Source organism: Prunus mume, linkage group LG1 (genome assembly GCF_029339155.1).
Source record: "Prunus mume cultivar Tortuosa linkage group LG1, ASM2933915v1, whole genome shotgun sequence".
Classification (NCBI taxonomy): Eukaryota; Viridiplantae; Streptophyta; class Magnoliopsida; order Rosales; family Rosaceae; genus Prunus; species Prunus mume.
The window spans coordinates 8,596,346-8,860,005 of record NC_142698.1 but is presented as its reverse complement, the minus strand read 5'-3'; the positions used below and the strand labels follow the sequence as shown (position 1 = coordinate 8,860,005).

The window sequence follows — 263,660 nt, the reverse complement described above, 5'->3', positions numbered from 1 at the left end:
CATCATTGTCGGTTGGCTAAGGAGACGAAAATATGCATTGAGAAGCTTGCTTGCTCGGCTACTTTCAACACTCTCACTCTCAAGTGATGTAAACCTTGCTATTGTCTTTAATATAACTCTCTTTGTTTTGGGGAAAAAAAAAAAGTCATGCCAATAGTTGTCCAATAACACAGCTAATTACTTCTTGAACTTTTGATCTTTTAAAAAAAAATATATATATATTTTTTATATTTATATTTATATTTATATTTTTGACAAACCAATCTTCTAACTATTCTAATGTACAAGAATGAGAATTGAACTCGGTGTAAGAAAGTATGCACAATGTCTTAATCAACTGACCTAACCCACATATACTTCACCATTTCATTACCCAAAAAAAAAAGGGCAATTATGTACATGTGCTTTCCAACTTATCTCAGATTACCACATGTGGTGGAAAGCGTCTCAAAGTACCCCGCGTGCAAAAAACTGTCTCACGTTACCCTTTCCGTCAGTTTTTGAAGTTCCGTTATGAGCGTTCTGTTCATCTCCCCAAAATTCGCAGCACTCCTCCCATTTGTTATTCATCGCACCAGTTTTTGGGCTGCCATCGCCTCCTCCGGCCACCCCAGCGCGACATGGATATCAAAAGAACCAGCACGTTGTCCTCTACCACCCTCACATCTCAGCCGCTGCCAACCGTCGTCGGATCACCGAAAAAGCAAGAAATTGGCGGTTTTTACCCAAAATCTCCATTGCTCGTTCGGGCGATTCCGAGCACCATTTTCTTCGATCCAGGTATGATTTTTCAACCTCTCGAGTTGTTCTTGCTGCTAGTTGTGTTGGTTAGGAGAAATTTCTGAGTTTTGGAGGGTAAATAAGCGATGAACAGTAACAAAGGGAGGGGCTACTGTTCGGAATTTTGGGGAGATGAACGATAACATTCGTAGCGGAACTTCAAAAAGGCGGAAAGGGTAACGTGAGACAGTTTTTGCGTTGGGTACTGAGCGTTTTCCACCACTGTGTAATCGAGATAAGTTGGAAAGCACAGGGGCATATAATTAAGCAAAAAAAAAGTGGCAACAGTTACCATTATTAGTCACCAAATAATAGTGACTATTGCCACTTTTTTTTTGGTAGTGTTTATTTTATTTTTTAAGTGTGTGTAGTTCTATACATCAAACAATTGTTGAGTCATACTTGATCTTGAAAGTGACACAGAAAAAATCATTGCATAAACAAGGCTTCAAATTTTTCATCATATTGAAGTGGCTTAATTTATACTTTGGCAAAAGAAGTAGCTTAATTTATACATAATTTGATTAGCACTAGAAGGCCAATCAATAGATTTTTGAAAAGTATATTTTATATAAAGGACGGTGACCTTAAAAAGAAGTTTGGCTTTATAATTGTAAAGATTGGTGAGTGAGTTTTCTTAGATAGCAACAACATAAGTAAAATGAGCAAGATAAAAGGTTTATGTAAATAACTTTCATAATATCACTATAGGAAATTGTATATCATTCAGTAGTTAGGTAGTGTACATCTAATGATTCCTTATATCTGATAGTGTGGGAGCCTTTGTGACTTGGAATTTTTTTTCCTAGAAAAGTAATGTCTGTAATAAAGGTTTAAATTTTTTATTTAGTACAAGTGATGGTCTAAACTATAGGGTGTGAGATTTCTCAAACACATACACACAATTATGATGTCATGGTGATTTGAACCAAACAAGTGAAGACCCTTTTACACTGGATTAGACCTCTTTGGTCATTTTTTAAAATTAACCAAACAAGTTTATGTTATAATCTCATCTAATGAACATGGGAACGAATAAATTCGATGCCCAATCAAGTGACACCACGTGAAAAAGAAGACAAATTCTAAAATATATTATTTAAATTAATATTCTAATTTAATAATATATTTAATATCGGAGTTACCAATTTAAGTTGAGGGAATAAATTTCATAAATTCCCTCAATCCATTTATTTCCTTCCATAACTTCCCTCAACTCCATTAATCAGGAAAGGATTCTCAATCATTGCCTCCATAAATGGAAAAGAAGAAGTTATAAGGAAGGAAGGCTATTTAAGCTGGAGGAGAAAAGAAGGAAGGTAATCTCGAATTTCTATTTCAATTGGAAATTCCTCTCTCAATCATATTTTTACCTTAAAATTACTCTATCTCTCTCTCTCTCTAGCCGAAATTCTCCCCTGCTCTCATACTCGTGGCTGACCAGCTCAGGCTATTGCCACCTCTCTTATCTACTCCATTCCCAAGCTACATCTCTCCCGTAGATAAATATCTCCATCCTTTCTGTATTATATGCATCTACCGAGATCATATTACTGACTTAGACATCGAAGGGTCCTTGGGCACACCACACCGGTGGTTCTCCATTGACCGCCATTTGTCTTGCAGGGAATCTAATAGAGGAATGTTCGAGAGAGAAGATTCATCCGCAAATATTCTCCCAGGAGGAAATTTGCACAAAGAATGCGCATATTTGGAATCCTTTCATCTAAATGGGGATGATTTCGTGTATAAGACATTTTTACTCATAGCTTTAGCGCAAGTGACAGAATAAATTTAAAAACGAAAACAAGGTATGACGTAAAACATCTCCAAATATGTTCCTCAAAACTAAATTTGGGTGAAAAGAAAAACATCAATGCGTATGCGTTCCAAAAATTTGTTGAGTTCCTAAAAATTTCCCTGAAATCTAAAAATCAAGTTGATGTTTGGGAATCCCTCAAATTTGAAGAAAAAAAAGTATGAGGGGAATGCAGTTTTTGGGGGGAACACATGATAAAATGATATTTCTAGGATAAGAGGGACTTCTTACAGAGATTTGAGGGAATTTTTTTTATTTAGCATTGGAAATGCTTCACAAATGGAAAGGAAAAAGAAATGACTGGAGTTCCATTTTGACTGCAAGTGAGTGGAAAAAGAAAGCAAAATATATTTTATTTGATATTTATTAAATAAAATAATTGTTTATTTGCTAGTCAAACTAAATAATTGTCACAAATAAATCTTCCACGCCATAAAAAATAAAAAATGATGGGTCTTTACAGAAGACTTATCATGTCAGCGGGTCCCATTGAACAGTTACAGAGGCCCATTTGTCTGGCAACTACTCGAGAGGAGGAGGAGAGAGAGGCAGATGAGTGGTGGGATTTTTCTTCTTGCGTTACCAGTTGGCGAAGTTAGAACCGTTACAGAAACAACAATGGAGCAATAAATTATTGTGAGTTTTATTTATTTCTCCAAGGTAAATTAGAAAATGCTTTGATTAAATTGAAATTTAAAGAGAAGCAAAAAAGCCAGAAGACAGAAGAGAGAAGCCTCTTTGACTCTTTGTAGATTTGCTGCTCGGCAAAGCCCGTGAACACTGGTCTTTCAACTCTTCCAGTCAAGTTGGGACACGGGAAACAGCTAAATAGCTTCTGGGCTTTACTTTATCTTCCAAAGCTCTGCCATGGCTTCCTGATTCCTCTTTAAAGGTGCTTCTCTTCTTCTTCTTCAGCTGCTTTCTTTTTGTTTTTGGTTATTTACATACATGGTCGTAGGATCTTTTTCACCCTTGTTTGGTTGCTGGGGTCATGAGAATGGAAATAATAAAAATTTGAATTTTGAAACATTTAATTGGGACCTGGGAAAAAGAAAAAAAGTTTTTTTGTTTTTGGTTTTTGTTTTTTATTTGTTTTTTTTCTCTGGAATCCGAAACTGCAGAATGGAGCAAGGGCTTATTTGTTTTTCTACTATTTCCCCCATTTTGATGTATTGATTTGAATCATTTTGTGGGTTCTGATTTTTGTGTTTGTTTCTGGTCTGAGTAGTTTGTCATAATTTTTTTTTTGAAGCTTTGGGCCTCTTTTGGTTTTTTGTTGTGTCGTTTCTTCCTTGTGTGATTGGAATTAGTAATATTTCTGCTACTGCTTGCAATATTTGAATGATAACTGAGAAGAGGACAGCCAACATGATGTGGTAAACCAAACAAGGAGATCCCAAGAGAGACGGAAGCATATCACAAATGAACTCTCTCAAATTGTGCACTTAAAACTGCTACAGGATGACATTACCCCTTTTTTCGTTCACAAGAATGGAATCCATTGTAATACTAATATTTGGTCCTTAAGAAAAAGTCCGCTCATGAAATAACCAGAAAATATTGTATTTGAGGTCCCAACATTGAACTAGGTTGGGAGTTTGATTCCTCCCTTTGACTTTTGATATGTTGAGGGATAGACAAATAACAACGCATGGTATAAGATCGGTGCGAAGAGGCTCTGCCAAGAAATTGTACACATATCGATATCCATTAAATTGCATTTCGGTTTCCTGACTGAACTGCTTTGGTAGGATGGCAATTGGCAAATGATAAAAGATCTTCAACATAGGCTTGCCCCAAATTTGTTATCTATTTTAGTTTCTACTATTTATATGTATACTTATGACTGAATGAAGTAATTTGTTTTCTTTTTCACAGATATGGGTTTGATTCAAGCGTTCCTTGATCACCATGCATTTCATTGCATTCATAACTAGCAAAAAGGATACTGTTGAGGATGGAGCTAATTTTTGCAGTTTTGGTATTGGCTTGCTTGTGCTCTTTTGCATTGCCTGATTCACAAGGTACGTTTCTGTAGTTATGTGTATGCACAACTTCTTCCCATTTTTTCAATTGTTGTTTACTCATCATCATAACCAATACTAATATAAACGAGTCTAGCATTGTATACTGCAATGTATGTTACAATATGGTGACATCAATGCAATTAAAATATTTTAACTTTTTTCCTCTCTGCCTCTCTCTCTCTCTTCTGTTGCTCTCTCTGGGAAATTATAAAAAGATGATCCGGAGGGTTAGTGGACTGTCTTGAGGGTTTTGTATGGTAGAATATGTTATGTATCTTTTACTTTCATTTGTTGACTCTATTTTTCAGTATTTATGTAAAGAAGTAGTGCATTTCTGTTGGAACATTTGCTTGATTGGATGGTGAATATATGAAATTTTTTTGGTTTCAGGAGAGGCACTCTATTCATTGAGGACTTCATTGAATAGTTCACCCGAACAGCTCAAGGACTGGAACATTAACCAAGTTAATCCATGCACTTGGTCCAATGTGAATTGCGACCCTAACAATAAAGTCACTTCTGTGTAAGACATCCCTTGTTTATGTCATGATGCATTTCCAAAAAATCCCTTGACAATGTGAAATTCATCTTACTTGCATATATTACTGCCTTATTACTAATTATGCTTTGTTTTGTCCCTTTTTTTTTGGGCAGAACATTGTCAAATATTGGATTTTCTGGCATCTTGTCCCCTAAATTAGGAGCCTTGACAACTCTTCAAACACTGTGAGTAAGGAGAATTCTAGTGCTGTTTATCCGAATTTCTGTATAATCTTCTGGAGCCATTTCTATAACAAGCACTGTTATCGAAGCTCATGGATACTCAATATCTATAATTTGATATTGTCTTTTAAGAAATCTAATCTCCTTTATTTTGTGCTCACCTATAAATTTTTTGCTTTTAACACTATGTTTCACGCAATTTAGGGCAACCGAAGAAATAATATCAATGCATCATTGGATCCATTGACAGCAACATTGGTTCTCTACTCGAGTTATTAAGTAAATTTTGTTTTTTTAGCTTAGGTTTCAGCAATTCTAAATCACATGCTTTATGGGTAATGTAAAGATTTGTAACACACACACATATATATATATAATTTTTTTTTTCCCTTCTATATTTGATAACTCAACTAAGCGTCTTACAAACTAATTGAGGGTGAGTTCAAAAAAAATCCTTGTTCCAGGTAATTTGGTTAGAACATGTGCTCCTTACCTTAGGCATATTTTATGTTACAGTTTTGATGACCATATCAATTGTCTATTTTGGTCCAAAGAATAAGATAGATTATATTTCGTCCATCTCAATCTATCCATGTTAATTTTGGTCTTTGTCTTTTGACTTCTTCTGCTTGAATCAATTCGCTCTTGCACCATGTGTTCTAGGTCTCTATTGAACTTGTTCCATGGAAATGTGTTCAATTTCATACCATGTTCCAGATCTTGTCCTTATGATGCCCTCAACTTCTTTTATATCATGGATTCTTATTATTCTCTCATTTCCTTTGATGCATTACATATAAGTCAAAGCATTTCCTTAGGATGTTTTGCATAGAGGAGTCAGACCATGATATAGGACTTCACTTGTGTACTGTACATACTGGTAATGCATGTCTTCTATATTAGCTTAGGATGATGAACTTTGAGATGAATTCTTATTCCCAAGAGAGACAGATTTGTTGACACCATCAGAAAACTATTTTTCTAGGGTAATAATTAATTCTTTATATCTGTAGACATGTATGCATGCATATATGTATGATTCTAATATATATGACCCGTTCATCTTGCAGTGCATTGCAAGGAAATGGCATAACTGGCGAGATACCAAAAGAGTTTGGAAGTCTGATAAGTTTGACCACCTTAAATTTAGATGACAATAATTTAACTGGTGAAATACCATCTTCCCTTGGTAATCTGCGAGAGCTTCATTTCTTGTAAGTTGTTTTATCAGCATTGTTTTAAGTTTCCACTAATATCTAATGACTCTCTGCGTCATCCTTAATTTTGTCTTTGACAGTGGTTTTTTGATGATGCAAACAGGTCTCTGAATCAAAATAATCTGAGCGGGAATATCCCAGAGTCATTTTCAAGTCTTACAAAATTGATTAATCTGTATGTTATCATTTCTTGTACAATGCACATGTGATATGAAAAATCAGAATTTGTCCATTCAAGTTATACTAAATGAATTAATTTGGTTCTCCAGCTTTTGGAATTCTGAAAGTTCTCTGTGTGAAGTTTTATACTTAGGCCCATTTCTTCAGTATTTGATCCTGTACTTCAAACTGTCTTTGCAGTCAGCTTGCCTCCAATGCTCTCCGTGGTCAAATACCCCAGCAATTATTTCGTGTCCCAAAATACAAGTATGAATAACTTGTCAATGTTATCGTTTCTGTTCCTGACAATAACTGACTGCATGGCTTTCTCTCTCTCCCCTTTTCTCTGTGTCCAGAGTCACATATTCAACATATGTTTTACAGCATGATTTGATCTGTGTTGCTTGTTGCAGTTTTACAGGAAACAACCTAAACTGTGGTGTAAATCTCTCCCACCGTTGTGAATCTGATATTGATGATTCAGGTTAATGGTCAAATGATGATACTGTTAATTGAACTGTTCTGTTACCCTTTCTTTCAATGAGCCAACTGATGAGGTTTTCTCACTCTTGACAGGCTCTTCAAATAAGCCAAAGCTTGGAATTATAATTGGAGTTGTTGGAGGGCTTATTGGTTTACTTTTCTTTGGAGGCTTGCTCTACTTTATCTGCAAGCGTAGACACAAAGGCTACAAGCGTGAAATTTTTGTGGATGTTCCTGGTATGTCTTGCTTTCTAGTTATAAAACTGATTAAATTTTGACCCATTAATGGAACCTTGGTTTAAATTTTGGGAAATCAGCACACTAAAGTGATTCAGCCATATTTTCTGATGAATCAATAAGATTTCCTATATGTTAAAGAAATTAGGTTGTTCATGACACCATGACTGAAGTTACATGAGGATTTCTTCTTTAGGGTAGTTACTTTAAATTAACATGTTCATCATATTTTATGCCTCTGCACATTAGGTCAGGTTGAGGGTGGTGGGAGAGGTGGTCTTTGTCTCAACATCTTGGTAGTTCCATAAAAGAACCATGAATATATGTACGAGTCTAGTTTTGGGTGAATCATTTAATACCAATCAGTGCCATAAAATTTGAGTTCTATTACAATTGTTTAGCTGTTTGGGTTGTGGTTTTTGAATTGTTCAAGAACGATCCTAATGGGCCGTGCCATTTCAGCCGTTTTGGGCCATTGTGCATCCCAAACCATGAGGAAATCTTGATTGTTGCACAAATAGATAAAGTGGTCAGGGCTTCCTGACTGTTGTAAGTAAAAAGATTTGAGGGAAAAAATGTTAGATACACTGTAGGATAGGAAATGATAGGAAAAATAAAGAGATCTGGACTCACTCCGCCCTTTGGCATTACACAAAGGTTTCAGTGGAGAAATTAGAAATTTTTTTGGCATCACACCAGCCTTCGGCATCACACTGAAGTGCCTTGGAATCACCCCAAGTCAACCTGTGATTCACACACCAGAATTTAAATATATTCCACCTGGATATCATGCTCATATAGTTTTCCTTGAAACTAAGCAACAGTAAATTGAAATCGTGTTTAGTATTACAATTTAAGTGAAAAAACAAAAAAGTAATGTAGGAAACTAGTCATTAACATGGGAATGCTATAACAACCTTATTCCCATATAAATCAGATCATAAACTAAGTCTATGATTCCCAAAAAAAAAAAACTATGTAATCAGTACAAGAAAGATTGAATTTCTTCCATTGACTACAGAAGTCGCTGAATGAGGGAAGGAAAAACCATTTAAAACATTTTGTGGTATATACTTTTCCACAATTAATTAGAGAATGAGAAGTGTATCATGTAAAGCTTTCATAATTGCAGTGTCTAGTCAATTGATCAGAGCCAAAAGGTGCTCATCATTACAGAGAATGACACATGTCATGTAAAATTTATATTTTAGAATTTTTTATCAATGGAATTTTTATAGTTACCATTTCAGTCTATAAGGCCTTGGTGAGCCAACAATTTCTCCTTTCTTTTCTACGCTACGAGATCTCCTCTTATGAAATTTCTAGTTTGATCACAGGCGGTACACTTCTCCCCAATATGAGATAGGTTACTGCTATAGTCAGAACTTGTCCCCTGGCTTAAACAAACCAGTAGCTAAACCCCTGACCTATTGGTCAGTAGCTGAACCCCCTCTAACGAGCAGGTGAACCCCTTCCTCTTCTTGCCCGAAGTAGAGTGGTGAAGTCCAGTTGGGGCAACTGGCCAGATGACATTGATAGCTGAGTTTCCAGGGTAGGATACAAGGCTTGAAGTGTGGGTGAAAACTTGCTCTAAGGGGAGGCTTCCTATACCCATAAAAGGAGTGGCCAAAGAAGACCTGAATAATCCTGATCTTTGATCAAATTCTCATGTGGAAGGATTTTTACATTAAGTTAGGTGATTATATCAAAAGTGATCCTAAGATGAGTAATACGAATGTTGATTTGTATCATAATGCTGTTATGAAATTGTTGAACGATTTTAAAAGTGATTGGTGAGCCTTTTTTTGTTTGTTTAATCATGGTAGGCATTCAAAGCTAAAATGGCCTAAGGCACGGCTGGGGTGAGGGCCCCATTTTACCAGCTTAGTTTCTCATATGTAAAATTGATAGTGAATTTGAGAACTAAGTTGCGAGTCTAAATTTAACTTATCTGATTTATCCTCCTTCCACGGGCAGGAAATTCATCAGTTTCATCAGAGTTGATGTCAAGGATGCTTACTCTATTATATTTAGTTTCCATTTGTATCTTTTATATGATTTAAAAATATTTCGTGTCTGTAATATGCTTTAAATCATTTAATGTTCTTGAACATTTGCAATTGAACTTTTATTATGCATTGCATGCAAAGTTTCCTTTGGATTCTGCTTTTAAAACCATTTTTAACTGCTGGGCCCAGGTGAAGTTGACCGAAGGATTGCATTTGGTCAATTAAAAAGGTTTTCATGGAGGGAATTGCAGCTAGCAACGGACAACTTCAGTGAGAAAAATGTTCTAGGACAGGGAGGTTTTGGAAAAGTCTATAAAGGAGTGCTATCTGACAACACAAAAGTTGCTGTTAAGCGTCTCACTGATTATGAGAGTCCTGGGGGAGAAGCCGCTTTCCAGCGTGAAGTTGAAATGATAAGTGTAGCTGTTCACAGGAATCTCTTACGACTGATTGGATTTTGTACAACTCCAACAGAACGCCTTTTGGTGTATCCCTTTATGCAGAATTTAAGTGTTGCCTACCGGTTACGAGGTATGGTGCCTTCAATTCCTATGTGATTTACAGCTGCAATGTGTGTTATAATTCAGGTTGATTAGGTGTAGCTTCTTTTATTTTTATTTTTGGGGGAATTGGGGAGTAACATTGTGACAATTTGGATACATGCATTTTATGGTTTCTCCAGATATGTGCACGCACATGTGGTGCATACATGCATACAATGCCATATCTCCAATTACTTGGACTTTTCCTACCACTTTGGGTTATTATACGTAAAATCTGTATTGTGTGAATGGTTATTCTGGTAACTATCTCCTTGTGTTGACTTATAAATTTATATTACCTAGGATATATAGGTAAAATTATGTCTTTACACTCTCGTTCCCTTTGTTTTTCCTTTCTACGTATGATAAATGGCAAAGTCACTGTAGGAGGGGAATTCATGGTTTTTATGAGTTCGTCATAAGACCTTCTCCACTTGATTAATATAGTAAAGAGAAGGGTTAAGTTGATCTATGTTTTAGTAGTTGCATTTGAAGTCATTATAAGATCACAAATTGGACTATAATGTTTGTGTCAATTGGAGTTATTCACCATTATTACTAGCCTTGCAATGATATTACCAGGCTTTGAATTTTTTTTTTCAGAGATTAAACCTGGGGAGCCTGTTTTGGACTGGCCCACAAGAAAGCAGGTGGCTTTAGGCACGGCCCGTGGGCTAGAGTACCTACATGAACATTGTAATCCTAAGATCATTCATCGAGATGTTAAGGCTGCTAATGTACTACTTGATGAAGATTTTGAAGCAGTCGTTGGTGACTTCGGCTTGGCAAAGTTGGTGGATGTTAGAAAGACAAACGTGACAACTCAAGTTCGTGGCACAATGGGCCACATAGCACCTGAATACTTGTCCACTGGGAAGTCATCAGAAAGGACAGACGTTTTTGGCTATGGGATTATGCTCTTAGAACTTGTAACAGGACAGCGGGCAATTGATTTTTCACGCTTGGAAGAAGAAGATGATGTTTTGTTGCTTGACCATGTAAGTTAAACTTGTTCGGCGTTTGCATATCTTTTTCTCTGTCCCACTCCCTCTCTCCCTACCTGCTCCAAGTGTGCATTTATATGCAAATGTTGAGGTTGAAGATATAAGTTGAACAGACATTCCTCTAAATACCATATCTTCAACTGGAGCAATAAACTTATACAAGGGCGGTAGTGATGTCTTCATTTTGGACACTGATATTGTTGGTTATTGCTTACCTTATTGTTATCCAAGAATTTCGAGATATAATTTCTAGGTTTGGAAATTTAACTGATACTTGGTACATATTTGATGGATGCATATTTGATTGACCATTAGATGTTTATACGTGATCTGTTGCAATAAAGAAATATAATTGTATGGAAGTGGTTTATGAATTACCTACCTTATGAGTAATGGTTGGTTTAAGAATATGTGCATGAATAGATGTATGTGCGTATCTATTACATTATTGATGAACCTAGCTGTATCATTTTCTAAGTTCTAAAGATTTGGCGTATCAGCATGAGAAAATAAATAAAATATTACCCTAAGTCATTAGGGATGCCAGTTCTTGTTCCTTTCACAGCACATAATTCCATGTTGCAAAATAAAATTCACCTGCTCATGACATTTGTCTTCATGCATGTTAAGATAAATTAAGCAAATGACATTCTTGCAATTTGTTTTAATGATATTGGGAACTTTGCATGCTCACAGATGTGGGAGTTCTTCTGAAATGGGTTTGTAGTTATATTGTGTGGTCAAAGACTGTTGCCAATTCTAAGTAGTAGGTTCGATATGGAAAGTTGTGCAGAACCTATCCTCTACACTAAATAATGTCACTCTTGAGGATGAAAACATGGTGATGAGGACGTCTTTGTTAAACCCATTAGGGTTTAGGAGCGAAAGAGATGGAAGAGGAAATTATTGATTAGTTTCCTAATTTATTTGTTAGTTTCCTAGGTTCTCTAGATTTCCAGATTTTAGTAGGATTTGATTTAAGTTTACTAGTTTATTTGGATTGGTTCCTTTGTGGATTAGGATTTCTGTTTAGTAAGGGATTTTTTATCCTCTCTAGGTTTTAGTTTGCTATAAATACCCCTTCTATGTAATTCATTATAGAGAGTTTAGAGATTTGAGTTATGAGAAAAGCTTATTTTCCAGAGATTGGAGAATTCTTGGCGTGAAGCCATACGTGATTCCAGACCTATCCTTGGTGTGAAGCCCCTGGAGTGATTCCAGACCTATCCTTATTCGTTTGATTTTCTGTTTTCCATTGTTTTCGCTTCCGCTAAATTACCTAAATACTCAATTCACCTTTATCCTACATCACATGGTGACCTTTTAACTGCATACATATTTTTCGCATGAATTTGTACTCACTGTGGCAACTTCTTTCTTTATATGCTCTTGAAGGTCAAGAAGCTGGAAAGGGAAAAAAGGCTGGATGCTATTGTAGATAACAATCTGAATGATAGTTTCAACATCCAAGAAGTAGAAATGATGATCAAAGTTGCACTTCTTTGTACACAAGGATCCCCTGAAGATCGCCCATTAATGTCAGAGGTGGTACGGATGCTAGAAGGAGAGGGTCTGGCTGAACGGTGGGAAGAATGGCAGAATGTTGAGGTTACTCGCAGGCAAGAGTATGAAAGACTACAGAGGAGATTTGACTGGGGAGAAGATTCCGTTTATAACCAGGATGCTATTGAGTTATCAGGTGGGCGATGAGGTAATAAATAATTTTATACTTGTTTTCTCACCTTCAGCATGTCATATCCTTTTTGGTAGGTTAGCTTGGTTAAACCCGGTATGGAGCATATCTGTATTCCAAAAATCATAATATCATGATTTTTATTTTCTGTTGTGATGCTTTTGCTGCAAGCCCTTTTTTCCCTACTTGATTTTGTAACTGTTAATTTGTATATCTTGTGGATACAAGTTTTTGTAAGTGTGGCCAAGCCATGGAATACAAACCTTGCAGATTGTGTAATCAACATTGTTCTGATTTTAATATTTATCTTAGAGCAAGTCCACCCTTGCTTCAAAACCGGGCAAAAGGCAGCCCAGGGGGGAAGGAAGCAGCTCCAGCGCGCAAGGGCCAGCCCTGGCAAGAGCTGGGTCCCACGAGCCCAGGCAAGTCCACGGGCAAATTCAGCCCGAGCTGCTGCCAGGGCAAACTGATGCAATGCTGACGTCATAATGACGTCAGCAACCCAAAAAAATGAAAAAAGGAAAAAAAATACCAAAAATTCCAGAATTTTTTTAAATAAATACCTAGGCATATTCTTTACTTCCCACACCAAAAACTATATACAAATTCATCTCCTCATATCTCATATGAATAGTATTTGCCTTAGACTTGCCCTAGACTTAGCTCTCATGGGTGGAACCACAAATGCAAAGGCTGACACTATTCTCGTGAATAGTGGCAGCCCTTGCTTGCCCTTGGCTTAGACTTAGCCCTTGTGGGTGGAAGTGCTCTTAAAGGGAAAGCCAGGGGAATATAAAAAATACTTTTCTTATTTTCCACTATGTTGGTTATCAGTGACAGCTTCAGTCTGCATCCTTCTTTTCCGTTCATGATTAGGTACAAAACATTAACATACACAGGTGTGTTCATGGTACCTGTCTGATTAGAGTGTTATTCTAAGCACAGAAAATTTGTGTACGATTTCTAATTTTCTTTATGGATAAAGCCTTTAAATAAATCAGGTTCAGTTGCAGTCATCAATACAAACAGCTAGCTCTATTTGTGGTGTGGTGAGAAAACTAGAACTAGAATATTTCAGTGGTAAAAATCCACTTGAGATCTGTACATAGAACATGCTCAATCTGAAATCGATGTCTAATTAGATGTACTTTGCAAAACGTCTCGCAAGAGTGCTGATGCTCAACTTCATTAGATGGCTTCCCGGCAATCTTGTATAACCACGGCATGAAAGTGGGGAACTGTAGCCCATGCTTTCAAATTTTCCTTTACCTGTGGTGGTTTTTCTACCATCAACTCTTTCTTCTCGTTCATTTCACTTTCATTCATCCTTTGGTTTTTTCTCGGCTAGAAGATACTGTGGTGCATTGTCCGTGTCTCTACCATCCATCTCTTTAAGGTTGATATAACACATGTTATAGTCTACACCTGCCATCGCCAAAGCTTCCACTGACATGGCTTCACCTGTGTGTGTGTGTGTATGTGTGTGTCGAGGCCCTTAAAAATTGTTAGCACATCAAAGAATTTTCAGTATGAGATTATATACGTATATACAGCTGATCCTTACTCTAGGAAGTCTGGTCGAATGGTGTTCATATGTGGTACCAACCCCTTTGTGCAGAAACAGCTCACAGGTTTCATGCGACTTCAACTACTCTCTCTTTCTCTCTCATTACTACATTTTGATTTACGAAACATATAGTATGGTGGTTAGTGTGCAATGGATTCTACCCAAATGTGGTGATGACACAAGATTTGATTTAACAAGTTTCATAAAAAGCTTTTGTCAATTGGGAGATGTGAAATGATATACATGTGATTAGTTTAATGAGTTTCACTGGGTAGGTGTGGATGCATTTCCATGAGAAGGATTTGGTTCACTTTTTCACCAAAGCTGAAAATGTCATGGCATTTGGTGCCCCTGCATCCGTATTGTACTTTTGCAATCCCTCCAATTAACAGGCCTGTTCAGATATTTAACCTTCTACCTTTGGCATGCGTGCTGAGGGGAACATCTTTTGAGTTATTCCTTTTTTATTTGACGATTCTTGTCCTAAGGCAGGAATGGTTATAAGTTTTACTTTATATGACAGGAGATAGGGAGAAGAGGTTTAGGGGTGCCTTGGAACATCAAGCTTTACTATCTTTTTAATTTTCCTTAATTTGTCCACACTTTTTCTTTTGTTTGTTTTTTTTGATACAAGAGATATTGGGGAGGGAATCGAATGTAGGACTTTGGGTACATGGATGAATGCTTCTTAACCACTATAAGCCCATTGCAAAAAAACTATACTATCACTTATATTATCTATTCTTCACTTGTGCTCCATTGAAAAAAAAGGAGGAAAGTGCATAGGCTTGTTGATCACTTTGTAGCGCCATGTAACATGGGTTTCATTCGAATTGGCTGAAGTTTTGCTTGTGTTTCATTATATTTGGTGACTCCAGTTGGGATGATAGTTTTTCGTATTTTTAAAATTAGATGAGAAATTAACTAGACATCACCAGCCACATGAAACATATTTTCATTTAATCATTGCGAAGCAACAATTGTGGGCACCTAGACATATAGGAATAGAAACAAAATGCGGCATGGTTATGCGGTCGCTGGCTTAGCGGGTTTACGACAAAAAGAAATTCGTGAACAGAAGATGGAATGATAGAAATTCGTGAACAGAAGATGGAATGATAAGATAAATGTTAATAGGATTAGGGTACAAAATTGCAAAATTCAAGCCATGGTCTGAGCATCGACTCTATTTGTTGCTTTAACAGACCCCTCAAATTAAGTGCACTTTTCAACTGGATCTTGGTTGATTTTGATTAAACAACTTTGATGGTCAGGGTGGTCTAATTTGACTTCAATGGTCAGTTTGGGTAACATCCCCATTAGAAAGTTGTGATTGTCTAGTCGACTTGGTGGAACAACCCTAGATACGCACATAATTTGGATTTGGCTATTTTAGCTAGGAGCAACTGGACAATAACAAGACTAAATTAGCAACAAGCTGAACATCAATTGTATCCGTTTCATCCATTCATAACTTTGTCATGCAATAATTCAACAAATACTTAAAACTGTCAAGGAATTCCATAACTTTGGCATCCAGTACTTCAATAATATTGAAGATATATAAAATCGGCCTTGGACATTGGTTAGCGAGGTTGAAACGCATCTTTCATCCGATGAGTAAAATATTTTCATTAAACATTGCTGTTCTTTTATTTGAGTAATTTCCGAGACCCCACATTCCAACAATTAAGTTCTTTTAATTCCAGCCCTTCACTAATGTTACCTGCACTTTGGCGCAGTTGAGCCGAAACATGGAAAGTAAATTAGGGAGGAGGGGGCCCAAAACAGCAACAATTAAGCTAACAAATCTTATATATCATCTAGTCATGCATATAATACTATTTTGTTTTACCATGGTATATACATGGAAAGGAAGTCATGTGTTTCAAGAAGAATCACATCATCCATGTTTGTATGGACAAAAACCACTGGTTTAAAACTTCAATTTATAATGTATTACACGTTATCTGAAAACATATCTTGATTTTAGGGTGGAAAGATTACAAACTTGTTCATGGCATTTATCTGTTTTTCGTTGGAATTATCGTCACGAGTGGTGAACCTTAAATAGCTATAAGATTAATAGAAAACACATTAAATCCATCTAATTACATTTGTTTTTTATATTATTGATCATAAATCATTAGAATTCTTGTTGGAATTATAAATTACAATATTCATAATTTGACATTATTACAACTCATAACATTCTTGGAAAAATAAATAAATCATAACATACAATAAGCTACAAAAAATAATTAGACATAAATTGCATAATTAGGACAAGATGTTTACTCAAAAGAAAATTGGTAACAAAATTTGGACTAGATGATGTTCGCCTTTTTGGTTCTGTGTTGACTAGAACGGTCATTTTTTTATTAAAGTTAATTGGGAATATCGTCCGTGTTTTTCTCACCAATGTCAATGCCTACATCCCCAACTCTTCAAGGTTAATGCCTACTATTTGCCAAAGCTTCATCGACGTTATTTGTCAAAAAAAAAATTTGCTACCTAGCCTTTTTAATTTTTTTTTTTCCCTTTTCTTTTTCCTTTTATTGGCAGACTCGATTTAAGGTTATTGTTTGTTGCATGCCTGCTAGTGTCAGTTTCTTTTCCTCTTTTTTTCCCTTTTCTTTTTCCTTTTATTGGCAGAATTGTCTTTTTTGAATTCATCAGCAACTGACATTATTGTTTCATAATGTCTTAAATATATTTGTATGATTAACTCATAAAGAACATGAAAAATTAGATGATGGATTAACAATTAACGGGATCTTTCATCTGCCACATGAAACATATTTTCATTTAATAGAAAGAAATGAAAAACTAAGAATTATTTGAGCCATCCTTCAATAGAAGAAGATTGAGGGAAAAAAACAGTTAACGTACATTGAAAAAAAAAAAGAAAAAAAAAAGTCAACGCAGTCATTTTGTGAATTATTCTAGCTAAGAATAATGTGTGAGAGAATTCTAGTGGGTTGTTGACGGAAACCATGAAATAGGAGCACATCACTGCGTTTAGGGTGGGGAAACCTAATTTTCGGCTCAAGAAGATTTGTCTAAGCTGACCCATGATTGTATCCATTCCATCCATTCATGAAGCAGAGTTTAGATCTGGCTAATCTGACCAGCAATTGTATCCATTCCTTCCATTCATAATGCATCCCCACCTTGTCATCATGTAACTCAATAATGCCTGAAGCTCTCAAGAAATCCAGTAACAACTGGACGCTGGATGTCAAGTCTTTAACTACTTGGGTAAAACTTGCACTTGAACATATGGCAACTCAGTTCTAGGCACTGGGTGAACCTTGAAATTGTCTTCTATCACCTTAGGAAAATATTTTCATTTTACACTACGCTTTATTATTTGAGTAATTTCTGAAACCCCACATTCCAATGATTAAGTTTTGCACGGCCCAACATTAGAATTTAGCAATGGAGCAACTATCCACTTAGTCCCAAACATTAGTATTTAGCAATCACCAGTAATAAATAAATAAATAAATAAAATAAAAAACCAAAACTTGAAAACCACATTAGCAGTTCAACCAAAACATGGGAAACTAAATTAAAGGGGATAAAAAAAGAAACAATTAATTAAGCTATTTTGTCATGATATATACATGGAAAGGGAGTCATGTGTTACAAGCAGTCATCCATGATTGTATGGACAAAGTTGAAACCATCAACTTATTGGGGCTTTTTAAATCCAAAAACTCAATATAACGTATTACACATCATCTGAATACATGTTTTCATTACAGGGTGAAAGATTACACAGTATTATTCATGGAAACAAAAGCCCTTGCCCCCTTTTCGCATCTTAGCTTTCATCTGTATTGTTCATGTTTTTTCACCAATGTCAATGCCTAGATCTCGATTGAATATGCAACTTAACTTTGCTCGACTAGCACCAGATGTGGTGTTGGCGTTTTATCAACTAGATTTTTTTGTTTTTTTTTATACAACCGATGATTTAATTTAAACTAATCTAAGCTATGGAGAGGGGGATTTGAGCTTGGGTGCAGAGTGGGAGCACATTCACTTTAGCCAACTTTGCTATGCTTATTTGCAATATCAACTAACCTTTGATTAGTCATATTTGTCCTCTCTTAGTTGAAGAATGCCTCAGGTTCGACTCACATGGATTGTAAGGAAGATATGTATTTGTGATAATTCAATACCTAGTTAGTTGTGGTTAGTCTTGTTGGAGGTGTATTTGGCCCACGTTGTGAAAATTTCTTATAAATATCTTAACATTTGTTAAAAAAATAGAAAAAAAATAATTAAAAAATGTAGAGGATATAACGAAAATGAGATATAGAAGGTCCGAACAAGTTAGATTGATAGACACTGGACTTGGTATAATATTATTACAATTTACACATTATCTCTGAACACACTTGTTGATTTGGGGGGAAATAATAGAGTCTCATTCATGGAAGCAACCGCCTTTGCCCATTTGCGCATCCTTTCCTTCATCTGTTCTTGGTTGGCCACAATGTCAATGCCCAAAGTTTGCTCAGCTACCAGATATGGCGGCGGCTGTTCCCAGCCGCAATACTCCAACTCTTCAAGCTCAATGCGAGATTCTGCATAATCCATGCCTGCCATTGCCAAAGCTTCAATCGACATTAGAACTTCGTCTTTTTTAAGTTTTATATTTGCCCAACTGGTTGAGGTTGTAATCTTGAAAATGGACGACATATATTTATATGTATGCATGATTTCTGCTGTTTCTGTTTAGGCTGCTAAAAGCAGAGAAGACACGGGGTTTTCATGCTTAAATATGTAAATATATGTCCCTACTGTTTTACTCAGATGGGCTTAATAAAGAAAGAAGCGTCTGTCACTGCATATGTCATAAAGCATACGCATTTCGTGCACTTGTCAGCGCTGATAATTCAGTTCATGTTCTTGATCTCTTGATATTCCCGTGAGCCGCTGATCTGAAATATTCATAGTCCTGTAATTGAACTTGAATTCACATGTTTTTGCAAAGCAAATTGTTCCAAATGGGTCCAAGGGATTTGTAAGAAATATTCAGTTGATAGAAAGTGATCAAGAACTTGACCACTCTTATTTGATGTAAGACTTTCTCGGGACAAATGACACAATAATACATGTACAAACTAATTTGTATTAATTTATAAAAATGACATTGTCTACAACCATCATCGTCACCTCCACCTCTATCACCACCACCACCACCACCCACCGCGACCACCCACCAGCACCACCTCTACCACCCACCATCACCACTACCACCACCCACCACTACCGCCACCACCATCTTCACCTTCACCCCTAACTCTATCTCTACCACCACCACCACCACCACCCACCACTGCCACCACCTCCACATCCACCTCCACCACCACCTCTACCACCACCAATACCACCACCACCACCATATGATTATAGCACATGACACTTTCAACATCATGTCCATTTTAGTCATTATCCACAGTTACAACGGTTTTATTTTAAAATTTACCAAATGGTTTCCACACTGCTTTTTATACTAACAATACTTTATAGAGTTAAATGTCAAAATAGTCCTTGTGTTTTACCACGTTGGCCAATTTAGTCATTGTGTTTTTAATTTGACCAATTTAGTCCCTTTGTTTTGGACTGTTAGCCAATTTGATCCATTTCGTTAAAATTGCCGTTAAATATGAACATGAGATAATCCTTTTCTTTTTTTGAAAACCTATAAAGCTCTTTTAATTATTAAAAAAAAATGGATTTATTTACAAATATATTAAAACTTCAATTCAACTAACATAACATTAGGAAAAAAAAGAAGGTAAAAAACTTGAAAAAAATGAAAAACTAAGAATTATTCGAGAAATCCTTCAGTAGAAGAAGTGAACATTAAGCGTATGTTGAAAATTGTAGGGGTCTTTTTATCTAGCAGCTTGACGAATGAGCTTAGGCTACGAAAAGAGAAACAGGTGAAATTACCCTATGTGTCTGAGTTCAAGAATTAGGCCCCGAGAATGCTTCATAAGGGTAGTGAAGCCTTAGGAAGCATCCTGGTTACCTTCACCAACAAAAAGAACAACTGCTTACAAGTGGATTCTTAGTGCTTCCAGATGAATTCTTAGCTTGGCATGAGGAGATCATGGCATGGAAGCAAAATTGACATGAGTTTAGCACTGAAGAGAAAATTATGTGTTCTTGGAAGGAAGGAAGGGTGTCAAGGCAAGAAAGGAAAGGTTTGCAAGAATATTTGGCTGAGAAATGAGGGAGAGAAAGGGATGGGTGGCTTGAGCGTTTCTTCCGGCAGCTTGACAGAAATTCTGTCAAGTGTTAGAACAATTTGCTAGAAGAGGGAAAATGGGGAAGAAGGGTGAATAGTGCACGAAATTGCTGGGTTTTGCAGGTAAGAGAGGAAGCTTGCTCTCTGGTTGTAGATGGTTTTTGTTGGGTAGAAGAGGCTCTATTTATAGCCGCTGGAAGCCATCTTTTTCCAAGAACCTTAATGGCTTCTATCCCATTTTGCCAAGTTTTTCCCTTTCTTTCTCCCCTCATCCCTTCAATCATCCTATTTTGGTGAAATCTACTTTGCTCATTTGCACAAAATCAAGGATTTTGGGAGCTCAAGGTTCCCTTCCTGCAGCTGCACTAGTGAAGAATTCCTATTTTCAGATATCTCCTTTTCTCTCTTTCTTTTCCTCCTTCATGGTCAGATCTGATGAGGGAAAGATATAGGTATACATGCTGGTTCGAAGGGTGGCTCCTTGCACGCCAATATCTTTTGGACCCTTGGATGTTTTGCTTGAAAACTTGTTCCTTCCATCCCAGCAACCCACGTGGTTTTCCAAGCTCTTCCGTGGCTTTGTCTTTCAACCAAATGCTGAGGCTTTTGGCTGCTTCTCATTTCTATTTGTATGGGCCTTCCAAGAGAGCAAGCCAACTTACCAAACAAATGAGCTAATCTCATCAAGTATTGGGCTATATGGGTTAATTTAATGGACCATTTTGGTTGGGCTATTTTGGTTGGGATATTTTCTTTCTAGTGCTCACCCATATGTTTGGGCCTAAGAAATGGGCTTGAGCTCCGAGGCTCCCAAGCAACCCGGAACTTCCATTTCTCGGCCCATCAATGGGCCTCATGACAATTTATTACTATCCATACCACAACTCACTCAAGCAAGCCCTGGGAATTTGCGTGGCTTGAGCCCACTTAAGCTTCTAGCGTGGCTAGGTGTAATAATAATGATTTTCCACTTGGCATTGCATGTCGCTTGGCGTGCTTGAATTTTGTCGCTTTGAAGAAGGATATGACGCATGACGGGATAATTAGCTTGAGCTCGTAAAGCCAGTGCTTATTTCAACTCTTAGCATGACAGATCGCATATTTATTTGGCATGACACGTGGATCATGACTCGTGCGAGCTTGAATGATGAACTTTCGCATGCTCCAAATCGGGTCTTTTCTTAATAAGGCATTGCGTTGGGCCGAGAATTTATTTGAGCAAAACCCTGGATTTTTGGGCCTCAACAAAAATCAAAGAAAAAAAATCAACGCAGTCATTTTGTGAATTGTTCTAGCTAACAATAATGTGTGAGAGACTTCTAGTAGGTTGTAGATAGAAACCATGAAATCGGAGAACATCACTGCGTTTAGGGTGGAGAAACCTAATTTTCGGCTCAAGAAGATTTGACTAAGCTGACCTGTAGTTGTATGCATTCCATCCATTCATAAACCAGAGTTTAAATCTGGCTAATCTGACCAGCAATTGTATCTATCCCATCCATTCATAATGCATCCCCACCTTGTCATCATGTAACTCAATAATACTTGAAGCTCTCAAGAAATCCAATAACAACTGGATGCTGGTTGTCAAGTCTTTAACTACTTGGGTAAAACTTGCACTTGAACATATGGGAACTCAGCTCTAGGCACTGGGTGAAACTTGAAATTGTCTTCTATCACCTTAGGAAAAGATTTTCATTTTTAACTATATGCTTTATTATTTGAGTAATTTCGAAACCCCACATTCCAACAATTAAGTTCTGGCACGCCCAACATTAGCATTTAACAATGGAGCAACTATCCACTCAGTCCCAAACATTAGTATCTAGCAATCAAAAGTAATTTAAAAAAAACAAACAAACAAACAAAAACTTGAAAACCACATTAGCAGTTCAGCCAAAACATGGGAAACTAAATCAAAGGGGAGAAAAACAGAAACAATTAATTAAGCTATTTTGTCATGATACTAGGCTAAAAACCTAGCTAATATAACAAATCTTATATCATCTAGTCATGCATATTATACTATTTTGTTTTATCATGGTATGCACATGGAAAGGGAGTCATGTGTTTCAAGCAGTCATCCATGATTGTACGGACAAAGTTGAAACCATCAACTTACTGGAGCTTTTTAAATCCAAAAACTCAATATAACGTATTACACATCATCTGAATACACGTCTTCATAATGGGGTGAAAGATTACACAGTATTTGTTCATATTTTTTCATCAATGTCAATGTCTAGATCTCAATTGAATATGCTCCTTTGCTCGATTGGCACCGGATGTGGTGTTGGCATTTTATCAACTAGCTTTTTTTTGTTCTTTATACAATCGATGATCTAATTTAAACTAATCTAAACTACGGAGATGGGGATTTGAGCTTGGGTGCAGAGTGGAGAGCATATCCGCTCTAGCCAACTTTGCTAAGCCCATGTTTGCGATATCAACTAACCTTTGATTTAGTCATATTTGTCCTCCCTTACTTGGAGAATGTCTCAGGTTCGACTCATATGGATTGCAAGGAAGATTTGTATTTGTGATAATTCAATACCTAGTTAGTTGTGGTTAGTCTTGTTGGAGGTGTGTTTGGCCTGCGTTGTGAAAATATCTTATAAATATCTTAACGTTTGTTAAGAAAATAGAAAGAAAAAAAAATCATTAAAAAATGTAGAGGATATAACGGAAAACAGATATAGAAGGTCCTAACAAGTTAGATTGATAGACACTGGACTTAGTATAATATTATTACTATTTACACACATTATCTGAACACACTTGTTGATTTGGGGGGGAATATTAGAGTCTCATTCATGGAAGCAACCGCCTTTGCCCATTTGCGAATCCTTTCCTTCATCTGTTCTTGGTTGGCCACAATGTCAATGACCAAAGTTTGCTCGGCTACCAGATATGGCGGCGGCTGTTCCCAGCCGCAATACTCCAACTCTTCAAGCTCAATGCGAGATTCTGCATAATCCATGCCCGCCATTGCCAAAGCTTCAATCGACATTAGAACTCTGTCTTTTTTAAGTTTTATATTTGCCCAACTGGACTGGAGTTGAGGTTGTAATCTTGAAAATGGACGACATATATTTATATGTATGCATGCTTTCTGCTGTTTCTGTTTAGGCTGCTAAAAGCAGAGAAGACACGGGTTTTCATGCTTAAATATGTACATATATGTACCTACTGTTTTACTCAGATGGGCTTAATAAAGAAAGAAGCGTCTGTCACTGCATATGTCATAAAGCATTAGCATTTCGTGCACCTGTCAGCGCTGATAATTCAGTTCATGTTCTTGATCTTTTGATATTCCCGTGAGCCGCTGATCTGAAATATATCACAGGATTGTAACAACTTGTACCAGTCCGTTAGTTTCTTATTTTGAATTCATTGTACAGATAATCTTAGCCCGTTAGTTTCTCTAGTTTGCATTCATTCAAAGAGTTGATTTCCTCAATCTGATATGGTATCAGTAGTCTAAGCCGATCCATTTCTCACTTTCTCATCGTTTCCCCTGTTCTTCAGCACTCATGGCTACCGAGTCTGACCCTGCAACCATCCTAAACACCAATGCACCACATCAAACTCTCATCAGCATCAACGTTGCTGCTCAAGCTCCTCTCAAACTCTCTTCTACCTATGATCTTCTTGGCTATATTGATGGGTCCAAACCATGCCCGCCAGCCACCTTGACCCAAGAAAATACCACCACACCCAATCCTAGTTACAGTTTATAGATCCGACTAGACCAACTGATTCTCAACGCCATTATTGGCTCCCTTTCACCCACCATTATCTCCTTCATAGCTCAAGCCCAAACCTCTAAACAAGCCTGGACAATTCTAGCCAACACCTATGCTAAACCCTCTCGTGGCCGCATCAAACAAATCAAACACCAACTCAAAAACACCAGCAAAGGCTCCCTTAGCATCACTGAGTTTATGCAATCCATCAAAACTCGAGCCGATGATCTTGCTCTTATTGGCGCCCCCCTTGATGAAGAAGAAATCACAGACATAATCCTCGATGCCTCGGTGATGAGTACAAAGAGTTAGTCCGTGCCGTCCAAGCAAGAGACACCCCTATCACCTTTGAAGAACTTCACCAAAAACTCCTCAATTTTGAAGCCTCCCTTCAAAGCATCCTACCTGAGCCACACCATTTTCCAGCTGCAAATCCACATCCAAAACCAACACCAAAAACTGGTGTCCTTCTCCACAAGGCAATACCACCACCAACTGGCGCCCATCCTTCAACTTCACCAACCGCCCACCTGCTGCAACTCCAAATCCATCACAGGGCACTCGTCCTCCTCCCAGGCCATACCAGCTTGCCAAATTTGCAGGACTCGGTCCTGCAAAGCAGTGTCCTTCATTTTGGCTCATTCTAGTTCATACTCCCCCCCTCCTCCAGCTTTTCCCAACAAGGCACACCATGGCAACCACAAGCTCATCTTGCCACCCATCCTTCCACCCCATCATCCTGGCTTCTGGACAGTGGTGCATCACACCATGTCACGTCTGATCTCAGCAACCTCTCCCTGCATGCTCCCTACATGGGTACTGATGACATCATGATCGGAGATGGCTCTAATCTTGCCATCACCCACACTGGTTCCACCTCTCTCAAAACTCCCCACCATAACTTTACATTAAACAATGTTCTCTGTGTTCCATCTATGAAAAAGAACCTAATTTCTATTTCACAATTTTGCACTTCTAACAATGTTTCCATAGAGTTCTTACCATCCACTTTTCTTGTGAAGGAACTTCAGACCAGGGCAACAGTGCTCAAGGGACAAACTAAAGATGGTGTATATGAGTGGCCAACCTCCTCCCCTTTGATTGCCTTCTCCGCAACAAAGACCACGTCCTTAGACTGGCACCATCGCTTAGGACATCCTGCTTTTCCAATTCTCAAACATATTGTTTCTAGCAATTGCTTAGGCTTATCTTCCTCTTTGTCATCTGATTTTTCATGTAATGCTTGCCTTTGCAATAAAAGCCACAAGTTGCCTTTCTCCAACTCTACCATTGTCTCTACTCAACCTCTTGAAATTATATTTTCCGATGTCTGGACATCTCCAATTTACTCCCATAATGGCTTTAAATATTATGTAATCTTCATTGATCATTTCACTAAATATATCTGGTTTTACCCACTCAAAAACAAATATGATGTCAAAGAAGTCTTCATAAGATTCAAAGCCATTGTAGAAAAACACTTCCATTCAACCATCAAAACACTCTATTCTGACAATGGTGGTGAGTACATTTCCCTATCTAATTTTCTTTCTACCAATGGTATCTCTCATCTCACCATTCCCTCTCATACACCTGAACACAATGGTTACTCCGAAAGAAGGCACCTTCACATCGTCGAAACCGGTCTTGCCCTTCTCACTCATTCTTCTTTACCAATCTCCTACTGGACTTATGCCTTTGCCACAGCCGTCTACCTCATCAACAGAATGCCCACTCCCACTTTAAATCTCTCCTCCCCTTACCACAAAATTTTTAGACAGCCCCAAACTACTCGAAATTAAAGGTTTTTGGTTGCTTATGCTACCCTTGGCTCAAACCTTACACTTCACACAAACTTGAATCATGGTCCAAGCCATGTGTTTTCCTTGGGTATTCTCTCACTCAAAGTGCATACTACTGCCTTGATCCTTCAACCTTAAAAATTTATGTCTCAAGACGTGTCAAATTTGTTGAATCATGCTCCAAAGTTTCCTTACTCTTCATTGTCTGGTCCGTCCTCTAGTCATCATCCCAACCCCATTGCCACTTGGATTCCTGCACCAATTACAATTCTCAAAGAAAAAAAGTCACCCCCTTCCCAGCCGCCACTCACTATGCCATCTGAAGTCATTGTTCTAGCTCAGCAACCTCTAAGTGCAGCTCCAACACCCACTCTAGTAGGTTGTTCCATCCCCAACACAAATCAGCTCCCGCGTATCACACCAACCTCCTTGACATCCTCAACCAATTCAACCCCTCACCACAAATCCCAGCGTCCCCTCCTAACCCACAACCTCATCCCCTTCCAACTCACTCAATGACCACCCGAGCCAAGAACCACATCCATAAACCTATCACTAAAATGAACCTTCATACTCAACTCTCCAAATTCAACGACCTTGAACCAACCACCGTGTCTACAGCCTTTAAAGATCCAAAGTGGCGTAAAGCCATGTCTGATGAGTGTGATGCTTTAGTTAGAAACGGCACATGGGAACTTGTTCCACCTGATTCTACACAGAATGTAGTTGGATGTAAATGGGTTTTTAGAATTAAACGTAACTCTGATGGCTCTATTGACAGGTTCAAAGCACGTTTGGTCGCAGATGCACTTACCTGCGTCGATTATCTAGACATTTTCAGCCTTGTTGTCAAACTAACAACAGTTCGTGTTGTCCTCAGTCTTGCTGTATCTCGGGGTTGGTCTTTACGTCAACTTGATGTCAACAATGCCTTTCTCCAAGGCCACCTCTCCGAGCATGTCTACATGCAACAACCACCAGGTTCCCAAACATTGTTGATCAAGATCATCCATCTTATGTCTGCAAACTTCAAAATGCCATCTATGGCCTCAAACAAGCACCGAGAGCATGGTATCATGAACTTCGCGCTTTCCTTCTTTACTCTGGCTTCAAAAATTCCCATGCAGATACTTCTCTATTTGTTCTCACTGTTGTTGGCTAAAAACCGTAGTATATATATACTTGTCTATGTGGATGACTTAATAATCACTGGAGACAATACTAAGATGATCGACTCCTTTGTTGATGTTCTTGCTAATCGGTTTTCAATTAAGGATCATGTGTTTGGACAAGCTGTCTTATTTTTTGGGTGTGGACGTAGTCCCCAATCAACACTGGAGGTATTTTATTATCCAAAAACTCAATATAACGGTGTTACATTTTAGACATTCTCGCTAGAACAACGTCTCATATGGGGTGATGCCAAACACAGTATTTGTGCTCACTTCTATTTTTTCATCAATGTCTAGCCCACCGTTGCTAAAGATCTCAATTGGCTCCTTTGCTTGATCTGGCACCGAGTATAGAACAGTTGTTGGCATTTTATCAACAGCTTTTTATTGTTCTTCATTGATATCTAATTTAAACTTAATTACAAGACCAGACCTTGCATTTGCGATTAACAAGCTCTCTCAGTACATGCACACTTCAACCACCGACCATTGGAGCATATTTGTTCGTCTCTTATGTTGGAGAATCTCTGTTCGACTATTAATGCAAGGCCTCCAAATTCATCGTCCCCATTGAATCTCCATGCCTATTGAGTTGTGGTTAGCCTTGTTGGCGGTGACAAGAATGATTTTCATCCACGCTTATATCGTCTATCTTGGGTGTAATCCGTCTCACGGTTAAGTTCATTAATGTAAGCGAAAAAATATGTCCTGCAAGTTAGTCTTCCTTGATAGACACTGGTAGCTAATGCATTATTAGCAATTTGCATTATCTCCTCAGCTTGTTGATCTTGGGGGGGAATATTAAAGTCTTATTCCAACGCCTTTGCCATTTCATCCCGTTATCTGTTCTTGGTTGCGACAATGTCAATGGGGCTACCCAAACTCTGTTACCAGAATGGCGGCGTGTTTCCTCAGCCGAATGAAACATGTTGTCCGACTTTCACTTCATGCGAGGATCCTGTACAAATCCATGCCCGTCCATTGCCAAAGTTGCTCATGTATCGACATTCGGCAGATCAACTCTGTCAGATTTGCCCAACTGGACTGGTGTTGAGGTTTTCTTGATCTCAAATGGACGACAAGTTTATTGTATGCATGCTTCTATCTCGCGCCCCATCTTGTTTAGGGGCTAAAAGCATAGAAGACACAGGATTGTAACAACTTGTACCATATAGTCCGTTACTGTTTCTCAGATTTAATGAATTCATTGTATAGATAATCTTAGCCCGTTAGTTTCTCTAGTTTGCATTCATTCAAAGAGTTGATTTCCTCAATCTGATAAAATATTCAGAGTCCTGTAATTGAACTTGAATTCACATGTTTTTGCAAAGCAAATTGTTCCAAATGTGTCCAAGGGATTTGTAAGAAACATTCAATTGATAGAAAGTGATCAAGAACTTGACCACTCTTACTTGATGTAAGACTTTCTCAGGACAAATGACACAATAATACATGTACAAACTAATTTGTATTAATTCATAAAAATAACATTGTCTACAACCATCATCGTCACCTCCACCTCTATCACCAACACAGCACCACCACCTGCGACCACCCACCAGCACCGCCTCTACCACCCACCATCACCACTACCACCACCCACCACTACCGCCACCACCATCTTCACCTTCACCCCTAACTCTATCTCTACCACCACCACCACCACCACCCACCACTGCCACCACCTCCACCTCCACCACCACCTCTACCACCACCAATACCACCACCACCACCATATGATTATAGCACATGACACTTTCAACATCATGTCCATTTTATCATATCCACAGTTCATTTTATCCACAGTTTCCACACTTCTTTTTATACTTACTTTAAAGAGTTAAATGTCGGTTTTATTTTAAAATTTACCAAACGGTTTCCACATGGATTGCAAGGAAGATATGTATTTGTGATAATTCAATACCTAGTTAGTTGTGGTTAGTCTTGTTGGAGGTGTGTTTGGCCGGTTATCTTCACTAACAAAAATAACGTTACAGGTGAGTGCTTAAATATAGCTTATGAGGAAATAGAAGCAAAATGACTTAGCACGTTCTTTGTCAAGGTAAGGTTTGTAAGAATGAGAAAGGAGGGAGAGAAAGAAAAAAAAAGTGTTAGAACAATCATGAATAAAAAATGTAGAGGCTACTTGATTTAAGCCATGAGCAATACCCTAGAAGGCTTCTAATTTTGAGCATGTCCTACATTTGCACAAAATCACCAAACATGCAGTTGCACTAAAGGCTTCATGGTCAGATCAGCATTTGCACGGTCCCTGCAAAGCAACCTATAGAGTCTTTCAACCAAATGGTGGCTTCTCATTTCTATTTGTGAGCCTTCTAAGATAGCAAGCCAACTTACTAAACAAATGGGCTAATCTCATCAAGTATTGGGCTATATGGGTTAATTTAATGGACATTTTGGTTGGGCTATTTTGGTTGGGATAATCTTGCCTAGGCACAAAACTCAGTCGGAACTTCCATTTCTCGTCCCATCAATGGGTGATTTTCAATTTTTTAATTGTTGGACCCACCCATTGCCCAATGATTAGAAGCCATGTGGCTTCTACGAGCCTCGATCAAAAATCTTGCAAAAACAATCAGCAGTTGTCAATTTTGGCTAAAAAAATTGACTAAAAGTTGTATGCATTTCATCCATCATAAACCAAATATCTTTCTAAAAAATATCATAAAAATTCTGAAATAATACTTTTCTATAACAATGGACCTTTACTAAGTACTTACTTCATATTTCCACACCAATTTAATTTCAAAAGTTTTATTCCGCAAACATTAGTTATCTTGATTTATCTAGGTGAGGCAGTTTTACGATACAATTAATTAAGCTACTTGGGAATCTAGAATAATACTTATCCGAAAAGTCATTATCAAAATCAAACTGGAGTTTAAGAACTCAATATAAATTACACAAAATAAATTCATAAGTGAAAGACAGTATTTGTCAATGTTGCCTTAGATCTCAATTGAATAGACTAGCCCATGTGGTGTTGGAATACAATCGATGCAACTACTAACATGCTACATTCACATGCTAATATGTTTGTGATTTAGTCATATTTGTCCTCCCTTGGACTTGACTCACATTGCCCTAGTTAGTCTTGTTGGAGGTGTGTTTGGCCCGCGTTGTGCCCTCATGTGGAAAGTGAGAGATGTCTCTAACAAGTTAGATTGATAGACACTGGACTTAATATAATATTATTACAATTTACACACATTATCTGAACACACTTGTTGATTTGGGGGGGAATATTACAGTCTCATTCATGGAAGTAACTGCCTTTGCCCATTTGCGCATCCTTTCCTTCATCTGTTCTTGGTTGGCCACAATGTCAATGCCCAAAGTTTGCTGGGCTACCAGATATGGCGGCGGCTGTTCCCAGCCGCAATACTCCAACTCTTCAAGCTCAATGCGAGATTCTGCGTAATCCATGCCCGCCATTGCCAAGGCTTCAATCGACATTAGAACTCTGTCTTTTTTAAGTTTTATATTTGCCCAACTGGACTGGAGTTGAGGTTGTAATCTTGAAAATGGACGACATATATTTATATGTATGCATGTTTTCTGCTGTTTCTGTTTAGGCTGCTAAAAGCAGAGAAGACACGAGGTTTTCATGCTTAAATATGTACATATATGTACCTACTGTTTTACTCAGATGGGCTTAATAAAGAAAGAAGCGTCTGTCACTGCATATGTCATAAAGCATAAGCATTTCGTGCACCTGTCAGCGCTGATAATTCAGTTCATGTTCTTGATCTCTTGATATTCCCGTGAGCCGCTGATCTGAAATATTCATAGTCCTGTAATTGAACTTGAATTCACATGTTTTTGCAAAGCAAATTGTTCCAAATGGGTCCAAGGGATTTGTAAGAAATATTCAATTGATAGAAAGTGATCAAGAACTTGACCACTCTTACTTGATGTAAGACTTTCTCAGGACAAATGACACAATAATACATGTACAAACTAATTTGTATTAATTTATAAAAATGACATTGTCTACAACCATCATCGTCACCTCCACCTCTATCACCACCACCACCACCACCCACCGCGACCACCACCAGCACCACCTCTACCACCCACCACTAACCACTACCGCCACCACCGTCTTCACCTTCACCCCTACCTCTACCTCTACCACCACAACCACCCACCACCGCCACCGCCTCCACCTTCACCTCCACCACAACCACCACCTCTACCACCGACAGTCACCACTACCACCACCCACCACCACCACTACCAGCTTCACCTTCACCTCGACATTATAGCACAAGACACTTTCAACATCATATCCATTTTAGTTATTAATCACGGTTACAACAGTTTTATTTTAAAGTTTACCAAACGGTTTCCACACTACTTTTTATACTAACAATATTTTAAAGGGTTAAATGCCAAAATGGTCCCTGTATTTTACCACGTTGAGTCCATGTGTTTTTAATTTGGCCAATTTAGTCTCTTTGTTTAGGACCGTTAGCCAATTTGATCAATTCCGTTAAATATGAACATGATAATCCTTTTCTTTTTTTGAAAACCTATAAAGCTGTTTTAAATTTTTGAAAACTGGATTTATTTAAAAATATATTAAAACTTCAATTCAACTAACATAACATTAGAAAAAAAAAAGAGTAAAAAACTTGAAAAAAAACAAAGGATGGGCGTAGTTCGGAGAGGGGAAGGGCTACTTAGCGAGTGAGTATTGAGAAATGGGGTGACTGTTGCGGGGTGGGGGAGGGTGATGAACGAAGGTGTATGGGAAAATGGGGAGAGATCGGGTGGAAGATTTGGGGGTCATGGCCGAAAAAAGGGGCAAATGGCTAGGCAATGGTTGAGTTGAGGAAGATCTTTCTGGGAGCTGGTTGGGTAAGGATTGTTTTTTCTTTTCGTTTCTATAGAGAGAGAGAGAGAGAGAGAGAGAGATTAGGGGTGGGTGGATTGGAGTTGGGGCCTTTGGGTGGGGAAAGTGGCTGGGGAAAAGACAGAAGAGAGAAAGGTTGTGGTGGTTGAGATAGGCGGAGAGTGAGGAGGCTATTGGGATAGGTGGATTTTTTATTTGTTTAGTTCTTGTTTATTTATTTTTTAATTCAACTCAAATAGTTATGCTTTTCTAATTAATGTTTCAATAGTTTTAAATTTTTTTGATTGAGATTTAACGGAATGGATCATATTAGCTAATAGTGGTAAACACAATGACTAAATTTGCTAAATTAGAAACACAAGGACAAAATAGGCCAACGTAATAAAACATAGGGACCATTTTAACATTTAAGCCTACTTTAAAACTATTGTTTACGAAACATTGAATTGCTTTACTTTACAACTAATTATTTTCAAAGCACATCAGAAGAAGCTTTTTTTAAAAAGCGACACCAATTCCAAACTGGACCTTAATTGATCTAAAGGTGGAACAAGCAAGGTGTAAACGCGACTTTCTCGGAATAAATGACACAATAATACATGTACAGATTTATTCATATTTCTCTGGTTCGATCTCCAAGGGTAATGCGTACTTGATTTTGAACTGGCTGATTGAGCCTTCAAATCTCTTTGAGGCGAGGTTTGGTCAAGGGTGGTTAAGACTTGGTCTTGAATAAGCGAGGACACGAGAAGTGTCACGTGGTGAGTGGTCTTCAACTTTGGTGTGGTAGATGAAGAATATAAGAGTTTCTAAGAGGCGGTTTGGTAACGTTTTCAAGGCCCCGTTTTCATTTTCTACAAAAATGTGTCCGGTATGTCTTTTTCATTTTCACTAGAATTGTTTTCTGAAAACAAATTCAAACTCATGTACAAAAACACCAAATTATCGTTTTCATTTTCTACCAAATGTATTGGTCTGTTTGCTTTATTTTTTATTTTTTATTTTTTTGGTTGGTCAAATTTTTTCTTCTTTCAATTTTCAGTTTTTTCGTTCCACATCATTATTTTATTTTGCTACATCAATGTATATTAATTTTATGATAAAACTAAGGGTGGCATTTTAAACCGAAAAACCGAAAAACCGCAAAAATCAAACAATTTACCGCAATGAAACCGCAATCGCGATAAACCGAACCGCATTTGCGGTATTAAGAACCGAACCGCATTTGCGGTTGCGGTATTTAATTTTCAAAATTTGCGGTTACCGCAAACCTCAAAATATAGCCACCGGATGATGAAGTTGAATTTTACAAGGAAATGGAACATATGACAATTAAGTAATTAGTTTATTTATACTAATGTTATTTATGCTTCTTCTTATAATAAAATGTACTAAACTATGTTGTTTTATTTGTAGATAACATTGGTGCTCAAACAACACAATGAGGTTCTTCAAATCCACTCACCACCAACACTTGAGTTTGTAACTTTAGTTTGTAACATTTGCATTGCATTTTCCTTTTAGTTTGTAACTTTAATTAACTTTGAATTGAATTTTCTTTTTTGTTGTAACTTTAATTCATTTTGCTTTGCATTTTCCTTTTGGTTTATAACTTTAAAGGATTTGGAATTGGAATGCTTGAGAAGTTTAACTTTAATTAGAATGCTTGGAATTGTAACTTTAATTTTCTTAGGTTGTGAATGCTTGAGAAGTTGAGGAGATTGTGAATTTATATATATTTGAGAAATTGAGGTTGTGAATTTATATTTTTGTAAATCACTCGCGGTTTTTATTTTATTTTGCTACATCAATGTTTCAAAAATATAGCCGGTCGGTTTGCGGTTTGAGTAATTTTACCGAACCGCAACCACACCTAGATAAAACCATCATATATTATTCAATTTCATATTTATTTAAACTAAAGATAATATTATTTTATTATCTAGGTTTTTCTAAAATTATAATATTTTAATTATTTTAATTATAAATTATTATTCTGAAATTATACATTTTTCATTGTTTGTAATAATGTTAGCCTTTAAATATCAGAATTTAAATATAAAAAATTTAGGACACAAATTAGCAAAAAATATACTTGAAAAATAACTCACATATTATTATTCTCAAATTGTCCTATCAGACACATTTTCACTATTTTTATTTTCTGAATCTATTGTCCAATTAATATACTAGATGCATTTTTGAATCCTGAAAATGCAAATTCGTTTTCTCGTTTTCATTCTCAGAAAATATTCTTCGAAAACGTTACCAAACGAGCCTAAGTGTTTGGTGTTTTCTTTAGAATAGAGTTTCTGGTTAGCCAAGCCTAGCTTAATTGTCTTAAGAAAGTTCTTTCTTTTGAATGAGAGTCTAGTGTCTATAGAGAAATTATCGGGTCTTGATTTGGAATCCTAAATTAGAATTTCTTGATTTGTGGGATTGTGCCCTAATTTTTTTGATTTAGGGCAGATTGATTTGGTTTGTTCTAACTTAATTTGAGCTAATTGATTTAATTTAGCTCTCAATTTAAATAAAAGAGGTTGATTTAGCTAATGAACCCTTAATCTTGGAAAGGAAAAAAAAAAAAAAAAGCTAGTGAACCCTTAATCCAAAAGATTTTTAGCCCATCAAGGATAATTCTTCTCTATTGAGTTTTGACTTGATTTGATTGATGATGCTTTTCCGGCACCTACCTTCTCCACTGCTGAAGACAATCCACTTCTCTCTAAGTTGATCCTTTCTCCGAAAAAGAGCATCAACAAATTCACCTCACTACTCTGCATGCAAGCAGTGTAGTGGGGATCCCTTTGTAGATGATATTGCTTGTCCAACAATTTTCAATCACTAATCTAACTGCTATTTGGATTTCTGTACGTCAATTTAAGATTAAAACCCACCAAAACAGAAAATAATTAAAATATATAGATCGAACAGATTTATTTTTGCTGCAATTCAGGTTTTCCCACCAATGCCAATGCCGAAACTTTGCTCCTTGACGACCGGATACGGCGGTGCCTGTTACCAAGCTCCATATTACCGGCTGCATAATCCATGCCCGCCATTGCGAAAGCTTCAATTCAATCGACATTAATTACTATTTATTTACCTAAAAGCTTCTTCTCTTTTGGGGTGGAGCTAAGGTTTGTAATCTTGGAAATAGACAATACACATTTCTATACAATACTTTTTCCTGTTTCTGATTAGGCAGCTAAAAGCAGAAAAGACAAGCGTTTTTCATGCTTAAAGTGTATAATTGCAAAATATCTCTTCCACTTTTACTCAGATAGAAATGTCATAAAGCATATTCATTTCTTTTTTTTTTTTTTTTTATAAAAAAAATCTTGAAAATCCCGTGACCATATTTACCAGTATAGTCCTCTATTTGAGTTGCGTTGTGTTCTTGGTGTTGGTGGAAAAATGCCAAAACCCATGAAACTAGGTGAAACATTATGTAGCCGAAAAAAAAGATCTGGAATTGCAAAAGAGTAACTCCTACCAGAACACTTACTGTTCCTCAATCTAAAGCGCTTGATAGTGGTACAATTTGGTAGGAGAACACAATTTGGCCGATCCGAACTGTTGGCCGGTTTTGTTTGGCTTTTACAAAAATAAAAGGCATATGGTTAAGATTGAATCATCTAACTAGTTTGCTTCTATTGCGGTTTTGAGCTTTTGTAAATCGGTCTAAACCAAATCGGACTTTCTACTTATAATTTTATTTTTATTTTATTTTACGAGTGCAGTTCTCTCATTCAACGATAATTAGATAAGGATGTTAAATTTGAATTTGATAGAACTTTGAAGTTATTCATCTTTGAATTGTAACTATATTAATTATTGAACTTTAAACATCACGTATTCAATTTTAGGATGATTTAATGTGCTAGAAAATAAAAAATATGTAGAAAGTTATGAATTTTTGTTGTAATTGGATAACAAAGTTAATATTTCAATGGTTTGCTCTATGAACCTCAGTATTACATATTTTCAGAGTCACACTTACATGTTTTAGTTTACGTTGCGTGCATATTAATTTCGAAAGTAACGTTGCGTGCATATTTTGTTTTTAAACTAGAAAAACTTAACGGAGAAAATTATGTACAGCTTTCAATTCACAAGTTCACAACTCATAATCCTTTTGGACCAAATAAAAAAAATCAAACTGCAACTCCCTAAGCTGCTGGGCATGCAGGAATTAAAACCATGCATAGTACAAGATTTAGAGGATTTGAACATAAACAACAGACAACAGTCAGTATGTATGATATCAAATAGCACAAGATTGCAACTCCCTGGGGCAAGCTTGTGTCGTACTTTCCTCGCTGATCCGTAGCGAAACCAGGCTGAAATTCGATATATCACCTAATTAATGGCCATTATAATCTTCAAAATGGCGCTGGCAAGAAATAAGCGGTGTGAAATCCATGCACCTTCCTCCTTCTCTTCCTTTCTTGGTTTCTTTTCCCATTACTTGTTCCCCTAAATTTCTCTCATCTTTTTCTTCTTCATCTTCCGCTAGTAAATGTGGAGGAGTCAGCTCGCCACGCTCCCATTCTTCCACAGTCATAGCAATCAAAAGGTAGTCTTTGCCAGCCATTGCTAAAGCTTCTAATGAAACTGACATGATTCGTCTACAGGCTCTAACGGGATATATATGCGATAGAGAATTTGTATAACTATTTGCTAAAGCTTCGTAAATGCTAGCTTCAATTGGTTTGATAATGGGCTGATCACTTGCCTGACAATGAGTTTATATATGCTCCCAATTCTCATCACAAAGAAGCGTACCGGTTTCATATGCTTTATAAGAGATCACGGGAAGGACATAAAATTCAAATGAGGAACTGTCGTCAGCCGTACACTTCAAATTCATGCATTATGAGGTCACCCTTTACTCTTTTGTAACGGTGACTAAACAAGAGATCTCTTGTTTCTGTTTAGGCTGCTAAAAGCAGAGGACATGCGTTTTTCACAATATCTCTTCCTCTTTTACTCAGAAAGGCTCAAAGAAACAAACTTCTGCCACTGCATATGTCATAAAGCATATTCATTTCTTGCACCCGTCAGCGCTGATATATACAATACAACTCAGTTCATGGTCTTTAATTTTTGAAATTCCCGTGACCATATTTACCAGTATAGTCCTCATCATGTTCTTGGTGTTGGTGGGAAAATGTCAAAACACATGAAACCAGGTGAAACATTATGTAACCGAAAAAAAAAGATCTGGAATTGTGAAAGAGTAGCATGAAAGTTAAATAGAGCATTCCACATTGGAACTCCCTAAACCACCTCCTTAGATAAAATTTGGAGAAATTGCAAAAACACAAGCTACAATCATGCTTCTTGTCCATCTCCTAAAGTAGTGAGACCTCTAGGAGCTCCCAAATATGAGAGAGAAAAGACTCTTAGTTAGTTCCCTATAATTTAATGTTGCTTTATTTTGAGGGAATTGATTTTCCCACTCCCATTTTCTCCACTTATAGTTCCTTTTATTTTTTAATACTTTTTAATTAATTAATTTGTTTTTTTTGTTCTCTCTCTTTCCTTATGCTACCCTTACTCTACATTATTTTCTTTTTACTTCACTTTTATATTATTTCTTCTTTTTTTCCCTTCAATTTTCAAAATCAAAATAAAAAAGAGAAAACAAAAATATATAAAAAAACCCAGCCCCTCCTGTGTTGTACCCAACCTGTGCCCTCCCTCGCCACCCTCCCCAACCACCACCTCCTCCCTTCCTCCATTTATCTTTCTTTCTTTTTCCATACCCACCAATCTCTCCGTCTCTCTCTTTGTGATTTGGGTTTGTTTTTCAATTTTTTTATATATTGATTTTGATTAGTTATCACTGTGGGGAGATTAATCTTGGGTGGGTTTGGGGTGATGGGGTGAGGGATTGGATGGGAGTGGCTATGATGGTGGTTGGAAAGATGCTATTGAACTTGGGGTGGAGGCTGCGGTGAAACTGATGTTGGGTGTGTAGAGGAAGTTGGGTGGCTGAAGAATGGTTGGGTATGATTTGGTTTGGTGGGTTGGTTTTTGATATGATTCTTTTGATTACTTGGTTTGGTTTTATGATTTTATTTTTTGGAAGTTCATTTTCTTAGTTTGATTTTGATCTGTTGGGCTAAGAACCAGAAGAAGACAAGGAGTTGGGATGGTGTTGGCTAGGGCCTCGCCGGAATCCAGACAAAGTGAGACATATATGTGTGAAAAAGGGAGTAAGTGAGACAAATGAGTTTCAGGGGCCAAAGTGAGACTCAAATATACTTTCAGGGGGTATATCAAAAAATAAGCCAAAAAAATATTGAAAAATGAGGGCAAGTGAAAATAAGTAAAAAGGAAAAGAAATGATATAAAAGTGAAGTGAAAATAAATTAATGTAAGGTAAAGGTAGAATAGGAAAGAGAAAGAACAAAAAAGAATAAAATTGATTAATGATATTAAAAAAGAAAAGGGCGTGTAAGTAGAGAAAAAAGGAGTGGGAAAATCAGCTCCCTATTTTAATATTATCTTCATCATGTATTTAATGCGAATTATGGTTTTTTGGCCTTGATTTTATTCAAAAATTGAATTAAAAGAGAAATTAAAGCATTTATAGGGAGCTGTCATTTATGCGGCTGGATTTTATAACTCTCTAAAGTAGTGAGTATGGTTGGAGTTGAAATTTTATAGGGAGCTCCTAAAGTAGATTTATAGTGTTTTTAGCTAAATTTTAACTAAAAAATAGGAAGCATGATTATAAATGCTTACCAAAACACTTACTGTTCCTTGTAATCTAAAGGGCTTGATAGTGGTACAATTTGGTTGGAGTGGACATCAATACAGCTGATATGAACCGTAATGGTCTGTTGGTTTGGTTTGGTTTTGACAGAAGAAAAAAAAGTCACACGATTTAAGACCAAACTAAGCTGTAATGGATTGCTTTGGTTGCGGTTTTGAGCTTTTGCAAATCGGCCTAAACCAAATTGAACCATTTACTCGTATTTTTTTTATATTTATTTTATTTTACATGTGGAACTAGATAAGGATGTTGAATTATTTGAAATTTAATGGAACTTCGAAGTTATTCATCTTTAAATTGTAACTATATTAGTCATTGAATTTTGAATATCACGTTGGTTTAATTAATGCGCTAGAAAATGAAAAATATATAGGAATTTATGAATTTTTGTTGTTGTAATTGGCCTAACAAAGTTGATGTTAATGTTTTGCTCTATCAACCCTACTTATTTTCATCAGTCATACTTTTAGAAATTTCAAATGTAACGTGGCGTACATATTTTGTTTTTAAACTAGAAAAACTTAACAGACCAAATTACGAACAATTGGGTAAATATTGTACACCGTTCAATTCACAACTCATAATGTCAAACTGCAACTCCCTAAGTTGCTATGCAGTGTCTGGACAATTTTCCCTTTGATCCTGGAGATTAGAAGAGCAAGTTCGTTTTTCAACAATCTTGAGTGGAGTTGGATCCCTCGTGAGAAGAATCGAGCTGCTTATGTTGCAGCTTCGATTGGTGCTAAGGCGGTGGATCTGCAAAGTTAGGCCAACAGGCTACCTCCGTCCTTACAGCGTGTCTTGGTTTCTGATGGCCTACGTTCCCCTCCAAGTTAATGTATGGCTTTTGTCCGGTATAGAAGCTCGGTCTAGCCTTGCCTTTGAGGTCTAGTTGCTTCTGTATCGGTTATAATGGTCTTGTTGTTTCTTTATGACTGTACTGTTTCTTTGTGCTTCTAGTTTGGGGCTTCTAATGAAATCAGATTATGTCAAAAAAATAAATAAAAAAGTTGTTGTAGTGCAGGAATTAAAACCATGCATATATATAGTACAAGACTAAGGATATTTGGACATCAACAACAGAAGCATAGCAACAGTATGTATGTATGTATGTATGATGTGAAATAGTACAAGATTGCAACTCCCTGGGGCAGCTGTCATAATTTCTCGCTGATCTGTTGCGAAACCACGCTGAAATTCGATATATCATCCTAACAAGGGCCATTATAATCTTCTGATTGCTGGGAAATTTCCTCCTCCTCTCCCTTTCTTAATTTTCTCTCATCTTTTTCTTCTTCATCTTCCGCTAGTAAATGTGGAGGAGACAGGTCCAAGTCACAGCGCTCCCATTCTTCCGCGGTCATAGCAATTGAACGGTAGTCTGTCCCAGCCATTGCTAAAGCTTCTAATGAAACTGACATGATTCGTCTGCAGGCTCTAACAAAATATATATACGACAGAGAAAAAGCTTCGTAAATGCTAGCTTCAATTGGTTTGATCGATAATGAGCTGATCAATTACCAGACAATGAGTTTATATATGCTCCCAATTCTCATCATCACAAAGAAGTGTATCGGTTTCGTATACTTTATATGAGATCACGGGAAGAACATAAAAATCAAATGGTTTCCGTACACTTCAGATTCACAGAGGGAAACTGATGGCACACTATTATTTGAAGATGAAATGTTGTTCTCGTGAACATGGGTCCTATTTGCTTTGATCATTAACCTTCTTTTGTATGAAGGCTTAGCCTTATGAGGTCACACTTTACTCTTTGGTATTTAGATGCGGACATCTTGCAGTAGATATCCACTGATGAAAAGCATGATGCAATTATAATTAAACTTGACTAGTAGGCATTTTTGCATCTACGTGTACTAATGCGAAGTACTTGAAAAGTAATATTCAATTGCTTGCATTAGAGGGAATTGAATCCTAGATGTTTAAGTCTAACATGATAACCTTCTCTCCCTCACCACTTGGGCGAACCCAATGGCTTGTAATGAATACACCAGAGAGAAATGCATCTATACTAGAATATTTGGCTTCAGATATGATTCTTGTTTGTGCTCTTTATTATAAAATACACAAATTATTGTGCTCTCTGTGTCAAATGCCATGGTGCACCCACACTAAACTGGCCAGTTTTTTCTGTAGGAATTTCTATTGTTCATATAGCACAAATTCATCATTTGTGGCAGAGGTTCGTCATTTGTGCGTCCGTTTAATTTTAAAATCGTGCTCAATAATAGTGTATATTTTCAAAGGATTTCATAGTAAATGGGGACCATAACCTTATAAATCAGTAGAAGAATAAAAATACTATATCACTTTTATGGATGAAGGGGCTGGTTTTTTGTGGTTTGAATCCACTCTATAATTAATAAATCAAATGTCTTCATATTTTTGGGGAGTTCTATCCTTTTGATACCAAAGTGGACAATATAGTTGAAGGAAGTTGAGGTTTCACTTCAAAATCAATTGGTAATGGGGGGGTAGCCCAACTCCTTGTAAGCCTTTGTTAGGTTATCAACTTTCCAATGTGGGACTTTTTACCTTCACACATTCTCACACGCCCCCGCACATGTGGCGAATTTTCAAGCCTAACACGTGGACAACACATATTGGGTGACGTGGAGCACGTATGGCCTTTGAACTTTCACACGTGGGCTAACACGCTCTGATACCATGAAGTTTATTTGCAGTAACTTCTCTCCTTCCATGAAGTCTTGTGTCATCAATGCTTTCAGGCCTCCACAGTCAGCCAAGAGATTCAGGTTCATCCTCAGCCTTGTTCACCATTTTCACCTTAACTGATGTTTGGGTGTTCACCTTTGCAGTGTTATAACTTATATCATTCAGTTTTGCAATCAGGAAGAATGCTAACAGACCAAGCAGGAATGTATTTGTTTCCTTGGAAAGTGATTGTATGACCAGTGGTGGAATTTGCATTGCCAAAAAAGTAGCTTGCTTAATCATTTGTTGCATACATAGCGGCTGAAACAGAGTTTCCAACATCGATGGTGGTAATATTGCCATGGGTGTGAGTATACTCCATGGATTTCAGAATGTCATGAAGTTGCTTCAAGTGACCCATTTTGGTTGATTCAAGTTACCATATTCATCAAGAGGAGCATCATAATCATAAGTTGTGGTAACGTATGCAGCTGCTGTTCGACCATGATACATGTTATAGTTCGGGAAAGTGCCTCCAGTTTGGAAGAACCTTGCAACAGAGAAGGCAAGATCCTCAGCAGTCCTAAGTGGTCTTTATCATCCCAGCTCTTGAACCAGCCGGTCCAATTCTCAGTCCACATTTTAAGGCTGTTGTCATTATTTGGTTTGAAATTATCACAGTACCAGCCATTGCATGTGTTTATCATTGGTTGGGGAGCATCACTTTGTCGGCACATAATTCCATGATACTCCAATAATGTCAAGAGATCGGCAAAATTTGAGCACCCGTTCATATATGCTTTGCCATCATCTCCATAGTATGATTGCACATTGCCATATTCATTCTCAATCAGAGCAATAATAATTGGGCCACCTTGGGATGGAAAAAGTTTCTCTTTTTTCATCATATCAACAGTCAAGGTGGTAAAATTCTTCATCCCATTCATGTAAACATCATTAGCAGTTTGAATCTCACATCTGGGCAGATTATGCAGCCAAACAGGAAGTCTTCCATTGTTCCATTCAGCACAAACGTATGGACTGATTCGAAGAATAGCATAATCCTTCATCTTGAACGGTTTTGAGAAACCTGACAAGGTCAAGATTACCAGTAAAATCATACCAGCGACGAAAGACATGATTAAGTCTGTCATGATTTGCATGACATTTGACTTGATTTTATTTGAATAATTCCCAAAACCCCCATTCCAAATAAGTGCTTATTTTGATTCCAGTTATACCCAAAAATACCTGCACTTGTGCACAACCCAGCATTAGCGTTTAGCAATCAACAGAAACCCTCTCACTGTCACCATGTACATTCAATCGACAGAACGATATTATTATTTCAGTCAAAGGTGTGAAACTAAAGTACGAAACACAAAACAGAAAGAAGAGCTATTTTTGTCATGATACATAGTTAGCCAGAAATATTCAAAATTCAAAATTCTATATATTCAATCTGGTCATGCATAATGCCCACTGAGTTCTCTCACAGTATGTATATGATAAGGCTGGGATAATTACATGGGTCATGTTTGTCAAGCAGCATTGGTAACTAATTTGGTATGTCCAGAAATTTTATTATTAATAATTTAACTTTTATACACAGAACGAGTATTCCCTGTCATATATATATATAGCTGTTGACATTTTGCAAAAGGGATTTACAGATGAAAGCTATCATGCAATTAAGCTTGGTAGCAAAAAGTTATGCATATCAAATTAAGTTAGAACCCTGTCCCTGTAGAGGAAGACAAGAAGAGAATCATGGGAGATCGTTTGCCTTGAATTGGAATTGGATCGTTCTTGACAACTGTATGAGAGAAATTCTGCCCTTCCTTTTTCATTCAAGAGCAAAGATATAGATAAGCTTTTTTTGGTTTTTTGTTTTTATTCAACACCATGTCGATATGTTATTGGCACATAACATGTTATGCAAATTCATATGTTAAATAAAGTATGAACGTCGTATCGAGAAAAAGCATATATATAGCGGTTCATGATTCCTTTTGTGTCTAATGTTGCTTGCATATTTATTAGCATTCTCTAGTTAATTCAGAATGCTAATGGTATTAATTTATTAACTTTTACTTCTTTAATCGATGGCAAGGGTATTCTAACACAAGTCAAGATCGGGTTGAGGCTAGGGCTTGAGACTTGAGATTGAGAAAGCCTATCTGTGCCATACTGTTATGTGTGTATAAATCGAACAAGATTTTGAGATTCATGCTCTGGACAACTTGTATTCTTACATGAATTTAAATCAATGCCTATCAAATTGGCAAACTATATTTACATGGCTTTTGATCTGTCTCTTGGAAAAATCAGCATTTTTTTTTCTTTCTTCCCCCACCCCCGGAAAAAAATGAATGAATTTAAATGTTAATAAATACATTTACAATTGGAAGTGGAGATTGGTTACAATGTTAGACATTGAAACACAGATTTAGCCCATTCAAGAAGCTTTCGCTTTGTGTAATCACTATCAAACGCCAACATATCATCAGCACGACTCTTTGTTCTGAGGAACTGATCAACATCAAAACTCTGCTCATCAGCTAATAGATAAGGTGGTGGATCTTTCAGGCCATCGTTCGACTCCCACTCTTCGAAGTTGATACCGCATTCCATGTAGTCTGCGCCCGCCATCGCCAAAGCTTCAATAGACATCGCTTACTTCTCTCTTCACAATCCCAGTGCTATTTCTTCTTCAATTCTTTTGTTTGTTTGCTTGTTAGTCATATATCTTGTTATGACGCAGGACATACATATATATATATATATATATATAGATATGGTTTCTGTTTAGGGTTCGTAATGTGAACTCACACGCACGGGATTTGCATTCATTTTTATGGATAATAAATTCAAAAAGGAATTGGTCAACCCAAAGACTCTGACTATCTATTAGTCTAAAACTCTTAGATGACTATATGCACAATGACAATGCAAGCAATTTGCTTCATCGTGGATGCAAATTGTACGTATTTGCATGTGAAGCGACTAGCTTTTCAGATGCTAGACAGAACATTTTGTCAACCAAAATGGTAGAGAAATATTCGTCAAGTACAATCTGGGTACTATTCTTTTGTTAGAAAATATACTGTCACATGTTGTGTTGACCACATAAAATGCTATGAATCAAACCTTCTCTCTCTGCAAAGTTGTCAAAAGCATATAGGTTACTACAAGGAGATGCATGAATTGGGCTTTTGGCATCCGTCATTCACCACGTTAAGTTTTGGTAATTTACTTCATGGAATCCGTGACTCTCTCCCTCTCAGAGCATTTCCATTTAAAAATTTTTGTTCTGGACTGTTGACTGAGTTCTCCCTCTTCCTACAAGGCTTGAAGTTGATTGGAGACCATCAATCTCTCACATATCTATAAGCTAGACTAAAGTTTAACACTTAGAATTGAAGTGGGTGCGTTTGAGATTCGTGGAAACTGTGGAATTTTAATATCAGCATTCTATGGTCGAAACTGCATCTGACAAATTTTGTCCGAATAAGTAATCATATCCTGTTCATTAGAAAAATAATAAATATGTTCCGCTTTTTGGTATACATGGTATATATTAGGTGTACAGATTTATCAACTGTTAATCAATAGATTAAGAGACTGTATAAATTGCGACACGCTGTTTGGTATAAATAGAAGGTATATATTAGGTGTACATATTTATCAACTGTTTATTAATACGTTAAGAGATTATATAAATTGCGAGCATGCAACTATTAGCAGCAAAGAACTTAGTAGATTGAATGATTGAATAATTTATGACTTAAGTAACCTGACGTGTATAAATTGCAAGCATGCAACTATTAGCGATAAAGAACTTAATAGATTGAATGATTGAATAACTTATGGCTTAAGTAACTTGACTCCAAATTTGGATTTTTGAGATTTGAAATACAAATTTCTCATGCAATTTTTCATATTTCTATTTCAATTTAATCCAAATCAATGTAATAACAACCTATTAACATTTCAATTTCCAATAAGAGCAAAAAACCCCAAATTTCACTAAGACAGTGACGTACACATGCACTAAAAGATTAATTATTTCTATAATAAAAAAATTATATTGTTTAACAACCCCATTTTTTAACAAGGTTTTCTATTCTTATCAGGTTGATAAAATATTAATAGTAATAATAATTATTATTATCTTCCGATTGTTGACCAAAAAATAATAATAATAATAATATTATTATTATTATTTAATTGCCATGCCAAACCGAAATGGCAGTTCAATATGATCGAATTTTGGGTTTTTGGGGACAAATGACCACCTAAACCAAAGCTAGAGAGTAAGAATATAGCCTTTATTTGTATTTTCTTATTTCATCGAGTAAAGTATATATAATTATTGACTCCAAGTCAGAGAGGAATACTAATTAAGGTCTGAAATGGTTTAATAATATAGCAGCCCCCGAATCTATCACCTTAAGCCTTGTGGTTTAGTTGACTCTGAGCTCACATGGTTATTACCTTATGGGAGTTTTGAAAATAGTAAAAGGTTGGGGGAGTTGTTTTAGGGCTCTTGTGCAATTTGGAGAACATTTAAGGATCGAATTGCAATGTCATATTTATGCTACAGAAACTTGCCGCCTCCTGCTTGTTTAGGCTACACGCCCTGCTTGAGTAGGGTAACACCTCATGCTTCCTTCAGCTGCTTGTCGCAACCTTCAGAGTTGGAATTGACTTGTGTTCTTGGACTACGGGCTTTAGAGCAACTCCACCGAGGAGCCCAAGCCCGGAGCTGGGGGGAGTCCAAGCCAAAAAGCCAGTTCTAGCGGGCCACTTTTGCCTGGCGAGAGGCGGAACCCACGAAGATGGGCTGGCACAAAGGTAGCTCTTGCCCGAGTTCGAGCTCGAGGGGTTGATGTCGCGTGTGCTCCACCAACAGCTAGAAGACAACTGTCGTCGTCTGGGCACTCCGATCGCCTACCCTCCTCCAATCCAATGGTGAGCTTTTTTTGATATAAAATTATGAAAAAAATTTGATTTAAAAAAAAAAAAAAAACCAAAAAATTCTGTAATTTTTTTCTATAAATACCTACCAATACTCTTCACTCTCAACACTAAATCCTCATGCATTTTCTTCTACTTCTACTACTATTCACTTTTTACTCAACATTTTATTCACTTTTAAATTGTATTTTTATTTATCATCTTATCCGAAAATTTTATCCGATTGAGATATGAATTTTATAATAAATATTGACACATACAAACCCAAAAATCTTATCTGAAAATACTATCCAAATTAATTGTTTAGGTAAACAAATTTGTGAAAAAATAAATAAATAAAAATGAATAGTATTTGCCCTTTGCCATGGCAAGGGAGGGACTAGGGCAGCTACTATTCACATGAATAGTAGTTGCCCTTGCAAATAGTATTTTGTGTTTCCATCCATTGCCATGGCTAAGGGCAATTACTATTCATTTTTTTATTTTTTTCACAAATTTTTTTACCTCAATAATTAATTTGGATAATATTTTCAGATAAGATTTCCAGGTTCCTACGTGTCAAGACTATTCATAATTTGATAAAATTTCCGGATAAGATTTTTGAGTTCAAATTTCGGATGAATTTCAAAATTCAAAAGGTATTTGAATTATTATATAAAGAAATCCAATACAAGTCATTAAGAATTACTACTACTAAAATAAAATACATGAATTACAACAACTTTAATAGAAAACATGAAAAATACAAATACATAAAAGGTATGCCAACTAATTTAATGGTTTTCATCATTTAACCAATCCGTGTTGCTAGGCTCATCATCCTGGAAAAGTCTTCTTCTCATAACATCCCTTCGTTCTAGCTTCCAAAATTGTTTTGTTCCAGGAGACATATGGCTTGTATCCATCGCTATGGTTTCCCGATCCGTCTTGTACTCATCTTTTTTGCTCAAATACTCCCTTTCTCGTGCATATTCGGCTTGAATCTTCATCTCGTTACCTTGGCGTTTCTGCTCCATTTCAATTCGTATGGTGTTCTGCCTTGCAATTTCCTCCAAAAACTTTGAATTATTATTGCTCGAATTACCCGCTTTCTTTGCCTTCGCAGCCTTTCGGCCAATGGGCCTCGGCTTCTTTTCGATGGGTGAGTCTTGACTCATAGGGGAATCGATAGGTGAATCCGATGTCATTGAATCACGAAGTGGCGCCTCGTTTAACATAACCTCGGGACCCGTGAGAATAATTATGAAACGCTTGCAATATTTCACCACCTCCCAATATTCATGATGGTTGAAAATTTTTTTGCCACCCCCAGTTGTACCGAACAACATCTGTGCTTGAATAATCTATTTAACAAAAAAATGGAAATGTAAGAAATATTTAAAATATATTGGATATGCAAGTAACAAAAAAATAAATAATGGAAATGCAATTAACCTTACAAATAAATTGGAAGTGCAAGAAATATTAAGAAACAATTGGAAATGCAAGAAATATTAACAAAATATTGAAAATGCAATAAATATTAACAATATATATATATTAGGACATTAAACTTAATAAAACGAAAATTACAAAATACTTACCTCGTTAGTACGATTTTCCCCGCTTCTATAGTTGTGCATCGCTTTTGACAAGGCATCTCTCCATTATCCCAACTTTTTATTGAGAATTTTAAACCTACTAGACAATGCCATTTCCATACGAGTCGACCTCAAAATTTTTTCACAAAATTCAGCATGAAGTTTTTTCCACATATGAAAAAATTTCATCTCATTGCCTGACATGGGACAATTACAAATTTGGAGCCAAGCCTCACACAAGGAAACATCTTCCATGATGCTCCATGCCCCTCCGGTTTCAATAGAAGAAGCCATAAAAATAAGAAATAAAAATACAAGGTGAAAGAGAGAAAAATGTTGAGTAAAGAGTGAATAATAGTAGAAGTAGAATAAAATGTATGAGGATTGGTGTTGAAAGTGAAGCGTATTGATAGGTATTTATAGAAGAAAAAAAAATCAGAATTTTTTAGTATTTTTTTAAAAAAAAATTGATTTTTTTTTTCTTCATAATTTTATTGCCAAAAAATGTCAGTGTTGGATTGGATTCGAGAAGGATCGGAGCGTGGGGCGTGACACGTGGCTTCTACCCGTTGGAGACGGCGTCAATAAGACGATGGTTTAAATCTTTTACCGTGGCGTGTAAAAAAATTAAACCCGTGATGACGCCGGACGTCGCACATGACGTCAAAACACGCGGCTCGACCTCAGGCTGAATAGCCTTCGGGCCAGCCCGACTTCGTGGGACCCACTCCCAGCCCGGGCTTGGGCTCACCATTGAACAGCGTGACCGATGGAACTGCTCTTAGGTGTCAGACTTAGAACCATTTGTGTCAGCTTGACTCCAGCTACTGCTTATCTTTGCAGATTAAATAACCTCAGGGAAAAACATAACTAAAGCTGCTAGGAAAGGAAGGACTGAAGTTGAGTAGCTCTAGGCTTGCTTTTTCCTTTGGGAAGAGATTGAAGTGTTCGGAGATTATAGTTTCAACCTTATTGTTTCAAGTAAGCTATCTATTGTGGTGTTTGTTTTGTTTGCTTCCATCTTTTTAAATCTCTTAGTTGCTTTGCTATTGAGTTGTTGTTCAGAATTATATTACTTCTCCTGATATCACAACCTTGTATCATTGTCAATTCAGTTCTGTATGCCTCATTTTCATTGTTAAAGGAGCTCAGAATTGAACATTGAATAGCATCTAAGTGTGCGGGTAATTCAGACCAACTGAATTACAGTGATCATGCCTTCTTTTGAAGGAGTCAGGACCTCTAACCAGCTGGTAATAAGGCTCATGTGACCACCATGGGAATAAGGACAGAAGCTATTTCATTGTTATTGTTTCTTTGCCTTCTACTATGAATCGTATTACAACACTTGAATTGTTTAGTTTCGTTTGTGTATTCTCTTTAGTTCAGTTTTCAGATATTGTATTGTTCTAATCCTCACACTCACTTGTGGCCATATATAGTTGTTTAGTGAGCAAAGCTCACCTTTTTTCCCTTCCATTTCAGATAATAGAACTTTGGCTCTCTGGTGATGTTTTAGCTACCCTATATAAGATACGATTGTTTTTGGAAAACTTTAGGCTTTAATGTTGTAGGAAACACCACGTATAAGAAGTCTATATGTTCAGTTTTGGTAACCTTGCAGATCCTGGTAGTTCTAATTGAGCAAGTTAATGAGTTTGACTTAATTGTCCGTTTTAGTGATTTTGGGTTGAACTCGGAGCATGACACCAAAACTCGACCATAAATTTAATTGTAACACTGGTTCATGAGTCCTTGTTTGTTCTCAAACTATTGGAAGTGAGGTATGTAAGAAGGTTTATTACATTAAACCTACTAAAGTGATCTTCTAATCAACTTAGGATTACAAAGACTTATTGTTTATTAGGAACTCAAAACCTATCTCGATTAGGCAAGCCTCAAACAGTGTTCAATAAGGATAATGAAGGCTTAAGGGTTCCTAGTTCTACAAGGATTGGAATGGATTAATCCTATAGCATGAAGGATATCTCTAAGTGTTTCTTGATGGGCAAGACACTTAGAGAGATGCATATAAATAGAAGGCTCCCTCCTAGATCCGAACAACACAACACATGCTAAACAGAAATTCACCCATCAGAGTTATAGCTATAAGGATCGGATTCTCGGAGAAGAACTTCTATACCTTGCCAACTGCTCCAAAGATCATCCACTCTTGCGCTGCACCATGTCGACTCAGTTAGTGTTAAACATGTTATGGCTTTAAGGAATTAACATGTGGTATCAGAGCTTAAGTTATATCATGTTATACCTAACAAAACTCGTGCAGGAAAATTGAGAATAAATAACTGACAGTTTTAAGTTATAAAGTATGAACATGATAACAGTATAAAGTATGAACTTTATCATGTTCTTAAAGTTTTCTACAGATCATTGCTTACAGTTCTTGTGCCGTGATTGAGTAAGTCGAGCGACTCAACCATTGCATGATCACTATATTCAAGGTTTATGATCGAATTTGCACCATGATGCAAAACATGTCGAAAGGCTTTCATCCAAAGATGTCAGATTTGATATGTCTTGCATCATGGTGGATCGACATGGAACATGGATAGATATGGATTAGTGAAAGGTTTTCTTCCGTCTAAAGATGTAGAAGATCTTTTGCTCAGGAAATCCACATCTACTCGTTTTCCAGTGTCAATAAGCATGCTTGAATCATTGTCCAAAGATGTGATTAAGTATGTTTGACTAAAGTTCTGGGGAAATTTATATATAAAGTGCTTATCTTGTTTTAAACATGTACAGTCAATCATAACTCGATTCAAACTCTCACTGGCTCAAATTATAAGAAATGGAGAGAAGATGTGAAATTGCTCTTGGACTTACTGGATTATGAGATGGTTCTTACTGATGAAGCTCTATCAAGACTGCGATTGATGCATCTCTGAGACTAAGACTAAATATGCAAAGTGGATTAAGGCCAACAAAATGGCAATTCTGATCATGAGGAGGTCTATTTCGAAGAGGTCGAGGCGTATTATTGAAACGAGAGTGCTAAGCTATTCATGGAAGCTATTGCAGAAAACTTCCAAGGATCCAAGAAAGCTGAAATTGGTACACTCATGAGCCGGTGTGAGATATGAAATACAATGGAGAAGGCTGCATAAGAACTCATATTCTGAACATGGTTGAGATAGGAAACAAGCTGAAGGCTCTAAAAGTCCATGTGGATGAAACCATGATGGTGCACTTTGCTATTAATTCTCTACCTAGCATTTTTAGACAATCAAAACTACTTATATTGCTCGAGAAGGAGATATGGTCATTGCTGATTTGATAGGTATATGTGTGCAGGAAGAACAAAGTATCGAAGGACAAAGGAAAAGAACAAGTGTATTTGGTGCAGGATACTAAGTTTAAACCAAAGGAATGGACCAAAAACAAGAACACAGATAAGCAGCAAAGGAAAGATGAGTCTGCAAAGGGCACGGGTCCAGAGGTTTGAAGTGTTTCTTCTGCAAGAAATTTGGACATTTAAAGAGAGATTGCAGAAGATACAAGCGCTGGTTGGACAAACAAAAGGGAAAAGGTAAGCATGAAAATGTCTCTGTGATTTATGAATCTAATACAGTTGAAGTTTTATCTAATTCATGGTGGTTAGACAGTGGTGCAACAGTTCATGTGACTAACTCTTTGCAGGGATTCAAAACAAAGAGGGTGCCAAACAAGGATGACTTGAAGGTGTTCGTGGGAAATGGAGAAAGAGTTAGAGTAGATTTTGTTGGTTTAGCTAGTCTTGAGTTGAGTCAGGTTTTATTTTGGAATTAGTTGATGCCGTTTATGTTCCTTCTATGACAAGGAATTTGTTATCAGTTAGCAAGCTTGTAAAATCAAACTTACAGTTTGAGTTTGATGAGTCCAGTTTCTCCATTTTCAAGTAAAAGTTTTATTGGTAATGGATTATTGATCGATGGAATGTTTCGTTTGAACTGCAAATTACCAAATCAAAGTACAGAGATGATAAATGTGTTAAGTTCAAAACACCTTTGTAATGCGAATCTTTCACACTATGGCATAAGAGACTTGGACATGTCTCAAAAGAAAGAATGAATCTCGAGCAAAGAATCAATTCTCCACCACTTAATCACCATGAACAAGATAAAACATGCATTGAATGTGCAAAAGGAAAGCTAACAAATCTCAGAAAGAAAGGGGCAATAAGAAGTGAGAAACTACTTGAGATAATACACACAGATATCTGCGGACCTTTTCCAGTTAATACACATGATGGTTTGTTATTTTATTACTTTTACAGATGATTTTTCAAGATATGGATATGTGTATCGATAACAGAAAAATCCAAAGCACTGGAAATGTTTAAAATCTACAAAGCAGAAGTGGAAAACCAGCTGGATTCTAAGATAAAAGTTGTAAGATCAGATAGGGGTGGAGAGTTCTATGGCAAGTTCACGAAAAAGGAAGAAATCCAGGACCTTTTGCAAACTTCCTCAGAAGAGGGCATTGTTGCACAATATACAAATCCTGGAACACTGACAGAATGGTGTTTCAGAAAGAAAAATAGAACCTTAATAGAGATGGTGAGAAGCATGATGTGTTGTGCAAAGCTTCCTACTTTTCTATGGGGAGAAGCTTTAAAAACTGCAAACTACCTTAGAATTCCCACCAAAGCTACAAACAACATACCCTACGAAATCTGGTGTAAAAGAAAGCCTAGCTTGGCTCATCTAAGGACCTGGGGATGCAAGGCAGAGGCAAAGCTGTACAATCCTATGCAGAAGAAACTTGATTCCAAAACAGTGAGCTGTTTCTTCATAGGATATCCAGATAGGACAAAAGGTTATAGGTTTTATTGTCCTAAAAATAACACTAGATTTGTGGAAACACAGAGAGCAATTTTTATTGAAGAAGAGGAGGAAGGATTAGATGAAACAGATTTTGTTTTTGATGAACTTTTGGAAACTAAGGAAACGTGAAAACCAAACAAGAGAAGTCATTATCTTACCTTTTGATGCCTTGAAGAAAACTACAGAATCGCTCCAGATCAGCCGAATCGAAGAAATGCGACAGATCGGCCAGAATCGGCTCCAGATCAGCCGAACTAGCTCCAGATTTACAGCTCAGGAGATCACAGAGACCTAAAAGGCCAGCCTTGTCAAATGACTACTTTGTTTACCTGCAAGAATCGAGCATGACATCAATATTGAGGAAGACCCTGCAACTTTCAAGCAGGCCATGGAAAGTGACAAAAGTTCACAGTGGTCTGCAGCCATGGAATCTGAACTAGAATCAATGAGCAAAAATGGAGTATGGAAACTAGTTAATTTGTCATTAGGATGCAAACCTATAGGATGCAAGTGGGTTTATAAAACCAAAAGGAATGCACAAGGACAAATAGACAGGTATAAAGCCGCATTAGTGGCAAAAGGTTACACACAAGAAGAGGAGTTGATTACAATGAAACTTTCTCCCCTGTATCAACTAAAGATTCATTTAGAGTCATAATGGCTTTGGTTGCTCATTTTGATCTGCATCTTCATCGGATGGACGTTAAGACTGCTTTCCTAAATGGAGAACTGATTGAAGAAATATATATGAAACAGCTGGATGGTTTTGGCTCAAGGGAAGAGAATTTAGTGTGCAAGCTGCAGAAATCAATATATGGTCTAAAATAGGCATCAAGACAATGGTATCTCAAGTTTGATGAAGTTGTTAAGTCCCAAGGCTTCATTGATAATCCATTGGATGAATGCATCTATATGAAATTCAATGGAAGGAATTTCATCCTCATGCTGCTATATGTGGATGACATTCTGCTAGCAAGTAGCAATCTGTCCATGTTACATGACACTAAAAGGATGTTGTCCGATCACTTTGATATGAGTGATTTGGGAGAGGCAAACTATGTTCTTGGAATAGAAATCAGCAGGGACAGAGAAAGGAAAATGATCGGCTTATGTCGGAAGGCATATATTGAGAAAGTGCTTAGAAGGTTCAACATGGGAAACTGTACAGGATGTGATGTTCCCTTCTCAAAAGGGGATAAATTGAGCAGTGAACAATCTCCTAAGACTGAGCAAGAGAGATTGGAGATGAAGGACAAGCCCTATGCATCACTAGTAGGAAGCTTGATGTATGCACAAGTCTGCACTAGACCAGACTTGGCATTCTGCATAAGTGTTCTTGGCAGATTTCAGTCTAATCCAGGTCAAGCACATTGGATTGCAGGCAAGAAAGTATTAAGATATTTGCAGAGAACTAAAGAGTACAAACTGGTCTATAGAAAGGTTGAAAATTTGCAGCTGGAAGGATATGCAGACGCAGACTTTTGCAGGATGCCAAGATACTAAGAAATGCACATCAGGAGTTGTTTTTCTATTTGCAGGTGCTGCAGTGGCATGGAAGAGCATGAAACAGCAGTATGTGTCAACCTCCACTATGCAAGCAGAATTCTTAGCAGTTTATGAAGCTACTTCAATGGCAATGTGGCTTAAAAATTTCATGTCTATGCTAAGAATTGTGGATTCAATACAGAAACCGATTCAGTTATGGAATGACAATACTGCGGCAGTATATTTTGCACAAGGAAATAAGAGATCAAATGGAATGAGGCATTTGCATTTAAAGTTCTTATCTGCGAAGGAAAAGATTCGAGATGGAGAGACTGCTCTAAGTCACATTGGCACAGATTTTATGATTGCAGATCCTTTGAATAAAGGGTTGTCTAATCATGTTTTTCACAGGCATGTGGCAAGCATGGGATTGCAATTCAGTTTTGATGCCTAAAGTCGGTGGGAGTCAGTGGGAGCTAGAGTTCTTACAGTTATGTTTTAATTCTGATTTTGTTAACTAGTTTTATCTAGACAGTTTTATTTTGCAGATTTAATTGAATTGCTTTTATACAATGTTCTGCATTTGCTATTTATGGATGACAAATAGAATAAAGACCAAACTGTAATCATGTCAACATTATGTTTACAGTTTGAATCTATGAATGAGTCATTAAAAATTGTTCAAACCTTGGTAGTTTTGAAGGGTGGGCAAAGAACTGCTTTGTCACACATATAGTAAAACCAAAAACAGTTCTTGTTTTTCAATCCGGTTGGAAGCCTTATGTGTTTTGCAGATTCATGTATGTGATTATAAAAGTCTTGGATGTTATATATCCATGTACTTGATAGTCCTTATGAATTTTTCAAAATGACAAGTGGCTTGATAAAAGGAACAAGAGAATTTTGAGTTCCACATGGCCATTAAGTAATGAACAATAAGTCTAAATTGATTATTTGATCAAGTGGGAGAATGTAAGAAGGTTTATTACATTAAACCTACTAAAGTGATCTTCTAATCAACTTAGGATTACAAAGACTTATTGTTTATTAGGAACTCAAAACCTATCTCGATTAGGCAAGCCTCAAACAGTGTTCAATAAGGATAATGAAGGCTTAAGGGTTCCTAGTTCTACAAGGATTGGAATGGATTAATTCTATAGCATGAAGGATATCTCTAAGTGTTTCTTGATGGGCAAGACACTTAGAGAGATGCATATAAATAGAAGGCTCCTCCTAGATCCGAACAACACAACACAGCTAAACAGAAATTCACCCATCGAGTTATAGCTATAAGGATCGGATTCTCGGAGAAGAACTTCTATACCTTGCACGCCAACTGTTCCAAAGCATCATCCAGCTCTTGCGCCAGCACCATGTCAGACTCAGGTTAGTGTTAAACATGTTATGGCTTTAAGGAATTAACAAGGTAGCTAACAATATAAAGTTAAATTGATTTAAAAATGTAACATAAATGGTCATGTATGGCAACTTTTACAAATTCATTTTGGTCACCAAAGACCTAAAATCGGAAAGAACTTGAGAAAAGATTTCTCATGTTTTCTGAGCTTTTCCTTAGCTGCAGTAACCCAAATGACCTTCAAAAAGTGGTCATGTGCAATGGGCCAACTTTTTAGATTTAAAAAAAAAACTGTCAACTTTTGTAATTGAAAATCAAACTGCGACGTTTTGAAGTTAATGGAACTGAGCTTTACAAGAACAAAATTCAAGGGCAGACTTGAAATTCCATCTTCAGATCTCCCACATCTATGCATCCATAGGATCAATTTGTCTCATTTCCAAAACCACTTTGTCTCATTTCCAATAGCAAAAGAAAATGGCACTGTATGAGAGAGAGAGAGAGAGAGAGAGAGAGAGAGAGATTGTAATAATAAATAAAACCCAATTGAAAACATCTCAGCTAAAGAGGTTAGGTGCCATGAAAACAAAACCCATGCCTCAATAATGCATTGACCACACCAACAACAACAGACAATCTTTACAGTATTATAAACTCAACTAGAGTCGCATCCATCTCTTTTGTCCTGCCAAGAAACACTTATTAATCACTAAAACACACCAATTCTGTGAAGATGTGGGGATGCATAAATACCTTAAGCACTACCACAACAGAATATTAACTGGTGGAAGAATTGGGCAGAGTCTGAAAGAACCACATTTCTCAGACACAAGTAAAAGACTTCACCTAGCTCAAGTATATCTGGATGGTCTCTCTCTAGTCTCTACCAATTCTAAGTTCCAACGGAAATCGGATACCTGCCTCGTACGCATTTCGTAATCAAAAAATTAGCTCAAATCTTCACTACAAAACCATTGTTGCAGCCATTGCAATCCTTACAATCACCTTAAATTTTTTAGTGTTTTTCACTTGTTCATCTGTGATCCCATTTAAGATACAGTTAATTGGAGATTTGTCACATCATTTAGTAGCTAAAATTTGAAATCAACAACAAATCAAAGGCAGCCTTGCATTGCAAGCACATTAAACCAAGAATTCAAGAAATGGGTTTTATTAATTCAACTTATTATAAACAGCAACAGAGATTTACCATAAAGAAACTTGATAAATCTTTTATCACAAAAATTTATTACATATACAACAACAAATCACAAAAACTCTAAAATCTAAACAAATACAACAACAAATCAAAGAGATATACTAAAAGTAATACCTTATCATCATCATCACCACTGTCACAAGTCCACCAACATATCCTCCAAAAAATACCCATCAATGGAACCAAACCCTCCAAGCAACTCAGAAAATTCGACATCCTCATAAAAATTCGACCCCATTTCCCGTCCTTTAAACGACGTCGTATTCTCCTCCACCTCTTCCTCCTCATCCTCATCCTGATCCATAGCCGCCGCAGCCTTAACACTCTTCTCGTCCTCAACCGCCGGCATGTGCCCTTCAAACAAGGCCATGTGCCCAAACAGCTTGCTCTTCCTCGAGAAGCTCGTGCCGCACGTGCAGCGCCACCGCGCCTCGCCGCAGTGCTTCAGGTGGCTCTTCAAATCCGCCACGACCGAGAAGCTCTTCTTGTTGCAGCGATTGCACGAGTACATCTTCGGGCAGTGGCTTCGCTTGAAATGATTCTTCACGCAGATCACCGATTTCAGCGCACGAAACTTCACGTGCCCCTTGTTCCGGTTGCACCCGATATAAGGGCACGAGAACCGGGTCTTCCGGCTCGGCTCGGGCGGGTTCTTGTCTGGTTTGGCCAAGGCCTCGGGCGTCTTGAACCTGTTCCCGTGGGCCCGCATGTGCATCCTCAAATTCGCGTCTCGCTTGAACCCCTTTCCGCAAATCTCGCAGTAGTGGATGTGCTCCGCCAGCAGCTCCATCGCGTCCACCTCCACGATCTCGCCCTCCGCATCGTCGTTTTGGAAATCGTTCTCTTCCTCTTTCTTGACCTCGTTCTCTTCCTCTTTCTTGACCTCTGTAGCTGCTTCGTTGTTGGCGGCTGGTGTTCGGGTCGGGTCGGATGTGTCTCCCAGGTTCTGAGAGCAGGCCAACAAAGCGGCGCCGTTTGAGATGGTTTCGCGGATCGCAGAGGCGATTCCGGCTGAGACCATGTCCATCTGGTCCTTGCTGATCAGAGCGTTGGCGTTGATCGATTCGGTGAGGAAGCACTGCAGCGAATCCATTCTCGTTCGGACCATCGACAGATTCCGGAGCGGAACTTCCGGGTCCGGGTCTTCAACAGGAGGCGCGACGGAACACACCGCGGGGATGTTAAACAGTTGACCGGCAAACGACATCGTTTAGACGCAGATAGTTTCTTTTTGGTTAACACTCATGTCATGACTGAGTTTGGATTGGCATTGACTTGAAAATAGTAGGCTGTGAATATATATGAGAGAGCACCCGCCAAGGTGGGGCCCACTTTCCAGATGGCAAACGATTGGATCATCTGGGACAGTTGAACGAGGCGGGCATTTCTCCTCCAAGTGGGGTCATGTGGACCCAAAGTGGGCAGTGGCCAATCAGATCTAGTGGACCACCACTATGCAGAGGAGCAAAGTCGTTTCTGTACTGTTTTCGTCAGAGTGCTTCCAGGGTGCTTCCGTTGAAGATTATATAAATGGAGCTGTAAGCAAAGGTCTAGAATTCAGTCAAAAGGGGTTCAATTTTATATGATTCAAGTTCATTGCATCAGGTGAAGAGCTTATTAGCAGCCATGCTCTGGAAGCATTCAGACACAAGTGAATTTGAGTACTCTTACGATTTGTCGCCCACGCACTTGTGATCGTAAGTGTCGAAGCCTTGGTGAGTTAGAACAAAGTTACAGTCTTTTGTTGTAGTATTTATGACTATAAGTGCATTTGGATGAGAGAAAAAAACTCAGAATTTTGACAAAAGTCATAATTTCTATATTTGATATAAACCAATTCCCTTGTTTGGATCTAAAGAACAAAGAAATTTAGAAATTTCATGTGGGAAAAAAACATGGAATTTGGATGTCATAAATTCCAACTTTAAATTATATCTAAATAGTCATCACTTCTAAAATTCTAAGATAATAAACGTTAAATTCCGTGTTTAAATCCATTGGCCAATCAAGAAACTTTATAAATTCTAAAACATTAATTGATATTATTTTAAGTTCCGTAATTTATAAATTCCTTAGAGCATCTACAATTATGCTCTACGTTTTTTAGTTAAAATTTAGCTAAAAAAATATATATGCTATTTTAGGAGCTCTCTATAAATCTTTAACTTCAATCATACTCTATAATTTATGGAGTCATAAATGCTATAACTCTTTTTTTATTTTTTATCAAATAGAAACTTCATTAGATAAACTTCAACAGTATAATAAAAAATATCAATAAGACATCTAAAATACCAATCCCAAGATGGCAACAAACTAACATGCTAAAAACACAACTAACGCGTACAAAAACCGCACTAAACTACTAGCCCACATACCACAATTAACCATCAATAAGCATTAAATTATAAGGAGTCATTAGGAGTCTTTTCTCTTTCCTCAAAGCTTCCTAGAAATCTCCATATTTTAGGAGGTGGATATGGAGCATAGTTTAAGTTGTATTTTTTCAATTCCACCCTAAAATTTGTCTAAGGATGTGGTTTAGGGAGTCCATTGTAGATGCTCTTAGTACTTTTAAATTTTCCCATCTAAACACACGCATTTGGAATTATAGTACTGCTATTGTTTTTTGCCAATGCACGCACATGTGACCGTAAACGTCGACTACTTAGTGAATTAGCACAACATCCAAGCATAAATAAACGTTACCATAACAATCTCAACTGTTAAGTGGTTGAACTTTTGATGGGTACATTTTTCTTTGAATGTGTAGTTCAGATTAGCATCTCACTTCTTAAAATGATAAATTATTTGACAATAAATCACTATCATTGATTGTAATCATGTGATATGCAATGTGGTAAGGCACTACTTATTGATTCTAATCTTGAATAGAAATTTGAAAACGACAATCTTATTTTAGGACATTAATTTTTTTTTGTTATACAATAATGATAGTAATGGGATTGTCAAATGAAGGTGGATTTATAGTTTACATCAATAATAGGAGGGGCAGGAAGCACGTCAACTGATGAGATGAGGAGAAATGGCATTATGGCACGCTAATTTTAAGCCAATAATGCAGCGATCCATCATACTGTGCACGTTAGATTTGAAATAGAAAAATATGACAACAGTTTTAAGTTGGTATTTCGAACTTGAGACATCCTTAATAAAATTGAGACAAATGTCATCAAAGGCCAAATGACACCGCAGCTACTTATTTGGCCATAAAAAAACTATGTTAGCCATTTCGTACGTTAGTTTACTCGTGATTTCATAAATTTTTCTAGGATTATGTTCTAACCATTAATATCAAGATCTGACAATATAGTAACTGTATAAAACAATAAAATCATCCATGCATAGTCATAGATTAACTAAAATCGTACAAGTTTCTGAGCTCGATTTAGTGGTTTGAGCATATGTTTTGTATCTGGAAGGTCAATATAAGATTTATATTTTGGGGAAATGTGATACTACAAGAAAACTTTTTCAGATGTTGATACTACTTTTCTTCATGGCATTGGCTTCAAATCCTTTATGCATTTTGGGGGTTTTCTATTCAATGATTCCACGTATGCCCATTACAAAGGCACAAACACAAATATATATAACCTCACTAGGTCTGGCCCAATAATAATAAATATGTAACCGAACAAAACAAATTGACCCAGTATATAAAAAAAAGGCTAGGACCACCAACTAGTAAAATGCCTCCATGACAACTACCAAAACAGAGGTCTAGAAAGAGACTTCGAGAGACCAACATGCAAGGATGGAGATGAACTCTCAACGTACTCATTTGGTCAAACGATGGATTCAATAATTCGTAACTCCCAAAACCTTGCAGCTCAACCATGATGTGATGGGAGACGAGCAAAGCAGGTTCCGGTGGAGAACTAAGCAGCTAGGGGAGTGTAGAGATTGTGAGAAATGACGAATAGGTGGAGAGATATAGGAGGAGACGAGGGGGAGGGGAGGTGAGAAAGAAAGACAAAACGTTAAACCACCATCAGTGGCATAACTTATTAAGGCGCAATGAGGTGCAACTAAATCTCCCATCGCCTAAAAATCCATAAGAGGTGCTGCATATTGCACCTCTACTCAGCTTTGGAGTTGCAGTGTAGGTGTTCAACGAAATGCCTAAATGAAGTTTTTGTTTTTTGGCCACAACAACTTGTTCATTTGCGCTGCCTTTTTTATTTTTTTAATTATGGCCAAAACGACGTTGTTTTGGACCATGCTTTCAAATAAATAATAAATAAAAAAACATGAAACTTGTTGCCATTTCGTGGGCTTTTAATAGGGCCTCCATAATTCCTTATTTAAATGGGATTGTGAGTTCTTTTTATTTAATTGGGCTTTAATATGGATGCAAATATAATGAGACGTTTTCATGATATGAAATCTCGTCAGCAACAATTGTAGGTTAATTGTAATGTTATTTTTTTCAATTAATTATGAATAACATTAGTATTGTTTAAATTATGAGGATATTTAGTTGTCTATCTTTTTTCTTTTTCTTTTTTGAGCTTTTAGTCTTTAAAAATTGCACATCTGCTGAAAAATTCCTAAGTCCGCCAATGACCACCATGAGAGATGGAGGAGCCATCACAATCTTTGCCTATGTAAAGGAACTCACCCTCATTGTAAACAGGACATGTGTACTTTCACTTTCTCTCAAAGGCTCTCATGCCTTTTGTAAGAGCATTTCCACCGGTGCTCATTTGCCAGGGACAAAAGGAAGTCCAGGCTTGGAACAAGTCCCCCAGCAATGAAAGACAGTCTGGACAAAAATGGGCCCCATTTACTCAGGCCAGCCCAAAGGCAAGAATTGCCTGAGCTGCTGCCTAAGTTTGCTGATCTCATGTTGATGTCAACGTGACGTCAACAACCAATTTAAATACACACAAAAAAAAAGATAAAAATATTCAAAATATTTTTTTTTTCTATAAATACTGAGCCATGTTCTTCACTTCCCACACCAAAACTCCATTCAAATTATTCTCCTCATATCTCAGGTGAATAGTGCTTGCCTTTACTTGCCATGACAATGGGTGGAAAAGCAAAATAAAAAAAGGTAGGGGAGTGTAGCTCAACTATGATGTGATAGGGGACGAGCAAAGCAATTTTGGTGGAGAACTAAGCAATTAGGGGAGTGTAGGAATGGTGAGAAATAAGGAATAGGTGGAGAGATCCAGGAGGAGATGAGAAGAGAGAGAGAGAAGGCGGGAGGGGGTTAGAAGAAAGAAAGATAAAAAGTTGAACCACCATGAGAGATGGAGAAGCCATCACAATCTTTGCCTATTTAAAGGAACTCATCCTCATTGTAAAAGGGACATGATGATGTATTTTCACTTTCTCTCAAAGACTTTCATGCCTCTTGTAAGAGCACTTTCATTGGTGCTCATTTTTCAGGCAAAAAGGAGCCTAGGCTTGGAACAAGGCCACCAACAATGAAAGTCAGTCCAGACAAAAATGGGGCCCACTTACCCAGGCTATCCCAAAGGCAAGAATTGCTCGAGCTACTGTCTAGGTTTTCTTATGTCAATGTGACATCATAGACCAATTTAAATACAAAAACAAAAACAAAAAAAAAATTTTTTAAAAAAATTCTATAAATTCCTAGCCATATTCTTCACTTCCCACACCAAAACTCTATACAAATTCATCTCATCATCATATCTCGTGTAAATAGTGTTTGCCTTTACTTGCCAAGGCAATAGGTGGAAAAGTATAATAAAAAAGGATAGGGGAGTCACTATTCATGTGAAGTGCTCTAACTTGTAAGCCAATTATCATAGTGAAAAATCCAATACAACTCAATGTTACATAACCCAACTTCGTGAACCACGATACATCGTGTGTGTTCTTGGTGTGATAGTACGGTCATATCTTGTTAACCCCAATTTTGGAAATCAATTAAATGATGTATTTATTTTTTATCTAGTTCGTATTAGCTTAGCACTTTTGATTTGGGACTTGACCTAAAATGCATTTAGGTTGCGATTTGCAAATTAAGGTTGGATACGTGCAAATCAAGCTTCGCGAATCAAGATTGGAGATGTGTGATTTGAGATTCAGTGAGGGTGAAGAAGAAGATGACAAACGCCATAGGGAGAGAAAGCCATTAGATAGCGTGGCGAGCTTTAGAGCGGAGGTTTCGTTCTGATATGGCTTCTAGGGGTGGGCACGGTTCGAGTTGGACGGGTTTTTGCCTCAAATTAGAACCTATCCGGTACTATTTATCCGGTTCGGTTCGGTTCGGTTTTAATTAAAAAAATTTCAAAAACTGTCTAGTTCGGGTTGAATCGATTTCGGTCCAGTTCGGTTTTGAACCGGATTATTTTTTAATACAATTCTCAACTGAAATATTATTATTTTTACTTGAAAATTAACAAATTATTCAATTTCATATAAAAATAAATGTTAAAGTTGGAAAAGATAGATACTTTGAAATTGAACTTGGATAAATATTATTTTTTTTTTTTGGTTAAATTAAAAATATAGCATTAAATATAAATATATATTGAAATTATATATTTTTTAATTTGACCGGTTCGGTTTGGCCCGGTCCGGTTTTGAAGACATGGAACCAGATCCAAAATCTGTCCAAACCAATCCATTCGGTTTTTGACCGGTTGTTGACTTTTGGTCAACTTGTTTTTTCTTGTTTGGTTTGGTGTGATTTGGCTCGGATTTCTGATTCGCCAGTTTGAGTGCCCACCCCTAATAGCTTCAGTCAAGAAATGGGCTGCGGAATTACTTTTAGAATGGGCTTTCTTTTAGAATGGACAATCTTCTTTTTATTATTCTATTTGACTATGTTTTATAGAATTTTGGTGCATTCTATATAGCAGTTTGACTAATCTTAATTGGGCCTAATAGAAAGCACTTTGTGTAGTAGTGTTATGGTAATGATTCATTTCTTATAAATACTATCTTAATTGGGCCTAATTGGGCAAAATAAAATATACACATTGTCTGTTGAACTACTTATTTAATATTTATCCTTAAGCCGCAATGGGTTTGTAGCTCAAGTAGTTAAAAGTAGTTATCTTTACATCCGAGGTTATGTTCGAAACCCTTCTCCCCAAATATCACATACATAAAATAATAAATAAATAAAAATATGTCCCTAAGCCCACCATACACGTTACTTGGGTAGAATTTTCTATTTCAAAGCCCTATGCTTCTTTAGGCCCGAATTGGGCCCTTGTCAGGAAGTACAAAATAAACTCGAATCAGGTAGTATATCAAGTCCTTTGAAGAATACTCTAACAATTATATTTCCTGCATCAACCATCAAAATCCACCCTCCCTACCCAAATATATTATGAACAAATAATTTGATGAATTTAATTTTTACTCGATCACATTTAAGTATTGAACTGATTGATATTTCCAATAAGCTCGTGTCTCTTCTGCAACTGTCGTCGTGAGATTTGAAGTCATAACCTCCTCCAATAAAGTGAAGCAACACATATCATTGCATTGGCTTGTATTGCATGTATATACACTTGGATCATGTCTGCTTAAACATTTTTAATATCTAGCTGTAAAAAGGCAATGTTAAACAAAAGATTGGCGTCAAAGAAAAAGAAAACATGAATTAGTCATCATTCAAGTAAAAGAATTAGGTGGTAAGTTTTTTGGCTTCATGTTTTTAAAGTATGACCTAGGGACATATATTATATCTAATTAATTAATTAATTAGCAATTTAGAGATGTTGCTTTTGACAAGCATAAACAATGTTGACTTTAACGCTTCCACCCTTTTTTTTCCACAACGGCTCAAAATTTAGCTAACAGATCAACTAGACCATATGATGTTGATTGTGCCGACACGGCATCCATTATTCTTGTAGTGGTGGAGAAATTAGCTCAATTTAATTAGTGATATTAATAGATCAGTTAACTGTAAACATTACAGTCAAATCCTTGTTAGAAAAGTAATCTTGATTTATATGTTTGCTCAATTTAATTGTGCCATGTTTCTTACTGTTTCTTAAATGGTATTAAAAATTCAATCCAAAAAAAAAAAAAAAAGTGGTATTAAATACATTTTTTAACAACTGAAAATGTTTTTTTTAACAGTATTTGGCAGAAAAACTAAAGTGTTTCTGGGTTATAAAAGTACTTTCTAGAGAAGTGTTTTTCTAGTAAGCATTGGATTTGTAATAAAAATCTCAACGCTTCTAAAAAAGCAATTATAAGCAGAAGGACTTTTTACAAAAACCTGCCTCAAATGAGCCCAATACCTTAGCCAGTGATGTTTTCACTATTAATGAAATCGATAGTTTTGACACCAAAAAAAAAAAAAAGAAAAAAAAAAAAAAAGCTAGGAAATCTATATAGTTCTACATTGCCATCTTTTACATGCATGAGAAATGATCATTGTACGGATATATTTAATTAATTCTAATGATTTCTCACCTAAAAAGATTACCATGATAATTACCGTTAACTGCTGTTGTTATTATGTTGACATTAATATATAGATATCTTGAAGGCTAAGGCAGAAGCTAGAAGGCTAGGGTGAGTCATATTAATCTACCAAGTGTACTCCTCGTACGTATTCAATTAGGAAAATAGATACAGGATTATGCATTAATTAATGAGATTTAATTCAAGTACAAAATCTTTTCAAACCTAACTCTGATGGGAGACCATGGTCATATGCTTTAGGTGATACAAGGAGTTACATGCAATACTTTATGCATATTTGTTTATCTTGGCGCATTCACTCAAGACTTTCTATGCAAATATGAAACTAAAGCTTATGGCATATATATACATATACAGTTCTTCTTCTATACGGACATCCGAACGTTATTATAATACAAACGTTATTGTAAATGGGGAAGAAAGTAAGAAGGGTAGTAGAAAATACATGACGTGCGGTAATAACATCCGGACGTCTTTAACTTCAAGCTTAACTTTAAGGGTGAGTTCTTAACAAAATTCCTAGAAGTAATCAATGCATACATTTCAATCTATGTCGGGCAAAATGTTAGAAGACTGTCTTCGAAATTGTGTGCAAGTTAATCGTGTTGTGTTCCAATTGATCCAAATATATTGTGAACTGAAAACTATATGTTTCACTCTTTCAAAATGAAACTTGGCATCTTGAATCTTGAGTAATGTGCTAGTGTTTACGAGTCTGGATCAAATACTGGTCAACCCTTAACCTACTAACTTCGTGTAAATTAATATGAAACGGACCCTTGATAACACCAATTTGATCGAATATTATTGATTGATAGTCTCGGCCCCTACAAAATGTCAAATTTTGGCTTCAGCAATTTAGCCCCCATCCCATCAAGCCCTAGTCCGCTACTACTATTACTTTCGAGTTGTGTTATCATGCCATTTTAAAAAACACCACACCCCTGAATCTATTGGAATTTGAAAGGGTGACAACTTGTTAAGAATAGCATTCTCAAAACAAAAATAATAAATTCGGTTTTACCTCTTCAAACTAATTATTTATCACTTGCAGTCCATCATTTTATTTTTCTATAAATAAAATCCGATGACTAGAAATCAACTCATCAATTTTTATAAGTAGGGTTTAGCTAGCTCCAATCGCCATCCCTATCAAAAGACAAAATATATACATAGTCCTGGGTATGTAAGCCAATGAAACCTTGGAGTTATGGTAGCAGTCTGTCCAATATCATAATTCCGAAAACTCTTTTGTGCCCCGGAAGTCCTAACCACTGGGGTCCCTCTCTTAATTATCATTTGAGATTCCCTGAATTATCGTCACTCCCTTGACTTAACATCTTGGTCAAACTTTCTCTTCTATCTCTCTCTATTAAAAGATAAATTGCCTAAAAAAGAACTTCTGTGTTGAAAACAAGAAGGAAAACTGAGATCAGATTCCTAGCTATACAAGAGTGGTTGAAGGTGGCTCAGTTCGAAATTTTAGGTCAATCTCTAGCTTTATCTTAACGTATTAGGACAAGTTCACAAATTGCATTTCAAATGCATGGAATTAAGCTATGAAAAATGTATGTTTCTCTGCACGGTCTTCATCCTTTTCCTTGTAATCTTCTATTGATGGGAGAGAAATCATGGAATGTTGGCCCTTTTTTCCTTTTTTCTAACCGATGGGATGTGTGACAAGACTCGTAAAAAATGAAATTTACATCCAATATCGGGTTGGGGTGACATAAAGTTAGACTTTAGGTCCCAATTAATCATTTGAAAAGTACATTACATTCCTATAGTTTGTAAGTATTTAATTTCACATTTCTAACCTTTTTCTTTTAAAATGCAGTGGAAAAACACAATGGCAACACTACCACTATAATGTGATATGTAAGTATTTGACCCCAAAAAAGAAGAAAAAAAGAAGTGATATGTATCTTATCCGTGACAACATAATTTGATCACCGCAAAACTTTGGTCTTTACTAGCATTAGCTACCGATTCAACAATGGCTAATATCGTATAGTCCAAACCAAACAAAAAGAAATGCCTCTCATTTCCTTTACAAAAAAAAGGGCATGAATATGAAGGGGAAAAAAAAAGGAGAATTAAAAAGCCCTCTTGTAATCTTTAAAAGAACTAAACATGTTTAATTTTGTTGGACATGCCTAAGCCTAATTAATTTGTCGGCGCACCCGAGCAGTACCCCACACGTCTGAACACCCACACAATGTATTTCTGACAGTTTCCACAACACCATGGATGGGTGCTGTTTGTGGTTGTGGTTTTTTTTTTTTTTTTTTTTTTTTTACCGGATAAAATTAGAAGTTTGTTGGTTCTAAATAGAATGAATCTTTCTGAAATATGTAGGGTCACACTATAATAAACTCACACTTCAACTGGTGGCTGTACAATTGGTGTACCCATCTGGTCTTCTGGTTCAAACTCTTGATGGTACTCGTGTGTGTGAGTTTTCTCTATAATACCATTTTTAACTTTGGCCAAAAAAAATAATAATAATAATAAAAAACCGGGTATGGAACAAATTGAAATATTTATATTGTTCAAATTATAAACACAGATTAATATTGTTCAAATTATAAACATAAAGGAGCAAATTGAAATATTTATCAAGTTCCTATATAAAATGCTTTACCGTATCAATTAATATTGGCTTGCATATCCCTATAAATTATTATATGCCATGCATATGCATGTAGTGAGATTTCAAAGCATTAGGTGTAAAGATAATGATGATGATGATGATGATGATGATGATGATGATGATGATAATAATATTAATTAATCTGCAGGAATGTTGGTTTGGTTCGGTTTCTTTTCTCCAACTGGCAAAACACGTAATTAAATATTATCAATCCGCTAGTAAAACAGATATCTCTTGCATGAGACCTATGAACGATTAATTATACATATTATTAACGAAGAGTATACATATAAATATATATTATCAGAAAATACACATAAATAGTAAGTGATCATGCAATTAGAAGCCTTTATCACACATCTCTACCTAATTAATTAAGCAATCTCATTGAAAAAAGAGTCCTCAAGAAGAAGCTCAGACCAAGCAGAATTAGCCACTCCTCCAAAGCTTGAAGTACTGCAAGCATCTCCCATGGTGTTGCTTATCGAAGTCTCTGCCACCGGAGGAGCCATAGAAGTAGGAGACGGAGTGGTGTTTGATGAAGAAGGAATGTTCCATGGATTGTTGGGAGAGTTTTGCCCTTGGCTCAAAACTGCAGCAAATTGATCTTCAGCTTGGTTAACCATGTCCTTGTTGTTGTTCAGTGAAGGTGTTTGATAGGTTTGCAAGTCAGGCATATGAGAGAAAGGGATTGAATTATGATCTTGGACTGGTTCGAAATTAGCTCCAGGATATTGTGGTGGGTTTTGATCCAACTGATATGAACAGAGAGAGCTCAAAAGATTGATGGTCTCCATGTCAGTGATATCATTTAGGTTGCTTGGGCTACCAGCTCCAAAGGAATTATTAGCAGGAGGAGGTTGGAGGAGACATTGTAGGTATTGGAGCCTAGCCATTTGAGCTGCTTCTGCTTGTAGTCTCACAGCTTGTTCATCCCAAGATGGGTGGCCTCCATGGTCCAGGAGCTCTTTCAAATTGACAAGAGCTAGAAGATGAGGCAAGCTAGAGAAGATATCGGTCCGAGGCCGGTGAGTCATCGGATCAAAACCCATCTGAATCAGCTTCTTCTTTAAATGGGTGTTCCAGAAATTTTTTATTTCATTATCCGTCCGACCGGGTAGGTGACTTGCAATTGCTGACCATCTTGTCAAGAACCAAAACAAAGAAGGGTCAGTTTATACATCAAGCAACAAGTATTTTTTTATTAAAAAAATGGATATATTTTCTTGCTAGATATCATATATTAGAAGAATAATCTACCTAATAATGATCTTGATTGACCAACAATATATACTGTCTCAACATATACAACGTTATAGAGGATCTGATTGAGTAATATATGCCACAATATATAAAATAATTAAGTTTGTGAAAAAAATAATATGAAGCCTACTTGTTGCCAAGGATGGAATGGAGGTTCAGAATTGTTTGTTCTTCTTCTTGAGAAAACTTCCCTCTCTTTATATCTGGCCTAAGGTAGTTTGTCCATCGTAACCTGCAACTCTTGCCGCATCTGTTTAAGCCTGAAATTATTTCAAGAAAAAAAAGGACCACCCAGTTGAGAGAGAGAGAGAGAGAGAGAGAGAGAGAGAGAGAGAGAGAGTTTTATGTTGTGTACATGAGAGGATCAGTACCTGCAAGTTTTGGAAGGGCTCTCCAGCTTCCATGGCCATTTTTCTGAATGTATTTCATGAGCTTTTGATCTTCTTCAGGGGTCCAAGGACCTTTCTTGAGGCCACTCTCATCACAACAAGGAGACCTTCCCATTTTCTTTACCTAAGAAGATTTGGTTGCCTCCCTCCAATCCAACCATTGATAACACACCACTCTATTTATATACACCATCTTCCTGTCGCCTCCAATCACATCGAGGCTGACTGACGTGCTAGTCTCCTATTTGCTAGCAAAACAACTACACCCTTTTTCTCCTTGAAATGACAAATTTACCCTTCTCTGTGCTTCATGGCTCACTCGACATTATTTTGGTCTTGATATTGTCTTGATTAATCATAAGTGGACCATGGTTTATTTATTTATTTTTTATTTTCATTTTTTCGTGGGGGTTATATGGCCCCACTGCAGACATATAGCGACTAAAACAGTGGTGATGGATTTGCCATAAAAAACCCTTACTCGTCAATGATGAGGATTTTATAATTCATAGTGTGCTTGATTCACCAAAGCTTGCTTTGATAGTCTTGGGCTACGACAAATTGGAAAATGTCACATGAGCAGGTTATAGCTTGAGCACCATTAATCTTGGAATATATTTTGATCAAGTATAGTGCGGCGGCTCTCCCCTTCCTTGAATTATATTTTGAAAAAAGACATATATATCATACCCCATCAAGAAAAAAACAACTTTATATATTCGTATTAATCTATCAGGAAACATAAAAAAACGAAAAGAATCAAGTCACCCACATATCATATATCCATTTAGTGCATTTATCACTAAGTTCCGACTACTTTCACTAATAATATACAGAGTTTGATGTCTAGATGCAGAGAAAAATTATTTTCGTGCCACATATATCAAGTGTCGTCTAATTAAAACATATACATATTTTGATTTAATTAGACGGTATATGTATGTCACCTAGCCTGTCAAATTCCCCCACACAATTTTTTCTCTTACATTTGGTCAGCCTAATATGACTATCCAATTTCTTCCATTTTTGCTTCTTGACAGTCAAATCAGGAACCCGATCTAAGTGTGGGAAATGGAGAAAGAGAAGGAAAAGAAAAGAAAAGAAAGGGGTGAGTAAATTTATGAAATTAATGTATTATTATAAATAGCTGAGTGAGTAGCTAGAAGTCAGCAACAGGGAACAGGTGGCACGTCATCGGTGGTTGGAACTTGGAGGAACTCATTCCATGCACGCAATGAAGAAGAAGGCCCTTATTTCGTCATTGATTGCAGTGCATGGAATGGTACTTGTCATAATAATTATAAACTCACGTATAAAAATGAAGGAATTAAATTAATGGGGGCCCTCTCATTTCTGAAATATTTGGCCAGCTTACGCATCAGCTCAACTCAAATATATACCCACTCTCCTCTCCATTTGCCTTCACCACCTCTCTCTCTCTCTCTCTCTCTCTCTCTCTCTCTCTCTCTCACTTTCTCACCGGAAAACAAGAAAAAACCAAAGCTAATTATCAAAAGGGGTTTAAGTACTACTTTAGTCCCACTTAGATCATGTTGGCCCAGATTAGCTACTAAGTTTTTTGGTGTCTTTAATTCATGTTTATCTTATTTTATTGCTGGGACAATGGATATATAGCTTGCAAGCTCCAGCCAGGTTGTGAGAATATATTAAAAAAGAAGTTCTACAGAACCATAATTAGGTGAATTATTCTTCATTATTGGATAGTTAGGATATAATGTAAAAGAAAGAAACTGAATTGAAAATGTTAAGATGGAAGATAACAAGAAATAAAAGAAAAATATAGATATGGGATATATGTTAACTTATGCTATCATAAAAGAACTCAATCAGTTTAATTAAATGCATTTTCATTTTCATTTTCATTTTCGAGATGGACAAAGTCAGAGGAGTTATTTATTTATTTATTTATGATAAACGATAGAATATTATTGATGTGAAGAAAGTAATATAAGAAGTCTAAACTCCTATCAAGGTCAGGGGAGTTTTTTTTTTTAATGTATGCATGCATGGTATGCATATATACAATATAATTTTACCCATTTGAAAAACATTGTCAAACATAGCCTAAGTATTTGTCTACCATAATTAATGGTATCACCCACTGACATAAAGTTTTGGACCAACTAATGAGCCATATGCATGTGGTAACAAAAAGATAATTCCAAAACCGGATAAGAAACTTAATTATGAATGTTTATTTCCTAATTTTGAGATATTAATATGCCTAAAACAGATACAAGTTAAGGTTCATATATCACACCATAACTGTTATTTTAAGGGAGACCCAAAATGGGAGCTAAAATTATACTTTATTCATTACACACACTCAAAACCCATTTATAAACACACCCATACAATTGTTGAACTACATATTTAGGATTGGGTTTATTTATAAATTTGTATTATTTTAAACTATTCATATTGGAAACCCTAGCCTCCTCTTTAAAAAAAAAAAAAAAAAAAAAAAAGTATTTTTACTCACCACTTTAAGCCAGGATGTATGCTTACTACCATTCTTAACACTTGACATGTGTTCATAAACATAATCATGGTTACATAAATCAAAATAAAAAATTATCATGATTTATACCTATGAACACATGTCAAGTATTAAGAAAAGTGGTGAGCATATACATTGTGTTAAAATGATGAGCAAAAATATTTTCTTAAAAAAACCCTCTCTAGCAGCACATACCTTAAGGGGGGAAGAGATGACTATTCCTTCTCCTCCCATCTCCCCTCTTCCTTCCCTCCTCTCTGCTTTGATACACAAATCCTCCTCCTCTCCCAAACTTTTCCCTCTCTTGTTCTTTCATCTCCTTCCCACCCCACCTCACCTCCCCTCCCTTCTTATCCACCCAACCCCTCACCTTCCCTCTCTTCTCTCTTTTTTTTCCCTTTTTTTTGTTGTTGCTGCAAATATAGAGTTCAGGCTTTTGATTTGCTTGGGGACAACGTGGCTGCCTTTGTTGGTTTTACTGGGTCGTTTTGTAGATCTTGAGTTCCAACTCTTGATTTAGTTCGTGTGTTTTTGTTTTTGTTTTTGTTTGTAACAAGTGCATCAACCCTTTTTGAGTTTGTTGTGTGTTCGTAGTCTCTTCTTGTAATTTTTTACTTGTGAGAGTCTAAAGATTTTAGTTTGCAATTCGTAGTTCTGTGCGTTGTGGTCTATGCTTGACTTTTGCAAGCTTGCGACTTTTTTGTCGGGATTTATTTGGCCCTTTATGGCTATGTGTGGAGATACACTTGTGCGCCTGAGGTTGCCGGTGGAGTTCTCCGTATGTAGATTAACCCTTTGTAGTTATTGTGGTTCCATATTTGTATTGTGTGTTATCTGTATTTATAACCCTGAATTAAAAATGCAATCTATCGCCTTTATATATATATATATATAGAGAGTTTTTGAGGTAGCTTATTTGAGGACATTAGGTGGTAATCCTATTTTGTAGATACTCATTCAAAGATCATCTCTACAAATCACTTGAATATATCATTTGACCACCAATTGAGTTATTGAAATTTTAGTACTTTCTTGAAGCATCGTGTTCATTGATTTTGTAAAACACAATTATGTAAACTGATTTGTCTAATTTTTGTAAGGATGATCTATGAATGAATACCAAAAATGGATGGTTGAATTAAAAATTGTAATCTAATCGTCAAATAATTTATCTATATATATATATATATATATATAACCTGTCCATACTAAATAGTATCGAAATAGCTGATTTTTTTTTTCTTCTTATATAAAGCAAAAGCATTAATTTAACTTTATCTTTCTCCATCATATATAAATTCTAATCCTGAAAAAATTTATATCTATAATATTATCTCCGTATTTTTGTTATCACAATGAGTCTGACAATTTAACACTAGTTTCTGTTAATTATTCTAGTATCATATGGAAATTGCAGCTCGACACAAAACGAGGGCAAAGCGTGTATTTGATTTTCTTTGTGATAAAAAATAATAAAGGTGTAATCTTTATTAAAAGAAACGGGGAACCTACGGAGCAAGTGATGCAAAAGTAAAGTAGAAATGCAGCCACCCCATGTTCTTTTTAATTTTTCTGGGGTTGGAGGAAACACTGTTTTCTAAAGGGTTTCAGATGAGACAATACTGAGTTATTTACATATTAATGTGCATTATTTTTAGCAACCCTAGAGAAACTTCCCTAGGTAGCCTCCCTTCTCCTAAACTTTTTTTCATTAAAAAAATAAATAGGTAAGCATGAATCATGTTCTCCCGAACCCACGACAAGATATATCAGAAAAAGCTTTATATGTTGATTCTTGAATCACAGTGGATTTTGATGATCGAAATTAATCATAAGGTGATCTTCATGTAAAGCACAATTAGAAAGAAATAGATTAAAAAATATCTTTGTTTGTTCAAAATACTTACACAGAGAAAAGGACATGGATGGATGTGACTCCATTTGACCAGTGAGTTTGTTAGCCAAGAAGTTGGTGCGGCAAGCGCCCTAAATTCCACCACTTTGAAACCCTAAAGACATCCTTCTTTAGTTAACCTCGATGAGAATGCGTCAATGGCATTTGTTAATGCCTTGGTCGTCCTCTATCCTTTGTCCTGTTAGGGAAAACAGAGATTTCATTGCAATTTTCACCCAAGAGGGAAAGGAACATGCATGAGAAAGATCAGCACAGGTGAAGACCTAAGTTATTAAAATCGATGAACCTCACGAGGAAGACATGTCTTCGTATTGGTGTTTCTACATATACGAATTAAGATGTATAAATATCATTAATTACCAATAGATTAAAACCCTTTATACAAACTAATACGATGCCTGCAACTTTTAATTTCTGGAATTGTTTCAAAATTGATCGGTTCTATCTAATTCAGAGTGTTTGATGAGAGCCTTGTACCAGATGAAAAGGATATTTTAAATATGAATCTCCCTCAACAGATTAACTTCATGGGTCAGTTAATTAAGGTTCTTGCTTCTTGTCAGTGGGTATCAGGGGCAGAGCTAGAATTGTAAAGTTGGGGGGGCCGAAATAGAAAATATAAGTATATAAAACACTTAAATATTCAATACTTACATGTTTAGAGCTAAATATTTCTAATTAAGTCATATCTAATTTGTTTTAGAGGACATTTTAACTTCAATTCTAAGTTGTTTATTACAAATTCTATATATTATAGTGGTAAAAATATGGGGGCATGGCCACTCAGGTCTAGGAGTGGCTCCACTGGTGGGTATAGTTCAGTTGGTTGATTTTTCTATCTCCACCAATCTACGCAGAGGTTTGAAACCCCCAGACACCTAGTGAATATTTGTGTAAACCTCTTTCCCCCAACCGTTTGTTAATTTACTATGTAAAAATTCCAAGCATGTACATATACTATGCAAAAAATACGTACGCATTTAAGGATGGCACAATAACTACTTTCAAAGGCTTCTCGAGGGCAAAAGAATATTAAACTAAACATGTTTCTTATCAGTGAAGCGATCGAGCTATGTTAAACCTAACTCACAGAAGACATTATATTTATCAAATAATCATGACCACGTACGTAGGTCAAAGCAATAAGGACGACAAGTCCATTAAAATTTTCTGTGTCTTTCTTCCCCCTCCTCTGACCTCATTTTGCTGTCGGTACAAGTTTCACTCCTAAAAGGGTTTCTCGAAGTTGAATTAATAACCCTACGAACACTAACACCATCTTCACGAAAGCTAGCTACGAAAAAAAAGAATATATATTTTTTTTTTAACAGAGAAAATAAAAAGATTGCTTCTTGAATTCAACTAAGGTTCCTTGTCGGGTGGACCATCACATATCATTATAAATCTCACATCAGAAAAGAAACTAATTTGAAACGAGGCAGCTGGTTTGATTAAATAAATAATTTAATATAGGTCTAATGATGTCACCTAAACAGACCAGAGGGAGCAAATGTCCATTAGAAAAGATCATAGCTGTAGTGTCAGCTAAACAACTGAATTGCTTGCTCTCTCAAGTTTCTACCCGATACATCTAAACTCGGACTTTCTATGCTCTCTCTCTCTCTCTCTCTCTCTCTCTCTCTCTCTCAGGCCACGTATGTCCATTTCCCATCTGTCTCTCTCTTCATTGCTACTCCATCTCCACAGTTTGGACCACAAAGCAGAAACCAGAAAATAATAAGAAGCATCGATCGCTTCCATTTTAATAATCTTCATGCAATTTATAGTCGTTTTAATCGCATGCAAGACATTAATATTATGAATCATTGACGATGGATCGTTTGGTTTTTCGAAAGATCCAGAAAGGAAAGGATTTGACCTACTCGAAATAATTGATGCTAGGTTTCCATCAACATTTCCTTTCCCTTTCGCTCACATAGAGTAATATAGTTCGTTTCTAATCGAAGAAAATAGGATTATCAAATAGGTATCCAGTACACACATCATGTAATTCATATAGTGACAGTCCGTTTAATTAATATTATGACCAAAGCAAATAATAAGAAAACTGCTCAAGTTAGAATTACTGATGCTTCAAGAATTCAACAAAGACCCATTCGTCAGATTTATTTATGCCATGAACGAAGAACACAGAAAGGATCTCGACTGCAAGATGACTCAAAACTCAGCTATCTCTGTCATGTATTGGCTATGGAAAACCTAGCTAGAGCTGTATTATTAGTGGGGTTTCGAGATCGTCATCTAATTGTATTAGTTGTGGTTGATCTCCTTCCTGGTAATATGAAATCTTTTTTTTTCAAAACAAACAAACTGAGCTGAGCTTGTGGGGTTTCGATCTCTCGTCTTTCTAACATTGACAATGACAGTTAGAATAAGTATTGTTAAGTGCTTGAATTAACAAATAGAGACTGCACCAGAGAAGCAATCAAGATTGGTTCCTAAAAAAGAACAACCTCCATTACGTCTAGTACACGTGAATGCCAATTGAGCCTTCATCGAACAACAACTTCACTCATCTTTTCAACCATTTATACCCCAACAACCCTAATACAAACCACAAAAGTTCATGTGGGGTCCCGAAATCTATGCTAATTTCATCATATCTTTACCGTTTGAATAACAAAATTACGTGTCGAACCCAAGGCTTTTCTTTCTTTCATAATTGTGTTCTTGTGTAACCTTTGAACCCTATTGGTTTTGACTCAAGCAAGGGCAGTGGGTCATCACCTTTTTTTATAAGATGCTTGCATTACTATAATATGAGACTCAAACATAGAATATGTTTTCTTCCTAACAGATAGTCTGAGACAAGGACCGAATTCTGCGTTCAAATTTATAAACAATCTCGATCAACCATTGCTGAATGCTTCTTCATCACTCCTCAGTTTCATACTATCAAGGCATCCAGTTTTCTCAACCATTATGCCTAACATGGTGGAATATAATATCTATGTATTATATTGTCATGAAGTACTCAACATATTATATTGTCGCGATGTCAATCAAAAACAAACATTCACACATGATTCCACACACTCAATGGTCTGAACAGACGTGCATGTGTGTAGGATAATTTTATCTTACTTGATATATACCACATATCAATCTAAAAACCATTAACCATATGGAATTTTGCATAAATGTTTGGTCAATCATGATCATTGATCATTAACTAGGTGAAATTACGTATGGATGTACGAATTAGATTATTAGTTTAACAACATAACATGTCAAACTATCAACAATAAATCATTTCCGTGTACATATATTTATATGAGTACAGCCTAGTCACATTATCTCCTTATTCCAATTGAGGGTATAATGAAACCTTTTTCATCTCACATATTCTTGGATTAAAAGTCGGCGACTCACAGTAATACACACACAAAAATATATACATGTGATTTTGGTGAGCATGAAATTCATGTTCATCAACTATTTGATCAAACCCAACAACGTTTATTGAAAAATAAAAGTCTACAGAGACGATATGGGAACATGAATCCAATATATTTTTTCATATATACACAGACAATACAGGTAAAGATGTATGAGAGTTTTGAAGAAAGTTGAAGTTCCACCCCAAAACCAATAAACAATAGGAGGAGTAGCCCAACACCTTATAAGCCCTTGCAAGGTTTTCAAACTTTCCAAACATCCTCACAAGTTTAACCTTGCACCTTTTAACTCTTGATGACCCTTTAACCTTGGACCACCAGTGCTATTAGTTCTCTTTTTCTTTTTTTTGGGGTTAGGTTATGAATTGAATTCATGTTATCTATCTATCGAAAATCCAACGAACGTAAAGATAATGACACAGATAATATATGATCATCTATATCTAATAAATGGGGTGGAGGCGCAAGAACTATAATGATGATGTTATTTATCTATTACCTATATATATACTACTAGTACTACATGGTTTGAGTTTCTTAGGGCTTCTTCAAAGAGTATAATAAGAATTAGGATTTACACTGCATGGAGATGCATGCAGGAAACCCTAAAATATGTACGCTGCTGGAAAGGAAATCAACATTGAAAAATATGTACGAATAGTATCTTTTAGCTCAAAACGTATACATGGGCTCCAATCAATGCGGGAAAAGGAAAAACTCAATTCTAAATTGAGGAGTTTTAATTTCTTTTTCTTTTTTTGTTTTTGTTAATTTCAGTTCTTTTTAAAGTATAAATTGCTAGTGTTGTACTTTTGAAAAGTCAACCCTTTTTTTATTTATAAAAGTATTGGACAAGACCAACACATGCACGTCGCCTATAGAACCCTTATCTTGTCACCCCTTCCCAAACTTGCATATAATCTTGTATACAATGAGCACGGTTGAACCCTAAACCATTAAACCGATGCTTGTGTTAGGTACTAGCTGCAAGGTGCATTAATGTTGCGTAACTTACATACATACGAGGCTCTAGGGGTGAACACGGCTCAGTTTGGTTCTCTTCAAACCGAAAACCAAATCGTGAAGAATAACCGGTCCACTTCAGTTTGATGTTGCACAAAAATTGCCATTTGATCTGAACCAGTCCGAGAACGGTTCAGTTCATGTTGGGCTCACGACCAATTGAATTCTTTTTATTCTTGTGTTTTCCGATCATAAAAAAAGAAAAACAAGAGATGTTATGTTCAACAATGAAATCCATCTAGCACACACCCTAGTTTAAGAAACTATATATACGAGCATTTTCAAAACCGATTCTATACAATTACTATAGAATCATGCAAACACACCTAAGGTCAGTTGCTTAAGAGCATTTACATATGCACCTGTGGTCCTACGGTCCTAGGTTCAATTTCCCCCCTTCCGCAATATCGCTTTGTATTATAAAAATAAATAAGAAATAAATTGTACAAGTTATAACCATTTGGTATTTGCACAGCTTGAAATCAACAACGGAGAATTCTGAAAACAAATTATTCATGGGTGTCATAAATACAGTCACACTAAACATACTTTAGAGCCCTAATTGTAATGCAACCTATGAGTTGGATCTGCCATAGAGGCCCAACAGCAGACTTGTCCTATTCCTATTGGAGAGCACAGCCCAGGAACACCAAATAAAACAAATGGACAAACGCTTTTACTAAAAAACAAAACCCTTTTACAAACAAACCAGAAAGCCTTACGAATCCATTTGACCAACATGGACAAACGCTAGTGGTTTCTTCGTTTCAGTGCTTTCTCAAAATCAGAGAAAAAGTAAAAACCCTTTTCTCTCTTCTTTTAAGCTGTTTGTCAGTTGTCCAAAACCCTAATTTAAAGGCAGCACCAAAAGAACATGTACTTCCAAAGAAGAAATGGACATCTAAGAACTATGCTTCAAAAGAAAAATTCCACAACGGGATATGTCAGAAACACAAATCCAATTTCATTTACACAAAATGTGGAAGGATAGGATGTAGAATGTGCTTAGAATTCATGCAGATATAAGCTTATCATCTAAGTACCCTGGGATTCATACAACTAACTCGATCCTCTCATGAAAAATGGTGATCTCCAAGGAAGTGTGGAGTGCAAAGGTAAACAAAAAAATAGCTTTGGAAAGAAACCCCTATATTCTAAGCTCTTCAGTTTCGCAGCATCAGGATCAAGATAATATATACATGCATCTAACAATCAGACTTCAAAATATAAATGGAGGTAGACATACCTTAAGCATTTCATTAATCCAGAGAAGTGAAACGTCTCGATCTTTTCACACTCCGTACGGAAAACAAGCATTGAGCTAGGCAATGACCATCGAAGAATATTGTATCAGAAGATGATGTAACAAGTCAAAAAACAAGACTGAAGGAGAGAGAGGGAGGGAAGGAAAGAAAGAGAGAGATCATCATCAAGACATCAACTAGCTCTCCTATACATCTCTCAGTTGATTGGCTAAAAGATTAAGAGAACTTAGTCAATGATTGAAAAGCTTTCTGCATGGAAAGCTTTAAGTCACATGATACAGATATGGAGTAGGAATAGATTACCATCATATAGATCTGCCCCATGAATATATACACCAGATGATTGGCTATGATATAAAGAATCTAGTCAAAGCTCTAAATTTTCTGTGCAAAGCTGATAATCACATGGTTGGAGTGGGTAAGATTGAAAAGAAGTACCAGACCAAAAAAATAAAAAAATAAAAGAAGAAGTCATTATTAACAGATAAAGTATGAAGGTATCCCCATATGCTTTGCCTTGTCATCTCCTTCCAATGATTGTTATATACTATAAAAAAGACATAAGTCTATAATTACAAACGGCAATTCATATTATGAGGTCCCACATGTGTGTAAACATAGACCTCACAACATATGGTGCTTATACTTTGCTACCAAAACTAAGTTAGACCATGTCTTAGAAATTAAAATACACATGTTAAGTCCTTGTAACTTCTGCTAAGAGACAAACTAGGCATAAGCTGGAAAGCTTTGCAGGGTTCCGGATTATGACTTTGTTATGTGGAAATGGCAGAGAAAGTTAATGCTGCCAACCCCAACTTTGACAGTTCTGAGAGAGGAATCATTAAACAATTAATCAAATCCAGATTTCACTTTTCTGGCTCTATATAATATCCAGGACGGTGATCAATCCTTCAAAAGCGAAAAAGGAATCTTTGATTTGTTCTTTAACAAATCCATGTTTGGTCATAATTCCAGGACAAACTACTATTCGTTTTCCACACAATCAATTTTTAATTAGAATGATTAGGCTAAACCTAGCAATATTCCAAAGGATATACAAGACCGAGAATGAAGTCAAAGCCAGCGTCAATGTCCATGGTCATGCTATCAACAGCCTAGCTACTAGCCAGGACCAAACACTGAGGGGGGGGAGAGAGAGAGAGAGGGTAAATGGTCATCCTCAAATTTCTACATTTTTTAAAATTGGCAGATAGATTTCAAACTATGGAGTCGTCCCTGTCAAATCCAAAACAAATTTGGAGGCCGTGTTTTTCATCTCATTCAAAAAAGTACATGATATATAAGCATTAAGAGTCATGCTTGAAGCATTAGACACCAACGCAGACAGCTAGCTTTCACATACGAATAGAAGCTCATTACCTACTAAGCGAACATGATTCATGTTTGGATTATATGATTTAAAAAGTCAACAAAATACGTTTACATTCAACAATAAAGTGGACTTTTTATTTGATTCCAAGATAAGATGTACCTAAAGACACATTTAGATAAGAGGATATATTACTACAAATACAGTAACCCCTTTGAAATTTTATGTAATAACACATGCATCCCCTTAGACTAACACTTACCTCCTTGATCTAAATCGTTGTGAACATTACAAACTTACTCCAAAGCAAGGTTTCTCTCCATTGTTTTTGAAATTATTATAGTCATTATTAAATGCCGCATTGAGAAGTATGTTCTGTTTGTTCATAACAAAATCTCAGGAATGCCACTGCAATTTAGTCAAAAATATCCAATCCTAAGTTTCATCTCGAAATTCGTAAGAGAAGCTAGTTATAGAAATTAAAAGGAAAAGTAAATTTGAATAACCAGTTCTCACATGCTGAAAGACCGACAATTTTATGCAATCAAAATAAACCACATTATTTCAGCACTGTTTATGCAGTCCTAATCCTAATACAATCAGAGTTTGCACTGTACAACAGAATCATGAAGCATCCAATCCAATGAGCATAGATGCATTTCCTAGAAGTTTAGCAACTACAAAATTTCTGCACGTAAGTCATGACATCATTAAGTCCAGTGGGACTTTTCTGTAATTCCTATACAAGAAGCTAAGATTGCTAGTCTTCCATTATTGTCTCGAACATGGGATAGATCTGATGTTTATTAAGTGGAAGAGTATAAACATAAATCCCGGGAATTTAAGCAACCAAATCGAGCATCAAAAGAATAACCATACATTCAGTACATACTGTGCATAAGTGTTCATAATGTCACTACTAAATTGCCATCGGACAGCAAGAAACTTCCTATTTGCAAAGAGAGGCACTATGTTCCTGAAACAACCAGAGTAAATAAGAAGTGCCATCTACAGAAAGGAAGTTAACTGACTCCAACAGGAAGCCATCTCACAAATATGCCCACCAACTTCAAGTCACCATCCTACCTTTTAGGTTGGTATCCATCTTAAGAGCGCCAAAGGAAGTTCCCATAGGAAGGATTGTTGCAGGGGAAGGGAAATATCAAAAACCATTAAAAGCTCAATTGATAACAATGAATTTTTTTACCTAAAGGAGAACCTTATAGACAAAAGGCTTAACCATCAACAATCATAACATAGGTACTTCACAATCATACCATAAGTATTTCACTTTCCACTGATATCCACATTTATTCTGCTTGATGAAAATCAACTGGAGGTGGTTAACCAATCGGGAATTTATAAAAATTCAAAACGAAAGAAAAAGGCTACTTATTAAGCAGGAACATATCTGAAAATTATCATATTAAAAGAAAAGAAATTAAAGTTTTTGTAAACTGCACACCAATTATGATTACAACAATTATATCAAATGTACAACAAGCTCAATTTATTCTATGAAAATTAATTCTTAAAAGGAACAGAACGGTAACAGCTTAATCAGTACCAATCTAGTAATATGATTCCCTTTCCACTGGATCTCCTTGTAAAATGTTTATCTCAAATCAGGGCAAATACAAAAGTCAGTTAAAATTCATAACGGACAAAAAATGGGTGTTCTATCAGGAAATGACCAACATTCAATGAGAAGGAAACTAACTTTAATTTACATTTTAAAACAATAATAAAATAACAAAGAAAAACAGTAACATGTGCATTAGAGAAGAGCACAATTATATTTGTCTAAATTATGTTACAAAAGAATCAATCTGCAAAAATTCTTTTTCATATAAGTAGCACCAGTTTAGTGAGAACAAAATACATAGAGAGAGATGCAAAAAACCAAAGAAAGGTGATGAAATCTAAAGGGGCTGCTACTATTCATGCCTCTCCTGTGAACTCTCCAATATTGGTGTCTTTTACAATCCCCACTCTTGCACAACAGCATGTTCCCCAATCTAATTCAGTTTACTCAAAATAACATGTAAATATACGCATGTATCCTCAACCAGTTCGAGGAAAACTTGTCTGTAACATGATGCAAAATGCTACACGGATCACTGGCATGAGTCGCACAACAGTTAATATAAGCCTTTTCAAACTGAATATTGGCTTTTGATTTCCTTCCCCATTGCTTTACATCTATTTGTTATTTTGGGCTACTGATCAACCACCAGGATTCAAACTATAACTCACCTAAGTAATCAGCTTAGTGTGTCAAAAAAGAAAACTTTATAATTTTATGCTTCATGTTTACATGTCTAAAATATCAGTCAATGAACAACCTACCCAACAGAAAATCCAGATTCCAGGGCATAAAACTCACAGCAAAGGAATTTTTTTACAAATGAAGGTCCCCTATCTCCAGAACAGAGCAATATAGTTCAAAATAATGTATTTCAAACAGACATTTCAAATGAGCAATGAGATTGGCCTTCGTGTCTTTTCCTCACTACCCCATCCAGCATGAATCTCATCCACCAAGTTCCCACAATTTCACATGGCAACATCATAATCATCTTGGCAGCTAAAATCGGAATGATGAAAAATATATAAATAAATAAACAAAACACTTCAAGAAACAGGACACTAACCAGCAATCAGAGAAAGGTCATTCACATCCAATCCACTCAAGATTTCCATAATCCATATCTAAATACCAAATACAACAAAAGAATGTTACCTTTTACTCCAAGCACACACTAGTAACAAACAAAATGGGTAACAGCCTAACTCTCCTCGGAACTTGAAATATCAACTAGACCAACTCTCTCATCCTCCGGCAAAACCGACCAATTTGGCGACTGAACCGCCCGCAACCAGAGGAAATCATCCACATTGCTCCAATTCTCCGTCTCCTCATCAAGACTGGCCTCCCTAAGCTCGTCCTCAATCCCTTGATAACTCAAACAGTATGGCGCAAACCTCACGCCGCAACTGTCCTCAATTATAGGCCGGCTCCTCACCCTCAAATAAAAATCACTCCTTTTTGCATTGTGAATCCGAATTTGATGAGACGCCATTATAAAAACACATCCTTCAACCCCATCAATTAGAACCGAACCCGTTACAGGGCCCGTATAAACCCTACAGTTCCTTAATCTATGAACAAAAAGCGCTCTCACAGAACCTGTTAGCCTCACCTCACAGGAATCAAGGTCCGCAATCGTAAATTCTCCCAATTCCGATCCCTTAAATTTATGCACCAAAAGCTCGCCTTTCTTGTTCCAAAAACCAGGGGACTGCGGAACCCTGAAACCCGGTTTCTCAGGTTTCTTCTCTTCCTCCTGCTCTTTGGATTCGAAGATTGGGTCTTTTCTGGTGGGTTTGTTCTTGAAAGCGAATTTCTTCTTGGGTAATAACTCGGAGCTCAAAATCTCGAGACTTTGCCTCAAATCTGATATCGTTTTCAGCGAGGACCGAACTTCGTACGAGGGTAAAAAATACGAGTTCTCGGCGACGAGCTTCTCGAGATCGGAGATGGAGGAGGAGATTTGGTCGAGCTGGGGTTTGACTTGAGTCGAGTCAGAGAGTCCGAGTCGACATTGAGCGAGTTGAGACTCGATGGAGCTCTTGGAGTTGGAAAAGCGGGAAAGGAAGGTTGATGTGGACTCAAAGGAAGGAGAAGAGGACGAGTCGGACTCCGCGGATCGGCGGGTGAGTGAGCTGCCTAAGCGAGTTTGGTGACGGTCGGTGAGACGGTCGAGCATTGATTGGTGCTTCTTTTGGAGGGCTGGGTCCACATCTAGGGGATTAGGGCTAGACGAGAGAGCTGCTTCTTCTTCATTTTCCATCGATGGCAGCAATAGGTTTGATTGAGAAAGCTTAAATTTGCAGAGTGAGAGAAAAAGAGGGACTTGGCGACTTGGAGATTTGGCGATTTGGGTTTTGCCCTTTTATACCTTTTCTTTGGCTCCATTTTTTATTATTACCCCTTTTTAATATATATTTTCTTTTACAAATGTGGATAAAGCTAGCTTGGGTCAGGTCAGTGAAGTCCTGCACCCCCAAAAAAAAATCTTATTTTATAATTTTATACCATTGTTTTCTGGAGAGTTGCGGTATATGAAGTTTACTTGTAACCCTGAAAGATCATAGTGACTTTTAATTTCCACAACTATTGACCTTCGGACCGAAATTGCTTCCTAAAAATTTGAAGTTGAGAACGAAAAATCATAACACTATGGTCCGAGCCTCCAATAGGAAGTTACTCCAAATAAACAAGAAAGAAATATGAAACAGTAGAAGCAGATGAGCAAGAATTACCCCTAAAAAGTATTTCTGAAAGCGTTTAGCAGAAAATTTTAAAAGTGGTTCCGGTTCGTGAAAGAAGAAGTTGAGAAAAGAAGGCATCAAGTGGGACTTTTAAGAGAGGCAAAAGTACAACACCACCCTACCCGCAACAGATCCATACTTCACAATGCCATTCACCATTTTAGGGATTAAAGAAGACATCAAATGGACTTGAGAAGAAAAAAATATCACATTATCCTACCTACAACAGATCATTATAAACAAATTGTCTGAAAGAGCACTTGAGCAATGATTTAAACAAAAAAAATTCCAGATTTCTAATTTTCATGGGTAGACTACATGGTATTTGCCGGATACATATGGATCATGCAGCCTTCTCAGCAGCTTCTGCAGCTGCTTCTTCCTCTTGCAACTTAATCAATGACGGAGGTGGTCTGACAACAATGCTCCTCTTCCATTGTCGATCGAACTTCCTTGACAACCTCTTACCGATTCCCTCCTCAATCTCTCTTTCTCGTTTAACAGTAAGCAGGCGAGCAATCTAAAAAATCAAAGCCAACTTCACATAAGTACAATCCCAAGCTGATCTGAAACATTAACAAGAGTAGCCTCCCAAACAACCTCAAAAACTCAACATTTGCACAAACGAGATAGCAAACAAATAACAGAATTATAATAACCTAGCAATCTGTACTCAGATGGCATCAATGAATTGAAAATGCTGTGAAGACATCAAAACTCAAGCCCCAGGTCATCTCCCCACCCAAAATTAGAAGTTGCACCTACAAGAAATAGAATCTAAGTTTTTTTTTTCTAAACAAAGGGCATGCTTAGTAGTTGTAGTCTTCTAAACATTTTGCAGAGTGAACACTACAAGATGAAACCAAAACAAAAAACAAAGAGAAATGAAAAAGAACCAGCAACACCATGATCTTAGCCACAAGTATTTCCAACAATCTAAGCATCATATAGTTTATACTATCAAATTCATAAGCTCCTTCAGATTTCTACCACAATGCATACCGATTCAATAGGCACTTTACAGTGGAAATCCAAATTTATCTAAGCCAATCTTAATCATTACGCCCTGACAATGAAAAATAATCAGAAAATTCCCATTTCCTTCCCCATCATTTTCTCTCTTAAAGCACTTTTTTTGGTCTTCTGATAAGCTAAGGAAAATAGAACCCACATTTCATAATTGCATTCAACCTATGAAAATTAATTCTTTGAAAAAGAAAAAAAAATTACCCTTTTGCGCATTCGACGGAACTCGCTGGATGTGAACTCGTTGCGAGCCGATTTCTGGAGGCGAAGCATGAAGAGCTCACCTTTGAGCTCAACCACCTCCTCGTTGATTTCTTCGGTGGTCTTGGTTCTGATTTCCTTCATCTCTTCTTCTCTCTTGGCCATCATCACCACCGAAGACGACGAGCAAGGCCTCCGAAACGACGCCGTTGGGAGACGAACGACAGTGTTCGGGCAAGCGCGTTGGAATCGCAGGCCATTGAACGAGGACTTGGGGATTGGCGAGAGCAGCTTTGCGGGGAATGTAACCGTTGAAGGTGGAGCTATGGAGATTGCGCCCAACATCGTTGTTCAGCTTCTCTATGTCTCTCCACTTCAGTGCTTCTGGATTTGGGATGTAGATAAGGCTGATAAATTTTTTTTTTATTTTTTTTTATTTTGGGTACTGCTTTGATTTGAAAGCAAAAAATTCATAAGTAAATTCCACCAAAATACTTTGTCAATGAAATTCCCAATTTAACCTTATAATATTTTTATTTTTAAATTCATCAAACCCACTGGCCTAGGTATGGATTGGTTCGGTCCCAACGAGAGTCCAACTCGTTAATTAACCAATACTTTTTCGTTAAAAAACTTTGGGCACCTAAAATAATTTGATGGGAAATCAATCCTTATGTCTTTTTCAACGAAATGAAAATTGAGAAAAATACTATTTATTTTATTTCTCATATTTGATTTGGGCAGTAATTGAACAAGTTTGTTTAGTTTTTTTAACTATACCCTTAAATTAAAAATCTGCAATAAATAATAACAATAAGAGAACTTGAACTTACAAACATCTTATAGTCATTAAATGTAGTCTAAAAATTTAGCCCATATTTAGCCTTCCAAAATATTAATTTTTTAAAGAATAGTGCATGACTATATTTTTCCATATGCAGCCATGTATGGCTATACTTTAGGTCCTTCATATTTTATTATTTTGAGAAAACCTATGGTACAATATTCATACATTCCACAACTGTGTATTGTTTAATTTAATTAAACTACTATTTAGAGACAATATTTCATATATAACAAGATTTTTGATAAGATTTTGTGTCCACGTGGCACGTCTTATCCTGAAGGAATCTTAATAAATTTTCCGACTATGATTTTCAAGTGACACATATTGAATTTTTTAATAATTTTTTCTTAAATAACACAAATTGAAAACATTTAAAACATTTAAAAAGTATGTGTGAAAACATGAATTGGTGTAGAGTAGTTGCCTAATCCTCTAGAACTTTGTCCCCTTTTTTTGTACTTGTACTAACGCCTTTGTGTTATAAAAAAGAAAAAAAAGGGATGGGTTTCAATGGTCATGACCATTAATTTTTTATAAATTTTTCTTAACACGAATTGAAAACATTTAAAAATGCTATATATCCAGCTGACATCATCGATGACATGCACTTTTAATGTTGGCTAGATATGCATTTGAAATGATTTGTCTCTTGCCCATAGTTGATAATTTATTTTCTTTAAAAATATATGTATGGAGTCCACAAAAAATCTACATGTGGCCCGGTAAATGATATGAAGCCCAACTGGGCCGGATTACTAATTTATGTTTGTTTCAGGCCGAACTAATATTGAAAAGCAGCTTGGCAGAGCACGTGAACGTGATGAGGTGATGTGGAGTAAATATTTGCTTAATTTATCCAATTCTATTTTTATTTTTTTCATGAATATAAATCAGTTTAATTTTACCTCCATTTATTTATCGATTTATTAATTTCGGTAATTTTCTCATTTCCTTTCGTTCCCCTTCCTCCTCTCTCTCGAAAAAAAACTCAACCTTCATTCTTTCCAAGCTCAACTTCCGAACGAAACCCTAACAATTCAGACGCACAGAGAGAGAGCAAACCAGTTGAGCAAGCGACCCAGTTGTATATGGCATGCGAGTCGTTGAGTTGAATCGGCGAAAGAGGATCTGAGTGGTCGGCGATAATTGATATTGGGTATTGACTTGGTCTGATGGGTGCTGCGGGCTCCAAACTCGAGAAGGCTCTCGGCGACCAGTTCCCCGAAGGCGAGCGATATTTCGGCCTCGAGAATTTCGGGAACACTTGCTATTGTAACAGCGTTTTGCAGGTTTCGTCCTCATCCGTCAAATTGTGTCATTTCATTAGCAAACTTTTCAAATTAGGGTTTTTTATTTTATCGGTATGTATAATTCTGTGGTATAATGAGAATGACGTGAACTGTTTGCAAATTATGAGCTGTGATTGTTTCTAATTCAGTAATGGTGAAAGTTAACTTAATCGGATTGGATATCGTAGTTCAGCGGCTGATTTTTGTGGTTGTTCATGATCGTTTACATGACTGCTTAGCTAGTTTAGCAAGTGCTTGGTTTGTGTTGATGTTGTCCTCGCGTTCTTTAATAACGTTAGCAGTCAGCATCCAAGGTTTTCGCTGACGTCAAAAAGTGTGACCATTTTCTGCTATGCTGTTCAGCTTTCCAGTGGCGGCGCAAAGTGTATTTCTGGGTTCCGGATGTACTTTTTGAAATGTTAGCACATCGTGCAATGACATGCTGCTATTTTGTTTGTCTAAATGGATGAGCGCTGGATGAAATCCCTCTTAGCGCTCTTGTCTTCCCAATTTACTACAATTGATATCTTTGGATTAAGATGGTTTCCGTAATTATTATATTTACTCTGTAAATTGAGAATCATGTATGAAGAGAAGAAAGTGTTTGTCAAACACAGTTATGAGTGTCTAGGCTAGGTACTTGGGCTGCATTTTAACTTAATATTGTAACTAAAATTCAGTGTTCAGTTCAACCTTGGATGCTTTGGGAGGGAGTTCACATGGTCTTTCAACATATCTAATGTGTAATTGGGTTTTTGTTAGACACTCAGTATGTTTACCACTTCTATCTTTGTTCCATGCATTCTGAAAATATTAGTGCCAATATTTTTCAACTAAATATGTGTATTTTACTATTGGGTAAAACCATTACTTAAAATATAAGTCAATGTCTTATCCTGTTTAGGTTGTTGGAATTCAAATTTCTAAAGTTATCATCAATGCCTTATCCTTTCTATTTCTTCATGCAGGCACTTTATTTTTGTGTTCCATTTCGTGAACAATTGCTTGAATATTATTCCAGCAACAAAAGTACTGGGGATGCAGAAGAAAATCTCTTGACATGCTTAGCGGACTTGTTTACACAGGTAACAACTATACTCGATATATATGGTACCTGTACATTAATTGATCATCTCAGGTTTTATCTTGGACTAACAGCTTTTTCTTTCCTGTATATGATATGCCAAATCTATTTTATTTTACGTCATATACAAGAATTGAAATGTAAGCAAGCCCAGTATATATGACTTTTGAGAATTGTGAAAAACAAATCTCGAAATATGTGATGCTAGTTTCCCAAATGTTCATGACATGGAACATATGCCTTCGGCAATTGTTTAGTTTTTTGTGCTGTGATCAATAGTTTATTATTTCTTTGTTGTAGATAAGTTCCCAGAAGAAGAAAACAGGTGTCATTGCTCCAAAGCGTTTCGTTCAGAGATTGAAGAAACAAAATGAACTTTTCCGTAGCTATATGCACCAGGTATGTCTTTCCTTCTAACTACCAAAATGTGCTTTTTCCTTTGTTATGGAAATTTTCTAGAAATTTATGTCCGAACATTAAAAGATTTATTTGAATAATTGTAAAACAATATTATTAAGGATTTTAATTAGAAAAAGTATCACCATCATCTGTTGAAAGCTTAAGCACGAGCCTTATGGGATGAGTAATGCTAGTGTATCCATGGTGAGGGCTACCATTTGGCAGTTAAACTGTGATTGTGTGTATTTGAAGTGGCTGTGTATGATTGAATCGTGATGACAATTATATGACATGGTTTTATATAATTGAACTGTTATGGCAATTAAATGAAGTGATTGTAAATCGTTATATATAGCTGGACCTCTTTCTATACCCTGAACTATGATTTGAGAAATAGCTAAAAAATCACAATTTTGAAGTCTCATAATTGTTGGCGTTTGTGCAGGACAGTTGTAATGTTGTTGCACATTTGTGAATGTTATACACAAGGCCAGATTTTGAATTTGGAGATTTTACAGAAGTTCCATTATTTTGTATAATGGTTGTGAATGTAGTTGCAGATGGCCTTTGCTGATACACAAATTTATATATGTGCTGTAATGATGATACTCTATCCCTCTTGGTATATCGGTGCATGTCTCCTTGTTGCATTGTTGTCAAATCTTTCTGTCGAATATTTGAAGAGAATGTTACTTATTTTTTTCCTTGCTTGTTGATCAAATATCTTTCATTTCTCATTACACACAAATATAATGTTGCATATTAATAAATGTATATATCAATTTTATTCTGGTTTTGTAGGATGCTCATGAGTTCTTAAATTTTTTGCTTAATGAACTTGTTGACATACTGGAGAAAGAAGCCCAAGCAGCAAAAAGTGATCAAGAAACTTCACCTCCTGAAAAGATGGTAAATGGTCCAAAGAATGCTCAGGCCAATGGTTCTCATAAAGATCCCTTAGTTACCTGGGTGCACAAAAATTTTCAGGTGATTTTGCTCTGCCAAATCAATTTATCATAGCAGTTTCCGTGTGGTAACTTTTATGTACGTGTGATAATCCCAACTATATGCCTTTCTATTGCATGCAGTTTTTGTACTTTTGATAGTTTTGTGGTTGTATTTTTGAATTGATTCCTCAGTCATACAAGATATGTTTTGGCTGAGATTAGTGGTAGTCTTTGAATTTATCAACTTCTCCTTTTATAAACATAACAATGAGAGAAGGCAAAACCCCCAATGTTGTGGCCATTATTGACTGATTCTTAACTCGTTACTGCATTTTACATTGTCATACAGTATCACAAACATAACTCTCTGTGGTTTTATTATTAAGAATCTCATAATTTTCAATTTCTGTTTGAGTCAGGGAATACTCACCAATGAAACGAGGTGCTTACGGTGTGAGACAGTGACTGCAAGAGATGAAACATTTTTTGACTTAAGCCTGGATATTGAACAGAACAGTTCAATTACAAGCTGTTTGAAAAACTTCAGTTCGACAGAGACATTGAATGCTGAGGACAAATTCTTTTGCGACAAGTGCTGCAGGTAGTTGTCTATCATTTACTTGCCTTTGTTAATATATGATTTTCTGTTTTCTGTTTTCACCTATAAACTGTGGATACCATCAGTGCTTATCTGGGTTCTGGCTTTACTGACATAAAGCTCTATGCATCTAATATATTGTCCCAAGAGTATTTTTGAAGTTCTGGGAGTTCAACCATAGAGAAATCAGAAATAAGCAGCACATGGCTTTAGGCTGTTGGTGCTGCTGCAATCAGTCTCTAGTACCCTTCTGCTTAAAGATTGACTTAATTGAGCAAAGTATGAAATTTTATTATGCAAAAGAGGAATTGAGATCTATCCTCCATTAATGCTAAGCAATTTGCTTGGCATTTGTTAACTCCTCAAATGATAGGAGCTGGTTGCCAGGTGTGTGTAATGGGTATATGATAATATTTATGAAGAAAGCATTGATTCAATTTTTGATTGGTTTAGTAAGAATTCCCTTTTTCCAGCCTGAAAGCTGACAAGGTAAGCTCTTTATTTTATGCAGCTTGCAAGAAGCGCAGAAGAGAATGAAGATAAAAAAGCCACCTCACATATTGGTCATCCATTTGAAGCGATTTAAGTACATCGAGCAGCTTGGCCGTTACAAGAAGCTATCTTATCGGGTTGTATTCCCACTTGAACTGAAGCTGAGTAACACGGTTGAAGATGCAGAATCCGAGTATTCTCTGTTTGCCGTTGTTGTCCATGTCGGAAGTGGGCCAAACCACGGACATTATGTTAGCCTTGTGAAAAGCCATAACCACTGGTTATTTTTTGATGACGAAAACGTGGAGATGATTGATGAGTCTGCTGTGCAAACTTTCTTTGGATCAGCGCAGGAGTATTCAAGTAATACAGATCATGGATACATCTTGTTCTACGAGAGCCTCGGCACCAGTAACAAGAGTTAAGAAGATGGCTTTGGATTTAAGATGGTTGGGTATTTCTAATCATTTGGACTTTTGCATTTCTTCTGTTTTGTGTTTACTATTTTTCTTTTTTTCTTTTTTCTTTTTCCCCCTTTTTCAACCTGTGGGAAGAGCTGTCAAATATCAATGAGATGATGTGGGTTGTGAAAAAAAAAAAAAAAGTATACTTAGGTGGTTCGCATGTACAGTGGATGGTCGAAGCACACCATCCTTTTTTCTTTTTCCTTTTTCTTTTTTATAACTTTTTTCACAATAAGGAAAAGGGTAGTGTATATGGTGAGAAATTTCAGACAGTCAGTATTCTTCACGGTTGAGAACATTAAACATGCAATTGGAATTGCTCATCACTATTTTTCTTCTTGTGAACCTTGTCTTTATGAGGCTTAGGTTTTGCAGGTGTTCAGGGGTCGTATTTGAAGTAAAAACTTAGTACTTGATTGATGTAATATTCAAAATATCTAAAGTACCTTCTCGTGCAACATGGTTCAAAATAATCCAATAATTTTAAAGGAGTGTGTTTCCCATACAATCTCAGAGTGCACGGCTACGGTGAGGGTTTTTGTTCAAACAAGTTCGTATCTTCAGAAGTATAATAACCCAAAGCCCAAAAAGAAAAATCTCAAATTGGAATCTCGATTGGTTTTTGAACCAGCCAGACTCGAAAGGCATTTTTTGACATGGCACATGGCACTGATCTATACTTTTCCTACATAGATGCCAAAAGGATGTCACGCGACGCGAGTTAACGAATGACGTGCACAACTTCTTTGAAGAAAACCTAACATTTTAAATATATAATGAGCTGAAAAATAGAACACTTGGTATCATCAAATATGAAAAAATAGCCGTTAACTTGATGATTTATAACTTTAAAGTTGTTTGTGCCAAATTTTGGAAGATAGAAAGAAAATAAACTCACTAACGCCGAATCACACAAATGCATCCATGGTTTTAATAATTTTGTTTTATAAACTCTACGACTGAAATATGAGTATTTGAAGAAACCGGATTTGGATCCACGGATCAATCCTCGAGTGCAAGTAGGAGCCCCATGATAGATTTATAGCACTAGGGCCATATTTCCATGGCAATGGCAAGGTGCTCTTACAACATTTTTCTCAGAACATTAAACGGGAGGTGGAAAAACAACATGCAACGCAATGAGGTGGACAAAAATTAACAACATAAACTCATTATGTTTAACTTTCTTAGATAAATAAATTTTCTAAACATATACAAGAGCATTAAGACATGCTTCTAGACCACTGGTGAATAAATTAAATGCCAAAGCATGTACTGATACTAATGCACTGCAGATTTTACAAGAGGATATCATAGGGTTAACCAGAAATCACTATGGACCTGCTGTAGGCATGAAAATGTCTTCATCCAACAATTCTGCAAAATCTATGAGATCATCATCCATATCAGCTCTCCCTTCTGAACTATTCACAGCACTATCACATACCACCTGCAATGTCAGTTGAAATTAGAGAATTCATTCAACAAAAAACAAATGCTTTATAGCCCAAGTGGGCAAGAAGAAAGGCTCTTCTTTACCTTGGTTTCCTTTATCTCAGTAACAACATTAAGTAGCCGACGGTATTGATCTCTTGCTTCAGGATATTGAACCATGGACTTCACCCTAGCAAGGGCCTTTTGCAACCTTTCCTCATTTTGCTTTCTTCCTTCTTTCAGTAAATCATAATCATCATCCTTCAAGGATGAAACTTGTATGCTGGGGCCCTCAATAAGTGTCTCTGACTTGAATCCACGCAATCCACTTCCTTTTCGTCTCCAACGCAAAATAATCTTCTCTACAATTCCTACGGACCACACTATCTTTCTGTAGTTTTTCCTCACCTGGTGGCCTCTTACATGAGCCTTTTATCAATAAATTAGAAGTTAGATTTCAAGAATGGATTTGAGTAAGGAACAATGCCTATGGGAGAAATATGGGGAAGATAAAAAGCCTGAAAAATTGAAGTAGACCACAATCCTTATTAACAAGAGAATCATGACAAATACCTGAATTTTGACAATACGCTGTCGGATTATCAAATAGTCTTTTCTACCCTTCCAACTACGGAACTTATTTTGAATTCGTATTGCAGCAGCATCAAAATGCTCATCACGTTTCCCTGGCTTATGTGACTTCACTGCAATGAGTGACAGTGCATGTTCATCTGAAATTCCAAATTCATTGCCACCATATTCTTTCAACTGCTTCCTCTGAAAAGATTTTACCCTGAACGCTTGATGAATACGAGCAGCAGCTTGGGTGGCATTACAGACAGCAGTTAAAGAATCTCTCAGGGAAAGCCCATCCGTTAAATCCCCATTCCCGATAGGAGTTGCAATTCGTTCTGAAACTGTTTGTACTGCATTGGCTCCTGAAATCCCAGCATTATTTCCTTCCTTGATGTCCAAATTAAGAGTGTCCAAATTAAGAGATGAAAGGTGGGCGCTCAAAGCAGATTCTGCAAGATAACCAGCAATTCCTTTGTGGCCCTGTGCAGAAGCTAGGTCTGCAGGTGTTCTGCCAGTAGGGTATTTGGTACTTGGATCTGTTAATGCTCCAGGAGCCGCGCCAAGGGAGATGAGGGAAGCAACTGTGCGCTCTCTGATATTAATTACAAGAAAATAAGGAAACAAAACACGTTAAATCAGACAAAACTAAATAAATAAGTCAAGAATGAAGATAATATCTAATAAACTGAAAGAAAGAGTTTCTAAGGTGCTCACCTGCCACAAAAAGCTGCCCAATGAAGAGCCGTCCATCCATTCACATCACGAAAATTGACACTGACTCCGGCAGTTATTGTGGGCAGCAAGACCCAATCATAGCCAAGAGCTGCTCCAAAATGTAACACACCTTGGCCATCCTCGTCTAGTACACTAGGGCCTTTCCCACCAACAGCCAGCTTCTGTAAGAGCCATACATGCAACTTCTCTTTAAGTAGCTGATGAAGCAACTGCTCCTCTACTCTCTCCAAGGAAAAGTCTTCATCTGACGTAAGCTGTAGCATCCTGTCCCACTCACCATTGTCATTTTTCAGCAATGAATCAATTTTATTGATCAACACTGAATTCTCTGCCAGACTGTTGGGATCAAAAGTTGGAGAAGTAGAGCTTAGAGACAACAATTTTCCAAACCGCATACTAAGTATATCGTTTGTGCAGCCACTGTTATCGTCTTTAGCATCATAATCTGGAATTTGGCCAACTCGGTATTCAAATTCCCTCACTTCACTACACGCTAGCCTATTGGAACATGTCACATAGAATGGAACCCTCCCAGCCTTATGGACGGGTGTATAACAACGAAGAACACCATCTGCTATAACCTCAGCACGAACTTCAACTTCCCCAAACATACATGACCATTTACAAGCTTCTGCTTGTTGACTCTTCAAGAATCTTCCCGTGATCAGAACCTGCACAAATTGAGGACTAAATGAGACAATTCTGTGATACTTGAGAAACTAAACTAGAATATAACTCTTACACAAAAGTACAGCTCTCTTTAAATCTCTTGGTTGTTTCCCACCAAGATGAGATGATGCATTCAAAGATTTATTTGATATAGTGGCAAGGAAGATTAAATTATACATTACCTTGATTTCAGAGTTTTCATATGCCCAGTTTGGTGAAAAATCAATAATGCTAAAGAGCTGGTCTTGGGAAAGAGAAGGCCCCAGCATATAGCTATCCAAGCGTACTTGCAGGGGAACACTGGACTCATCAACCCCATTCTCACTTTCAACAGTATCCCAGTAGGTCTCAGAATTGGACTGTGTTTGTGTGTCATCCACGTCTCCAAGTTCTCTACTCATCCATCGGTTGAAACTGTCAAGCTTCTTCAAGCCTTCAGTGAATGGGCCATCTAACAAAGGCTTTATAGCAGAAGTGTGATTGGCTTTTCCCTCTATGGTCTCATTTCTCTTTGAAATGGACTTTAGATAATATTCTTGCTCAGTGGTTGAAGGCTGTATTTGAAGGTCATTTGGTATAGAATAATCATTTGTCTTATCAGAATTCGTATGGCAAGGCGCTAGAGAATTGAGTAAATTAGCGGCATTGAGTCCTTCATGGAAGCTGGAGACATCATGTACTGTATTTGAATGCAAGTTCCGATCCATAAGCCAGCTAGATGAACATGATGAGTTTTCTTCCGAAGTCTGTTGGAAAGTCAAACTAAAGTATGAACAGAAAAATTTGGAAAGACAAAAGTAATCCATAAAGGAGAGCACTACTCGTGCTCCCCATTAAACATGCTGCAGGGGTGCTAAGTGTTGGAAGGGGAACCCAAATAGCGCTCCCCTCCATAAACTGTGTATTCTGAGTATGCTTATATTACCAACTATTGCATATAATATAATTATTTAAATTACCAGTACCAAGCTACGCAATTTTGAAATCATTAAGTAGGATTTGAGGACTTTGGCAACACTTCCCATACCTAATTACATTGATAATTTTCATCAATTTATAATTTCATTCAAAATAAGTTCTAGAAACTTGGCAATATCAGAAATAATTTAAAAACTGACATCTCAAAAATTTGTTAATAACAGTTTGAAACAACGAGACATCAAATATTTGTAGAACCCCCTGCCTAATTAGGTTTGACCATGTGTATAGCTTTCTTATGCGTAACCAGAATCAGTATAACTTGCTTCCATGATCTTTAATATTGTCACTGTAAATTAATTCTAAAATTATAAAAACTCAAAACTGTAGAAAATATCTTTTATGGTGAAGCCATATAAAACAAATTCCATCACCATCTATATCTATCCATGTCCCACCAGATTTCACTTGTGAATGAAACATCAGATTCCCAGACATATCTACCATCCTTAAATACACATGAATTTGCAATTCCATAGCCCTAGAATTAAAAAATTTGTTGCCAGCATTAAATGTGTAAGTAACTTATCCTTACCTGCCAACCTTGTTGGACCCTTGGTTTACTCTCACACATCTGCTTTTTCTCAAAACTGTCTGTCAAAAGGTGCCCAAGCATCCCATTTTCTTGCTTAGAGATAATCCCCATCATATCAGAATGTGTTGCCGAAAATGATGGCTGAAAAGACAAAGACTGAAATCCAGTAGCACTGTTTTCCAGGGCAGCCTCCCATAACGAAGAGTTAAGATTTTTGGTGGGCTCATAGGTAACATCAGCATCATTACCATCTTCCCTCTTGTATGCTTGAGTAAGTGAGCCAAAATTTACCCCAGGAATGGCTGACAATTTTTCTTGATAATTATCTGTTATCATACCATGAAGTTGGTATTCCATTTAATTCAACAAATAGTAGCTATTTAAAAGCACTCATCCATTGAGACAGACAGATTTTGAAATATAAGGGAAAAAGTTTACTTGAAAACGACATTGGATAGAATGCATCAGAGAATCCAGCATTGATCTTCTCAGCCTTAGGCTGTAGTAATTCGAGAAAAGGTTGTGACCGGGAACTTGCTTGGTGATCATATGCTGCCCCATATACCAAGTTAAAATATTGATAACAAGAAGAAAAATATATAATGTGCAGCTGGAAAATGAATTAAAAGTTTTAGTTCCTGCAAAGTATTTATTAAAAAAAAAAAAAAAGGAATTTTGACAAACTGCAGAAAAAGAAATGTACAACACACACCTGATTCAGCATCTTCGAATTCTGATGCCTGAGCACTACTCAAGCTTGTTGTATCTGTAGCTTGGGAACGCATTTGGAAAGTATTTGGATTGAAACTAGAAGAAACAGAATTTTCCATCTCAGAATTGAGTGCAATTTCTTCAGTTTCGTGGGAATAAGGAACAGCTTCTTCAGTTCCCTTAGTATGGTTAAAGTTTGTCCTATTTCCCTGAACAAGTTACAAAAATAAAAGTGAATACCCAGAACATGGATATCCATTAGGAAAATAAAAAATTAACACGGTAATGAAATTAGGCTTGTATATTCATATTAATTTGTAAGCACATTAAGGCCTGGATCACACAAATGACAACAAGAAATGCACAAGTATCCTATAGTTAAACACTAGATAGCATGAGTGTAAGAATTAAATCCATGAATCAGATATTTCAGATTGATTTGGATTTAAGCAAGTGGACCCACTTTTACTAAAGCCCTTGAAAACTTCTCGTTTTCTTTCAATGATGATCCTTTTACACTAAGTGCCTACTTTATCAGCATTGATTCAAACATGGATCACATCTTGGATCCAATTATTAAAAATACAATAGGTTTGTATAACATCGTCAGTTTTACCTTGAAATGGTATAACGATAACTCCTATGTTAAAATGATAATAACATAAAAGGTGGAAGGATCTCAATAACTAAATGGGAAAACCACTGAATAAAGAATTACCTTAACTTCCCGGTAGTGGACGAGAACTATGTGTTGCAGATCCCTGCAGCAATGACCAAGTAGGTCAGACATGCAAATAAAATTTCACCATTATTGAATCATTAGCATATGAGACTAAATGTTCATGTTCAAATGAGCAAGCAGTCATGGGAGCATGCCTGTACATGCAAACACATCCACAGAGAGAGAGAGAGAGAGAGATATATATATATATATATATATATATATATGCAAACTCCTAAGGCTTGAGAACAGAAATCTTTGATAGCAAAATACAAACTCACTCTTCAAGCATCCAATAACTGCGTCTTTGGAAATTTTCATTTTCTTCTCCATGGGCATAGTAGCAGTGCAACACATCAACACTTCCGGCCTGAAAGAATGTCCAATATTATTCAACAAATATAATTAGAAAACAAAGGATTCCTAAACAAAGTAACTCTTGATGCAAGTTACAAAAACTCGAGAAATCTTTAGTATCAAAATATTATCACCTACCTAATGAAATTCTAAACCAAATTTCTTTCCCCACTGTTTTCCTAAGCAGCAATTTTATTCAGTTTGGTATCGTTGCTTCTATGTACTTAATTTTGGCATTAAATAAGGGCGCAAGTGAGCTGCAGTAAGTTGAGCTTTGGACTGCACAGACTTGGCTGACTATATTTTTGTTGAGCTGAAGCCTAACACCAGCCTTGAGGTTCAGCCCAAGCTTGGCTTTCTGAGAAATAAGAGTTTGAACTTAATTCATTGACTTTGATGATCCTATAATGGAGTGACCTCAATCTTAAATTCACCAAAGACCTTCATGATACTCACAATCACAAGTGGACTGGCTGTTTGCATCCCTAACATCAAAGTTTTTTGTTTTAAAGAGAATTCGTGAATCGCATAACCCTTATATACTTTAAATTTAAAACCACAATCTTGATTCTCTAGCCTACAACATCAAATTGTAGTTTTTGACATTCAACATGACTGTTTTTTCCACATCAATCTTATCCCAGAGCTCTTCCCCCCTATGTAAGTTTGGTATCATTACTTTCCATCTTATGTCAAAATCCTTGGGTCATAAAATAAAGTTACCCGAACAAAGCTCTTCAATATGCTCCAATCAAATTTCAAGCAGAAATTTGGCGTAATATATTTATATGTGCCATTTAAAACCTATGACACCATTCTTTGATGATTACCTTAAGCCTCTCATGGGCTTCCTTCACTGTCTTTCCATCTTTTTTTTTCCTCCAGTTATGGCCATCCTTCCTGAAATATCTAAGCAGCTTCCGATCAAAAAGAAAAAGTGATCCACCTAAAACAAATGATGTGTGTCAAGCCACAGTAGGTTTTCACACATACCCAAATAAAACTAAAAACAATACAATCAAAGCAAGACGCACACCATATCTCAGCATACATCTCATAAAATTTAAAATTTGTATAGTATATGCAAAGTAAATACAAATACAACTTCATGCAATGCTAATATATATGACCTTAAAAAAAAAAAAGCAACAGTAAGCCTTTATGCCAAAAAATAAATGCCAGTAACACCTACAAAAATAAAACCAAAAACAATACAAAACACAACTCCCATGCCAGACGACAATGCAAAATAGACAACTCCCATGCCATGTCTCAGAATTTGATTTTTCAAAATAGAAAACCATGCCTATCCAATACTTTATCATGTACACAAAAATATAGTAATAGCACAGCTGCACAATCTCAGATAGATCATTGTGAATGCAGAGGAACTACCATGCAATTTCTACATAACAATAAGCCATATTTGTTGACAAATTTTACAGATTACTAGCAGTTGAATTGAAAGATAAGCTTCATTACAAAACTTTTCTAAAATACTACATTATCATGTGGCGGAAAGAAGGGACTTCAATAACAATATTTATTGCCAAATCTAATGCAGCTGAAAAATCATACCTGGTGGCACACTTGCAGGCTCTGAAGAAATGTGAAATTTTTTATAATTTCGAAGAATTTCACATATTTCAGCCGGGCGTAACCAGCGATGTTTTGCTTCTAAGAGTATCTGTGCAATGTCTGCATCCAATCATATCACAATTAATACAAATCCATATAAAATAGAAAATCATATTTTAATGCTTCATTCATTGACATAAGAAAACCACATGACAACCAAGTGAGAGAGAGAGAGAGAGAGAGAGAGAGATGATTTTAGACACTTAAAGCTAAAAAAAAGATAGATAATTTACAGGATGGAGTCCTCTAGACCTAGAGGTACACGTGTGGACACCAACTTCAAATATAATCATCAAAAGGGTTCAGTCATCATGAAAAAGACCATTCACTCCACCCCCAAGCAGAAAATGTGATCTAAGCACCCTATTTATGGAAGCTGCAGGGGTGGGTTAGGGGGCCATGGCCAAACCTAGCCTTTAGCACCTTCCTGCCTTTGCAATTTGACCCACCCTCATGTCAATTTTAAATACTTCGATTCACCAACTTTGTTATATATTTCAAGATTACTAAGAAGAGTAAAGGACATGTTCAGTAGGTTTGTAGAAATGGACCTTAAGAATTTGGTTGGATAATTCAAGAAGGTGAAATAAAACCTACAATATGACTGACTACCAAAAGATTATCTAAAAAGATGAATGGATTGATGATAGTCTTTAGAAAATGTGAAAGGAGGATTGCTAATTTCTAGCTTCCTTAGGCTTAAGGAAAAAATAAGAAGCATGGAAGAGATGTTTTACCATGTCACACTCTCTCAAGCAATCTATTTGGCCAAAATTTAAGAAATAGCATTAGAGGGAACTCAAGTGCTAATCCAATGGTCAGCATCAGTAATAGACAATTCTGCTTGAGAACCTTGGTCACTCATAGTGACCGAATTTCCTGATTTTATTCTTGCGGACTCGGATGGTATGGACGGGTGAGGTACCTTGTCATTTCCTAAAGAATTAAGAGCAATTAGAAATGGCTAGCTGCTATTGTTGATGCGGATGTCATGTCAGAGCTAGCTGCACTATTAAGCTGTGTCAGTGGTGAGTGGCTACTTCTGCTTTGCATTAGGGATGCTGCTAAAGGATCTAAGAGCCTATGTTTTGATTAGGAGCTACGAAGCTTGTGTCTTGAATTTCTAATTGATGCCAGGCTGAGTTTTGCTGACTTAAATTTGAACTCTTGATTCAAAGTTTAATTAGTCCAACTCAAAACCCTTGAATAAGATTAGAATAGAGTTTTAGATAAGATGAGTTAGGAAAAGTTATCTTGCTACTTGATTGGTTTCTGTGCTAGCAGCTTTTATAAATTCACTGCAGCTCTAGCCAATGATTTCCAACGAAAATTGAGATTTTTTCTCAAACTGAAGCTTCCTTCCAAAGGAAAATAATACCAAGTATGTGGTACTCAAGACCGGATTAGACTCAATTGTGACCCTGATTAGATGAAACAGTCTACACGCTGGCTGGAATTGAACACCGTGTTTCAATTCTCAATAGCATTTTCATGGCTTAGCAAAAGAAAAACTATAAATCAACAATATCTTGAAAAGAAAATAAACAAATATGTTTACTAGTAAAAATATCATTTTCCTAAGGAAAACGAAAGTAGCAAAGGACACAACAGAAAACCAGAATTCAACTTGGATCAAAATATTCATATAAACAAGTAACACATGAAAATGAGAAATAAGTCACACACACAAGAAAAAAACCAGAAAAAATGACTACAGAAAAACATAACTGACCCAACTGATTGCCAAGACCATAGCGCTTGGTATCCGCCATGAACTCGATGCGTGTTGTAGTCACTGAAATCCCACAACCAGAGCCAACTTGTATCTCATACATAGGCCATAGCCAACAAGCCAAAAAAAGTGACTGCTCTTTGATCTGAAGGGTGTGGCAACAAAAAGACAAAAAGGCTTAGCCTTTAGGGAATGATGAAAGCGTGTGATGAAGATTGCAAAAATAGAAGGAGAAATTTTTAGAGTGAGTTTTGGGAAGAAATATGAAAGGAAAGTTTAGAAAGAGAGTTCGTAAAGGAAGGTTCTGAGGAAGGTGAGTGAAAAATGCAGGCACGAATGGAAAGCAGAGCAATCTAGGACAGTAATTATCTGACTCGTTACCACCGCCACTCAGTAACTCTTTTGTTTTGTGTGTGAATGAGAACGATGACTAATTGACTATTTATTTTACTCTGTGTGTTGTGTTGTGTTGTGCTGTGTTTGTCAATATAAAACTTGGCCCACTTTTTTGACGTCAATCCTGGCTGGGAATTTTTTTCGTCAATGCGGGATTTTGCGCGTCTCTTTCCTTTTGTGTCATTTCAAATTTATTTTTCTTTTCAATTTTACCTTTTTTGAATGCCAATGATAGATTTTGGGATTTTCTTACACACATATTATTAAGGGTTATAGGACTTCGAATTTGAGGTCATTGGTCTATAAATTAGGACTCTTTTGTATTGTGCTAGATCCCGTTGGCAATATTTTTTTTCATTACTAAATGTACTAAAACTTCAAAGCAAAATCTATATTAGTTTAAGGGGGAATGCATGCGTAAGCAACAACAAGCTCAAGGGAAATGAAGGCGGCGTGGCATGGAAGATCTAGCAGGACAAGAGAGGTCCTTGTATATATCTTCAATGGAGTTGAAGCAAATGGTCGTTTCTTACATTAACCATACCATTGCATTGAGCGATTTGTTATCATCATCATAGCCCTACCTTAGTCCCAATCCTAACTATCTTAGGAATTTTTCATTCAGAGACAAATGCCTGAGTTGTTTTAAAGGCAATAGTGAATTACAATTTATGGTTTCTATGGCTAGAGAGGATATATCATATTGGGTAAAAAATAATACTTCATTCATATTGATATATAGCAATAGGAAGGTTATATATACAGAGCCTAGGAAACTATTTTAGGAAAGTAATTATGCTCATATAATCTTGCAGAATCAAATAGTTGACTTAGACTAATTAGGAATGTACAGCTCATTGACACTCCCCCTCAAGTTGGAGCATATATGTCTTCAATGCCCAACTTGCTAAGTGAGCTGTGAAATACCCTGCATATGACTGCTTTGGTGAGGATATCTGCAAGTTGATCTTTGGATTTAACAAATGATACCTTAATGATCTTCGCCTCGAGCTTCTCCTTGATGAAATGTCTATCAACTTCAACATGCTTGGTTGTATCATGTTGCACTGGATTATGTGCAATGTATATTGCAGCTTTGTTGTCACAATTCAGTTGCGTGGCATGTTTGGGTTTGAACCCCAATTCCCCCAACAAATTCCTTATCCAGAGTAGCTCACATATTCTGTGTGCCATACCTCGATATTCTGCTTCAGCACTTGATCTTGACACTACTTTCTGTTTTTTACTTCGCCAAGATACTAGATTGCCTCCCACAAAGGTAAAGTATCCGGATGTTGATCGCCTGTCAGTAACAAAGCCCGCCCCTGCATCAGTGTGACCCTCAACATCTAGATGACCATGTCGTGTGAACATCAATCTTATTCCAAGAGATGACTTCAAGTATCTCATAATTCGGTTTACCGCATCCATGTGGGCTTCACTTGGTGCATGCATAAACTGACTCACCACACTTACGACATATGCTATATCAGGTATAGTGTGTCCTAGATAGATTAACTTACCCACAAGGCGTTGATATCTTTCTTTGTTAGTGGGTACCTGATCAGGATATTCACCAAGCTGATGATTCAACTCCATTGGCATATCTGCTGGTTTGCTGGCTGACATTCCAATGTCAGTCAAAATGTCAAGGATATATTTCTGTTGTGATAGAAATATTCCTTGTTCTGAACGAGCCACTTCGATGCCTAGGAAATACTTCAGAGCACCAAGATCTTTCATTTCAGACTCACTTGCCAAGTGATGCTGCAATGCTGCCTTTTCCACTGGGTCATTCATGGTAACTACCATGTCATCAACATATATAAAAAAAGCCAATGACTTTACCTTTCTTATGTTTCAAGAAAAGAGTATGATCTGAGTTACTTTGCTTGTATCTAAAATCCTTCATTGATTTGCTGAAGTTTCCAAACCATGCTCTGGGTGACTGCTTCAATCCATAAAGGGACTCTCTTAGTTTACACACCATGTTGCTAGTATTGGGCCCCATCTTGCATCCTGGTGGGAAATCCATATAGACTTCTTCTTATAGGTCGCCGTGCATGAAGGCATTTTTGATATCAAACTGGTGTAATGGCCAGTTTAGATTTGCTGCTAGAGAAAGAAGTACCTGAATTGTGTTTATCTTGGCTACAGGGGCAAAGGTCTCCCCATAGTCAATCCTATAAGTTTGAGTATAACCTTTCGCCACCAATCTTGCTTTGTATCGTTTAATGGTGCCATCTGCCTTGAACTTTACTGTATATATCCATTTACAACCCACTGTTCTCTTCCCTTTAGGAAGGATAGTCATCTCCCAAGTGGAATTCTTTTGGAGGGCCTCTATTTCATCATTCATTGCTTGAATCCACTTGGGATCTTTCAGAGCTTCCTGCACATTACTTGGAATAGATACAGTGGATAATTGACATACAAATGATGCACATGACGAAGACAACCTATGTAGGGACACATGATTAGCAATAGGGTATTTAACTTTTGTTTTTTGGTCCGGGTCATACTGTTGTTTAGGAATCCCTCTAATAGTACGAATAGGTAATTGATAACCTGTGTTTCCTGTATGACTTGACTCAGGTAAAGTGCTTAAGTTGGAGCTTAAATGTTCAGTTACCTGCGGGAATCTTTCGGACCTGATTGGATGATTGGTGATGGGACTGTAGTAGGAGGGAAATTATCTGAACTATTATCCTGGAGTTTCCAGTAACTCTTGATCTTGTTGCACTACTGTAGCTGGTTGCTCGGACACTGACTGCTCTAAACCATTTTGTTGAATTTGGATGCTCTGAGTATCTTCTGCAAAGATAGAGCTCTCCCCCTGCAGAGGATGCTCAGGAACTCCCTTTGAGTAATAGAACTCACTCTTGTGGAAAGTCACATCTGTGGTAACATGCATGGTCTGAGTGGGAGGATGGAAACACTTATAGCCCTTCTTAGTGTCAGCATAACCCACAAAGACACAATGCAGTGCACACGGATCAAGCTTGCCACGCTGATGTGGATACACCTGAACATAAGCAACACAACCAAAGAGACGTGGTTCGAGATTTTGTGTGAATGGCATGGTGAGGAGAGTGGCCAATATCTGAAATGGAGTTTGATACTAAAGAGTGTTGGATGATGTTCTATTAATGAGGTAAGCAGCAAAACAAAGAGCCTCCCCCAAAAAATGATGAGGCATACATGCCTCAAATAAAGAGGCATGAATAACCTCCAAGAGATGACAATTTTTACGCTCTTTGACGCCATTCTGTTGTGGTGTATAGGCATATGTGGTTTGATAAACAATTCCATGTTGACTTAAAAAATTATGTAGGTCATGGTTGACGTACTCTTCTCCATTGTCAGACCGAAGTATAGTGATTTTCTTGTCAAACTGAGTAGCAATATATTAATAAAATAACTTGAATTTGGCAATGACTTCACTTTTCTGCTTTAGGGGAAAAACCCAGGTCATACGGGTGCAATCATCAATAAACGTCATAAACTACTTAAAACCGCTAATAGTAGAAACTCGTGATGGTCCCCAAACATCAGAATGGACAATCATGAAAGATAGAGAACTTTTATTCAATCTTAATGGGTAAGAAATACGATGGCTTTTGGCCAAAAATGCAAGTTTTACAATGAAAGTCTGATTCAACAAACTGGGAAAACAAATATGGAAATAAAAGTTTCATATAACCAAAAGAAGCATGCCCTAATTGTCTATGCCATAGCCAAATTTTCTTCATCCTGGTAGATTCATCTCCTCTCACATGATGTGCCTGACTCAATCTCGTACTGTTGTCTTCTGTCAAGTCCAGATAATACAACTTTCCCCTCATAGTACAACATCCAATCACGGCCCTGGTGAGAAGATCATGAAAGAGACAATACAATGGACAAAAACACACGGTACAATTAAGGGAATCAATGATTTTAGGAACAGATAACAAGTCATAGTCAAGTGAATGGACAACTAAGACATGATCAAGACTTAATGAGGATGAAAGAGATAAAGACCCTTCTCCCATAACTTGGGAGGTGGTTCCATTGGCACTAGTAATATGTGTTTGGCTTGATGGTTTGGTAGAGTACAACCCAGTAAAACTAGATGTCATGTGATCAGTAGCGTCAGTGTCAATAATCTATGATCTATTACAAGTAAGTGAAAATGTGCAAGAGGTACTTGAGGTGGCAAAGGCCTTGGAGACAGATGTACCAGATGGAAGTTCTGATGCAATCTCCTGGGATGACTGAGAAGATGCAAATGAGGCTATAGTCGAATCCTTTTTACGCCCTTTATGGACCCATCATTCTAGATAACTAATGATCTCATAACAACCCTTAATTGTGTGGTTATCTAAACCACATTTGGTACACTTCATTGGAGGCCGATTACGAGTAGGGTCGACACTATAGTTGTTCGGCTGAGATTGTTTGGACCTCGCAGCAGCCAAGGTGTAGCTTCGGAGGTTACACCAACTTCAGACATGGTTCCCTGTCGATTACTCGCTCTTTTAATATGTGCATATGATGCCTCAAGTTAGATCTTTTGGCTCCATCCGCAAAATCTCTCCTCAAATTGGATCAAAATTATTGTCCAAACCTGCAAGAAATATATAAACTCGGAGACGATCAACCTCTTTGCGTATAGTCTCAATGTTTTTAGGATGCTCCATGGTGCTTGGACTTAATTGATCAAGCTCATGAAAAATCTCATTGAGCTCATTGTAATATTTGGCAACTGATGCGCCAGCTTGCTTCATTATGAATGACTGTCTGTGAAGGTCATAAATCTTAGCTTCATCAGCACCATCTGAATAGATTTGCTTGATTGCAGCTCAGACTTGCTTTGCTGTGTCATAATGAATAAATCGTTTAATCTGATTAGGTTGCATGACGTCGAACAACCAACTCTTGACTGGGCAATCCGATGCACGCCATTTATTAAATGTGGGATCTGTGTCTGCAGGCTGGGCAATATCACCTGTCAAGTGGCCATGTTTTTCCAACCCAACTATCTTCATCTCTATGATTTGATGCCATAAAGAATAATTATTCTCATCCAGTTTGATTCCTACGGAGAAGTTGGAGGTGTCACTCTGCAAAGTGAAGATTTGTGTGGTAGTTTTGGAGCCTCCCGACACCAAGGATTGATTGGTGTTTGCTGACCCATCATTGTTGGCCATGATATTGGCTGACAAACAATGAGAAAAAAAAAAAAGGCAAAAAGAAATCTATCTAGGGGAAACGTTACTCTGGGTAACTAATGAGAAAATGACAAAAAAGAAATATCAAGTTGAGGAAAAAACAAGTGAACAGTGGACAAAGACAATAAGACAAACTGTTTTGCAATAAGAAATATTGGGTTGAAAGTTAAAAAAAAAAGAACAAAGGGAACGGTTTGAATGGGTTTGTGAGTGGAAAGTGATTTGCAATATTGCAAAATGTGATTTGACTAAAGGAAAGGTTTGAATGGGTTTGTGAGATGGAATATGGGTGGTGCTGGTGCTGGGTTTGTGAGCAATTTATTTGCTGAAGCGATTCTTGGTTAGGGCAAGAGACAGTCAAGATCGACTGCTTTGATACCATATTAGATTGGGTAAAAAATAATACTTCATTCATATTGATATATAACAATAGGAAGGTTATATATATAGAGCCTAGGAAACTATTCTAGGAAAGTAATTATGTTCATATAATCTTGCAGAATCAAATAGTTGACTTACACTAATTAGGAATGTACAGCTCATTGACAAGATATTCCCGACTTTATGGGTTACGATGTCTTTCGATCCAAAATTCTTTTTGCAGGCAAGGTGAAACCCTCATACTTCTCGCCACACTCATGTTTGGTTTTTCAAAAGATACCATGGCTCCTTGTATGAGTGGTTGGACTAGCTCTGTATGAAGAAAATTCATGGGTATAAGACGGTGTCCACTTATCTTATGCAACTATGGGCACTAGAATTCTTGTCTCCACCACTCCTCATCATTTTCCTGAGGTGCTTAGCTTTGACGTCACCAAAGACAACCCACAATAGGAAACACTTGCCGCTCTTAGCCCTTAGTTCTCTAATGGTAGTTTTTCCTTTCACAGAACATATTTGTTCGTGGACCATGACAACGAGTCTTTCATGTTTACCTATCAGTACCACCTATGCTCGCCTAATGAGATTATAGTATACATCATTTCCGATAATGATTCTTCATAAACAATCACAACTCTGTAACTGCCAATTATTATTGGTGAATTTCATACGCTGTATAATACTATAGTTCTGTGCATGTATGTGACCCAAAAGTATACTTTATAATCACTTTATTCTCGTGCCTAGCTACTTATTCCAACCTTTAAGTGATCGAGAGGATGTGGGTTATTATCTTAACATATGAACTCATACCCAAGACAGAAGTAGTCAAAAGGAATGTCAAACTTGTTGCTACTCGCTTCTTTGTGCACAAAATTTAACGTTTATTTTCTTATAGTAGTGGTGGTGTCATCATGTGTGATATAGTGGGGTTGATAATGGTAAGAAGTTGGTGAGATGAGGGTAGCAGTAATGGTGGTTGGGTGGTGGTGAGGTAATGGTGATGACATTCATAACAGGTGTGGTTGTGGTGACAATTATGATGGCAGCGGTGGTGGCCATGGGAAGGTGATGGAAGGGATGGTGAAGGTGGTGATGGCAGCGATGGTCATGGTAAGGTCGTAGTGTTCATGACGGTGAAGGTTGTGGTCATTGCCACGTCAATGTGATGGTGGTAGAGATGGTGGAGTTGTGACAACATACATGGTTATTTTATTGTGTTAAGACTCTCACTCTCTTGGAAGTTTAGAAATGACAACGATTTAGATTGAATTTAAAACTAAAATTATGAGCTCCAAATTTCATATTTTTTCCACGTGTAATTTCTAAATTTCTTTGTTGCTACCATTTTAAAACGAACTAAAAGCTTGAGTTGTGTCCACAAACAAACCAAGCCGATCCAATCCGAGCTTGAGATTGAAAAAATCATTTGAGTTAAGTTTAAACTTGAAAAAAGTCATTCGAGTTGAACTTGAGCATATTTATAGCTTTGTTTGAGCTTAAATAAGAGCTCGTTTGGGACTGCTTCTCTAGAAAACATTTCTGCTCATAATCACTTCTAACAAAAGTGTTTTTATTATAAAGAAGTTGAAATTTTCAAAACAAATCAAAGTGCTTCTTGGAAAAGCACGTAGGCGTGCTTCCTGAAGAAGCATATAGAAGATGCTTATCCAAAAACGCTTCTATAATCCGAAGCACTTCGCTCATAATCACTTCTAACAGAAGCGCTTTTATTATAAAGAAGTTGAAATTTTCAAAACAAATCAAAGTGCTTCTTGGAAAATTACTTGGGCGTACTTCCCAAATAAGCACATAAAAGATGTTTCTCCAGAAAACGCTTATAGAAACACTTCTATAACCTAGAAGCACTTCTAGACTAGCCCTTCTAGAAGCATTACCAAACGGATCCGAATACTATTATCCAACCCAAGTTTTAGAACCTTGCTATTCGACTAGCTTGTCCCATTTATACACTCCCCAAAAAAAAAAAGGTTTAATTGAATAAAACCAAACAAAAATGGGAAGGAAAAAAAAATCAGAAAATATAACTTTTATTTTATGCATTTAGGAATTATGCATCTAGCCGCATTTCATAAAATCTGGACCATTAAATTAATCTAATGATTATGGGTATGCCACATCTGCTTCAATGAATTTGTTTCTTTTTAAAAAAAAAAAAAACTGTCGCTGTTAGTCATTTTGACAGAAAAATAACATCGCCCAGAAAGCATTGCGATTCAAGGCAATACTCAGAATTTTTGCTTCCAGCAAGAACATCTATCAATGGGTATTTATAAAAATGTTCATGTGTTTCTAGAAACTGAAAAATCTCCGTTGTCTGCCATTTGCTTTGTTAGAAATAACGTCTCCCAAAGACCAAAACCATTGCAATCTTCTATCCAATAAATTCACACCAGAAAGAAAGAACAATATTGTACGTTTTCCATTACCCTTCCAGCCGAAAATGAACAACACCAACTAAGAATCCCAACTTTCAGACCAAAAAAAGAGAAAAAAAAAACTAAGAATCCCAACATCTGTACTCTTTCCACAGCAGAAAAAAGACACACACCCTTCTCTTCAAACACCTCCATCATCATACTCATGGATGACAACCCAACCACCCCAATACTCTGCAATTCCCACAGCTCCAATCAATCTTTTTTGTCAAACACACGCGCCTTCGTCCTCATTGCAGGGAACCCAAAAGCCCTCCGATTTTACTCCCTCCACGCCAAACCCTTCTGATAACCCAGCACCATCCCCATCCTCACCCCAGAAAACCCAAGATCTCAAACAAGCTCATCATGAAGATATTCCATCATCAATCAAAATAGCAATCAATTGGGTATTTTCATTACCAATTTCAGCTGATGACTAAAGCTTCCGAAGGAAAAAATAAAAATAAAAATAAAAGACAGATCAAGGGAAGAATGAAGAGAGCGATAGGCAACTAGAGATGAAGAAGGGGGGAAGTTTGTTTGTTTGTTTTTTTTTTTCTTCTGTCAAGGTGACTAACAGCGTCAGTTTAAAAAACAAGAAACAAATTTATTGCAGCGGATGTGGCACACCCACAATCATTCGATTAGTTAAATGGTCCAGATTTTATGAAATGTGAGTAAATACACCGTCTCTAAATGCAAAGCCTCGGTTCCAAAACTTCATGATTCATCAAAAAAATAAAAAAATCTTCCTCAAGGGGGAAATAGCGGTTAGTAGCAAACAAGTCGAGTCTCTGTGTGTGTGTGTGTCTCTCTCTCTCTCTCTCGTGATTAAGTCTCAGCCTTTGGCCTGTGGAGCGATGGCTTCGGCGGCAGCCGGGCAGATAAACACCGAAGAGTTACCTTCATGGGGGTCTCGAAGCGTCGACTGTTTTGAGAAACTCGAGCAAATTGGCGAAGGCACTTATGGGTCAGTCTCTCTCCCTCTCTCTGCATTATCGTTCTTTTTCTTCAAAGAGCAGAAAAATTGAAACAACGTGCACCACTCAATGATGAATTATGATTGCCCTTCTACTTCAATTAGGAATTTATGTGCAAATATTTCATAATAATTGCCAGATATATTTGTTTATTAATAACTCGGAAACTATACCGTTTAAAACTGTAAAAGTGTGTAGATTTTATGTTCTCGGTGCTGAAGAATTGGCCTTTCTGTTGTTATTGCTATAATGAGGGTTGCTTTCTTTTCTAGTTTACTTCTTTGTCATCAGTAATATTTTTTCACTGATAATATTCTTGTGCAATTAGTATTATAGAAAGTAGGAAAAATATAATTTCAAAAAAGAGAAAAAGAAAAAAGAAAAAAAAAAGGAGCATAGGAACATTAGTTAAATCTTGATCCTTAATTAATAAAATGGGTTAGAAGTACTCATATATTAGTTTGTTGTGGTGGGGAAAAAAAGTCTTTAAATAAAACAATAGTGATGTAATGGAGAGCACATGATGTCACTAGAAAAATTTGCATTTCGTTTTACTTTTGTTAGTATAAATGATGCACTGGATGTAAGGGTTTAATGCAGCTTAGGTAAGGAACGAAGAGTCCTAGAGAGGGAGGACTGTTTTTCTTTTCAATTTAAAATCTTGATCTTTACTGGTGGGATTGGTAATAATGTGCATTTTGGGATTCATGGTGGCTTGAGAGGTGGTTCTTTGAGTCTTTCTTCTCCCACTCATCCTGAATGAAGATGAAGGATCAGGTTTTGTGGTCTCTGTAGGAGTGGACAGAGAAGACACTGCCTTCTTCCGTTCGGCTCCGTTAGACTTCTTGCTTTCTCTCTTTTCCCTTTCTTTGCAGGAGCATAAGTAAAATCACAAATTGCGTAAGTTTTAATGGTTCCACTAAAATTGTAGTATGTTATAGACCCCCCTCCCCAAAACACAGAAGAAGGAAAGAAGAAAGATCAAGTTTCTATAAGTTTGAGATTCTTTTAGGTGGGGGTGGCAAAGGATGGTATGAGTAGATAGATTTTGAGGAACCCAAAGTAAGACAGATTTTCATGGTCAAACAGTGTGGAAAATTATGTTTCTTTGAACCAAAAATTAAATTTCTTTCACGTAATGAAACACAAGTATCCCTGTGGGTTTTTCTTAATCCTGAATTAATTGAGTTACTTTTTTCCCTCCTGGGTCATGTTTTCTTTTGCAGTCAAGTGTTCATGGCCAGAGAAACCCGAACTGGGGAAATTGTTGCTTTGAAAAAGATACGCATGGATAATGAAAAAGAAGGGGTACTGTTTCTTTAATTTACCATGTGTTCTTATTATATGGAGAACTGTAGTACGTTTCAACAATTTTGATTAAGTGAAACTACGGGTATTTACACATGCACGCACAACCAGGCACACTCCCAGACCTATTTGCACACACATGTTCACATCTTATAATAAATTTTATGGGATTTTTGCTTTGTTTATGTAGTTCCCAATTACAGCAATCCGGGAAATTAAAATTCTGAAAAAGCTTCATCATGAAAATGTCGTTAAGCTGAAAGAGATTGTAACTTCTACAGGTACTTGAATTTCCATCGTTCAAGAATTATGTTGTATCACAATTGACAAATTTGTAACAATTTATATTGGTTCTGTTTGCTCATACCTTAAATAACTTTTTCTGTCTTCAAGGTCCTGAAAGGGATGAGCAAGGGAATCAAGGTACCAAAAGCTGTTACATGAAATCTTAGTCAGTTGTGTGTGTTACATCTGCGTGAAATCTTAGTTGTGTGTGTTACATCTGCATGCCTGTGATCCATTTAATGCCATCTGGTGACGCATGCTTTGAGAGTGTCACTTTGTATCAAAATTTATTGTAGGTGGTAGTTCTTCTGACATGTGTTTTGTTGATTACAGATGGTAATAAGTCCAAGGGTGGCATCTATATGGTTTTTGAGTATATGGATCACGATTTGACAGGCCTTGCTGATCGTCCTGGACTGAGATTTACAGTTCCCCAGATAAAGGTATAATATATTCTTACAATTTTGGAGAAAGAGAGTTATCTGTTACATCAAGTACCTAACAGTTTTCTCACGTTTTATTCTCAAGTGTTATATGAAGCAGCTATTGACTGGGCTACATTACTGTCATGCTAATCAAGTACTTCATCGTGACATCAAAGGTTAATCAACAAGTTTATCATCTCCTTTCTCAAATATGATTATGAGTATTGTGCACCTGGAGCTATATCAGAATAAAGCCTATTCTTGCAGGTTCTAATCTTTTGATAGATAATGAGGGGAAGTTGAAGCTAGCAGACTTTGGGCTTGCAAGGTCCTTTTGTAGTAACCATGAGGGAAATCTTACAAATCGTGTCATTACTTTGTGGTATAGGTAAGCATTTACTTCATAATTACCATTAGAAATTCAGTTTGCTAAAGCATTGATTCTTTTGAAGAGTATGCCCGATGTTTAGATAGTGCATATAACTGATATAATTGGAGCAGGCCCCCAGAGTTGCTGCTTGGAGCCACAAAGTATGGTCCAGCTGTTGATATTTGGTCTGTTGGTTGCATCTTTGCCGAACTTCTGCATGGAAAACCAATTTTGCAAGGAAGAAGTGAAGTTAAACATCCTTTCCAATTCTTCTCTACTCTGATATTTGGTTTTAGAATTGATGAATTTACCAAATTTTGGCTAGTGTTGCAAAATGAAGTCTGATGTCTTATTTAATTTACTATGGATTGTGTCAGCTTTTATTTTCACAATATGTTGATGAAAGAGAGAATTTTTCTTGCGTAATCTAAGGTTCATTATCTCATGCTTTTTAGAAAGGGAGCTGATTTTCCTACTCCTCTTTTGTCCACTTACACTCCCTTTGTTAGAAATTGTATGTTCCCACTCCTCTTTTGTCCATTTACACTCCCTTATTGGAAATTGTATGTTATAGTAAAAAGTATTAAAAAAACAAAAGGGATTGTAAGTGGACAAAAACGGAGAGGGAAAATCAGCACCCTTTAGAAAATATGCATTCTTAATCAAATATTGGTTGAGGGGCACGTGTGTGAAGGATGTGTTGTGGAGCTTACATCCAACTTGTCTCATCCTATATGGTGTAGAAGTTATTGCTGTACCCTATTAGAGACTGTAGCTATCCAGGAATGGCTGTTTTATGTTTAAATTTTTTATGCGGCTAGTATATGTGGTTGGTTTAGGAGAATTTGGTTTTTTTCTTTTTGTTTTTGTATTTGTATTTGGTGGTAATTGGTGTATTAGACATTTATGAAATAACCACAAACAATGACAACATGGACAAATTATTTCACGAGGCTCAGTTTGTAATATTTATTTTCTTCATATTTATTGAAGCCTGACCAACTGAACAAAATATTTGAGCTCTGTGGATCGCCTGATGAGATCAACTGGCCTGATGTGTCAAAAAGTCCTTGGTATAATAACTTCAAGCCAACAAGGACCTTGAAAAGACGAGTCAGGGAAACTTTCAGACAGTAAGTAAATGATTGATGAGTTTCTCAAGTATTATGATTGAATATTAATCTGTCATAAGCTATTTGATTCTGTTAATTTGTTTTTCAATATGCGTTCCAGTTTTGACTCCCATGCTTTGGATCTATTGGACCACTTGTTAGCTCTTGATCCAAATCAGGTACCACTTGAATTTTACATATTTGTTCTTGCCATAATTTTATTATTTACTAATATACCGGAGTCTAGTTTTGTTTAAAAATCATTCAAAGGTTTTTTAAATTTAAATATATCAGCTACACTAGCATGATTCATTTGTCACCTTTCTTTGGTTTGGAACCTGAATCCAAATATTGCTGCCTCAAACAAATGATTGAGCTGAATACTTGTTTGAAGACTATGTAATACACATTGTCAGGATGCTTCAAGGAAAGGAATAGGATTGTATATTGACAAACACTATGGCACATCACTAATAGTAAATCAAGTTTTTTTGTCCTTGTTAGCTACTATTTTGGATGAATGAACTTGATAATGCAGATTGAGCAGACTGCCACTTCTACTTTTGCAGTAAGGGGCTGAAAATATTGGGTGCTCTTATGGTTTCTCCTGCTTATCTACTTGTTTCCTTCTATGTAGAGATGGACTGCGAAGCAAGCACTGGATGCAGAGTATTTCTGGGCTGACCCTTTACCCTGTGATCCGAAGAGGTGTGTTTTTTTGTTTTAAATTATCTGCATTCCCTTTGAGTTTGCTAGATCACATGGTACATTCAAATAGGTGTCCAAGCTATAAACAGTTCTCACAGTTGGTGATAGAAATCCAGTTGTGTTGTGCCTATCGTGGATGACTTCATATTTTACTCCCCTTTGTTTACATCTCTTTTGCACTTGGCTTCCTATAAATTAGAACATTTAAGCGATTGCTGCTTATCGCATGTGCATCACCAACCAGCTTTAGTAGCCTAATACTTGTCTCCTTTTCTGAAAGCGGTGGCATAGGTTGGGCCTGTTATAGTGGAATTTGAGGGGTTGTGGTATTTGGGTCTCTTCTGAAATGTGTATGGTTCAAGGCTTCTCTTTGTATTTCTATAATATGTTGAACTGTGCTTCTCTTGTATCGTACAGCCTACCTAAGTATGAATCATCACACGAATTCCAAACAAAGAAAAAGAAGCAGCAGCGGCGACAAACTGAAGAAATAACAAAGGGATCAAAGTCACAGCATTATCATAAGCATTATCGCCTGCCTCCCATTCAACATACAGGGCAAGCTCCTCCACAGTGGTACGGGCCCAATCATCCAATAAACGATGCTCAGCCCACATTATCAGCTGGACCAAGTCACCACCACTACGGAAAACCGCAAGGTCCTCCTGGAGGTCCAAGCAGGTACCCTCCTGGAAACCAGGGTGGACCTTACCACCTAAATCGCGGAGGTCAAGTCGGAGGTTACAGTGGTGGACCATATCCACCCCAAGGACGAGCTCCGCCATATGCTGGGAGTGGCATGGCGGCCCCTAGCTCTAGAGGAGCCCCTGGTGGTTATGCAGTCGGTCCTCCCAACTACTCCCAGACTAATCAATATGGAATTCCTGCTGCTGGTAGGGGTGTTAATATCCGAAATCAACAGTATGGTCGGCAGTAGTGACAGTGGACACTAAGGCTCTGTATTAGGACATTATATGTCGCAACAGAGTTGGTTACGGGATTGGAGTTGTGTTAGGTTAACTGGTAGAGTTAAAATTTCACATAAACAAAATCTGCCGTTGTACATTCTTCTGGGAGGCATTTTTGTTCCCTCATTTACCTCCAACGGTTTTCATGAAATGTTAAACCGAAATGTAGAGCCTAACCATGCCAGCAGGGTTGTGCTTTTAGGAACCCAACCTGCCGGTTTCAACTAGTTTATGCCTGTAGATAACCATGCTGCTTTTGTAAGAGTCGAAGTCATCAGATGTTCCATTTTCTTTGTTTTTCTTGGTTATTGTTTCTTTCATTGTATAAACGGCCCTTGTTTTCCGATGTTTTATTGCACTAGTTAGAATGGATGAAGAAAGATGACATCGTTAATAGATTGACAAGTCTACTCTCTACACACCCTTATCGCTCATTGATAGAGAGGGAACATCTCCAAGTGACTTAGGTAGAAGAGGTGAGCTAAATGTAGAAAAATACAGAAGAAAACAGAAAGTTGTCCAACCATAACTAGCAATCTTGCATTTTACCGTCAAAATGATTAACCAAAGAATGCCCTCCCCTAGCCGCATCCAATCTCCCCTTTCTCCTTGCTGACAACCAACTGCAAGGAAGCTGGGGGGAGGTGGCCACTGCCTCTCCTCCCCTCCACCCATCTCCCCTCTTCCTCTCCTCCTCTCCCCTACTTCTCTCATCTTTTTCCTTCCTCTTATCTCTCTCCAAATAGCCCTAGATCTATTTGGATCTAGGTCTTTTTGTGTGTGTGTGTTTGTTTCGTTTGGTTGTTGTTGCAGTGTTCTAGGTGGCTGATGTTGTTTCAATCTTGGCGGTTGCAGCAATAGTGTACTAGTGATGTTGGGTTGTATCTCTCCTTGGGAGAGTTGTGCTCTCTGGTGGCTAATTTGGGAGAGTTGTGCTCTTTGGTGGCTAATTTTTGTCTTTGCTCCGACAGCGACAGCAGCAATGACGTTGGTGGTAGTTGTTGGGCTGTGGTGCTTTCTCTATTCTGCACCTACAAAAGAACTATGCTTGGTCATAGGAGTTTTCTTTGTCAGGTTCTAAGTTGACGTGGAGTGCTTCTCAGGGGTCCTTTTATTGTTGTTTCTATGTTTCTTCCTCCGTGTTCTCTCCTGGTTTCTGTTATGGTATGCCTTGCAGTGTGTGTGGGTGTCAAAGGACTATGATTTTGCTCATAGACGGCTTCTTTTGACAGTTGGAATGTTTTGTGGTCCTCTCCTATGGGTTTACTATGTTGGTCTCTAGTTGGGGTTCTTTTCCTGTTTTGTTTTGGTTTTGTCGTGTTGTATTGGACTCTCATGTTAGTCCACGGCATGTGTGATACTCTTTCCTACCCTGGAGTCTATCCCATGTGATCTCATAGGAAGGTTTTAATGAGGCTATTGGTAGCGTGTCGGTCTTTGTATGCTTTTTTGACTTATGAATGAAATCTTCTTCTTAAAAAAAAAAAAAAAAAGTTATCTTGCTTTGTTCTACCGACTATAGCCTATATCTTTTACCTTTTAGATCAATTAGTGTCACAATCAGGCCGGGGCAAGTTGAAAGTGGATTAAAGCAAGTCCCAACTTGATTGCATGAAAATGACCATCAATATGACAAATAATTTACATAACTAACTAACAAGGGGCACATTGGCATGAATGAAAAGTTTACTAGTACTTAGAACGAGATTGAGAGTTCATAGGGCAGAGTAGAACACAACCTATAATTAGGGGGCATTGCTAAATTTTTCCCTTAAACAAAAACTATTACCGAATTTGTGTGTTCAGTATTGGGATATCTCCTTTTAAGAAATGAGACAAGTAATATTCTTAGTTAATTATAGAAAAATATAAAAGAAAACACAAAAAGTTCACCAAGCATATAAGCTATCCTACTTCGTTCTATCAACAATATATTTTAATAAATCACAATTTGACACATGTGCAAAAGTTCTCAAACCATATAAGCTCTATCTTGATACAACTGGAGTTTGTGTTAGGCTCGTTGTCAAGAAACTTGAGCTTTCTATGTTGAAGTCCTCTGTAACTACATTGATTTTCTTTTGTCTCAACTGAACCACTTTTTGCACTTTTCAGATGCCAATGGAGAATTTATGCGGGGAAAAGAAAAAAAGAAAACGAAAGGCGAAATTTTCTGTCCGCTTGTGCATGCCTTGCGTGTCAGGATAAATTTCTTGTCATCTCACAGAAAAGTCAACCGAAAACATTGTGAAGAGCTCCTATGAAAATGCATGCCTTTTTTTTTTTTGCTTTTTTCTTTTTTTCTTTTGGTTCTTTTCCAAGAATCAACAAAACAAAACATGGAAGAAAACAAAAACAAAAACAAAAACAAAAACAAAAGTATTCATTCCCAACCAGTCAACCTCGACAAGAACCTCTGGTCCTTGATGTAGATTGAAAAGTATTACGTGGACTCTACTTTGAGAAAAATCTTCATGAACTCGTATACAAGATAACTGATTGCAGCTGATGGTAAAACCTGCAGAGTGAAGACAGAAAAATGTTAAGAAACTCATAATAAAATGATGTAATGACAACTGCGCAACTACTCTTAACAACCAAAATAAAACCACATCCACATTCACTTGCTCTTTTCACTGGGTTAATTTCATTTTACCCCCTCAAGCAGACACTTAATTTGACGTTTATACCTCATCTTAAACAAAAAAAATTACTATTTCGTATCCGAAGTTTGGTTAGTTGCAATGGTACACCTCTCTAATTATCATTTCAACACAATTAATTACACATAACCCAGAAGCGTTTCCAACTAAAGAATCGTCAGAGTACCATACCTGCAATAGGCTTGGTGTTAACCCAGCATAAAGAGCAGGTACACCTCCTTGCTCAACAATTTTCACACAAGTTGCAAATGCACTTAACTTAGTTGCCCGAACTTGCAATTGAAGGTGTCTCCTCACAACTTCAAAAGGATATGTAGCAGCTTCAGAACAAGCTCCGGCAATTGCCCCATACAGTAATGTTCTAATGGGACCTAACTCCAGTTGTTCCAAAGCATTCAGTTTCTCACCTTCTTGTTTCATGTGTTGGATTCTTTTCCTCCCTTCAGGTGAGTGCAGATAAGCCGATTTTAGTACATCATAAACACCGTAGAAAACTGCACCTGAAGGTGCCATGCTCACAATAGAGGGTAGTAAACCCTTGTAAAGAGAAAAGAACCCTTCAGTTTGGATCATGTGGCGGAAAGCACCAATTACACCACCCAAGGCTTCTCCACCAGGTGCTACCATCTTTGTCCTGATCTGAAATAATTGAAATTTTACATGTGACTTGGCTTGCAATGCCACTGTAAAAATTGTTAACAAATACCAGCTTTTTAATCTATAAGACCTGGGGCTCCAAGCAATGGCCACCTCTAAATCACAAAAACATTATTTCATTCAAAATGGGGTTACCAAAACAGTTTACATGGAAGCCAACGCAAATAATTTTTTTTCATATATAAAAGACGAAAGAAAGGCTTGCTCCTACTGTATATCCAAATAATATTTGAGGTTTGCTACATAAAATAACACTGAATAAAACTCAACTGGTTTCCATTAAACAATATATGCATCCACCTCAGGGTCTCATTGGAGAATTAACCTGTGCTAAGGCCATGCCCCTGCCAATTTCTTCTTTTTATCCCATTTGAGTAAATTTGGATGGTTTCTCGTGACATAATTTTACGTCTGACAAAATCAGTAAGAGATAAGGGTGATTCGTGCAGCCAGCTGACTCCCTTTCAATAGAAAGGAATAGCTAAACCAACCTAGCTGGCTGGTCAATCTCAAAAGAGAAAAAATGAACACAAAAATTCGAGCTGGAATGAATGCCAAGGTGTGGAAACTCTAATGTGATACACAAAGATACTGCCTGTCCTGCACACACACACACATGCTCACATTCTTCTTTCTGGCTAGAATTTATTAAAAAAACCACACCAGAGTTCTCAAGTGCAAGCTAAAGAATTTAGGTCATGAAGACTCTCAAGGAGTGATCTATAAAAGTGTGGGTTATGGTGACCTCCCATCCTGCACATTGCGCTAACTATGAAGTACTAGAAGAAACTAATTTGAACACAAAAAATTGGAAAAAGGCACCAGGAAAATGTATGCTCATGGGATGAAATTAACTGAACCAAATAGCAGTAGTAAGTAGCAACATACCGTGTCCATAGGTAAGCAGAGCAAGGTAGCGGTAATTCCAGCGGCAGCACCAGCAAGAAACCTCTCATAATTTGTGGATTCCTCATTCTTAGACAATTTCATCAGATGATTTCTGTAAGTATCGTAAGCATAGAAATTGATAGCCTTAAAGGGTGCAGTGCGAAGAATATTGACAAAGTTTCCTTTCCAAAATCCTTTCAGCCCTTGAGAAGCTGCAATCGTCCTGATGAGCTCAAAAAGGTTCTTCTGTTCGCCACGAACTATATATTCCAGCTTTAGCCTCTCAAGAGGAGCAACAAATGTCCTAATACACCGGCATCCATAGGGGCAGGTGAAACACCAAAAGTTTGAATGTCAGTGCATAAGCAGAAGAGAAGCATATGATGTACCTTTTAGCCAATTCAAAGCATAACCAATAATTCAGAGCCACAATCACAAAGAAATTATAATTGGACGCTCCTTTTTAGTTTCTTCAAAATCACAGGATAGGAGAGAAACTGTCAATTGGGTTTTAAGATTTCCATCATTGAGGACTCAAAGATATATAACCTGGACCCAGAGTTAGTTCCTCATATACTCATATATCTATCTGGGTTAGCTTAAAAACAGAAGCTTTCCTTTCATCTTTGGAAAAACCAAGACATTACATCTACTCTTAATCTCATAGTCTCTGCCAATTCACAAATAAATGCAAACAGTCATTCACCCGCCAAAAGAAGAAAGAATTTTTTTAAAAAAAATGTAATTGTTTTAGAGAGAAGGAACCTGGAAACCATAGCAGCAACAGCTCCAGACCAGAGATGCTTTGTTGTGTTCATAGCACCTGATCCCTTTCGTACAGCCTCACTCTCACCCTTCTCGAACACCACGACGGCCTCCTCCGACGAAAAACTTGTATTCCCATTTTGCCCCAAGACTTGCCCAGATTCCCCAACACATCCATCGTCACCATTCCCTTCACTCCCCTTTATCGACAAGGTCACAGACAAGAACAGAGCACCGCCGCCACCTCCTCTCAAACCTCTAAGACGCACCGTTTTGCCACGGCGTGTGAAACTGAAACGGGTCTTGGGGGGAACCAAGGAGAGGAAGGAAGGAGGGACGGTGTCATTGGGGTGGAGGAACAGACCACCGAGGAAGAGGGGACCGGGATCGGGATCGGAGGGCTGGGATTTGATGAGATGGGTGAGGCTGAAGTCCGGTGGGTGCATTTCTGGGGATGTGAAAACGGCGTCGTAGAGTGGAGGTGGGGTTGGGGATGAACGACATTTAAGGGTTAATAAGAGAGTGGAGAATTGGGGACGGGGAAGAAGCTTGAAGAGGACGAGAGAATGGAATATATATTATTTGCAGAGGAGAGTGACATATGGGAGTGAGTTGGTGATGGTGGATTTTGTGGGTCTTGACTCTTGCTTGCTGTGCTGCTTTTGATTTTGCTTCTGCTTTTGCTGCAGCTTCTGCTTCTTCTTGGTTCCCATCGCCTTCATGCAGCCGCTATCTCTCTCATCATTGCAAAATTCACATGGCTTTTTAGTTTAGCTTTCATCGAGCTTCTGCTGTTTTTCAGCTGCTCTTATTTGGACGGTTGCTTGCTTGCTTGCACAGTCCCTCCTTTCTGTCCTTTCTGTTTATGTTTTTATTTTATTTTATACGAGGGACATTCTATTATAGCGTGTGTCAATTGGTTTTTTTAAATTTTTTATTATTTTATTTTAGAATTAAAAAAGATAATAGTTCTCTTTTTTTTAATAATTTCAATTCTTAATCTTTGCCTTAGGAGAGGGGGATTCGAACTCAAGTAAGGAGCACATCAGCTTATGTTTATGTTTGTTTAAATGATTATGATGGTATTCTAAGTCAATCATGTATTAATATATGTTTTATTTTATTTTATTTTATTTTACCTTTTCATATAGAGTATGTAATTTGCTTGGAATACCACCAGTGTCATGTGAGTTCTTTTCCTCTTAACCACAAGTCGTGGTACTTCAACACATTATTTACCAATGTGGTTTGCAGCGCAGTGGTAGAGCTATTGGCTTGCAAGTTAATGGTATGCGGTTTGATCTCTCATGGCACAATGTGCGTGTGTGTGAAAATATCCCATCTTTCCCTTCCTAATTATGGCAAAAAGAGGAGAAGAAAGAAAACATATTATTTTCATACTTGATCTTCACCAACTTTTTATTAGAAATAAATTAGGGTGGTTCGATCTTCACCAACTTGCAGGGCTTGCAAACAGGGACGAAGTCGTGTTTGGGCTTGCAAGCTATAAACAGTTCCATTAGAGCATTAAGTTTTCCCCACCCCAACCCTCCCAGCAAAAAATTATAAATTCTAGCTCCATCCCTGCTTGCAAAGATGAAATTGGGGTTCTTTGTGTTATCCTATCCCAAAAAAAAACAAAGTTGCCTGCACTACAGACGTAATGAGAATTATGCTCTTATAAGTGGATGTATTTTATATGCAACTTGTAGCTCTAGAATATGTTCACCTCTCAATGCCTCTTATAAGACTTTTGGTGCCCAGTGAGTAGTAAAGCATGCATGCCCAATATAAAGGACAGTCCTACTAACTAAGACACGACTTATGTCTATGTCAACGGCCATGTAATTCAAGCCATCCCAAGCCCATACTTCTGCTGGAATGGAATATATCCTGCCGGAACACATCTCCATCATCCATCATCTTAATCCCATACCTTTATAAAAGCCAAGACACCCCATCCAAATCCAACCCTCATATTGACCACAAACAAGAAGCATCTCCACTCTAAGAAAATCTCCAGTTTTGAGTTCCCTTTTAAACATTCTTTATCCATGCATGCACCCATCCGAATTTAAATCCCCAAGCATTTTAGAGTTACTGTCAAGTACAGCCATATAGGGATGGCAACGGGCCAGTTTGGAACTGAGTATGACAATACCATTCTCGTCTCCACTCTTCATCTCCGATAAGAATTTTTAGGGAATCTCCATCCCTGAACATGTTCGGGGATCCCCCCCAAACCCAACCCGAATCCTTTATTATTATTTTTTTTTGGCTTTAAAAAAAAAACTTATCTTACATTATAAAACTAATTTTACCTTCTTTTTTTTTTGTTGGAGAAATTATGGGATTACAATCATAATTCAGGCTTCAGTCAAAAAAACCACTAGCCACAAATGGTCATTACAATAATGGAGCGATCTAACATCAAAACTAATTTCACCTTAAACTATCAATCACATTTAATTGACCTATAAAATTCAACTCAACTACTCACAATCATCTCAATTAAATTTTACAAAACTAAGTAAATATTAAGTTATATATTTATTGATTATCTATATATATAAAGCAAAAGGCACATAATGGTGAAACATTCAAAATACCAGAAAATGTTTTAGTTAATACAAACATTAATAATTGAAATTATTAATTAAATGATGATAATATGGTAAATTCACTTTTTTCATATTAAAACAAAATTAGATAATAAGTCCTATTTTTATGAAACACAACTACCCATAAAAAAGCCGCTCGCAATTGTTGAAGCACGTACGGAGAGACTAGTATTATATTATATGTATATTACATAAACATAAATATATTACGTATCAAGTCGAGTTTAGGAATGGAGATAACAATACCATTCCCAACATGTACCCAACTGTGAATTTTTAAAATTCAGGAATCCCCGTACCCGTCCCCGATGTTTCCTCGAAATATCCCCCATTAGGACTAGGGACCCGATGGGGGTCCAACCCGACAAGAATTTATGTCATCCCTACATAATACTCACCAAGGCCGAAGCCCATGGAAGGGAACCATGTCAAATCAATTCTCCATCTTAATTCACCATCAGAATTTAAATCCCCAAGAATTTAGAGTTACTATCTTATTGCTAGATTACATCAACCAAGCCAAACTTAAGCTGTTGCTCAAACCCAAACTTGTCACCATGACCAATACCACGGACTTGTCATAAACTCCAATCCAAGCTTGAGTAGTCGAAATTACTTTGGTGGCCGGTCAGAAGACTAAGAGCATCCACAATGAATTCCCTAAACCACATCCTTAGACAAATTTTAGGGAGGCATTGTAAAAATGCAACTCCAACCATACTCCCTACCTACCTCCTAAAATAGGGAGTTTTCTAGGAGCTCCTAAATCTGAGGAGAGAGAAATGACTCCTAATGGCTCCCTATAATTTAATGCTACTGTATTTAATGAGTATTTCAAATATTTATTTAATGCTAACTATTTTTTATTTTATTTTATAATAAAGATGGACCAATCAAAAAAGAGTTATACCATTTATGACTCTCCAAATTAGGGAGTATGGTTGGAGCTGAAATTTTTTAGAGAGCTCCTAAAATAGCTTTTTTATATTTTTAGCTAAATTTTAGCTAAGAAATAGAGAGTATCATTGTGAATGCTCTAAGGAGTGGATGGACACCATTTTAAGCCATTGAAAGCATCACTAAAGGCATCTCAAGTCAAGAGCCACCTAAGCAAAGCAACCCCAAGAGCCGCAACAACCACACAAAAAAATTAATCTTCACTAAGGCTTACTTCTTATTGTCCTCTTCTATTGAGGGATGCCTCAAATAACTTTATTTAAGGAACACCTTTTAGGGTTCCCTACAATTTTTTTTAAATTTTTTTTAAAACAATCCAAACCGTCTATTTTTCAAGTCTTCATTCATAGATCATCTATGCAAAAAATCAGATAACTTGAAAATCATTAAGGCATCTAGTTGGGACCAACACAATAGACGAACACAATGCTTCAAGAAAAAAAAACTATAATAACAACTATCTAATTAAGTGGTCAAATGGTTTTGAATTCAAGTGATTTTTTCCAGAGATGATCTTTGAGGTAATATCTAAAAATTAGATCGTTTAGATCATTGAAATACAATGTCTGGTGGGCCCTACAAAATGTCCCACAACTGAAACTCATTATATGTGTGTGTGTGTGTGTGTGTGTGTGTATGCTAGGAGACTGTATAAAATTGTGAACATGCCACTATTAACAATGCAAAAACCATAATAAACTTGAAGGAATAATCTTGCACACCAAGAATCTGATTTATAATCAAAAGATTGTGTAGTGAATGGGGAACTCGTTCAATGTTGGTTCTTTTCTATTCCTCAAGAAAAATGAAGACTTTAAAATTTCTCTAATACAATGAAAAAGAATAAAACTACAAATAAAAAGTAAACAAAGGGTGAGATCGATGGATCTGATTAGAACTGGGACCACTACCACCTTAGAGAACTTTCTAGATTGATTTGAGCACTTGGGAAGACTTGGTGGCAGTTAGAACTTGCACTATACTACTGTGCTAGCTAGCTATTTTAGTAAGAAATCATACACATGCAATCCATATTTCATATATATGCTTCTGAGCTTCCGTAGTGCTTGAATTGTCATTGACCTTTTAATAAAAGTTTGCAATCAGTTCTATCATTCAGAAATCAAATGATAGACATACTTGGTGCTATACTTGTTGTTGAGGTTGGCTCACCTATTGGATGTAGAAGGAACGAAGGAAATAAGCAATCAAGGGGTTGCAAACCTAGTGATTGGGCTCTGGCGCTCGAGAGGCAGAATGTCAAAATTCAGACACTCAAGAGGGGGCTCGAGCGGTAGTCACGTTGCATATGCGAATCCTACTCATTTTAGGATTGTTTTCCCTTCGATTTTGGGGAGTTTTAAGTTTCCTATTCAGTATATGATTTTACTACCTATAAATAGGCATGTTAGTGCTAGGGTTTTTAAAGGGCATCAAATTGGGTTTGAGCAAGGGTGAGAGAAAAGAGAGTAAGGGTTTCTTGTGAGAGCTAAGGGGATTCTTCATTGTAACCAAAGTTGTTATTGTATACTAGTGAATTTCTCAGATGGGTCACCAAGAGAGCATAGACACAATGCCAAACCTCTATAAATTCTTCTGTTCTCTATGTGTTTGCTTTACTTTGTGGGTGTGTGTTTGCTTTGTTCTCCTGTGGCTTGTGTGTGTGCCTACTGGTTGTGTAGTACATCAACGACAAGGTCTCAGAGTGTTTTCGCACAAAACTTGTTTCACAAGTGTAGTCCAAAATGAATCGTTGGGCAAAAAAAAAAGATAGTTAAAATGGGATCTCGAGCCTCTACATTTACGCATTGTGCATTTACACACATTTGGCTTAATCTGAACCATCACAAAAATCCAATAGTTGAAGCTCAAGCCACATAAGCTACACTAATTTTAAATTATTATTATTTTTTAATTTAATGGCTAACTCTGTTCCATTAGCCCTTTTACCAATACTTTGGCTCCCGATGCTTTTTTTTTTCACCTTCCAAAAAATTGATTTCAATTCATTTGTGAGTCTTTTTGGAGCATCGTATGTCTCTGTGAAGAGCAGCCGAAGAACCTTATCACCCAACAAAATTAGTTTGGATAAGAGGGGGAAAGGGAGAAAACATAGATAAAAAGAGGCGATTTAGAAATCCTTGAAGAATCTTTTGGACTGAGGTGGATCCACAGTTCAAGTCCATCACTTCTCAACCAACAATAAATTATTCTTTTATTCATCATTCTGTGTCTTTAAAATAACACTAAAACTAAATTAGCTGATGTGGCTTGCTTTTTATCATTGGATTATTGTGATGGTTCGTATCGGGTTCGTATCAGGTATTTAAGCGGATTGGGCCCGCTTAAGCTTGTAGTGTGGTTGGGTGCGAAATAACGATTTCGTGCTTGGCATGACATGTCGCTTGACATGTTTTTAATTGTGATGCTTAATGGGATAATTAGCATGGATTTGTATAGCTAATGCATTTTGTAATCTTAATCTCGATTCATAGTATGACAGATCATTTATTTGGCATGACACGTGGAGTGTGACTCGTGCATGACGGATTTTCATGTGCTTCAAATGAGGTCTTTTCTAAATAATATATCGTTTTGGGCCGAGAATATATTCAGATCCAACAGTAAATTTTTTGGGCCTCAACAATAATATACAAATTGGACCTTTAAAAAATAATAATAATAAAAAGAAAATACAGATTGGCATTGAGGCCATTCATGAAAGTTGAAACAACCAAGGAAAAGGAAGTCCCATAATTTCGCAAACCACATCCAAACATGATTGTATGTCGAAGATGATCATTAATTCCCAGTAGCAGAGCAAAACCACATAATCACAAAACATTAGGTACCAGCACACTCACAAGAGGGCGGGTCCCACTGCTCTATGCAACAGCCCTACACAACAATTTCTCCTACCCAATACTATCTCCTATTTTAGACTTCAGCACCGTACCACGTCGCAGTCACAATGTCACCGCCTCACATGAGGGGAGCATGGGTGGGGTGGGACCACTGAAATAGTTTAAAATGAGCCCGTGACTCCCTCTACTCCTGTCCTTGATTAACTTTTTGTCTGACTGTCCGTGCCATGCCATCAAACCTTTTCCCCTACTTTTAAGCTTCACATGCGGCTAATTTTTTTTTTCTTTGGTTTTACATACATTTTAAAAGATTAATTACATTTTCGGTCACTACGATTTATCTCAAAATCAAATATGGTTACGATGATTTTAATTTTTCCGATTTCATCACCGTAATTACGATAGTTAATAAATTTAGTCCTATATCTCTCAATTCCGTTAGTTTGCTTAATTAAAAAATATTTAATTTGAAGTTAAAAATAATTAACTTAAATATAAAAAACATAAAAAATAAAAAACGTAACAACAATTAAAAACCCCCAACCTACACAATTAATCCCGACCAAACCCCCCGCCGTCACCAACGCCCAACCCAAACCCAGCATCTCCGCCGCCCCCATCCTTTTTCTTCCTCCTTTTCCACCATCCCCACCTTCGTTCCCTACACCCATTTCTCCTTCGGACCCCTACACTCATCCCATTTCTCTCAATTTCTGATATGGATGAGTTTGGTGTCTTAACCGAACAATATGGGTTGAAGCCCCAAGGAAAATCGGCTCCAATGGCAGCATCCAAACGATCCAGAAGCACCAACGGCACGCAAGCCTGGAGTTCAAACAAAGGGAAATCGGGGGGATGGGGTCTGGGTTGTTGGATTCGTTGGGGGGTGTCTATGGATGATTTTTTTCTTTCTCTTTTCTGTAGTTGCTGGGGTTCTGGGTTCTGCCGACGATTTTTTTGTTTTCTCTTTTTTTGTAGTTGCCGGCTAGGGTGGGGGCAGCTGGTGGTCATGGGAATGGGGGGAGCGTAGAGGAGAGGGGGAGAAGAAATCGATCGGGGAGAGGAGAGAGAGAGTTTTATTTTAAAATTTTAATTAATTTAAAATTAAAAAAAGAGAAATGTGAGATCCCTAGTGCACAACTAACAGAGAAATCTGACGGAAACGCTAACAGCAGAATCATATTGTAATAAATTTATAAATACAAATTTATAAATAAATTCAATCTTAGACATGTATTTATAAAAAAAACTCAAACACTATTTAAACATAGAAACACACCCAAAATCAATTTCGAAATCAACAATTATATATTTTTTGGGTGTGTTTAGAAATGAGTTTTGAGTGTGTGTAATGATGGATTTTGAGTGTGTTTATAAAGTGTTTTGGGTATTGAGTTTTTTTATAAAGTGTTTATAAAGTGTTTATAAAGTGTTTATAAAGTGTTTATAAAGTGTTTTGGATAATTTCAGTCTCCATTTTAAGTGTTTTAGGAAAATTTTCATTTAAAAAATGGAGTATGTGATTGAAAAAATTAAAAATATATGAACCAACATATCTTAAGTGTGTAATCAAAGTTACTAAACTGTAATGAATTCTTTTATTTATTAGATAACAAATAAGAATTTACTAATATTTTTATGTCAAGACTAGTAGCTAGAAAAGAAAAAAGGTTTTTTAGGTTTTAGACATAAAAAAAATTTCACTTTTGGAAAAAGCCAAAGTTTTTTCAAAAAAAAAAACCACTCAACTTTCAAATCAAAGACATGCAAATGTATTGGATTCCTTAGAAATCTAAAAATAAATAAGGCGATTTTTGTTCATTTTCTTCTTTTAAAATTTTTCTCTCTCCTTTTGCTTTTTCCAAAATGTCCCAAAGAAAAAAGAAAGAGAAAAGAGAAAAAAGCGCTCTTCATCCGATGTAATTATTATAACGTTAACTTCTCTCTCTCTCTGTGAAATTGTGAAAGTGTTTGACTTCTCTCTGGTCTGGAACACAATCTCTCTGCAATGGCTGTAAATGCCTCCGACGAGGTAAAATCCCTTCACTTTATTTTCTCTTTTCCAAACGAATAATCTCATTTCTCTTCTGCATTGCGAAGCTTACACTGTCTTTGAGTTTACACACTCTTAAATTTGAAGATTTGCTCACTACATATGCTCTTCCTGTCCAATTCGACTTGCTTCTAGGTTCAACTTCAAACTGTACGTTTTTTTTCTTACTAAGAAATTTAACTTCGAAGGTGGTAAAAAATTGGTCTTTTCAACTAACAATCTCGCTAGAATTTTAGATGCACTACAAAATCAAGCACATAATTCAAAGCCTTTCTAATTTTTCATCACCCAGCAGAATCTGGTATCTGTTGGGTTCATGAATACTAGCTCATTGACTCACAGTTTACTAACAATGGTTCAATTCAAGGCTGATTGGCTCCGAAATGAAGTGGGTTTCGTTGAAACTGCATTACAACATTGATTTTCTGATGGGCTTCGTTGTAGGCATCCTTATCGAATAGGTTTAGAGATGTCCCCTTAATCCTTCTTCTTTCTTCATGCGGATTGGTGGAGATTTTTATGTTGAGCTTTCTTTCTTGGTCAAGACATAGCTAGCTGGTTGATAGAGACTTTTATTATAGTGTTGGTGGACTGATGGATAATGCTTTTGTATTTTCTTCATGTAATTTAGTAAGTCGTTTTATTTTCAATGAAGGAGAAAAGAAATGTTAGTAGAAGTAGAGTAGTCTTTACAAGTCATGGCGTTGATAGTACCCTTTCTAATCAAAGGTTGCTTACTGCTTTCCTAAATTTTTTTGTTGAGCTTGAAATTCGGCTGTTCAACTTTTGAATTGCAAGTCAATGTCGTCTTTGTTTAGTATAAAGATTGTCTTATATTATTTTTAGGTACCTAACCTATCAATAATTCAGGAAAAAGTCTCCTAGCTATATTATTTTGAAGTTAAATGCTTGCATGCCTGCCAAAATGACATGAGCACAAATATTGGATTCAGGTGCTTAATGTTGTATCCCTTGCGTATTCAGTGAAAAGGAAGAATGTTTGACTACTATGGGCTCAATACCCTCAATTCTCAATAACCTTGTCTAAATTTCTCAACCCTTCAGTGGCCAAAGGGGAAAAAGGCAACCACCAAAAAAAAAAAAAAAAAAAAAAAACCTTATGTCCTCGTTTAGAATTTTTGGAATTCTCTTGGTTCTTTAAATCATCATAAAGAAGTGGTCTTGTTCCAGTTTGCAGGTCCAATCAATACCATATGTTCAATGTTAAATTTTATTTTGAGGTACAGTTTTATGCATGCATGAATCTAACACATACATTACTGGCCGGGAAAACCTTACATCCAGGGAAGTGTGGATCAAAGTTGCAGCATACCTGTTAGCTGTTCAAATTTTAAATTGCTAAAGCAAACTATTGATGAAGTCGACCGGCATTGCTCTCTTGGTATCTCTCTCTCTCTCTCTCTCTCTCTCTCTCTCTCTCTCTCCCCCCTTTGTGCTAAAGAAAAAAAGATAATTGTAGATAATTAGTTCATGTAAGCTCTGTTAGCTCCAATATTTATAATGGCATTTCATTCCAGATATTTTGCCTCTTCTTTTAGAGAAGGCTCCACTTCCAGCAAAGCTGAAATGTCCCTTTCACAGCTCACATGTAAGTTTCCACCTTCTAATATTTAATACTGTGCTGGAATAATTTTAGGCTTATTTTTGTGTGTGTGGAAGTTCTGCTGTTTTGATTGCAAATTTAATGCTTAAACACGGAATACATACATAATTTCACACCTATATACACTAGTCCTTTCTAGTGGGATCCCGTTTTCTAAGAAGTACACAGGATAGCATCGTTGGGTCCATCCCTGAATGTGGTCCAATAATCTGAACCATCTAAATTTTGGATCATTAATTAGGGAGTCCATGGAAAAAATTAGTAACCGGTAAAAGTTTGACCATTTAACTATCATGTTCAGTGTTTATCTGGAACACATTGGGTGTCTATTTGTTTGATCATATTTAGATGACTTAATGGTTCCTGGTTTGGTTATTATTATTTTATTTTATTTTATTTTTTTGTAAGGGGTTCCTTGAATAGGGATTTAACAAATGGATGATTTGGATTATTAGACCACATTGAAGGCCTCCTTATAAGTTTTCTACATATGCATATATTTTGTGCGCATAAATACACCTACTGCTGTATGACTTTGTCTAATAATTTACATAAGAAATCGAAAACGTGTGTACAATTTGACATTGAATTCGGTCTGGCTTTCATTTATTCAACAAAAGAGGATACATATCTATGTGTATGACTAATTGACGTTTTCATCTTACACCTGGATAGGACCTTTTGTATTAACTCACCTGGATACATTAATAAAGTCATTTTTTTTAATGGATTCTCCATTAATCTTTCAGTTATAACTATTGGCTCCTGCTGTAGACCCGTTTTGGTTATCATTGAGTCAAGGAATCTGTTTAAGTAAAGTTAACAAAACATCAGTGATGTGGTTTCAAGTAAGACTTTTTGTTTCAAGTTCACAGCATTTTGAAGTCTTCTGTTGTGCAGGCCCCAGATGTCTATAGCATTTCAATGTTGCCCGAAGAAGGCAACAGTTTACGATGTGCTTCAGTATTGGGCTATTTGAACTTTTTAAAAGTTTATAATTCATCTAAAAGTCAGATGTGCACGGATGCTCAGTCGAGTTGCCAGAACGGCATTGATTCACAAGCAAACATGGCAGATTCTCATCCCCCATGCATCATTGAAATAGATCTTGAGAAGGGATGTATTCAAGCACCAGAATCTGAAGAGGAAGCTATCGAAAGTTTGAAACGTGAGGGTTTACTCACTGTAAGTTACAAGTGGTCATCTTTTAATGGTTTATCCTTTATTTATCTAGAATAAACTGCAAACTAGAGATGTTCCAAAAATTTCTTTGCATACATTAATTTCCATCACTTTCGACATTTTCTGTTTTCTGCTATTTCTAATTTTAATATCAGTGGGTTACAACACTTTCAGAGGGTGTTTCGCAGACAGGCAAGCCTAAAAGTAGGTGGGAAACTTATGCATCTTCTATTCAACCATGGCACTTCAAGAGGTACGTAAGATTTGTTCTGTTTGTTTCTAAATTATTATGCTGTTTGAGTCATTATTTTTCTGTACTACTTTGCAACCAAAAAGAATATAATGATAATCCTGGTGATAATTCGTAACGTACAGATTCTTGTACCAAGTTTCGATGTTCCTTGTGGGATGCCTGTTTGTTCCAAAGAGATTTGGGACTTATTTTAGCCCAACTGGAGCCATAATGACTCAGTAATGAGTTCAATCCTGAGTGAACTTTAAACTATTCTCATTCTCCGTTTCAACAGCATTCTTCTACCTTTAAAAGTATTTGACCTGAACTTTAAGATAGAAAACCTAGAAGGCCTGACCAGAAAAAAGGAAAGAAAAAATCTGGACTCTATGTTATCCTTTTATTTATTATTTATCTTCTCTAAGACCACAGTATGTTGAATCTTCCGGGGTTTTCTGCTTAAGATGCATATTGCATAAATATAATAAATTTTTCTAGTAGCATTACTTTGAGGCTCTCTCACTTTTATCTAAGAGATGGATGACTTGTCCACATAAGTCTCTCTCACTAATATTTTTACACTTTTCTACACAGTAAATGAGAAGTTGATTTGATTCTCATATTTTCAACAGATAACCCAGTGCCTGAGAAAGTTCATGAAACACCAAACAACCGGTGGAGAAGATGCAAACGCACTGCCTCATTTGATTCCAGAAAAGTCGTTTTCCTGTTTTCAATCTTGTAAGTAGTAAAATAAGCAAGCTGCTACTAAATATATATATATATATTTTTACAATTGTGAAATCTTTCTTCCAGAATACTATGGATTTTATGTCATGAGACTTTTTAAACAAGAAATTGACTTGATCAGACAAACTGTGATTATCATGACCAACAATTGGATGAGGAACAATGACATATAATGTTTTAGTTGGATTGATGTGAATTCTAAACTTTAATGTTTTACATTGACACACTTTCAGTAGAAATCGTTAGTCTCAAGTTAGTACTTGATTTGATCTGACACTTTGTAACTGTCATGAACAACAGTAGGATGGAGAATGGTGGCTTTTTGTCATAGGGTTTAATTGATGTGAATATTAAAGTTTTCAAATATTTCAAATTAAAATAGTTTGTTGAGTGCTCAGATTCCATTCTAAGTATCATGCTTAATGTTCAGGTCTTCGTTCTTCACATAGGGTATAGTGTGCAGTCACTAAGTATCATAATGCAGCAACAATTAATCTCAACTACTGAATCTTATCATGACATAACTTAAGACTCTAATGATTCACCAACAATTAATCTCAGGTCTCGTAGATTCATCTTATAGTCACTAAGTATCAAGATTCAACATACTGGGTCTTAATTCTTTCTAAGTGTCATGTTTAGATTAATCTTAAAATTAATTTAAACCTATTTGACTAGTTATTGGTTTCTTTGGAAAATCAATTTGGGGTACTATTCTTTTTTATTTTTATTTTTTCAAGAATATCAATAATCTAGTAAGAAAGACAAACAAATGTATCAGAAAAACTTTTGGAAAACTGAAAAGAGAAGCCAAAGTATTCACCTTTGGCCTGAATGTGGCTCGGCCCCTGAACACGATTACATCACCAGCTGCATACACTGTCAAAACTTCATGTCCTTCATTTGGGAATTCTGCATAACCTGTTCAGTGTCTCTAGTTCTTTGTACCAAGGTTGGTGCCTAGAAAGCAGAAAGGGACTACATGGCAGCCAATTATGAAAAAGCTTGGCATCAGAAACAGGATGCTTACCATTAAAAATGTAAAGCTGAACCTGTGCCATTTATAATTCAGTGAGCAGGAGAATTGCTAGAAATAGAGGAAGATAAGGTTTTGTGAGTGAAGCCATGATGGTATGGTGAAGATTACTGGTCAATATTTGGTTGAAAGAGTCAATATACTGTTGTTTTTTTACCTCCTGTTTTTGTGCAGTGTCTGCTTTTGATGTTGAGCTTCAAATTTCAAAAATTGTGCAAAAGATGGGATGTAGGGACAAAACACGATTGCAGTTTTTCGGATGAATCTGAGAGATATGGGTAGTCAGTATCAGTAGGATGGTGTGGAAATTGCTAGTAAAATTCATGATCAACCAATTAAATTAGGGATGGTATATTACGGTGGGATTGTTGTGCAGCACGCAATAAAATCCAGAATACTAGAACCAGGTTCCTGATTTACCCAAAATTTTAGCTACAGAAAATCTGATTCTTCTGGGTCAAGTGCTTGCTAATTGGTGCTCTCTGTGTAATGCACCAACAGATTCTGTGGCCCTTCTTTTGTCTACTGTCCTATACCTGGACTTATGGACCTTCATCTTTTGCATGACAGTAGTTAGGTGTTCTAGCTCTAATACTGATGTGGTTTGGAGTTGGCCTGTTGCCTGCGTGAAGAGGCGGTAAAAAGACTAGCGGAAAGTTTTCCCTCTTTGCATCTTTTGGTGCTTGCTATTTAAGTGGAATAGCAGAGCTTCTTTAACTTGTTTCTTTTTTCGGTCAGGTTTTATTCTTTCCTTTGGTTTATAATCTTTTGCATTCAGCTTTGTGTTAGTTGTCACCTTTTCTTTGGCTTGGTACTAAGTAGGTTACTTACCACAGAACCAAAAAAAGGAGCAAAACAGGACATTAGATGTGAACTAGAATGGGAAACTGCAGAAAGTTATGGAAAAGAGGTAGGTTGCAAAGGAAGACGTGCATAAAGTATGGTAATCACATGATACATCTCCAGTAGTTGAGATGATGTTCATTTTAGTCTAATGCTTCATCTTCGTATTTGACGCTGGAGGATATTAGTACTTTGTAACAAGATTTAGTCATTCCATGTATTTTTAAGTTTGGTTGAGTCATGTCGACAGAACTTGGCATTCTTGTTTGATATTTTTAGTGTGTTTGGTTATTCTACTGCTTTACTACAATTGTACAAATTGTGCTTTGTGGTCTGGAAACTAGATCATCCGTTCCACAAATGGCAATTGCTTTATTTTTGTTCCAAAACAAGTAAACAAACCTGAATTCCAATGGTTAAAGAAAGGTGTGCTTCATTTTTAAGGGTCATGATGCTTTTGTTGAAACTGCATGTACAGATACTGATATGCCTACATTTATGGTCGTAATATATGTTGTAAACCCAGGAAATTTGGTTTTCCTTTTCTTCTCGATCGTTTTTCTATGAATGACAATCATCAATTTCTGTTTTCCAGGTCGAGTTTGGGGACATTGGTTTTGATATATCTGACATTGAGAGTTCGGCAGAGTGCAGATGGTTTCATTCATGTCTAATTCGCTGCCACCTCATTCATGCTTCAAATGACTTAGTTGCTGTTGTGTCTTGAGGGCTACTTCTGAATTAACCTTCTTTGTAATGTAAATATTTGGCATTTTCTGGTGTCTTCTGTATATGGGTAATTAGATTGTGGTGTTGTAATAATGCTATATGGTTTGCCGCTATTGAAAGCTGATAGCAGACTTTTTAATTTGGATAATCTCCCATCTTGTTTAGTGTTCAAACCGAATAAAGTACATTAATGGGTTTCTGAAAGAAAAATCTTTGGATTTCTTGAAAGTAAAAACGAAAAAATTTTCGATTTCGAAAAATGGTGGTTGTAGTCCCTTCACCCCACTTTCGACAGCAGTGTTGGTCATTTACGGGTAATATGGTCATTTTAAGTCCAACCCCATCACCCACATTAGTTCAACCACTCTTAAGGCCAGTTTGACATTGTTATGCTGTGAAAATAATCGCTGCCAAATTTGCTGTGAGAGAAATTAGTTGTGAAATAAAGCAGTTTGGCATTTGGTATTTTTGTTAAAAGTGTTGGTACTGATTTTACGCATAATTGGAAAATGATTGTCGCATAATCATTAAACCCAGCGCCTCTTTAAAATTGATTCCTGATAATCAGAAAATGAAAGCAGTTCATTACCGCTTTCCCTTATAGCTTTCTTTCACATCAATTTTTAACAATAAGTGATTTTCTCACAGTTTACCAAACGGGTTGGGCTTCTCAAAATTTTTTAAAAATCACTTATCACCCCAAATAAACAATGCCAAACTAGCACTTACTCCCATTACCACTCGGTACTCAAATCTACCATTCCCACCACCACTAGCGAAGAACAAAGAACAAAGGCAAAAATTTAAGGGAAATAGTCCTTAATGCCACCAATTTTTTAATTTTAATAAGAAATACCACATTTTCCCATATCGGCTAAATAACACTTTTGGTCAGTTTTTGGTTTCTCTCTCAGCACTCTCTTTCAACTCTATCTCATAGTTCTCTCTCTCTCTCTCTCTCTCTCTCTCTCTCTCTCTCTCTCTCCATCTAGCTAACTACGCCTCTTCACACGAAGAAGAAGATCAAGAACAACGTACAAAACCCACAGCTTTGCCTCAAAACCCAGTTCTTCCTCTTCCTCTCTGTTTTCTTCTCTACCCAAATCCAAACCCCAACTTCGTCTCTCTCCGATCCATTCTGCAACCAAAACAAACCCAAACTAAACCATCTTTTCTTAATAGGACAACATGTCTTGGCATTAAGTGGCCATTGTTTGAGCATTTTGGTCCAATTTTGGGGGGTTTTGAAATCAGGGTTTACATGCCTCTTCAGGAACAGCTTCACCAGAAAATGAATTGTTGTGAATATGTAAGTTTTGATGTTAAATTGAATTTGATTACTTAAGTTGGAATTGTGATTGATTTCGTCTGTATTTTGTGTAGAAAGTGAAGTATTGGGATTGATTTTGTTTGTCTGAAACAACAAATGTGTTTGTTCTTTGTCAATTGATTCTTGGATTTGGTATTGGGATTTTCTATGAACTTGTTATGATTATGCCATAGTGAGGTAGCATTGTTGATTTGCTATTGCAATTGTATTGTGGTTTTATTGCGGTTGTATTGTAGTGGTATTGTTTTTGTATTGCTATGGTATTTCTGTTACATTGATTTTTGTTGTTGTTGGTGTTTTATTGATATGTTACTGTAATTTAATAGGAATATATGTTGATATCATTTTTATTTATCTGCTTGTTATTTGTGCAGGAGTTGAGATTATTCTTGGTTGAAATATTATTTACGATCTCAATCTCTCTGCTCTTCGTATTTTTCTCAACATTTATGTGTTAATTTAATGCTTGGTATTGTTTTGGAACCATAATCATTGTCAATCTCATTGTTTCTTTAAAAGATTATTGTGAAATTATTACTCCATTTTCTTCTTTCCTTTGTTTTAAGATATTTTTATTTGGAGAAAAAGAACTCTGTTTTTGTAATCTAAAAGACTAGGTACTCTTGGTGAGTGTTTTCTGATATGCAAGATCTAGACTTAATGTATGTCAGTTTACTACTTTTGCAGTTGAACTTTGGCTATCTAAAATTTGAAAAGTCTTGTATGCCAGCAGTGTATCTATGTCACACATCTTGGGTAAGAGGTATTCTTCAATTGTGATAGTTTGCTCTGTTGTACGTATTCAAACTGCCTCAAAATGTTTTCATTGCTGTCTTGAGTTCAATACTAGCAACAGTTTTTTAATGATAAGAAATTATGAAAAGCTTATACATAACAGACATATAGTTGAACATAGCTAAAGTGTATATCTAGAAAGATGTCATTGTGCTTCAAATTAGCAAATTTTTGGGGTGAAAGCACAATGGTTGACATGCCATTTTGCATTTGATGAAAATAATTGATGACTTTTGTATGGAAGTATACTCATTAAATATCTTAGATTCTATCAATGAATGAAATATTTGCCTTCGAGAGCTTCATGTTTTTTGGTTTGTTTTATCAAGTATCTTCTATTCTATAAATGAATGAAATATTTTGGTAGATTGGAGAGACTAGTTAGCTAGTGGATTTTGGATCATGACTTTTGAGGAGAACTAGCAAATAAGTTTGGCTTATGCTTGTTATTATTAGGCCCCAAGAATTAGTAATTTGTAAGGACATCTAAGACATTATGTATTCTTCTTGTGGAGCCTTATGACATGAGCTGTATGTGAACTCATTGCTTGCAGTTAGCTTGTACTTAGTAGCATGCAATAGTCATCTTCTTAAGTTGTTTGAGAAGTGAAAATTATTTGGGCCTTTGAAATTGAAAATCGTTTTTTATTACTTGTTAATTTCCATTTTATTGCCTATTTATTGTCATTCATTGCCATTTTATTGCTTTGTGGTAAACACTTAAATTCACTCTTAATAATAGCAAACTCTCTTCCCTCTTAATATTTTTTTTTCATTATTAACTTCATTTTGATATGGAGATTATATTTGTGAACTAAAAGAATCTATACTGGAGGTTTTATGTTCTAGTTGTAAATTTAAGCATGGTTCAGTTTTGGTTATGTTTGCAGGTTGTGAATTTAACTTGGGGCCTTGCTTGGTTTCATTTCATATTATTGGGTTTGTTTTGGTTGGTTTGGCTTGAGCAGAAAGAGTACAAAGGATGATGCTTCATGTAAATTCAACAATTAAATAGGAGATTTTTGTTTTCAATTTGTTAATTCTTGAGATACTTGGTCATTTTTTAAGATTACGTGAAATAAAAAACATGTATTGAATACGAGACCATGTAATTATTTTGATACCATTAAATGAGATTTTAGTTCAATTTACTTGAAAACTTTGGGATCTTGAGCAACGTACGGCAGTCACGTATACGATAGTTTTGAAACATACAAGACGACAATGTAAGAATGGTTAATTTTGACGATATCCATAGTTGTTTCCACTCCATTATAATGTCATGTAGATTATAAAGTGGGAATAGATGACAGGACCCACCCAAATTCCACTTTGGAATATGCGCCGAATCCTGTGCGTGTAAACCCTAACTTCAAAACCCCTCAAAATTGGACCAAAATGCTCAAACAATGGCCACCTAATGCCAAGACATGCTGTCATATTCAGAAAAAATGGTTTTGTTTGGGTTTGTTTAGGTTGCAGAAGGGATTCGAAGAGAGACGGAGTTGGGGTTTGGATTTGGGTATAGGAAAAAACAAAGAAGAAGAGGAAGAACTGGGTTTCGAGGGCAAAACTGTGGGTTTTGTAGGTTGTTCTTGATCTTCTTCTTCATGGGAAGAGGTGTAGTTAGCTAGATGGGGGAGAGAGAGAGAGAGAGAGAGAGAGAGAGAACTATGAGATAGAGTTGAGAGAGAGAGAGAGCTGAGAGAGAAACCAAAAATTGACAAAAAATGTTATATGACCGATAAGTGGGCAATAAATATATATTTATCAGTGATATTTGCAAAATTTATGGAAAAATGTGGTATTTCCAGTTAAAATTAAAAAAATGGTGGCATTAAGTGCTATTTCCCAAAATTTAATATGGTAGCTTTGTCCCAATTTCTACAAACAAACAACAAAGGCAATGAAAGAAAAAATGAAAAGTAAGACGGCGTTTGGTATCCTACCCAAGTGGAGAACTCAAAAGTTTATATTTTTCTTAAAAACAAGGAGTTTTAAAATTCATTTTTAAGATTTAAAAACTTGTTTGGAATAAAACTTGAAAATTGTTTATAAATCTTAAACAATTTGAGCAAGAGAGAAGACATGAAATTTTTTTATAAATAAATAAAAAACCATACTTTCTCCATTTAATTACTTATGTAGAATTTATTTTATAATTGATCAAATTAGTGTTTTATTATTTTACTCCTATTATATTAATTTGCAGGCTTTTAGCACTTTCGTTAATCAAAGGTATTTTTTTTGGATTTTTGAATGTTTTACCATTTTATGCCTTTTGCTTTATATTAAACAAACACAATAAAATGGAAGAATTGTGCATGCAAGCAACCAGCAATGGCGACTTTGAGATTTTAGGGGCCTTGTGCCAAAACAACAAGAGGGCCTCCTAAAATAAAATCTTCCATGAACAATTATAAAAAAAAATCAAAGTCTTGTGATCATCAAATTACTAATTATCAATAACCAATAAAAAAAACAATAATATACAAAATATGAGAATTTGATAAAGAGAGAGAGAGAGAGAGAGAGAGAGAGAGAGAGAGTTGAGTGGTTGAAGGGTGAAACTTGAAAAAAAAAAAATTGCATACAAAGTTGTATAGTGGAGGTCTCTTATATTGGGCAACATGAAAATCAATATTAAATAGGAATAGGAAAATCAACATTAATTTTATTCTATTAATATAGGAGAAGCCAAAGTAATAGATATAATAAACTCACATCAATAAAATAATATTTATTATGGAGCCTAATTTTTCTTAATTTGTATTGAAAGACAAATGAAAAGTGAATATTAATGTTATTAAATTAATATCATTACTAAGCTATAACAACATATTAATGTAAATTAATATTTAATATGAGGCGCCTTCAAAGTGGGGCTTTGTGCGGTCGCTCACTTTGCTCCCCCAAGAACCATTAAGATGCACAACTCTTTTCTGTTCACTTCTTCCCTTAGTTATGTTTGATTTAAAAGCAAAAAGGTTCAAGTTTTCTCTTTCGTTGGTTTCGCTTTCGCAGGAACCATAGTGCACTCCCAGATCATAGTTAGAAGGCATGATGAAGATGAAGGGTCTTTTAGGTAATCAATATCCAAAGTCAAAGCTAACGTACTGCAAGTTGGCCGCCGAAATAATTCGCACAAGCATAAATGGATGTTCATGTTATATATATTTTCATTTTGAAACACTTGATCCGAGCTACTACCTGCAAACAGCAATATCTCTTCATGATTTAGGATTTGTACCTATCCACGGTTCCGTCAGACATAAAAGAGGAGGAGGAGGAGGAGGAGGAGGAGGAGGAGGAGGAGGGGGGGAAATCGAATTCTGTTTGTTAGCGCATGGCTTTGCTAACCATCAACCATTTCCCTTCTGTGTCTATCAGAATCTGTTTGAAATCATTTGGGGAACATTTTGCATATTCTACGGGGATAAATATGGTCATGGAATTGTAAGAAAAATCCAAGCTGTCATTTAATTTCTAGTAGGTTAGAAAGAACACAAGAGTTGCTACCTTTAGTTTCCTATGAACACTGAAAATTGTACGATTACATAATGGAACAGAAAGCATTAGATATATGTCGCTTCACATTGCCGTCAAAATATAGCTTATACTAATATAGATCACTATGTTGGCTGAATTTGGATTATGCTAATTGCTTTCTCTTTTTCCTTTGAATAAAGAATAGCCGGCCGCCTAGCATGCACACCCTCCTTGCTGCTCTGTGTGGGATGAATTAATCGTCGGCTTCAGGTTTACATCGACCATGTCTTCCTGTTTTGTTGAGGAAAGGGCTTCCATCCCTGGTAATGCAGCAGCAATCTTGCGGAATAAAGGCTGCAATTTTGCAAACATGGTAGTCATATGAAAAACGTGAGCAACCAAACCAAAACAAACCAAGAAACACTTGCATAGATATCATGATAGTTATCATGTACATGTACTAGGTAGAAAAAGTCCTAGTAGGAAATATACCAAAAATAAACTATAATATATTTATGTAGATTTTCCGTACAATGCCCATCACACAGTTAAATTTCATCTTAAGTTTATTTATTTTACCTTGATATTAAATCCTGCTTTTGCACTAGTTTCAATGAACATGACTCCAAACTCACGAGATTTGGAATCCCCTTCCTCTATAGAGACTTGTCTGTTTAATCAACAAAACCACAAGATCACAACACTTTCAAAATTGATAATGAGAATAAATGAACTATTGTGTCTAGTTTAACTTTAATTAACTGAATAAACTCAACAAATCACTAACCATACTTCTATTCATGAATTCCAGTGCACTGGTTTCCATGATGGTGAAACAAAAAGGAAAAGGAAATGCATTACAATGGAATATTTTCTCTGCATTGTTTCTTATGCTTGCAATGAGGGCTGAATCAAGAAGTTCAGAAAAGGTAATAAAATACAGCAGAAATTGTTGGAAGAAATGAAGAGGTTGCAAATGCATGCATTCAAGACGTTGCTCATGGGATGCATGTATTCAAGACGTTGCACTTGAACCGCAGTTTAACTAAATCCGGACGTCCAGAAAATAAAAGGATTTTGTGTGTATGTAGATATATATATATATATATATATATAAAATATATCTCGGATAAATTGCATGATAATAAAACAGGAATTTTATTGTATTACAGAAACCACGACCAAAGGTGTCCTGCATTTCTTAGTGTCTTCACTATGAATGGTAAAGGTTCACTTACAGAGGAAAAAACTTCTCTCATCCATGTTTGATGAGGTTTTGGGTCTATATAGAACCAAAGGAGATACATATGTCAAAGTGAATTAAGATGGACAGAAACTGAAATTATTAATCAGCACAAGTACTACATTTTGTTTGCACAATGAAGAGGAGGGGTATTAGTTTGGTGCATTCCTCACCTTTTATCCACGAGATCAGTTTTGTTCCCCACAAGCACGATAATGACATCAGTTCCTCGTTCTGTTCGTACTTCCTCTATCCACTTATTAGTGTTCAGAAATGACTGTCTATCTGCATGCGACAATTCAGTCAGGAATTTGGAACACAAAATGTCTGTACAAGGAGTAGAGATTAAGGGTTGCATAAATATAAATGAAAATTTCACGTTGTAAGGGCTATGTAATGAGACAAGAGAGCAAATGTACACGATGTGCACCCATGCATACAGAAGCAGAAGGAAAGAAATGGTTTTCTGTCTATTTAATTTCCAATCATCCGTTTCTTTTTCCTGTCATCGGAACAAAAGTGTTTAGTGTTTACTAAAAAAAAGGATGAATAATGACAAGAGTTTTCTAGTTTTCAATTAGAAAATGAATTTCATGTTGAAAAAGGAAACTTTTGAATTTACAATATGATTCTAAAAGGCCCAACTTCTCTTGATCAAAACTCACTAGCTACATCATAAACAATCACTGCAACAGAGGAATCCCTGATGTAGCTTGGAATGAGACTCCTAAATCTTTCTTGCCCTGCAGTATCCCTGTAAAGTTAAAAAGCCATGTTTCAGGAGGAAAAAAAAAAGATAAATAGCAAACTAAAGAAATATATACATCATGTACACAAACATGAACTCACAAATCAACAGGTTTGTAGCAGTAACAAGCCCTAAAGTTTGATCTACCAAATGGTCATCAAAAGAACCATGAAGCAGAACATACACCTTTTTCTGTCGAACTTTGTATAAATAAAAAGTGCACTAATTGGTTTACTAATGGGGAGCTCTATTCTTTCAAGCAGAGTTGCCATTCACTTTTTGACCATATGATGCACCACAATGAAAATCTTAACCATTGTCATAATCAAGATTTCAGCCCCATGCAAGCTTAGTGTAAGAAAAACTTAGAAAACTTGCCACCTTCCCCCCAACTCTAATAAATTTATCCAAATTGTTCCTCAAGATAATTTCAGAATAGAAAGAAACAAGTCATTTTTGTGATCCATATGGATGCGATGCAACCACCGACTCACTTGTAAACAACAAACAATTGGATCAGCCTCAAACAAATTGACACCCACCCGCCCACACACACATATATATGTATATTGTCATTAAAACCTTCATCCGAATTCACTACAAAACCATTTACTTAAGCAACCATAAATCAAAAGGAACCTGGATGCATCCTTACCAAAGCTGCAAACGAACTGTCCGATCTTCAAGGTACATCGTTTTCGACAGAAAATCAATCCCAATCGTAGCCTGCAAATCCAATATACCCAAAATCACACAAAAGAAATTAAAATTGGCGATCGGAACAGGAACTCACCCAAATAGAATGAAATGGTGAAGGGGATGGAAAAATACCTGATAGGTGGTATCGAATTTGTCGTACATGAAGCGGGTGATGATGCTGGTTTTTCCGACGGACTGATCGCCCAGGAAGACCAGCTTGTATTTAGCCAGAGGAGACACCGTTGCCATTTTCAAGATTGTTCAGCTTCCTCCCAGGTTTCCTTCTTTTGTGGATGTTTGGATCTGAATCTCAGAAGAGCAAAGAGGAAAATGACTTAACGCTTTTTTTTCTTTTTCTCTTCTTTGTTTTTCCCTTTTCGTGTTTTTGAGTTCAGCGTTTTATATAGGGTGCCGAGGAGAAACCGCCAACCGCGACGAAGACCAGCAAAAGTCAGATCTTTGATATTTGGTTTGGTGCCCGAATTTGCCCCTCCTCTTTTGTTGAAATTTCGGCCGTGTCTGGCATTGCCTTTTTTTTTCTTTTTTATAAATTTACAATTGTCGCTTACGAGATTTTCTTTGGTTCATGCATTCCACAATCAACTTCACATGCCCCCTCCTCATGTATTTGTACACGTAGGATACAGAGCTAGTATTGTATATGTGGGAAGCCGAATCATAACAATTTATGTATAAGACACCCTTAAAACTACAGTTCTACATCTTAAATTGATGAACACGAAATTATAGTTGTTATATATGCAAAGTGAAACATAAGGGGCGAGTTGCATGAAAGTAACGTTTAGAGGGCAAAGTGAGATTCCGGACATTTTTCCGCATGACAAAACAGTAATTAAGCATATGCCAAAGTTCTCTTTCCAAACCTTCAATTCTTGAGCTCAAAGAAAGGTCATCTGTATTTTACACCAACATGTGCATGGATGTGTCACTACACGTCATGCATGCACGACAAGTTAGGACCGCATGCACAAGTACAACCTCAACCACATACACATACAAGGGATATCTGTCAAAAATCACATTACACTTAAAAAGAAAGAAAATTTTTATTCAAAATTTATTCAACACAGTTATTGCATTATTCAAAATCTCATCACCTAATACCAAAAACTAAAAATAAAAAAAATGGGCAACGAGACCTAGCTCAATGGAAAATGACCTTAATTTGTATACTAGTAATCTCAGGTTCGAATTCTATCTCGTCTAAAAAATCCATAAGGATAGCTATACAGTATTGTTGATAGGACCCACCCAAATTCCACTTTGGAATCCGAGCGAACTCTCGTGATCAACACTGGCGGTGCCGAGCACAATTGACTTGGTTGCTGATTAGAAACTTAATTCCTTAAATCCGACTTCTACGAAAATTCGGTAGAGTCTTCCTCATCGAACATTCCCAAAATTTACACTGTCAACAAGTACTTAAATATATACACCAAATGCCAGTATACAAAAATAAGTAAGTTCCAATAGTTAACACTGTCAGAGCAACTATACAGATTTATTTGCAAAGGAGGTAACCACTTATGAACCAAGGAACCCTACATCAAAATGGGGAAGAGCGGGAAACGGGAATTGCCCTGTGGTGGCTCTCGGATGCACGCTTCTACAGCAAAACATTAAAAAGGTGAGTGCACCAAAAAAAAAAAGCTTAGAAAATACATATGAACATACTAACCCCACTGTAAAAGCAGTTATAAAAACTAAATCATTCTCTTCTATATATACATACTAAAACCAATGCACTCATATATACATATATAAATATACCAATCATGCTCATGGTCAACATCAATCTCTTAAAAGCATTGAAATCAGTTTAAAATTACCACCTAGGTGTACCCTTTTGTTTTCGTCGATTCCTCGATATCCGTCGATTCCGATATCCGTCAATTCCTCGATATTTCAATTCCTCGCATCACCATTGGTGATACGTCCTCGCGGGTCTTGGTGACACAAAGTCAATCTAAGCCGCAACCTCGCAGGATTCAGAGGACCTTGGTCAACCTGATCCGCGTCCTCGCTCCACATGAGTCCGGGTACTATAGAACTCGTGGGGCAAGCATCAACATCGACTAAACCGAAGGCAATCGATAAAATCCGAAGGCAACTCGATGTCCGTGGACATCGTATATCCAAGGCAACATCTGATATCGGGTACCTAGGTGGCTTAGAAAGTAACAATAATAATAATAAGCAAAGTTTTTGAAAGATCTTATAAATAATTGAATTTTTGTTAAGGCTGGACTCTGCTGCCATTTATCTTGTGTTTAACTAAAATTCTCTTTCTCTATATCCCTAAAGGATATTCCACTCGGCAGCATGCAAATCATAATATTTAAAAGCATGTCTCATTAATGAAACACTAGTCTTTGAATAAAACTTATTCAAGATCAAATACTGAAACTAAATTGCATAAATTCATTTATGAAAACAAAAAGTCCACTCAAGGTTGGTCCGAGCTCGCTAGACCTTTGGAAGGTCCCTCCTACGGGTCAACTGGTGCCGAGTGCCTGATTCAAATACCATATTAAAATATATTAATAAAACTGCTCGGTATAAATATTTAAATAAAACCCTGACCCCCGGCTTCTAGAAGTGCATGCATCAATTTAAAGTTATTCATATGCCCACATTACGTTCCTTTAATCCTAGGACATTCGTCTCGTGAATCTGGTTTCGATCGAACGGTTAGATTTGTCACGATCACACGATCGACGATTCTAAACCCTTAACCCTGGGGTTCACGATTTTGGAGTATCCGGGACTCCGATTCACGATCCGTCGAATCCAACATAATTTTGGAAAGGTCTAGATTAATATATCTGAAAAGTGATCACGACCCAACGGTTCAAAACTATTGAACCCGGATAACGCACACTATGTAAAAGTCCGTTTAACACTCAAACGACGTCCGAATTGAGATCCGCGAATTTCTACACGCTCGTGAGAATACGAGGATCATTATGAAACTGAGAGTGGTCTCCTCCAGATTGCCCACGCGCCGCCACACGTGCTGGCAACTTGGGTGGCTGAGAGATTTCGGTGGCGGAAAAACTCCAAACCGCCGGCCCAAACTCCTAACTTAAGTAAAACACCCAATTTGGAATCACTTTTGTTCTTAGATCTACCCCAAAAAGTGGCCGGAAGTGGCCGGAATCCTACCCTCAAAGTTGGCTGAAACTTAAGTTGAGAATCGAACGATCTACACTTGAAATTTCGAAATCCTACCCAACCAGCAGCTAAGCTAAGAAAAATAGCTGAAAACTATACCTCACTCGTCCGATTTGGTGGAGAATCGAGGGAGAATGAGCGATGAGAAAATCTGTCAAAACCCGTGCGATTTTCTACGCTTTCCGTGGTGCCGGTGGTGACTACCGAGCTTGGTCGGACTTGGAAGAGGAAGCGGCGGTGGTTCGATTGGGTCCGGTCTCGTCGGCCGGAGTGGAGGGTGGAGGTGGTTATGGAGCTTTGAAGGAGATGGCTGGAGAAGGGACGCATATGAGAGAAGAAGAAATTGGGGGAGAAGAGAGAGAAGCTGAGTTTTTAAAAATCTGGCTTGAAAAATTACCATTTTGCCCCTTGAAGTATTTTGACTGTAATTTCTTCGTTACAACTCCGCTTCTAGTCTACTCCATGTCTATGGACTCGTTTCGTCGCGCTCTATGCAATGGTGCTAGTGGATTGGTCAAATTCTTCTCCGGTCAAAAGTCAACTTTCCCTTAATAACTTAGTCCAAGGGAAAAATTGTCCTTTCTCCTTAATAAACTAATAGTTAAATATTAATTAAGGTTTGGGTTATCACAATCTCCCCCCTTATAAAAATTTCATCCTCGAAATTTACGTACCTGTCACTCGAAGAGGTAAGGTTACTGTTCCCGCATTTGGTCCTCGGGTTCCCATGTAGCCTCTTCCACAGTATGACTTCTCCACAAGACCTTCACAAGAGGGATCTCTCTGGATCGTAACACTTGCGTCTTCCAATCCAAAATCTGAACTGGTTGCTCCACATAAGTCAAATCTTCTTGCAACTCTATTGGTTGTTCTTCCAAGACATGAGAAGGATCATATATACTTTCGGAGCATTGAAACATGAAACACATCGTGTAACCGAGAAAGATCTGAAGGCAAAGCAAGCCTGTAAGCTACTGGGTTGACACGCTCCACGATCTTATAAGGCCCAATATAGCGAGGACTTAGTTTTCCCCGCCTTCCAAATCTCATTATGCCCTTCCAAGGTGATAACTTCAGAAATACCCAATCACCTACCTCAAACTGAATGTTTTTCCTTCTATTGTCCGCATAATTCTTCTGTCGATCTTGGGCTGCTTTGAGTCGTTCTCTAATTATTTTCACGTGTTCCTTTGTCCGTTCAACATCATTGGACACCTCCAATTTGTTCTCACCCATTTCATCCCAATAGAATGGAGTTCTACACTGTTTCCCATACAAGGCATCATATGGGGACATCTTAATACTCGTCTGGTAACTGTTATTATAGGCAAATTCCATAAGTGGCAACTTCTCATCCCAGTCACCCCGGAACTGCAGTGCACAAGCTCTCAGCATGTCTTCTAAAGTTTGGATTATCCTCTCAGATTGACCATCTGTCTGGGGGTGAAATGCAATATTAAACCGCAATTGAGTTCCAAAGACCTCATTTAACCTCGCCCAAAAACGGGAAGTAAACCGTGGATCTCTATCTGAAATAATAGATACTGGCACCCCATGAAGTCTCACTATCTCATCTATGAAGATCTTGGCCAACTTATTTAGGGTGTAATTTGCTCTCACTGGTAGAAAATGAGCGGATTTAGTGAGTCGATCCACGATTACCCAAACTCCATCATGCTTATTCTGTGTTTGGGGAAGCTTGAACACGAAATTCATGGTAATATGCTCTCATTTCCATTCAGGAATTGGAAGTGGTTGCAACAACTCTGAGGGTTTCTGCCGTTCAGCTTTTACTTGCTGGCAAATTAAGCACTTATTGACATATTTTGCTATCTCTTTCTTCATAAAAGGCCACCAGTAATGCTCTCTCAAGGTATGATACATCTTAGTGCTTCCAGAATACATTGCAAAAGGTGAACTATGAGCCTCCTCAAGAATTTCCCTTTTTAAGGCTTGATCATTAGGGACATATAACCTGGTTCCCACCATTAAAGCTCCATCATTTCTTACTGAACAGTCATTTCAGTCACCATTCTCCACCTCTAATCGCAATGTGCAAATCAAAGGATCCTGGGATTGGGCGGCGACTATTCGCTCCACTAGTACTGGTCTCACATGGAGAGTTGCTAACAATGCTTCCTAATCATCCACACTTAGCTCAACTCTAAGCTTCCTCATTTCCACCATAATTGGCACATAACTCCCTCTGAAATAAGCTATAGATCCTGAGGATTTTCTGCTGAGTGCATCAGCTACAACATTAGCTCTTCCCGGATGATGCTCAATAGTACAATCATAATCTTTAATCAATTCTAGCCATTTTCTTTGCCTCAAATTCAGCTCATTTTGAGTGAATAAGTACTTCAAACTTTTGTGATCTGTAAAAATCTGACATGTTTCTCTATAAAGATAGTGTCGCCAAATCTTCAAGGCAAAAACCACTGCAGCTAACTCCAAATTATGAACAGGGTAATTCAACTCATGCTTCTTAAGTTGCCTAGAAGTATAAGCGATCACCCTACCATGCTGCATTAGCACACAACCAACTCCTTGTTGGGATGCATCACTGTAAATAACGAAGTTCCAGCTATCATTTGGAAGTATTAAAACCGGAGCGGTGGTCAACCTGGTCTTGAGTTCATTGAAGCTCTCCTCACATTCATCTGACCATTCAAACTTCACTCATTTCCTTGTTAAACGAGTGAGAGGCGCTGCTATAGCAGAAAACCCTTCCACGAAGCGACAATAGTACCCGGCTAACCCAAGAAAACTCCGTACCTCAGTAACACTGGTTGGTCGTGGCCAGTTCCTACTGCCTCAATCTTCGAGGATCAACACAAATACCCTCTGCAGAGATCACATGCCCCAAGAAACTAACTCTGTCCAACCAGAACTGACATTATTGAATTTGGCATACAACTGCCTCCTCCTCAAAGTCTTCAGACAATTTCCAAATGTTTCATGTGTGCCTTCTGACTCTTGGAATACGCCAGACTGTCTTCTATGAACACAATCACAAAGCGATCCAAGTAATGTTGAAAAACCATGTTCATGAGATCCATAAACGCAGCGGGCGCATTTGTTAACCCAAATGGCATCACCAAGAACTCATAGTGCCCATATCTAGTTCGAAAAGTTGTCTTAGGCACATCCTCTTTTCTAATCCGTAACTGATGATACCCCGATCTCAGATCAATCTTAGAGAATACCTTGGCACCCTTTAACTGGTCGAACAAATCATCAATGCGAGGCAAATGATACTTATTTCGCACTGTGACCTTGTTCAACTGTCTGTAGTCAGCACATAACCTCATGGTTCCATCCTTCTTCTTAACAAATAACACTGGAGGGCCCCAAGGTGAAAAACTAGGTCGGATGAAACCTTTATCTACCAGCTCCTGCAACTGAGTCTTTAATTCCCTCAACTCTGCTGGTGCCATTCTATATGGTGCTTGAGAGATAGGATTCGTTCCTGGAATGAGCTCAATGGTGAACTCGATCTCTCGGTGAGGAGGTAGCCCAGGAAGATCCTCAGGGAATTCATCCGGAAACTCTTGTACCACTGGAACATCTTCCAATCTCAGCCCCTTATCTCTAGTATCAATCACATGTGCTAAATATCCTGTGCAAGGGCAGAACCAGTAATTTTTCAATGGGTGGGCTAATTAAAGTTGTTTAGCTTAAAATCTAAGGACAAATTTTTGTTTGGGTACTTACTGTTTTTATAGTTTTTCTAGAAATATATTAAAGTACAGATTGGGATAAAATAGTAAAAGGTTGAGAGTTAAAATCATGATTGTTTATTAAGAGATTATTTTATTAATTGAGCAAACAAATTAAATATAATATGATTATATGTCTACAAAAATTGAGTAGACAATGGGTTACAAAACTACATTTGAGTGGGCTACTAAGTTTTTATGGAATGAATAACATTAAAATATATGTAATATATTTTAATTTTATAAAAAGGCTACCTGGGCTAGAGCCCATGGTAGCCCTCTACCTAGTTCCGCCCATGATCCTGAGCACCCTTTTCTAAGCAACCGTTTTGCCTTCACAGCTGAGATGAGGCAAGATGGAAGCACTCTGCGCTATCCATAAAATGTCACTTCAGGTCGTCTAGGACTACGGAAAACAACCTATTTTCGGAAGCAATCTACGAGGCATGATGTCTGGCTAACCAATCCATCCCTAGAATGACATCCAAGTCAACCATTTCCAAGGGAATCAAATCTGCCTCCAGCAATACCTTCCCCTACTAGAAATTGTATGTAGCTGTCTCCCAGTATCTCTGGCTACACCTCTTCCAGAGCGGTTCCTAGAACTGCCACTCTAGTTGGAACCTTCACTAGAACTAAATCCGGGTCAGAAACCTCCGTAACTGCGGCCACTAGATGACCCAGAGCTATAACTACCTTTCTTGGATGACCCTTGACTGGGACTATCCATATCAAACTGTCTCCTACGAGGTTCACCCCTTACTCTGACCATCATCTGGCTGCTCTCTATTAGTAAAGCAAACATCACGAAAATTAGTCAACCGCTGACTAATCACAATGTCTCGAATGAAGGCCTTTAACCCTCTAGTAAACAACTGGCACTTCTTGTTTTCATCCTCTACTAGTGGAACATAATACTTAGACAATTCATTGAACTTCTTCTCATACTCAAGTACTGTCATCGCTTCCTGCTCCAGCTGCAGAAACTCTTCCATTTTCAAATTCTGGTAAGTCTGTGGATAATATTGACTATCAAATGCAGCTCAAAATAATTGCCAAGTGATGGCCAATGAATCTCAATATCTCCTTTTAACTGATTCCCACCAATGTCTAGCATTTCTGACTAAAAAGAATGTGGCTAGCGCCACTCTGTGATTCTGGGGAACCCTCATCACTTCCATGATTCGCTCCATCCTTTCTATCCACTCCTCAGCCACTGTTGGATCACCATCACCATCAAAATCTGTGGCCCGTATTCTCTTAACTTGATCAGTATATCCCAAGGAGGGATCTCGAGTCTACCCGGTCCTGGATAGAGCCCGAGTCAACAACTCCAAAGTCTGCTAGAAGTTGGGATCTCCCAAAGCATAATGGGCACGGTGGAGCGGCCTGATGGACCTCCAACAAAGATTGCTATACCAGCCTCGCACCGGTATAGGAATAAGGATTTCCTCTTGCTCGGAGAGGATCCTGTCCCCAAACTCGGACGATGCGTCTCTCTACGGAAGCCACCGCGTTTAGGGCCATGCTTCATCACAAGAAAGCAGATGTTCAAGACGATGGAATACACAAAGTGCGGAGTCTACAAGAAGTTAAACCTAATGCTCGATACCAAGTTGATAGACCCGACCCAAATTCCACTTTGGAATCCGAGTCGAACCCTGTTCATGATCAACACTGGCGGGTGCCGAGCACAATTGACTTGGTTGCCTTTTTCGGATTAGAAACCTAATTCCCTTAAATCCGACTTCTACCGAAAATTTGGCGAGTCTCCCTGTAAATCGAACGTTCCCAAAATTTACACTGTCAACAAGCACTTAAATATATACACTAACTGCCAGTATACAAAAATAAGTAAGTTCCAATAGTTAAATACATTCCAGGGCACTGTCAGAGCAACTATACAGATTTATTTACAAAGGAGGTAACCACTTGTGAACCAAGGAACCCTACATCAAAATGGGGAAGAGCGGGAAGTGGGAATTGCCCTGTGGTGGCTCTCAGATGCACGTCTACAGTTTGGGGGCGCAAAATATTGAAAAAGTGAGTGGACCAAAAAAAAAATTTAGAAAATACATATGAACATACTAACCCCACTGTAAAAGCAGTTATAAAAACTAAATCATTCTCTTCTATATATACGTACTAAAACCAATGCACTTATATATACATATATATATACCAATCATGCTCATGGCCAACATCAATCTCTTAAAAGCATTGAAATCAGTTTAAAACTACCACCTAGATGTACCCATTTGTTTCTGTCAATTCCTGATACTCGTCAATTCCTGATATGCCGTCAATTCCCTTCGCATCACCATTGGTGATACATCCTCGCGGGTCTCGGTGACACAAAGTCAATATGAGCCGCAACCTCGTAGGATTCAGGGGACCTTGGTCAACCTGATCCGCGTCCTCGCTCCACACGAGTCCGGGTACCATAGAACTCGTGGGGCAAGCTATCAAGCATCTTTGTTTAAACCAAGGCAAGCGATAAAATCCGAAGGCAACCTGGATGTCCGTGGACATCAGTATATCCGAAGGCAACATCTGTATATCTGGGTACCTAGGGTGGCTTAGAAAGTAACAATAATAATAATAAGCAAAGTTTTTGAAAGATCTTATAAATAATTGAATTTCTGTTAAGGCTGGACTCTGCTGCCATTTATCGGGTGTTTAACTAAAATTCTCTTTCTCTATATCCCTAAAGGATATTCCACTCGGCAGCATGCAAATCATAATATTTAAAAGCATGTCTCATTAATGAAACACTAGTCTTTGAATAAAACTTATTCAAGATCAAATACTGAAACTAAATTGCATAAATTCATTTATGAAAACAAAAAGTCCACTCACGGTTGGTCCGAGCTCGCTGCACCTTTGGAAGGTCCCTCCTACGAGTCAACTGGTGCCGAGTGCCTGATTCAAATACCATATTAAAATATATTAATAAAACTGCTCGGTATAAATATTTAAATAAAACCCTGACCCCGGCTTTTAGAAGTGCATGCATTAATTTAAAGTTATTCATATGCCCACATTACGTTCCTTTAATCCTAGGATATTCGTCCCGTGAATCTGGTTTCGATCGGACGGTTAGATTCGTCACGATCACACGATCGACGATTCTAAATCCTTAACCCTAGGGTTCGCGATTTTGGATTATCCGTGAAACGACCTGACCTAATTTCCACTTTGAAATGCGGGTGAAACACATTTAAATCGACACTGTAAGCGTGGGTCGTAAAGACCAAAATGCCAAAAAAGATAACACAAACTCGGGGCCTAACTCGTGGCTGCGCCGACAACTTGTTTGCCTGCTTTGCGATTACTCCGTGATGGAAGGGCAAAGTTCCCCACCGCCTTGAGAACCATAGACTGGTCAACAAGTCGCTTTCTTTGGTGTGCGAGCGTGCCACTGCTAGTAATAAAATTCTAGCAGACTTAGTTTGGAATGGATAACTTGCGCCCCAAGTTACTGATTTCTGCAAACAAACGATTGTGAATTTGGGTGAGGAATATCTCCCAAGTAAGTTCTTTTCTTGCCTCGACTAGTGAGGACTTTAACAATTTATCTCAGTATAAAGAGGTTGTTCGCCAGAATGGTTGATGGAATTTAAATTTTTAGGCGAGCGCCTTTTACAAAACTATAACAATAAATACTCATGCTAGATAGATGAAGATACAGTTGGAACTCCATTTTTCGAGATGGAAGGTTACATTGCAGGCTGAAAATGTCCGGCTGAATTTGGAGACGCTTAATGGATGGGAATGTCTTGGACCGTTGACAACTCTGATTGCTAAGCTTCAACTATAAATCGATACCAAAGGTTGATTCTGGCAGAGCTTCAATGTACCTTAAACTTTTGTGAAGCTTCGAGTGGCGTAATCTGCGGCTTCTTGATCTGTAAGGCGAAGTGGCTGTTCTCGAGGACTTCATGGGCTAGAGACTGCACTGTAAAATTTGTTGAGGTTTTCATGTTTGGGAAAAGCTCAAGCTCTACCTGTCTTGGTTTTTTGCTAAACCAAATTTGTAACGAGAGAAATCTCATTTTGAATGACTTATTTTCTAAGTCTGAACCTTGGGAATTCTAATCTAAAGCTGGTTTTCACTTGGAATTCAAGTGAGCTTCTGGTTGATTTTGAGTTGTTTGTTTGATTGATGACTTGAGTGTTGGATTGATTGTTGTTGTGTTTGTGTGTTGTTTGTGTTGGTTGATGACTTGAGTGTTGGATTGATTGTTGTTGTTTTTATGTTTGTGTGTTGTGGCTCAATGAGCTTTGGTTGCTTCAGTGTTTTGAAGGTTTTTTGAGATCAAGTGATCATTTTGAGTTTTTGGTTTTTGATTGATTTTTTGGTTGTCCCTTACCCTGTTCACTCCTTCTTGTATTTATAGTAAACTGTTTCTTCTCTGGAGTAGGGTGATTGTGTTTATTTATTGGGCGGCAAAGATATCTCCCCCCTTTTTCTCTTCTTTAATGGAAGGAAAGAAAATAGGATTTCTTCAGTTTTGGCAGATAGGCTCTCAAATAGGCAATCACTTCCCTGATTTTCTTGAAAAGGAACCTAATCCCTTTCCCAATTTCTACTGCCCCTTGTGATATTTTACCCGTGATGGTTAGTTTGATTCCTTTTCTGGACAGCTCCCTGCTTTCCTGCTTATCCCTCTCTGAGATTGTAACTTGCTTATCTCCTTGGGAGAATTACCTTCTCTGAAAGGACAGAAGAAAAATCTCTGAATATATATATATATATATGTATGTAAGAGGGATTTGATCTTCAGTTTTTTCAGAATCAACTTGATGTCATGAACCCTTCAATCACTTCTTCTATGACCGTCGCCATTGCTGACTTTCTTTATCCCAGAGATGTCACGTGGGATTGTTCCTATTTCTGGGCTCCCTCTTCCTATTATATTGGGCCTGTGAGGCCCAAATCAATTGTTTGCTCGATGAGCCTTGGTTTGAACTCTTACAGTTTTGGGCTTCCATCTTTCTTTGATTTTTTGCGGCTTTATTCAGGCCTAATTTTTTTGGGTGTGTCAATTTTGGCCCAAACACAATCAGTAGGCTGCCCTACCCTTCTTGAGGATCAAGCCACACGTAATTCTTTCTTACATTCTTGACACATATTGGTTCGTTATTTTGTAATCGATTTAACTATCCATAAAACATACTATAGGGTGACATTTCGAGTATCCAGGACTCCGTTTTAAGATCCGTCAAATCTGTACGATCCTAGAAATACCTAGATTAACATACTTGAAAAAGCGCTATCCAAGCGGTTCAAACGTCGGATCCAGAAATCGCATAATAGGCGAGATCCGTTCGAGGTTCAAACATTATCCAAATTAAGATCTGCGAAATCCTATGAGCTCGTGAGGACTAGGAGATTATTTTAGGACTGAGTGTGGTCCCCACCCTGCTGCCCACGCGCCGCCACACGCTGGCAGCACATGGTGCCTAAAGCGATAACACCTCTCCGGAAAAACTCAACAACTAGGCTCAAGACTCATATCCTAAGTATAACACCTCATTTGGAGCCACTTTTGTTCTTGGACCTACCCCAAAAAGTGGCCGAAAATGGCCGAAACAGTACCCCAAAAATTTGTCAAAACCTAGGTTTCGAAATCGTTCTCCTACACGTGAAATTAACCAATTCCTATCCAACAGGCAGCTAGAGCTCGAGAAATAGGTGAGAAACCATACCTCACTCATCAGAAATGGTGGCGGATGACGGAGAACGAGCGCTGAAATTTTCTCTCGAAACCGATCGGGTTTCGCAAAAATCCGACGGATTCCGCGGTTTCGAGGCTTGGCGAGAAGGGAAGAGAAAGCTTCCTGTTCTTTTCGATCCGGTCCCTAGGCGGAGATGAGTGTGGCGGCAGCGGTGGCTTGGAGAAGCCACCGGTGGAAAAAAGTATCGGGGGCTCAGTGCGCCGGGAAGAGAGAGAGAGCGGGGTTTTAAAATCTAATTTTCTTCGTTATAATTCGATTCGAGCCTAATACGCGTCTACGACTCGTTTCGTGCTCTACGTAACGGTGTAAGTGAAATGGTAAATTATTGCTCACTCAAAAGGTCAACCTTTCCTTTACTAAATTAGTCCCAGGGCAAAATTGTCATTTCTTCTCACTATTTTAATAATTAAATATTAATTAAGATTCGGGTTGTCACAATCTACCCCCTTATAAAAATTTCATCCTCGAAATTTACATACCAAACACTCAAAAAAGTGAGGGCACTGGGTCCGCGTCTGCTACTCGGGTTCTCACATATGCTCCTTTAGAATTGCACTCACCATTTGCCTCTCAAAAACTAAATCTATAGGGCAATCAATAAAATCTGAGGGCTACACATTTATATCTGAATACCTGAGCTGGCTTAAGGAAATATAAAACTTTGAACTGAATTTCTGATAAATTTAAAACTCTTCTGCCATGAATCTAATATTTAGCTAACATTCATTTCTCCCTCTGAGTGTCTGATACCTATCTAATGCTAGGCATAAAAGACTAGTCTGTCCTTTTAACTGAAATTAACTGAAATTCTAGTATGACTCCTACCGAAAATTCGGCAGAATCTCCCCTGTAAACAGAACATTTCCCAAAAATATTCTATCTATAAAACAAGTATGTATATTTATATAACTCATCTGCCATCATGCATTAAATCATATCCAAGCAATCAAACATCATAATATTTTGGCATCAGGCCATAACAATTCAAATAATTCGATCTACTAATGAAATTCATGTCAACTTTTAGATTAGCAATGATACTCTGACAATCTCAAACATCCTGACTCATGCATTCTTACTTATGCACTACTTATCAAATAGTAATTCTGCTGAAAAACACTGAATGTAAAACTCATCATGTTCTGTAATCCTAGCTGGACTCAGGAGACATCGTCAACTGATCCGCAATTCAGCTCTCACGGTCTGAATAATTGTAAAACTCGTGGGGCAAAATATGTTGGAAATACTGGAACTGTTTACTATCGTGTTCAATAATAAAAATTTCAATAATAAAAATTTCAGGTCAACAATTTAAATAACTGAAATAAAATAATTGAAAGCAGACTGGATCAAAATAAAATGAAATAAACAAACTCTGAACATATCTAATAAATTTAAAACTCTGCTGCCATTAATATGCTATTTAGCTAGAATTTCCTTTTCCTGTATCCATAAAGGATATCCCACTCGACAGCATAATTTAAATGAAGAACTAAAAACATTTATGTCAAGTAATCATGCTCGCAAAACCATAACCATCAATTCCTCGTGACACCAAAGGTGACACGTCATGACCTGAAATCCTCGCTCTCACGGTTTGGATAACTCTAAGACTCGTGGGGCAAAATATGCTAGAAATACTTGAGCTGCTTAATACCATATTTAATAATAAAAAAATGATTATCAGCAACTTAAATAAAATAAAATAAGGTAAATTAAAGCAAACTTAATTAAAACAAAATAGACAAGCTCTTGTATTGAACTCATTAAAAATTCGTAAGTAACCATGTATATATATATATATATATTTCCATATAGTACTTGTGATGTTGAAAGAAAATAATGATAACTGTATAAAATCCTTAATTTAGTTTAAAAGCATCTCAAACTGAAATCCTCTCCACCTAGGTGTACCCCCATATTTGATCCGTCAATTCCTGATATCCGTCAATTCCCCTCGCATCACCATTGGTGACAAGTCCTCGCAGGTCTCGTTGACACAAAGTCAATCCGAGCTGCAACCTCGCAGGATTCAGGGGACCTTGGTCAACCTGATCCGCGTCTTGGCAGGTCTCGGGGCGGCTGAGCCGCAATCCTTGCAGGTCTCAGGGGGCCATTAGCCAGCCTGAGCCGCTATCCTAGCACCACACGGTTCGAGCATCCCCAAAACTCGTGGGGCAATATCATAACAACTATAAACTGGCACCACATGGTTCAGGCATACCCGAAACTCGTGGGGCAAAATAGCCAACTGTCTCAAGGCAACTGGGGGTACGCTGTGGTGGGTTTGAAAACCATAATCTGTTATTTACATAAACTTTCAATAAACTGGTTGTCCACTAAACATAAAATATATATATATATATACACACACCAAAATCTGATGAAAACCAAAAATTAAATTTCTTCCTCTTCAACTCCTGAATAAGCATCAACTCCTTAGCTAGTTGGTTAACCACCTTACTCTCTGCTGAGCATATCATTCTAATAATAAATTTATACCCTTACAACACAATTAAACATATGAACAAATATAAAGGTGATGAATAAACCGATAATTAAATACTGATCTTGCTAAACCTCAGTTCTCGACATATAAGCATATAATAACATGTATAACAAGTTTTTCAAATGAAAACCTCAACAAATTTTTCAAACTCTTCTGGATACATGTTTACCCAGTCACACCAACAAGATAAAATAACATAAGAAAAGTCCAGCAATTCCTCAAAATAAGGATGCACAAGTAATGCAAAGTCTACAAGAAGTTAACCTAATGCTCTGACACCAATTGAAACGACCTGACCCAATTTCCACTTTGGAATGCGGGTGAAACTGCTTAAAATCGACACAGTAACCGTGGGTCGTAAAGACCAAAATGCCAAAAAAGCGATAACACAAACTCGGGGCCTAACTCGTGGCTGCGCCGACAATCAGTAGGCTGCCTACGTACCCTTCGAGGATCAAGCCACACGTAGTTCTTTCCTCTGTTCTTGACCGCAATCGTTCGTTATTTTGTAATCTGGTTTAACTATTCGTAAAACATACTCTAGGGCTGACATTTCTGGAGTATCCAGGACTCCGTTTTACGATCCGTCAAACACTATACGATCCTAGAAATACCTAGATTAACATACTTGAAAAAGACTGCTATCCAACGGTTCAAACGTACCGGACCCAGAAATCGCATAATAGGCGAGATTCGTTCGAGGTTCAAACATTATCCGAATTAAGATCTGCAAAATCCTACGCGCTCGTGAGGACTAGGAGATTATTCTAGGACTGACTGTGGTCCCCACCTTGCTGCCCACGCACCGCCACACGCGCTGGCAGCGCATGGTGCCTAAAGCGATAACGCCTCGCCGGAAAAACTCAACAACTAGGCTCAAGACTCCTATCCTAAGTATAACACCCTGTGTGGAGCCATTTTTGTTTTTGGACCTACCCCAAAAAGTGGCCGGAAATGGCCGGAAGAGTAGCCTGAAAATCTGTCAAAACCTAGGTTTCGAAATCGTTCTCCTACACGTGAAATCAACCAATTCCTATCCAACAGGCAGCTAGAGCTCGAGAAATAGGTGAGAAACCATACCTCACTCATTAGAAATTGTGGTCGGATGACGGAGAACAAGCGCTTGAAATTTTCTCCCGAAATCGATCGGGTTTCTGCAAAAATCCGGCGGATTCCGGCGGTTTCGACCGGCTTGGCCGAAGGAATAGGAAAGCTTCCCAATTCTTTTCGATCCGGTCCCAAGGTAGGAGATGAGTGTGGCGGTGTCGGTGGCTTGGAGAACCCACCGGCTGGAGAAAAGTATCGGGGGCTCAGTGCGCCAGAGAGAGAGAGAAAGAGAGAGAAACGAGGGTTTTAAAATCTAACTTTCCAAAATTACCTTTTTGCCCTTGAGCATATTTTAACCGTATTTTCTTCGTTATAATTCCGATTCGAGCCTAATACGTGTCTACGGACTCGTTTCGTCGCGCTCTACGCAACAGTGTAAGTGAAATGGTGCGGTCAAAAGGTCACCCTTTCCTTTACTAAATTAGTCCCAGGGCAAAATTGTCATTTCTTCTCACTATTTTAATAATTAAATATTAATTAAGATTCGGGTTGTCACAATCCGGGACTTCGATTCACGATCTGTCGAATCCTACATAATCCTGGCAAAATCTAGATTAACATATCTGAAAGTGATCATGACCTAACGGTTCAAAACTATTGAACCCGGATAACGCACACTATGTAAAAGTCCGCTTAACACTCAAACGACGTCCGAATTGAGATCCGCGAATTTCTACACGCTCGTGAGAATACGAGGATCATTCTGAAACTGAGAGTGGTCCCCTCCAGACTGCCCACGTGCCGCCACACGCGCTTGCGGCTTGGGTGGCTTGAGAGATTTCCGGTGGCGGAAAAACTCCAAACTGCCGGCCCATACTCCTAACTTAGGTAAAACACCCAATTTGGAATCACTTTTGTTCTTGGACCTACCCCAAAAAGTGGCCGGAAGTGGCCCGAATCTTACCCTCAAAACCGGCTGAAACTTAAGTTGAGAATCGAACGATCTACGCTTGAAATTTATGATATCCTACCCAACCAGCAGCTAAGTTACGAAAAATACTTGGAAAACCATACCTCACTCGTCCGATTTGGTGGAGAATCGAGGGAACGAGCGATGAGAAAATCTGTCAAAACCCGCGCGATTTTCTGCGTTTTTCGGTGGCTACTGGCGGTGGTGACTGAGCTTGGTCGGACTTGGAAGAGGAAGTGGCGGTGGTTTGATTGGGTCCGGTCTCGTCGGCCGGAGTGGAGGGTAGCGGTGGTTATGGAGCTTTTAAGGAGACGGCTGGAGAAGGGACGCACGAGAGAGAAGAAGAAATTGGGGGAGAAGAGAGAGAAGCTGTGTTTTTAAAAATCTGGCTTGAAAAATTACCATTTTGCCCCTTGAAGTATTTTGACCGTAATTTCTTCGTTACAACTCCGCTTTGAGTCTACTCCGTGTCTACGGACTCGTTTCGTCGCGCTCTACCCAACGGTGCAAGTGGATCGGTCAAATTCTTCTCCAGTCAAAAGTCAACTTTCCCTTAATAACTTAGTCCAAGGGCAAAATTGTCCTTTCTCCTTAATAAACTAATAGTTAAATATTAATTAAGGTTTGGGTTATTACAATTGTCCACTTTCAGTTTGGCATTACTGTGTTGTGAAAATAATCGTTGTCAGATTTACTATGCTGGAAATCAACTGTGAGAGAAAATTGTTGGACGTTTGGTAAACTTTTTAAGGTTTTTTAGGTTTTAGACATAAATTTTTTTTCACTTTTGGAAAAAGCCAAAACTTTTTCAAAAAAGACAAAAAAACCACTCAACTTTCAAATCAAAGACATGCAAATGTATTGGATTCCTTAGGAAATCTAAAAATAAATAAGGGCATTTTTGTCCATTTTTGCTTCTTTTAAAATTTTTCTCTCTCCTTTTGCTTCTTTTATTAAAAATGTTGTTAATACTAATTCCTGCATAATCAGAAAATTCATGCATAATCATTAAACTTAGTACCCCTTCAAAACTGATTCCGTATAATTAAAAAATAAAAACACCTTATTAGCTGCTTTTCTCTATAGATTTTTCTCATAGCAATTTTTAACAATAAGTAATTTTCTCATAGTTTACCAAGCGGATTGGGCTTTCCAATTTTTTTTAAAAATCACTTATCACCCAAAATAAGCAATGTCAAATATGCACTAAAATCTGTCAACCATTTACAATCAGGATAGCTATAGAAAAGGGCAATGCTTTTGTGTATACGCGTATTTGGTTTGGGAATTTTTCTGACGAGGTGTTACTTAGATTGTGTTGATTTGTATGGGTTAAAAATCCATCGAGGAAATATTAATCCAACTTCTTTCGCATTGTTCTAGAGAAGTGTCATCCACATGCAACATTAGCGGACTAGATGTTACATCAACTCATACTTGATTATTCTTTGTGACCAAGAGATTCACAAAATTATGTAAGAGATTGTCTATATTCATAACCACACAACCATCTGTTGGTTGCTTCCATACTTACATGGCCGATAACTGACCTCTAAGAATAAGAGAGCCCACATTCCATGTCTCTTTCATAACACATTAACCAAATTAGTCTCTTGTGTCACAATCAGATCATGCAACAGTTAGAGGGAACTCCACCAACTCTCTTAAGAGTACATTGATCACAACCACAGACTCACTTCTCATGCATTTATTCAGATCACATCCCATTTTCTTATATCATGTTATTCATCCAAATGAAGTGTCACTCAAAAACATATCCAGCGAAGGAGTCAAGTCACCATGAAGAAGTCTCAAACTCTACCACAAACTCCTGAGAGCGATTACGAGGGCACTCAAAGACAAAGCATCGTAATTCCTTCCAAACACATCACCATAGCAAATAGCTTCGAAAAGAAAGAACACTCCTGGTACAACTACAATTGCATCATAGAATTGGCAAGAAACCCATTTTTATCATTAAAGATCTATACTATACTGCTCCTAGAGAAAATCTAGGCTAAAATATTATTTCTTTTGCAGAACATTCAATAACAACAGATTTGTGCACCTCCATATCCTATTCAACTGTTTCTCATCCCTCTCACTCTTTATTTTGGTGAATTCATGCAGGTTTATCACTTCTCATGTCCCAACAGACCTAACAATTCAAGTTCAAGATGTCACCTTTAACGTTCACAAGGTAACTACAAATCAAGACAAACATACTCAATAAGTTGATACCTAAAAGAGCTCATAAAACTTTGCATACAAGAAGTTTAGAGAAAATTGCAAGCAAAACCAAACTTCTTACATAATACACAATTCCAGTACAAATATACATAAACCACCAGAAATATTAAGTTCATCACATGCCTTCAATTTATGATCATAGTTATTCTAATAGAGATGCTAGGTTACATTCAAGATGATGTTTTTCCCAAACGGAACTGTTATTTGATCCATGTATTATAATTCAGAACAGATACATAGACCACATGCAAGAATTTTCCAGTGAATTAACCAGTACGTCCTGTCATCAAGGTACACTGAAATAACAGAGTACTTAGGAACCCTCCCTTTCTTTCTCTGTTGAAAATTTCTTAGTGTGGTTTCATAATATCAGAGCCATTTATTTTCCTCTTCTACATCAAAGCAAAACTAACCGTCGAAAAGCACATTTTCAAGTGAAGCTACTAGAGTGTTCTCTTTCTACCTTTCTGCTTGACCATGGGACAGCCATATAACTCTTTCCTAGTATCAATTCCTATAACTTATGTGCCAATCAAGGTAAAGTCAATCTAAACAGTACACGCTACACAATACTCAGTGCTTAAATTGAATCAACCAATTTTTTATTTTCATCACAATGTTTATGCCTTCCTATTTTGCACATACAGAATGCATGCCATATACTTTAAAAAAGAAAATTATCTACAAGGAGAACACACAGTGATTGAACCCAACAATTATAAAGCAATGATAGGTGACTGCATCACTTCCTACATTTGGACTTCATACAAATTATTGACAAACTTGCACACTAGCTTGAATGCCACAGCATGAACTTTGTCTTATGAATTCAATTTTGTACAGTACATTTCATAGGAACTAAATAATAATATGCAACCAGGGGAAAACACATGTATACAAAGTACTCAATTGGTTCCTGTTTCATTTCCATTTCTTTTTACAGTATCCCTTGATATCAAAATGTGGCTACATTGGTCGATTGGAATTTCAGCCTTCAATTTCAAATTTTGGCTATGACCTCAAGCTTGAAAGCTTCCCAGGTGGATCAGAAACCTTTGAAATCATTTTAAAATTTTGTTATGGTCTTCCAATGGACTTGAACCCTAACAACATAGCACCACTAAGATGCGCCTCAGAATTTCTAGAAATGACAGAAGATCTTCAAGATGGAAATCTCATTTCTAAGACTGAAGCTTTTCTCACATTTGTAGTCCTTTCTTCGTGGAAAGACACCATTACTGTACTTAAATCTTGTGAAACTCTATCTCCATGGGCTGAAAATCTTCAAATCGTCAGAAGGTGCTGTAACTCAATTGCTTGGAAGACTTCCAGAGTAAACATTGTCGGAGATACAGACTGTCAAGAAGGCTGGTGGTTTAATGAAGTGGCTACCTTTCGAATAGATCATTTCATGAGGATTATAACAGCAATAAAGGCAAAGAGTACAAGACCAGAAGTTATAGGTAAATGTATCATGCACTATGCAGAGAGATGGTTGACAGGCATGCATGTGGAGTTTGAAGGACTAAGAGGATACGGGTGCGGAAAAAATGACCTCCAGTTCAGTGTATTGAGTAGGTGTAAAGAGGATGGGGGTTACGTACACAGCAAGGAGCAAAAAGCAATTATTGAAAGCCTAGTGAGCGTACTTCCTCCTCAAAATGAAGCTGTTTCATGTAAGTTCTTATTGAGGATGTTAAAGATGGCCATGCTGCACTCTGCATCACCAGCTTTGATTTCAGAGCTTGAAAAGAGAGTGGGGATGATGTTAGAAGATGCCAACGTGAATGATCTGTTGATTCCTAGTTGCAATAATGCAGATCAAGGGAAACTAGTTAAGTGAGTATTCTACATTCTTTATTCAGTCAGATTCAACAACATAATTACAACAGAATCCTTCGAAGAAGTCAATTGATAACCAACACTCTTGTTCTTGTTAATTTTCATAATGTGTAGTACAGTTCACCTGAAGAATGCACAATGCACGACACTGAAGTCGTGCAAAGGATTGTGGAATATTTCTTGATGCATGAGCAGCAAGGACAGCAACAGAAGACTGCTAGAATCAATGTTAGTAAGCTGTTAGACAACTACCTAGCAGAGATTGCCGAAGACCCAAACCTCTCCATAACCAAGTTTCAAATATTGGCTGAATTACTGCCAGAAAATGCAAGGACATGTGATGATGGTCTATACAGAGCCATTGATACCTACCTCAAGGTTACTTTTTCACCTGTTTCTCTACTTTACACCTAAAGCAATTTGTAACCTAAAATCTAACCCCTTTTTTTCAGACCCATCCTTCACTACCTGAGCATAACCGGAGAAGGCTATGTAGAATAATGAACTGTGATAAACTATCGCTTGACGCATGCATGCACGCTGCACAAAATGATCGACTGCCTATGAGAACTATTGTCCAGGTAACATTTAAGAATCACACAAGAGGTTAAAACATAAATTTTGTATCATTGGTCCCTGCTGAAAATTAGTTAAAGAATTTAAGATATCAGTTATATTCTTAAGGAATCTAGGTCTTTTATCAAGACATATTTAGTGGCTTGCATTGGAATTAAATTATAAAGATACTTAAAGTTTATATGTAATAACAGGAAAAAGAAATGCAACCCAAGAACCTCTACCAACCACAAGCTAAGGTATTTATAATTTATACGCAGCATCACAAGGACACTAATAGAGAGGCTTTTGAGAAGAAGAAAATCAATGAGAACAAAAAAGGAAAAAGATTAACTATTACTACAGACTGCAATAAGCGCCCTTTTTGTTGTTGTGTAGCATTATTTTTTATGCACATTGAATTCATACTACAAACACATTGAGTATTTTTTCTATCTCCTCTACCTCCTCTATTTTTTATGCACATTGAATTCCCCCTTTTTATGACACCAAAAAATTTCAGAAACCATAATGCTTCTGAAAAATGGATTTCACAAAGGCATTCCTGTCAAAAGGGAAATAAAAAATTAATAGAAGATAGACCCTTAACTTAAACAGATGTAAAATCCTCACAAAGGCATACAAAATTAACTGAGCATTTGAAGACCATTTGATTTATCAGACATGGACCCCTTAATCTCAGTTCCAACCAGTATGTGTTCCATGAAAATTGGCATTTCTCACTAGAGGAAGAGAATATGAAACATGTGCAGGTGCTTTTCTCAGAACAAGTAAAGATGAGGACAGCAATGCAAGAGAAAGAATCACAAAGTGGCAATAACTCTGAACAGGAAGGGAACCACTCATCAACAGATGCAGAGATTAAGAATCTAAAAGCAGAACTTGAGGATGTAAAGATAAAGATGGCAGAGCTGCAGAGTGACTACTCTGAGCTGCAGCAAGAGTATGAAAGGATAGGCAGCAAGCAAAGGAATGTGTCGGGTTGGAGTTTGGGATGGAGAAAAATTAAGAACTCCTTCCATGCAAAAGTTGAGGGCAATGAAACTGGAGAAGGCCAACAAAGACCCAACCCAGCTGGCAGAAGACCCCCCTCCAGACGAAGGTCATCCATGTCCTAAATTATATTAATCTAGGAAGCCAAGACACCCCACACCATATGAGAGTTAAGCCTTTAAGAACACCATATCAACTGTCTTAGGGATAGTTGATAGTTTGTTATTGCTTGCCTATCCATAATGTATACACAAAAATAAATAAAGAGTAAAAAATGTCTGTAGTTTTCCTATTCTTACACATTAATTTTCTCCAAAGTAATTCTGCCTCCTATAGAACGTCTGGCAGACTACATCCTTTGCTACAACTACAAGCCTACAAGCTTTCAGCAATGGGTCACACGAGATGCCCAAGCAGCAACAAGTTTCTTCAGTCGAATGGAGGAGTACTTGGTAATTTTTTTCTGGTTACATTGATTATCAATCAAACAAAAACAAAAAAGTCGTGCAAGTCATATGTCATAATAATCCTATTAGAGGAGATAGGAAAAATACTCAATGCAAGTTTCCAATATGCTTCTATCCTCAACAATTTCAAACTTCACAAGTACTAATCACATATGAGCTTGCACAATTATTGGTAAAGTAAAAGATAATAACCATAAATATTATACTATTCTGCTACTTGAAAGCTAAATGCTCCAGTCCTATTGAAAGGTCTTCAAACATGGCCACAAGTTTTCACCAAACTTCAAATGTCATAAATTTCAAAATCCCAACAAAAAACATAAACCCAGTTCCAAAAGTCTTCAAACCTGCCTAGCGAAACCTCATGGTGCTCCAGGGAAATTTGGCCACACCGTCGCCGAAAACAGCAGAACCTTTGTCGTTCTTAACCCTCCGAGGTTCCTCCTTGTCCTTCCCGTAAAGCCAATGCTTCTCAGTTTCACCTTCTTCGACGACGCTGGACTTGGATTGCTTGCTCGTCTGCTTCCTCTCCTGTTCGACGACTCCAATCGGGTAGAGGTCCTGAGAGAGCGAGAGCGGGTTCTTGAGCGTGACGTAGGCCTTCTTGTAATTGGGTCTGGCGAACAATAGGCCACCGCGCTTCTTCTTCTTACCTTCCATGTTGAGCGTACGGACCTTTTCGACCTGGAAGCCGTAGAGGGATTCGAGGACGCGCTTGATTTCGACCTTGGAAGCTGATGGGATGGTTTTGAGAGCGATTTCTCTGATGTTAGTGAAGTTGGTGGGCATTAAGAGCTTGATGGGTAGGTTTGCGAAGTGAATTACCCTCCTCCCCAATCTACTTCCCATGACTGATTTTGTTTTCTGTCTTCTTCGTTCCCTTCTCTGTGATTTTGGAGAGTTTTTCGGATTGATTTTGAGAGGAGAGTGGAGATGGCGCTGCCCTGCCCTGCCCTTGTGTCAATTCTTCACTTCCTCACTCGGTTGCCATTTCTCTTGATGACCACTGCACTGGGCCGGGCCTAATTTGGTGATCGGCCCGAAAATTAAATCCGAATCCAATACGAATTTTATTCTTCAATAAAATACAAAAATTCTTCATTTATTCTTTTGGGGAAATGCTATGGTTAGGTTATCAATGGGTGTTAGTTGGATTGATCCAGATCTTTAGCGTGCTCCCATGTGGTCATAGATTTAAGCTTCCATAGTACCCGTGTGTGAGTTTCCCTTTGTCCTTCCTAACTTTGACAAATAAATGAATAAATTAATACATATCTTTTGCTACAGTTAGGATGGGCAATCGGTAAGCATTAGGTGTTAGGAGGTAGTTGTGGTAGTGTTGGTGGAGATAATGGTGGTGATGGGAATCTGGTAAAGTGGGCACTTATGTCCGGCGTAATTCATTATCATTGCGGACTTCATTGTCAAATGAATGATCGTACTACTCTTTCTTCCTCCTTAGAGCAACTCCACCCATTTGCCCTTAGAGCCACTCTAGTTGTAAAGCCCAGCCCAAGACTGGGAAAAAAATTTGCTTTCAGCGGCCCAAGCCGGGAGGGTGTGGGACCCACCAACCGGTGGCCGCCCAAGGCTACTTCCTCCCAAGGTCCAAAACGCGGGGTGGCGTCGAGCCGCGATAGCGTGTCTTGACTTTAGCGCGACGCAGTTCCAACATCTAGAAGACACGTGGCACGCCCCAAGGCTCCGATTTGGTTCTCTGACCTTCATCCAACGGTATCGTTTTCCAACAATAAAATTATGAAACAAAATCGAAATTTTAAAAAAAAAATACTAAAAAATACTTTAAAAATCTGATTTTTTTTTTCCTATAAATACCTATCAATACCCTTCACTTTCAACACTAATTCTCATACATTTTATTCTACTTCTACTATTACTCAACATTTTATTCACTCTTCACTCAACATTTTCATCTCTTTCACCTTGTATTTTTATTTTTTATTTTTATGGCTTCTTCTATCGAAACCGAAGGGGCATGGAGCACCATGGAAGATGTTTCTTTGTGTGAGGCTTGGCTCCGAGTTTGTCATTGTCCCGTGACAAGCAATGAGATGAAATTTTCCATATGTGGAAAAAAATTCATGCCGAATTTTGCGAAAAAATTCTGGAGTCGCCTCGTACGGAAATGGCATGGTCGAGTAGGTGGAAACTTCTCAACAAAGAGATGGCCAAATGGAGAGATGCCTTGGCAAAAGCAATGAACTTGTATAGAAGTTGGGAAAATCGTACTAACGAGGTAAGTATTTTGTAATTTTCGTTTTATTAAGTTTAATGTCCTATATATATATATATATGTTGTTAATATTTATTGCATTTTCAATATTTTGTTAATATTTCTTGCATTTTCAATATGTTGTTAATATTTCTTGCATTTCCAATTGTTTCTTCATATTTCTTGCATTTTCAATATGTTGTTAATATTTATTGCATTTCCAATTGTTTCTTCATATTTTTTGCACTTCCAATTTATTTGTAAAGTTAATTGCATTTCCATTATTTTATTTTATTTTGTTACTTGCATATCCAATATATTTTAAATATTTCTTGCATTTCCATTTTTTTGTTAAATAGCTTATTCAAGCACAGATGTGGTTCGGTGCAACCGGGGGTGGCAAAAAAAGTTTCACCCATCATGAATGTTGGGAGGTGGTCGAATATTGTAAACGCTTTATAATTATTCCCACGGGTCCCGATATTGTGTTAAACGAGACGCCTCTCCGTGATTCAACGACATCGGATTCACCTCTCGATTCCCCTATGAGTGAAGACTCACCCATCCAAAAGGAACCGAGGCCTATTGGCCAAAAGGCTGCGAAGGCAAAGAAAGCGGGTAATTCAAGCAATCATAATTCAAAGTTTTTGAAGGAAATTGCAAGGTAAAACGCCATAAGAATTGAAATGGAGGAGAAACGCCAATATATGGAGGTGGCAATTCAAGCCGAGTGTGCACGAGAAAATGAGTATTTGCGCAAAAAAGATATGGAGAAGACGGATCGGGAAACTATGGCGATGGATACAAGCCATATGTCCCCTGAAACAAAACAATATTGGAAGCTAGAACGAAGGGATGTTGTGAGAAGAAGACTTTTCCAGGATGATGGGCCTAGCAACACGAATTGGTTAAATGATCAAGACCATTAAATTAGTTGGCATACCTTTTATGTATTTTTATTTTTCATGTTTTGTATTAAAGTTGGTGTACTTCATGTATTTTATTTTAGTAGTAGTAATTCTTAATGACTTGTATTGGATTTCTTTATTTAATAAACAAAGCATTCAATAAAAAACTATTTTATTCAATATATTCCATACATCAAACAAAACATAATTCAAAATTTAAAAAAACTACAAACAAGGCACAATAATAAATAAAAAAACAACACAACCAAACCATAAGCAATAAAAAACAACACAACCAAACCATAAGTAAATAAAACATAACCAAAGCATCTATACTTCATCATTCATCTTCATTCTCGCTCACAGCCCATAGATGCTCCATCAAGTCAAGTTAACGTCTTTAATGAATATACGAAGATTGCATCTATGTATATCGATCTATCATCCGGGTCATGAAACGATCGTCTCTCACCAACGGTTCCGGCTCAAACGGTTCTCCACTTGGCCCCATAGGCCTTTCATAAATCCGGGTCAAGGCCGTGTTCATTGGATCCGATTCATAGACCTCTACAACATCATAATCGTACTCATCCTGCACAATCATATTATGGAGGATGATGCAAGTTATCATAATGCTTCGGAGGATCTCCTCATCAAACATACGGGCCGCACCTCGAGCAATCAACCACCGAGCTTGAAGGATGCCAAAACACCTTTCGACATCTTTCCTGTATCCCTCTTGATATGTAGCAAACAATTTTTGCTTATGGGATGGGGGATTCGGAATGGATTTGACAAATATGGTCCACTTTGGGTAAATACCGTCAGCTAGATAATACCCCGTCTGGTAGACTGTATTGTTGACTTGATGGGTAATATTGGGGCCTTGGTCTCTCAAAGCATCGTTAAAGACCGGAGATTGACCCAGGACGTTGAGGTCATTTTGGGCTCCAACAACTCCGAAAAAGGCATGCCAAACCCATGTGTCCAAGCCAGCAACGGCTTCCAAGATGATACTTTTTTTGGCATTTTCTATTTCCGTAATCACCTTGCAAGGCAGTTGGGCAATTCTTCCATTGCCAATGCATGCAGTCAATGCTACCAATCATTCCTGGAAATCCTCGAGCGGTTTTTGTAGAAGCTGTTGGAGGTCCCTGGGAGTAGGTCTACGCAGGTAGTCCCTAATGTACAGATTTTCAACTGCATCACAAAATCTTACCAAAGCCTTCAATGTAGTAGACTTCCCCATTCGGGCAATCTCATCCACCTGATCAGCAGATGCTCCATACGCCAACATTCGTATAAGAGATGTAAGCTTTTGCTCCGGAAAAAGCCCCAAAACCCCAGCAGCATCACACTTTTGAACAAAGTATGCATCATAATTGCAAATATCATGCATGACTTAATTGAACAAATGGGGTTGCATTCTAAATCGCCTTCGAAAAACAACATCAGAGTACAAAGCAGTTGGGATAAAATAATCTTCCAAAAGATTCTTACCCCGAGAATGCCTATGTCATCTACATTCCGACGACGGCCGACTTGCGAACCACGGCGGCGACCTTGGTTTTCTTCCTTTTCCATTGCCACTGCTATGAGAACTTGTTCATCGACTTGTCTCTACAACTCATTGATTTCATCGGCTCTACGATTTCTCTCCTTTCTTTCTCGCTTTTGCCTCTACAAGCATCTCCTATATTCTTCCATTGAGAATGAATGGAGTATGAATTCTAAACTCTAAGAAATGAAAATATAGAAAGATGTGGTGTGACAAGTATGGGTGGAGCCTCTGGTTTTATATAAAAATTTGGCAAGATAGAGATGTCACGTGGCTTGATTTCATTGGATGAAAATCTTATCTGAAATTTGAAATTCATTCGAAATTTGAACCCAAATTTATTTGAATTTTGAATTTTAAAATTCATTCGAAATTTGAACCCAAATTTATCCGAAATTTGAACCCAAATTTATCTGAAATTTGAATTTTGAAATTCATCCGAAATTTGAACCCAAAAATCTTATCCGGAAATTTTATCCGATTATGAATAGTCTTGACACGTAGGAACCCGGAAATCTTATACGAAAATATTATCCAAATTAATTATTGAGCTAAAAAATTTGTGAATAAAACAAAAAATGATATAATGCCCATAGCCATGGCAACGGTGGAAACACAAAATACTATTTGTAAGGCAGCCACTATTCACGTGAATAGTAGCTGCCTTAGCTCCCCTTGCCATGGCTAAGGGCAAATGGGTGAAGTTGTTCCTAGCCATGGCAAGGGTAGCTAGGGCAGCCACTATTCACGTGAATAGTAGTTGCCCTTGCAAATAGTATTTTCGTTTCCACATTGCCATGGCAAAAGCAATTACTATTCTTTTTATATTTTTTTCACAACTTTTTTTACCTCAATAATTAATTTGAATAATATTTTCGGGTTCCTACGTGTCAATACTATTTATATCTCATAATCGGATAAAATTTTCAGTTTCAAATTTCAGATAAATTAAAAAAAATTGGCTAGTATTTATAGAAAAAAATTCATTAATTCTTGGGTATTTTTTAAAAAAATTTCGAATTTTTTCCAGTATTTTATTGCAAAAAAATTGGCTGCCGTTGGATTGGAGGAAAAATCATATTTGAGAGCCCAGACGACGCCACATGGCAACAGAAAAATAAATAAATAAGGCAAGATCTTGTGCGGCGACGTCGCCTTTGTTTTGGACCTCGGTGAAGCGCCTTGGGCCAGCTCGAGTTGGTGGGTCCCACACCTCCCCCGGGCCTGGGCTGTTCGCTGGAGCAACTTTTTTTTTCCCCCCCAGCCTTGGGCTTAGCTGTCCGCTAGACATGCTCTTATGATAATAGCTCATGATGTTACCGTCTAGGAATTTTTAATCCAACACCTTGGACGGACACAACTCCTTTCTCTCTCTTTTTTCGTTGTATCTGATAAAATCAAAACCTATTCTAGTACTAAATTAACACATTACCCCCACCCTACCTTGCCACTTGGGCTAACCTTAATCGCCTTAAACACAACTCGATGGACCCTTCACTGCTGGGTCAAGAAGCAAAAACAGCGGCACTCAGAATTGTTATATGATCGTGGGCCTTGTGGGGGCACTTTGTTCTGATTCTATTCGATATCCAGCTACTTACTCCACAGAAGCAGAATCATGCAATGATTAGTATCATCTAAAATATCTTCATGTATCAATTGTACTATTACAGCAGGAAACAATTACAATCACCTTCATATCAATGATTGTGTGACAGGTCAAAGAGGTCTTTCACAAAATTAAAGACCCCATTCAAATGTTTAAGCCACATACAATGCGCAATTGCATTCCTTAACTAGGAGGTAAAAGCTAATAAATTTCCATAACTCTGCCATCTTGGCATCTACCAGTTCCAATAAGTCCAACCATTTAAAGCCCTTAGTGATAAGGGCTAAAACAACTCTGCCGATGTTGCGATAGGATTTACAGTTCTTTCCTTTTAACTCGGTATGGATACTTCTGGTATATCGAAATGCTGCTAACCACAAGAGGAAGAGCTACGAGACAATACAATGAAGGTGGTTTCCCTTCAAAAATGAACTGCAACAAAGCCGTAACAAGAAGTGCAGAAACAATGACGAACCCCTGCAACCATAGTAGAAAAAGTTTCTGCAGTAAGTATATTTAGAACTGAATTGGCCTTGCAAGAACAAAAAATGTATAAGAAATTCATGTAAAGATGGAAACAAGTTATCTTCCCAGCCATGGTGAACAAAATGATCAGTCAACAACACAAGTGTATGCCAAAGGATAAATTGATCTGTATATTTTGTCAGATTTTAAAACAATTATCAATGAAGGTTAGCATGAAACTTAAGCACTAACAGGATCAGGTTCAGCTGCCTTTACATGTTCCACAAATAAAGCAGATAAGGTAACCTGGCTATTTTTTCTTAAAATAGGTAGCATGTTCATTCAAGCGGTCAAGCATAGGAGTAAATCAATACGCCATTTAGGATTTATTTTTTCTTCGCTTTCAGCCTGTCTGTTTGCAACAAAATATCAAACAAAGCTTATAGTGAACTTGAAGCCATCTGATAATAACTGCTCTTGTTATCCTTAGTTGTTAACTTGCCTTTTTAACACCGCCAGCATAGCTTGTGACTAGACCAACAAGAATTCCACCAAGGGCATTGGACATGACTGGGATCTGGAACAAGGAAAAAAACCAAAAGAAACTATTGTAAAGGCACACCATAACCCATGCAACATATAGTAAACAGCAAAGAAATTACATTTTTTTTCTTTGCCACGTATAATTTACAAAAAAAACATCAATCACTATCCAAAATACAATTCTTTACAATATTTATCAAAATTGTATCTCTTCTTATCTTGGCGAAGTGGGGTGTTTCAAATACAATAGAAAAGTAAACCCCAGCATGCACCATTTTGCTTAACATCTGACAATTTTCACCCACCAATATAATCATATGATAAGATCGGTAAGTAGTGTTTTCAAGCAGACTCAAGAATTGTGTTTTGAAGACTCCCTGCAGTTGCTTTGTTACAAGCAGATGCACGCAAATAAAGAAAGCAAACAAAATAGGAAAAAGACAACACCCAGGAAAGAAAGAAAGAAAATGGGAAATAGAAGCTGTGCTGATGGATATCTAAATGACAGCGGACCATAAAGGAGCAGCATGACCTTCCAAAATGTTTTCCTTTAGATGTAAACCATGAGCTGAAGACAAATAATAATTTACTTAATATGAACTAGATTGTGTTGTCTGCCTTCCAAACTAAACAATGGCTGTGGTGGTTTTGTTTAGTATGGAATGGGAGCTACTAAGCAATTAAAGGAACTCCAAAGGAGTCAAACCAATATGCAAAAACTATTGGAAAATGTCAATAGCATGATGATCATTACCCAAGTCATTGGAGTCCATCCATAAAAAAGGCCATGCTTTGCAATAGCTTCTCCATCTGGAGACTTAAAGGTACTAGCCAACAAGCATAAACTGCCCACAATAGACATCTCTACAGTCATCAAGTATGATGAGTGTTTCTTAACCTGTAAAATAAAAGGAGGCGAAAATGATCGGAGAACCAAACAAACAGACTACAAAATAGTCTTTCAAAGTTCAAACCACAGAAACTGAAATGTTTTGCTAACCTGGGATGCCCACTGACACAAAGTGGATGCCAAACCTGAGAGTACAGAGGCAACCATGACGGGAATAATCCCATTAAACAATATTTGGTCAGAATTGCTAGCACTAGACCCTTTTTTGGAGCCTTCACCAAAACTTAAAAGAATAGCTGCCAGTATCAACAAGAAGAGAGCCCCAATTTGTTGGATTGATTGCTTCTGCCTACACATGACAGATTGCACCCAAAATCAGTCTAATGGGTACAGTCAGATGCCTCAGAACTCTCAAAATTTTGTCTTAATTAATTTGTTCATCAAGTGTATTCAGAATTGCAATGGTACTGTAGCCTCATACCACAATAAAATCAGTCTAATAGGTACTGTCAGATGCATCAGAACTCTTAAAAAATTATCAAAACTAGTTGATTCATTAAGCATATTCAGAGTTACAATCTGTTGTAGCCTCATACCTCAGTATCAAATATGTAAAGAGAGCAGTAAAAATAATTTTAGTCTGGTTGAGCATTGAGAAGGTAAGTGAATCAAGGTTCTTGTAAGAAATCTGAAGCAAACTATTTTGCAGTGCATAAATGGCAGCGGGAAGGCCCGAAGCAGTTAAGGCACCAACCAAAGTCCACTCTTTGTATACTTTCTTCAAGCTGCCGTCTCTTGCCATGAAAATTAGGGCACATACAACCTTGGCTATCTCGCATGTCAGAACAGACGACGTTACGATCACTTCTCTTCTGTAAGTACCAATCACATAAAATACATTCAAATTTCAGACAATATGCTCTATAATTGATGATTTTCTTATACAAATTTGAAGGATCAAGGCGTTGAAGTACCTGGTGCAGCGTTTGGAGATCAGGGGCTGAGCTCCGTATTGCAGAGTGAGTAGAAGAGAAAAGAGCCAAACCCTTGAGTTAATTTTCTCCGAGCTCCGCACTGGAGCTTTGTGCTTGGTGGCCGCCATTTTTGGCGACCTTGAGAGAATTGTATTTGGTTCTAGTTTGGGGAAGAAGACTCGGCGCTGTTCCCAGTGAAATGGCGTCGTTTCAGAATACAAGGTCCTAATTCAAAGAACATTTACGAAAAGAAAAGTACCAAAAAAATGGCGTCCTTTTTCACAATCCATGACTGCTTTTTGACCAAAAATACTCCATGACTTTTCTTCTTTTTGTTGGAGAAGGCATTTTATTCAAAAAAATATTTCATAACAATTGCATCGGATTGCCAGGATCCACAACTCCAATGTGAAAAATGATACAAGTCCTTGTTCCATTACTTGTAAATAAGCTTATGTGACGGGACAATGTTATAATCACATCAAAAAATTACTCAATTAATTACTCGTTTAAAATAGTATGAGTTTGCAAAGGATTTATTAGTGTAGTGGTTTAAAGAAATTGCTTCCCTAAGTCGAGTTCAAGTCCTAACATCTTTGTAGTGTGTGTGAGTTTAGTATATTAACGCTCATCTTAATAGGAAATGTACTATATAAAAAAATCCCTTACTCCATAACTTGAAAAATAGTCCATAAATAAAAGCTTACTTGATATTATTATAGTCGGATCCTCTACTATAATTTTCTCTGCTATGATTTGCTTAACTTTTATTCTTCACATGATACCTCATTTAAAAAAGTTTGATAAATCACATTTTTTTTTATAAAACCGAATTGATGAACATAGACAAATAACAGTTGAAACAAAAAAACCTAACTGCTTTTTTTCATCTCTTTTCTACTGTGGCTGCTTTAGTTTCACCATAACTTGTTTTTCTCCTTTCTTTTGTTGGCTGTTGGTAGCTTTGTTTCTCTGATTGTGGTTGTGGGTAGCCTAGCCCTATGTTTGTACTTCTATTTCAATTAGAATGAAAGTTCACTTGACAAAAAAAAAAAAAAAAAAAACAATTAACATGAAACTTGTTTTGAAACAAAACAAAATCTCTCTCTCTCTCTCTCTCTCTCTCTCTCTCTCTCTCTCAACAATCAAATAATCTATTTCCCCATGTTTGCCATCCAATTTGAGAAGATGAAGAAGATTGCACTATCTAGGCATATTTTTAATTTTGTTGAAGAAGGAAAGGGAACATGAGACCATCTAATTGTCATTTTAATTTCGTAGTGAGCTGATGTGATTATTGTAAGTAGACAATATCGCTCAAATTAATATAGTGGTAAATAGAGTATCATTTTAATAAGGATCAAGTTAATCTATTAAATACTAGAGTGATTTATTCCTAATTATATTTGAATTAAACAATAAGAGAATTATGATTATTAAAATCAAAATATGAAAGTAAAATAAGAAAAAGTAAACAATGTAAAAGATGAAACCAAAGATGATAAATTACTAAGACACCGATTTCACCTAGCTAATCCCCACCCAAATCCTTCTAGCTTGTTAATCCTAATTTACCTAACATGTTGATAATCGTTTTCCCTTACCTCACCATTATTCTCTTTTGAGTTATACTAGTTGTGTTCCTTTCCTTACCGTCAACCCACTCTATTTCTAGTAATGGATTTAGATGGCTAAGAATTCATTAAGATTTGTGGAAAACACTAATGATTACACAAATCATATACCTACTCTTCCGAGTGGCTATGTAATTTATGGTACTTGTTACGAGAAGCTTTTTATTAGGAATTTCCTTTCGGTCTCAACCTAATTCTTCCAATCATGCAATTAGTGGCCAATTAATTGAAAGCATTAAGAACGGTCACAAGCACTCAACATATATAGATAAATAAAATTAACGTTATCAAAGAATTTGAGTATTCATAACTAGGCTACATCGTAGCCCAAGTAAAAGAAATTAGTTCATGAATGACTTATTAAGAAACACGATGGTTGATGAAGACATGGAAGACACCGAATTTTCCAAGTTGAACACCAAGGTTGCGCAAGCTCTCTTCATATTCTCCTTACGATGTTTCAGCTATGAGTATGAGTGTGTAGGAATTTGATGGCATAGCGTTCTCTTTAATAGTGGCCAATTCCCCTTATATATAGTACTCTTAGTAATCCTACATATCTAAGGTATAATTACAATATTTATATAAAAAAAGGATTCCTACTAATCTAGGGTTTTCTTGATTTCTCATTGTTTGACTTGGTAAGATTTGAACCATCTTGAACTAGGAAATTTGACAACATTCCTTGTGATGAAAGAAATGACTTGGCTTCTTTCCAATTAATCTTCGATCTTCATCTTCTTGCCCATTTTTAGCTCAATTTCTTATATTCCATAAATCCTTCACAAATCTCACAAAACAAATTAAACAAACAATTTAAATCAAGGATAACAACAAATAAATAGGTAAAAGAGGTACACTATATATATATATATACATACTTATTAAATACCCTCAACCCTATCTTTTGCTACTCCTCGAGCAAAACGGAAAATTAAAATAATTTAAAACAAAAAAAATAAACTAAACCATTTTCGCAAGTAATCTCGATGGCACTTAGTATGCGCTACAAGCCTTTAAATCTCTAGGTGTCCATAGTAGGAGGAGTTGTGTCTCCTGAGGCTTTATCAGTCACGATATCCACAAACGCTCCTTGCAAAACAAATTCGTTAAAGCAGTATTTTCAACAAACTAATAAACCAATGAATGTTTATCACAATTCCAAAACTAGAGTTATGTCATTACAAATAAAATGTATCATAGTGTAAAGTGTAAAACCAATACTCCAAGCCTTTTAACTTAAAGATAACCACCCTTGGCGTGTATACAAATTAGCCTCACTCGATAACACTCAATTTTCACATAGAACCTAGTGTTACACTTACCCCGCATATGTGAATCAAGTTAGGTGAAGAAATCAACACATAAGACACATATGCATCCAAAATGAATAAAAGGTAGTTTCTAGAAATAGATCTCATAGAAAGGAAATCAAATACTAAGAACCATAGATAAAGTACATACCTCCACTTCCAAGCAAGACGTCCCCAAAGATCCGTTAGGTCTTCATTATGGTTGTAATGTAAGGCTAGTTTATAAATTATGAAAGAAATGATAGGGAATACTAGAACTTGAGACATACCAAGACATTTATCTTGTTATATGGCTCAGCTCTTCAAATTTACTTCAGAAAGACGTCCAGGATTTTTGATATGCTTTACTTTCTTGACTTCAACTTTGAATGCAATTTTTTTTTGAACTTTATGCACATATTTCCTTGGTACATGCCACCAGTGGCGGAGCCAGGAATCATACCACAAGGGGTCTTAGTGTAAAAGTCCAAATAAAAATTTAGGAATGAAAAACATATTGAAAATGAAATCATAGTACTTTCATTCATAATTCATAACGGAAATAATATTACAAGCTATAATTGTCCATGACGAGGTTTCATATTTTGAAAACGAAGCATTATAGCTTTATTTTCAATACAAGCAAAAATATCTCTCTCAATATAAACAAGCAAGCTATCACTCAACCATTGATCTCCCATTTTGTTCCTAAGTGGACCCTTAACAATATTCATGACAGAAAATGCCCTTTCCACTGAAGCAGTTGCAACCGGTAAAACTAAAGACAATGTAATGAGCAAATATACATAATTGAATACTTGATGCATCCTTGTCTCCACCATTTTTTTTGCAAGATCAGCAATCCCTTGCAATTGAGAGAAATCACTCATAGAACGCACATAATGAATATAAATCTCAAGTTGATCTTCAAGTGTCAAACGATCCTCATCCGAAAAGTCTTGAGGATAAAATTGAGCAAGACGAAGTAACTTTGATTTATCAAAAGCTACAAATGAATCTTTCGGACTCAAACATGCCAAACAAATAAGCAACTCGGTATTTACCTCATTAAAGCGATCCTCTAACTCCGTAATTTGCTCATCAATGACATAAATAAATAGCTCCACACGATAATGATGACGATTTGTCTTTATTGGAGCATTACGCCTTGATCTCCCTGGAAGTATAAATGCCTCTTCCATGTTAGGAACATAAATATGATGTTTTTCACAAAAAGAAGATACTTCATCAACCAATGCATCGAACCCATTATTCCTCATCCAATGTAGCTTTTCCTTGTATGATTTCACTAAAGCCATTGCATTAACAATTTCTTGATCTTTCCTTTGCAATGCTTGTGACAAATCATTTGTGAGTCCCAATATGACCTTCATCAAGAAAAGGTGAAACACAAACTCAAAGCTCCGTATTTCTCTCATTAACTTATTTGCTTCACCCGCACTTTCATTGGGATTATCATCAATAACCATTTGAAGCACATGAACCACAGATGTAAACATAGAAATAATGCTAATCAAGGTACCATAGTGTGAGTTCTATCGTGTGTCACCGGCACGTTTGAGACTTGTTTCTTGATTTAAGCCTCGCCCCGTTATAAGACAATCATTTTCAAAAGCTATCACAAGCTCTTCTTGAAGTTGCCCTCTAAATAAATCACACCGCTTACAAGATGCTCCAACATGATTAACCACACTATTAGCCGTTGCAAAAAAAGAGGCAATGTCTATATTCTTCTTTGCTACGGCAACAAGAGCTAGTTGAAGTTGATGAGCAAAGCAATGAACATAATATGCACAAGGTTGTTCTCTCAATATCTTTGTTTTAAGGCCATTCAACTCACCTCTCATATTGCTAGCACCATCATAACCTTGTTCTCGTAGCTTGGAAATGCTCAAACCATTGTGAGAAAAGAATGTGTCAATAGCATCCTTTAGTGAACTTGAAGTAGTGTCGGAGTCATCCACATAACGCAACACCATAGCCATTTGCTCTTTCACCGATACATCACGTGCTTCATCCACCAATATTGAAAAGAATCTATCTTTTAGACCATCCATGATAGCATCAAGTGTTTCAAGAGCACATGAATTCACAATTTCTTTTTGAATGCAAGGAGCTAGTAATTTGAGATTCCCCGGAGCATTTTCCATCACAACTTCTTTAACTTTATTATCATTATCTGCAAGAAATTATAATAGCTCCAAGTAATTTCCCCTATTGCTTGAAGTGGCACTTTCATCATGGCCACGAAAAGCAAGACCTTGTCGCAATAAAAACTTAGTGCACTTGATTGATGCTATCAAACATGTGCGATAAGCCTTACGAGCTTGGTCGGAGTGTTTGCTCACTGCCGTTTCAATATGTGTAGCTTGATTCATCAAATTTGTAGCAGCTTCTCTAGCCTTATTATGAACACTCCCAACCGGTCCAACATGCATCTTAAATCTTTCTCTCCCTTTCTTCCAATTCTTAAATCCATCTCCAATGAAAGCTTCACTACCCACTTGTTCAAAATTGGTTTTAAAGAGATAGCAATAGAGACAAAATGCCGCATCTTTAGATATACTATACTCCAACCAATCAAACTCATCAAACCATTGGGGAATGAAGCGTCGATTAATTCCCGACATATTAGTTATCGGGAAATTATGACCTTTAGGTTGACAAGGTCCTTTTTGTAGATATGATCTTCGGACCTCATCTCTCATATTAGCATCATAATCTATCATTCGAGTTCTTAATCCAGGATCCGCTTGAAGATTACCCAAAACACCATCTAATTGACTTTGTCTTGAACTTGGAGTTCTTGAACTACCAACAGTATTTGAACTATCAACATTATTCCAACTACCCGAACCCAATGATGACTTTCTCTTAAAAATCCGTTCCATAATACTTCTACATATACAAAATATTCAAAATAAATACTCACAATTTAAACAAACCATCAACATAATCAAAATAAACATGAATTGGATATTCAATTAAATTAAATATATTCTACATATACAAAAACTTGCAAAATAAAACTCACAATTTAAACAAACCATCAACATAATCAAAATAAACATGAATTGGATTTCAATTAAATTAAATACATTCTACATATACAAAAACTTGCAAAATAAAACTCACAATATAAACAAACCATCAATATAAATTAATAATCAAATAAATATGAATTGAATTTCAATTAAATTAAATATATTCTACATATACAAAATAATGAAAATAAAAACTCACAATATAATCAAACCACCAATATAATCAAAATAAATATGAATTATGTTTCAATTAAATCAAATATATCATATATAGGGTTTAGAACTTACTTGAATTGTGAAATTTCACAATGACAATTAGCAAATATAAAGAGAGTAGCTGGCGGCACCACCACCACAGCGACGACGGCAGCACAAAGACACCTCAATGGCGGCAGCAAGGGAGGAGATGGAGTTGAAGGCTTGGGGGGGATTGAGTTTGGAACTTAGGGTTGGAGGAGGAGAAAACAAAAGAAATTTGGGGTTTTTTGAATGAAAAATCGATCTGTGTCTGTGGAGAAGGAGAGGTTGAGAGGATAAGTGGGCATTCTTTTTGTTCAGACTGGGCCAAAGCACGTCGTTTGGCCGGTCATTTAAAACATTCCTGGCCAAAACGACGTCGTTTTGCCAGGTTGTTTAAAAAAACAGCGCGCAGAGCACCTCTCCTTCTTCTTCTTTATCTGTTCCTTCTTACATCAAGCATTCCGTCGACCACGTGGTGTGCAGCTCCAAGAGGTCGCGCCAGCAGCTCCAAGGGACCTCCAAGGCTATTTTCATGGCTTCCAAGAGGTCGTGCGACCTCGACGACCCCACTGTGGCTCCGCTCTGCATGCCACCTCTTTTGTTAATGTAGAGTTCAACCTTCATTCTTATCTTCACTTGCCATGGCATCTCCCAATTTATAGGGTATGCCTAAAAATATGGTGTAAATGGTGAGGAATAATGTGGATAATGAAAGAAAATGCTAAGTGTTTAGTATCAAAAGGGTTGGTGGCACCCATAAGGGTTGGACATAAATTTATTTAGTGTGTAGAACATGCATAGCCTAACATTATCTCTTAAGGTCCATCCAACTCACAAGTTCTCAAAGTCTCTTCTAACAATCTAAAGATCAAACTCCAATTTTGCATTAAACATATATGTCTGAAAATCAATCCAAAACATCAATCAAATGAAACCAAAGGCAGTTTATAACCATTCCATGTCCTTTTTCATCTTGAAAAACAAAAAATTTCAAAAAGCTTCAACACACAAAAATGCATTAATATATAATCAAAAGCAGCATCATGTTGTTATCACTCTTATCAAGAACCCCTCCAAATACATCATATCTTCCATAAACTAAAAGGAAAGATTCAAAAATATTAATATGTATCTAAGCACGGATCATACATGAAACAGGTTGTCATTGGTTCAAACCACATAAGAATTACTTGGCTTTATTTACAACTATACAATCATAGCAATTAGTTCAAATTTATCCCAACCAATTGTCAATTGATATCATTAGCTAATTACCATGCTCTATTCACATAACCGAAACAATAAATTGGAATTTCAATATAGAAACGCACATCGTGCTTAACAGAACAAAAATAACCACCAAACAGCTCTATCTAAATCAGCTAAACACCACCTACAAAACATCAAAAGCATATATGATTAAGAAAGAAGAGGGAGAAAAAGCAAGGAAAAATTGAAAAAATTGCAGTTTCTGATTTTCTAGTCCCAAAACCGTCCAAATGTGTTTTTCTGTGCAGTGTTTTTATACGAGATGCTTGAACTTTGTTACTCCACTACTAACACAAAAGAAAAATAGAGCCGTGAACCCCTAAAGTATAGCCATCCAAAAAAATTCAAGGCCAAAATATTTACTTGTTGTCAATCAAACTCATGAAAAATCAATTCCTTGTTTGGACCCCAAAATTTTTAATCACAAACTGCATTCCCATAACAGATTCTGTTTGTGATAATGGTCGAAAAGCACATGATTTACAATAAATAATGATTTTCAAAAGGAAATGAAGAAGAAAAAAAAGCTACTAATATACATAAATCAGATAATTGTCTATAAGCACATGACTTCAATATTTCAATATAATGCCTTTATACATGCACCAAGATGACTAAACAGATAGGTTATCATAGTATGAGAAGACTAAAGAGATAACAAAATTTTCATTACTATCTGAAATGCTGCTCATATTTTTAACACCAACATAAATTTAGTTTTGTGTAAACAACTTCACAATCACAAATATCTATTATTCCATCAAGGAATTAATTTGACTCCATAACGATCAAACAATATGCATATACTAATGTCAAGCCTAATTAAACCAATATGCACAGTTAGCACAATTGTCTCAAAAATCATAATCAATCAAGCCCACCAAGTCAAAAAATCAAGTGAAATGTTTACTGAGAACCTTAGGGGAAAATAATTCAAAAGGAAAAAAAAAACTCATCATAAAAACATATTCTACTTCTATTCTTTGGGACACTAAATATTACTTCCAGATAACTAGCGATGCCAAAATCCCTACCCAACAAAAAAAAGAAAGAAACATATATAACTATTTGCATAATTACAAATAAATAAATCATATGATGTTATTTTCAGTAACATAGAGCAACAGAGCATAAGATAAGGATGTGGAGCATTCATTATATGAAAACCATGAGAACAAACAGCAAACATAGAATTAAACTATGACAACCAATTTGGAATGGAAGAAAATTAAAAAAAATTTAGGTTTTTGGAAGGGATAAGGGTGTTTAACAAAAGCTCTTGACAATAACACAAATTTTTTTGGTTAGCTGATCAAAGTACAGGTGATAACTGAGAATCCCATAAAATTGTGCCTTAGTTACTAACATATAAGTTTATAACACACAAAAACTATAACAATTAAATCGAAGACATTCAAATGCCAAAAATGGGGCACTACAAAACCTAAAACCTTTAAAAGAAACCAAAGCAGATTCTAGCTAAAATTCAATGAATTCATACGCAAAAGATGCGTTAAACAATCAAAAGTTACCTATTAATGAAATAAATACCAAAAAATACGCTAAAAATGTGAGGGGATGCTACCCAAAAATAAAGAATGCAAGAACTTGTAGCCAAGAAAGATAGAAAGTGTATGAGACGAAGGCTAAAGAAAAAATGAAAAATATCTCAACGAACAGACAAATCCATGAAACGAAGACCAAAAAGGAGGCTAGATTCACAGCACGCCTCCCCAAACGAAAATCGATGGATGCTAAATCATCTCCAATAGTGAACGGAAATCTTCCATCGCTGCCCTCCAACCAAGCCAACCGGTGGTTCAAATCAATTGGAGATGGACTTCTTGTCTGAGTAAACGAAACGTTCGTAGGGTAAGGAAGAAAAACTGAAGAAGAAAGGGCAAAAAATGAAGAGTAGAAAAGGTTTAGTGAAGGGCATTTTGGGCAATTCACTGTACTAGAGAGGAAACAAAACGGGAAACAACAGTAAAAGGAGGGGCACTTTCGTCATTGCATTATGCTTAAGAACAGTGTTTAGTTGGATTGAGCTTTAGTATATATATAATTTTATGGGTTTCCGCATATGGGCTCCTCTCTCTGTGAGCAAGTAAGTACCCGTTTGGCATTGCTTATTTGGGGTGATAAGTGATTTTTAAAAAATTTTGGGAAGCCCAGCCCGTTTGGTAACCTGTGATAAAATCACTTATTATTAAAAATCGCTGTGGGAGAAAGCAATAAAGGAAAGCAGCTAATGACTGCTTTCAATTTCTGATTATACCACAATCAGATTTGAGAAAGCTGGGTTTAATGAAAATTAAAATATTCCAAAATACCCCAACATGATTTCACGCTCTCCTCTTCTTCGTGCGTCTTCTCTATCCCAAGCCACAGAGCATTGTTCTCCTTCTCTTCCATTCTTCCTCCATTTTTTTCTTGTTGGATCAATTGAAGCGCAATCCTAAGAAGCCACAAGACTCAAGTAAGAGACATATTGTGTTTATTTCTTCTCAATTTCGTTCTTCCCTTTTTCTCTTTAATTTTTAGGGTTTTAACTATCTTGGTTCTTCTTCATGCCATCTCTTCACAGAGATCACTCCTCTCCTTCTCTTCCACATATTGCCTACGATTTTTCTCTGGTTGGATAAATTGAATCGCACTACTAAACTACAAGATTCAGGTAAGAGCCACATATTATGTTTATTTATTTTCAATTTCCTTGTTCCCTCTTTCTCTTTGATTTCTAGGATTTTAACTTTCAATTGTAGCTGCTGTTTGTTCTCTATATTTCATATTGGCATGAGAATGACTTTTCTGTATATTGGGTTTTGGGGCCCCTTCCTGATGGGGTCAAGTTCTTAAAACTGGTTCAATTGGTACTAGCCAACGAATGGACATTGTTATTCTACGAACTACTCTTGTCCTTTTGCATTTATTAGTAATATGTACTCGTTTAAACATTAGCAGCAGAAATGGCTGTTTGTTATAACAATGCATTTATTAGTAATATGTCCTTTTGCATTTATTAGTAATATGTACTCGTTTATAACAATAGCTGTTTGTTATTCTACGAACTGGTTCAATTTGAGTAATTGTTTTATTTCATATTTCATCCTGTTAGTTTTCCTCTTGTTGTGAGCTTATCAATTTGTGGGCTTGCAGCATGCAATTGTCGGAAGAAGTAATTATCAATTTCTGTATAATTTGGGAAATATCGTATAGACAAAAGAGATCCTGTTGGTGTTTATTTTGTTCTGTGTGTGTATCATTACTCTTTGAGATCCTTGCTCTAGCATATCTTAAAGGTGCAGATTGTTTCTTCAATTCTGTTTTACTCTTCTTAGTTGTAAATTTATGTTTCATTATTGTCTTGTCTTTTGGTTTTTCTTTTCCCTGTCTCTATGCCGCTTATCTATAATTTGGTTTGTTTGTAATTCGCTTGTATACCTATTATTTTCTTTTGTGCTTATATATAATGTCTTTGTTGCAATAAGATGGCAAAGAAGAATAGTAACTTCACCACAACTGAAAATGTTGCAAGTGGATCTCGAAAATTGTCAGCATTGTGGAATGCTCAAATTATAGCCATCTTTATTGACCTTTGTATCAAGGAGGTGGATTTAGGCAATCGTCCTGGTACTCACTTTAATAAAGTTGGATGGGCAAGATTGGTTACAAATGTTAGTAAAGAGATAGGAAGACCATATGAAAAATTACAATTGAAAAACAAGTGGGATTTACTGAAAAAAGAATGGAAATTGTGGAAAGATCTAAAAGGGAAGGAAACTGGTCTTGGGTGGAACGTTGCTAAGAATACCGTTGATGCATCTGATGAATGGTGGCAAGATAAAATTCAGGTATTTGAATTTTTTGTTCTTGTTTTAATATAGTATTGATATCCATGTTTTTTTTTTCAAACTTTGTTTAAAAATTCATTATAATATTTGTATATGTCATAATGCAGGTAGAACCCAAATATGCAAGATTCCAATTTGAGGGTATTAGTCCTGAGATGGAGGAGAAGTTAGATAGGATGTTTTTGAACGTCACTGCCACTGGTAAGCATTCTTGGGCACCTTCATCTGGTGTACTTCCAGTTGAAAGTGATGATGATATCAATCCATTTGAAGTTAACGGTGATTCGAATGAGTCTGTGCCAATTGAAAGCACTCAAACTACAAACAATGTGCCAAGAAAGAGAACTAATCAATCACTTGAAATTCAAGATAATAATGAGAAGAAAGGTAAAGGAGGGGGGAAAATAGGAGGTGCTGCAAAATTATCACTGCAAATTGAACGTCTTGTTGAGGTGGTTGAGAGTAGGAGTACTGGAACATCAATGGCTAATACAGTTTCACAAGGAACTAGTATTGCTGAAGTGATGAAAGATGTTGCAACTTTACCTGGGGCAGAGCGTGGTAGCAAGTTATGGTGGTTTGCAACTAAATTGTTTTGTGCTCAGGAGAAGAGAGAGATGTTTGTTGTCATGGAAGATCCTGACCTCAAGCTTCAATTTCTTAATCATGAGTTAGCTGAAGGATAGAATTTGCTAGTTTGGTGACTTTAATTTATGTTTTGTTTTTGTGTTGTTAATTTTTTTTTGAATTTGTGAGTGATATTTGAATTAATGTTGGATGATCTTTTATTTGAATTTGTGGGTGATATTTTAATTCTTGTCATTATATTTTATGTTATATAAGCATGTATGCACAATGAAAATGATATTTGAAGGAAATAAACACATTTGCAGGTTATTTTAGAACATGGCCATTCCAGAAGATGAGGCGGAGATCAACCAAATTATATGTGTCACTGCACGTCTTATTGAACTTTATTATGTGAAATATATTCATAAGACCCCGTGTATGAATGACCATCATACAGGAAATATTTGGTTGATGGGAGTGTTACAAGGAAATGAAAGTCGTTGCCATAATATGTTTAGGATGGACAAAGATGTATTTATAAGATTGTGTGATGAATTGCAAAAAAATTATGGATTAAAGGGTTCAAGAAGAATGAGTGCTGCTGAGATGTTAGGGATGTTCTTGAACATCTTAGGACATGGTTCTGCAAATAGGCAAGCACAGGATCGCTTTCAACATTCTGGTGAGACTGTGAGCAGATATTTTGGTATCTTACTTGATGTTGTATGTCGTTTGGCTGTAGATGTAATTAAACCATTGGAAAATGCGTTTAACAACACTCCAAAGGAAATCCTACAGGATTCTAGATATATGCCTCATTTCAAGGTAACTATTGCATCTGCTACTCTTAAATATTTGTCTATGTTTTATTATGTTATAATTATTATCAAGCATGTCTTTTTATCTCTTGTAGGATTGTATTGGTGCTATAGATGGTGTTCATGTCCAAGCCATAGTATCTCCTTCTAATCAAATACCATTTATTGGTAGAAAAGGGATACCTACCCAAAATGTGATGGCTGCATGCAATTTTGACATGCAATTTATATTTGCATGTGCTGGATGGGAAGGCACGGCTCATGACACAAGGATATTTCTATCGGCTTTACGTGATCAAAGTTTGAATTTTCCTAAACCTCCATCTGGTATTATTTCTATCTAAAGAAAAAAATTCATATAATTTATATTTAAGTTTTTAACATTGTGAATAATCAATTAAATTTCTTTTTTAGGGAAATATTATCTAGTAGATGCGGGATACCCACAAATGAGAGGCTACTTAGGACCATATAAAGGTGAAAGATATCATCTTCCTGATTTTCGTAGGGGTGTTCAACCGATGGGTCATAAAGAGGTATTCAATCATGCACACTCTTCCCTTAGAAGTGTTATTGAACGCACTTTTGGAGTATGGAAAAAGAGATGGAGTATTTTACGAGACATGCCTAGTTATCCTTTTGCAAAACAAGTAAAACTCGTTATTGCAACCATGACACTTCATAACTATATAAGAAGACATGCCAAACGTGATTGTCATTTTGATGAAAGTGAAGATGTCCTAAATAGTATTCAAGGTGAAGAAATTGAGATAGAGGTTGATGCACAACAAGAAGATGGTCCTGCAACACAAGAAATGGAAGCATTGAGAAATCATATAGCCGCAAGTTTAATGAGTTCATCTACATAGAAATGTATATGATTGCTTGTTCATGACTAGCTTAGTTTTTGTTATGACCATATTTTTTACAATATATTTGTTTTCAATGGAAACTTTATTTATTTTATAATTAAAACAAAATTTAGGATGTGATGGAAACATATTTAATATCAAAAAAAAAAAAATTATATATAAGATAAAATAAAAGTGCTTTTCCTTTTACCAAACTTAAACAGAAAAGCCAATTCAAGATAATGCCCTTTTTAGTCATTATACACTGCTCACAGCACTTTCACAAAAATTTACCAAACACTAAACGGGATTATTGTACAAACGGCACTTATAAAAAAGTTTACCAAACGTAAATCGCTTTCTCACAAAGTGATTTCTCTCACGAATCTGGACGATTATTTTCAGACAAAGAATGCCAAACTGGCCCTAAGACTACTATTTCTCTGTAGTGGTTGTGGTTGAAAAAAAATGTAAATTGGTTCAGTTCCTTAGTGATTTTTTTTTTTTTTTTTTTGGTTTCTAGTTTCTCTTTTCAGTAATAATTTTTTGGTTTAATAAATTGGTGTGTAGGTATTATGATTCTGTTTTGGGTTGAATTTTATTTATTTATTTATTTATTTATTTCTGTTTCTCTGCTATCTATTAGTTGATGTGTAGATTTACAACAGCTGCTTCTTCCTGGTTAACCTTCATCGTACATCCCTTCAGATTTATAACTGCTACAAATTCTTGGTTTTTTATTTTATTTTATTTTATATATTTCATTTTTGTGCTTTTAGTTGGCATGTTACTAAATTTTCAAAAAACTTTAATTATGGTTTTGATTAAAAAAAAGCTTCTAAGCTGCTTCAAGCCATGGAGTTATGTTCTAAACTAGTATTTGCCAAATTGGAAGTTTAACAATGATTGTAGTGTTATTTTATCATATTTGCCTTTTGTATTGTAGGGAATTTTTATTCCTCAGTTCTTTCCACTAAAATACTATTAATCTCTCCCCTGTATTGTAGGGAATTTTGTTTCCTTTGGCCTCAGAGCAAAGATTAGGTAATTTGGATTTGAAACGTGTGTACTTTGATTTCTTTTCTTAGGTAAATTTTCTTGCTTTATATGATTGCTTTGAGTGTTGTCGTTTCTGTTGCATTTAATTTTGTTTATGTAAGTGAAAATTCAACAACTGATATAAAATTTTAATCATGGTCATAGTAGAAAAAATATGGTGGAGGTTGCTGTGGTATCTGAGATAGTTGTAGGCATTTACAAAGGTAGTTCTATTTTTATTATATTGATGTCGTCTCTGTGATAGTTTTCATAATGTAGCAGCTTCTTGTTGCTTGTGTAGGGTTGATCTAGAAAAGAGACGTGCAGAGAAGGAACATGCAGAAAATGGGTACGTGCCTTCTGGTTATTTTTTTCCTCTTACTTTCAAAGTTTTAGTAGGTTGTTTTTTGCCTTTTTATGAATGATTTTCTAAACGCATTGTCTATGCAATATGCCACATTTGACTTTATTCAACACCAATAGGTTGAACTGTGGGTTGTTACATGACTTCCCAATCAATAACTATTATTTTATTTGGCTTGTATGTTTTTCTGTTTACAGGACTTCCTAATCAATAATGGTATCATGCATATGAAGAGTCCTAATTTACATGACTTCTAAATCTCCTACATGGGAAAGGAACCCACTCTTCTTCGTGTGCTTCTTGATTTGAAATTAGTTTTAATTATGTTTTCTAGTTAGGTATTGTTTTGATTTTGATTTTGGATTTGCAGATATTCCAACTAGCAACCCATCCACCCTTCCTAACATCTTATATGGCTAAAATTTTGTTTTGTTTTTTTTTTTCTTTCTTAGATTCATCTCTCCATCTCTATCTTTCATTTAGATGAATGGTTGGAGATTTTATTTATTGATTTTAGTGATACATGAGGAATATATATATTATGAACTACATGTTAAAAACTATCATGCTACATTTGGCATATTGCTTTCTATTATTCAAGTTAGTTATATTGTAAATTTGATCTTTTTTTGTTTACAATGATGACTTTGTTATTGTTTTTCTTATTAGCATATTGCTTTATGCTTTCCATTCATTTTATTGATGGTTTTGTGACTGTTTTTCAAATTGGGGCAAAGAATTAGGCCATTTACAAGACTAATATACTATTTTAGAGTCTATTTATTTGGCTACTTGAATTTGTAATATTTTCATTCTATCTGGAGATAGTTATTTTGTATACATAATGACTTGAGATTTTATATTTATAATTATTGGTTATGTAAAATGAATGTATTGAACAATACTTTCAATTACATGAATGAAGTTTATGTTGGTTTTTGAAATGAAGTTTATGTTGGTCTTTGAAATGAAGTTTATGGTGGCTTTGATGAGGATATAGTACCATTGAGAATAAGCTTTTAAACTAAATTTGACTGTTTTATCATAGTTTATATTCCAATTGAAACATTCCATTAGCATTGTGAATGAGCATGTAAATTAAGATACAGTGTTTACAATATTAAATAATAAAAAATTATAATTTAAAGTCATTTCATTATGAAATTTTGCGACATGAACTAGCATCGTAAACACTATCATAAAACCCCAATTTAAATCCAACGGTAGTTTATTGCAACACTAGTTTGCTGTCGTAAGACCAGCACATTTTATTACAATGTGTTTAAAAAAGTCACGAACCGTGTTTTACAACATTTTTTCCACTTTTTGCGACACATTTTGATTGTTATGAAAAGCCATTTTTCTTGTAGTGCATCGTAGCCGACCTGAGCACCTTTCACGCTCAATCTCCACGTCGTAGCCGACCTGAGCACCTTTCATGCTCAATCTCCACATCGTAGCTAAACTGAGCACCTTGCATGCTCAATCTCCACGTTGCATGTGGACCCAATCACCTATTGTGGTTGATTCTCCAAGGAACAAAAGCTCCCCCTTCCAAAATATAGGTTGATCGCTTCTGCCCATAATGATTTTACTTAAAGTTCCCAACTGAACTAGTTCTCCACTAAGAATTTGGGGGCTCGGGAGACACCGTGTATGTTGGCTCGCCTTAGTACCACCTCCAACCTCTCCCACCATAGTTAGAGAGAGACAATGAAGTCCTATCATGATTAGAGTGAGACCGAAAAGGGTATATCTCCGGTAAATTAGTATGTAGTGTGTCACATGACATACATCATCACCACATACCATTACACATCATCATGTCATCATCACATACATCCTCATCATGTCATAATTACATACATATTCTTTATGTTATAAATGTGATATCGCATGTGTGAACTCCATCAAGGCTTGCCTCGCCACCGAGACTTACCAAGGCTCAGCTCTCCATGACTCGGATCGCTATTAGAAGTTGTATAGCTTTGCCTATTAAGAGCTCATGAGTCACAACAAGATGTTCAGCTTGGCTAGCATGATTGACTAGGAAGTTCCTAGTCAAGAATTCATTCTTAACTAAGAACTTGGGGCCTTATTGATATAGGTACCTGGTCGGTACCAAGTGCCTACTTAGCTTGGGTCAACATGTTTCACATAGTGACTTTTCAAGGCTAGCATATTTCAGGTTCACTAGTTACTGGCATACCAAAAGGCACCACCCGATTCACTATGTGCTGGTAGACCATAAGGCACTACCCAATTCATTATTGCCTTAGGGTTTTCAAGCCTATTCGACCAGGTGCTTTCAGACCTATAGACGCTCACCAACCGAGACTGACACAACTCAGCTTGTCATCGAGATTTACCAAGACTCGGATCTCCATGACTCAACTTACCATCGAAAGTTGTATAACTTGTCTGATCGCCAACCTTTTGAAGTAAAGGCTCATGACTCACAATAAGTTTTTCGGCTTGGCCAACATGATAAACTTGAAAGTTCCCAGTCAAGAACTTGTTCTCAATTAGGAACCTGGGGGCTTATTGTTACACATAAATAGTTAGCATTAAATGGCATCGCCTATACCTGATGACCTAGCCAAAATGGCCTAGCCAAAATGTCCTACCCGAGATATCCTACTCGTTTCAATATAACCTAGCCAATACGGCCTAGCCGAAATGTCAAACCTAACCAATATGGCATACTTGAGTAATATGTGCTAGCCGACCATTATGTGCTAGTCGACTCTTAATGTCTCTGCCATGTGCTGACCACCATGCATGCATTTGACAACAGATCACCACATTTGTCCTAACACTTCACCAATACACTACCCTCGGTCGCCACGTGATAAGCCACTGCTCCTAATAGGCCCATGTCTTCCCCACGTGCCCAATTCATACTCCTTTGAGGATGACCTATGCCTTGCCACTTGCCCATTAAATAATGGCAACTGGCCCTCATCTCTTGCCTATATAAGGGAACAGACCCTTCTTTAACAAGGCTCTCTCCAATTCTCCTCTTCATGGGCATATCCGAAAATACCCAAGCACTCCCTCTTCCTATTGTATTCAGGTTCTCAAGCCTTTCTATTTATAATGTAATACTTATCCATCAAAACACCAAGCTCTATAGTGAATGTAGCCCTATTCATGGGTGAACCACTCTAAATCTGTGTAATGTGTGAGATTGTCAATATCCTCTAAGGCTCGTGCTAAATCACTCATTAACAATCACTATTAGTAAGAGAAAGTAAAAGTTCTAGCAAATTTTTTATTTTTATGTTTTATTTTTTAAAAGTTAAAGGAATTTTGTGATTTTTCAAACAAATATGCATGAATTTATGAGTCTCTATTGCTTAAGAGTAAAGAAAGTTCATCAAAGGAAGACGACACACCCGGAATAGCTCCTAGAAATATCTAATCATAAATAGAATGGGTTTGAATTGATTTGGATCTGAAATACGAAGAATCTAGAAAATTGACTTTTAGCGACAAAAAATTTGATGAACAGTCATCGCTAAAACCCTTTTGTAACAAAAAAACTTCAAATTTTTGGGCAAACAGCAATTTTTTTTTTTTTTGTTTATAGGTTTTAGGCCACTTTTTTTAGCATAAAATCTTCCTAAAACATCATGTAAACCACTTGAGATCCCCGAACCTGAGTTAAATCATCATAACAACCATTCTAAACATGTTGGTGGCTTCAAATTCACCTAAAAATATCAACAACAAAAAAATAGGCAGAAAATATGATTTTAACCAAAATGAGAACATAATAAGCTCTTTTGCTATTTTCTGGATTTTAAAGTAATCTAATGACCAAAACAACTTTTGTAACACATCTGGAACATGTTGTAATCATCTTTTGCCTAGAAAAAGTCGAAAAATGTTCTTTGAAACACAAAATTCTTTCTTTGCAAAGCAAAATCTGTTTTTTTTTTCTTCTTCTTTATGACTCAAAACTTAAACCAAAACAAAAACAACAAAATTCCATACCCCAAAACCTAAATTAAGCATTGTCCTCAATTTTGAAAGTAGATGCATGTAAATAGTAGTAATGGTTTAGATGGATGAAAATAAAGAAATAAAAACGAAAAGAAATGAACGAAGGTACCTAGTTGGGTTGCCTCCCAACAAGCGCTTAGTTTATAGCCCGCAACCTGAATTTTTGAAGATGATCACCCGAGATCATGGAGAGCAAAGTTCTCCTTTTGCAGATTGAAATTTACTTCAGAGCATGAGTTTAAAGTGAGGGTCGGTGCGGCAATAGTGCTTGGGACGTGCTTCCTCTATATTCAAGACAAGAAAATCAACAGAAAATATAAATTTGTCAACTTTGACCAAAACATTTTTTACTATACCCATTGGATATTTAATCGATCTATCCGCCAATTGCAAAGAAACCGTTGTTGCTTTGGGTTCTCCCAAACCTAAGTTCCTGAACAAAGAGAAAGAGACATTAAGTTAATAGTTGCACTTTTTTCGCCTCAGCTTCTAAGTCCACAACTATCTTGATGGGTTTTCCACTTCTAAGTGTGATTGCATTCACTTGCTCCTTTGGATTTGTTTTGGTGGTACTAGGCAAGGAACCTTGCCATCTTTCCGATAATATGTTGGCCAATTGGCCCACTTGCACTTTGAGATTTCGGATGGATTCAGATTGATTTTGCAAAGTGGTCTCAGTTTTAGTTATGAACTAAGCAAGAACATCCTCCAATGATACCTTTTTTTTTCTTGCGGTTGAAAATACGGTGGTGGTCTTTGCACATTCTAATTCCAAGATAAATTAGGGTGCCTTTGCCATCCCTAATTATACGTGTTTGAGAAAGGATCATTGACAGGACGTCGAAAGGTATTCACCATGTTTGCTTGTTCTTAAAAAAAATTTGGAAAATGAACTCCATGGGGACAAGATATGATGGCGTGACTAGGAACATCACAGATGGAGCAAATCTCTTTTGTTGAAACTCTCACATTCATATTACTAGTAATAGCGTCGACCTGCTCTTTAGAAGCAAAAACATTAGAATTACCTATTTCATAAACTCTAGCATGCTTATCTCTCGCATCAAAATGTTGTGTTTCGATATATAGAATATCAAACAAAGTTTGACATTCAATTCGTGTCTTGTTCTTAATAGATCCACTTGCATAATTGTTCAATGCAGCCTTATTTGAAATAGTTAGTGCCTTATAAAAAATATGCATGACAACTAGAATAGGCAAACCATTGTGAAGACATTGTATTAACAAATTATTGAACCGTTCCCATGTCTCAGAAAATGACTCATCTGCCTGTTGAATGAATTGCACAATTTTATCCCTTAGTGCATCAGTTTTCTGAGTCGAAAAGAACTTTTCCAAGAACTTGTTTTGAATCTCGATCCAGCTAGTTAATAATCAGGGCCTCAAGGAGTTCAACCACGTCTTTGCTTTATCTTTTACTGTCACGCCTTAACCCAAGGGTTAATGTAAACTTGGATTAAGAAAAATTATAGAATTTAAGAAAAATTATAACTACAATGTAAAAAATACTAAAATAAATAAATGAATATTTCACATTGAACCTTTTAGCGGAAGTAATAACATTACTAAAAAACTTACACCACTACAATATTATACAAATTAGAACTACTTAAGAGTTCACTAAAAGAGTAGCTCATTATTCAATCACAACTTATGTACACGAAATACTCTATAGACAAGCCAAGTTCATCTCAAATCCTAGATTTTAGGTTCCGTACTTGTAAAATTTGTTAGAGGGTGAGCGAAACCACAACTCAGTAGGGAAATTGATATAACTAAATTAAGTGACATGCAGTCACTCTTTTAATTATCACATCAATATTAATAATGCATGAATACTCTACATCTACTCCCGTTAATTCATATAACTGGACAAGCAGACTTGAACGTCTTATATCATACTTATACCACTTGGTCCCGAATGCCCATTATATGAACTAACCCCCATCACAATCATCCCATATATAATTCCCCTTTTGTTAGTCATCTTGTCTAACTTCCTATCTCAAGTCCTGCATCACCCAATAAAAACCATGTGCACTGTGGGATCCCTAAGATTTACCTGCCAAGAGTTAGACTCAACTACACAAAAGACTATTTCCATTACCCTATTTTCCATCATTAGTCCCTCAACCCAATAACTCCCCATAATTTCCATGACATGATATAAATATGTCTTTCATTTATCTCATGCATTAAAATATAACCACACCAATATTGAACAAATAATTAATAACAAGTAAACACCTAGTAACAAAGAATATCAACCAAACTGTAACACAACACATAACACAATGCTCACAAAACTTAAATAAATCAATCTTTGCCTTGACACCAAAGCTTTTGCTAGAATTGTAAGACGACTCCCTAATTTCCAACACATTCATACTCAGACTCTCTCTCTAGTATTTCCCTCCTTTCTTTCTCTCTTATTGTTTTCCCATGCAAACCATGCACACCATGCTTTTTAAAATGAAACAATTGCACTCTTATTTATAGTAAAAGAATGCCGGCTACTACTTCATTCCTATTGGATGATGTAATTGACGGCTACTAAAGGATAATAACATATATACTTATTATCCAAGCAAAACCTAAATATCTATTAAACCTTTTGTTTAAACAATTACATGTAAGTAGAGGTGTCAATAGGATGAAAAACTAATCTGCCACCTCCAACTTACATGACGCCACACTTAGTAAAATGTCACGCCAACTTACTTGTTGCCCACACTTAATTCAAACACAATCTAACCAACAATTATATGTAGGCAACACATGTTTTGACATCAAAAGAAATATATTAACTATCGGAAGACTTCAATTTCCACACAACGACTTGGACAAAGATGAATATACATGTATCAAATGAATGCATAATACTTCCAACTTCTTTCAAAAAGTAGAGACTCGCTTTATCTTTTATTTACTTACCAAACCAAAATTTAGGCTTATTTGTAGCAATGGTCCCTTAACTATACTCGGAGTTACATGTTGGTCACTCAACTCCAAAAATAGTTACAGAGGTCACTCAATCAGGTGTTGTATTGCACCGTTAGTCCTTTTGTCAAACTTTGTTAAATTTTTTGTCAAAAGTGAGGGTAGATTCAAAAATTCATTCACAACCCTCCCCTTCCTCCACAACCCTCCATTATCGCAACCCAATCCTTACTTGAGTACAATAGTGTACATCTAGCTTACCAAATTCTAGTATGAATCCAATTCGCGAAGCATGATTCCGACAAAATTAATAACCAAAACTGCTATATAGCAAAAGTCATTTCTTTGATTCTGAAGGATACTTGTACAATAGAAATTATAATACTCATACAATGCCACAATTGCCAACAACATCTTCATCGTTGGAATAGCTCTTCCCTGCTAAATTCGATCTCGCACAAATGAACCACAACAAATTGAACAAGCTTTAAACATGCAATGCCACAATTGACGGAATGACTAATGGTGCAACACAACACCTAATTGAGTGGCCTCTGTAACTATTTTTGGAGTTAAGTGACCAAAATATAACTCCGAGTATAGTTGAAGGACAATTGCTACAAATAAGCCAAAAATTTATCAATGCACCTATTAAAAAAATAATTTAATAAAGAAAATAACAAAGCAATTAAATATTATGGACATAAATTCCATTTATAAAAATATAACAACTATATATATATATAAACTAAAATTTAAGAATATCCAACAAAGCTCAATGTACTACTGTAACAACTAATCAAATAAAACTATATATGTAATCAATTAAAACATATATACATGTGCCATACGAATGTCAACTAAGTAAACTAAGAAAGCAACTATTATTTATATATATATATAATTACTATAATTTAATACTTAGGATAAATTATTCAAATGGTCCTTAAACTTATACTTGATTTATATTTTGGTCTCTTAACTAAATTATTCGTTCAAATGACCTATCAACTCTATATTATTCGCTCCAGTGGTCCTACTGTCTAATTTTCTATTAGATTTAACCTAATTTTAGGGTAAATAATGACCAATTTACCCTCATATTTACGGAAATATTGACAGAATGCAACGGTATGACCAATGGAGCAAAAAATATAGAGTTGATGGACCATTTGAACGAATAATTTAATTGAGGGACCAAAATGTAAATCTAGTATAAGTTTGAGGACCATTTGAGTAATTTACCCTTAATACTTATCAAAGTAATTAAAAATAAAATACTTCACCTTCTTAAATAACCCTTAAGAATACGGATTCTCACATTCACTGTGTAAGGAAAGACTTTCATCCTAAGATGTTCTTCAATGAGTCCCTTTGTCAAAGTCATATTAGAAACCATGTTTAAAATATCTCTATATGAGCTAAAGGATGTTTAGAACTTAATCCATGGAAAGAAGGCATCATATTAAAGTGGATAATAATTCATAATTCCTAGCAGCTGCAAGGAGAACGATGCTTGAGGGTGACGTCGGAATTGTTGGGATATCCAGGTCTCACATTGTTTCATTTGGTAAGAGAGCCATCTCTTATTCCCCTTGTTGATTCTTCTTTTTTCTATCTTCTCGTTGTCTCCTATGAATTGCTCGAAACTTTTGTTCAATCTCTAGTTCCAATTCAACTAGTTGACTAATTGAAGAGCGGGTATCAGTCATTCACCGTATGCTCAGAAATTAAGTTGTTGTACCTTCTTTCTTCTTTCTTTTCCACGTGTTGTTTCCTTTTTCCTTTTTGTTTCTTTTGGTGTTGTTTGTGGTCTGAAGTTGAGTCCTCGAGTCCTTTTTTTTTTTTTTCGAAATCAATTTGAGATAAAGAAATACCTGAAATAAAAAAAAATTAAAAAAACTAATTAAATATTCAAAGTACAACTAGAAAATAAATCTCACTAATATGAACAGACTAAGTCGGTTTAGAGGTGGGCACGGTCCGGTTCTCACCTCAAATCGGAATCAAAATCGGTATTATTTAACCGGTCCGGTTTAAGCAAATTTTTTTTAAAAAAATTGGCCATTTTCGTTCTGACCAGTTTCGATCCGGTTCTAACTAGTTTCGATTTTGAACCAGATTATTAATTTATTATTTTTTTAATTTTCAAAAAATAATAATTTTTAAAATTTTTTTAAAATAAAAATTATAATAAAAAAGTTATTTTTTGGCTTAAAAATTAACAAATGACCCAATTCATACAATGAGAAATTTTTTGAAGTTGAATTTGGAAAAATATTAATTATAAAATTTAAAATATAGAATTGGATTTTAAAATTTTGTAATAAAAAAAATATATCTGGTTTGGTGCGGTGTAAAACCGAATCGAAACCGGTTGGAATTGGTTCGGTCCGGTTTGTTGACTTTTTGGTCAACCTTTTTTTTTTTTTCATGGTCCGTTCGGTGTTCAAGTGCCGATGCCCACCCCTAAGTCGGTCCCCGCATTGGTGCCAAAATTTGTTGTGATTAATAGCGAGTAGGCAATATCACTCAAATTAATATAGTGATAAATAGAGTATCGTTCCAGATTCACGTGCATTATTATATAAAAAATAAAGAGAAATTTGGTTAATTTTAGAGCATTATAAAAAAGGAGTCTTTCAATTGTGTCAAAAAGAGTTATCTATTCACACCAAACATATCACGTTGAGGTCACTTTGAGAATACATCTCCCTTAATTTTTTTAAAGATAATAAAATGAAGATGGTGTATAAGTTCAGGTCACATAAACTCTTCGTATTTCTAATGTTGGAAAATATGGCATTTCGCATCGTCTAGAATCTAATGAACAAATGAACGCCGAAGAATTTGACTCTGCCGTCAGCAAATTTCTAACCACGTTTTAAAAGAGGGGAGATTCTCACTGCACTAGAATCTTTCATTTTATTTTATTTTATTTTATCAGACCGCACTAGAATCTTAGATAGGACAGTTGTGAAGTGTCAGCTGGAACCCTACAATTTATAAATTAAAAAAATAAGAAAAAGGTGGAATCTCTTTGAACAGTAGTCAGCTCGTCAGAATCAACGGCCCGTGATCAAAGTTCCAGTACTTCATAAGATCACGCCAGTCCAACTTTCTCTCCGCAGCCTCAACTTTCACACTCTGCCTTTCCATTTCCTTTCCTCTTCCTTCTTCGCTCCATCGACGACGACGACGACGACGACGCCATGTGTGGGATTCTCGCAGTGTTTGGTTGCATTGATAACTCTCAGGCCAAGCGCTCCCGCATCATCGAGCTCTCGCGCAGGCACAGCACTTCTTTTTGTTTGTTTGAATTTTAATTTTTTTCATTCATTTTTATGCTTATATTTTCTCAATTATCTGTGCATTGTCATTTTAGATGTTGGGTTTTTTTTTTTCCTTCTTTTTTTCAGCGTGAGAATTGTTTGCATGCGTTGTGTTTAGGTTGAGGCATCGAGGGCCTGATTGGAGCGGGTTGCACTGCCATGGAAATTGCTATCTGGCTCATCAACGATTGGCTATTGTAGACCCTGCTTCAGGAGATCAGCCACTTTACAACGAAGACAAGACTGTTATTGTCACTGTATTCTCTCTCTCTCTCTCTCTCTAGCATTGTGTTGTCGGTGAACTTATTGATACAGCTTGCTTTGCATTCTGCTTTATGAAACTTCACTGCAATTCAATTAATGGGATTTTTGGATAGGATGAAAGATTGAAATTTACACCTTGGTACATTGGAATGAAGGACCTTGTAATAGATAGAGTAGAAATAGGCATTCCTCCCTAACTACAAATTCTCATTCTGTTCCAGAACCAAACACAAAATAAGTTTGATTGTTCCAGAACCCCTTTTATAATATTTTTGGTTGTTGGTCTAGGGAAATTTAAAGTATTACAGGTTTTAGTCACAACCCTTTTATTTCAATCTTGAATGGGCCGCAACCATAAATTTGTAAATAGTGATTACTTTAAATACCCAAGACAGCTTTCCTTTCAGTGGTTTTTAGCGTGCCATTCACAGTTCAAATTTTTGGTTGTTCTTTATTTTTGTGATCTTATTTTGTTGTTGTCTATTTTTGCTCTTATCTAACTGCGTTGACTTAAACTTCTTCTCGAATGTTATGGGAGCTGTGCCTTTAGGTTAATGGTGAGATATATAACCATAAGCAATTGAGAGAAAAGCTGAAGTCGCATCAGTTCCGAACTGGCAGTGACTGTGAAGTGATTGCGCATCTTGTAAGTAATTGAACTCTTACTTGAGATCTGGTAATCCATGCTTAAATGACTTTCTTTTGATCGGAATTAGAACACAAATGGTCGTATATTTTGCATTTTCTTTATTATTTTTATATTTTGTCATGATGATGCATGAGCAAAGTTCAAATTTTAGTAAATGTGTCCTCCTAGTTTCGTATGTAATAAATTCAATTTTCTGAAGGCTTATTGTCTTTGAGTCTCTTTGACATGGTTGATGTATTAAGTGTCATAAGATGCCTTCAGAATTCGTAGTGAAACTTTGGATCTTTTGATATTCATTTAGGAATTATCCTATAAAAGGGGCTACTTTGTAAGGTTTTAAAATCATAGTGAAAGAAAAAGTTATTGTGAATGTCTGTTCGTATTGTCTGTATTTTTAAATTATATTTTGCTATGATGATGCATGAGAAAAGTTCACATTTTAGTAAAGAGAGTCTTTCTAGTTTCCTATGTAATAATGCAATTTTCTGAAGGCTTATTGTCTTTGAGTCTCTCTCACATGATTGATGTATTAAGTGTCCCAAGATGCCTTTAGAATTCTTAAGTGAATTAAATTGGATCTTTTGAGATTCATGTAGCAATTAGCCTACAAAGGGGCTATACTTTGTAAGCTTTGGAGTGATTCCAAGGTCCCGTTGGTGTGATGCCGGAATTTTTCTAATTTCTACTGGACACCTTTGGTGCAATGCCAAAAGCCAGTCTGAGTCTGGATCTCTTTTTTCTTCCTATATGTTCTTGTTGTCCTGCATCACATGAACATTTATCTTTGACAGTATGAAGAACATGGGGAAGAGTTTGTGGACATGTTGGATGGCATGTTTTCCTTCGTCCTCCTTGACACAAAAGACAACAGTTATATCGCTGCTCGAGATGCAATTGGTATCACCCCACTTTACATGGGCTGGGGTCTTGATGGTATGGACTATGTCAGTTTCTAAAAGAAAACAAAAATTAACTTTAATGTTTAGTCTACCCAAATTTTCTTTGACTGTTTCTTTGATTTTTCGTTCCTCTTCTTGTGAAAAAAAAAGCTTTGTTTCTCAAAGCAAACACAAATTAGCTTTGATTTACCCAAATTTACTCGACTGTGCTGACCAAAAAAATGTTATTTGCTTGACTGTTGCTTTATATTTTTCTTTGCATTGGACAAAGACTTTGTGTTTTTCTTGTTATATTGTGTTCTCAGTCACAGTTCACATTTAAGCCTTCATCATACACATTTAACTTTCAATCATTATTATGTTTAAGCTTTGAGTACTCTACAGACAGATATTTAATGAGTACTGATTTCTTTACAGGATCAATTTGGTTTGCTTCAGAAATGAAAGCTTTAAGTGATGATTGTGAAAGATTCATATCTTTTCCTCCTGGGCATATTTACTCTAGCAAGAAAGGTATGTATATGCTGAGCTCTTGTTAGCATTAAAGATTTCTATTTATGAAATTAAGAAAGTAATGGCTTTGTTAGTCATCAACATTTTGATAAAAATCATGTGAAATCTGCTTACAGCTTCCTCATGTAATGTCTTTTTCCCATTTTAAAAAGAGAAAAAAAGGAGAAGAAATGATTCTATTATACTTCAGCAACTAAAGGTATTTTGAAAAATAACAAGGGTTTTGACATATCTTTATCTTTATTGTTTCTTTTTGTATATTTGTTTTGGATAAGTAATTACCTTCAGAAAGTTAAGAACTTGTAAACTTTTGGATAAGTAATTATCTTCAAAATTTAAGATCTTATAAACGAAGTGTTGTCTTTTCATTAAAAATCATGAAGTTGTGTGCCTTAAACTTTTTAGATGTTGTATCCACTGTAATTTTATTTATCCACAAACTTATATGTCTTCAGGAGGGCTTAGAAGGTGGTACAACCCCCCATGGTTTTTGGAACAGACACCATCAAGTTCTTATGATCCAATAGTTTTACGTAAGGCTTTTGAGAAGGTATGCACTGAACCTATTCTTGTTTGCATTTATATTTTAATTATTACTCTTAATCAGGTAGCTGCAATTAGTTTGTAATAAATCGAACTCCATTTTTGCATTTTTGTCATTTGAGAACTGTGCATTTGGTTGTTTATGTTAATACCGGGTGGGTTGAGATGAATCTAAAAAATGAGATGTTGATTTATGCCAGTTTTGCCCATTCCTAATCTTAAGTCTGGGGAGTTGCTAACTTGATGTGTGACTCTGCCAATTGGGTGCTGACTTGAGAAACTTGTTTGCGTTTGAACATTGAGGAAGGGTAGGTAACATTGGGCTCCTTTGACATTTTTTTCTAGTCCTCCTTTCATGGTTGGCCAATTTGGCAACTGGATTCTGTGACATCAGAATCAGAAATTAAACTTGCGTCCAAGCTCAGTGCAAAATGTAATAGAATGGGTAATCCTTCATTTGCATTAGCAGCCTAATTGTCCCATACAAGAGAAACTGTGTCGTTGGTCAGCTAGCTGAAGTAGAAATATGATTTTCTTATTTAAAAAAATAATGAGACTAACATATAAATGTTTTGACTGGAAGACATCCCCCCCCCCTCTTTCTTCTTTTCTCTTCCCTTCTTTTTTATTAACTTTTTGTTTTTATTTTGTCTGTTTCAGTTATAGAAATTTTTGTCACATACTGATGTGCAAGTATTTATAATGAAAAAGATGCCAGCATTACTCTCAAATTAAAATTTAAGGCTAGGAATGGCATTCAGATATGTGATTTGTTCATATGGATTCAACAACCAGGTTGTAGGACAAAGTGACCTCTGAATCACACTCTTATAGCACATTTAATGTTTAGAATTTCTAACTTCATATCCCTTATTTATTTTTTCTTGACATCATGCAGGCTGTGTTTAAGAGACTTATGACAGATGTACCATTCGGTGTTCTTTTGTCTGGAGGACTGGACTCATCACTTGTTGCTGCTGTAGCTTGTCGCTATTTAGCCGAATCAGAAGCTGCATGTCAGTGGGGATCACAGTTACACACCTTTTGCATTGGCTTGGAGGTTGAAACACTTGTCTCTCTTTAGATAGCCAAACTTAGTGCTTACTGAATGTAGTGCTAATATCTTGTTTAGATAGCCAATTGTGATGCTTTGCAAGTCGTCCTCCCCCTTTCTGTTTTTCTTTAATAGTGCTTGTTTGGATGATGCTAACTACAACATGTCCTCACTTTGTGAACAAGAGATGTCTATTAACATAGTTCTTGCACCTCAGGTTGCCAATTTGTTTTCTATCGGTTTGTAAACTTGTAGACATGGATTTCCTGTTTGAACAAGTATATATTACATCTTCTAGTAAAAGAATCATACACGGGTGGGCTTCTTCTGTTGCTTATGCCAAATGACATCAAAATGTCACTGATAAAAAGTTGTACACCCTGTGTGATGAAGGCAGAGAACGTGACAAATTTAAATAAATAAATGAATGTCCTTGCTATAGATGTTCAATGACCTTTCTGATGCAAATTTTGGCACGGGACAGCTTTAGATGTGTTTTCCTGGAATCAATCTTTTACTGGATTTTATCTTTTCTGAAATTTTTTCTCTACATTCAAATGATACATTTTCAATCTTCAGAGCTCTCCAGATTTGAAAGCAGCAAGAGAAGTTGCAGATTATCTTGGGACTCGTCATCATGAGTTTCACTTTACTGTACAGGTAATTGAAGGATGCAAGAGAGGAACTTTCGTACTTAGGCTCAAGGGTATATATTAGGTTTATTTCTTACATTTAAAAATCATGTAATCTATTTAGTCTTTAATTATTAAAATTGAGGAATAGCACTGTGTTTAATTACTGTTCCAAAATTTTATTATCTTTAGGTATTTAATGATTTAGGATTGCTTGTAATAGGCTTCACACTTCTGATATATTGATTATAAACACAATTGCATTTACCTCGTCTATCCCCTCATTCTATTTCTTCCAAAAACTCCTGTCTTTCTCTTGCTTTTCTTCTATTTTTTGATTTCAACATCAATGGGCTCGAGGAAACATTGTCCTACATTAGTAATCCCAGGACAGAAACAAAGATCTACATTCATCCCAAGAATCATACTGATAATTTGTTTCTTTTCTTTAATGTTTCAGGAAGGAATAGATGCTCTTGAGGAAGTTATTTACCATATTGAAACATATGATGTGACGACTATCAGAGCTAGTACACCCATGTTTCTTATGTCTCGGAAAATTAAATCTTTGGGAGTGAAAATGGTTCTTTCTGGGGAAGGTTCAGATGAAATTTTTGGAGGTTACTTGTATTTTCATAAGGCACCAAACAAAGAGGAATTTCACCAAGAAACATGTCAGAAGGTACCCCTCAAAACTATCTCTCCTTCCTCTCCCTCTGGCTGTTTCTTTTCTGTTTTATTTGAGGGAAATGGTAATTTACTTTCAATATTGCTGGATTTTTGTTTTACTCATTTGCAGCAATTATAACTTTTGTTTTTATTTTTATTTTTCATATTTAACTATTGTGACTACTCAACAGATTAAAGCTCTTCATCTTTATGACTGTCTGAGGGCCAACAAATCAACTTCAGCTTGGGGTGTTGAGGCTCGAGTGCCCTTTTTAGATAAAGAATTCATCAATATTGCCATGAGCATTGATCCAGAATGGAAAATGGTATAGCACTTATTAATGCTGGTGTTTCCCCCTATTCCCTAATTTTATATGCGTTAGAAGCTCATGTAATATTATATATAATTGGAGGTCTTTGGCGTACTGCTGCCCATCCATAAAATTCAGTGTCATGGCTCAAGGAAATGACCTACTACCTGGGTTTTTTTTCATAGTATTAATAGAATACACGTCAATTTTCCCTACACAGTACAGGTCCTTGTTTTCCTTCTTCATATTTATTTCTTAAGCGCCATGACCTTCGCATTTGTATTATGGGTGTTCTGTCATTTATGCACCCATTTTATTTTCATTCTTAGGTGAGACAAGCATCTTGATGTTCGTTATTTGTTTCAGTGTATGTAATACAGATTTTGGATGATCTCTGGCCAGTGTTTCGGATTATAAGATCACAGAGTTACTGCTATGAAATTATTGGGATTGTGTTGATTGTTATTTTAGCTTTTGCCAATTTATCATGTCAAACTAAAAGTTCTTATTGAGTTCCTACATCTAAGCACTTGCATTTGTAACTGCAGATCAGGCCTGATCTTGGGAGAATTGAGAAGTGGGTCTTACGCAATGCATTTGATGATGTTCGGAAGCCATATTTGCCGAAGGTTTGTAACTTTCTTGCTTTAATGCCTTACATGGTTATCGTTTTGCATATTTTGTTACTTTTTTTCTTGGAAGAGTTTCAGTAAGTTGTCGTGTATTCAACTTGCATACACAATTTGGAATTGTTCCAGTGCAGATAGCGAGAGGCCTGGTGCTTGGCTATGTATTGTCAGTCGATTGGCCTCTCACAGTCTGCAGTGTGGAGTTCCATGCCCTATTTGTGCAATATATACCTAACTTTAATTTTACCTTGTATTTTTTGGGTTATAGCACATATTGTACAGGCAGAAGGAACAGTTTAGTGATGGTGTTGGTTACAGCTGGATTGATGGCTTGAAAGATCATGCAAACAAACAAGTATGCATCACCTTAACTCAGAGTAATGATTTTGGAGGGAAATGTTCTCTTGCTAGAGAGTGTGGCATGTTATGTTACCATACTGTCAATTTGGACTATTGATTAGGCAGCTCCTATCTGAATGCGCATTCCAAATTGACAGTTTGACAACATAACATGTCAAATCTGTTGTAAGAGAAAATTAATTTATTTCTGGCTTATTTCATGTTGCAATAATTCAGTTTAGAGTTCTAACTGTACTTTGTTCAACAACCCATGGCATCAAACATTAGAGATACTTTTATCTGCATATAATTAATTATCTTTGTTTGCTTGTATCTGAACAGGTAACAGATGCCATGCTGACGCATGCTAGCTTCATTTACCCTGAAAATACGCCTACCACAAAAGAAGCATACTGCTATAGGACTATATTTGAGAAGTTCTTTCCAAAGGTAAGATACAAGTTCTACAAGAAGCGAAGGAAGGGAACCTGGCTATATGAAAGAAATATATTCACTCACGTTATCATTTTAGCTTTCTTGCATTTCTTTATTTTTATGGAGTAGGCGAACGATTTCTCTACATGCTCTTTTCTAGTACTAAGAAGGCTAATAGTATCTGATGAAACCATGATGGGCATGCCACTTTCTTTGCTCTCATGTTTTATAAATCTAACTTGATTAAAATGGAACATTGTTTATGTACGTGAGTATGATCAATTTGCCATTTCTGAACAGAATGCTGCTAGATCAACAGTTCCAGGTGGCCCAAGTGTGGCATGTAGTACAGCAAAAGCTGTGGAATGGGATGCAGCATGGTCCAAAAATCTCGATCCATCTGGCCGTGCTGCACTAGGTATTCATTCAGCTGCATATGAAGAAGCAGTGGATGCAAAGAATAAAAGTTCGCTGAGTGGCTCTCCTAAAAAATTACAAGGGGTTGGAGAGAAAGCTTCTGCAGTTGTTTGAATCGAACTCTATCAAGTTTGTTATGCCGCACTTGAACACACGACTGGACTTTGTTCTAGTTAACATCTTTAGCTATAAGGCATTGTTAATTTTTACTTTTCTTGGGTGGTGTTGGTATGTAGTTCATTTCCCATCAGTGTCATTCCTGTCCTTTCTCAGGCTTCTTTTGTAGATTACAGATTAACTAGTTAACTGGTGCGGTCTCTTTTCATACATGCGGATTAGTTCAATTTTCTTGTTAAATAGTTATATCTTTTAAGTCTAATTCTATAAGATCATATATTTTGGCTTTCGTATTTCAGATGTGTATTCCAGTACTTCTGTTAGTGTTTATGTTTTTGGATCTACATCTATAGCAGGGAATCTGAAATATTCCAGTACTTCTGTTAGTGTTTATGTTTTTGGATCTACATCTATAGCAGGGGTTTTCGGAGGGTCCTCGTAAGTTTTGTTTTTTGACATTAAAAAAAGTTATAACTTACAAACAATTAGGGAAGTAGGAAATTAAAAAAAGGAGTAGAAAGTTCATTGAAAACTAAGAGGAAACATCCTTGAAGTAGTAGGAAATCCTTAACCAACAAAAAGTGAAACAAAAAAAAGCAATAGGGGAGAATATCCGTAGCATGAGAATCAATCCCAAGACTCTTGGCATTAGAAACACTTTCTATTTCTCAATTAAACTTTTACGTCCAAAGTCACATTGATTCTCCAGTCTAATGGCCGCTGGCATGATGGGAAAGAAGCTAATCGTCGGCAGTCTAGAATGCTAATTGGTGCGAATAATAAGCAAACATGATCCAAGAGTGCATCTTCTTGTACAGATTTATTACCAACCAGTACAGTATTTGGTATTTACAATCACTATCTAATCAAAAAGGTTGTACAATGCTTAGGTGTTGTTTATGTACATGGAGGGACCTGTCTATACAAACGTAATAGGAAAATTGGTTCACATATACAAAAGACTAGTCATCAGTTGTTAACTAGGTTGGCATCCGGCTCCAGCTACAACATTTAGCCTCAGCTAAGGTGATGATGCTAACCACCATAGTAAAATGAGGTCTAAATAAAGCATTCACCATCGGCAAATCCCAGGTGCCTCCGTACGGCTTAGAGCAAGTACTTCCTCATACTTAGTAGCATATACAAAGCCCCACAGCTGCATTGCAAAAAAATATTCGTCACATTTCATCTCTTTTCATTTGGAAACAGTGAGAAGTCCTTGTGAAAATCATGTACCCGAGGGACCATGTGCATGGGCATATATGTGTGTGTAGATGTGTATACGCGAGAGAGAGAGAGAGAGAGAGAGAGAGAGAGAGAGCACACCTCAACTTCTTTCACCTCAAAGTCTTCTGAGTGTGCAAGACAAGGATTCCCATAGGTTTCCGAGAATGAACTTGATCCACTCAATCTTATAGACCATAAAACAAAATTGAACAAAGTTACAAATGCATACAAATTTCCCTCTTTTAACAGAGGGCTCGCTGAATATAAAATATCTAAGGAAAAAATATATTTAAAAAAAAAATTAAGAGGCAAAATTCTCACAGATCACTGTCCAAATAGAGTGCAAAATGACCACCACCACCAACTGCTAAAAAGTCAGTGGAGCACAATGTGAAATAACGATTTGCACCTGCTTAATTCCAGCATATTTAGTTAAGTATCTTCCAGGTATTTTTTAAAAAGTCAAGAAAACATAATATTTACACAGGTTTCCCTCTCTTAAGATGGCAACCATATGCATAATTCAAATGCATATTCAAGTCTCTTCCAACAGAAAGAAGACAAGCATCATGTGGAATTTGAAATGGTATAGTTGGAAACTTAGCCTTTAGCATGTTCTGTACAATGGGTTATGTGCAGCTGCTTTTAGAACCAAAGTTTCAGGATCATTATTGGCCATTAGGATCTGGACCAGATATGACGCATAAAACTAAGAATACCATAGTTAAAGAAAGCAATCACACAATACAACTGCTACATCAAAAGAATGAAAGCAATCAAATGAATGTAATGCAAATCTTAACCTAATAGATGTTTCATGAAGATTGCATTCGTTCAAAATGCTCTACTACTACTTCACAGGAACACCTCCTTTACTCTAATCAAAGCTGAAGTACTAACAATAAATTTTACCCTAATTTCCAAACAATATGGAGGTGGGAAATACACATTTTTAATACATTTAACCAGATGACATTTTTCAATTACTCCCTCCAAGAATATTTACTGCAAGCAAAAAGTATAAAAGTTTTTTTCCCTATCTTTTATAAATATCAAAACCATTTTTTAAGGCATGAAAAAGACCAAGCATGCCACCTACATAAGTTCAGAAACTGGAAGCAAATAGGATAAATTAGTACCTGTAGGGCGAAATATAACAGGATTTCCAGGTGTAGTTGTGAAAACAAATGTATCATTTGTTCCCTGTTTAAAAAGTTGGCATGAATACAACATACATAGAAGGAAATAATTGTAGATGAACTGAAAAGCCAGTATGAGTTTCAGCAGGACCTGATACTTCTTGTTGGTTGGTCTTAGAGGTGCCTCCACCAAGCCACCAAAAACTGCACCTTTACGGTCTCCAACAACCTGATCAAATATTTAAAATAAGTAAAAAATTTATTTTGGATTATACGCTTCTGTATGAACTAAAGCATAACAAGTCTAAGAATTTGATAATGAGTTAATGACACAATGCAAAAACAAACAAAAAAATCAAGGAAATTCTTTGATATACTTTTCAAAACAACGGAGCTCAAGGATTTTAGTTACTAGTTGTTTGCTTTGTGTCACATTCTCTTGCTTATTAGATGATTTATATCATATACAATTATAAAATAAATAAGTTGGTCTAAAAGGTTTATCTGACCATTTGTTGAAATAATTGGTGCTAATAGTCTGGTTAACAATTACCAGCAAACTTGGGCCAGGCCAAAGCATACTTCTTCTGTATAGGCTTGACAATGATATGCCATGCCTCCATGTACTGCCAGACACAAGGAATACATTGGATGGTAAAATAATCGTGCAGTAAAGATTAATTAGAACTTTCAAAAGATCTAATTGTAATTGTGCAAATGAAAATTCATGTGTCTGCACCTATACAGTAACAACCATTTCCGTCCTTGAACAAGCGCTGGCATTGAAGCATAAAGAGCAGTTCTAGTTATTTCTGTAAGAAGTAAAGAAGGTTCAGAGATGTCTGGGAGATCAACCAAAGCCATAGGCTTTTCGGCTTTCTGCACATGCCTCATCTCAACTCCAGTAAATTCCAAGTCATTCCTATCATCAACTTTCATGTCAGGGTTACCCTTGCGCTCTTGACTCCGATATCCACCAAATCTCGCAGCTTGATAGATAACTTTACTAAGTGACTGCTTCCCCTTAGAAAGTAAACTTCTCTTTCCACCATTTCCTTTGATTGCAGAATCAGATGATGGGTTACTCCTATCCATTTGATTATCAATTTTCTCATCTGCATTTGTATTAGTATCTTCAGACTCTGATGACAATAGAGAGTAGAGGAATGCACTAAAGGAAGAAGTGTCAGGCCCATCAACTACATTAACGGGACTCTCTTCACTACTTGATTCATTTTGACTTCCTTTGGACTCATCCTCATCTTCCTGTGGAAACGAGAATTACATAGTCAGGGCTCGGAGAACTTCTTGTAAAGTCTAAATCTAAAATGATCTAGTTCAATAGATGTGAACAAAAAATATATTCGTCTATATTAGTTATGCAAACTCACAACCTGATGTTTTCCAATAAAAAATAAAATGCCTCCATATTATTCCAAACTGAATGACAAATATAGGAACACAAAAAGCCAATCAGTGATCCTAATTATAAACTGAACTAAAATTTTCAGGTATCTAAACGTTCTAATCATTAGTAATGAATTTCAGTTCTAAGTGCAAAATTCAATCAAAGCAAAATCGGATAAAAAATAAAATGTTCCCACAAAAAAAAACTCCAAGAGTAGAACTCCCTGAATCTTACATATAGCTCCAGAACATAAAAAATCCAGGAAAACCCATATACTAAGCTCAAGACAGACATACAGCATGAATTGGGTTTGCACCCAATGAACAGAATACTAATTACCAGAACTTAAAGAAACACCAGACCAATTACATCATAAAACAAAAACCAATAAACAAAATAACCCAGAAAGCATTTCAATATAGAACCAAAAAGAATAAAGAATAAATAGACAGAAAAAACTTACAGCATGAGGAGGAGGAGGAGGAGGAGGAGGAGAGGTTTTGGAGGGTTTGTCAGAAATGGGATTGAGCAAGACAGTGGTGAGATCAGATACAAAGTGGACTGCCTTGCTCCGAAAAGACCGTGGCCTACCCATTTCCAAATTTGCACTCTATGTATCACCAATCAAGATCAAATCCCAATTTCCCACCACTCATCAGTCGTCCCAACCCAACCCTTCAGCTCATTTTCTCTGGACTCGATTGATTGATTCTAACTAAATATTCCCACTTTATTGTTTTTGTTATTTTGGCTTTTATAAAACCAAATCAAACGTTCTCTTTCTTCTCCGGCCAGTTCGTCGAAGTCTTAGCCAAAAAAAGAAAGGAAGCTTTCTATGAAAGAGAGAGGGTTTTTGGATTAATAAAAGATAGAAGAAGGAGTGAGGTCAAAGCTATTTTCTTTTCGAACTTTGTTGGGCTCACAGGTCAGGGGTCACCTAGCAGTTTGTTAGCACCAAGTTTTAGCAGTTACCAAAAAAAATAAAAAAATTTATAAAACTATATGAAATTAGGATCCGAGACTTTTTGCAAAAACAACAAGGTTTTAGCATTTGGTGAGCCCCCTAACTCGGCTAACTCGGTGAGTCGATAGAGGTGAAGAAGTGATGGTTCTGAATATATTTTTAAAAAACATTATTTTTAGATATGTATAGTTGTTGGGACTTTTCAACAACAACTAGGACTTCATGGCCCAATGGATAAGGCGCTGGTCTACGGAACCAGAGATTCTGGGTTCGATCCCCAGTGAAGTCGTTCTTGGTTTGTTCAATTTTTCCTTTTCTCTTTGTTTTTTTGCTTACAAACGCGGCGTTTCGTTGAGTGAAGCATCCTCTTCTGGCCACACGTGGTAGACAGCTACTGCTACGCGGCAGTAGGAAAAAGAAAACGTGGAGCCCACAAAAGGGACATGGATGGATATACGGTGCATAATTGTGTTTCTTTTTTCCGTTTATGTAATTAGCGTAGTTGTGTTATGTGAAAAAGACAAGAGAGAATTAGATGTATATTGTAGGGGTGGCATTTTAAACCGAAAAACTGAAAAACCGCAAAAATCAACCGATAATTTATCGCAATGAAACCGCAATCGCGATAAACCGAACCGCATTTGCGGTATTAAGAACCGAACCGCATTTGCGGTTGTTCTGATTTGATTTTCAAAACTTGCGGTTCGCAAACCGCAAAGTATAGTCACACGGATGATAAAGTTGAATTTTACAAGGAAATGGAACATATGACAACTTGTAAGTAATTAGTTTATTTATGCTAATGTTATTTATGCTTCTTCTTATAATAAAATGTACTAAACTATGTTGTTTTATTTGTAGATAACATTGGTGCTCAAACAACACAATGAGGTTCTTCAAATTCACTCACCACCAACACTTGAGAACTTTAGTTTGTAACATTGGTGCATTACATTTTCCTTTTAGTTTGTAACTTTAATTAACTTTGAATTGGATTTTTCTTTTTTGTTGTAACTTTAATTCATTTTACTTTGCATTTTCCTTTTGGTTTATAACTTTAAAGGATTTGGAATTGGAATGCTTGAGAAGTTTAACTTTAATTGGAATGCTTGGAATTGTAACTTTAATTTTCTTAGGTTGTGAATGCTTGAGAAGTTGAAGAGATTGTGAATTTATATATGTTTGAGAAATTGAGGTTGTGTAAAAATTCGCGGTTACCAAACCGCAACCACCCCTAGTATATTGTCAGGCCAAAAGGCTGAACAATAGTTTTACCATTGAGTTACCATTGCGCGGATTTAACTATGCAAATGTAAAAGAATATTAAAAGTTAAAAAATTATTTTTTTAATATAAATAATAGGCTAAATTATAAAGAAAAAAGGGTTTTTCACATATACACACTATCAATGTATCATGAGGGTTTGAACAGAAGACCACTTCTCTTCAAATCAATGTTATTTTTTATTGGGCTATAACCTGTTTTCCAAAAAAATTGTTTTAGTTCTATAATATATAAATATAATTCCATAAAAAAAAATTAAATATTCATAATTTATTTAATATGAAGGAGAAAAAAAAAATTGAAACTTGTTAGATTGGATTGAATAAATCTGTCACGAGATCAAATGATGTCGATTTTGAATTTAAAGATCCAATTCAATCTGACTAATCATTTCAACTGATGAAATTTATTTAGGGAAATTCACTAATATTATGCCTAATATAAAAGCCCAAATTATAAAATAAAAATAAAAAATTAAAAACTTTATATGAAATGGACTTTAAAAACACACCCAAAGTCTATTTAAAACATAACAAAAAGATTTTTAATTTCTTTTAAATTTCAAAACTGCCATTTAAAACAAATCCAACTCCAAAATCTTATAATAAAAAATCTAAAACACTCGATAGGTCATCAAAATAATTTAATAAACAAACCTGTCCATTCCTACTTTTACAGCTCAACCATAAATTTTGCCACATTGCACTGCGCCAGGACAGGAAGATTGCCTCAAAATTTAGGAAAAAAGGTACGTGTAGCTCCTGGGATAGTGACAACATGAACTGAGGTAGGACATTGTAAGTTGTGTACATGTACTGCATGTGGACTAAATAGTGTACATTATCCCTGTCACTGCCACTACGAAAATCATCATTGCCTTAATAATTAAAAGACAAACAATTATGGGCGGCACTTTCATTTTTCTATTTTTATTTTTATACAATCGATACTGACGTATTAAACCTGGCACAAATAAATACTCTTATTCACTTAAGCGGTAAAAGAAACCACCGTTACAACGTATACGCTGGTAATAAAATGGAGACTTCATGTCAATTGAATTCTTAATTCTATATAAGGACCAAGCTCCGCACTCTCTTATCATTGCCCTCTTACTCTTCTTACATACACAAAATTAAGAAACAGAGAGAGAGAGAATGGCGACTCTCAGAGTACCAGATGTGGTTCCTTCTGCAGTGGAAGATGCTGAACAACTCCGCAAAGCTTTTGAAGGTCTTTTACTGATCACATCTTCTTAGACTCAGACTAAATTAATTTTACTGATCACATCTTTTTGGTGTTTTCTTTGGAGCAAATGAAATTTGATCATTTGGTGTTTCACATGACTTTGTTTTCTGATGTGGTTGATCATCTGAAGACTAAAGTTGGTTTGATCCATCTGCATCCATATTGTTCTACTTTGTAAATACGTGTTTTGTGGGTTCTTATGTAAATGTGATAATGATCAGGATGTGTTTCTTTCTATATGATATTTTCTTTCAATCAGTAAGTTAGCATCAGTTTTGTTGAATCAATCTTTAGATCTAGATCTTTTTAATGATTGTCTTGTTGAGCCAGTTTGAGGTTCACTATTGACTAGCAAGTATTTGATGTCTTTCTTATAATCTGATATGGTTGATCATCTAAAGTTTGATCTGCTTTCATGTTTTCTTACTTTGTAAGTATCTGTTTTCTGGGTTCTTTGTAAGTATTTGTTTCTCTCTCTTTGATTTTAAATTTCTTGGGATCATTTTTGTTGGATCAGAGTATTAGATCTACATCTTTTTTAAAATACTTTAACCAATATTTTTGTTTATTTTAATCTTGACTAGTTCATGCTTTCTTTTATATGGGATTTGCATAAAACTCCATTCACTTGAAAGGGATCATCAATGAAAACAGAGTTGGGAGAAGAGAAGATGATGAAGAAAACTGATGCTTGATGTCATAGACCAATTTGAATACTTGGCATCTAGCTGTACATATTAATTAGGGATAGAGGTTGAAGATTTGTTGCATTATCAAGGCACTTTTATGGTTGCATTCTAAATCATCAACTTGATTTTCGTAATCTGTGTGCAGGATGGGGGACAAATGAGGGGTTGATCATTTCGATATTGACACACAGGAATGCAGCTCAGAGAAAATTAATTCAGCAGGCATATGCAGAAACTTATGGGGAAGAGCTTCTTAAGTCACTGGACAAAGAGCTCTCAAGTGATTTTGAGGTCAGATTTGGATGCATTATATCTCTCAGTTGAATACAGGTTTTACTTTTAATTTTGTTTTCAAAGGTTTACTGCTTGAATTTCCTATTTTGCTGCATTAACCAGAGGGCTGTGCTGCTGTGGACACTGGTCCCTGCTGAGCGTGATGCATTTTTGGCTAATGAAGCTACAAAGAGGTTCACTTCAAGCAACAAAGTGCTCTTGGAAATAGCTACTACTAGGTCTTCCCATGACCTGTTGCTGGTCAAGCAGGCGTATCATGCGCGTTTCAAGAAATCCCTTGAAGAAGATGTGGCATACCATACATCTGGAGACTTGCGCAAGGTACAAACCTTCAATCTCCAAACTCATTCTTAATCTGATTGTGCTCTCAAATGTCAAGTTGGCTAGTTGAAACCATATCGTCTTGATCTTCTAATGTATCCAATTTCTTGTATTGAATTGGAAGTAATTTGTTCAAACAGCTTCAACTACATTGCTGCCTAGAATTTCATTTTTCTTCCTTTTGCTCTGATTGTTGACTCTGTCACAGCTTTTGGTTCCTCTTTTGAGCACTTACCGATACGAGGGAGATGAGATCAGCGTGCCCTTGGCAAAGAAAGAGGCTAAAATACTTCATGAGAAAATCTCAGACAAAGCCTACAATGATGAGGAGCTCATCAGGATCCTCTCTACCAGGAGTAAAGCACAGCTGAATGCAACCTTTAATCACTACAACAATGAGTTTGGCAATGCCATTAACAAGGATTTGAAGGCTGATAAAGATGATGAGTTCCTCCTGTTACTGAGGCAAACAATCAAAAGCTTGACCGTCCCTGAAAATTACTTTGAGAAGGTTCTGCGCCTGGCTATCAACAAGCTCGGGACGGACGAAGGGGCTCTTACTAGGGTTGTCACCACCCGGGCGGAGGTTGACTTGCATCGCATTAAACAAGAATATCATCGCAGGAACAGTGTTCCTTTGGACCAGGCAATTGTCAAAGACACTTCTGGAGACTATGAGAAATTTCTTGTGGAACTGGTTGGACATGGAGATGCTTGAAGCCCACAAAGTTTTCTTCCATGAGTTGTTATCTTTCCTTCATTGGATGCTTCTTCTTCTTTTATGGTTTTGTGTGGACTTTGTTCAATAAATCTTGCTAGTGTGGTGAGTAAAGATTATGGATGGACTTATTTTATATAATTTATATGCATCTTCTTGTGTATTTTTGCTAAAGGAGTTGTGTTTTCTGTTCTATATATATATATATATATATATATATTTATTTATTTATATATATATATATATATATATTGAGTTTCACCAATTTCATATACTATATATAGTTTATTAATTCAAAGCTTTCCATGTAGTTTATTATATATATATATATATATATATATATATGGGGCGGATCGGTAGCACCACAAATTTGACACAAGTTTTGACACAATTTCTTAACCATTAGATTAGGCTACAATGAATGGTTAAGATTAAACAAATTAATTCTTTTTGTTTAAATTAATTTTAATTGACTTACTATAATATTTTATCTCTCTTCATTTATGTTTCCCCAATTTCCTAAAAGCGTTAACATTTTCTCACACGTCATCTTCTTCTTCATGCCTTTACTTCTGTTTTTTCTTTTTCTTCCAAATCTTCTTTCTACCTTTGACAATTTCTTTATCACTACCAGCACGAAACAAGAAGTAGCTCTTCTCCCTCCCATATTTCACATGTTAGCCTATAATTTTTTCCCCCTAAGATTTCAATTAATATAATAAATGGTATGATCTAATTCTCTGAGTATGAAATTTTTTTCCTGATCCTTTTTTTTATTCGTTTGGGGTCTGGTTCAACTACTGTCTCTCTCTATCTTGCAGCAAAATTTGGTGAGGTTTATTGCAGCCTTGTATGTTGGTTCTTTTGTTATTTTCTTGAGCTTTGAGTCTCTAAATCCTTGGATTACTTTTTATTCGAATTTCTTTCTCCTCTTACAATTTTGGATTTCTTAATGTCTTTTACCATGAGAAGTTCAAGTTCATTCTCAAACAGTTTAGCATCTAACTACAGCAAAAAGTATCCATAGCTTCTTAGCACAATTAACAATTAAGATTTTCAAACAATCTCCAGAATATTTAGCGAAAATTGCATGAAGTGTTGGAGTGGAAAAATCTGGAATAGATCCTTGTGTGTTTGGAGATCAACTCATAACTTTGTTTCCAGATAAAGGAAAAAAATTGAAAAAAAAAGAAAAGTTCAAACTCAAAAACGTGAGAATAAATGAGATTGGAGGAGATGGGGAGATTTTAGCCTACATTTATGCTACCTTGAAAAGTGGTGAGTTTAATATTTTATTTATTTGTTATGTTATCGAAATAAAATAAATAAATAATAAAATCACATTTAATCTTAGCCCTTGAAAGTGCTTGCATCTAAAGGCTATAAAATTGTGTCAAAACTTGTGTCAAAAATATGGTGTCATGGATCCGCCCCATATATATATATATATATATATATATATATATATATATATATATATATATATTAGCTGGGTATGAGTTAAAAAGAGTTTTTGTTTGTTGGATAATCTTTATATTGGCCCATAGGAGAAAGTTTTTAAATAATTGGCCTTCTAAGGCCATTCCCAATAGGGGCTCTAAAATGGGCTGTACCAACTTTGGACTCTAATAAATAAGAACTCTTTGAAAAAAACCATCTACAATGGTATAAATTTGGGGCTCTAAATGGTAGAGCCTAATCGGAGTTGAAGCTAAATTTGTGTACCTAGTTGCAGTCCTTGAAACTTGGTACGGACCACATTTGGTAAAAGCTACAAGCCCAACAATTTTTCAGAAAGGCTATAATGAGGGTTTAAAGTGAGGAGGTTATTTGAGGAGGTCAAATCAACAAATATAAAGAAATCATGGGACTTAAATATTTTAAATGTTTTGACGGTCGGATCGGTCTCCTCAAATAACCTCCTCACTTTAACTCCTCATTGTAGAAGCTCCCACAATTTTTTGGCTCACCTTGCGACTCAACAGCGTCATACTCGCCCATTTTGATAGTTGCTGACAACTTTTTCTGTTTTTTTAATCAATTGGCCAATTGCAACAAGCTTTGTCTCATTGTTTTGGTTTTTTTGTTGATAAAGTTCACTCAGACTATAACCCTCAAGTTTTAAATGGCTAGGTTTATTTTTTATAACATTTTTTTCAAAACTTGTCCAATTTTTTATTTTTTTAGGTTGAAATGTTCACACACAAAAAATTAACATAAATAAATTAATAAAAAACAAAAATAGCACCTAAATTAAATTACATCATAAAAAAATATTAAACTTCTAGTATAGAGCCCCAAATATAGAGTTTCTCACTGTGAGAGAGATGCTTTTAGAGTCTCAAAGATTCCATCGGAGCTCTAAGAACATCTCCACCCACAAGGGCTAAGTCTAAGGCAAGGGCAAGTAAGGGCTGCCACTATTCACGTGAATAGTGTCAACCTTTGCATTTGTGGTTCCACCCACAAGGGCAAAGTCTAGGGCAAGTCTAAGGTAATTACTATTCATTGTACTTTATTTTCTATTTTTTTATACTTTAAACCATTAATTTTGATAATCTTTTGTAATTAAATTTTCGGATAAGATTTTCACCCTCTAAAATTGTGCCACGTGTCCCATGTCAGATACGATTTTCAGATATTTAAAAAAAAATTATAATCTCAGATTTCAGATAAAATTTTCACCTTCTAAAATTGTGTCACGTGTCCGATGTCAAATAAGATTTTCAGATATTTAACAAAATTATAATATCAGATTTCAGATAAGATTTTCACCCTCTAAAATTGTGCCACGTGTCCCATGTCAGATAAGATTTTCAGATATTTAAAAAAATTATAATCTCAGATTTTAGATAAGATTTTCATCCTCTAAAATTGTGCCACGTGTCATCTCTATCTTCTAAATCCCTCTATAAAACTACACCATCAACTCATACCTCTCACACCATCTCTTATCTATTCCTTCATTTCTCAGATTTTAGAAAGCACATTCTACTCTCAATGTCAAACTTGTCAAGGGTGTTGGAGAGGCAACAGAAACAAAGGGAAGAAATCTAGCGTAGACGTGCTCAAGAAGATCCGGAAGCCGATGAAGAAGAGGAACAAATGCTTGCAGCAGCGGTGTTTATGATGGATCAATCAAGGCAACAACGTCGTCGTCGTGCCCCGAATTGGACAGACGTAAGGAGTCTCGAGGTAATAATCTCATGGAGGATTATTTTATCCCAAATTCGTTATATCCTGCTTCTAAGTTTCGAGAGAGATATAGAATGCAGCCACATTTGTTCCAAAAAATCAAAAAATCATGCATGATATTTGTAATTACGACACATACTTCATTCAAAAGCATGATGCTGTTGGAGTTTTGGGTCTTATCCCGGAACAAAAACTTACAGCTGCTTTGTGGATGCTTGCTTATAGGGCATCTGCAGAGCATGTGGATGAGATTGCAAGGATGGGAAAATCTACTATCCTAGAGTGCTTGGTGAGATTTTGTGATGTAGTGGAAAATTTGTACACGAGGGAGTACATTCGCAAACCCACGCCAAGAGACATGCAACGGCTTCTACAAAAAGGCGAGGCTCGAGGTTTCCCAAGAATGATTGGAAGCATCGATTCTATGCACTGGCAGTGGAAGAACTGTCCTCTGCTTGGCAAGGAGAGTACGGGAATCCGAAGGGCCAAAAAGTATAATTTTGGAGGTCGTAGCTTCATTTGACTGTTGGGTTTGACATGCCTTCTTTGGGGTTGCCGGATCTCAGAATGACCTCAATGTCCTTGGTCAATCCCCGGTGTTTGACGAGGTATTGCGAGGTCATTCCCCCCAGTCACGTACCAAATCAACAATTTCGTTTACTCTGGTGCGTACTACCTTGCCGACGGAATTTATCCTAGGTGGACGACATTCGTGAAAACAATTCCGAAACTCCAATTCGAGAAGGAAAGAAGCTTTGCTTCCTTTCAAGAAGGTTACATGAAAGACGTGGAGAGGTGTTTCGGTATCTTGCAAGCTCGTTGGCAATTATTAAGGGTGCTGCTCGGATGCTAGATGAGGAGGTGCTGCGAAGTATTATGATGACTTGCATCATCCTCCATAACATGATTGTGGAGGATGAGTATGACTATGATGCTCCATAGGTGTTTGAACCTGATCCAATGAACACAGCGTTGACAAGAATATATGAAAGGCCGATTGGACCAAATGGACTATCAATGAAGCCCGAACTGTTACTTCGGGATGGTCAATTCAACAACCTCATGATTGATCGGTATCAAGAAATGCAATCTTTATATGTTCACGAGATACGTCAAGGTGACTTGGTCGAGCACTTGTGGGAGATGAAATGCAATCAAAATGGATGAAGTCAAGATTAGTGCTTTGTTTGGAATTATGCTTTATTTTGTGTGTGGTGTTTTTTTGGAATTATGCTTTTTATTATTATTATGCTTTTATGTATGGTTTGTTTTGTGTGTTGTTTGCAATAAATTAAGGTTTTTTTAATTAATATTTGTTTTGATGCTCAAATGTTTTTAATAAATAGTCATTTTATTTAATGCTTTTTTTATTGAATAAAAAGGAAACAATACAACAAATTAAAGGATAATACAACAATACAACATATGGCAAAGGTGTTTCAATACAACCTAATGGTTTTCATCATTTAACCAATCCGTATTGTTAGGTCCGTCGTCATGGAAAATTTTTCTTCTCATCACATCTCTTCGTCGTAGCTTCCAATAGGCCTTTGTTTTGGGAGACATATGGCTCGTATCCATGGCCATGATTTTCATCTCTCTATCCTCTATGTCTTTTTCTTGTGCCTTTTGCTGTTGAATAACAAATGCTTCCTCTCGTGCCACGTCCATTTCATCTCTTTTCAAGTCTCTCTCCATTCTTAGTGAGGTGCTCTTAGCTATTTGCTCCAATAATTGTACACATTCATTGGTCGAAGTGGCCCCTCTCTTGGTCTTTACCGCCTTTCTCCCAATAGGTCTCGGCGGACGTGGCACAAATGGTGACTCCGTTTCCATTGGGGAGTCCAATGGCGAATTGGTTGATGTTGAATCGTGGAGTGGCGTCTCATTCATCACAACCGGCGGACCGGTGGGAATAATTTTGAATCTCGAACAATCCTTCACAATTTTCCAACAATGGAAATGCATGAAACTTTTTTTGCCTTACCCCATTGCACCGAACCACATTTGTGCTTGTATGATCTATTAAAAATAAATAATTGGAAGTGCAAGAAACAAAAATTATTATGCAAGAAAATATAAACTATTTTGAAATGCAAAAATAAAATTGATTATGCAAGAAAATATAGACAAATTAAAGGTGCACCTAAGAAAAAAAAATTATGCAAGAAAAACAAATAGAATATGCAATATAAAAAAGTGACATTAAATTGATTAAAATGGAAATTATAAATATTTTACCTCATCGGTCAAATTTTGATCGCTGTGAATGTTCGCCTTTGCTTTTGTCAAGGCATTGCTCCATTTCCCTAACTCTTTATTCAGAAGTTTCCATCTACTAGACAAGGCCATTTCGGTCCGAATAGAACCCGATCTTTGACAAAATTCTCCATGAATTTTGCTCCACATGTGATGAAACTTCATCTCATTGCCCGTGATAGGGTCATGACTAATGTTCATCCAATATTGACACAACGCAATATCTTCATTCGTTGACCACGAGCCTCCGACTTCGACAGAAGATGCCATTCGTTTTTTTATACAAATGGAAAGTAGTAGAAAAATGTGAATGGAGAGTAAAAAATATTGAAATGAGAAAAGTTTGTATGGAGAATTGGTGTGGAAAGTGAATAATGTGAGTGGAGAGTAAAAAATATTGGATGGAGAAGAAATTGTATGAAGATTTAGTGTGGAAAGTAAATAAAATGGTTAGGTATTTATAGAGAAAAAATACAGAATTTTTGGGTTTTATTAAAAAAATTTCAGAATTTTTTCGATTTTTTTTGCAATTTTTAAGCCAAAAACGAGGACGTCGGATTTCGGAAAAAGCCATCCGAGAGTCCCTGTCGCGTCACGTGGCAAACGCCGTTGGAGGTGTCGGTGGTGACGTCAAGAATCACCGTAAGAAATATATGATTACTGGCCTGAAGTCAAGAATCACGTAGAATGATGATGTTGAAGTACAAGCATCCAAGAAACAATTGTCTTATGATTTGGAAAATATTTCTGAAAAAATACACGATGACTAAGAGCCTTTCCACCCGTTCATTGACCCGAGGCTAGGGGAAAAAAATGGCTTTCGGAGCACCGGGCCCGGGGTGTGGGACCCACCTCCTGGGCCGCCCAAGGCAAGTCTTACCCGAGGTCCAAAGCGAGGGGGTTCTTTATCAGCGCTACAAGATTCTGCTTCTGATGCCTTGCTGATTTGATTTTTTTCTGTTGCCACGTGTCGTCGGGCTCTCCGATCTGATTTTTTCCTCCAATCGAAGCAAGCCAATTTTTTGCAATAAAATCTTGAAAAAATTCGGAAATTTTTTAAAAATACCCAAAATTAATGAATTTTTTTCTATAAATACCAGCCTTTTTTTATAATTTATCTGAAATTTGAAATTGAAAATTTTATCCGATTATGAGATATGAATAATATTGACACGTAGGAACGAAAATATTATCCGAAAATATTATCTAAATTAATTATTGAGGTAAAAAGTTGTGAATAAAACAAAAAAATGAATAATCGCTTAGCGGCAACGGTGAAACACAAAATTCGGATTTTGCGAGGCAACCACTATTCACGTGAATAGTGGCTCTAGCTCCCTTGCCATGGCTAAGGGCAAATGGGTGGAGTTGCTCTAAATTCATTTACTTCTATGAAACATAAAATCATAAAAAAATACAAACGAATAAAACATAAAACAGTGAGGCCTGAATTCAAGAGGATGATGATGTTCAAGTACAAGCATCCAAGAAACAACAACAAAAGATAGCAAAGCATCCCTTCCGGATCACCTTTCGACTTTGTTTCTACAGCAGCTTCATGTCCGTGGGGATTTGGGGCATCTCTTGTTGGGTAACCAACAGGTGGTGGAGCAGGTCTGGGCAAACTAGTCGACGAACTCATCTTGTAGTTTGGGTTTGATGAATGTAAGCAGAAATGAAAACTGGTTGAAATGTCTTATTTAATTTTAGATAAAGTAATCTTAACCCAACTAAACCAATCAAATTTTAAAACTTTATATAAATCCAATCAACCAAATTGTTTTTTTTATTTATTAACTTGTAAACAAAAACAATAATAACTACAAATTTGATGTTAACAGGAACAACCGCTGGTAACTGACTAATTGTCTTTAGGCCTGAATTCAAGAATCACATAGGATGATGATGTTCAAGTACAATCAGCCAAGAGGCAACAACAACAAAAGAAAGCACAGCATCCCTTCCAGAAGCCATCACCCTTGGACTTGGTTTCTACAGGCCCATGATGAGCAGAAGCAGGATTTGGAGCATCTCTTGTGGGATAACCAGCAGGTGGCGGAGCCTGCACGTAATAAGGTCCGGGCGCCATCGAGTAAGGCTGGGGATGAGGAGGGTATGCTGCTGCGGAATTAGTCGACGAACTCATCTTAGTTGAAAAATAATAAGCTGATTATTTGTAGTTTGGGTTTGGTTTGATGAATGAAGCAGAAAGGAATGAAAACTTAGCTGGGCAGATGAAGATGAGGAAGAGGCTTCTCTCTTCTGTCTTCTGGCTTTTTTGCTTCTCTTTAAATTTCAATTTAATCAAAGCATTTTCTAATTTACCTTGGAGAAATAAATAAAACTCACAATAATTTATTGCTCCATTGTTGTTTCTGTAACGGTTCTAACTTCGCCAACTAGTAACGCAAGAAGAAAAATCCCACCACTCATCTGCCTCTCTCTCCTCCTCCTCTCGAGTAGTTGCCAGACAAATGGGCCTCTGTAACTGTTCAATGGGGACCCGCTGACATTGATAGGTCTTCGGTAAAGACCCATCATTTTTTATTTTTTATGGCGTGGAAGATTTATTTGTGACAATTATTTAGTTTGACTAGCAAATAAACAATTATTTTATTTAATAAATATCAAATAAAATATATTTTGCTTTCTTTTTCCCCTCACTTGCAGTCAAAATGGAACTCCAGTCATTTCTTTTTCCTTTCCATTTGTGAAGCATTTCCAATGCTAAATAAAAAAAATTCCCTCAAATCTCTGTAAGAAGTCCCTCTTATCCTAGAAATATCATTTTATCATGTGTTCCCCCCAAAAACTGCATTCCCTCATACTTTTTTTTCTTCAAATTTGAGGGATTCCCAAACATCAACTTGATTTTTAGATTTTAGGGAAATTTTTAGGAACTCAACAAATTTTTGGAACGCATACGCATTGATGTTTTTCTTTTCACCCAAATTTAGTTTTGAGGAACATATTTGGAGATGTTTTACGTCATACCTTGTTTTCGTTTTTAAATTTATCATGTCACTTGCGCTAAAGCTATGAGTAAAAATGTCTTATACACGAAATCATCCCCATTTAGATGAAAGGATTCCAACTATGCGCATTCTTTGTGCAAATTTCCTCTTGGGAGAATATTTGCGGATGAATCTTCTCTCTCGAACATTCCTCTATTAGATTCCCTGCAAGACAAATGGCGGTCAATGGAGAACCACCGGTGTGGTGTGCCCAAGGACTCTTTGATGCCTAAGTCAGTAATATGATCTCGGTAGATGCATATAATACAGAAAGGATGGAGATATTTATCTACGGGAGAGATGTAGCTTGGGAATGGAGTAGATAAGAGAGGTGGCAATAGCCTGAGCTGGTCAGCCACGAGTATGAGAGCAGGGGAGAATTTCGGCTAGAGAGAGAGAGAGAGAGAGAGAGAGAGAGAGTAATTTTAAGGTAAAAATATGATTGAGAGAGGAATTTCCAATTGAAATAGAAATTCGAGATTACCTTCCTTCTTTTCTCCTCTAGCTTAAATAGCCTTCCTTCCTAATAACTTCTTCTTTTCCATTTATGGAGGCAATAATTGAGAATCCTTTCCTGATTAATGGAGTTGAGGGAAGTTATGGAAGGAAATAAATGGATTGAGGGAATTTATGAAATTTATTCCCTCAACTTAAATTGGTAACTCCGATATTAAATATATTATTAAATCAAAATATTAATTTAAATAATATATTTTAGAATTTGTCTTCTTTTCCACATGGCACCTCTTGATTGGGTGTCTAATTTATTCGTTCCCACACTCATTAGATGAAGCGCAGTTATATAGCAAGAAAAGCAGATGAGAATTGTTGGAGTGGTTGTTTCTTGGAAGCTCGATTGACACGGCGTAGCTTTGTTTATATGGCGAAGAAAAATAACAGCACAAGATTGGCACACGGCAAAAGCCTACTATAAGGCTTCTAGAAGTATTCTGTGTTCATATTTGCCTTTTGGACAGGAAGGTCAAGGTACCTACGTAGGAAAGATGAGTACAGACACTTTCGGAAAACAAAAACGGATCCTAGCACTATATTTTGTACACAAGTTTTGACATTGATTTGATCAATCTGAGACAAGGCAAAGGGCTTTACTATAATACAAATTTATAAATAAACCCAATCCTAGACATGTATTTATAAAAAATCAAAGCACTATTTAAACATAGAAACACACCCAAAATCAACCCCAAAGTCAACTTTTTGGGTGTATTTATAAATGGGTTTTGAGTGTGTGTAATGATGGGTTTTGAGTGTGTTTATATGTTTAAATAGTGCTTGAGTTTTTTTATAATTTCAACCCCCATTTTGGGTGTTTTAGTGAAACTCCCCAAGCATTTTTGTTAGATATCAAATGATGCCTACTCATGTGTATAGACTGTACAGAAGTTTTAAGTAGTACTATACCTACCTACTTTACTACTTATAGTTGGCAGATTTTCAAACCACACTCAAAAGTGTGCATGCTCTAGTTTTAGAGCAAGTACAGCTAGAGGCCTGCCATGGCAACAGGCCCCCAAGGGCCACAATTCTACAAATCCAGTCCTGGCAAGCCATGGGACCCACCAGCCTAGGCAAGCTTACGGGCAAAACTAGACTGGGCTCTTGCCCGAAGGCGCTGACGTCAACAAGCCAAAATCAAATTTGCCCATAGGAGAAAGTTTTTGCTAATATATATATATTAGCTGGGTATGAGTTAAAAGAGTTTTTGATTGTTGGATAATCTTTATATTGGCCCATAGGAGAAAGTTTTTAAATAATTGGCCTTCTAAGCCCATTAAAACCCACCAAACATGAAGAGGCAGCCAATTACTGAACAATGTTGGCGAAAAAAAAGTTTTGAACACCGAACCTAAGCTCAGTCGCGCGAAGAAGGTTCAACAGACGAGGTTGCAGAAGGAGGTGAACGATTTTGGGTGGCTGATTGACGAATTGAAGGTGTTTATGGATTCGGACAATGCAGATGTGAATCTCAAGGACGATTTGGATCTGATTGAGGAATTTGGGAACGATTTGCATCTGATATGAAGAATCTGATTCAGGAAGCTGATGAAATCTGGGAATTGTAAGGTAAGAAAATTATGCACCGTCAAAGTAGGCATTGTCTTCTTCGCCAGGTTGTAATTTCAGATTAATTGTCACACATTTTGCTTGTCATTTTCTCAAGCAAACCTGAGTTTGTACTTCCTGCTTAAAAATCATGTTCTATCTTTTTTCTTTTTCCCCAATTTCACTGTTATATATATGTTTGTTTAACTTTAAAAATGTCTCCTACATACACCCATCTGGATAGGATTAATTCCTGGAAGAAAAAAAAAGAACAGAAGATGTGAAGAACTTACTCATTTTAGTTTCGTATAAAAAGGAACATCATTTCTATTTTGGTATAGGGCCTCCTGTATCTTACTACTGGCACTGACCACGATTTCTTACTAAGGTTTGTAGCTTGCATTTTTCTGTAAATAATTTAGAAATTGAATTTGTTTAGTTAATTGCCAGACCAAATATACTTTGCTGCAATTGATTGATTTGTTGCTCCCATGAGATTCTGAATTATATATCCTATGTTTTTCATTGTTTCGAACTTTATGTTTATCAGTAACTGCTTATGGAAAAATTTGCCCCGTATTTATTGGCAACCGCAATTGCCTTATAGCTTACATATTGTTTTCTAACATTTCAGTGTAATGACGAATAGTGAGAGTGTAGACCACTGATGGCCAAAGAATAGAGAAGCTACTATAGTCTATAATATCTTCTTACAAACTTATATAACATCGTTCTTCTTAAGACATCAACTCCTTGCTTCTTTCTATGTTAAACCATCTCCACCATGCACTAAGACACTTTCATTTGGTTCCGCTACTCTTATGCAGAAAACATTATTACACTCCAAGCCAGATCCTGTCTTTCTCTACCACCACAACGCCATGCACACATGCCTCACCAACTTACCCTCATACCGACATCCTCACACTCAGCTCCAATGTCCAAACCCTTCACCAAACCAAGCAAGTCCATGCTTCTGCTCTCCTCAATGGTTTACTTCCCCACAGTGTCTCTCTCTGCGCCTCCCTCATGCTCAGTTACGCCACTTTCAAATACCCGGAAACCTCTCACCATCTCTTCGAACAAACAGTTCATCGTTGTCGCACTGCTTTCTTGTGGAACACCCTCATACGGGCTTATTCCATTGCTCAAGTTAATGATAATTTTCAGACTTACAATCGAATGGTTCGAAGTGGTGTTGGACTCGATGATCATACTTTTCCTTTCGTTCTCAAAGTGTGTTCAGACCTTTTGGAGGTAAAAAAAGGGATGGAGATTCATGGGGTTGTGTTTAAAGTGGGCTTTGATTTTGATATTTTCGTTGGAAATACACTTTTAGTGTTATATGGTAGTTGTGGGGATATAAGAGATGCAAAGAGGGTGTTTGATGAAATGCGTGAAAGGGATGTTGTCTCATGGAATACGGTTATTGGAGTGTTTACAGCCAATGGGTTTTTCATGCAGGCACTTCATTATTATAGAGAGATGAATTTGGGAATTGGGTTTAAGCCAAATCTTGTTAGTGTCATTAGTGTGTTGCCGGTTTGTGCAGAGTTGGAAGATGAGCAGATGGCGATCCAGATTCATTGCTATGTTGTGAAGGCTGGTTTGGACCTTCTGGTCACTACTGGAAATGCATTGGTTGATGTGTACGGGAAATGTGGGAATGTGAAAGCTTCAAAACAAGTTTTTGGTGAGATGATTCAGAAGAATGAGGTTTCTTGGAATGCTACTATCACTAGTCTCTCTTACATGGGGCATAACATGGAAGCCTTGGCTACATTTAGATGGATGATTGATGTAGGGATGAAACCAAACTCTGTCACAATTTCTAGCATGCTACCAGTGTTGGTTGAACTTGCATTTTTTGGAGTTGGCAAAGAACTCCATGGTTTCAGTATAAGAATGGGTATTGAATCGGATGTCTTCATTGCCAACTCACTAATTGATATGTATGCAAAATCAGGCCGTTCAAATGAGGCATCCAATGTTTTCCAAGAGATGGATAAAAGGAATATTGTTTCCTGGAATGCTATGATTGCTAATTTTGGTCAAAACAGGCTTGAGTTGGAAGCCATTGGACTTGTGAGACAAATGCAAGGTCATGGTGAAATTCCCAACTCTGTCACCTTCACAAATCTTCTTCCAGCGTGTGCTCGGTTGGGTTCCCTTCGTTATGGAAAAGAAATCCATGCAAGGACAGTCCGCATGCTATATGCCTCCGATTTGTTTGTCTCCAATGCTCTGACAGACATGTACGCAAAATGTGGCCGGCTAGATCTTGCTCGGAATGTATTTAACATCTCCCTCAGGGATGAGGTGTCTTATAATATACTAATAATTGGCTATTCTCAAACTACGGATTGCTTAGAGTCTCTGAATTTGTTTTCTGAAATGAAGCTTGTGGGAATGATTCATGACATTGTTTCCTTTGTGGGAGTTATATCAGCTTGCGCAAATGTAACTGCAATCAAGCAAGGCAAAGAGATTCATGGGTCATTAGTAAGAAAGCTTTTCCATACTCATCTATTTGTTGCAAACTCACTTTTGGATTTTTATACCAAATGTGGACGAATTGATCTTGCTGCTAATGTCTTTGACCGCATTCCAAGCAAGGATGTAGCCTCTTGGAATACTATGATTTTGGGGTATGGAATGCTAGGTGAGCTTAACACTGCAATCAGTCTTTTTGAAGCAATGAGGGAAGACGGTGTAGAATACGATTCAGTTTCCTATATTGCAGTTTTGTCATCTTGTAGTCATGGAGGGCTGGTTGAGAAGGGGAAAAATTATTTTGAGGGAATGCAGGCACTGAATATAGAGCCGACAGAAAAGCACTATGCTTGCATGGTTGATCTCCTTGGCCGAGCTGGCCTTATGGAAGAAGCAGTAGAGCTTATTAAAGGCATGCCCATTGTACCAGATGCCAATATTTGGGGTGCCTTGCTTGGAGCATGCCGAATCCATGGGAACGTAGAGTTGGCTAGTTGGGCAGCAGACCATTTGTTCAGGTTGAACCCTGAGCATTGTGGGTACTATATACTTCTTTCAAACATGTATGCAGAAGCTGGGAGATGGGATGAGGTAAACAGGGTGAGGGAACTGATGAAATCAAGAGGAGTGAAGAAGAACCGTGCTTGCAGTTGGGTTCAGGTTCAGGACCAGATGCATGCTTTTGCAGTTGGAGAGAGTCTGGAGACATTAAATTCAGATAGTTGGATCGCAGAATCTTAATATGTTTTTGACATTCAAATTAAAGTTTGACGGATTGTGCTGAGAGGATAGCAATTTAAACTTTCAAAAGGAGTTCAATTCCATCCAAAGATGCTTCATCAGCTCCACCTCAAAAAATCAACATCCAAAATTTTGTGGGATCACACGCTTCAGAGACAGAGAGGGAAAGAATGGCGACTCTTAGAGTACCAGATGTGGTTCCTTCTTCAGTGGAAGATGCTGAACAACTTCAGAAAGCTTTTGAAGGTCTTTTACTGATCACATCTTCTAAGACTCAGACTAAATTAACGCAATCATTGGAGCAAATGAAATTTGACAATTTGGTGTTTTCTTTGGAGCAAATGAAATTTGATCATTTGGTGTTTGACATGACTTTGTTTTCTGATGTGGCTGATCATCTAAAGTTAGTTTGATCCATCTGCTTCCATATTGTTCTACTTTGTAAGTATGTGTTCTATGGGTTCTTATAATGTGATAATGACCAGGATGTGTTTCTTTCTCTGTGATTTTTTCTTCAATTAGTAAGTTAACATCAGTTTTGTTGAATGAAAGTTTAGATCTAGATCTGTTGTGATTATCTTGTTGAGGTTCACTATTGACTAGCAAGTATTTGATGTTTAACATGTCTTCTTATAATCTGATATGTGTGATCATCTAAAGTTTGATCTGCTTTCATGTTCTCTTACTTTGTATGTATCTGTTTTCTGGGTTTTTTGTAAGTATTTGTTTCCTTCTCTTTGATTATTGTTTGAATTTCTTGGGATCATTTTTGTTGGATCAGAGTATTAGATCTATATCTTTTTAAAAAAAATTATCTTATTGTGTCAGTTTGAGTTTCACTATTGACTAACAAAAATTAACAAATACTTCAACTAATATTCCTGTTTATTTACTCCAATCATTATGAGCAATTACAAGGCCTTGGTGCTAAAGTAAACTACTTTAATCTTGACTAGTTCATTACTCTGGAATTTATTGCTAATATAAAAGAGACAAGAACTGGTAGTTGAAATCCTTATCTGATTCATTGACATCCATCCTAAGCTTTTCATTAGGTCCAATTCTTTTATATGGAATTTGCACAAATTTCCATTTACATGAAGGGGTCATCAATGAAAACGGAGTTGGGAGAACATGTGATGAAGAAGAAAACCAATGCTCGATGTCATAGACCAATTTGAATACTTGGCATCTAGTTGCACATCGAGGCATTAACCAAAACTTCTCATATTAGGGATAGAGGTTGAAGATTTGTTGCATTATCAAGGCACTTTTATGGTTATGTTCTGTATTATCAACTTTATTTTGTAATTTGTGTGCAGGATGGGTGACAAATAAGGCGTTGATCATATCGATACTGACTCACAGGAATGCCGCTCAGAGAAAATTAATTCAGCAGACATGCAGAAATTTATGGGGAAGAGCTTCTTAAGTCACTGGACAAAGAGCTCTCAAGTGTTTTTGAGGTCAGATTTAGATGCATTATATCTTTCAGTTGAATACTGGTTTGGTTTTACTTTGAATTTTGTTTTCAAAGGTTTACTGCTTGAATTTCCTATTTTGCTGCATAACCAGAGGGCTGTGCTGCTGTGGACACTGGTCCCTGCTGAGTGTGATGCATTTTTAGCTAATGAAGCTTCAAAGAGTTTCACTTCAAGCAATAAATTGCTCTTGGAAATAGCTACTTCTAGGTCTTCTCGTGATCTGTTGCTGGTAAAGCAGGCGTATCATGTGCATTACAAGAAATCCCTTGAAGAAGATGTTGCATACCATACATCAGGAGACTTGCTCAAGGAGGTTCCTGCTGAGCGTGATGCATTTTTAGCTAATGAAGCTACAAAGAGGTTCACTTCAAGCAATAAATTGCTCTTGGAAATAGCTACTTCTAGGTCTTCTCATGATCTGTTGCTGGTAAAGTAGGCGTATCATGTGCGTTACAAGAAATCCCTTGAAGAAGATGTTGCATACCATACATCTAGAGACTTGCTCAAGGTAGAAACCTTCAACCTCCAAACTCATTCTTAATCTGATTGGGCTCTCAAATGTCAAGTTGGCTAGTTGAAACCGTATCTTCTTGATCTTCTATTGGTATCCAATTTCTTGTATTGAATTGGAAGTGAGTTGTTCAAACATCTTCAACTACATTGCTGCCTAGATTTTCTTTTTTCTTGCTTTGCTCTGATTGTTGACTCTGTCATAGCTTTTGGTTCCTCTTTTGAGCACTTACCGATACGAGGGAGATGAGATCAGCGTGCGTGCCCTTGGCAAAGAAAGAGGCTAAGATACTTAATGAGAAAATCTCAGACAAAGCCTACGATGATGTGGAGCTCATCAGGATCCTCTCTGCCAGGAGTAAAGCACAGCTGATGCAACCTTGAATCACAACAACAATGAGTTTGGCAATGCCATTAACAAGGATTTGAAGGCTGATAAAGATGACGAGTTCCTCCAGTTACTGAGGCAAACAATTACAAGCTTGACCGTCTCTGAAAAAAACTTTGAGAAGGTTCTGTGCCTAGCTATCAAGAAGCTTGGGATGGACGAAGGGGCTCTTACTAGGGTTGTTACCACCCGCGCAGAGGTTGACTTGCATAGCATTAAGCAAGAATATCATCGCAGGATCAGTGTTCCTTTGGACCAGGAAATTGTCAAAGACACTTCTGGAGACTACGAGAAGTTTCTTGTAGAACTGGTTGGACATGGTGATGCTTGAATCCCACAATGATTTCTTCCATGAGTTGTTATCTTTCCTTCATTGGATGATTCTTCTTCTTTTTATGGTTGTGTGGACTTTGTTCAATAAATCTTGCTAGTGCTGTGAGTAAAGTATGGATGGACTTATTTTATATAATTTGTGCATCTTCTTTTGTGTTTTGCAAAAGGAGTTGTTTTTGTGTTCTTTATATGATAATGTTGGACTTCTTTTTTTCCCTTCTTTTTCCTTTTCATATTTGATTTTGCTTAAATTACACCTTTTGACCAAGTGAACAAGAAGCTCTCTCAAGTGGCCTCTATGGTAAATGCTTTCTTTCTTAGCCCTGCATTGAGGTTGAGGTGCAAAACCAAAATCTCTTTCAAAAACTAGCACCTTAGGCTTTGAGGTTGGGTTGAAGCCGTGAAACATCATCAATGATGAAGATAACATCCTGGCTCATAACAAGGTCTCGAGTCTTGACACAAGCTGATGCTGCTCCGAGCTTTTCAAGCACAATAATATTCTCAATTAAACCACTCTCACTTAACAGCACCCATAGTTGGTGCACAACTATGTGTGGAAACTGCTGAGGTTATTAATCTTCTTTTAATCCTCATTTTCGTTTCATTCACCTATTCTATATAACCACACATCACATTCCAATCCCAAAACCCGGATCTAAGGCCTCTCAACTTTGACCCGACAACGCAACTTTGGTGTTCAACCTTGTACCTAGTCCAAATTCCGGTACCCTTGAAATGGCATCGGGACCTCTATGCCCTAAATTAACCTTTAGTTCATTCTAACTCTGAAAAAAATCTGTAGGCTTTATAACATTCATTTTCATTTAATAAGCTCAAAAATGAAATTATGATACGGGACTCACCACCTTGAGCAAGTGGCCCACTTTGTTACCCGTCAAGGACTCTGCAATAATTTTCAAAATCACACACATGATACTGGCATGTTTACTAATCCGTAATCGTATTAGGAGGAATTGAATCGAGGATGAATTAAATTGAGGAGAATTAGATTCTGGATCCCTATTGAAGTTATTTACTAAAGCATATGGATTGAGGAGAGTCAAATTCCGAATTCCTATTAAAATTGTGTACTAACCATATGAAATTGGGGTAATAGTGGCATTAAATACTAAAATGTTCTTGTTGTTAGGTTAAAATAGATGATAAATTTTAAAATTTTAAAATTGTGTGAGGATATAATGGGTAAAAAAATAAATTCCTAATCTAATGAGTTAATTCTCCATGAATTAGAATACCACATCTCACAGAAAAAGAATTGAATTCCTCCAAAATAAGAAATTCCATTCCTAATTTTGTGTAAACCCCACTTACTTTTTAATTCTTTGATGTAAAGTAAACACATGAATTCTCATAATTGGATTCAATTCCTGATTAGCAAACACACCAAAAATAACAAAAAATAAAAACTAAACAATTTATAAATAAAAAATTATTTGGAAACTGAGAATAGTTACCAAACAAGTTTCCTGGCTTCAACTTTTTACAAATGAAACTAGTTTCTTGGTTTCAACTTTTTGCAAATGAAAACTAAAATGGTTATCAAAAGGGATATCTCTTATTCACCCTTTTCAACCAATATCAAAATCTTCAGACCAAAAAAATAAAATCCATTTCAAAATCAAGATTTGATCCAGGTTTTTCTTGGCATCAAAGGACTAAACAGACAGAAGAAAAGTGCAAGTTCCCTAAATTATCATCTAATTTATAAATAAAATGGGTCCTGGAACAAAGTAAACACAAACTTGATACAACCAAGATACATAAACATGTTTGTAATAACCCAACTAGCCGAACCTCCTGCATTTTTCTGACTACATTTCATGCCCTAACGATGTATATAATAAATGTATCGCTACCACTCAGTCTCACACCCACCACTTCAGAACCCAAAATGGCATGAAGGGTTTACATGTCAGAACACAGAGTTCACACTAGGATATGACGAGACCAACATTTATTTGATGATAAAGCAGCGTAAACAAGTCAAAGATTATGAGTTACACCAAGGCAATGCTGCTCTCTCCACCAGGGGGCTTGCGAACACCACCCAGATAGTCTCTGGATGATGCCTTTCCATCAGCAAAGATGTCGCTACCGTTCATCTCTCTCAGCTTAGCCGTGCTTAGGGGCTTTTCAGCAGATCCTGGAGGTTCCTTAAATATATTATTTCCTGTCAGCTCAGCGAACTTCTGGTTATGTATTTTCCTTGAAGTCTTGACAACAGGTTCCTCACTGAACATGATATTACTCTGACCTCCAGCAGGCTGCATTACCGAAATGAATTCAATACTAAATTTAAGGAAAATATTAATTTGCTAATTAGTCTAGCATTATTCGGCAGAGTAATATCAACTTCGATTACGTGAAAAAGTTCTCCAGTAGGCTATGTTGCTAGGCTATCACTTCAGACCATTGATCTAATGGATTCTTGTTAGGGCACCCGGTCCAAATTAACAGTTTGACAAACTAACATGCCAGACTATATGACAAAAGAACCTCAATTATTGTTTGAAGGTGATCCAGATTGAGAGTCTAACAATATTACATATGAAGGGAGAACGGAGAACACTCAATTGCATAGCTCAATACTATAATTATGGAAGTCTGATTTAGTGTTGTAATCTCTAATTATCCAAACTATCATAACTGGACCTGCAACATGATGATATGAATGAAGAAAATTCATCCAAAGAAATAATAAACTCACATTTGAAACTTTGACAGACGTGCGTAGATTTCGGGGTGCAGGTTCTCCCATGTCTCTGGTTTCTCTAGTTTCCAGGGTGTGCGCGGCAGCCACGGATCGAGGCACAGTTTCAGGAGGAGGACCAAAGATGTCATTTCCAGTGAGCTCCTTGGACTTGGCATTTGATATATGCTTGTTGGACTTTGAATCCGAGTCTGATTGCAACGTCCCACTCAATTCACGCTGCTTTGCAACCTCAGGAATGGTGATCGGCTTCTTGGGTGTGACATGTTCATCAACACTGAATGATATTTGACTAACTCCATTGAGTGCTTGCTGGTAAATACGAAGCCCTGTTTTGTTACTAGCATCATTAGATTCTGGTGCAGCATTGTTGCCTGAACCAGCAGCAAATATGCCATTACCCGTAATCTCCTTCAATTTATAGCCTGAACAAGGCTTCCTGAACCACATTTCATCTGAGTTTTAGATGTACAAATCTTAATCACTAACCCTGTAGTTAAAAAAAAGTACTGATCTTTTTTATAAATAATTTCTGGATCTAAGATGGGTAAACTTGGGAATTTGAATAACAAATTTTGGGTTGCAAAATTTGCAATGCATGTATTCATAGACATGCAAAATTAAGATGACATGAACACAGAATAATCAAAGTCAACATCTTTCTGATCAGAAAAACAGAAAGCTTGTAGCTTTGGTTGAGCAGCTTGCACAGGCTATATGGGGTATTTGCAGAAATTCATAGCAATGAAACATGCATTACTAGATCTGACTTCACAAAATAGATCTTACTGTTTGTTGAGGCTCTGAGCTTCTTCATCAGTGATCTGACCTCCATGGAGCACCTTGCTGATTCCATCTGACGGCTGAAAATACACCACGTAAGCTTCCTTAATTTACCAAGAAAGAAAAAGAAAGACAAAAAATTGACTGAAAAAGTGTTTTCAAGTGGAAGTGGTAACCTGATGAGAGCGGTGACCGGAGGGGGCGGTGGCGGGAGAATCGGACTGTGGGACCTCTTTCCACGTCAGCATATCGGCAGTGTCTCTGCGAGGCTTTCTCACTGGTGTGCTTCTCTCCATTGTTAGTCTCACTGGTGTGCTCTCTGTCTTCTGTTTTGTGCTTTCTTTTTCTTTCTTCTTTGGCTTTTGTTTTGAGATAATTTTTTAAATTTTGAATGAACGAGGAAATAAATAAATAGTAAGTAATATTGTCATTTTCGAAACAAAGAGAAGAGAAAGATCTCGGATGTCGCGACATGCGATGCGACCCACTGGGTTTTTAGAACACGTATTGCAGTAATCTACGGTTAATATACGTACACACTACATGGGTGGGTCCATCCCTGGAGCAATGACATTGACTTCAGTTGAACTCGCTCACGCGAATACAAATATGACGCATGGACTCGTTTGGAATTGCTTCTAAAAAAATTACAAATGCTTTCTCTTTTTTTAGTTGAAATTTTTTGAGATTGAATTCATAATTCAGGCAAAATACAAACTAGCTAGTTATTACAATTACGGAGAAATCTAACATCAACATTAAGATAATCTAATGCGCATTCACTAACCATCATGCATGATCGAAGGAACTCTGACATATACATTCTAACTAAGATTTCAAACTCAAAACAATTAAAAAGATATAAAACTTGAAAAAACCAAGTCATAATAATACAAATAAAAACTCTCACAAAAGATAGGTGAAAAACTCTCATAAATGAGATGTGAAAATTACACAAAACCTAAAGAGAGTTTCTACAAGTTATTCTAAAAATAAAGAAACTAAACTAGCCATATTGCAACTCCATTGTCACAAAGTCAACCCACTTTGCGTAAGTACCAAAATATAACAAATATGCACCAATCGACTTTCCTATTAAGCAAATAGAGCAGATGCACCAAAAAAGGATACAATCGCAGAGATCTGTTATATAATTATGTCATAAACGAGTCAACGAAACAAAGAGAGAGACTATGCAGGAGGGGGGAGCAAAGAGGATGAGAAGGGGAGGAGGCGGAAAGGAAAGGAAAAAGAGAGGAAGAGGACAAAAAGCATGGTAGTCACCACCCCTTGAGGGGTGGCGGCTAGGAGTTTTCTCTTACGAATGCAATACTTCACTTATGGGTATGTACTTCACTAAGATAATCTCCAATGTTGTAGGGACTTAAACCCAAATTTTCTCCTCCCAAATACTCATCTACATGCAAAGCCTCAAACAATTTTTTTCTTCAACCATGCAATCTCAAAATTTGAGTCCCTAGTTTTATTATTTTGTTGACCATTGTTTTAACTTCAATTATTTTTTGGTTATTGTTTAAATTTTTTTATTTATTTTTAATGTTCGTTGATGTGTGTAACCAATCAAAGTGTGCTGATCCTATTCAACCATTCCTTAAGGGTGGACGTGGTCTTCAAGTCGTACTTATGTATGTATGTATCTATCGTATTTGGAGTGGCCAAGTACGGTGGTGGATAGCTCTGATTTCCCTAAAAAGGGAACATAAATGGGTCACTGAAGAGGTGATGGTGGGTTCACCAACCACCCTCCAATACGTAACTCGGTTTTTCTTCCTCAAAGAAGACTTTTAAAGTATTGTACTCAAGTGTGGAAAAAGTTCAAAGTACCTTTTTAGGTGAGAAGTACTCCTTTTTATATAGGGAAAATGAGACATTTGAGTTATCTTTTTCCGATGTAGGACTATTAGGTCATTAATACATGGCATCATCTCATTGGGTCATTTGTGATAAGTAGACGTGTCATCCTTTCCCTTTTTCGAGGACAACATGTGTCAGTTGGATATGACGTGTGTCATCCTTTCCCTTTTCCGAGGACAACATGTGTCAGTTGGATATGACGTGGGCCCATTCTTGCATTTGTTACTCCCATGTGCAAGCCTTTAAGGGAGATGCGCCTAGGTTGTGGCCTCATGGGCTCCGATTAGGCATGGCCGGCCTTCCTTAACCTCTTTTGGGCCTCTTCATGCATGAGGTAAAGCCTGTGTAGCCTATCAACCCTTCGGGTCCATCCATGAGTCATTTTATAGTGAGGGCCTTATTAAGGCCCTTAGATAAGCTCCTATCTCTTAACCATTAGATCAAACTAACCAATTTGATCCAACGACTAACCAGTTTGATCCAATGGCTAACCAATTTGATCTAACGGTTAAGAGATAGGGCCACACATAAGGAAGGCCCTCACTATAGAATTCTTGCAACAATATTATCTTAATTTATTTTTATGAATATATTAATCTAGGAAAATTCAAATATCAAAAACAAAATTTTATTTCATTAATATGAACAAATAGGTGGATAAGTTTGGGATCATATTTTAGGTATAATATGATTTAGATCAATTGATATGGTAAACTACAATAAACCTCCTAACTTATAAGGTCATTTACGAGTTCATACCCGATTTTGGAGACATTTATGAGTACATATTCAACGTCACGGAAAACCTACAGTTGGCCTCCTCTGTTAGCGAGACTGTCAGGAAATCTGTTAAATGCCGACATATCAAAAGTGGGAACCCTTTTTTTGATGACGTGGACTTCAACGTGGACCAAAAATTAATAAAAAAATAATTTTACTATTTAAATTATTTTAAATGAATTTTAAAAAATCAATCTATCTATCTATCTCTCTCTCTCTCTCTCTCTCTCTCTCTCTCTCTCTCTCTCTCTCTCTCTCTCTCTCTCTCTCTCTTTCTTTCTCTCTCAACAACCAAAAAAGTAACAGCTCGAAGACCTCGAACACTTCCAGAAGCACATCGCCGATCGATTCTCCGACCATTTATCTCGCTCGGAAAACTTCCTCCAACCTGATGCCATCAATTGCGTGGGTCGCTCGACGTTTTTCTCATTGCGAGGACGAGTTCAAGGCTGTTCTATTGATGGGTTGAGACTCATCCCAGATTTGAAGCGCCTAACATCAATCGCAATAGTTAAATGTTTTGCTTTATTGAAAATCCCTTAATAACGTTGAACTCTAGGCTCACGCTTATCAGCTCAAGTTTTTAGATTATTTTCGCAACAATTGAAATTTGGGAATATCAATCTTTGGTTTAAGTTGTGAAGGAGATTTGCAATGCGATAAAAGCGTTGGACATTTGCAATGCAGTCTCGCACAGTCGATTCCAAAGCGGCTAAGATTGTTGTCTCTGCTCTGGAGCAGAGGCCGATTAAGGAAGGCCCGGAGCTAAAATTTTATCAGATGAAGTTGGAGGAGAGATAGCATAAATCGAGGCTGTCCTGGAGGAAGCAGCTGAACTTGTTAATGAATCTGAACAAAAGAACCAAGTTATTACAGGTGAGTTGAATTTATGATGTGTATTTAATGGAGAATCTGTATTTGAGTATTAAATTTGGTTTGCATGTTTTTAATGTTAAATTTGATATTTGACTTCTTTTTTCTTGGACTGATTGAAGCACGTATAAATTTTGGTATGTTCTAAGAAGGCAAGCAAATGGTTCATGGAGGTTTTGTGAAGGGGAAGTGCAAACACTATCATAACATTGGCCTAGTTACTGGAATGCATGAACCAAAGCAGAGGCCGATTGGGGACGACCCAGATCTTGGACCCAGAGGTGAGGTGGTGGGGAAGGGGGGGAGGCTGCTGGGTTTTGGTGTTAGGGGAGGTGGGAAGGGGAGATGCAGTTGATGAGGATGGAGATCTTGCCCTTGGTACTATACAACGACAACGAGGTTGGTGGCGATGACTTTGAAGGCGGTGTGCATAGAGGGAGGGTCGATTGGTGGGGTGTGGGAAGAGGCAGTCAGTCCGGGTGGGGTTGTTGACGAAGGCTATGGAGGAAGAGAGAGAGAGAGAGATTTTTTAAAATTAATTAAAATTAATTTATTATTAATTTTTGGTCCATGTGGAAGCCCACATCATCAAAAAAAAAGGGTCCCACTTTTGACATGTAGGCATTTAATAGATTTCCTAACGGTCTTGCTAACGGAGGGGGCAATCTGTATGTTTTCAGTAACGTTCAGTATGTATTCGTAAATGTCCCCAAAATCGGGTATGAACTCGTAAATGACCCTATAGGTTGGGGGGTTTAATTTTACCCAAAATATTTACATTTTGGCTATTGCCATTTGGACTGTTCATTTTTTTTTTTTACTGTTAGATTTATGGAGATTTTATTTTGGTCGTCCAATGGGAGGTAGCCATGAGGTTTTCGTTCCAAAGAAAATTCTACTTCAAATTTTGATCATTATATCACAACGGCCAAATCATTCCAACCATCAAACAAAGTCGTAGATGTGCTACTAGTCACTAACAAAAAAAGCCCCAATGGGTTTTCCTGCTTCTACTACCGAGTGGGCTCTACCATTTAGGTCAGGCTAAAATGAGGTCTGATATTTAACTCGCTCAGAGCAAGTCCATCATAAGGCCTTTTGCCTGGGCAGGACAAGGCCTAGGTCCACAAACGGCTCTAGCGCGCAAGGGCAAGCTTGGGCAAGGCATGGGACCTACCAACCCTGACAAGCCCACATGCAAGTCCAGCCCGTGCTGCTGACTAGGCAAAGTGATACAATGCTGATGTCATAATGACATCAACAACCAATTTAAACAACAAAAAAATTGAAAAAAAAAAACTAAAAAATTCAGAATTGTTTCAAAAAATAAATACCAAACCATATTCTTTACCTTCCACACCAAAATTCTATATAAATTCATCTCCTCATATCTCATACGAATAGTAATTACCCTTGCCCTTTCCCTTGCCCTTGCCCATACCCATAGGGGTGAAAACAAAATTCTAAAGACTGCCACTATTCATGTAAATAGTGACAACCCTCGCTTTGCCCTTACCTTGCCCTTGACCTTGACCATAGGGGTGGAAGTGCTCTCAAATGCATGCATTAGAGACTCTGGGTTGCATTAAGGACATTTTTCCCAATTTGGTCATTATTTTGCCCTAATTTTATTTTTTGCGAATTTGGATTGATTCAGTTTCTGAAAAGATCACCCCCGGAAAAAAAGGATCGAGACTGGCCCAAAGTTCCAAACCAAACCAAAATCTCCACTAGTGGTTTTGGACTGGGTTGGATTCTCAATTTATGTTTTGGGCTTTGTAAACTTTTCTTTTAGCAGCCTTGTTGTGTTTTTGTTTGATTCCGTTTCTTCTCTTCCATGGAAACGCACTTTAAGTTTTTTCTCTTTTCTTCCCAGATGAACGAACGCAGATGTTCAGCTGACTGTAAAATCGAAAATTCATTTTAGACCCAAACCCACAGATGCCACAAATTTCAGCAAAAACTTACTTCTCATGGCTGTTCTAGTTTCATTGACTGGCGAGACCCAATTCATTCAGAGTCTCTGTGCAGTTGTCGTAAAGGGTCAGTGGAACAACATCTTGAAACCCAAGATTGGTTCTAGCCTCAGCTCTGCAAACATTCATCAGGTACTTCTGCAACTCTCACTCCATGGCTATGGCCCTTCTCCTTCTTGGGCTTTCTTCAAATGGGTTGAATCAATTCCCACTTACAAGCACTCATTGCAATGCTGCTGGACCATGATTCACATTCTCACTGAGCACAAACACTTCAAACCTGCACAGCAACTGCTTGAAAAAATTGCTCTTAAGGATTTCTTGTCATCACCGATGGTTTTGAAGGCTTTAGTTCCAATCCAGGATGACCCAGAAGTGAATTCACATGTTTTGAGCTGGCTTGTGATATTTTTTGCAAATTCTAAGATGAACCAAGATGCAATTCAGGTTTTTGAGCACATGAGGGTACATGAGTTTAAGCCGCACTTGCATGCTTGTTCTGCCTTGTTGAACTCTTTAGTTAAAGATAGGTTGACTAATATGGTATGGAAAGTTTACAAGAATATGATCCAGGCCGGCGTTGTGCCGAATGTTCACATATACAATGTGTTGATTCATGCTTGCTGCAAATCTGGGGATACAGATAAGGCAGACAGTTTGGTTGGTGAGATGGAATTGAAGTGCATATTTCCTGATCTTTTCACATATAATACTTTGATATCTCTGTATTCCAAAGGGGTATGCACTATGAAGCTTTGTCTGTTCAAGATAGAATGGAAAGAGCAGGAGTTAGTCCTGATATGGTGACTTACAATTCTCTTATTTATGCGTTTTGTAGAGAAGGTAGGATGGGAGAAGCTGTAAAACTTTTCCGCGAAATCAAAGGTGCTACTCCTAACCATGTTACATACACGACATTAATTGATGGCTATTGTAGAGTTCATGACCTGGAAGAAGCTTTAAGATTGTGCGAGGTAATGAAGGCCAAGGGGTTGTATCCTGGAGTTGTTACTTATAATTCAATTCTCCGCAAGTTGTGCGAAGATGGCAGGATGCGGGATGCAAATAAACTTTTGAATGAGATGAGTGAAAGGAAAGTCGAACCTGACAATGTCACATGTAACACATTGGTTAATGCTTATTCTAAGATAGGAGATATGAGGTCTGCTGTGAAAGTGAAAGACAGAATGTTGGCAGCTGGATTGAAGCTGGATGAGTTTACATATAAAGCACTCATTCATGGATTTTGCAAGGTGCTAGAGATGGAAAGTGCTAAAGATCTTTTATTTAGCATGCTTGATGCTGGATTTTCCCCTAGTTATTGCACCTATACGTGGATTGTAGATGGTTACTGCAACAAAGGGAATGAGGAAGCAGTTATACGACTACCAGATGAGTTTGTTAAAAAAGGTATTTGTGTTGATATCTCGCTGTACAGGGCATTAATAAGAAGGTTATGTAAACGAGAAAGGGTGGATAGTGCTGAAAAGATTTTCAGTTTTATGGAAGAGAAGGGTATATCAGGAGACTGTGTTATATATACTAGTCTAGCATATGCTTACTTGAAAGCAGGAAAGTCAAGTGTAGTTTCAGTGATGTTAGATGAAATGTACAAGAGGAGGTTGATGGTTACACGCAAGATCTATAGATGTTTCAATGCATCTTATGCCAGTGATAATGACATCATACGTCTATTTTGGGATCATATGGTTGAGAGAGGCCTAATGTCAAAAAATGTTATTATTAAAGAAATGCAGCAAACGTAAATGAACGTCACAGATGTCGCTTTGAGTCTGATTACAGACTCAATCTTTTCATGCTATAGCACAAACCTCTCCGTCTGTCTTGAAAGGTGTTGGAGACTGTTATAGACTTGGGCCATTCAATGCACATGCACTCCCGGAGAAGCTTAGAGACAATGGTAAGTGCTTGTAACAGAGTAGTTTTACTGGTCATGCCTGAGTTTATTTTTTTCCCTCTTTGTTGATAACCAAGAAAGTTTATGGTATTTAGTCATAAATGTTTTAGTGGGATTTCGATCAGGTAAGAATCTCGTAATGCTTGTTTATCTATTGGAATAGGCCTATGGTCTGGAGTAACTACTCTGAAATACTGATTTTGCTTTCGGTGTGTCATGGCATCAACGCAACTAAGCAGAGTGCTCTGGTCTACTATGGATGGGGGGTTTGAATTACTATCTAAGAGAAGCCATTTTGGGCTGTGGTTAGACTCCGTGGAAATGTACATCCTTGCATGAGTGTGGCATTTGGCTTGAAGTGTTACATTGCATCGAGTTGAGGTGTAGGCTGAACATCAAAGTATGAAGAATGGGTGCCTTCAACATCATATGTGACAAAGTGGATAGATGGATTGGGAATTGTACGGAAGTGCTGAACATACCAAGCAGTTTCAGAATCCATCATCTTGCAGGTTTAAAATGACATACGTGGGGGGCTTCTGGTTTGGCATGTGTGAAGCACAAGCTATAAATCCTAGCTACATGGTGGTGTTTATAGGTTATTGAAATTTCTGTATCTTTTTATTCATTAGATAATATATAGAATGGAAAGGGAAAAGAAGTTAGAATTGGTAGCTTATGAACTGGGAAATGTTTAAGTCATTGTCCTTCTCATTACTGATGTGCCAAACAAATAAATAGTGAATATTTTCAAACAAACTGGTTATGGTTACAGTCTCTTTTCAGAGAAAATTTCCAGTTAACATTTCAGTCCTAGAAGAAAGTGGGTCAGTGTGATACGAATAGGAAAACAAAAAGAAGTGAAAAAATTTCTGTTCTCTTTGTGCCTAAAAAGCCTCTAGGACAGCTGCTAGTGCAAATATTTCGTAATCTGAACAAGTGCAACAGTCACCATGACCCTTTTCACAACCACACTCATCCCACTTCTTCATCCTTCTGTTTCTCTGTCTTCTTTTCTCCAATTCCACATGGTCTGCTTGAACTCGAACCTTGATCCCTACTTGTAGTTTAGGTGGTTTGACACCTTCAAGAGCATGCCCGCTTGTTGAAACCACTGAGACCCACTGGTTTAACTCCATGTTTGGTGACTCAAGGACTTCCTTCCATTGAACCTCTGCCCTCCCCAAGAGTTGTGACCCCCCAATTCTGCCAAAAACTGGCACAGTGCTCCTCCAGCGGAGCTCGAAAACTATGCTTTCTTGCTTTAGGCAGCTGTCCATGGCATCCATCTCGCTTCCAGAGCACTCCAACGAGATGGACTCGTTCCAAACATGGTTAGACTTGGCGGAGATTTCTCTAGTGTTGAGCCTAATTCTTCCCTTGTTTCCTGCTGAAATATAGTATCTAACAAACAGGTTTCCTGTGGTCTTGAACTCAGTGTTTTTGGCTTGTATGATCCTCAACTCACAGCTGAGAGAAGAAAACTGTGATGAACTCATTATGTATGTGTTTGAGAGAGAGAGAGAGAGAGAGAGAGAGAGAGAGAGAGAGAGGATTGATGGATTCTTTGGTGAAGAGAAGTAATGTGGCTGGTTGGTTATATATAGTGATATTGGAGGGAAGGTGGAATTGCTTTTTGAGGAAGCTGCTTTTATCCATTAAATTACTAGTGTGATTAGAGTATATTATGATGAGTGAGCAGGATCAGAATGGTATTATTTTAGTGTTATATGGTTCATATTGGGGGATCAATGAGAGATTGAGTGGAAGATTTTGATGACTTATTATAAGCCCCTTGGGATTCTCCAAGAGCTGGATAGATTCATAAAAACGACCCTTACAAGTTGAAACACTAGTGTTGGCCTACAGTGCATATAAATTATGAAGTGCTATGTGGGTTGTTCTTCCACTGCAAGATCATTTTAATTTCTTGGTTGGATGCTGCAAGATCATCTTTACAAAAAAACAAAAACAAAAAAAAAAAACAAAAAACAAAAAAAGCAAAAAAAGAATCAGCTAAGTTATCTTATTATGGTGTTTATTTCAGCCAAATTAAAAGCATTGAGCTCGTCTATTTATCTAATTTCTGATTTCGGCCAGTGGAGTATAGCTCTATTGGTTGAGTTCTTTCACCTCCACTTATGTGGTGGAACATCCAATGAATATTTGTGTAAAACCCCTTCCCCAGTCCATTTTACATCTCATTTCTCATTTCATCATTCATTGGAGAGTTGACTCCACAAAAGTGTTTCCTCAAATATTATCCACTACTTTGGTCTCCAAATTTTGTTTTGTATCAAAAAACGATAGCAATGCAATGGGATAAGGATGGAGAGATGTATATGAATAATGGATGAGAGTATCACAACCATTACAACTATGAATCTGGACTGGACATTCGGGTAATTACCAACGTGATCTAAATTCACGGTTTATCAACATCATATTTTGTTGTCAGATTATACCAGTCCAGTTGGTAATCTCTTTCGTGGGGGCAGGGCAACAAGAAGTGAGTATCTTTTTATTACTTTTTATTTTGGATAAGAAACACTAACTTACTCAAATGCTCACTTGCTTATAATGGAGGAAGTTATGAATTGAGGAAGTTAGGAATATGGAAGAGAAGGAATAAGTTTGACTCCTCGCAATATGAGTAGAACTCATATAATTTTTGCTGCTTATGTGGTAGTAAACGAGAAAGCATGAATATACACATGTGTTAATTGACATAGTGAAAATTAGGAATATGAATAATTCCAATACATAACTCAATCATAAGTGCTATATCCTTGAAAGGAAAAAAAAAAAAACTTGATCATAATTGCTTTTCTATATTAAAATTTACCAGATTCCATAAAATAAAACAAAAATTACCATATTCAATTTGGATCGTACGTGGAAACAAAAGTCTATTTAGTTAACGATTGTATGACAACACAACATGTCAAATAATCTCAAAAGTCTATTTAGTTAATGATTGTATGGCAACACAACAGGTCAAATAATCCCAAAAGAAGAGAACTTGCCCCACACACACACACATAATTCAAGTAATTGTGCTTAAACTCACACATCAATATTCATTCTATTCTCTTATAAAAATAATACAAAGAATTCATTCTAGTCTCTTGTCATTGGCTTTGGACAACTTCAAAGATCGCCTTAGATTGCCTAGCCAACTGGCTTGGGTTTGCCACCGAGAACTGATAGTGCTAACTAAATACTTCTATAAACGTATCTACTTTGTTGGACCATTTGAAGTTGTACAAGTTGTGTAACAAAACAAACAAGGGTTGTACAAGTTGAGAATAATAAAGCACCATAAGATGAACTTGAAGTGGACAAATAAAACCTTAGGAAAATCTAGTATCCTAATAGTGCAAGAAGATTTTACTTTACAACGCAAAAGGCTTAACGGGAGAAGGACTGCATTCCCTTGAAAATCCTGACCACGATCCCCACTTTACTTTTGTTATATAATAATAGGAGCTTTGCATAAAGGAGATTTGAGTTCTTGATCCTTTGGATTTTAAAATAATGGGGAAATTTCCATGGTGATCAATGGTTGAAGTGTTGGAGGAAGAGAATATGGCTCACACGTAGGAAAATGATAGTTATGGTTCTTAACTTATCAATATCCATCTTGGGTTTATCTTCATCTTCATATTAGATTAACTCAATCTATGGTACTTTTCCTTTCCTTAATCAAATCCAATCTAGGCCTCTAAAATTTCCTTCCTTGAACAAAGTGTTGTATTTTGAACTCAACCACCAAGCCTAATTTACAAGTAAAAACTCCCAACTCAAGGCCTAACACTCCTTAGTAGAGATGTCAAACGAATCGTGACATGCCGTGTTGGACCATTTAAATTTATGCCACTAAGTTATTTGGGTCGGGCCGGCTTATTTATTTAATTGGGTTGTGCTATGTTGGTCCATTTATCAAAACCATTAATCCCGACCCAAAGTCCAAGTCCACATTGAGATGGACTGTGCTTGTGCCGTGCTTGGCCCATTTAACTTGAATTTCCTCTTCTTTTCCTTTGAAAAAGAAGTCATGTTACCCTATTAACTTTATACCAAAGAAAAATTATAATATGTTAATATCTTTCTTGAGAAGTTATGTAATTTAATTTGGGATTAAAAATTGAGGAGTTATTGTAGTATTTATTTAATGTGAAAATTTATGATTTGTTGGAAGAAGAAGCCACCAAATCAAAGTCCATATATGTAGACATCGAGAGGGAAAGAGGCTGCGATATGAAGCACATAATAAGAACCAATTATATTATTTTTAAAAATTAAAAATCTATTGATGATACTTTTGCTGAAAGAAAATAAATTAAATAAAAGACAATTAAAAAAAAACAAACAAGAAACTGGGCTTGTTGCGAATATTGCAAGCAATTCATGTTTTTGTGAAACTTTGCAATACGAAAAGGTTGAAAATGGTTTGGTTGTTGGGTAACTTATTAGCTGCTGCCACCACCATATTAGGATACAGGCTTTGTCCTTGTCCTGGTTGTTGTTGCTTCGCGTCTCCACTTTTGCTTTTGGTTTTGGTTCACTGCCTTCTATTTACCAAAAAACGATAAAAAGTTGGTGCGCCATAAGTTGGCGGGTTAATTTGCTGGTATAAACACTTCTTTCCTTGCCCACGCGGTTTTTATATTGTCCCAGAATAAAATTGGCCTTACAAGTCAAAAAGAAACACTAGTTTTTTTCATATTTTTGTTTGTTTATCAATAAAAATTATCGCTTTTATGCGACCAATAATATCGTGTTGTTCATTAAAGAAAACAAAAGAGCTACCCTAAGAGTTTTGATAAAAGAGAAAACAAAAGAGTTATTTTGATATATATGGCATTATAAGAAAATGTAAAATGATCATAATAAAGAATGTTTAGAAGGAACTTAAACAAAGAACAAAAGCGTATCGCCAATAAGGTTGACTCTCCAATGGTACCTGCTCGAACCCAATGATGGTAATTGAGACCCTCCCCCTCCCCCATAATGTAGATCGCCGAATTTAAATGTACCATATATGTGGGCATGATTAAGTTTTGCTTTTTAACGAAAAGGAAAAAAGAAGGGCACCATATGGAGCATGTAAAGTAAAACTTGTAATGCACTATATGTGGAGCTTTTCCTCCAAGAAAGGAAAAATTTGGCCACGTAATAAATTAGAGTGAAAACTTGTACATCAGGCCGCTAGTGACATTAGAACAATATAGGAAGATAGCTTCATATCATGTCAATCGTTTTTAGGGGAAAGATATCGAACCTACCCCACAATTGAGCTTTCAATCTTGATGATGAATTTCTTCACCGCATAATATTATTTGTAGCCATCAAATCCAAAACTAAGAGACACAGAGTTTAATTTCTTCTCTCTACTATCCAATCCACTGCTGCTGCTTCTTCTTCTTTGTTGTTGTTTTTCATGTCTTCGCGAAAGCAGACACCTCCTAGTTTTCCATGGACGGAGGGAGAGAAATACAGCAGCAGCAACAACTCCAAATTCATAGAAGTATTCTACTACTTCTTTACCCTAAACACTATTCCCTACGTCCTCGTCAGATGCTGTGCCCTCCTTTTTCTCTTTCTATCCGCTTCTTGGCTTCTCCTTCTCCTCTTTTGCTTCCCGCCCGCAACAACCACCACTTCTTCAAACGACGTCGTCAGAGAACAAGCTCAAGTTGCTGAACCACAATCGCCATTCAAAATCCCCACGTGCGACAAAAACATGTCAGTCTATGTATACACTTTGCCGCCCCAGTTCAACCTCGGACTCCTTAGCCAGTGCAACAACCTAAGCATAAAGGCCAACATGTGTCCCGCCGTTGCCAATTCCGGCCTCGGTCAGCCACTTAATTATTCCCGCGTAGGGCACTCCGCTGTCACTAGTAGCTGGTACACCACCCACCAGTACACGGCGGAGATCATATTCCACGCGCGACTACAGAACCACCCGTGTCGCGTGCAGGATCCCACACGCGCCTCCCTCTTCTACGTCCCCTTCTACGGCGGCTTCGACGCTCTAAGCAAGTACCGTGAAGCCAATCTCACGGCCCGTGACGAGCTGACGTTTAGCTTGGTTGACTACATACAGGCTCAGCCTTGGTGGCAGAGGAACCATGGTAAGGACCACTTTATGGCCCTGGGGACGGTCGTATGGGATTTCATGCGAACCATGAGCAAAGCCAGTGCCTCCTGCTCCTCCTCCTCCAAAGTTCGTACGCCCGGTACCCTCCTAAAGCTACCCGCCGCCGAAAACATGTCGGTGCTCATCATAGAGAGACATCCTTGGCAACCAAACCAACACGGCATCCCCTACCCTTCCTATTTCCATCCGTCCACGTGGCGGGAGATGGCGGCGTGGCAGAGGAAGATGAGGCTGATGGAGAGGCCCCATCTGTTCTCTTTCGTCGGTGCACGCAGAAAGAACAAGGCGGCCATCAGGAACGAGTTCATAAGGCAATGCGGTGAGTCAACTCGGTGCAAGCTCTTGAACTGCGAGGGGCCCGACGGGGCAAGAAGGTGTTTGCAGCCGAGGGAGATCATGAGGGTGATGACGCGTTCTCAGTTCTGCTTGCAAGCGCCCGGCGACACACCGACCAGGCGGTCAACGTTTGACTCGGTGCTTGCTGGTTGCGTTCCTGTTTTCTTCTCCCGTCACACGGCTTACAGTCAGTATGCATGGTATTTGCCTGGAGATGCAAGCAGGTACTCGGTTTACATAGACGATAAGAGCAATGCGAGTAGAAGAATAGAAGAGGAGTTGTTGAAGATTTCGAGCGAGAAGGTGAAGATGATGCGTGAAGAAATTATAGATTTGATGCCAAGTCTCACTTATGCGCATCCTAATGCCACTGATTTTGGGTTTGGGGATGCTGTGGATGTTGCACTTGCATCATTGGCCAAGCACATCGGTGAATTAATTAATTAAAATTAATTATTTAATTAAAAATGGTACCTTACAAGTAATAATAAAAGAACGTAGGACATATTGATAGAATATATATTTTTCATCACTTATATTTTTTTATATTATATAGATTGTAATTCGTTACCAAGTTTTGTACATGTGGCGGCTATTTGGCTAGCACATCATTAAATAAGTGGGCCTATTTGTGCCACATCATTATATTCAATGAATTATTTATTTTTTATAGAAAAATTCTGAAATTGCATTAATAATTCAATCAAAAAGGTCATTGATCACAAATTGCCATTACAATAATGGAATGATCTAACATCAAAATTAAGACAATCTAAGACTCCTCCACTAATAACGATCACGCAAGATCGAAAACACTCTAGCATAGGCATTCCAACTAAGAGTACAAATTTAGAAACCAAAAAAAAAAAAAAAGAGGTTTATTATGGAAAAATTAAAAATAAACATGGAAAAAAAAGTCATAACAATACAAATAAAACTCTTACATAAAAGAAACAAATTAATTATTTAATGGAGTTAATAAAAATGGGCAAATTGAGATTCGGTGTTCTCAAAAGATAAAGTGAGGCAAATGAGTTTTAAAGGCACAAAGATTCAAATTAAGTTTCAAGGGATATCAATAATTAAGCCTATATGCCATAATTAAAGTGGATCCTAAACCTCTGTAACATATGCACGATAATGTTGTCAATAGTGAGATTTGTAAATGTGATTCATATATACAATTCAGGGCTGCAATTATTCTGTTTTTAAATTTTATTTATTTATTTATATGTGAAAATTGAAATTACAAAACAAAACTCCTAGGACAAGAAAGCCCAAGGTCAAAATAAAAAGAGGAACATATTGACAAAGGAAGCCCAAGCTCCCAACTAACTTGCGATGAGAGCCCATGGCCCAGCTCATAGTGAAGTTTGCCTCCTTAAACACATGTTGGAATCGAACAGAAGCTGTAGAAGAGCTAAGGTGCCATATATCTTGAGTGATTTGTTGGATACTCCAGGGGGAAGTAACTTTTTTGAGGACATTGTCAATAACAAGTTTAGAGTCACCATCAACCACAATTTGACCCCAACCTCGATCAATAGCAGCAGCAAGACTATCTCGAAGAGCAACACTTTTAGCCACATTTATGGAATTTTCACCAATGTTATTGGCACCAACCAATAACACATGACCATCACTATTCCGAATGAAAAAACCAGTGGAAGCTTGAGAATTAATGACAGACCCATCAAAATTAATTTTAATCCAAGCTGCAGAAGGATATCATTTTTCTTTTTGACCAAATGGTTAAGTTGTTCAGGAGCCTGATGAAGGACTTCATGCAAATCAATATTGGTGTGGTTTATGGGGTTGAAAGGAAGGTTATTCACAACGAAATCCTTAACAAGCTGAATAAGAAGGTGCTTAGTCTCTGCCCAGAACTGATGGAATAAAATTACATGTAAACCATCAGAGCCAGGGGCTTTGAGAGCGCCAATACTTCTAACCGCTTCAAAGACTTCCAACTCAGAAATATCAGCCATAAGCTTAGAGTTGTCCTTGCTAGAAATACTAGGCTCAATCACACTTATAAAGTCCTGGATATTAGAGCTAGCATAGGGTCTGACTGTGTAAAAACGTTTCCTAAAATTTTCAATGAAAACATTTCCCAAGAAAGAAGGCTCAATCCAATTACCTTGATCATCTTTAGTTCTACTAATTTGGTTTCGTTTTCTACGAATGGTGGCTTGAATTTGGAAGAATTTTATGTTTTTGTCACCAAGCTAGAGCCAATTTGCCTTGGCTTTTTGGGCATAGAACATTTCCTCTTTCTTAAGGAGGGTCTTGAGATTGGAGTTGAGCTATTTATCCTTGTTGATAAGGAAGGTTGAGGTGGGAAAGTTTACTAATTGGGTTTGGATAAATTCTAAGTGGTCTTGGGTTTCTTTTAGTTGCTGGAAAAGATTCCCAAAAACCTCAGTGTTCCACCTCCTCAAATGAACCTGGAAGGTTTTGCAGCAAGTAGAAATTTGTTGAGCTGGATTTCCTACATAAGCTTGGGACCAAGATTGATTGAGAACTCAAGGGAAATCAACATGGGAAAGCTACATGGATTCCATCCTAAAAGCTTTGTGAACTCTAGTCCTGGGATTAGAACTGGTTAAGATAATGGGGCCATGATCAGACCTGCAAATAGGCAGGTTTAATAGCTCATAGTTGGGAAATAAATTCAGCCAATCCGGATTAGCTAAGACCGTATCAAGCCTTGGTGACCATCGGACCAAGTAAAAGGCACACTTTCAGCATGAAGGGATACTGTACCACAATCATTAACAAAAGCATTGAAAACAGAAATGGCTCTATGGAGAGAACTGTTCGAAGTGGATCCTCCAATTTTCTCACATGGAGAGCAAATGTTGTTAAAGTTCCCCAATGACATGCATTTCCGAAGCTGTTTCTATATCCATGGACCTGGATAGCGCCCTTGATATGCCAAGTATAATGGTCCAAGTACATATGCGCGGCTCACCTTGCTAGCTGCTAGGGGTTATGTTATGTATTCATTTATTTATTTATTTATTTATATGTCTGTCTGACAAATTAGTGAATTATGTACTAATCATACACTAATCATGCCTTATCTCTCTCTATTAGTTTGGTCAACTCCATCAAGCCTCAATTACCTCTACTCAATTTCACCATTTTTCATCCATCATGCTATAATTTTCTCCCTTAATTTAATTCATTTCATGATTCCAAAAAGAGTCGTCCGCCATTTTGGACTATGGATATGCTTTTTCATATATATATATATATATATATATATATATATAACATAATAATAAAGCTGGTGTCCCACACGTAGATCAACGTAACACAACCTTCATACATTGATATTCATGAGGTAAACCCTCGACCAATTAGAATCCCACACGTAGATCAAACCATAGCAGATCAACCATCTATCTATGTGCCTTGAACCTGCATCAAACGATTGAGATTTTCTGTTTCTCAAAACAAAATTGTCTTCTTGTCTCTCTTCTCTCTTGCTGTTTCAGTTCTTCATGTTTTCCGAAAAGCAAAGACCTCCCTCTCTAACCAGGCGCGGTGGCTTCCTTTTCCTCTTTGTATCGGCTGCTTGGCTCGTCTTTCGGTACCCGTTCACTGACATTAACGTTATCCAACAACATGAACATCCTCTTCTTAACAAAACCCAACACGACAACCAAGTCAACGAATCACCATCCACAGCCGCCATTTGCGACAAAAACATGTCAGTCTATGTATACCCTCTGCCGGCCAAGTTCAACCTCGGCCTCCTTCGCCACTGCCACAAACTCAACGTGCACACCGACATGTGTCCCCACGTCGCCAACTCCGGTCTTGGCCAGCCAATTTCCAGCGGCGGCTGGTTCGCCACCAACCAGTTCACAGCGGAGATGATCTTCCACGCACGTGTGGAGAACCATCCCTGCCGCACGCTGGATCCCGCTCGTGCCTCCCTCTTCTACGTTCCCTACTACGGCGGCTTCCACGTTTCAAACAAGTTCCGCGAACGTAACCTGACAGCTCGTGATGAGCTGGACGTCAGCCTGGTTGACTTTATCCAAGCGCAGCCTTGGTGGAACCAGCGCAATGGTCAGGACCACTTTATGGCCCTGGGGAGGGTCGTACGAGATTTCATCCGAAGGCCCAACGACCGCGACTACGGAGCCGGCCGCCTCCTAAATCTACCCGCAGTGAAGAACATGTCAGTGTTGATCATAGAGAGACATCCATGGCAAGGAAAGAACCAGTACGGCATCCCTTACCCTTCGTACTTCCACCCATCCACGCGTCAGGAGATGGCGTGGTGGCAGAACAAGATGAGGAAAGTCCGGCGGCCCTACTTGTTCTCCTTCATTGGCGCCCCAAGAAGGAAGGCGGCTATCAGGAAAGAGTTTATAAGGCAATGCGGCGAGTCAACTCGGTGCAAGCTCTTGAACTGCGGTTCTTCTGACGGCCGTAGCAAGTGCGGCGAGCCTAGTGAGGTGCTGAAGGTTATGTCCGAGTCTCGGTTTTGCCTGCAGGCGCCCGGTGACTCGTTTACTCGGCGGTCAACGTTTGATTCGGTGCTTGCGGGTTGCATACCGGTGTTTTTTTCACCTCACTCGGCATACACTCAGTATGGGTGGTATTTACCTGGAGAGAGAAGCAGTTACTCGGTGTTCATAGATCAGAAAAGCAAAGCAAGTGAGAGAATAGAGGACGAGCTCATGAAGATTTCGAGTAAAAAGGTTAAGATGATGCGTGAAAAGCTTCTGGGTTTGATCCCAAGTCTTACTTACGCCCACCCCAATGCGACTAATTCTGGGATTGGGGACGCGGTTGATGTTGCACTTGTATCATTGGCCAAGCAGGTCAACAAAGTCATTAATTAATTCTTTGTTTTTTTGTTTATTGAATTTTTTTATGGGAGGCATTGGTTGGTTGGATGAGATATAATAAAACATTTCTTTTTCTTTTTCTTTTTCCAAATTGTTTCTGGGGGAAAGAATCAATACCCTTCCTCCTAGTTGTTTTAGATTTATTTTAAAGTTTTCTTTTTTGCCAGAAGATGGGGGATTTATTTTAATACAAATTTATAAATAAACCCAATCCTAGACATGTATTTATAAAAAAAATCCAAACACTATTTAAACATAGAAACACACCCAAAATCAACCCCAAAATCAACAATTGTATATTTTTTGGGTGTGTTTATAAATGGATTTTGAGTGTGTATAATGATGAGTTTTGGGTGTGTTTATAAAGTGTTTTGGGTGTTGGATTTTTTTATAATTTCAGCCCTCATTTTGGGTGTTTTAGTGAAACTCCCTTATTTTAAAGTTTCAGGGGTACAGTTTTCATTTCTATATCAATTTCGGCTTAAATGTCAAAATAGTCGTTGTGTTATACTCATTTGGCTACTTTAGTTCCCATGTTTTTATTTTGGCCAATTGAGTCTTTGTGTTTTATTCCGTTGGCATATTGTCCATTTTGTCAAACAACCATTAATTTTTTTTTATTAAGTTTAGTTTACAAAAAAATTACAAAATTAAAAAATTTAAATAAAAAATCTGGAAACCAACAACCTCTCTCTCTCTCTCTCTCTCTCTCTCTCGCACGCGCATTGTTGTGCACCCATTCAGTGTCCGTTTGACATTACTTATTTAGGAAGCCCAGCCCATTTAGTAAACTATGAGTAAATCACTTATTGTTAAAAATTGTTGTGAGAGAAGGCTATAAGGAAAAACAACTAATGAGGTGCTTTCATTTTCTGATTATGCAGATTCAATTTCAAAGAGGCTCTAGGTGTAATGATTATGCAGGAATCAGTACCAATAACATTTTTAACAAAAAGTTTACGAAATGCCAATCTGCTTTCTCTCACAAAGAAATCTGACAATGATTATTTTCACAGCACAGCAATGCCAAACTGGTCCTAAAGTAGTGAACAAAGAGCAACGTTCAATAAGGAATGTTGATAGTGAAAGAATTTCTAAACATTATTTAAACTAATAAAAAATCTATAATGATTTAAGAAACATAAAATTTCAATTTAAAAATAAAATATCAGTTTTAACACCATAATGATTAATAGATTAAAAAGAAAAGGCTTAAATGTTAAAATAATCCCTGTATTTTACCCAGTTGGATAATTTAGTCACTGTGTTTTCAATTTGGCCAATTTAGTCCCTATGTTTAACACCGTTAGCTAATATGATATCCAATCCGTTAAACTTATGTTTTCTTATTTCTTATATTTAAATTTTCTTGTTTTCTTATTTTTATTTAAAAAAATTTAGGGAGTTGATTTTTCCACTCCCCGTTTGTCATCTTACACTCCATTTTTTAAAATATTTTTTAAATAATTTTGTTATTTTTTGTTATTTCTCTTTCCAATTCTACTCTTACCTTGCATTAACTTGGGTCTATTTCACCCTAAAGTTTCAGCTATGTTAGAGGGTTACTCATATGCTAGTTGGATATTATTAGTGGTAGTGACAATAAGTCCAGGTCAGGGTGGATATTCACAATTGGAGGAGGTGCAGTTTCTTGGGCATCAAAGAAACAAACAATTATATCACACTCGACGATGAAATTTGAGTTTATAGTATTAGCAGCAACATGTAAAGAAGCTGAATGGATGAAAAACTTGTTGTTTGATATAGAGTTGTGACCACAACCAATGTCATCAATTTCTTTTTACTGTGATAGTGAAACTACATTGTCTAGAGCTTATGCCTATGTGTATAATGGAAAATCTGGACATATTAGCTTAAGACATGAGTATGTAAAACAATTGATAATAGATGGAGTTATCATATAACGTATGTAAGGTCAAATAAAAATTTGGCAGATCCATTTACTAAGAGACTCTCTAGAGATATGGTAAAAAGTACATCTAGTGGAATGAGGTTGAAACCCTTTACTTAAATCACCAGTAATGGTAAACCAACTTTGCCTAGAACATCACTATACCAAAGTTAAATGGATAATAACAAGTTACTGATAAGTGATTTGAATAAGCACTGAATAAATTTATATACCCTATTTTAGGATCCTCAGTGCATACTGCTATGATAGAGAGGATGAGTTTATTAAACTCTTAGTGACGTATAATTGTTTTTCATGTCCTCAATAGCAAGGACATATCATGAGTAACCTCACCTATATAAATATAAGAAGTGGTGCCGCTTCTAACATAAGTTTTTTGGGTGTTTCTCTTGTAAATATTTATGAAACTAGGAAGTAGCACACGACCATAATAGTGCTTACTCAGTTCAGAATTTTTTACAAGGAAATTTTAATGTGATCATGTGTGTGGTATTATCCGGTTTTGACAAAATGGATACACGGTTAAGGTATGGAAAGGCCACCACTGTCACCGTCAAATCTTTGAAATATTTACACTAATTGAAGGTTAAAATCAAAAGTTACCTCTTTGTATACATGAACGTATAAAGATGATTTTATTGAGGTGTTGTATATTACAATTTTGATGAGAATTATTGTTACTGTAATACATGTTTATAATTGGTTTGAATGAGAGAATGATATTTCCATTATATACATATTTTGAAATATGAAGGAATTGTTAGAGATTTCAAAATATATATATATATATGAATAGATATGTGATTGATTGCATATATTAGTGATGAGTCATTGGTGCATTGTTAAACAGAGTTATCCTTTGAAAAGTATCCCAACAGTTGTGAACTTTGGGTATTGACAGTTATATTCAATAAGAGGCATCTATCCGCCGGAAGAGTGCTTTGGCGCCTCTTCACGAAAATCAAATGGGTACTTTTGACACTCACTGGAATCTATAAAAACCCCACAGAGTGGGACTTCTAAATACAACAAAAATCAATCTCTCTCTAACTCTTCTTCTCAGTATATCATACAATTTTCTTGTAGAAATTCTAAGGGAATTTTAGTTTTTGCTAAACTTGATAATTCCAATCTTTGTTGTATCTTGGAAGTGATTTGTCTGGAACCCATTACCAAACTCTATTGAGTGGGGGCAAATATCACTTCAAGGAAAATGTAGTAACTAGGGCTGGCAATGGGTTGGGTCGTGTCGTGTCGAGATATTAGACGTGTTAAGAATGCTCAACCCAACCCAACCCATTTAATAAACGTGTCGTGTGGGGTTCGGGTCGTCTTTTATCTTGCGGGTTTCGAGTCGTGTAACGGGTTAATAAATAATAACATGCATGTTACAAAAGTCATAACTGAAAAAATTTAAATTAAAAAAACGGAGAGAGGAGGGAAAATATAAGGAAAAGAAAGAAGAAAAAAAAGGATAGATAGAGAGAGAAATAAAAATAAAAATAAAGAGAGAGAGAAAACTAAGAAGGAAAAGAAAGAAAAAAAACAAGAGATGAGAGAAAACTAAAGAGAAGTAAAAAAGAGAGGTGAAAAGAGAGAAGGAAAAGAAATTAAAAAAGAGAGAGGAGAAGATAGTCGGAAAAGAAAAAAAAAACAAAAGAAGAAAAAGAAACATTATAAATATCAAAAGACATAGTATATAATCACAAAGTTGTATCTAGCATAGTGGATAAGGTGTTGGAGAGTAATGAGGATGATGGGGGTTCGAAACCCCATATGTATGTTTTGAAGTCTCTATTTCTTATATTTTTGGCGGGTTGGCGTGTCTTACACGGGTTGACACGACCCGTTTAATAAACCGTTACACATGTGTTTTAATGGGTTGGTGGTTGACCGAAACTCATCCGCTTAATAAACGGGTCAAAACGGTTGACCCAAAATTATCCAATTATTAATCGTGGGTTCGAGTCGTGTTTTTCCGTGATTTCGAGTCGTGTAACGGGTCGTGTAGGAAATTGCCACTCATAGTAGTAACGTGCCTCAAAGCCAAATTTTCTGTCTATTCTCAATTTAATTTCCAATAGTTCAATTCTTCAATTGTGCTCAGGGCTTGGATATTTAGTCCTTTTAGGCCCAAGAACTAAGTTCAATTCATCATGCTCAGGGCTTGCATGATGAATGAGAATTAAATTTATGAGCTTTTTAGTAAGTAAGTTATTTTGGAAAGGATGTTCATCCATGAGTATTTTAGAGTGTATGTTCTATAGAAACATTTGGGTTATATTCAATTACTGTCACTAATATTTATGTTCATGATGATAAAATGTTTTATCGATATGTAAGGTTACAAATTATAAATGACAAACAAAGTCGAGTCCACAGAGTGACAAATGCAGCGCAGGTAGCCTGTTATGTTCCGTTTATTTGTTTATGTTATGTCTTATTTGTATTGAACAAAAGGAGATCAATCATTCCATTTTCAATTATTTCCCAATCACAGACAACTTGCACAACATGTTCCACGAAACTCTTTTTAAAATCATATTCCTCCTGCCCCTGCCCCACCTACCTTTTTTCTTTATTTGATCAAGTTATAGTTGTCACCACCGTGTACGTTTATTACG

At 36.8% G+C, this 263,660-nt stretch overlaps 22 protein-coding genes, 1 long non-coding RNA gene, 2 other non-coding genes and 6 pseudogenes across 40 annotated transcripts; 16 read left to right on the top strand and 15 right to left on the bottom strand.

Annotated features, from left to right (window-relative positions):
* The first annotated feature begins 3,098 nt into the window (after positions 1-3,098).
* Positions 3,099-12,993, top strand: LOC103333100 (leucine-rich repeat transmembrane protein kinase family protein). Of its 2 annotated transcripts, none has more exons than XM_008235895.2 (12): positions 3,099-3,491; positions 4,478-4,623; positions 5,017-5,149; positions 5,281-5,352; positions 6,420-6,563; positions 6,670-6,741; positions 6,927-6,992; positions 7,139-7,209; positions 7,302-7,445; positions 9,644-9,985; positions 10,600-10,994; positions 12,396-12,993. In XM_008235895.2, the coding sequence occupies exons 2-12, from the start codon at positions 4,557-4,559 to the stop codon at positions 12,708-12,710; spliced, it is 1,821 nt and encodes a 606-aa protein (XP_008234117.2). In that variant the 5' UTR covers positions 3,099-3,491; positions 4,478-4,556; the 3' UTR covers positions 12,711-12,993. The 2 variants fall into 2 exon arrangements, with proteins under 2 accessions (XP_008234117.2, XP_088900118.1); XM_089043992.1 differs by having other exon boundaries at positions 3,132-3,491; positions 5,020-5,149.
* A 28,656-nt stretch (positions 12,994-41,649) lies between these two features.
* Positions 41,650-44,269, bottom strand: LOC103333361 (beta-galactosidase 15 pseudogene; annotated as a pseudogene).
* Positions 44,270-56,979: 12,710 nt separating this feature from the next.
* On the bottom strand, positions 56,980-58,313 carry LOC103333078 (zinc finger protein STAR3-like). The gene has a single exon (XM_089041701.1). The coding sequence runs from the start codon at positions 58,248-58,250 to the stop codon at positions 57,180-57,182; it is 1,071 nt and encodes a 356-aa protein (XP_088897827.1). The 5' UTR covers positions 58,251-58,313; the 3' UTR covers positions 56,980-57,179.
* Positions 58,314-68,397: 10,084 nt separating this feature from the next.
* On the bottom strand, positions 68,398-69,965 carry LOC103333069 (transcription factor MYB92). The gene is made up of 3 exons (XM_008235866.3): positions 69,782-69,965; positions 69,541-69,670; positions 68,398-69,290 (listed from the first exon to the last, which is right to left on the bottom strand). The coding sequence occupies exons 1-3, from the start codon at positions 69,912-69,914 to the stop codon at positions 68,522-68,524; spliced, it is 1,032 nt and encodes a 343-aa protein (XP_008234088.2). The 5' UTR covers positions 69,915-69,965; the 3' UTR covers positions 68,398-68,521.
* A 4,312-nt stretch (positions 69,966-74,277) lies between these two features.
* POR (C-CAP/cofactor C-like domain-containing protein) lies at positions 74,278-85,236 on the bottom strand. Of its 3 annotated transcripts, XR_001677419.2 has the most exons (3): positions 84,019-85,236; positions 79,924-79,998; positions 74,278-74,413 (listed from the first exon to the last, which is right to left on the bottom strand). XR_001677419.2 is itself a non-coding variant. In XM_089049924.1 (2 exons), the coding sequence occupies exon 1, from the start codon at positions 85,127-85,129 to the stop codon at positions 84,065-84,067; it is 1,065 nt and encodes a 354-aa protein (XP_088906050.1). In that variant the 5' UTR covers positions 85,130-85,236; the 3' UTR covers positions 81,810-82,380; positions 84,019-84,064. The 3 variants fall into 3 exon arrangements, 2 of the variants coding, with proteins under 2 accessions (XP_088906050.1, XP_008234075.1); XM_089049924.1 differs by lacking the exons at positions 74,278-74,413; positions 79,924-79,998 and adding an exon at positions 81,810-82,380; XM_008235853.3 differs by lacking the exons at positions 74,278-74,413; positions 79,924-79,998 and adding an exon at positions 83,522-83,862.
* Positions 85,237-85,671: 435 nt separating this feature from the next.
* LOC103333041 (Ribosomal L29 family protein) lies at positions 85,672-87,273 on the bottom strand. Its single transcript, XM_008235842.2, has 2 exons — positions 86,841-87,273; positions 85,672-86,130 (listed from the first exon to the last, which is right to left on the bottom strand). Exons 1-2 carry the CDS (start codon positions 87,180-87,182, stop codon positions 85,954-85,956), a joined length of 519 nt encoding a protein of 172 aa, XP_008234064.1. The 5' UTR covers positions 87,183-87,273; the 3' UTR covers positions 85,672-85,953.
* Positions 87,274-88,612: 1,339 nt separating this feature from the next.
* Positions 88,613-93,296, top strand: UBP3 (ubiquitin-specific protease 3). Its single transcript, XM_008235832.2, has 6 exons — positions 88,613-88,973; positions 89,942-90,058; positions 90,358-90,456; positions 91,258-91,443; positions 91,823-92,004; positions 92,513-93,296. Exons 1-6 carry the CDS (start codon positions 88,857-88,859, stop codon positions 92,916-92,918), a joined length of 1,107 nt encoding a protein of 368 aa, XP_008234054.1. The 5' UTR covers positions 88,613-88,856; the 3' UTR covers positions 92,919-93,296.
* Positions 93,297-94,102: 806 nt separating this feature from the next.
* On the bottom strand, positions 94,103-103,458 carry SR1 (signal responsive 1). Its single transcript, XM_089054138.1, has 13 exons — positions 103,044-103,458; positions 101,252-101,371; positions 100,504-100,619; positions 99,598-99,686; positions 99,314-99,356; positions 98,597-98,804; positions 98,323-98,436; positions 97,885-98,210; positions 96,554-97,117; positions 95,682-96,373; positions 94,965-95,559; positions 94,497-94,820; positions 94,103-94,407 (listed from the first exon to the last, which is right to left on the bottom strand). The coding sequence occupies exons 1-13, from the start codon at positions 103,144-103,146 to the stop codon at positions 94,291-94,293; spliced, it is 3,411 nt and encodes a 1,136-aa protein (XP_088910264.1). The 5' UTR covers positions 103,147-103,458; the 3' UTR covers positions 94,103-94,290.
* Positions 103,459-112,118: 8,660 nt separating this feature from the next.
* Positions 112,119-117,976, top strand: LOC103333351 (cyclin-dependent kinase C-1). 2 transcript variants are annotated; one of them, XM_008236178.2, is made up of 12 exons: positions 112,122-112,444; positions 113,681-113,762; positions 113,953-114,043; positions 114,156-114,185; positions 114,381-114,490; positions 114,576-114,648; positions 114,740-114,860; positions 114,974-115,091; positions 115,836-115,975; positions 116,076-116,133; positions 116,592-116,662; positions 117,080-117,976. In XM_008236178.2, the coding sequence occupies exons 1-12, from the start codon at positions 112,197-112,199 to the stop codon at positions 117,597-117,599; spliced, it is 1,662 nt and encodes a 553-aa protein (XP_008234400.2). In that variant the 5' UTR covers positions 112,122-112,196; the 3' UTR covers positions 117,600-117,976. The 2 variants fall into 2 exon arrangements, with proteins under 2 accessions (XP_088906566.1, XP_008234400.2); XM_089050440.1 differs by lacking the exon at positions 114,156-114,185 and having other exon boundaries at positions 112,119-112,444.
* A 1,529-nt stretch (positions 117,977-119,505) lies between these two features.
* LOC103333010 (Mitochondrial substrate carrier family protein) lies at positions 119,506-123,480 on the bottom strand. The gene is made up of 4 exons (XM_008235814.2): positions 122,604-123,480; positions 121,839-122,142; positions 120,465-120,932; positions 119,506-120,148 (listed from the first exon to the last, which is right to left on the bottom strand). Exons 1-4 carry the CDS (start codon positions 123,047-123,049, stop codon positions 120,074-120,076), a joined length of 1,293 nt encoding a protein of 430 aa, XP_008234036.2. The 5' UTR covers positions 123,050-123,480; the 3' UTR covers positions 119,506-120,073.
* Positions 123,481-130,916: 7,436 nt separating this feature from the next.
* LOC103332995 (adenine deaminase) lies at positions 130,917-137,642 on the top strand. 8 transcript variants are annotated; one of them, XM_089043825.1, is made up of 9 exons: positions 130,954-131,077; positions 132,052-132,296; positions 132,404-132,500; positions 132,637-132,707; positions 133,623-133,907; positions 134,079-134,157; positions 134,769-134,877; positions 136,745-136,832; positions 137,361-137,642. In XM_089043825.1, exons 5-9 carry the CDS (start codon positions 133,647-133,649, stop codon positions 137,490-137,492), a joined length of 669 nt encoding a protein of 222 aa, XP_088899951.1. In that variant the 5' UTR covers positions 130,954-131,077; positions 132,052-132,296; positions 132,404-132,500; positions 132,637-132,707; positions 133,623-133,646; the 3' UTR covers positions 137,493-137,642. The 8 variants fall into 8 exon arrangements, with proteins under 8 accessions (XP_088899949.1, XP_088899948.1, XP_088899947.1 ...); XM_089043823.1 differs by lacking the exon at positions 132,052-132,296 and having other exon boundaries at positions 130,917-131,077; positions 132,658-132,707; positions 133,608-133,907; XM_089043822.1 differs by lacking the exon at positions 132,052-132,296 and having other exon boundaries at positions 130,917-131,077.
* A 774-nt stretch (positions 137,643-138,416) lies between these two features.
* On the top strand, positions 138,417-140,778 carry LOC148920949 (uncharacterized). The gene is made up of 3 exons (XR_016122181.1): positions 138,417-138,803; positions 139,512-139,580; positions 140,510-140,778. It is a non-coding gene; the product is annotated as an uncharacterized LOC148920949 (long non-coding RNA).
* A 2,295-nt stretch (positions 140,779-143,073) lies between these two features.
* On the bottom strand, positions 143,074-146,189 carry RABH1C (RAB GTPase homolog H1C). Its single transcript, XM_008235783.3, has 6 exons — positions 145,931-146,189; positions 145,755-145,825; positions 145,017-145,105; positions 144,525-144,636; positions 143,688-143,778; positions 143,074-143,462 (listed from the first exon to the last, which is right to left on the bottom strand). The coding sequence occupies exons 1-6, from the start codon at positions 146,045-146,047 to the stop codon at positions 143,322-143,324; spliced, it is 621 nt and encodes a 206-aa protein (XP_008234005.1). The 5' UTR covers positions 146,048-146,189; the 3' UTR covers positions 143,074-143,321.
* An 18,506-nt stretch (positions 146,190-164,695) lies between these two features.
* Positions 164,696-168,930, top strand: DOT3 (Phototropic-responsive NPH3 family protein). 2 transcript variants are annotated; one of them, XM_089043947.1, is made up of 7 exons: positions 164,696-164,911; positions 165,114-165,183; positions 166,177-167,072; positions 167,195-167,453; positions 167,528-167,656; positions 167,846-167,890; positions 168,404-168,930. In XM_089043947.1, exons 1-7 carry the CDS (start codon positions 164,784-164,786, stop codon positions 168,767-168,769), a joined length of 1,893 nt encoding a protein of 630 aa, XP_088900073.1. In that variant the 5' UTR covers positions 164,696-164,783; the 3' UTR covers positions 168,770-168,930. The 2 variants fall into 2 exon arrangements, with proteins under 2 accessions (XP_088900073.1, XP_088900074.1); XM_089043948.1 differs by lacking the exon at positions 167,846-167,890.
* Positions 168,931-169,277: 347 nt separating this feature from the next.
* On the bottom strand, positions 169,278-170,086 carry LOC103332978 (Ribosomal protein L23/L15e family protein). Its single transcript, XM_008235770.3, has one exon. It carries the CDS (start codon positions 169,958-169,960, stop codon positions 169,463-169,465), a length of 498 nt encoding a protein of 165 aa, XP_008233992.1. The 5' UTR covers positions 169,961-170,086; the 3' UTR covers positions 169,278-169,462.
* Positions 170,087-175,426: 5,340 nt separating this feature from the next.
* On the bottom strand, positions 175,427-178,657 carry LOC103332969 (Nucleotide-sugar transporter family protein). The gene is made up of 6 exons (XM_008235759.2): positions 178,252-178,657; positions 177,874-178,149; positions 177,428-177,626; positions 177,182-177,325; positions 176,387-176,461; positions 175,427-175,896 (listed from the first exon to the last, which is right to left on the bottom strand). Exons 1-6 carry the CDS (start codon positions 178,377-178,379, stop codon positions 175,735-175,737), a joined length of 984 nt encoding a protein of 327 aa, XP_008233981.1. The 5' UTR covers positions 178,380-178,657; the 3' UTR covers positions 175,427-175,734.
* A 3,095-nt stretch (positions 178,658-181,752) lies between these two features.
* On the bottom strand, positions 181,753-184,089 carry LOC148920948 (uncharacterized; annotated as a pseudogene).
* A 4,001-nt stretch (positions 184,090-188,090) lies between these two features.
* Positions 188,091-190,399, top strand: LOC103333169 (uncharacterized). The gene is made up of 4 exons (XM_089043951.1): positions 188,091-188,230; positions 188,339-188,428; positions 189,243-189,605; positions 189,713-190,399. Exons 3-4 carry the CDS (start codon positions 189,243-189,245, stop codon positions 190,289-190,291), a joined length of 942 nt encoding a protein of 313 aa, XP_088900077.1. The 5' UTR covers positions 188,091-188,230; positions 188,339-188,428; the 3' UTR covers positions 190,292-190,399.
* Positions 190,400-198,473: 8,074 nt separating this feature from the next.
* On the top strand, positions 198,474-198,580 carry LOC148920947 (small nucleolar RNA R71). The gene has a single exon (XR_016123437.1). It is a non-coding gene; the product is annotated as a small nucleolar RNA R71 (small nucleolar RNA).
* Positions 198,581-203,284: 4,704 nt separating this feature from the next.
* LOC103332963 (asparagine synthetase [glutamine-hydrolyzing] 3) lies at positions 203,285-211,311 on the top strand. 2 transcript variants are annotated; one of them, XM_008235747.3, is made up of 14 exons: positions 203,285-203,507; positions 203,666-203,804; positions 204,362-204,457; positions 205,252-205,393; positions 205,777-205,872; positions 206,328-206,422; positions 207,314-207,475; positions 208,049-208,129; positions 208,562-208,783; positions 208,962-209,096; positions 209,630-209,710; positions 209,979-210,065; positions 210,392-210,499; positions 210,785-211,311. In XM_008235747.3, the coding sequence occupies exons 1-14, from the start codon at positions 203,428-203,430 to the stop codon at positions 211,013-211,015; spliced, it is 1,755 nt and encodes a 584-aa protein (XP_008233969.2). In that variant the 5' UTR covers positions 203,285-203,427; the 3' UTR covers positions 211,016-211,311. The 2 variants fall into 2 exon arrangements, with proteins under 2 accessions (XP_008233969.2, XP_088900070.1); XM_089043944.1 differs by having other exon boundaries at positions 203,348-203,507; positions 203,635-203,804.
* Positions 211,312-211,808: 497 nt separating this feature from the next.
* Positions 211,809-215,708, bottom strand: LOC103332957 (TLD-domain containing nucleolar protein). Of its 2 annotated transcripts, XM_089043945.1 has the most exons (8): positions 215,256-215,708; positions 214,124-214,650; positions 213,938-214,010; positions 213,536-213,613; positions 213,385-213,448; positions 212,567-212,654; positions 212,345-212,429; positions 211,809-212,174 (listed from the first exon to the last, which is right to left on the bottom strand). In XM_089043945.1, the coding sequence occupies exons 1-8, from the start codon at positions 215,385-215,387 to the stop codon at positions 212,091-212,093; spliced, it is 1,131 nt and encodes a 376-aa protein (XP_088900071.1). In that variant the 5' UTR covers positions 215,388-215,708; the 3' UTR covers positions 211,809-212,090. The 2 variants fall into 2 exon arrangements, with proteins under 2 accessions (XP_088900071.1, XP_088900072.1); XM_089043946.1 differs by lacking the exons at positions 211,809-212,174; positions 212,345-212,429; positions 212,567-212,654 and adding an exon at positions 212,791-212,954 and having other exon boundaries at positions 215,256-215,701.
* A 264-nt stretch (positions 215,709-215,972) lies between these two features.
* Positions 215,973-216,045, top strand: TRNAR-ACG (transfer RNA arginine (anticodon ACG)). Its single transcript has one exon. It is a non-coding gene; the product is annotated as a tRNA-Arg (tRNA).
* A 2,067-nt stretch (positions 216,046-218,112) lies between these two features.
* Positions 218,113-220,484, top strand: LOC103332947 (annexin Gh1-like). The gene is made up of 4 exons (XM_008235720.2): positions 218,113-218,273; positions 219,123-219,268; positions 219,374-219,592; positions 219,801-220,484. Exons 1-4 carry the CDS (start codon positions 218,198-218,200, stop codon positions 220,308-220,310), a joined length of 951 nt encoding a protein of 316 aa, XP_008233942.2. The 5' UTR covers positions 218,113-218,197; the 3' UTR covers positions 220,311-220,484.
* A 7,114-nt stretch (positions 220,485-227,598) lies between these two features.
* On the bottom strand, positions 227,599-228,237 carry LOC148920946 (protein CYSTEINE-RICH TRANSMEMBRANE MODULE 9 pseudogene; annotated as a pseudogene).
* A 3,370-nt stretch (positions 228,238-231,607) lies between these two features.
* On the top strand, positions 231,608-234,076 carry LOC103332938 (putative pentatricopeptide repeat-containing protein At1g69350, mitochondrial). The gene has a single exon (XM_089055909.1). It carries the CDS (start codon positions 231,608-231,610, stop codon positions 234,074-234,076), a length of 2,469 nt encoding a protein of 822 aa, XP_088912035.1.
* A 170-nt stretch (positions 234,077-234,246) lies between these two features.
* On the top strand, positions 234,247-236,979 carry LOC103332929 (annexin Gh1-like; annotated as a pseudogene). The gene is made up of 4 exons (XR_016128596.1): positions 234,247-234,322; positions 235,399-235,542; positions 235,652-236,068; positions 236,277-236,979. The product of XR_016128596.1 is annotated as an annexin Gh1-like (transcript).
* Positions 236,980-238,496: 1,517 nt separating this feature from the next.
* LOC103332918 (hematological/neurological-like protein) lies at positions 238,497-240,704 on the bottom strand. Its single transcript, XM_008235687.2, has 4 exons — positions 240,485-240,704; positions 240,315-240,388; positions 239,523-239,964; positions 238,497-239,079 (listed from the first exon to the last, which is right to left on the bottom strand). The coding sequence occupies exons 1-4, from the start codon at positions 240,602-240,604 to the stop codon at positions 238,813-238,815; spliced, it is 903 nt and encodes a 300-aa protein (XP_008233909.2). The 5' UTR covers positions 240,605-240,704; the 3' UTR covers positions 238,497-238,812.
* Positions 240,705-245,461: 4,757 nt separating this feature from the next.
* LOC103332907 (Tetratricopeptide repeat (TPR)-like superfamily protein) lies at positions 245,462-248,502 on the top strand. The gene is given in 2 exon segments (XM_089043879.1): positions 245,462-246,539; positions 246,542-248,502. Coding segments are annotated over 2 exon segments (1,767 nt in total). The 5' UTR covers positions 245,462-245,809; the 3' UTR covers positions 247,579-248,502.
* Positions 248,422-249,312, bottom strand: LOC103332896 (uncharacterized). Its single transcript, XM_016793559.2, has one exon. It carries the CDS (start codon positions 249,227-249,229, stop codon positions 248,618-248,620), a length of 612 nt encoding a protein of 203 aa, XP_016649045.2. The 5' UTR covers positions 249,230-249,312; the 3' UTR covers positions 248,422-248,617.
* A 3,714-nt stretch (positions 249,313-253,026) lies between these two features.
* On the top strand, positions 253,027-254,851 carry LOC103332885 (putative xyloglucan galactosyltransferase GT17 pseudogene; annotated as a pseudogene).
* Positions 254,852-257,586: 2,735 nt separating this feature from the next.
* LOC148920945 (putative xyloglucan galactosyltransferase GT17 pseudogene) lies at positions 257,587-259,184 on the top strand (annotated as a pseudogene).
* Positions 259,185-263,660: the final 4,476 nt, after the last annotated feature.

What these genes read in the sequence shown, in the direction of transcription:
- LOC103333100 (XM_008235895.2), top strand. Translation starts at nt 4,557, where the DNA reads ATGGAGCTAATTTTTGCAGTTTTGGTATTGGCTTGCTTGTGCTCTTTT. An exon ending in TTTCGTGTCCCAAAATACAA is followed by an intron (nt 6,993 to 7,138) that starts GTATGAATAACT and finishes TGCTTGTTGCAG; the next exon opens with TTTTACAGGAAACAACCTAA. An exon ending in ATGTTTTGTTGCTTGACCAT is followed by an intron (nt 10,995 to 12,395) that starts GTAAGTTAAACT and finishes ATGCTCTTGAAG; the next exon opens with GTCAAGAAGCTGGAAAGGGA.
- LOC103333078 (XM_089041701.1), bottom strand. Translation starts at nt 58,250, where the DNA reads ATGTCGTTTGCCGGTCAACTGTTTAACATCCCCGCGGTGTGTTCCGTC.
- LOC103333069 (XM_008235866.3), bottom strand. Translation starts at nt 69,914, where the DNA reads ATGGGAAGGTCTCCTTGTTGTGATGAGAGTGGCCTCAAGAAAGGTCCT. An exon ending in AGCCCTTCCAAAACTTGCAG is followed by an intron (nt 69,671 to 69,781) that starts GTACTGATCCTC and finishes AAATAATTTCAG; the next exon opens with GCTTAAACAGATGCGGCAAG. An exon ending in CATTCCATCCTTGGCAACAA is followed by an intron (nt 69,291 to 69,540) that starts GTAGGCTTCATA and finishes GTTCTTGACAAG; the next exon opens with ATGGTCAGCAATTGCAAGTC.
- POR (XM_089049924.1), bottom strand. Translation starts at nt 85,129, where the DNA reads ATGGAAAATGAAGAAGAAGCAGCTCTCTCGTCTAGCCCTAATCCCCTA.
- LOC103333041 (XM_008235842.2), bottom strand. Translation starts at nt 87,182, where the DNA reads ATGTTGGGCGCAATCTCCATAGCTCCACCTTCAACGGTTACATTCCCC. An exon ending in TCCGTCGAATGCGCAAAAGG is followed by an intron (nt 86,131 to 86,840) that starts GTAATTTTTTTT and finishes TTGATTTTTTAG; the next exon opens with ATTGCTCGCCTGCTTACTGT.
- UBP3 (XM_008235832.2), top strand. Translation starts at nt 88,857, where the DNA reads ATGGGTGCTGCGGGCTCCAAACTCGAGAAGGCTCTCGGCGACCAGTTC. An exon ending in ATTGTAACAGCGTTTTGCAG is followed by an intron (nt 88,974 to 89,941) that starts GTTTCGTCCTCA and finishes TTCTTCATGCAG; the next exon opens with GCACTTTATTTTTGTGTTCC. An exon ending in GGGTGCACAAAAATTTTCAG is followed by an intron (nt 91,444 to 91,822) that starts GTGATTTTGCTC and finishes TGTTTGAGTCAG; the next exon opens with GGAATACTCACCAATGAAAC.
- SR1 (XM_089054138.1), bottom strand. Translation starts at nt 103,146, where the DNA reads ATGTATGAGATACAAGTTGGCTCTGGTTGTGGGATTTCAGTGACTACA. An exon ending in AAGCCCATGAGAGGCTTAAG is followed by an intron (nt 99,687 to 100,503) that starts GTAATCATCAAA and finishes ACATTCTTTCAG; the next exon opens with GCCGGAAGTGTTGATGTGTT. An exon ending in CTATCCAATGTCGTTTTCAA is followed by an intron (nt 98,211 to 98,322) that starts GTAAACTTTTTC and finishes GTATGATAACAG; the next exon opens with ATAATTATCAAGAAAAATTG.
- LOC103333351 (XM_008236178.2), top strand. Translation starts at nt 112,197, where the DNA reads ATGATTCATCAAAAAAATAAAAAAATCTTCCTCAAGGGGGAAATAGCG. An exon ending in AGAGATTGTAACTTCTACAG is followed by an intron (nt 114,044 to 114,155) that starts GTACTTGAATTT and finishes TCTGTCTTCAAG; the next exon opens with GTCCTGAAAGGGATGAGCAA. An exon ending in GTCAGGGAAACTTTCAGACA is followed by an intron (nt 115,976 to 116,075) that starts GTAAGTAAATGA and finishes TATGCGTTCCAG; the next exon opens with TTTTGACTCCCATGCTTTGG.
- LOC103333010 (XM_008235814.2), bottom strand. Translation starts at nt 123,049, where the DNA reads ATGCACCCACCGGACTTCAGCCTCACCCATCTCATCAAATCCCAGCCC. An exon ending in TCTGCTTACCTATGGACACG is followed by an intron (nt 120,933 to 121,838) that starts GTATGTTGCTAC and finishes CAATTATTTCAG; the next exon opens with ATCAGGACAAAGATGGTAGC. An exon ending in TAACACCAAGCCTATTGCAG is followed by an intron (nt 120,149 to 120,464) that starts GTATGGTACTCT and finishes TTCACTCTGCAG; the next exon opens with GTTTTACCATCAGCTGCAAT.
- LOC103332995 (XM_089043821.1), top strand. Translation starts at nt 131,054, where the DNA reads ATGGCTGTAAATGCCTCCGACGAG. An exon ending in CTGTAAATGCCTCCGACGAG is followed by an intron (nt 131,078 to 132,403) that starts GTAAAATCCCTT and finishes CCTTACATCCAG; the next exon opens with GGAAGTGTGGATCAAAGTTG. An exon ending in CAACCATGGCACTTCAAGAG is followed by an intron (nt 134,158 to 134,768) that starts GTACGTAAGATT and finishes TATTTTCAACAG; the next exon opens with ATAACCCAGTGCCTGAGAAA.
- RABH1C (XM_008235783.3), bottom strand. Translation starts at nt 146,047, where the DNA reads ATGGCAACGGTGTCTCCTCTGGCTAAATACAAGCTGGTCTTCCTGGGC. An exon ending in ACAGTTCGTTTGCAGCTTTG is followed by an intron (nt 145,106 to 145,754) that starts GTAAGGATGCAT and finishes TTAACTTTACAG; the next exon opens with GGATACTGCAGGGCAAGAAA. An exon ending in AAGCAGGATTTAATATCAAG is followed by an intron (nt 143,463 to 143,687) that starts GTAAAATAAATA and finishes GCAAAATTGCAG; the next exon opens with CCTTTATTCCGCAAGATTGC.
- DOT3 (XM_089043947.1), top strand. Translation starts at nt 164,784, where the DNA reads ATGAAGAAGTCTCAAACTCTACCACAAACTCCTGAGAGCGATTACGAG. An exon ending in GATCAAGGGAAACTAGTTAA is followed by an intron (nt 167,073 to 167,194) that starts GTGAGTATTCTA and finishes TGTGTAGTACAG; the next exon opens with TTCACCTGAAGAATGCACAA. An exon ending in TCTACCAACCACAAGCTAAG is followed by an intron (nt 167,891 to 168,403) that starts GTATTTATAATT and finishes AAACATGTGCAG; the next exon opens with GTGCTTTTCTCAGAACAAGT.
- LOC103332978 (XM_008235770.3), bottom strand. Translation starts at nt 169,960, where the DNA reads ATGGGAAGTAGATTGGGGAGGAGGGTAATTCACTTCGCAAACCTACCC.
- LOC103332969 (XM_008235759.2), bottom strand. Translation starts at nt 178,379, where the DNA reads ATGGCGGCCACCAAGCACAAAGCTCCAGTGCGGAGCTCGGAGAAAATT. An exon ending in TTTACATATTTGATACTGAG is followed by an intron (nt 177,627 to 177,873) that starts GTATGAGGCTAC and finishes TGTCATGTGTAG; the next exon opens with GCAGAAGCAATCAATCCAAC. An exon ending in ATGCTGGCGGTGTTAAAAAG is followed by an intron (nt 175,897 to 176,386) that starts GCAAGTTAACAA and finishes CTATGGTTGCAG; the next exon opens with GGGTTCGTCATTGTTTCTGC.
- LOC103333169 (XM_089043951.1), top strand. Translation starts at nt 189,243, where the DNA reads ATGGCAAAGAAGAATAGTAACTTCACCACAACTGAAAATGTTGCAAGT. An exon ending in GGTGGCAAGATAAAATTCAG is followed by an intron (nt 189,606 to 189,712) that starts GTATTTGAATTT and finishes GTCATAATGCAG; the next exon opens with GTAGAACCCAAATATGCAAG.
- LOC103332963 (XM_008235747.3), top strand. Translation starts at nt 203,428, where the DNA reads ATGTGTGGGATTCTCGCAGTGTTTGGTTGCATTGATAACTCTCAGGCC. An exon ending in GTGAAGTGATTGCGCATCTT is followed by an intron (nt 204,458 to 205,251) that starts GTAAGTAATTGA and finishes TATCTTTGACAG; the next exon opens with TATGAAGAACATGGGGAAGA. An exon ending in TACGTAAGGCTTTTGAGAAG is followed by an intron (nt 206,423 to 207,313) that starts GTATGCACTGAA and finishes GACATCATGCAG; the next exon opens with GCTGTGTTTAAGAGACTTAT.
- LOC103332957 (XM_089043945.1), bottom strand. Translation starts at nt 215,387, where the DNA reads ATGGGTAGGCCACGGTCTTTTCGGAGCAAGGCAGTCCACTTTGTATCT. An exon ending in AAATGGTTGTTACTGTATAG is followed by an intron (nt 214,011 to 214,123) that starts GTGCAGACACAT and finishes TGTGTCTGGCAG; the next exon opens with TACATGGAGGCATGGCATAT. An exon ending in TGTTATATTTCGCCCTACAG is followed by an intron (nt 212,655 to 213,384) that starts GTACTAATTTAT and finishes GGAATTAAGCAG; the next exon opens with GTGCAAATCGTTATTTCACA.
- LOC103332947 (XM_008235720.2), top strand. Translation starts at nt 218,198, where the DNA reads ATGGCGACTCTCAGAGTACCAGATGTGGTTCCTTCTGCAGTGGAAGAT. An exon ending in ACTCCGCAAAGCTTTTGAAG is followed by an intron (nt 218,274 to 219,122) that starts GTCTTTTACTGA and finishes ATCTGTGTGCAG; the next exon opens with GATGGGGGACAAATGAGGGG. An exon ending in AGCTCTCAAGTGATTTTGAG is followed by an intron (nt 219,269 to 219,373) that starts GTCAGATTTGGA and finishes TGCATTAACCAG; the next exon opens with AGGGCTGTGCTGCTGTGGAC.
- LOC103332938 (XM_089055909.1), top strand. Translation starts at nt 231,608, where the DNA reads ATGTTAAACCATCTCCACCATGCACTAAGACACTTTCATTTGGTTCCG.
- LOC103332918 (XM_008235687.2), bottom strand. Translation starts at nt 240,604, where the DNA reads ATGGAGAGAAGCACACCAGTGAGAAAGCCTCGCAGAGACACTGCCGAT. An exon ending in CCGGTCACCGCTCTCATCAG is followed by an intron (nt 240,389 to 240,484) that starts GTTACCACTTCC and finishes GTGTATTTTCAG; the next exon opens with CCGTCAGATGGAATCAGCAA. An exon ending in CGTCTGTCAAAGTTTCAAAT is followed by an intron (nt 239,080 to 239,522) that starts GTGAGTTTATTA and finishes TCGGTAATGCAG; the next exon opens with CCTGCTGGAGGTCAGAGTAA.
- LOC103332896 (XM_016793559.2), bottom strand. Translation starts at nt 249,229, where the DNA reads ATGAGTTCATCACAGTTTTCTTCTCTCAGCTGTGAGTTGAGGATCATA.